We start from the raw sequence: 288,358 nt of genomic DNA, 5'->3' as shown, positions 1-288,358 counted from the left end.
AAGCAGTCTCCCAGCTACTTTCATTGGACAATGTGACTGATGACATCTGGGGAGGGAAATATTTGCTCTTTTAATTAGGGGGAAACTGCGGGAACTTTTAGAGTTGCTTTTCACTAGCTGTATTGAAATGATGTATCCAATAAACATGTTCTTTGAGGAATCTACCTGCCTCAGAGTTCTGCTCCTGGTGGATGCGTTACTCGGAATGCTGGTACTGAGACTTTTAGAGCAGCAGCAGCATTCTGGGTTCTGTGATCAGAAGAGAAGAGAAAGGGGCTTAAGAATGGCACAATTGATAGCATTCCAAAGCAATGCCCTCGGCCTCTCTGATAGGGATGCATTGGGATATTTCTAGTGGATTTTTTTTGGGGGGTTGTCTGCATAGCCTCCTGCCACACCTAATTCATTTTCAGATCTGGTCTTCCTTTCGCTGGCTTCTTTTCATATACCATTCCATTCTTGGACATTTATCCTGCTGATGTAAATCCTGGTTACATAATTCCTTTCCAACATTCCATTGGATTAGAAAGAATTACTCCCCCCCGAAAATTATAGGCCTGAATCTAAATAAGAATAATAGAACAACTGAGTTGGAAGGGACTCTGGGGGTCTTCTAATAGTCCAACCACCTGCTCAAGCTGGTGACCCTATACCAGTGGTGGTTAACCTTTTGGGGCTCCTGTGCCAAAAATTGCATGCACACCAGAGCTCACGCACACGCGTGCCAGCACCCAGAATGCAATACGCCCCCTCTTCCCATGCCCCCAGCGCATGCACATGCAATCCCCCCCTTATCTGCACTGCGCCTCATAGCTGATGTTTTGGCTCGTTTGAGGCCTTTTTCGGCCTCCCCGAGGCTTGGAAAAAGCCTCTGCTTTTCAGGCCTAATTATAGGCCCATTTTGTCATGTCCGGTATTACAGGAAGTGACAAAATGGGCCCATAATTCATCCTGAAAAGCTTTGAGAGGCCAAAAAAAGGCCTCAAACCAACCCCAAAACTCAGCTGTGAGGTAAGTTTTCCTGTGGCTCGCTTGCCAGCACAAATGGCTCTGCATGCCACTTGTGGCATGCATGCCATAGGTTTACCATCATGGCCCTATACCATTTCAGACAAGTGGCTGTCTAATCTCTTCCTAAAAGAAAACTTCCAAAAAGTTTTCTTTCAATGGGCATGAGACGCTTCTCACCAGGACATCTTCTGGATGCTTTGCTCTCAGTGATACTATTTAGATCATCCCCCCCAAAAAATACTTCTTTCACCGACTAACTTAATAACTTTTCTTAAAAACTTTAATTACATTATTAATTTTCTCCCCCCCACAAATATGTAGTTGAAATAACAGCACTTTACTTCCAGTTTCAGTGGATTCAGAGTTCCAAGTCAGAATGAATCCTGCAGGGTGAAGAGGTCTAATTGATTACAGCAGATTTTGTTAATGATTGTGGTCTGAAACAAAGCATGTGATTGATTCAGTGTTTGTCAAGCTCAGAAGTCAATCACTCTTTAGTCTTCAAATCATTTGATTGTAAATGCCACTACCAATATTTTAAAAATGCAGCTTGAAGATCTCAGCTGGGCACACACTGAAACTATCAGAGACCACCATCATTCTTACTATTGGAGAAGAATTTTGACAGAAATGTTCATTTATCAAGTCTTTGGATGGGAAGTGGTCTGGCCTTTTCTAGGGTGCCTCCAAGCAGCAACCTGTGGAAATACCCTGATTATTAATTTCCTGCATGAAACAGAAATTGAAATAGATGTCTTACAAAACTCTCTCCAGCTTTATGATTGACCGTATGACCATCAGTTTGATTATTGATTACTTATTGCTGGGCTTATATGCTGTCCAACCAGTAGTAACTCTAAGCCAATGATGTACCCTAGAAATCATGTTAAACTTCCATTGCTCTTCAGATCTCAAAAGAGATAAATTTATCTCAGAGATTCCTGCAGTCAATTGCTATAAAGGTTTATTTGGGAAAGAAATGGAGCTGTTTGAGTTGGCTTTCTCATGCACACATATAAAGAGAGAGGAAAACACAGAGAAAAAGAAGAAAACAGGGTGTGATTCACACCCTCTGGTGTCAACTTATGATGCTGGGACTGTGTGTGTGAACTGAACTAAGTAACCATGTGGGAAAGGGCTAATGGCATGCATATTTCCTTCACACTTCCTCCTTGCAGGATGCTGATTAGCTCAGAATGGATCTGTCTCTGCATTTTCCTAACTCAGACACAATTCCCAGCCATTTAACAAGTAGCTCCAATAACTCTGGATGGATGAGATCAAAGGAAGTATCATTCATTCTCAACTATCTTTGGCCAATTGTTACCTGCCAATGTATTGAAACAATTATTCTGAGAAAATGTGTTCAAGGTAGTAGACTCCGGGTATTATTAAGCTGCAGCTCACATAGAAGTCTCTCCATCAGTGGTGGGCAGCTGCTGGTTTGGACTAGTTCTACTGAACCAGTATGAACGACGATCACTTAGCCCTGCCCTATCCTGCCTTACATTTCCCTTTTTTGCAGTTCAACTGATTCATGCAGCAAAGTGGATTACCGCGCCTCAGCTGTTCTACTTACCAGGGAAGGATAGAAGGAGAGCTGGAGAAATTCAAATTGGTGTTTATTGAAAGTTGCGTGCGCAAAGCGTGCACTCACAGAACCGGCTGTTTAACCGGTTGCAGCCCACCACTGCTCTCCATGCATATCAAAGGCCTCCAGTGCAGGAAAATTCCATTCTACCTAACAACGTGTAACAATGGGGAAGCTCCTTGTTGCTCAATGTTGAATTGTGCATGGGACTGTATCACCTATACAAAACTTTATGATCAAAGAGTTTGTAAAAGTGTCAGATTTAATTAAAAATGATCCAAACATTGTACTTATATTTGCTTAAAAATAAATCCAATTGTAATTTACAGGAATTCTTTCCAAATGAGAAAAAAAAAGAACTGGAACAGTTATTTCTGATGAGTATATGAACCACAGATTTATGACTCATGACTTGTGTATGAAAATATTAGCAAAATTCCTTTAACCTTGGCAATAAAACTATCTATCTATCTATCTATCTATCTATCTATCTATCTATCTATCCATACACATACACACACACACACACACACACACACACACACACACACACACACACATTACCGTAAACTTTTGGTTGTAATTCTTTAAAGTTGTCCTTCTCTGGCAGGCATACGGGGAAATGCAAGTTCTGTCAATATCTGGAGTAGCAGAATGATCTTCATCTACCTAAATAGATGGGGGAGGGAGATACCATTGGTCAATCCAACAAGTCAGAGAACAAAGGTTTCAAACCATTTCAAATGAGTATCCTAATCTGTTATAAGTATATTTTTTCCACCATCACCTCCAACCATATTCACATTAAAGTGGATACAGATAAAGCTCTTCCTTGTTGACATTTTTTAAAGATTCATGGGACAAGCCCAACATATATAGCCCAGGCTCCGTGCACATAATTATTAATTTGCTTTCAATGCAGGACCTACAAAATTATAGAAAATAGAAAGTTAGGTAGGACCTATTTATCCATTTGTTCATTCCTTTTGTTAATAAACAGAACATTTGGACACTCCAACAAATGTTTTTCACAAGAGAGTAAAAACTTATTATTTATTTATTTATTAGAATTTGTCAAACAAAAATGAGAACAAGAATAAAAGAATAAAAATACAATGACAGGGACGATAGGCACATTAGTGCACTTATGCATGCCCCCTCAACTACACTTGTGTGTATAATGGGTGGGTATGTGTAGGCCTATGCATCGACCCAACCAACTAACAATAAATATGTGACCTTAAGGAGAAGCACAAACATTTTAAACATACATATTCACATTTTTATTCAGAGTGACTTTTGCAAAGATAAATGTAATCAGAAAAATCATTGTTACTAAAGCTACTAAAAGGTGATCAGGTTCAAATAAACATGCCTCTCCTTTTCTATGAAGTTTTTTCCCCCCAAAGGCTAATGTTGTAAATATTTTCATTCCAGTGCAAATTACCAACATTTCATATTACTAGTCTAAACAAGTAGTCCAACAAATATTGCTGTTCATATGTGGGCTTTTGAGAGGCCCTGTAGAACTTGCACATTGAGCTAAACCGTTTTTTTTTTAATCTGATCTAGTAATTGTCATCTTGTTAAAGAATATCATCCTGCAAACATTAAGTGGACAAAAAGAAGAATTATACACAGTTTTTATTTTGAGTTAAGCAATCAGGACTATCCTCAATTTGCTTTTTATTATTCCCCTCTTTTCCTTTTCTTGTAATTTTTTTCAGTCTTGAATTCTCATCAAGTCTCTGCCTTGAAATACAATAATATTTCCTTGATTTAGACAGAATTATTTTGAGGAAAGTGGAAGAGTTAATATAGGGAAATCTGATGTAACAGAAACCTTGTACTTCTGCGTTAAAGTTACAAATATATTATCCTATACATTTGTACTTGTAGGAGCAACACCCAGCTGGTTCTACACAAGCAGAATGATTAACAGAAATCTCAAATGAACTTTGTATAACCAAAACCCAAAGCAGAATTCATATAAAAATTGTAATGAAATAAAAACAGGTAGAAGATACCCTGCTATGAATATGTTTAAAGCGGCTTGTGATGCTTTACTATCAGAATGAACTTAGTGTAGGCTATTTTGCCACCTCTAGAAATAAGGAAGAATTGAAGTAAAGGTTAATTGGTTTTTAAGGGTTTTCAAATTAATTCTGCTGTAATTTAATTGGAGCTATGTGAAATAGACATTGCTTATGTTATGAGCAGCTAATTTTACATGAGGGTCAGTGACAAATAATGGATACTGGTAGAGTGACGAGACTTGCCCACTGCAGGACACCCAAAAAGGTTACTCTTACCTAGGAGGTGAAAGAAAACTGCTATGATTTGATGCTACAAGTAGGCAGAAGAAAGCAAATTTAGGATATCAGCAGAGAAGAGCAAATTGTGTATTTAAAAAAGTATTTGTGCTCTCCACAATCAAGCTCCAATTATGTTCAGCTAGAAATGGTAATATAATTGATCTAAAACAAGGAAATGTTCAGGTAATCAAATAATTATAAAATTGGGGACATTCAAATGTCAGTTGAGGCAATAATGATTTCTTTAATTTATTCAACATACTTATCAGCTATCTTAGAGATTAAAAGAAAAGGGCTGTTGTGAGGATGTAGAATAATAAAACATATTGCCTACACAAAGTCAGTACCGATAATTTATAACAGCCTGAAAATAAATCAAATTAAAATGGCTCACCCCACCCGAAATTAAAACAAATTCCATTCAGCATCTCATGAGCATCCATAAAAGGAAGCAATAAAGGTGGGGGAATCATTTGAGCTCTTTTAAGAGACTATGAAGGTGAGATCTGATAGTCTCCTACATTTCCTACCATAGCAATCAAAATCTTTTTTAGAAAAGTAAGTAATAAATAAGTCACGGAGGCACACACACAGAGAGCATGAAGAAACAATCAAGAGCATTAAGCAATATGATAATATATACAGAAACAGGTTGTTTTAACTCACCTTTTGAACATGATCAATGAGGTGCTTAGCTGCACTCCATGGGACAATAAATTCTAGAACCTGGAACTTGCTAAGATGAACCGATTCTATATGCCAGGAGTTCCTAACCCCTGAGCCACAGCCCACTATTGGCCCATGACCCTTTCAGAACCGGGTCGCGGAATCGGGAGGCGAGTGCATGTGTAGCTCCACCTGTGCGAGCAGGTCCATTTGCTGCATTTGCTGTACATGTTCGCACATTGTTCTCATGGAACCATCCCCTCTCCCACTCGCCCCCGCCGCCAGTCTGCAAAGCCAGGAACATTGGGAACCGCTGCTATATAGATGTCCAGAACCAAAGAGATATGTAAAGTATAGCCATTTTTGAAGACCACAATGAGTATGGGCATTCAGGTGGGAAAAAGGAATCCACCAGATAACTGGTTCAAAATAGGAACCAGTTTTCCACCTTGTGGAAAACGCTGCCCACATCCCCCAAAGCAAAACCGCTGGCTATTTTGCTACGGTAGAAAGCTCTGAAGCCCCAGCACTAGCCCTTAGACTTATATACCTCTTCACAGTACTTTATAGCTCTCTCTAAGACTCAGCATATGGCCCCCAACAATCTGAGTCATCATTTTATTGACCTCGGAAGGATGGAAAGCTGAGTCAACCTTGAGCCGGTGAAGATCGAACTCCTGGCAGTGAGCAGAATACTGTAATACTGCATTCTAACTACTGCACCCCAGGGGTGGGCTTCAAAAATTTTAGCAAAGGATTCTCTGCCCGGTTGCTGGGTGGACGTGGCCATAGTGGGTGTGGCCATAGTGGGTGTGGCCTATTTTTGCCCTCTCCAGTCTCTGGAGGCTTTTCTCTAGCCTCCAGGAGGGCGAAAATGGCCTCCCTGGGCTCTGGAAGCAGGAAACAGGCCCATTTCTGGCCTTCCCAAACTTCTGAGAGGCCAATTTTCACTCTCCCTGAGCCTCCACGTGGGCCCTGCACTTACCTGCATCTTGCGTGGGAACTTCTGGGAGGGGTAGGGCAGGTGGGCAGGGCCAGCCAGGAGTGGGATTTGGGGGTTCTCCAAACTGCACAGAATCTTAGCTAGGGGCTCTCCCAAACCCCTGCAAACCCCCATGGCTCTAATAAAGTCTCTCTTTTTATGTGGTAACTTCATCTGAACTGATGATAATGGGCTAGTCATTTTTTTTAGTAAATTAACACTCTTTGTAAATTAAAAAATATATAAATAAATGTGATTAGTTTTGGGGTCAAGGAGAAAAAGAAATGAAGGCTGTGATGGATGAAAAAGGAATTCATATCATGTATATGGGTAGAACTGGGAATCTCCACAATTTTCATGGGGTGTTTTGGAATTGATTGGCTGGTTACTTTAATTGTGCAAGGCTACTTATACTTCAAAATGGCACTAGCACCACTAAAATTAATAATTTGTGGCAACTGTACCAAGTCAAATTCATCAATAACCTTCTGTATCTTAAATCCCAGCTGTCACACCATCAAAGAAACACCAAACCTCCCTTATTTATACGTTTGAGATGCATAAGATGCATAAGAAGCTTATTTATATGTTTACAGACATTATAACTTTTATGTTTACATTTGTGGTATGCTGGAATAAGAAACAAGGTTCCATCAAGCTGTATGTTTACGTACATGATGTTAATGTGTTTCACATAACATTGCTATGTGCTTTAAGTTTATAGATGTTTTCTGTGCCTCTCCAGTAACATCCTTAAGAATGGAATTTTTTATTATTGTGCCTATCTGTGCCAGTTAGTGGCTAATTAGAGTTCAGGCAGCACTCAAGAATATGTACTGCCATACAGCTTTATCTCTTCCTGCTATAAATGCAGAGTCAGCTGGTAAAAATAATAAGTACAATCTTGGCCCATTTTATATATCAAAGTGGTTGGGTTGTAGTTGTAGGAATGTAATGTTTTCACACTATGAATGATATATACCCTGTTTGTGTTTCTTCCATTTCCTTATCAGTTACAAAGCAAATCTTTATTTATTTGGAATCTTCTGCAGTCTGGGAAGATGCTCAAACCATCTTTGATTGATTATCTGTGTGAGATCTGTGTAACCATGGAGTTTTGCTCTTGACATTTCTAATTGTAAGAGACCAGGAAGTCACTTAGCCTGCTAGCTTTGGACCAAATAAAATGGTCATTTGGACCTTCTCAGTTTGCTTGTTTCTTGATAAGTGATTTTTTTTTTTTATACCAAGACACAATTTTAAGCACTTCAAATTTCAGAGGCTTCTTTTGTCTCCCACTTAGATTATTTTTTCAATCCTTTGGTGGTAAATGTATTATGGATTGAAAACCAAGGCACCAAATAGGTGTTTTCTTCAATCAGCTCTTCTGTAAAGAGGGGAAACAGAGTTTGTAGAAATCACCTATAAAGGTATGAAATTATTTGTTATAATTCTCATTTGGCCCTGCTGTTTTTGATAATTTTAGGAGACATAATTGCGGCATCCACTTTGCTATTTTATAAGGTCTGTACTTTAGAATTCACCATTAAAGTATAATTCACTGTTTAAAGTATGATCAAGACTGAAATAATTTTATTGCAGCTTATTGAATCCCATTTAGCTTTCTTGACAGGATAGATTCAAATGTACATGCAAAAATTACAAGAAAATCTAGCTTTTTTTAAGATAGATAGATGATAGATAGATAGATAGATAGATAGATAGATAGATAGATAGATAGAGATAGATAGATAGATAGATAGATAGATAGATAGATAGATAGATAGATAGATAGATGATAGAGATAGATAGATAGATGATAGAGATAGAGATAGAGATAGAGATGGAGTGGGATTCAAATTTTTAACAACTGGTTCTGTGGGCGTGGCTTAGGTGTTGGTCATGGCTTGGTGTTCATGTGACTGAGTGGACATGGCTTGGTGGTCATGTTATTAGCTGGGTATGGCCAACTCAATATCACTCACATTGAGGCACGCATCTCCTCGCCTGGCCTCTCATGACTGTGGGGATGCTGCAACAGTCGTAAGTGGGGAAAATGGTCATGTCACTTTTTTCAGTGCCATTTTAACTTTGAATGGTCACTCGACACAAGCAAAGTACCAACAAAGGAGGGGGGAAAACTCCAGAGAAGTTCCTGAGACAGGAAATCTAGTTCTGCCAAGAATGTAATAAGGGTTAACGGAGAGGCAGTTTCTGTAAGCAACACCAGAATGTTTCCTTCCTGCCTTCCTTACAGGATTAGGCCAGTAATTTCTTCTAACAACCAGTTCTCCGAACTGCTTAGAATGTTAACCACCGATTCTAGTGAATAGGTGCGAACTGGAAGAATCCCACATCTGGATAGAGATAGAGATAAATAGGTATAGATATCTGGGGGATGACAGTAAATAAGCTTCTCTGTGTTTCTATTCTTCCTTTTCTACTTAAATATGTCAGTAAAGAACTAATCTATCTGGAACTACTGTGTTTTTCAAACTGGACTGTTCTATATAATTTTGAGCTTGTGAAATACATTTTTTAAAGAAAGGAAACAGTATCCTTTCGCTAAACTCTATGTTTTTCCCACATGGATACCACTTATCCTCCACTCATTCTTTTCTTGGATTTCTAGAGCCCAGTTTAAATGTCCCCATGTTACTGTGTCCACTTAATATGTAGGCAGTCTTGTTGGTTGGGGGAGGGGTGGGGTGAATGCATTACCTTTTGGGGGTAGCTTATATGGCACAGAAATTGCTTAGCATCGGACAGAGACTGCATTGCCATTGGACTACAAAAGTGGTCATCTAGTTCTGAGGGAAGTCCCCAACTTTTCATGCAAAAACCCTTTGTTATTCTAAGATATCTCCAAGGGTCAAGATCTTGAAACATTAACACCAATCTATAGATAATCTTGAATTATACAGTTTGCCTTGGTATAACAGCTTCTTAAATACCTATGCTTATTCTATCAGGAATGTTGTTGTTTTTTCCCTTGAAAAGCCTAATGTTTGGGCACAAAGAGGATGAACATTTTTTATTTTAGTTTATTTTTGCTTGAAAGCATTGAAACAGAGATTGGGGAAAATCTCATTTCCAGAGGTGCTGCAATTATATCAGAGGGATGGGCTTTTTAAAAAGCAAGGATCCCCCTTGGTTTAAATAACTCATATTCAGCCATTCCTTTGTAAATCAATAGATCTCATCAGTTATAGCATGTCAATAGATCTCATCAGTTATAGCATGTCAATAGATCTCATCAGTTATAGCATGTCAATAATGCTGTACATCTATTTCGTTTAAAGACAATATTCAAATCTTAAGTTAACTACAATGAATTATTTGGAAAGTCTTTTAAAACTCTGGATGATTTCGATGTTGAAATTTATAAATCTCCTGGGAGCATTTGATAGCATTAAATTTCTTTTAAATCCATTTTAGCAAGTCAGTGAGAATTGACTGGAATGATAATCCATAAATGCTGTTATATATGACACAAGATCAATTGTAACTTTCATAGACTACGTTGGGGTAATTGAGCAAATTTGTACACATTACCATCTTTGCCACCATTGCTTTTTTGTGAAATGTTTTTTGAGAAATTGGAAAAACCTTGATAAATCATAAGAAATCAATTCAATTTTCCAATTGATGGTAAATTGAAATGCACATACATATTTCTTAAAAGAACTATACTGTAAAGGGAAAGGAGATGGGGGGGGAAAATCAAGCTGTTAGGTAACTTCACTCTTCAAAATCCATATTATAATGTCATCAGACAAGATATAACCTTTGTATGGCCATGGGCTCTACTTGACAGGAGAACTAGCTAGGGAAGAAAAAAGGTGGGGGCAGAGAAAGGAGGTGTGAGTTGCTTTCACATTCAACTTTCTAACTTAGAGGCAGTTTGGGAGAAGATTTGGGAATTACATAGCCCTACAGATTTTGATTGAGCCTGTCTGGTGTGAGAATTGTTGTCATAGAGTTAATCCTTCATCAATCAGAAATTAATTCTGAGTAGGTAGACCAACAAACAACCAGGAGAACCGAAGCTAAAACAGTACAAAAAATAAGGTTTTCAGAAAAAAGATCCTGTGAAGAGAGAGATATGAGACTAAAACAGAACTGGAGTACCCATTAAGAGCGGGTATCCATGGGCAAGAATGAAGGTGCTGGATCATAATACCGTGTTTCTCCAACAATACGCCCCATAGGAAGACCCAGCATGTTTTCTAGGCATAAAATGAAATTAAGCCCCTCCCCCCAAATTTAGGCCTAGTTTAAAACATGCAAAATTGGGGGGGAGGTGGGGGGGAACTTGCCATTAGAAGTGCCCTGCGGGCAGCTACGCCTCACCATCAGCCGCTCCTAACACCATGGTGGAGCACAAAGGGCTCCCTTACCCCTCCCTTACCCGGGTCAGCAGGCGGGTGGCATCGGCATGGATGTCTGGCAGCATTTCAGCCACTTCTCAGGCCCCTGTAGCTTCAATCCCATTGGTGCTGGCGCCTCTCTCTCCAGCACCGTCTCCAACAACAGCATCTGAGTCGCTCCCGCTTTTCCCCCGTCCCCATAACAACAGGGAAAAAAAGATGTTGAGGTACCTGGGAGCGCCGCACGCTGCATTTTGGTTTAATCCTGAGCAGTTGGGTGGGCGTGAGAAGAGCCGAGCTGCTACCCTTGGTGCTCCAGCTTTGGGCTCCACAAGTTTGCAAAAGTCCCAGTGCACAGCCCGTTCCTGCATTCCAAGCGCCCAGGCCGAGCTGCAGCTGTCCCTCTCTCGCCAGCGCCGCCTCCAATAACAGCGGCAGCAGCGGCGGGAACTGTGGAAGCATTTTAGCCGCTTCTCGGGTGGGGGAGACACCTCCATAACTTCCACGGTTCCTGCCACTGCTGCTGCTGTTATTGGAGATGGTGCTGGCAAGAGAGGGACAGCTGCAGCTCGGCCTGGGTGCTTGGAATGCAGGAACGGGCTGCGCACCAGGACTTTTGCAAACTTGCAGAGCCCGAGGCTGGAGCACCAAGGGTAGCAGCAGCAGAGACACTCGCTCGGCTCTTCTCACACCCACCCAGCCGCTTGGGATTAAACCAAAACGCAGCGCACGGCGCTCCCAGGTACCTCAAAATCTTTTTTTTCCTGTTGTTATGGGGATGGGGGAAAAGCGGGAGCGACTCAGATGCTTTTGTTGGACAAGGCGCTGGTGCGCGGGGGATTAATTCACCCCGAAAAGACATCCTAGCCATTTTTCAGGGCTCAAAAAAAATAAGGCCCCGGCCTTATTTTGTGAGGAACACGGTAATACACCAAATCTCTGGCCTCTACTTTACATTTATAGGTGCATGTAAAATAATTGAAAAAAACTGCTGGAAGAAACTCTTAGTAGTATTACTAATACTAATACTTATTGGGCACGTTAATACAAGTCACATTAGTTAATTATGGCAGATATTTTACTTTTGATTTACCTACTTTCAAACACACAGTTCATTTGTTTATTATTATTATTATTATTATTATTATTATTATTATTATTATTATTATTATTATTATTATTATTATTATTATTTTAATTTAATGAGCATATTGCCCCCAACAATCTGGGTCCTCATTTTACCCACCTCGGAAGGATGGAAGGCTGAGTCAACCTTGAGCCTGGTGGGATTCTATCTGCCAAATTGCAGTAGCAGTAGCTTGAAGTACTGCACTCTAACCACTGCGCCACCAAGGCACCTTTCATTTGTTGTTTCTAGAGTTGCAAAATTCATTTTGAAGGTGGTATCTGCCTCCATGCCAGGCAGTGTATCTAGTCACTAATTTATGCCTAAGTATTAACAAGTCTAACCATATAGCATTGTACTTTATAGTTTTACAATATTTTTAAAAATCTTTTTCTTCAAAAATCCAGTGACAATAATGGATAAAATTTTAATCCCTGCAACATTCTAAGCAATAGATCCACCTAGTGGGGGATTTTGATTCTTGCTGTAAGATTGAATACAGTAAATCCATTTTTCAGACTCATTCAAAATTCAGTCATGCGTTCATAAATTCTCTTAATCCACCTGGCCGGAGTGTAAACATACTAGGGTTAAGGTTAGGGTTAGGGTTAGGATTAGGGTAGGGTTAGGATTAGGATTAGAGTTAGGGTTAGGGTTAGGGGTTAGGGTTAGGGTTAGGGTTAGGGTTAGGGTTAGGGTTAGGGTTAGGGTTCGGGTTCGGGTTCGGGTTAGGGTTAGGGTTAGGGTTCGGGTAGTCAGCTAGTTTCTAATCCATCTAGGGGTGATGTTGTCTATCCCACATTTTTCTAGTTTACTAAGAAGCTAAGTTGTGGGCTACTTTGTCGAATGCCTTGCTGATGTCTAAGTATACTTAAAATGTCCAAATCATTTTGCTGGTCTACTAATTTAGTCACTTTGTCAAAGAATGAAATAATATTGCTTTGGCATGATCTGTTTTTAACAAACCCATGCTGGCTTCTAGGTATAACTTTATTTGGTTCCCAATGACAAACAATTACATCTGGAATTTTGTAGTACAGCTCTTGCAGCCCTAACTACTGATAACAGAAACATTACTTTTGTGATTTATTTATCTATATAATTTACATAGTCACCCACCTCACTGGCAAGTGACTCCGGGTAGCATACAACAAAATTAAAACATTATTTTGTTCTTCTCTGAGGACACTTAACACATGAGAAAAACTGTTGCAGATAATAACTCTATCTCTTAGTCATCCAATCCTATGTACAAAAATGATTAAACTAAATAAAAGTATTCAGTAAATATTTTTTGTATATATAGTGCTGCCTCTAATCTATCCAAGGTCCATTTAGTCCCACTTTCTCTTTGTCCCAAGGGCCAATCAAAAGCCTAAGAGAAATTAAGAGGCATTAAGAATATAGTCATCTTCTACTGTTTTGTATTACTAGTATTGTTCATGCGGTTTGAACATGTAGAAGATTGCTTTAATATACTACAGGTTATTACAGTTGGGCAGCAGGAAAATTAAACTGGCAAGAAGGGATATATCAAAGACAATTGTCTTGTGTGATTATTAACTTTATGTAATAATAAGTAGTAATTATTGTTAATTTTGGTCCATTTTCTATTTCTTGGAGAGGTTTTCTCCAAAAGGAAGACATTCTAAAGCCATATTTTGACAAAAATTTACTCTACATTTTCAATGGCAAGCAAATTATTGAGATTTTAACCCAATTAGAGTCAATGCAATCAGTTTAGTTCATTCTAAGCTGTCTAGCTTAACTGTCTATCAGTCTGATCCGTCTTTCAATTTCCACCTTGATGCTCTTCCCATCCCATTGCTTTCACATGGTTTCATTTGACTTACAGGAAGCTGATATTTCTCAGAATCCACTGGTCTCCCCACTTCCATGCAGGCTGTCAACCAGCTGATATCAAGAATCCTGAATCTTGAGCTGTCCTCCATTTTGTGTTTATACAGCCATCCAAGAATTTCAGAGCAGGAATTATTCTCAGCCACAATGTGAGTGACACAATCACTAGAAAAATAAAGCATAAACGATAAGCTTTCTCTTGAGCAAGCAGTAGCAATAGCACTTAGATTTATATACCTCTTCACAGTGTTTTACAGCCCTCTCTAAATGGTTTAGCACCAGCATGTTGCTGCTAACAATCTGGGTCCTCATTCTACCGACCTCAGAAGGATGGAAGACTGAGTTAACTTTGAGCTGATCAAGATCAAACTCCTGATAGTCGGCAGAATTAGCCTGCAATACTGCATTCTAACCACGGTGCCACTGCAGCTCTTAGCAAGATTTTATAACACCAAACAAGAGAATTGCCAGAGAGGAAGGGAGGGAGGGAGATGCAATCTGGTGTTATAAGAACTCAAAAAATGTTATCATATTGCAGTGATTCTCTAAAACTCAGACTTAGTATTAATTAACAGCCTCGTAAGTTAAAAGTCTGTAGAGATTCTCAGTCATCCAGGTCATGATTGTCTCAAAAGTGCTTTTTCTGGAGGCAACTGGATTTTCTTGTTTTTTCTTTGAAGACATTTTGCTTCTCATCTAAGGAGCTTCTTCAGCTCTGAAGCTTCCATTCCCCACTATCCTGTCAGAGCTGAAGAAGCTTTTTGGAAGAGAAGCAAAACATCCTCAAAGAAAAACAAGTCCATTTGCCTCCTGAAAAAACACCTTTGGGACAGCCTCATTTTTCTCAGTCATTTCATGCCTGCAGTATGGAAAAAAATTAGCGTGTTTACATCCTATAATAATGAAAAATCTGAGTATTACTCAGTTGCCTTGCGAATAAATTGTGTGCCTGGTCAGTGTCTGGAATACAGCCAAAAAAATCTCTTGGGCTAAATCTTTTAAGCACTTCATTGCTAATATTTTCCACTAAACTTCAACCCTCAAAAGTAAACCCTTTGTACATAACAATTTGTTAAACATACATGAAATAATCCCTTTGAATTATGTGCTGTATATAGCAAGCAAGCACATCTTTAAATGTAAGCATAACAGTCTGTGCTACACTGATATTTTAGTTGTGGCTTTAATGAAACTTTAATGATTGGGTGACTAGGTAACTAATTATAACTGTTCTTAAATTGCTACGCAAACAGACATCCTTATGGCAGAGTCTGGTTTGGCATGTTATGCAAAGCATTGGAAATGGGCACATCACAATGTGCGTTCTATGAGAGGGTTAGCACAATTGTTAAAAAAGGTATGCATGTGTATCTGTTAGGGATATACACCCTAGCAGAACCTGCACGGCAGTCAGGCAGGCAGGCAAATATGTGAGACAAACGTTTTTGTAGCTTACACTCAGTAAAACAGATACACAGTGCTAATTAAATAGTTTATTCCAGTAAGAGTTATAGCATAGTCAAACAGTCCATATATCATACACTAGTTCAGTCCGTCCGGGGATTATTCAGTTGCAAAGTCCAGTGTCGAAAAAGAGATCATTAAACTTACTAATATCAGTCCAGTAATATATCTCTTCGCAGTAGAGATATGAAGAAGTCAAACCTCTTTTCTTCCTTCAGCAACAGCAGAGAACAAGCAGTTATCACACCATCAATCCATCATCGTCAGCAAGCAATTCAATAAGCCAGCAAGCAATTAAGTTCTCTTGCTCCCTCTTATGGCGATTTACAGCCGTACCCAAAATTACATGCTGTGCAGTTAAAGTGACACACACTTAAATTCACTATCATAATCTATATATATTATTTTACCCAAACTATGTTAGGTAACCTATGTTATTCCTAACAGTATCTATAATCCAGAGGTGGTATTCAGCAGGTTCTGACCAGTTCTGGAGAACCGGTAGTGCAAATTTTGAGTAGTTTGGAATACCACCTCTGACTGGCCCTGGCCTTGTCTATTCTCTGCCTCCTGAGTCCCAGCTGATCGGCTGGATCTTCTTTTGTTGCCCTGCACAGGAGAACGGAGCTAAAAATCAGGTTAGTGGGGTGGGGAGGGAATGGGAATTTTACAGTAACCTTCCCCTGCCATGCCCGCCATGCCACACCCACCAAGCCAAGCCACACCCACCAAGCCATGCCCACAGAAGTAGTAAAAAATTTTGAATCCCACCACCCTTCACTTCTCTGGGGGTTCTAGCAGAAGTGTTGTTGGTTACATGAACCAAGTGCAGGCAGCTTCCAAACAACCATGCCAACTCTTCTACAAGACACCACTCCAAATACTAGAAATATGAAATGTTCCATGCTATTAACCCACAGAATGTAAGTTGATGAAATGACCCCCACAGCTCCCTTTCAGTGGCAAAGACGTAAACGGTGACTTGCCACCACAGTTAATTAGAGTGCCAGGCTTACTAAACGCTGCAAGATGCTATAGTGAAGAACAGAAATGTGAATTGGGATTGCTGTGAGTTGGATTTATTTTCTGCTGCAGGGTTAGTAGCATCTGCACAGAGCATGAAAATAGGGCAGGGGAAGTAATTAAATTTCCTCCTCCTTAAGCTCTAGTACTCTCACCCAATCTTCCCTTGGTATTCCCTTGATAAATTTAAGGCTAAATCGAAAACATTGGAAAATGTGGAAATAGATTTCCTACCCCCCAAAAAAAAATGCTATTTGGTCCAAACAATTTAATAGGAACTGTGGCAATAGCGATGCCAGGAGAAAGTTTCAGGCAGGGAAAACTCTTAGCTTCTGATGTAATGTTATCCATCAGGTAGGTTGAGGTATTCTAGGAGTTGAAGTCCACAAAGCTTAAAGTTGCCAAGTTTGGAGACCCCTGAAGTAGGTAGAGAATGTAGCATAGAGACCCAGTTGTTGAATCTATATAGTAACCATCAAGCCAAGAAGGTAGACCTTCTGTTTGTTAATAAACAATCATTCAAAACCATTTGGCCAAGAAGGCCAATGATGAAAGTTCAAGAGCAATGAAATAACATGGAAATAAATCATCAACTTCTTGCTTCCTCATCACTAATTCAAGTTTTGTTTCTTAGGCTGAGCAACTTAACTATCAGAATCCCTGAATTATTTCTTTACCTGGCATATTTTGTTTTGTTCTTCCATTTCATTATCTGATCCCTAAACATTGGTTTAGTTTAATTAACATAATAAAGGTAAAGGTTCCCCTTGCACATACATGCTAGTCGTTTCCAGCTCTAGGGGACAGTGCTCATCTCCGTAACAAAGCCGAAGAGCCAGCACTGTCCGAAGACATCTCCATGATCATGTGGCTGGCTTACTAAATGCCGAAGGCTCACGGAACGCTGTTACCTAATTAACTTTGATAAGCACAAACCTTACCAAAACTGTATGAGACTGCCAAGAATCACAGATAAGAAATATTTCATAACACAAGAGTCCTCAAATACCAACTTAAGATACTGTAATGTCCACGAGGCTGAGTTTCAAAACGTCTTTGCTTCCTGCAAAGAACATTCGCTTCACAGCTGGCTTTTATCTTCTTGAATGAGGGGCCATTACCTTGCAGCCTTATTCCCAAATTGCCCATGCTGTTGCAGCTGCTCTTTCCTGTGAGCAATCCTGTGTGCACGCGCACTTGGCACAAACTCCTCAGGAACCTCCTCATTGCTGCTGCCAGCCCCACAATCTCTGAAGGCTACTCCCTAATGGTCCTGGCCCCTCATCTGAGTCCTTGCTCTCCTCAGCCGTGTGCACCTGCTGCCGGCTAACCACAACATAATGGGAGCTCACTCTGTTACGCGGTGCTAAGGATTTGAACCACCAAACTGCCGACCTTTCTGATCTGGTTACTTATTTGCCACTGTCAGTCCCACTAAATAAACCATACAGAATAACAGAGTTGGAAGGAACTTTGGAGGTCCTCTAGTCCAACCCCTGCTCAAGCAGGAAACCTTATATCATTTCAGACAAATGGTTGTCCAAATTCTTCTAAAAACCTCCACTGTTGCAGCACCTACAACTTCTGGTGGCAAGTCATTTCACTGGTTAATTATTCTAATTCTCAGAGAATTTCTCCTTAGTTCTGGGCTGGTTCTCTCCTTGATTAGTTTCCATCCATTGCTTCTTGACCAGATCACGAAACCAATGCCACATGAAAACTAAAACAATGTTTATTGTTTATTGGCTATAATCACACAATCATGTAAAATTTTATTGTGCTGTACCTCCTCCAACCTTACATTTCAGTGAATTAGGACCGTTTCTGTCTGAGCTGTTTCCAAATGTTATTTCATTGCTCTGGACTTAAGGCAACGTTTCAGCCTCTTTTGCCTAGGTATCAGTTCCTGCATATTTCCCTCAAGCCTTGTTTTGTTTTTTGTTTTTCTTTCTGCAGGTTCCCACAGGCAATAAAGCAGCAAATTGCTGAACATCGGAAATGTGATTATCTGTTGATTTGGGGCAGGAAATGAAATAAGAGACATCAAGTCTTTGGATAGATTTAATACATTTTAAATGTAACTTCACAGCTTGCCGTGATAACAGTAAAAATAACAGAAGCAGTGACATCACAATTCCTTCCACACTTGCATCCCAATAATCAGAAGTATGAGCATGAAGTGTGTCATTTGATTGGGACAATCAAATCACAGCACATTTCATCATTTTCCCCCCTCTCGGACCAGTGGAGACCCATGACCTTAAATTGCAAAATTTAAAAACCAAGATTGACACACAACTCAAAACCACATTTCTTGAAGTCTATGGAGATTCTCAGTCAGTCAGAACACGCTTGTCCCAAAGGTGCTTTTTTCAAGAGGCAGCTGGCCTTTCTGGTTTTCCTTTGAAGATGTTTCACTTCTCATCCAAGAAGCTTCTTCAGCTCTGACTGGATGGCAGGAATATATTAATAAATCCTTCCATTCTCCATCATCCAGTCAGAGCTGAAGAAGCTTCTTGGATGAGAAGTGAAACGTCTTCAAAGAAAAACCAGAAAGTCCAGTTGCCTCTTGAAAAAAGCACCTTCAGGACACATATCTTGAAATTAATCTGCCCTTTTGCATGATATCATGACATTACCCAGGCTTGCTAGTCCTGGTCACTGAAAAAGGATGCTTAAGGGATCATCCCCCTTTCCATTTTTAAATGGAGTTTCTGGCTAAAGTTTTATGGCTCTCATGTTATTTTCTTTGTGTCTTGAGAACCCTGTACTTTATGCAACTCGCTAAACTTGAATATCTTTAGGGTATGTCAGCAAGAGCTTTGAAAGCTAATCCAGAATTCTACTTTCATATCAGTCCCAGCAGCTGTTAACAAAAATGATAGAGATTGGATTTATGTTTAACCCTTTTTCATTATTGTCTGGTCCAACATCCCACAAAGGAAAATTAGAAGAGCGTTATACTGTCGATATATATATATATATGCACATTTATATCTGTGACAATATAGTATTTTACTATGCCAATGCAGTATATTGTATTTATCCCATTTTAGACATTTTAAATCATTCTGAGCAGTCTTTTACACTGGAAAAGTGTGGCATAAGTTGTCCTGAGGAGTAGCAACTCAATACTACGGGTATCTGTTCAAAAGAAACTCTCATTAAAATCAGTGGGATTTATTCTGAGAAATGAAATTGAACCAGATGTGTAGTACTTCAGATTCAAAGTCCAAAAATGCTCTGTGATGTGCTTTTCTATGGCTCACACCGAGGTTGTGAAGGGCTCCTGGGAAAATTTAAAGAACTGCCAATTTAAAGAGCTAAAAACAGCCATGTAAGAATTCCTGTGTATTCCATATCACATTTTTGATATGGACCTGGAATGGTGTCCAGTTCTAAGAACATCTTTTCCCAAACTGGTGTCTAAATATGATGAGATTTCTGCTTGCAAATTTCTAACCAGTGCCCATCTGGTCGGCCCCAGGATGAAGAAGGCCAAAATAAAAAAAGATTTCAGCAGAGAAACATAATCCTATGCATACTTGCTCAGAAGTAAGTCCCACTGAGCTCAATTAGACTTCTTTTCAGATAGGACTGTAAGTCTGGTATCTTAATGATCAAACTGGTTATACATCATTTTTCAAATCAACCCTATGTTACCTTCCCCTTTAATTAAACTGATGTGCTCTGCTTTGTTGTCTCAAACAACAACAAAAAAATTCAGTTAGAGTTGTTTAACTTCTGCTTCCTGTGGTTTATATCCCTTTATATAAAATGTGCATATTTAATGTATTTGTACATAGTTGAAGTTCTGGGAACTCTGCCATTTCTGCACTCACAACAACAGCTCAGCCACTGTGCCCTAGTTTCTTCTGTTATTTTACAGCTGCATTGTATCCTTGGTCCCAAAAAAAGGAAGAAATGTAGAATTTCCACAGATACTGTTGATGTGTGTTGTTTTTTTTTAAAAAAAAAATAGTTTGACAGTTAAATTGTCCTGGTTGAAGTGAATTAAAAACTGTTTCCAATAAAACCAGGGACACCTTCCTGCACCTGGATTTTTAAAAAAAACCACCAAAATTATCAAGTCCTCTTTTTTCTTCTTCACATTTGCTCTGGATGAAGTTATCAATTTTGCTATCAGGGACAGGAAGAGATGGAAAGAAAAGAGGTTGGTTGTTTTTCCTTTGTCCAGCTAGGAAGCTATATCTAACGGACTTCAAAATGTTAAATAGGACTGAATGGGGGTCAAAGCCCATTTAGAGAAGTATCTAGCAAGAAAACTATGGCAATTTATACTTTCACCAAGAATAGAGTTAGGATTTAAGGCTGTCATAGATGTGCCCATTAACTCACTGGCCTACTGACTGATTTTTGACTTTCTGACACCAGCAGGTGCAAATGCCAACTGACCATTGACCAATTAATGGACCATTGACCATTTAATAACTATTTTTGAAAAAATGGAACAGACATCCTGATGGGTTCTACTGCAGGTACTTTTGTGACCATATTTTGTGACCAGACAAAAAGCAGGAAAATTGTCCCCAATAATACTTTCTGGAAATACTGTGCATTCTTGCCTGGTCATTTTGCCCAAAATAGTTAGCATAATGGGAAAGCTACTTAGGTATTAAGACATCCCACCTCCTGCTTGTAAAATCCATCTGAAAGAATGACAGGATTGAAGGCAGGTAGTTTGAGAATTCAGCTGTACGGTGCAAATCCTGAATTGGCCCAATGGCACATGTAAAAGGCACCTAAACTAATGTAATAATCACAGATTGGGAAATGGAGATACAGCCTCTATCAAGATATTTAAGCTGTGGATTCCAAAATTTTAGATACAGACTTGTTCCTCTCAACATTAAGACTTCCTTTTATTTATTTATTTTCTGCAATATTTCCACCAGAGGATGGAACACTTGTTCAAAGCAGCCACAATCTTAACTGTCTTGGAGAGGTGATTTCTTTCTAGTGCTATGGTTTGGTTGGTTCAGCTTGCTGAATTTGAGAAGCTGCTATGCCTCCATTTTCCCCACTGAAATTGAGCAGGGGTGGATTTGACAAGTACTTCATTTTCTCAGTCTTTTCAGACAATGTCCATCCAGGACGCTGGGTGATTCTCTCTCCTCCTCTTCCTCCCTCATAGTTTTGTATGGCTTGGGAGGGGTGGGAAGAGTTCTGTCGCTAGAGAAAACTTGCTTGTTTTCAGGACAGCAGAAATTAAGACTATCATGGATTGCCTTCAAACAGATATTGAGGTTTGGGAATAAAGATGGTGGCAATCTGGAAGCAACTTCAAAATTCTGAATTTTAATCCATTGTCATTTCTGCACATCTGAGTGCGTGCTCTCTCTCTCTCACACACACACACACACACACACACACACACACCTTGTTCTTCCTTACTAATATAAATTCTCTACCACTTCAGATTTCTTCCTCCTGACTCCTGGCTTTACCATCACTGATTGCTAAATATTTGAGAAGGAACTGCAGATTGGTAGGAGAAGCTGAAAAATTTTCCTATCAGGTTCAAATCTTTACCAATGTTGTTTTCAATCCTCATTGGCAGCTGGCTGGTTATTTTTGTTGATTCGTTGCCATGGCTGGTTGATTTTAAAATTGGTGTCTATTCCTGGTGAGATATGCAATGCTTCAGGGTTATTTTGAGAGGCCTTTCACTCAAATTAATAAGGGGGATGTCATAAGATCGTTTACATGATTTGAAGTCCTGGAGGAGGAAAAGTGGGCTGTCTAGATAAACATATTAAAGAAGAATGAAAGGAAATAAAAGTAACTATGAAAAAAGCAACACTACTTTTCAATTTAAAAAAATAACCATTTAAAACAACCGTCTCGCTCAATTATAAGTAGTCTTCAACTTGCAGCCACTACTGGGAGCAAAATTTCCATTATTAAGCAAAGTGGTTCTTGAGTGAATCGTACCCAATTTTATGACTTTTTTGCCACAGTTGCTAAGCAAATCACTGTGAATGTTAAGTGAATCCAGCTTCCCCCAATGACTTGGATTGTCAGAAATCACCTGGAAAGGTGCGAGTGGCGATCACATGACCCCAGGACACTGCAACCACAGTAAATGCATGCCAGTTGCCAAGCACACAACTTTTGAACACGTGACTGTGGGGATGCTGCAACAATTGTAAGTGAAATATCCAGTTGTAAGTCATTTTTTCCAGTGCCATTGTAACTTTAATGGTTGTTAAATGAATGATTCTAAGTCAAGGACTACCCTGTATAGAGACTAGCCATGCAGTATTGGAAAATTAATTACAAAATGTTATCTCATCAGCAGCGTTAAAGGCAGGCAAACATTTGGAAATGGAAGTTGCATTCCTTTACAAACAATACAGCTCCCAGGAGCCACAGGGGGAAGAATGGTGCTATGGAGACATTGCTTGAGGAGAATATGGACAGTGCTGTGGTCATTTGTCCCTCCTGAAAGGAAGGGAGATTTAATCAAGCTAAAATATGTAAAGTTTATCAGAAACATTTTTCCTTAGATCAGGTTTGGAAACTCTTATATTTTCCATGGACTGCAGTTCCTTCATTGTACCTCCAAACACTGAATGGGACAACTTGCCACAGGCAACTTACTGTGGCCATCTTACCATGGCCAATTCTCCATGGCCAACTCACCACCACCAACTTATCATGGCCAACTCTCCATGGCTAACATGCCAGAGCCAACTCACCATGGCCAACTCGTGGTGGCCACTTATCATGGCCATGTCTCCATTGCCAGCTTGCCATGACCAACTCACAATGGGACAACTCACCATGGGCAGCTTACTATGGCCAACATGCTGCAGCCAATTCACCACAGCCAACGAGCTGTGGCCATATCCCCACGGCCTCCTTGCCATGGCCAACTTACTGTGGGACAACTCGCCACAGGACAATTTATCAATCCAATTTAATCATCTGAAATAAATTTAAAATGTTTTAATTTTTGTCATTCAGATTTCATTTGCATCCTTTCTTTAGTGATTCTGTTTCACCATTTCTTTGATATCAGTGTAACTCTTGTCCTGCAGTGAGTTGTCCTGAAGCAAGTTGGCTGCGGCAAGTTTCCCATGGCAAGTTAGCCATAGGAAGTTGGTCATGATGAGTTGATTGTGGTGAGTTGGCCACAGTGCATTGTCATAGACCCCTCCAAATATATCACTAAAAAAGACTGGTTCCCTTTCTTCCTCCCCAAAACATTTCCATTGAGGTCAATTTCTCCATATAGCAGAAAACATGAGCAATTGCACCAAGACGCTTAATGACAGGTGAGATGGCAGGTGGGCCTTAGAGACCAAAGAGCCAGAGGGCTCCATATGTTCCAGACACAATGTTTATAATCTCCAGTATTGGCTCCTTAAGTAACAATACATATATTTATTCAAGATAGATTCCTCCTCAGATTTTGCATCAGTATAACTGATGTGCTTCTACATATGTAACAGATATAATGTTCATGTAATAGAAAAGGGCAGCTGACAGAAACCCTCCTCGTGTAAGATGGCCAGGAGCAAAGTTAATTTAATTGCGGCAACAACATTCAGCACTATTGCTATATTAAGAGGCCTGAGTGTTCTTTCAACACTTTGCTAATGAGATTCTCCAAATTAAGAAGGTTTATTTACAGGAACAAGATATTATGCACTGTGATATTATTTTCCTTTAACATCTGCTATTGCAGTTTTCTACATTTGGCCATTTAGGTTAGCTCAGGTTTGGGGATAGAGATCATTGCATGGATGACCATTTTAAAAAATGTAAAATTCCAATGTGAATCAGAGAGCTGGAAAACCAATTAAATATGAGCCAACAGTGTGTGGCAACATCCAAAAAAGCCAATGCAATCATAAGTTGCATTAACAGAGGGATACAATCAAGATCAAGTGAAGTATTAATACCACTCTATAAAGCCTTGGTAAGACCACACCTAGAATACAACATCCAGTTTTGGACACCACACTATAAAAAAGATGTTGAGACTCTAGAAAAAGTACAGAGAAGAGCAACCAGGGTGATTAGGGGACTGGAGACTAAAACATACAAAGAATGGTTACAGGAACTGGGCAGAGAAGAGAAGGACTAGGGGAGACATGATAGCAGTGTTCCAGTATTTGATACACACTATATTCTTTTTTTAAAAAAAGATTGTAAATATATGTAATTATAAACCCCCCATTCCATTCCAGTTCAGTTCTATCATTAATAATCATTAAAATCTTAACATCTTTAACACTTCTTTTCAATTAAATATCATACTTCATACTTCCTTAAAAACACATATAATCTCCATAATTAATTTTCCCTTATTTCTCTTCACATATGTTTTATAAATCATTAAATATACCTTTTGTTACACTTATTCATTGACAAGCATTCCACTGAATTACGATAGCTATTTTATCAGACATTTTAATCATACATTGTTTCATATTTTCTAAAATTATTTCTGTTTCTAATATAACCATACTATCTTATGTACCTTTGCAGAATCCCTTTTCCATTAAATTTTCATCCATTATCTCTAAATAGGCCCTGTTTCTCTATATTTTGTTTCTGTCCTTTATGATTTCTTTTCCTTTCTTTCTTCCCTCTCATCTTCTCCCTCCCCTTTTTACCCCCTTGTCTCTCTAGTTCTAATTCTCTCTTCTGCATTTCCCTCTTCTGTTGCTTTCTGATTTTATACTCTTTTTTTTAGTTGTTTTTCCCAATCTTAAACTTTCCATTCTCTTTCCCCCCTTTCCTTTTTTTCCCCCATCTGAGATTACTTTTTCATTAAAGATGGCTTCTTCTTTGTCGCAATCTTCTTGTTCTGCAATCATTTCTTGTTGTTTCTCATAATTCCAAATCTCCATTTCTAAAAACTGAAATACGAAGCCAAAAGAACCTCTCCCTTCTTGTGCATCTTCTTTGTACTTTTTAAGTTCCATTTTCAGTTCTTCTAAAAGTGGAGCCATTTTAAACAGTTTTAAACAACCACCCGATTGATTTTAGTCATTCAAAACAATAACCAAGAATCCAGAAATCACCAAGTAATCCAGATAGTCCTGAGTTATATCTTCTTATTTCTTTTTCGACTTTCTCTTCCTGGGGTTTTTGTTGCGATATTTCAATTAGAATGTATGCTTTGGAAGTCTTGTTGAGATTTTGCTGTAAATTCTTTTTTAATTCCAGGCAGTCTCCTCCCTTCCAGATCCTGCCCTTTTATTCCTTTTCTCTCCTTTCCTGTTTTCAAAAGCTTTTAATTATCCAGAAATCTTTATTATCCCCTTGACTTTTTATTTTCAGCATTAAATGCCTATTGATGTCAAAGTGGATTTTTTTCCAATTTCTTACTTAAGTCTCTTAGCTGTCAGTATAGGAAAAGGAGGAAAAAAAACCCAAATCTTTTCCCTTTTCTCTCTCCTTCGCAGCTTAAAAATCTTCTTAGGGAACAATGTTATTGTTTTTTTAATAGTTTCAATTCCAGGGTACCTAAACTTTCTCCTCTTATCTTCCTCCTGCACATTCTTTTCCGGTCGAGTTCTTCTTTGTGGTGGCCATTTCTGACCACCGCTGCAACTGCCTTTGGGAAAGGGAGTAATGGCCAGCTGGGGAGGAGAGATGTGGCTCTCCTCAACCCTGCAGGCAGTCTCCCCCCTCTTCACCACCTCTACGGGGTAGCTTAGCCCCGAAACCAGCCGGCTCAGGGCGCTCCAGCGGCGAGCAACCTTATGTTACACTTCTGATCTAGATATTATGCCATCACTTTGGAAAGAATCCTTCTTTCAAAAACGTATCAAAAATATCTCAGAAACCACCAACCAACTATTATAATCAGATGGAATCGGCACAGCACCCAAGCCAACTAAAGCCCTTCAAAACATCCTAAATAAACCCAAAGATTCAGCAGCCACAGAAGAAGGAAAAAAACAGGAGGCATCCACAATGTACAGTATAATGACTGCAACAATGACTGCATAGGACAAATAGGCAGAATGCATCCATGAACATCAATTAGCAACCAGAAGAAATGATGAAATCTGTTTAATTTCACTACATATGGACAGACTAAACCAGACTTAACAACTGGGAAACTGTGACCATCCTAGATCAAGCCAAGTCCAAAAATGCTAAATAATTTCGAGAAACTTGGCACTCTTGACAAATTAGCCATCAACAGACACATAAATGATATCTACATACTGTGCAAAACAAACCAACCAAAAAGGAAACAAAAAGACCCAACTATCTCCCCACCTGCAATCAATACCCAGATGAACATAGATTAACTCCAAGATTAATATTAGACCAGCAATCAAGAAGTGAACAATATCCCAATTAAGGAACTGCCAAACAAGCTAACAGTAAACAGTCCAATCAAAGAACCTCCAAAACTACTCCCACTAACACTGATAGGACAAGCTACTAGAATATTAATTGAGAGCTGCACTCCTACTAGCACTGATGATGTTACCTAGTTTGGGTAATTAAACACATGCAAGAAACATGCTCATTAAGGACCCTCAAGAATCCTTCTGTTGGCTACATAGATTCTTTCAAAGTAGGTAGCAGTTTCTGAATATTCGATTTACAACAGTGACACCTAAATATATACATGACTCATTGCAGAGGACCCTCAAGAATCCTTGCTGTTGAAGTCTGAAGGTGCAGACTTTCATTTGAAAAAATAGCATCTACATAGTATAGTAGAACCTCTGGTCACTAATGCTTCTGACCATGACCAAATCGGGTCCCAACCCAAAAATTCACAAAATATTTGAATCTGGTCACAAACACATACTCGGGTGGTGATCAAACATGACTCCTGACCCAGAAATTCCTGAAGATGAAACAATAGAAGAAAAAGAAATCACCAAAGTTATGGAACAAATTATGGTCGTGACCAGAGATTCTACTGTATATGATAACCACTTTCACATATTACTCCTGAGTACTTTTCTTCAAGCTGTTACCTTCTGATGAGAGGGAATATACTTTCAAGAATTTTAAACCAACATCTCACAATTTTGGAAGTTATTGTCCCAGAACTCTGGAGAGCTTCAAGCTGGAGAAAGTTGTTTCAAAAACAATAATAATTAGAAAAGTTTCAAAACCATGGTTTCAAATGAAAAGAAAATAAGTTTTGACAACACAGTTCTAGGCTGCATAAACAGAGAGATAGAATTAAGATCACATGAAGTTATCATAATACCACTTTATAATGCCTTGGTAAGGCCACACCTGGAATACCACATCCAGTTTTTGTCGCCACGATGTAAAAAAAGATGTTGAGACTCTAGAAAGAGTGCAAAGAAGAGCAACAAAGATGATTAGGGGACTGGGAGCTAAAACGTATGAAGAACGGTTGTTGGAACTGGATATATCTAGTTTGATGAAAAGAAGGACTAGAGGAGGCATGATAGCAATGTTCCAGTATCTCAGGGGTTGCCACAAAGAAGAGGGAGTCAAGCTATTCTCCAAAGCATTTGAGGGCAGGACAAGAAGCAATGGGTGGAAACTAATCAAGGAGAGAAGCAACTCAGAACTAAAGATAAATTTCCTGACAGTCAGAACAATTAATTAGGGGGATAACTTGCCTCAAGAAGTTGCTCCAACACTGGAAGTTTTTAAGAAGAGATTGGAGAACCATTCGTCTGAAATGGTATAGGGTTTCCTGCCTAAGCAAGGGGTTAGACTATAAGACCTCCAAGGTCTCTCCCAACTCTGTTATTCTATTCTATTCTATTCTATTCTATTCTATTCTATTCTATTCTATTCTATTCTATTCTATTCTATTCTATTCTATTCTATTCTAATTCTAATTCTAATTCTAATTCTAATTCTAATTCTATCTTATCCTATCCTATCCTATCCTATCCTATCCTATCCTATCCTATCCTATCCTATCCTAATTCTAATTCTAATTCTAATTCTAATTCTATTCTATTCTATTCTATTCTATTCTATTCTATTCTATTCTATTCTATTCTATTCTATTCTATTTCTATTCTTCTCTACTCTACTCTACTCTACTCCACTCCACTCCACTCTACTCTATTCCACTCCTGATTTCGTGGTCAGATCAACCTAATGGGACTGATCGTACTAACCAGGAGTTGCACTTGAGTTGAGAGATTCTTCATCTAAATTGGTGCATCAGATCTCTGCAGGATTAATATATTTCTTATCCATTGAATGAGCCTTCTCCTGCCTTCTCCAATATTGTCCCAAAATGTCAAACTTGCCCTCTCTTATAACATAACCACACACCTAGCCACACTCTTCCGCTCTCCCGTGTTAAGAAAAGGAGGGGGGAGAGAAAGCCCACTCTTGTCTTTGGAAACTGGACTAGACTGCAGCTCCATTGGTGAGAAAGTACCCTGATTCCTTCAGAGTAGGATCCCCAATCAGATTTTTCCCTCCTAAACAATTTCTATTAAAAATCTGCAATTATTAATTGCCTGCTGGAGTGGTACCATAACATATCTAGCTCCTTCACATGCCTTCTCTATTGAAATAATAAGGATGGTTCACTTGTAGAGAACCTTCTTATTTACTATAGAACACCCACATTATTTGAAATAGGGCACTGAAATCGGAGCGCTGCAAAATGCACGGAAATATCATTCTGTACAAGACTAAAATCTCATTCCATAATTGCCACATAGTAAAATATGCTTCAACTTAACCCTATATGCAGAATTAATTAGTTAACAAAGAGGACCTCACAGGTAGTCCTTGACTTACAACAATTCATTTAGGGATCAAAGCTACAACAGCACTGATAAAAGGGACTTATGACCATTTTTCACACTTAGGACCGTTGCAACATCCCCATGGTCACGTGATCAAAATTCAACCACTTGGTAACTGACTCATATTTATGACGGTTGCAGTGTTCCGGGGTCATGAGATCACCTTTGCCCAGGGAAAGCCAGAGTCATTTAACAAAGTGATTCATTTAACAACTCTGTCAAGAAAAGTTGTAAAATGGGACAAAACTCACTTGACAAATGTCTCACTTAGCAACAAAGCTTTCAAGCTCAATTGTGGTCGTAAGTCAAGGAATATCTTTACTGCTAAATGCAATTGCATTTTAATAACTATTGTTGTAGCGCTAAATGAAGCTAAGCATAAATGTTGCTCAACAAGCTACTTACTCTAAAGATACATTAATATTTCATATTAAAGCTTGATGCTTTGTTATTTTTCTAGCACTTTTTCAAATGTGGGAAATGTATAGAATTACTAAAAGATCTTCAGAAAATGCCTATATATGCTTTTTGGTACTATATACACTCAAAAGGCACACACTTTTAGGAGCTAAGGGCAACACTTGAGTCCCAAATCATGTTGGGGAAAGCACACACCAAAAAATGAACTTGGCATGACATTTAGAATAGAATAGAATAACAGAGTTGGAAGGGACCTTGGAGGTCTTCTAGTCCAACCCCCTGCCTAGGCAGGAAACCCTACACCACTTCAGACAAATAGTTATCCAACATCTTTTTAAAATCTTCCAGTACTGGAGCATTTGGTTAATTTCCACCCATTGCTTCTTGTCCTGCCCTCAGGTGCTTTGGAGAATACTTTAATAGACACTAATAGAATTAAATGAGTTTCAGATCATATGATTAATGTTTAACATTTTTCCATCCTATCACATTAAATATTATTAGACTGAGTCATGTTCTGGAGATGCTCTGGGGCAAGGGTCTTCAAACTTGGCAAGTTTATGACTTGTGGACTTCAACTCCCAGAATTCCTGAGCTAACATGACTGGAGGAGGAATTCTGGGAGTTGAAATCCACAAATCTTAAAGCTGTCAAGTTTGCCCCTGCTCTGGGGCATCTCTTAAAGTTTCCAAGAGGTATCTGTGCTTTTAGTGCTCAGACTGTTCAAACCTGTTAGACACACTTATCTACACTAATATGCATAGACTTGCACTAAACCCTTTTTCAACCCAACTCTCCGTACAAAAAGCTTTACATCGTTTTCATACCTGAATTCATTTTCTACTTGGAAGCCTTTTCTTCTTGCAAGATCCATCAGGAAGGCTCTCCTGGTCACTCCCATTTTCCTCTCCACAATGAAAATGATGATGTCCCTAAACTCTATTTTGTAGCTGCTCAGAGGAATGGCAATTTGCATTCTTTTCTGCCTTTTCCTCATGGGACTGAAGCTGGTAGTTTTGATCTTATTCATGACACACCATCTACTTTCCTTTGTTTGCTGAAACTTAGACTTCACTCAGGAAAAAATAAGTCTTGCAGTCAATCGGTCTGGCCAACCAGCAGCCTGCTTTTGAAGTTACCATCCAGTGATGTCACTTGCTCTCTTTTCCCTTAAAAGTCACCCAAAGAAAGTTTTGTACTGTAAATCTATTTATCGCTTTTCAGAGCACTCCTGAATCAGACAACTATGAATACTTCCTTAGAAAATCAGAAAAGACAGAATTACTGTCTTTTTGTCTGTCCTATTCGAAAGAATAGTTAAATAACTTCCCTAAAACTTATTTGCAGATGATTTTTTTTTAAACAATAGCCCAATTTATCTAAGGAACTACAGCAGGTGAATGCCTTATATAAACAAATAGCTTCAGTGTGGGATAATAAACCAAGCTATACAGAGGTTAAATTAGCTAACTAGTCAAAATATTGTCCTTATTTTGAAATGCTAAGTACTGAGCAGACTATCAAAGACAGCTTCTTAGTACAATGTCAGTGGGTAGGAACTAAAGTCCTGAACACAAAAATCTACATGGATTTATAATATTCCTGTTCAAATGCTTGCCCATACAAGATCACATATAAAATTCCTTACTTCTCTACTGTGACCTTAATTTAACATGGAAATCTAAAAATGCATGAGTGTGTGTATATGTATACATACACACACATATACACATACTATAAATGCATATATGCCTATATACCATCCTACACACACACACACACACACACAGTTTCTTAGTGAAAATGTTTTATCAGTGATAGACCTTGCTCACCTAAACTCAGGAAGAAATCTTTTCCAAGGGGAATATCAAAAACTGGGTGAAATATATGGTCCTCTACCAACTGAGGTAATTCTCCTGATCTAATTAGATTAATGCAAAGTTTTGCAAACTTTCCCTTCATCAGATATCATTACATGATGTAATATAATTGGTCAGAGTCAAAACAACTGGCCACGTTTTTCCAAGACTAGCCAATTTTTAGAAAGTACCTATTTAAAGTTGTGATTTACTACAAGATTATTCAGAAGATGTTGACAATCTCCAGAGATTTCAGCCATTTAATCTACACAAGAGAGGTAATAATTTCACAAAATTTGAAGCATCTGGGGTTGCTAGAATATGCATCACCTCAGAAGCATGAATCCAAAAGACTGCCTAGAAAGTGAAAAGCTGTCCTGTGAATTTTTGACAAAGTTATACAATTCCCTTTCTATTCTTCAATTTAAAATCTGGGAGAAATTTCGAGGATTTTCAATTGTGATGCTTATATATCTGTGGTAATCCCTTTCTATGAGAGCCAGATGGATGTTCTGGTTAAGGCATCAGGCTAGAAGGTGGAACACCATGAATTATAGGCCAAAAGCCACCTTGGGCCAGTCACTCTCTCTCAGCCCTAGGAAGGAACCATTGGCAAACCACCTACAAAATCTTGCCCAAAAAAATTGCACAGTGTCTTGAAGACACTAAAAAAGAAAAGAAAAAGAAAATCCTTTCTTCATTCTTTGTATCATGGCTTCTAGTTGCCAATTAATTCAGAAATAACGATAGAAAGCTCAACAATCTGAAACAATTGCAGTGTCAGTTCTGCCTCAGCTTGAACCTCTAAGTAAGAAAGATCCTTAACTCCATTTGTTGAGAAAGGTATAGTTTACGAGACATCAAGTGAGTTACAGTAATGCAAAGCCAGAATTGACAATTGTGTGCCAAAACCCCCAAGTCTAACTTTCCCTTTCTTTAGGTACTTCCCATGCTGGCCCCCTCCTGTCCAATCAAATTCAAAGCCAGCCAGGGGTGAGATTTGGCGGTTGTCCAAACCAGCCATAACATTAGCTACGAACCCGTAGCAGCCCACCCCTGCATGTAGTTCTTGATTTTCAATCATTTATTTAGCAATTATTTGAAATTACAATGGCACTGAAAAGTGTCTTATGACCAGTTTTCACACTTATGACCACTGCAGCATCCCCCAGGGTCATGTGATTAAGTTCAGGTGGCGTAGCAACTGTCTCATCTTTATGACAGCTGCAGTGTCCCAATGGAGGAAGCCAGATTCATTTAATAACTGCAATGATTCACTTAACAACTGGGGCACAAAATGTGGGGAAGTGGGACACAACTCACTTAACAACAGTCTTACTTAACAAGGGACATTTTGGGCTCAATTGTAATCATAAGTTGAGGGCTCCCTGTATTGAAAATGATCTTATGTTTAAGTAAGATGTATTAGAAAGTTTTGATTAATGAAAAAGTATTTTTAAAAAGTTTAGTATTTTGAAGGAAAAAAAAGGGTTAAAAAGAGGGGGGGTTTTCAATAAGGTCAAAGAAATTGAAAGAATACAATGAATCCTGTAAATAAAAATGGTGACAGTTCACAAAGATTATTAGGTGCAAATAGAAATACATACTATTTCCATAGCAAGAAAGATAAAGCAGGAATAGTTTAAATTGATTATTTTATTCCAAGAGGAAAATATGTTATCATTTGAATATCACTTCTGGATCTTGTGCTTGTGATGGGAAAAAAAATGAAACTTTGAGTTTGGTTTTGTTGATAGAAAGATGTGTTGTTATAGAAATGGCTAGTAACATATTGATGTGTAAAAGCAAAAAGTTGACATTGGAGTGTTTTTATCTTGTTTTGTGCTAAGAAGAACCGGAAGTCAGTGCCTTCTCTCTCTCTCCCCTTGCATCTCACATTCCCTTTTCCCCACTCCCTTTTTATCCCTTAATTTCCTATTTTTTCCTCCTCTTCTTTGTATTTTATATAATAAAAGTAGTTGAACTGCAAAATAGTACCTCTTCACTGACACTTATAAAGAGCGCAGAACCAGTCAGACACTGGCTGGCAAGATTCCAGCTTCAAGTAGCGCTTCAGGGATTCCTGTTATCTGAGTCATAGCACCATGTGCAATATCTCATTCTTCATTACCCATGATTAGAGATATAAAACCACACTGGCCACAGAACTGTTTGCAGTAAAATGTATGTCATAGACTTCCTTCAGACCTTCCTCAGTGGATTTCCTTGAAAAACAGTTATGTATATAGTAAAGTAATATAATTAAATAAATATTGTATTACAATTGTAATGATAACATAACAAAAAGTAAGGATTTAAGAAATAAGTTATAGATTTACTTGTAACAAATGACTTTAATTGATACTAATAGAAATCTACACTACTATGAAAACGTTGCAAAAATGTGAGACCATGTTTCTCTTTTTTTTAAATATATTCTTTTTTTTTAAATTTTCAATAAACATTATTAAGAAGAAAAGAAAAAGAAAACCAGTGTGCAGCAGTACCAAAATGAGGGAGATTAAAGCTTTGTTTTAAAAGATGGTCTCTGTGCTATGGGGAGCTGTAAGCCTTCTATGACAGTTTAGGGATCTGGATAACAATTATTAAGAAACCATTTTGGTTTAATTGTGTCTACTGAGGCTCCATATCATAAAGAGTAAGGCACCATTTATCCTAGATTAGACTATGGTCTAACTGTCCATTGTGTGGATTAACAATCTTCTACCCTCCACTTATTTTAGTCTGTAGCTCCCACAGTCCTCTGTTATTAGTCATGTTGTCTGGATCTGTTAAAGATCAGCTGTCCAAATTTGCAGGTAGTCCTCAACGTTTGACCATCATTGAGCCCAAAATTTCTGTGGTTAAGCGAGACATTTGTTAAGTGAGTTTTGTCCCATTTTATGAGCTTTCTTACCACTGTTGTTAAGTAAATCACTGCAGTTGTTCAGTTAGTAACATGGTTGTTAAATGACTCTGGCTTTTCCCCATTGACTTTGCTTGTCAGAAAGTCACAAGGGCCCAGCAGAGATTAGACTACCTGAGACTTCTCAGAAAACAACAACTGAATGGAAAACTGCTGGTGACCTTCTACCGCTGCACCATAGAGAGTAGAGTAGTGCACCTCTGTATGGTTTGCCAATTGCACAGTGGCAGATAGGAAAGCATTCCAGAGGGTTAATGTCATTGCCCAGAAGATCATTGGTTGCCCTCGCCCCTCTTTGGAAGAGCTTTATAGCTCCCGCTGCCTTAAGGAAGTTCAAAACATTCTCAAAGATCCATCTCATCCTGGGAACCCTTTTTTTTTTAACTATTACCAAATGGTAGATGGTTCCAGATAATAAAAAACAAGGACAATTAGGCTGAAAAACAGCTTCTATCCCAGGGCAGTAACTCTGTTGAATTCTACTGTATAGTGCAATATTAATGCAATATCAGAGGTTTTCAATTCAATGTATAGAATGTGAAGGATGTGTATTTTCATAGTCATAATGTACACTGAAGATGGTATTTAATTTTGTTGTACGAGGTGCTATGACAATTAAACTAAACTAAACTAAAAGTGATCACATGACCCTAGGACACTGCAAGTGTCATAAATATGATCTAGTTTTGATCATATGACCACAGGGATGCTGCAACAGTTGTAAGAGTTAAAAACAATCATAAGTCATTTTTTTCAGTACCATTGTAACTTTAAATGGTCACTAAACAAACAGTTGTGAGTTGAGGACTACCTGTATCTGGAAATTCAGCAGATTGCCTATCTCTAGTGAATTATAAGGAATACAGACTTTTTTTTCCCATGGTTGAACATGGTGTGGGAAGAAATACCCATTTGGTTCAGTTCCAAGCTGGGAGAAAGACACTGGAAACATGGAGGCTGCTTGGAGAGATTGTTTAATGATGAAGCAGGACCACCAGCAGTCCTGGCCTCTGGGCAGCTCACCATATGGGGTTGAGAGTACGGGGTTTTTATACCTTCTCTTGGGTTTTGCACTAGAGCTTCTTCTTCCTGTGCAAGAACATGTATTCTATTGACTGTTGTAGGGGTTATGAAGGGGTCATAGCTGGCTCTATAGGTTGTCTTAGCTCCCCGATTTGTTGAGGTTTGCAGGGGGTGAAGCAATGAAGGGGCATTGGGCAATTCCTATTGTGGATGAGGGCTAATCCTACTTTTGTTCAGACCTTGCTACAGGGAGTTTTTGCCTATGAATAGATACTCGGCTTCTTTCAATAGCTCTTTATCTTTTAAGTGCTGACATCTGCCAAGGTCTATTAAGAAATGTGGGGGCTGCTTTCTCCCTCTAAAAAAACATGTTTCTCAATTTCTCATCCAGGGAAATATAATATTCTGCCTTTTTTAATATTTCTCAAAATATTTCATTTTTCTAGGAGGGGTGGATGCTAATTTTCTACAATGGTCTTTCTCTTAATATGCAACCTGATAATTTTAACAGCCCCTGCTAGACATTGGCTCTTGATCCTTTTCAAGGAACAATCTGTGTTCTGAGGTTGAATTCTCCTCTCCTCACATGAATGAGTTTAGGATGCAGCGCACCAGTTCCTTTTGCCTGTGATCCAACAAAACTCTCGCAGTGACTTTGATACACTTTAGAATCATAAAGGATTCTTTGTGGCAGCATTATTATTTTAGCAGTGTCATATCAAGAGGTTCATCTAGAAATGGGAAGGAGATGAAACAGCATTGATAAAAACGCCACTAATTCCTAAATAGCTCAAGAGGCTATGAAAAACCCAGGAGCTCATGTGGGGTTTGGCATCTACTGACCTCAGCTGTTAGATCCATGTGTCGATTTGTTTATTTCTCTTTATTTTAGCATCCAAGTTATACAACGTTTAATCTGCATGAACTAAAATGAAGATACAGCTCTAAGTACCTAGTTTCTTTTTTTTCTCTGAGATTCTTTTTTAAAAATTCGCTTTTTGCTATTTCTCTGCACATCTTCACTGTCATTTCAGCAGCCCTTCTGTTATTTGTTCCTCCTATGAGACATGCTAGTGGCTTGAGAACTATTTGTAGGGTTATTTATTTATTTATTCGTTCATTTATTTGCTATCAGCACTCCAACTGTCGCTAACGGCAGTTAGGGAAAAGTTTAGAATATGTTTGAAAGTATCTTGCCACCACCAGTTCTTTGAAGGGTGTTGTTGTTTTTTTAACAAGATCTCACAGTGGGGCAGATTGAGAATGAAAATAGAGCTCATGAGCCATTTTACCTCTAAAAAAAACCAAAAGGGCAAAAAATAGCACAGAGTCGGATATCTGCAAAGGTATAGCACCTAGCTGGAAAGACTGGCAGATAAGAAGATACATTCTAAAGTTGCTTTCTAAGTTTCTGTTTCTTTTGTTTTCTTTGTGTTAATTTCCTATCACTTCAGGCATCTGTTCTGATTACCGCCAGGGAATCATTCTGCATTCATTACAGCTTGCAACTTCTGTTCATAATCCAACTCGGTCTGAGTAAAGTGTTAATTAGTTGTACTTGCTGTCACTGTTAAGTTGGCAACCCCAGGCTTCTACAAAATATGGCTGTTGTATCAGACTCTGAGGGTATGGATTATACTTGATACCCACAAAGGTTCTGCTTGACTTATAGAGGTAGCTGGCCTTGAGCTGCATCAGCAGTGCCTTTGAAAAGCTCAAACCATATCTATCTATTTCTGGAGACCATGTCTCACAGCATTTTCTAGTATAAATGATGATAAAGTGTGCACTGAGGTTTAATTCAAGCACTATGCCATTAAAGAAACAGTGTGATGCTCTCCTACTTTAAAATGATGATGACCTCTGAAGTGAGCTAGCAGTAGAGCTGGATAATTGTGCCAGTGAAATTCAACAATTTTGGATTAAAGCAGGAGCATGCAACTTTTTTTTTCTTTTTTTTGAGATGAAGGAGTGGGATTGAGGCTGTTTTGGGCTTTTGAATGGCCTCACAGAAGGGGTATAAAATTAAAAATAGTGAGCCAAGCTTGGACAACAATTAAACTTAGATTTATTTTGCTTCCACTACACTTTGCAGAATTAAATAAAAATGGTATGATTACTCGCCAGCCATCTGTGTAATCATTTCCCCCATTTTAATACATTAAAAATTATAATTTGTTAACAGAGTCTGGAGGTCTCTGGAACTCAAGTTTTCAAAGGCTTCTTTCAAAAATAATAGGTTCCAAAAATAGTTCTCCTTTTTGAACATCTCAAGGCTCAGATAAACAGACAGTTTGTAAATTAATAACTTGGAACTGAAAACAATCCATCCATTAATCAATGGATGAGTTGGAGATGGTAGATGTAAGTCAGTTCCTGTTAAAATTCCTTAGGTCCTTCTCTTCTTTTTTTCTGTTTTATGATCTTTCAAAGAAAAAATACCCATCAATTAGAGAGCCATAGAAAATGAGTTCCTACTTCAATTTTCATTCTACAAAAATGGATAACAAGGATAGGCAATCTTTCAGTGGACATGATAGTGGTATAAAGTGACTGGGAAAATATGAAAAAATGTTACTGTGCTGTATTAGCATACTCCAAACCCTCGCAACTGATTGGTCCGGATGGACAGCGACCTGATTGGTCGAAGCCCCGGCCGTGATTGGAACGCTAAGAATCTACCGCGATTGGCTGTGCCGATCGCGGGAGATTCAAAGCGCTGCCATTGGCCGCCGAGCCGTGGGCCAGCCCTATTTGAAGGGCTGCCGCGGCTTGTATTCTCCAGACTATTCCTATTCTAAATAAAGAGCTGAACTCACTAGAATGGTCTCGTGTCTCCTTCGACCCGATCCACCTCAGATCTAACACTGGCGACGAAGGTGGGATCGTGAGACAAAGAGACCACCCAGCATGTGGCGAGGCGGCGCACAACAGAAAGCAGAATGGCCGGCATCAACTCGTCACCCGCACCCTTCAATCCCGCTACCGAGGACTGGGAATCCTATACCGATAGGTTCCAGATGTTCCTTGAGTGTAGCAATCTTAAAGATGCCAACGGTCACAAGAAACGGGCCATATTCCTCGCACACTGCGGGCCGGCAGTGTTCAAGATGGCCAAAGCCTTGGCCAAGCCGGAGGACATCAAGACCATGGAGTGGGGCGACCTCGAGCCCCTGCTATGAAGCCACTACGCCCCCGTCGTGCCCATCCTCATCCGGCGGCACGAATTCTACAGGCGGGACCAGCATGAGGGCAAGGGGCTTGGCGACTTCATAGCGGCACTATGAGATTTGGGCGGCCTGTGCGAGTTCGCCGACCTGGACGAGGCCCTGCGAGACCGCGTCGTCCTGGGACTCCGAGACCCCATTCTCCAGAGCCGCATCATGGCGAAGGGTGACATCTCCCTCGCCGATGCGCTCACAGAGGTAGCCGCGGCGGAAGCGGACAAGAAATCAGCGGCTCGGATGCGGCAATCGATCATCACGCCACGAGCAGCGACCGGCGAGACGACACCGAACCCCGAAAAGAGACCCGAGACCGACCACCGGGACGCAACCACACATCACGGCGACATTGACTCCTTCTCAGGAACCGAGGACGGGGAGGAGGAGATCCACCGTTGCAAGCAGCACGAGGCGCCGGGAACCCCAAGGTCGTAAGTCAAGGTTCCAGTGTGCCGGCTGAGGAGGCGATCACCCTGTTCGGACTGCCGGTTCCTCGATGCCATTTGCCGCCAGTGTGAGAAAGCGGGGCACATCGCCAAGGTTTGCAGAAATAAAAAACACTACAGCCTGCGGCGACGAGATGGCAGCCCTCGCAGGCAAGAGAACACCCCCACCAGATACCGAGACCGCCAGACGGAGAGCCACTGGAGCCAAGAGGGTCGGAACAGGTGGCTCAACGAGGCAAGGCAAAGGGAGGAAACACACCAGACCGTCATCGTTGGCCAGTCCTCCACAAGAGACGCCAGAAAGGTGTACGTGGCGGTGGGGATAGAAGACCAGCCATGCGACATGGAGGTGGACTCTGGGTCCTCCCTCTCCATGGTCTCATGGCACACCATCAAGCGCCTGGTTCCCTCCATCCGCCGCAAAGAATTAGAAGATCAAACACTAACCCTCAAAGACTACCAGGAAACTGCATCCCTGTAGTTGGCAGAGGCCATTTAAAGTCACCTTCAAGAACCACACTGAAGTGCTACCCTGACCATCGTCGACCGGGATCGGCCGAGCCTATTGGGACTACAGTGGTTCGCACCCCTAGGCATTGAAGTAACCGGAATCCACCGCACCGCAGAGTCGGACTGGGAAACGGCGCTCATGGAAGACTTCCGGGAAGTTTTCGACGACAGCCTAGGCAAGTACCGGGGGTCCCCTATTTCTTTTAACATAGACCCAAGCATCGCACCAATCCACCTTAAACCCAGACGAGTGCCATTTGCACTCAAGCACAAGATCGATGAGCAGCTAGATAAGCTCATCGCGCAAGGGGTACTGGAGCCAATCGATCATACCAGGTGGGAGACCCCCATAGTCACCCCCATCAAGCCAGATGGGTCCATGAGAATTTGTGGGGACTATAAGGCCACCCTAAACCACGCGCTCCAGCAAAGCGCATACCCCGTCCCAGTAGTGCAGCACCTTCTGCACTCGCTGAGGGGAGGCCGGATTTTTGCCAAACTCGACCTGGCGCAAGCCCACCAGCAACTGCCGGTCGGCGCCGAAACCGCCAAGCCCAAACCATCGTAACACACCGGGGGCTTTCGTTGCAACCGGCTCCAGTTTGGAGTCAGCGTGGCACCCGGGGTCTTCAAAGCCTCATGGAAAGACTCCTCCAGGGCATACAGGGGGTGGTGCCCTATTTTGACGACGTCTTAGTGGCCGCAAGAAACGAAAAGCAACTAGAAGACCGGTTGAGGGAGGTACTGAAGAAATTCAGAGACTCGGGGCTCAAAGTCAAGAAAAGGAAGTGCCAGCTAAGGGCTGAGAGGGTCGAGTTCCTAGGGTACCTCCTAGACAAACAAGGGATCCACCCCACGGAGAAGAAACTGAGAGCCATAAGGGAAGCGCCACGACCCAAAAACAAAACGGAACTGCAGGCTTTCTTGGGACTGTTAAACTTTTACAATGTCTTCCTACCTCAAAAGGCGACCGTGGCGGAACCGTTGCATAGGCTGTTAGATAAAACAGCCACCTGGACCTGGGGAGCATGGGAGGAGAGCGCTTTCAACAACACAAAGAAACTGCTAACATCTGATGCGGTACTAATCCAGTACAGCGAGACCCTGCCATTGATGGTGACGTGCGACGCATCGCCTTTTGGGATCGGCGCTATCCTCAGCCACCAGCTACCAGACGGGAGGGAAGCACCCATCGCCTTCTCATCAAGGACACTTTCTAAACCGGAGCGGAACTACAGCCAGCTCAACAAGGAGGCCCTAGCAGTCGTCGCCGGCGTCAAGAAATTCCACGAATACCTTTACGGTAGGACTTTTACAATCATTACGGACCACAAGCCGCTGCTAGGGATCCTGGCAGGAAATAAGGCCACACCGAACATTCTATCACCAAGAATGACAAGGTGGTCTGAGTTCCTGTCGGCATACAACTACCAGCTGATTCACCGACCCAGGAAGGACATCACCCACGCAGACGCCCTGAGCCGCTCACCCTTGCCCAACCTAGAAGACGACCCGGCACCCACGACATAAGTATTTCAAATAGAGACAATACCCAACCCACTAGTGACCACGCCAGACATTGCCAGAGAAACAAATAAAGACAAGCAGCTGGCGCGAGTCCTAAGCTGGGTTAGAAAAGGATGGCCGGAAGGGGACAAGGATGAACTATTCAGACCCTTCCGAAACAGACAAACTGAACTCTTTACCGAGAAGGGCTGTATACTTTGGGGAGACAGAGTGGTAATCCCAGAAACATTGCAAGAAAGGGTATTGGGGATGCTGCATGAGGGGCACCCAGGGATGGTTAAAATGAAAAGCCTGGCCAGAAGCTATGCATGGTGGCCAGGCATGGACAAACAAATCTAAACCTGGGTAGCCAAATGCAAACAATGCCAGGAGTCCAGACCCAGTCCTCCCGCCGCCCCAATACATGAATGGGAAACACCAAGAGGACCATGGTCTCGGATTCACATAGACTTCGCGGGACCAACCAAGGGGCACATGTACCTCATCACAGTAGATGCTTACTCCAACTGGCTGGAGGTAAGCACCATGAAATCAACCACAACGGAGGCGGTAATAAGGAAACTGGGCAAACTCTTTGCCACACATGGCCTGCCAGATATATTAGTGTCTGACAATGGGCCCCAATTCACCGCACTAGTGTTTGAACAATTTCTGGCAGGCCAGGGCATACGCCATGCATTAACCGCGCCGGCAAATCCGGCAGCGAACGGACGAGCGGAACACATGGTCCAATACATAAAAAAAGCCATACAGAAAATAGAAACAACCAACATACAAGATAAAATTAATAAAATGCTCCTCATCTAGCATATTACACTGAGCGCAACCACAAATAGAAGCCCGGCAGAACTGATGATGGGCAGAAAACTACGATCAACACTAGATAGAATGCACCCCACATACACCCCTGACAAACCCCTGGGCTCCTCCAGCAAGCACAGAAAATTCAACATAGGTGATGCCGTATACGCAAAAAACTCTGGATACCAGCAACGATCACCCAAATAACCGGCCCCGTATCATACCGACTAGAAACAAGTGACGGGAAACACTGGAAACGGCACATTAACCAGCTAAGGTCCAGAATAGCCAACAATCATACAACCGAACAAGAAACTAGAAGGGGGGGGAACGGAAAGCGTTAAAGAAAGAGGGAACCCCCTAGCGCAAGCCGAACAACCCCCACCCAGAACAAATAACCCGCAAATAAACCGGTCCTACTCACCAGTAGATGCGGGACCAACCGAATGGGCAGCCCCGGAGTCGTCGCCGGGAAGGAGCAGCCAGGCCAGTCCAACCAGCCCAGAAGGATCCAGCAGAAACAACAGAGACGGCAGCTTAACCAGCCCGGGTAGACCAGGAGGGAGCTACCAAGAAGGGCCCAGCCCGACCTTCCAGGCGGTTCCATCCCTGGGAACCAGAGCGACAGAGAAGGCCTCCGAACTGGTCGACAACCAAGCAAGAACTGATCTGCGCAGGCCAACTAGACAGGTACAAAGCCCCGCCTACCTGCGCGACTACGTCACAACGCACCGACAGACGAACCCAAGAGGGGAGGGGTGTGCTGTATTAGCATACTCCAAACCCTCGCAACTGATTGGTCCAGACGGACAGCGACCTGATTGGTTGAAGCCCCGGCCGTGATTGGAGCGCTAAGAATATACCGCGATTGGCTGTGCCGATCGCGGGAGATTCAAAGCGCTGCCATTGGCCGCCGAGCCGCGGGCCAGCCCTATATGAAGGGCTGCCGTGGCTTGTATTCTCCAGAGTATTCTATTCTAAATAAAGAGCTGAACTGACTAGAATGGTCTCGTGTCTCCTTCGACTCGATCCACCTCAGATCTAACAGTTACCGAAGTAAAAAGGGCAAACACATTTTAAAGTCTAGAGCAGGGGTGTCAAACTCAAGGCCCAGGGGGTGGATCCGGCCCATGGGGAGCATACATCTGGCCCTCAATGCTGCCCTAGAAACAGCAATGGACTGGCCCATGGTGCCTCTGAGAGTGAAAATGGAGCTTGGGAGGGCATCCGTTTTCATGGCAGAGGATTGCAGGAGGCTGTTGCAGGCTAAAATGGAGCTCAGGAGCCCATTTCCACTGGCAGAGTGCTTGGGCCACCACAGGCACCCCCAACATGAGTGACATCGAGCTGGCCATGCCCAACCTGGTCATACCCACCCTGGCTCCCTGAGGTCAAACACAACCCTAATGAAGCCCTCAATGAAATTGAGTTTGACACCCTAGTCTAGAGCAAAGAGGTAATATTAGGAAGTGGCTTGGGTAGACACTGTTCTGATTTACTGAAATATAAGAAGGGATCAGATTCCTTGGCATCCATATTTCAGCTGATATCTCCTGGTCCCCTAACACCAAGGCCATAGTGAAGAAGGCTCAGCAGCGGCTGCACTTCCTGCGGGTTCTCAGGAAGAACAATCTGGATAAGAAGCTGTTGCTGGCTTTCTATAAAGTCTCTGTGGAGAGCACTCTGACATATTGTCTGGGTGTGTGGTATGCAGGCTCCACAGTTGAGGACAGGAAAACTGTACAGAGGGTGATAAACACAGCTCAAAAGATCATTGGTTGCCCTCTGCCCTCCCTGGAAGACTTAGCCAGGTCCCACTGCCAAAGCAGAATCAAGGCCATTATAGAAGACCCCTCACACCCTGGCAATTATCTTTTTGACCTGCTGCCGTCTGGACGGCATTTTAGGTCAATAAAATCCCACACCACTAGACTAACAAATAGTTTCTTTCCCTGGGCCATCTGAACGGCAAATAAACATGAAGTCATTAAGATGTGAAAAGATGTGAAATCTCAATACCCCATTCAGATGTATAATAACATATTACAGTACAATCCATCTCTTGTGTATTATACTCGGCTAAGCATTACAGTCAGTGTTGGATGTATATTTTGTGTATATTCGTAGATATTGTACTCTCAAATTGCAAATGGAGACGTGGATACTCTATCTTTCTTATCTTCATTTTTAAGTGTTTTGGTTTTATTGTATTGCGAACAGTTGCTGGGGTGCATCCACAGTTTTGTTGTACTTGTACAATGACAATAAAGTTCTTCTAATTCTAATCTAATCGAGATACAGCACAATCAAAGCTGCACAATTCTATTCTTTTTCATCCTAGCATTTTCCCACAGGTGCAGGATCCATTTGGGGGGGATCAACAAATGCTGTTTCACACCATCAAATATGGTAGCTAAGTGCAATTGGATGATTTTCATCTGTGGGTTAATTATGTCCTGCCATTTTTGCTTTGGTTTTCCACATGCATATTTGCCATTGGTGTGGTAGACAGTTGCCATTAGTGTGGTAGACAGTTCAGGCAATGGTGGGGTATTGCTCATAGAATGGGGCCATAGGATTGTAAACCTCTTTCCCCATAGTTATTCTGCAATATCCATTTGCTACTGGACTTTATTGTTGCTGATGTGGTCAAGAAGAGAATCTCCTAATGACCAACAGACAATGTGCATATGTAAGTTACTCCATATCAACAAGATTCTGTTGTTATAACCAATCTCAATCAGAGTAGTTTTAGCTTTCCTGTGGAGTTGATTGCCTGGTCTGGTTTTTCTAGTGGGGTTCATACATGACACACTTAAGAAGGCCCAGAACCCTCTATCTATTGTCTGATTTTGAGTGGGAGGGACGTACAGATTTTCCCCAATCTATCTTAAATATATTTTAGGATTCTTTCTGTAGTTTCTATGTTTCCAACTTCAAACGAGTTGGAAAATATATTGATTTTAAGCAGTTGTCAGGGGAGATTCCAAGGGCTACAAAACAGGGATTGATGGACCACATTAAAAGAAATTCAGGACTTTAGGCCCTCAGATTGCCTCCTCCAAGAAAAAACACATGAATAAGCAACCGTATCCATCACTGGAATGAGGGATAAAGTACATTGCCTTGCTTACCATTCCTGCAAGAATTCACAATTTGCTCTCCTACACACCATACTTTCTGGTGAGATTATATGAAATTTCAGAACCCATTAACCAAACTAAGGATCAAGATTCCTGTCCTTTGGTGTATCTCACCCACTGAGGTGAGGTTCCTGTTCCACTCACCTGACTTTTCTTAAGAGCTCATAGCTCAATATTTCATTAGGAATCATTCTTCTGGTTGAATTCTGTTGATTTCACCCATTTTCATTCTACACTTTTTCCTAATGCATAAAATATTGCCCAGCAACAAAACAGGACAAATACAGACTTCAACAAATAGTTAGGACTGCAGAAAACAACAATTGCAACCAACCTGCCTTCCATTGAAGATCTGTATAATGCACAAACCAGAAAGAGGGCTGACAAAATATCTACAGATCTTTCACATCCTAACATAAACTGTTCCATCTTCTCCCCTCAAGATGCTGCTATAGGGAATGACACACCAAAACAACTCTACACAAAGACAGTTTCTTCCCGGTGCCATCACTCTGCTAAACACCTTACTCCCTCAATACTGCATTATGATACAGTATTTAGCCATTTGGAGGTCTGGTTGCTATTAGCCTTGTCATCTTCTCATCTTTCTCATTTTCTCTTCTTTCTCATCTCTCACCTTTCCTACTACCTCTCCTGTTGGTATATTGTGGTTTAACAATTGTTGTTTGTATCCTATGATTTATAGGATCTATGACTTTTCACTTTGTTGTTTGTATGTACACTGTATCAGGGTTCCAGCGATTGCCCTAATTAAATCATGAGCCTCGAGCCAAGCTTCAAAAGAATCCAAAAGATTTATTAGGAGCAACATGTCGGCATTAACCTAAATGAAGCCAATTCTGGCATACATAATTCATAGTCACCTGTGACTGTGTCCCATCCCCCCGTTGTTTCATAAATCAGATTCTCTAATGAAGCACGTTCATGGGCTGGGTGCCATCAATCACGTTCTCCAATGAAGGATTGTTGTGGACAGAAGATCCGGTAGCCTAGCTACAATCTTTGTAAGATAAGCATGGAATGTATTTCTGGTTTTAAACTGCTGTACTGCTCCTTCAGATTCCCCCCCCCTTTTGTTTATGGCAACTCAAAAAACAGGCATAGGAATGTTTTACGAGTTGACACGCTGAGAGCTTATGCACCAGAGACCAATTCCTTGCATATCCAATCACACTTGACCAATAAAGAAGTCCATTCTAAAAAAATAATCATAATGTTTAGAAACTGTGTGACTAGATTTCAATCAGTGTTGCTTGTTCTGAATGAAGCCATCTCATTGCAATATTTCTGAAATCTGCATTCCAACAATACTTTGAATTATTTAGTTCAGCGGCTCTCCTTTCTGTTATCTGAAACTTATTATTCCTTAGATTAGACAAGTTATAAGTGGCACCCAACAGTGATTGAATGATTACAAAGTATTATGTATAATTTGTGATAAAAAGAAAACCCTCATCACAATAACAGATGCAAATTAATGAGCGAAAAAAATAAAAGACTGAAGAAAGTCAGAGAGACTTAATTATGATATATTATTGAAATGACAAGGAATAGGATTTTGAGGTTATATAAGAGTCTGTAACATATACGTTTGGAACAGCAGTCAGTTTCTGCAAAATGTATCAGAGTGAATCCATGCCTCTTTCTAAGTGCATTTATAGATACAAAAATATGAGGATTTTATTTTACTGCTGTAATGAGCATGTTGACTCTTTCAGAGGTAGTCCTTGACTTACAACCATTTCTCTAGTGACCATTCACTAAAGTTACAATAGCATTGGAAAAAGTGACTTATGACCATTTTTCACACCTAGGACCATTACAACATCCCTCTGGTCACATGATCAAAATTCAGATCCTTGGCCACTGGAGGGTTGTCATGTCCTGGGTTCATGTGATCATCTTTTATGAACTTCTGACAAGTAAAGTCAGTGGGAAACAAAATTCACTTAGCAACCCCAGCAAGAAAGCTACAGATAACAGATAATCAGAGTTGGAAGGGTCATCTAGTCCAACCCCCTGCCAAAGCAGGAGACCCTATACCATTTCTGACAGATGGGAGTCCAATATCTTCTTGAAGGTCTCAAGTGATGGTGCTCCCACAACTTCCAAAGGCAACTTCTGTTCCATTGGTTGATTGTTCTCACTGTCAGAAAGTTTCTCCTCATTTCCAGGTTAAATCTCTCCTTGTTCAGTTCCCATCCATTGTTCCTTGTGTGGCCTACAGCTCATAAAATGGTCCAAAATTCACTTAACTGTCTTGCTTAGCAACAGAAATGTCACGTTCCCATACTCTGGAAAATGTGTCCTCGGGGATTTTGTAGAGCTCAATAGCTTCTTACAAGGTCAAAAAGGAAACCCACAGAGTAATGTGCAGCTGTATTATGTTTTCCATTTAATAACCTCCAATGGAGCCACGAGACCCAGGCCAGGAGCATCCCTTGTAGAAAGTTTTTGTTTTGTTTTTTTGAAGTCAACAGGGTCAACAGCTTTCAATGCATGCCTACAGCTGCCATCTTCACAGTTTTGGTCTCCATGCCAATGCCGCTCTCTTTAATACAACCGAGGAAGGATGTTTAAAACACTCAAGACTTTTAATGTAATTGTAGTTGTTTTGTCATTTTGGGGGAGGGAAATGTCTTTTGAACGTTTAATAATTTACTTTAACTAATGTTTAAATGAATTGTTGGAGGGTGCCGAGAATCGTAAAGAGCCATAAAAAAGAGTCGATGAAAACGGTCTACCATCAAAGCAAAAAGAAAATAAACAAGAAATAAATATCAGAATCTAGTGCATGGGGAGCTTCTCGGGTCTTCTGCAAATGGTTCAGATAAATCAATTTATGTTGCCTTCTCGTTATTAAGCAAAAGGTGTCAAGCTGTTGTTTATCATTCAGATGAATTCTAACAGGTAGGTTTGCTCTGCGTTCAGAAAAGATTGTAGACACCAAAATGGGGAGGGTGAGAAAGAGAGAGAAACATGTGCCTTGGAGAGGACCGAGCAGGTGTTCAACCATAAGATGAGACACGCGAGTTTCCTCCTCCCAAGTGAAGGTTCAAAATCAATTAACTGTCTCTTTTATTCTGAAAACATGAAGTGAACGGCCTACAAAAAACTCCAGGAACACCAAAGGGAGAGACAAACTACCCTCTGAGTTCTGAGAAAACAACTGTTTAACTAATGCTGAAGCCTGTGTTGTTATATTCTCAGGCATTTTATCTATTCGTTTTAATGTGGAATTAATTGCTAAGCCAAAAAAAAAAAAAAAAGAATCACATGCCATTAATGCGCCATTATGAAACAGTCTTTAATTTCTCTGGCTGATTATTTTTAGATCCTTGGTCATTTTTGCCACAGCAACATGTGAATCCTGTAGTCTAGTCCAAGCCAGCACACATTTCATCAAAAATAAATCCAATTTATTCAAATGGCACTTACTTCCAAGAAAATATGCCCGGGGTTAACAGTTTGGCAGACTAAACTATTTTTGAACCAAAGTGCACCAAACTAAAATGCAGTAATCAGAGTTGAGTTCAAAACTTTAACCTTGGAGATTGTGCACGTACACAAATGCATTATTTAGTTAGATTGTCATTCCTTAGTAATAGGGGTATAAGGCTAAGCAGATTTGATCAGAAGTGTTCTGTTGAAGTCAACAGGCACTCACAAATTGATTAACTGGACTTCCTATATTTATTTTGTTATATCCAATCTAAAACGTATTGCTATATATGTAGCGTATGTGGGATGCTAGGCTGGGCAGACATCAGCCAGGGCATACAAAAACTCATAGAAGTAGTGGAAGATTGGAAGATGTGAAAAGACCTGGCCCACAAAATGGCCAAGAGTTGGACACAACTGAATGAATAACATCATCAATGTTGTGGTCCATCAGCGGCCTGTGGAGCTGGCAGCAGAGTCGGACAGTGGGGAGGAACATGGGCCAGTCCTGGAGTCTGGGGAGGGCTCGGATGAGGGATCTGTGTCTGACACAGAGATGAGGCCAAGGGCCATCTGAGAGTTATGTGCTGACTCCAGAGCCTCCAGAACATCAGCGAGGCAGAGGAACAGGGACAGTCTGTTCCCAGTGCGCTCTTGCGCAGAGCTGCCAGAAGGCAAGAACAGTTAAGACAAAAGGGGTGACTCGGGAGTAAGGCTTGGAGATGATTAGCCCCTTCCATAAGACATAAAGGAGGAGCAAAGGGACATGAGCCTTTGCAGGAAGCAACTTTGTTCATTCTGGTCGGTTTAAAATCTGAAGCTCCATGTTGACTTTGTGCTCCGTTTGGCCTTGGTACAGCTAATTGGCAATTTTGTCACTGGCAGCATTTCAAGGGAGATAAAGTGGGTGCTTATCAGCCTTATCCTGTAAGACTGTGGCCAGACTTCTGTGGGACTATTCATAAACTGTTTGGGACTCATTATGGGCTGTGAATGTATATAATTCATATAATCCCCATTGAAATTTTTTAAAAAATGTTTTTTTGGAACAGTGTGTGATTGTTACTGTCTCAAGAAGCCTTGGTCAGAACAATCATCACTAATATGTATGGGTGTGAGAGTGGGTGTTGTGTTGGTGCTGGCAACAGTTACATTCCCCTGAACTGCACAGCAAAATAATGTGGCTACAAGACAATTGAAGCGGTCTACCAGTTGCTCCATACAATTGTTCCCTGAAGTCAGAATCAATGTCCCATCAGCACCACGAAACAATGTTTATCTAGCCAAGATTCACAATACCACCAAAGAAAGAGCAGATGTGCTCCTGAAAGCTTCCTGAAAGATCAAAGTCCATAGGATTTGTACCAAGCAAGTGAAGAAAACCACATTAAAAGAAAAAAGAAAAGAACAAGTAAGATAACATGGAGGAGGGGAGTGACCTCTTTTTAGATGAGAATGATAAAAAGAATTGCAAAGCAGTCTGCTGGATCTAATCCCAAATGATCATATCCAGCATTACATAAGCACTGCCTTGATGGAAAGTGATGAGGAGATGGTATGGATACAAAGGTATTGAAATGCCAGCCAAGAACATGACTGAAATATATTTTATACTTAATATATTTATTTAGAAAATTAAAAACCCAAAGTTTTCCTTCAAACATGAGATGAATGGTCACAGCCAACACCTAAATGTGGCCAAATGGACAATTGCCGTGACAAATGGAGAAGTCATCCCAGTGATAATGTGATCATTCCCAGTTTGCAGAGAACATCCAAAAAAATGCCCCAATGCATGGGGCATGGAGAATATTTTCCAGTTTCTCTTCCGATCATAGAAATATTTTGGCCTTTACTAAAATTACTTATCATGTACCAAACAGTCTTATTTGTTTTGATGAGTGTGGTTATCAGCTGAAACTGTTTTCAAATTGTTCAGGTCTCCCTCAAAGTCCTTTCTCTTTTATTATTTAGAAGCAATTTGATTTGGCTATGTCTTACCACAAGATTTTTCTTTATTGTATCATTACGGATATACTACTAATTCATTGTTGTGTTTTTCATTTGCTTTTCACTGAAATATCCTGGGACACCCAAAGGAAGAGCCTTTGAAAATCTTTGCTGATGCAAGTAGAAATTCAGTCTGCATCCTAAAAACAGGCTTACCTTTATTTTCCAATGACTGTGAACCTGATCAGAAATGAACTTGTATTCCTCAGATCAAGAAATACATATAATGGGTAGAATGCTATGGTGGGTTTCCATAGAGTTAGCAGATTTAAGAATGAAAAGGGGTGCTTCTCTCCATCAATACTTTACAATTTGTTTAGAGGATGCCTGAAGCAACTGAAGCATATTTTGGAAGTATGGAAACATTTTATGGAGGAGAAGGATGACAAAGGGCAATCCAAGTGTATAAGCAGAAGTCCTTTTACAGTGAATAAAGATAATGGTAAAGTTTTCCCTGTCAGTCATGTCCAACTCTAGGGTATGGTGCTCATCTTCATTTCTTGGCCAAGGGACAAAGACAATTTCTATGGTCATATGGCCAGCATGGCTATTTTTCTGACCAAGGCTTTCTGAGACTGTAATTAAGCACACGCTTAGTCCAAACAACTCTTGTTTTATTTCAATGCTGGGAATTATGTTCATTCCCAGCCCATAGTGAGTCTCAAACAGTCCCTCGAGATAAGCACCCACCTTTCTCTCCTTTGAATTGCTGCCAACAACAAGAGTGCCAAATTAACTGTAAAAAAACCAACTGAAGTACAAAGTCCACACTTCAAGGTTTAATCCAAACAGAGCAAACGACTTTGCTTCCTGCAAAGGTTTCTCTACCTTTGCACCTCCTTTATACCTTAGGGGAGGGGCAATCACCTCCAAGCCTTACTCCTGAGTCGCCCCTTTTGTCTTAGCTGCTCTTGCCTTCTGGCAGTTCTGCGCACACGCGCACTGAGAACAAGCTCCCCTTGTTCCTCTGCCTCGCTGCTGCCAGACTCTAGAGGCTCTGGAGTCAGCACACAACTCCCAGATGGTCCTGGTCCCAGCTCTGCATTGGATCCAGGACGCTCATCCGAGTCCTCTCCTGACTCCCAAACTGGTCCCTGTTCTTCCCCACTGTCCAATTCTGCTACCGTCTGCACAGGCTGCCGGCGAACCACAGCAGCTATATGCCAAAGGTATACCTAACACTGTAACCTTCCCATCGAAGTGGTACCTATTTTTCAACTTGCATCTGCATGCTTTTGAACTGCTAGGTCGGCAGGAGCTGGGACAAGTAACGGGAGCTCACCCCATTGCGTGGAACTCAGGTCTTGAACCCAGGCTGTCAGCTCTCCAGCTGACATGGTCAATGTCTTTAACCACTGAGCAGTGAATACCACCCATTAAATCCAGCATAAATTAAATATTAACTTCCACATCATTTATACATTCCATTTAAGGGTTATGCCAATGAGATGTCACCCAGTCAAATTCAACTAGACAATTTTTTACTAGTTAAACCTTGGTCATAGCTCTCCTAAAATATATCAAAAAATCCCTTTCATCCTATTTATCTACTTTATCCATTCTCTTCTCTTTCTTCTATTTCTCTCAACCTTGCCAAGCTTAATCATTTTTTTCTCATCTGTCATCAGCAACACATGGCCCAAAGAAGAGTCAGCCATTCTTTGATCCAAGATCAATCAATTGATTCTTATTTGTGGTCTCCAAATCCACAAAACAAAGGCATGTACCCCCCCCCCATCTTTGCAGCATCCAACTTTCACTTTCATCCAATATATATTACCACAGGAAAAACCATCGCTTTCACTTTTCTGAAATGCCCTTATCTTGTCTAAATTTCTTATATTAATCCCCCCTTTATTTCTCCAGTATGTCATTCATCTTTGTCTATTCTTGAGCGCAAGAAAACAAAATTATTTACCGCTTTCACTTCTTTGCCATTTACTAAATGCACAGACCAATATTAACTTCATTAAACATTAACTGAGATAGTTTAGTGTTCATGTTTATGTTCGTAAAGATCTTGTCTAAGTCATTTTTGCCTAATGAAATAATGTCATCTGCATATTTCAAATAGTTAATCAATCCAATTTTTATTCTAATTGTCACTTCTACCAGTCTTGCCAACCTTACTATAAATTCATTGTATGTATTAAACATGCATAGGAATATTATGCATCCTTGTCTCACTCCCTTCCTTCTGTTTCTCCAGATTTAGTTCTTGCAGTAGCTTCTTGATCATTTGTAAAGATTCCTTGGAGACAGAGGTGGTATTCAGCAGGTTCTGACCAGTTCTGGAGAACCAATAGCGGAAATTTTGAGTAGAACCGGCAAATACCACCTCTGCCTGGAGATTTTACAGCATCCTTCCCCTGCCACGCCCACCAAGCCATGCCCACAGGACCAGTAATAAAAAAAATTAATCCCATCACTGCTCAGAAAATATTCTGGTGAGGTGAACTCCTTGCATTCTTCTGCTCTCTCTAATATCATCTTACATTAGCTATTTGTTCCCATGTTACTTTGCTTTTTCTGAAACGTTCTGGTAACACATTATTTCCCCGCCCCCCCTGGGTTTGACAAAATCTGCCTGGGGAAAAGCAGAAAAAGAAAAAGAAAGAAAGAAAGAAAATAATCATAGGTTATCCCACTCACAGATCTTCTACATGTCCTGCCTAGTTTGATTATAACTTTTCTTGGCTTTAGTAACTTACAAGCTCAAGTCACAGTTTGAAAACAATCATTTCCTGTGATCTCTGCAATTGGCACATAATTCTTCCTTTCACATAGAAAAGTGAGATGGTCAAACTGAGGAATTGATTGGCAATATTGCATAACACCATTAATTTCCATCCGTTCTATCCTCCCATGATCCTATGATCTGTTTTAAGGTAGGAATATTGAAATCTATTACCAGTTAAAAATGGAAATTTTGCTGAAATTCTCCTTCTGACAATTGCAGCTTTTGTCGCAACAGTCCATTTGTGAACATGGCAGAAATTTATATTGGTATATTTCTACACATAATTGTAGATTTTTTCCCTAATACTATGCATGCTACTGGTTTATACATTTATTTCTATCACAAGAAATATATATATATACGTATGTATGTATGTATGTATGTATGTATGTATGTATGTATGTATGTATGTATGGTATTCAGCTTTGTTCAGGTATTTTCCCAAGTCTTTATAGTTGTGCTTTTAAAGTTGTAGTGACGTTTCGGCAGAATCTCATCTGCCATCATCAGGCTCATATATTGGGTTTGTCTTCGTCATGTGTGTCAGGCTTTATTCATCATGTGTGTCAGCTAATAAATGACAGCCAGCCATTCAACCAAAGCCAAGCCGCACTGAAAGCCCCCAATACACGAAACACAATGTTGCCAGCCAATCAAGACCAAAAAAAGCTACAAAACAGACAGAAGATATTAGAAACACCAATCAAGCAGAACACAGCAAACTCCAAGACCAATAAACACAGACCAAGACTCCCAACCAATCAGGATGAAGAAAAAAAAACATTCTAACACAGCAGGAGGCTAGCACCAAATTTAAAACAGAAACGGCTGCGAAGGTATGACACACACGATGAAGACAAACCCAATATACGAGCCTGATGATGGCAGATGAGATTCTGCCGAAACGTCACTACAACTTTAAAAGCACAACTATAATGACTTGGGAAAATACCTGAAAAAAGCTGAATACCATACATATAAATACCCGCAAAAACGTAAGAATATACACACACACACACACACACACACACACACACACATATATACATATATATATATATATATATATATACACACACACACACACACACACACATACATATATACACATATACATATACATATACATATATACATATCTTTGGTTATTCGGGTTTTCTCCCGCGTAGAATTGGAAGTGTCTAGGCGACGTTTCGATGAAGTCTCATTCATCATCTTCAGGCTTGTGTCTTCAGCTTTGTGCTTCTCAGAGTAATGTGAACTTGCAGCTGCTTCTTCCTTTTAACTGCTAGTGGGGGTGTGACTTGATTGGTTGGGGGTTTGGCTGTGTTCTGATTGGTTGGGGGTTTGGCTGTGTTATGATTGACTGGGGGGTTGGCTGTGTTCTGATTGGCTGGGGGTGTGTTCTGTTCAGGTGGGGGCTTGGTTGTGCTCAGGTTAGTCTTAGTTGCTGGCGGATTTGAGCTGGTGAGCTGTGATCCTGCTGTTTGGCTTCGCGTTCGTGGTCGTGCCACATCTTCATGGTGGGCGTCAGTTCGCTTCATGTATGGGTCGGAGCTACAAAACAGAAGATATTAGAAACACCAATCAAGCAGAACACAGCAAACTCCAAGACCAATAAACATAGACCAAGACTCCCAACTAATCAGGATGAAGAAAAAAACCATTCTAACACAGCAGGAACCCCTCCGACCCATACATGAAGTGAACTGACGCCCACCATGAAGATGTGGCACGACCACGAACGTGAAGCCAAACAGCAGGATCACATCTGACCAGCTCAAATCCCCCAGCAATTAAGACTAACCTGAGCACAACCAAGCCCCCACCTGAACAGGAAAAAAAACCACCCAAAAAAACCCAAGAATACAGAGTTACAAAACTAATAGTCCTAGATATCAGGACAAAATCCTTTCCAATCTCCTTTCTTATTGTTAACATGAGGGGATAACAGAAGCCTTAAAGGCCATTTCTATTTTAATTTTAATTTAATTTGATTTGTCAATCACTTACAAGATAATAGGTATGAGAATAAACATAGTTATGAATACATGAAATGGATACATATAAGAAAAATAAAAGAAACAATAGGACAGGGACGGTAGGCACGTTGTTGCGCTTATGCACGCCCCCTACAGACCTCTTAGGAAAGGGGTGAGGTCAATAGTAGACAGTCTAAGGTTAAAGTTTTTGGGGTTTGGGGAAGAAGCCACATAATCAGGTAGAATGTTCCAGACAATTTCTAGTGGTACAGCATCCCAAAGAGCAATTGGTTTCTAACAAATCATTTTCATCTCTTTAGAAACATTATTGTCTAGAAGATATATGTTCTCACCACCCAAAGTAATACTCATTGCTCTTCCTGGACTTTGTCTGATGATGTTTTAGCTATAACCTATATGAACTCCAGAGTATTCTATAGAAATTATAGAGTTTGCTGTTGCGTTTGCTGTATATTAATTTTGCTTGTTGTCTCCTAGGACTATTGTCAGCTTTATTTCTAGTCTTAAATAAATACCTTTATGACCACAACTTAAGTAGCTCAATATCAGAAGACATGGAGAGATTTGGCCCGAGAGTCAGACACAACTGAATGGATAACATCATCATCATCATCAAGATTACAACTTATTTTAAAAAGTAAATTCATTTTCCTATCAGAGATGGGAGACAAAATAGAGTTTATCTGTATTGATCACCTCTATATTTGAGGGTAGAAGGATAATGTAGAGCAGAGATTTTCATACTATCATCTGTGGACCACTGGTGGTCTGGAGCAGAGGTGGTGTTCAGCAGGTTCTGACCAGTTCTGGAGAACCAGTAGCGGAAATTTTCAGTAGTTTGGAGAACTGGCAAATACCACCTCTGACTGGCCCTGCCCCCATCTATTCTCTGCCTCCTGAGTCCCAGCTGATTGGCTGGGTCTTCTTTTGTTACCCTGCACAGGAAAATGGAGCTGGAAAGCAGGTTAGTGGGGTGGGGAGGGAATGGGTATCCTTCCACTGCTATGCCCACCAAGCCACGCCCACAGAACCAGTAGTAAAAAAAATTGAATCCCACCACTGGTCTGAAGGTCCACCATATTGTCTCCTGCAGCCTTATCACATTCATTACATTATTCATTTGTTTTAAAAAATGGACCTGATTATTTAAACTGGTTAATTGAAACATATAAGTGGTAATATTGATAGTAACCTGAACATTAGAAGTCAGAAGACTGGTGATATTAAAAAGATCTCAAGTGGAAAGTAAAAATGTGATCTCACCCAAGCAAATCCCAAAGGATAAAAGAAAAGAACAAGAAATGTGACGATGAATATCCAAAAATGAGATTTTACTGAGCTGGAGATTTACTTATCCCTTGTGTCTTAGCTTCAAAGAGGTTTACCGAAGAATATTTTCAACCAGTTTGTGCTAAGAGTTGTTGTTATTATAGTATGTGGTAAATAAAATAATTCAAGAAGAAAATAAATATTTAATTTTGATTTCTTATTTGCAAAAGTTTAGCTTTAAAGAGGCCTTAAAACTGGAAGAGATGGGAAAGCATGGAGAAATGTAAGTAAAAACTTTCTTTTTCAGTCACTGAATATTATGAACACTTTCAAGGGCACAAATATAAAGTGGGAAGTGCTTCTTTAATTGCATGGCCTTGATTTATTTGGTGATCCACAAATGCAGAATGTTTGTGAAACACTGCAATATATGGCCCAACACAAGCTGCATGGCACACACAACACTGCCCTGAATCATATTTAATGATTTGATTTAATGTTAAATTTTAGATTTGATTTGGTTTCTTTAACCCCCATCTCAACAATGTGCAGCAGCAGCCAAAAAAGCCAATACAATCCTAAGTTGCATTAACACAGGGATACAATCAAGATCAAGTGACTTTCTTTTTTTAAAAAATAAATTTTATTGATTTTACAATTAAAACAAACCAACAACACATACATAAATGAAAGAGAGAAAAAGAAGAAAGGGAGAAGAAAATAGAAAGAAATAAATAGAAAACAATTAAAAACATTCTCATCTTCAACAGTTTGTAAGACCTCATTTTTATCCTTATTTTATGCCATATATACACACCTAATCCTTACATATATCTGTGTATCACTACTATGGATTTATCATATCCTCTTTTGCCTTTTAGTGTAAAGTCTATCTTTGGTCTATCCATTTGTACCAGCAGTTCCAGCTGTTGTAGTATATTGAAGTGTCTTTATTTTTTAATGCCAAAGTTAATTTGTCCATTTCTGCACAACTTGAAATTTTTTGAATGATCATCTCCTCTGATGGAACATGAGGCTGCTTCCAACATTGTGCAAAAGCCAATCTGGCCGCTGTCAAAATGTGTATTATTATATATTTCACTTTTTTTGATATTTGTTTATCAAAGATCCCTAACAGAAAGGACTCTGGTTTGAATTCGATCTGTTCTCTTGTCATTTCTTCCAGCCAATTTCTAATTTTCTGCCAATATTTTTGAGCTTCTGTACAGGACCACCACATATGGAAAAAAGTTCCCTCTTTTTTTTTTTTTTTGCATTTCCAGCAATTCGGACTCATATTGGGGTGCATCTTCGCTAATCTCGAAGGAGGAAGGTGCCATCTATAAAACATTTTATAGGCATTTTCTTTGTATGCTACCGATTTTGTAATTTTATTATTTCTACCCCAGACCTTTTCCCATTCTGTTATGGTGATGCTACGTCCTATATTCCTACTCCAGGCTATCATGTTCCCTTTTACAATTTCTTCTTCTAATTCTACTTCTAATAAATAATTATAAAATTTTGTTATATTTTTTTTGCCTGATCCTAATAAAATTTTATTTAATTGCTGGAGTTTATTGTTAATTCCGAATTCTTTCTTGTCCTGTTTATATCTACTTTGAATTTGAAGATATGCCCACTGATCAATTTTTAGTCCCCGCTCTTAAAGTTCTTGCCGCGATTTCAAATTTCCTTGTGTATCCAATATTTAATCATTTTTAGTGATATCCAGATTATTTGGGTGAATCATCACCTCCATTGTTTTAATCCAAATTGGTATTTTTAAATAGTGTTTTTTCTGTATTTTCTTCCAATTAGTTAATAATGAGTCTCTGATTAGGTGTCTGTGGAAATATTTCTGGCTAGTTTTCCCTACATCCCATAAAAAAGCATGCCACCCCCTCTGCAAGTCATGGCCTTCTAAGAATAATATTCTCTTGTTGGTTAAATTCACCCATTCCTTCAACCATACTAAAGAGGCTGCACTATAATACAACTCCCAATTTGGAAGTGCCAGCCCTCCCCTGCTCTTCATATCCTGCATTGCCTTTAAATTTATTCTAAGTTTTTTCCCTTGCCAGATAAATTTTACAGTTATTTTATTAAGTTCTTAAAAAAAAATTGTGTACTTTGATTGGGATCGTCTGAAATATATATAGGAATTTTGGAAGAAAATTCATTTTAATAGCAGCAATCCTGCCTAATAATGAAAGTTGCAGCTTACCCCATGTTTCTAAATCCTTCTTTACCAAGATCAAGTGACTTTCTAATACCACTCTATAAAGCCTTAGTAAGACCACACCTAGAGTATTGCATCCTATTTTGGACATCACACTATAAAAAAGATGTTGAGACTCTAGAAAAAGTGCAGAGAAGAGCAGCTAAGATGATTAGGGACTGGAGACTAAAACATATAAAGAACAGTTACAGGAACTGGGCTTAGCTAGTCTAGTGAAGAGAAGGACCAGAGGAGACATGATAGCAGTGTTCCAATATTTGAGGGGCTGTCACAGAGAGGAGGGGGTCAAGCTATCTTCCAAGGAACCCGAAGGCCAGACAAGGAATAATGGATGGAAATTGATCAAGGAGAGATTCGACCTAGAAATAAGGAGAACACAACCTTCTACAATGCTATTACAAATCTGGGACTGGAACAACTAGTAATCAACAACACTAGACTAAACAACTGCCTCGATCTCATCTTCTGCAACAGTTTGAACTTAATTTACGGAATACAAACTAAAGAACCCTTTTCCAGTAGTGACCACAATATGATTGACTTTTGTCTCAACATACGTCCACACAAAAATCACCACAATGATATAATCCCCTATTGTAACTTCAAAAAAGGCAACTATGATCTTATAGACAACGATCTCTCATTCCTTGATTGGCAATCTCTATTCACTGGATGCAATACCGTTGAAGACCATTACAACATATTTTTACTTGAAGTCAAAAGAGTCATCAAACTATATGTTCCAACAACAACTCCCAAAACAAAACAAAAAAGCAGATTACCCATATCAATAAGGAAACTTCAATCCAAAAAGAGATCACTCTGGCGGAAAAACAAATCTGGTCACGTTGCCAATTTCAAAAACCGATACAAAAATTTATGCCACCAGATAAAGACCGAATGCACCAATTATCACATTAAACAAGAGGAAAACCTTCTAAGCACCAATTCCACCCGTGCTTTTTACAATTTTGTAAACAACAAACTAAAAGACTCAAGGTCCATCCCTCCCTTGATAGGACCTGATGGTAAAGACTGCAACGACGACACCATTAAAGCCAACATCGTTAACACATTCTTCGGCTCAGTATTTGTAAACAGCAATGGATCATGCCCAGTATTTCCTAGCCGTACCACAGATAACAACAATGATCATATCGATTTCACAGAAGACAAAGTCGAAAAATCACTACGCAATCTAAAACCATCTCTATCTATTGGACCGGATGGAATATGTGCCTACTTCTTAAGAAAGCTATCCACTGCCATAGCCAAACCTCTAAGCATAATCTTTGAAAAATCTTTCAGGACCAGCTCCTTGCCTAACCTATGGTCACAAGCCACAGTCATCCCCATCTTCAAAAAGGGAGACCCAAGCCTAGTTGAAAATTACAGGCCAATCTCCTTATGCTGCGTCACCTGTAAAGTCATGGAATCAATTATTAACCAATCCATCATCCTCCACTTAGAGACAAACAACCTACTCTCCAATAAACAATTTGGTTTCAGAAAAAAACTATCCTGTAATCTGCAACTCTTACACTGCAAAAAACATATGGACGACACAACTCGACCAAGGCAAAGCAATAGACGCAATCTACATAGACTTCTGTAAAGCCTTTGATTCAGTGGTACACGACAAGCTACTCCTAAAAATAAAATCCTATGGTATCTCTGGACAACTGAATAACTGGATAGAAGCATTCCTGTCAAACAGACAACAAATGGTCAAAATTGGGAGCGTCCTATCAAATTCTGTACCTGTCAATAGTGGTGTCCCCCAAGGCAGTGTTCTAGGACCAACTCTCTTCATACTCTACATAAACGACCTCTGTGATCATATTAAGAGCAATTGCGTTCTCTTCGCTGATAATGTAAAGCTGTTCAATACCACAGACAATACTGCTACCCTACAAAAGATCTTGACTATGTATCTGAATGGTCAAACAAATGGCAACTTCAAATCTCAACAAATAAATGCTCTGTCTTACATATTGGCAAAAAAAATCAGAAAATAAAATACAAGCTGAATAGTCAAGATCTCTGTAAAGGACCTTGGAATACTCACCTCTAATGATCTAAGTGCTAGAGCCCACTGCAACTACATAGCCAAAAAGGCATTAAGAGTTGTTAACCTAATCCTACGTAGTTTTTTCTCTGGTAATATCACACTACTAACCAGAGCATACAAAACATTTGCTAGACCAATACTCGAATACAGTTCATCAGTCTGGAACCCTCATTACGTATCTAATATTAGCACAATTGAGAAAGTCCAGAAATATTTCACAAGAAGAGTTCTCCACTCTTCTACTCGTTGTAGAATACCTTATGCCACCAGACTTGAAATTCTAAAACTAGAAAACCTTGAATTACGCCGTCTTCGGTCTGACTTAAGCATGGTATATAAAATCATACATTGCAATGTCCTACCTGTCAATGAATACTTCAGCTTCAACCATAACAACACAAGAGCACACAATAGATACAAACTCAAAGTAAACCGCACCAAACTTGATTGCAGGAAATACGACTTCAGCAATAGAGTGGTCAATGTCTGGAATACTCTACCCGACTCTGTAGTCTCTTCCCCAAACCCCAAAAACTTTAACCTTAGACTGTCTACTATTGACCTCACCCCTTTCCTAAGAGGTCTGTAGGGGGCGTGCATAAGCGCACCATCGTGCCTACCGTCCCTGTCCTATTGTTTCTCTTATTCTTTTATTTTTCTTATATGTACCCATTTCATGTATTCACAACTATGTATACACTTATACTTATTATCTTGTAAACAATTGGCAAATCAAATAAATAAATAAATAAATAAATTTTCTGACAGTGAGAGCAATCCAGAGGTGGTATTCAGCAGGTTCTGACCAGTTCTGGAGAAACGGTAGAGGAAATTTTGAGTAGTTTAGAGAACCGGCAAATGCCACCTCTGACTGGAGATTTTACAGTATCCTTCCCCTGCCACACCCACCAACCCATGCCCACAGAACCAGTAGCAAAAAAATTTGAATCCCACCACTGGAACAATCAACCAATGGAACAGCTTGCCCTCGGAAGTTGTGGGAGCTTCATCACTGGAGGCTTTCAAGAAGCGATTGGGTTGCCATTTGTCAGAAATGGTGTAGGGTCTCCTGCTTGGGGGGGGGGGTTGGACTAGATGACTTACAATGTCCCTTCCAACTCTGATAATCTGGTGCAATTTTCAACTTATTGGTATCTGCCATCTGAAATAGTTACCTCATTTCACTTAATGTTAGAGCTGGCCTTTGATTGAATGGAAGTAAAAGTGTGTACAATTCTTCTGTGATTGCTAGCATACACAATTCTTGTGGCCAGCTAGCTTATACTGTATCTAATTCATAGTATATTATATGAAATCATTTCCCTCTATGCCACTACAATGAATATTTTACTTTGTTTTGAAACAGAACGTTTTCAGGATCTGATGTGAAAAGATATCTAATTTGGAATCTGGGAGAAGTTTAACCCAATCAAACAAATATAGAGCCTCCGATCCTGTTTTAACATTTAATTTTATGCATGTTTTAAACTCTAGAAATAATAAATTAACTGGAGTAGTAAACATTATTTAAACCGACCAAATATAATAGGGTGTGCATGTATAAAAACATTATGGGTAATGTAGAGGAAAATACAATAAAGAGGCGAGCGAGTCATTAAAAGGAGATTATTGTGTTTCCTCAGATGAGCATAAGCATTTGAGCTCCCCCTACTGGTTCACATGGCAACTGCATTTTGGTGGCTCGATCTTGTTTTTGAATGTTTGTGAAGATCATTGGAAGATTCCAAGGATTTCTAAAAATCAGCAGATATTAGAGCAGAAGTCTCCAAACTTGGCAACTTTAAGACTTGTGAACTTCAGCTATGCTGGCTGGAGAATTCTGGGAGTTGAAGTTCACAAGTCTTAAAGTTGCTAAGTTTGGGGACTCCTCGGTTAGAGGCTTGTCAAACTTTAGGAACCATTCAACACCTCTTCAGCAAATGATGAAAACTCCCATTAAAAAAAATCAGATGCGATATGCAGCAGTTATGAAAACTTTTCATTTTTAATATGACACCTATTAAAAGATATGAAAAGCTCAGGACTGTATTGGTTGGAAACGTGGAAGAGGCCTTCATCCTGCAGTGGGTAGACAATGGCTAAAAATGAATGATTAAAAGATTTACTTGCTGAAAATATTCAAAAGCAACACATTACTAAGGTGTTAACCCTGGAGGTGTGCAAATTGTCTACTGTATTGCTTGGCAGCCCCATACAACTTACTAACACAGTTTGTTAAGGAAATAATTAACCACATATTTATGTACAAATAGAGATAATTCTCAACTTACAACCATTTGTTAACCATTCAAAGTTGCACTGAAAAAAATGTGAGTTACAACCGATCTTACATTTACGACCATCAAAGCATCCCATGTGATCAAAATTCAGGAGCCATATATATATATGGTGTTTGCAGGAGGTCGTGTGACCGCCATTTGTGGCCTTACCAGCGGAGCTGCTGATACAGTTCTACAGAGGAATTTGAGTCTATCATCTGTACCTCTATAACTGTCTGGTTTGGTTCTGCAACCCAACAGGACAGACAAAGACTTCCAAGGATAATTAGGACTGCAGAAAAAACAATTACTACCAACCTGCCTTCAATCGAGGACCTGTATACTGCAAGAGTCAAAAAGAGGGCTGTGAAAATATTTACAGACCCCTCACATCCCGGACATAAACTGTCTCAACTCCTTCCCTCAAAACGACGCTATAGAGCACTGCACACCAGAACAACTAGACACAAGAACAGTTTTTTCCTGAACGCCATCATTCTGCTAAACAAATAATTCCCTCAACACTGTCCGTTACAAAGTCTGAACTACTATTACTGTTAATCTTCTCATCACTCCTTATCACCCATCCCCTCCCACTTATGACTGTATGACTGTAACTTGTTGCTTGTATCCTTACGATTTATATTGATTGTTTCCTAGTATGATTTGATTGCTTATTGTACCCTCTGACTATCATTAAGTGTTGTACCTGATGATTCTTGACGAATGTATCTTTTCTTTTATGTACACTGAGAGCATTTGCAACAAGACAAATTCCTTGTGTGTCCAATCACACTTGGCCAATAATGAATTCTTCTTCTTCTTACAACAAGGAAAGACAATGAGAAAAGCCAGATTATCTTAATGATCACATTATTCACTTAACAACTGCAGTAATTTGCTTAACAAAGGAATGGTGCTGTGGCCTAGCTCTCACCTCATGATCAGGAAACTGTGAGTTCGATCCTAAGTAGAGGCAGATATTTCTCTCTCTGGGCACAATGAGAATATATCTGCTGATCTAAGCTCCACATTGTTGACAGGAAGGGCATCCGGCCAGTAGATACTCAGGTCCATTTAGTTGCCCAAACTCCACCCCGCAAGGGACTATGGGATCGGAAGAAGAAGAAGAAGAAGAAGAAGAAGAAGAAGAAGAAGAAGAAGAAGAAGAAGAAGAAGAAGAAGAAGAAGAAGAAGAAGAAGAAGAAGAAGAAGAAGAAGAAGAAGAAGAAGAAGAAGAAGAAGAAGAAGAAGAAGAAGAAGAAGAAGAAGAAGAAGAAGAAGAAGAAGAAGAAGAAGAAGAAGATAGAAGCATATGGAGTTACATTAATGGGAGTTAAGAAAAAAGAGGCTTGATGAAATGATGAAATTTAAGAGACTGAAAAATTATGCTGTTAGATAGCAAGAATATTTTTTAAATGGATAATATGTTGTGAACAGAGAATCTGAATTAGAGAATACTTATCTCATTGTTTTCAACTAGTCTGAGTAGAACTAAAAGCTGCATTATTTTCTATCATAATTACCCAAAACAAAGGCCTGCTGAACTCAGTAGGTATTGGTTCTAAAAGAACATGATTTCCTCACTTCTTTGTACAGCTTAAAAGCAAATTAGGAAACCTCTATTGTCCTCCTAAATTGCCTTTTGAGTCTGCCAACAAGCAGGAAGATCGTGGTCATCCAGCAGGTGTTGTATTCTTGGAAGATCTAAAAGCCTCCGACAGTTCATTTTTCAGCAACAGAAACTGAACAAAGTGATCTCCAACAAAACAGAGGATATGTTCTGTCACGGACAGACAAATGGTTAAAAAACAGGAAACCAGTAAGAGAAGTAAATAAACAATTCTCACACTGGCAAAGACATGCAAAGTCTAATCTCACAGGGAACGGCTCTTGAACTTTGCAGCTTGTATATAAATGTTCGGTTAGGACTGTCGAATGAAGGGCCATGGTTGCCCATGACACTAAACTGTGCAATGTAGTAACATGAAAAGGAGGTTCCAAAATTGACCTTTGGGTGAGGGGGGATCAAAATGGCACACGTGGTTCACTGTGAATAAATGTAAAGGGGTCCAGGTTGCATATGTTGGCACAAAAATGAGGTGGTATTCAGCAGGTTGTGACCAGTTCTGGAGAACCGGCAACGGAAATTTTGAGTAGTTCAGAAGACCACCTATGACTGGCCCCACCCCCATCTATTTTCTGTCTCCTGAGTCCCAGCTGATCGGCTGGGTCTTTTTTTTTTTGTTGCCCTGCACAGGAGAACGGAGCTGGAAAGCAGGTTAGTGAGGTGAGGAGAGAATGGGGATTTTACAGTCTCCTTCCCCCAGGAGCTGGGTGGGAATGGAGATTTTGCAGTATACTTTCCCCTGCCATGCCCACCAAGCCACATCCACCAAGCCACGCCCATAGAACCAGTAGTAAAAAAAAAATTGAATCCCACCACTGGTTCGTTTATACCTAGATAGAATCTGATCTGGCAGTGTCAGAATCTGATAGAATCTGATCTGGCAGGAATGGGATCTCAGCGTGATGGTGAGTAGCTCAGGGAAAACGTCTTCCCAAAACACAGCTGCTGTAAAGGCAGGATCTTTGGGGAAATGAATTGAAAATAGAACTGCTAAAATAACTATGATCTTATGCAACCTATGATGAGGCCAAACAGGGTATCCTGCTCTCTGTAATTTTTTTAAAAAAACTCATCACAGAGCTAAGGAAGGTGCAAAAGGAAGAAAACCAAAATGGCCTCTAAGGAAAGACTACAGATAATCCTTGACTTACAACAGTTCATTTAGTGACCGTTCAAAGTTACAACGGCACTGAAAAAAAGTGACTTATTGTCATCAGATCATATTATCACCTGTGGTGGATGTGTGTGGAAAATCAAGATATACTGGACTAAATTTCATACATGACTGGAAAAAAATGACAAAACAGAATATAGACTTGAAACCAGAAATATTTTTATTGGTATCTTACCTGAAGGATATAGTAAAGAATTGTCATAGAATTGTATTTGCTAAAAATTGGAAAAGTGGGAAAATACTGACAGAAGAGGAGGTGGTTATGGAAATAATGGAATGTACAGAAATGAGTAAATTGACATTAGCAATTAGAGAGCAAGAAGATTAAAGAGTATTATAAAATTTGGGATTTATTTTATCAATGGTTAGAAAAGAAAATACGGAAATAGGATATAATACAATATAAACACAATGATAGAGTAAAGATAAGACAGTGTAATATGTTATAATGGAATGTTATAATGAAATGAATGTTATTATGAATTCAGATATCTTAAAAACTGAAATTTGCTCAAAAAGGATGATATAGTCTATAAGTAAAGTCCAATAAGTAGTTAATAACAATATAATATGCATATTCATGTAAAATAAATTTTAATAATGTAGTTAGAAGGGAAGGACTGTTGATATTGTGCACAAGATTTGTACCAACCAACACACTGTATAATGGAAAGAAGGTTTTATGTTTTGTGTTTATGTTTATGTTTGTTGTTAAAAAATAAAATAAAAATAAAAAAGTGACTTATGACTGTTTTTCAGACTTATGACCACTGCTGCATCCCTACGGTCATGTGATTTACATTCGGAAGCTTGACAATTGGTTCATATTTACGACGGTTGCAGTGTCATGAGGTCATGTGTTCACCTTTTGCAACCTTCTGACAAGTCCTTGGGGAAGCTGAATGAACAGCCGTGTCACTAATTTAACAACTGCAGTGATTCACTTAAATAAATGTGGCAAGAAAGGTTGTAAAATGGGGCAAAACTCACTTAACAACATAAATTTTGGGCTCAATTGTGCTGGTATGTAAAGGACTGCTTGTACAGCAGTTGTGTCTGTTTGTTAATCACATTGTAGACCTTTACAATCCTGAAGGATTCTCACCTGTTGTGGCTTTTTAGCTTGAAATAAAAGAAGCTAAGGGAAGACATGATAAAGGTAGATAAAATATGCATGGGATAGATAACATGATTAGAACAAGATTGTTCTCCCTTTCTCAGAACTTGAGCTCATCCAAAGGTGCTTCAAGAGGCAACTGGACTTTCCTTTTTTTTTTTTCCTTCGAAAGAAGCTTCTTTAGCTCTGATTGGATAGTGGGGAATGGAAGGATTTATACTCCTTGCAGACAGCTGGTCATTTTCATTCTTTTAGAGAGTCATTGAGGCCACTTGGAGGTCTGTCTGTATCCTCAGGGTCAATTGAGTAGTGCAAACGGGTGTGGAGCCTTCTTGGAACTGATGAAAGTGTTGTGTGGTGGAGCTGTGCTTTCAGTAGGAAGTTTTGTGCCCTGTGTCCCTTCACTGTTGAATGCAAGCGCAGGCTGTTGTCTGCATCTCAAACTGAGGCGCTAATGGTTCCTGTAGTCTGCAATCTTTCTGGAAATCCATTCATACTGCTGTACCATTCAAAGGGCGTTCATCCTAAAGTGCATATCTAAATGTCTATGGGGATTCTCGGTCATTCAGGTCACGGTGTTCTGACCCAACCGGGTTCCCAAAGAGCAAACACAGACAAGGGCAGCAGCCCCCACCTTTTAAGGTTTAATAACAAATACTGTTCTCAAGGCTGCTTTCCACTAATTAGCTCTGACAAGAAAGAACCTTGCCAAGTTGTTTGCCAATGCTGCCAAAAACCCAGAGATAAGAACTAATTTACAAGATTCTCCAAACACGAACTAAGATGTCCACCAGTTGAGTTTCAGAGCTTCTTTGCTGTCTGCAAAGAACATTTTTCCAAACCTGGCTTTTATCCTCTTGAGGGAGCGGCCATTACTTTGCAGCCTTACTCCCAAGTCGCCTGTGCTGCTGTAATTGTTCTTTCCTCTGAGTAATTCTTCATGCATGTGCACTTGGCACAGGCTCCTTGGGAACCTCCTTGTCACTGCTGCCAGCCCCCACAATCTCCACTCCCTGATGGTCCATCAGAGTCATCGCTCTCCTCAGCCATCTGCACCTGCTGCCGGCTAACCATAACACACAGTTGTTCCAAAGGTGTAACCATGGGACAACCATGATCTGGATGACTGAGACTCTCTCTAGATATTGAGATCATCCATGTAGCAAGATGCAGGTGTGACAGAAGCAAATACTTTCTCACACACCACTTGGTTAAAGTCTGGCATTTGTTGCCAGTATTTGTAGTCAGCAGCCAGTTGGGTTATTTTAAAAGAAATCTGGACAGTTCCAAGGAGGTCAATCTGTTACGAATGTGTTACTGGTTACGAATATTGTTTATTACCTTCTGAACCATATTCAGCACACCTTAAATATTTTTTTGCTGAGAAGCAACCTTGCAAGAGAGTTACGTATTGCCCTCTGCTCCAGATTTGTGAGCTTTTCGGATACATTCAGTCATTCATTGTGTGACACAAAATGCTGGACTACATATGGATCTTTGGTGATTCACTAGAGTTTTAATATTTAATATTTGCTTGATCCAGAGAAGAGAGAGAACAAGAGCTACTGAGGTAAATGTTACTCCTTCAAGGTGGGCCAGATGAAAAAACAAACAATTGTTTTATAGTTGTAAGACACTTTACCAAAATCTTGAAAGCCTGCCCTAAACCTTCACCATTCCTTTTTAAAGACAACAAGGGCAAGACAAGATTGACTCTGTGTCTCTTTCTCATAATTCTACTTTTCCAGGGTTCACGATTTCTCCTCTGTTATCTCCTTTTCAAGTCTAGCACTAGATTTCAAGTCTAGCACAGCAGCATTTATTCATTCCCCCCTGAATTTTATTACTGTGATTAAAATACTATGTTTTACAGATAAACATTCTCTTAAATGATGCTGTAAATAGTCAATTGGGTGCAGTGATAAATCTAACACATTATTATATTCTTCATACACGCACCAATGTATTAATAACTCTGTCAGCAAATTCTGTTTTGTGCATCAGTCATTGTGAAATTGGTAAGGATGTTATTTCAGGCCTAATCCTTTTTCTTAGAAAATGATGATCAAATTAAGCTAACAATAATTTTCTACCCTGTTTCTGTCTAAATTGTAAAGGAATGATAATCAAAAACTTGAAAATTATTTTTAACGTCAAATAGAAAAAGATAGAAAGGGAAAGGAAGATTATAATAAGACAGAGGGAGGGTCTGAGGGAAGTCCTACCTTAGCACTTAGCCACTACAGGTGCCCCCGACATGAGTGACTGAGTTGGCCAAACACAACTCTTATGCAACCCTCAATGAAATCAAGTTTGACACCCCTGACCCAGAGCCTAATTCCACAATCAGGAAAAGTCTACATCTGTCCTTTTATTTAACACTGATTCCAAATTCCAAAACAAAATTAAAGAAATGGAATAAACAAGCCAACTGGGATATATTGCTTCATTATTCTAATCTCATTGAATGGCACCATTACCTACTCAGCAATATCACGGTAATTAAATTGCTGCAGGGTTAAGTTGTCAAAAGAATCTCTGGAGCAATAATTGCAGTTATTCAGGTACACTGTTAATTCAGGCTTCCACTATCACTTCGTTGTTGATTAGAGACAGAGCAAATTTCTGCATCTTCTTCAAGAACCAGTTTAGTCTTCTCTAAGTTTCCAATTATATGGCCAGCATGGCTAATAGAGGGCAGAACTCTACACAGGAGAAATGAAGCTGGATACGCCTTCCCATATGGGAAAAAAGAAAAGCAATTTACACAGCATCCGTGAGCAAGGCAATTAGTTGGCTAAATCCACTCCATTGCTATAATGTTAATTAATGTATGCATCCTTTTGGACCATACACATTTGACACCTGACACTCTTGATGGCTTGGTTCTACCCAGATGCACGCCTCATATGGACTCCAGGGCTTTAATTTCAGGATTAGAACTAGGATTATCTGCATCATTTCCCCCCTACTAGATTATCCTAATAAAAAAAACGAGGAATTTAAGCTTTGGTAATTGAGATGTCTAGTTTATCCACAAATCAGGCTAGTTGTAGGACGGGGATGTCAAACTCAAGGCCTGCAGGCTGGATCCGGCCCATGGGGTGCTTAGATCTTGCCCACAAGGCCGTCCTGGACCAGTCCATGGTGCCTCTGCCAGTGAACATGGAGTTTGGGAGGGCTGCAACGTGCGTCCCCTCCCTTCCGTTTTCACTGGTAGAGAGCTGCAGGAGGCCATCGCAGCCAAAACCAGACATCAAGCTGGCCAGGCCCACCCTGTCCACGCCCCCACACTCGCCAAGGTCAAACACAACCCTGATACAGCCCTCAATGAAATCGAGTTTGACACCCCTGTTGTAAGAAATGCATCATCAGTCATGAGTCCCTCACAAGAGATCTAAATCCAAACCACCTTGAATTCCTTTTTGACTCCTTGATGTTCCCTTGACCATCAGTAGTTCAGATTCTTGTAGAGTAGTGGTGGGATGCAAAAAAATTTACTACCAGTTCTGTGGGCATGGCTTAGCGGGCATGGCAAAGGAAGGGAAGGATACTGTACAATCTCCATTCCCTCCCCACTCCTGGGGGAAGGTTACTGCAAAATCCCCATTCCCTCCCCATCCCAATAACCTTATTTCCAGCTCCATTCTCCTGTGCAGGGCAACAAAAGAAGACCCAACCGATCAGCTGGGACTCAGGAGTCAGAGAATAGATGGGGGTGGAGCCAGTCAGAGGTGGTATTTGGGTGAGTTCTGGGTTCTCCAGGACTGGTGGGAACCTGCTGAATACCACGTCTGTTGTGGAGAACTTAAGGTTGCAATAAATATTTATACTTATTTGAATTGCCTGAATCTTCTGATTTCCCTGGCACTTGACATTAGTACAGCCATGCGTAGCCTAGACCAAAAACTGACATTCAAGTGGTTCACATATGACTTCAAGCTATAGTTTGCTGAACTATGATTTGCTGCATACATAACTATTGCAGAGGGGGTATTCAGCAGGTTCTGAGCAGTTCTGGAGAACCGGTAGCAAAAAATTTGAATAGTTTGGAGAATTGGGAAATCCCACCTCTGACTGGCCCCACTCCCATCTATTCTCTGCCTCCCGAGTCCCAGCTGATCGGCTGGGTCTTCTTTTGTTGCCCTGCACAGGAGAACGGAACTGGAAAGCAGGTTAGTGGGGTGGGGAAGGAATGGAGATTTTGCAGTATATCCTTCCTCCAGGAGTGGGGAGGTATTGGGGATTTTACAGTATCCCTGCCACGCCCACCAAGCCACACCACACCCACCAAGCCACACCCACACCCACAGAATCGGTAGTAAAAAAAATTGAATCCCACCACTGAACTATTGTATCTGGCTTCATCCAATGCAATGAAGTATAAATTATATTTTATAAAGCTGACAACAGTTCAAGCCATAAACAAAGTGTATATTTGACCCTTGCTGGAAAAATCTACTGTTACGAAATCCTTTCTGGCAAAAGACCTAGATTTTAGAGGGAAAAGGAGGAACAGATGGGTGAAAAGTTTTCTCTTTTTTCTATACCGAGGTTATGGTAAGGTTGATAATTAAGTACAGTAAGATGCAATTGTGAAATGAAAATTCCTCAAAGCCACTTCAACAACTTTAAGAGATAAAAATAAGTAAACATTGAATTTACACTTCCACATTATTGGGTTGCAATAAAGCAAAGAAAATCCCTCCATATTGATTTTCCCCAAAATTCTCTAGCCAGTTATTTGCTTATTAGCAAGGTTATGAATTGTTATATAAAACACAACCTAATATACAAATTGGGTTTGCCGGGGAAGAAATATAGCAGCAAATCCTTGGAACTATTGATCGGTATAAGGGAGTTAGTCATATGAAACTTCTACCACTTATAAAAAGCTTGGTAAGGATTAAAGTATTATTTCCAACCTGCTTTAGACTCGGCTTTCTGAAAATGGGTTGCTAAAGCATGGGAAAGAGCGCAGAGCACCTGCTCAGCACTCAGAGCTGAGTTAATTCCAATTCCCTGGTTTTAAAAATCTTAGTTTAGCAGCCAAGACACATATCATTTAATAGCAGTGCTGGAAGAAGATTGCCAAAGAATTAGCTGGAAGCATCTTGAGATTGTCGCATGATATAGGTAGACTTCAATTTATGACTGGTCACTTAATGACAGTCAAACTTACCGTGGATCATTTACAAGAATTACTTACAGCCTGCCTTCAAAATCATGACTGTCGTAGCATGGCTGTGATGATGGGATCACATTTCAGGGGTTTGGCAACTGACACACATTTACAATCAATTGCAGCAAAAATGGGCAAGAAACACCCATTGCATAAGTCATTTATTTAATGGCCATCTGTTTTATTTAACAACCATGGTGACTCACTTAATGACCATTATAAAAACAGTCATAAGATCGAGTCTGGTCACATAGTGCCTTAATTTATAACTGCAATGACTTCTGACCAAAATTCCAATCCCAATTGTGGTCATAAGTGGAGAACTACCTGCGTATCCCATGATATCTCATTTCAACTATCCCAACCATGACATCCTCCTTCATGCTCTAGACAGCTTCTCCAACATTGTTCAAGGTAGCGGTTGTCTGCACACTTAGAATGCTGCATCCAGTTTTAGTCACCATATTATAAGAAAGATGTTGAGATTCTGGAAGGAGTGCAGAAAAGTGCAACGGTAATTATCAGGGACACGGTGGCTCAGGAGCTAAGATGCTGAGCTTGTCGATCAGAAAGGTCAGCAGTTCGGTGGTTCGAATCCCTAGCGCTGTGTAACGGAGTGAGCTCCTGTTACTTGTCCTAGCTTCTGCCAACCTAGCAGTTCGAAAGCATGTAAAAATGCAAGTAGAAAAATAGAGACCACTTTGGTGGGAAGGTAACAGCGTTCCATGCACCTTCGCCATTTAGTCATGCCGGCCACATGAGCACGGAGATTATCTTCGGACAGCACTGCCTCTTAAGCTTTGTAACGAACATGAGCACCGCCCCCAGAGGCGGAAATGACTAGCACATATGTGCAAGTAGAACTTTTACCTTTAACGATGAGGGGCCCGGAGGCCAAAACATATGAAGAACAGTTGTAGAATTTGGGTATAGCCAGAGAAAAGAAGGACTAGATGTGAGATGATAGCAGTGTCCCAATATTTGAGGGGCTGCCACAAGGAAGAAGGGATCAACCTATTCACCAAAGCACCAGAATGCAGGACAAGAAAGCAATGGATGGAAACTAATCAAGGAGAGAAGCAACCTAGAAGTAAGGAGAAATTTCCTAACAGTGAGAACAAGTAAATAGTGGTTCATCTTACCTTTAGAAGTTGTGGGTGCTCCACAGTGGTGGGATTCAATTATTTTTAATACCGGTTCTGTGGGCATGGCTTGGCGGACGTGGCAGGGGAAGGATACTATAAAATCTCCAGACAAAGATGGCGTTTGCCGGTTCTCCGAACTACTCAAAATTTCTGCTACGGGTTCTCCAGACCTGGTCAGAACTTGCTGAGTACCACCTTTGTTGCTCCATCACTGGAGGCTTTTAAGAAGAGACTGGACTTTTTCTGGAATGGTATCAGATGTCCTGCTTTCTGGTTGGACCAGAAAACCTCCAATGAAACTCTTCTAACTCCGTTATTCGGACACACCCCTCTGAACTAACAGATAAGCTCTTCCAATGCTGAGATAATTTCACCTGAAAAGAATAGGCATTTTGTTTTAAAATACCAAAAATCACAGCTGCCGGTCACGGCTGGAGAAATAGCTTTTGTGTTCTTCTTCTTTTTTTCTTTTTTCTTTTTGCCTCAAATCTCTGTTTCTGCTTTTGCATTTGGAAAATGGGTTTTAGCTGCAAAGAAATAGCTTGAGCACATCAGACCTCCCCATAAAGCAGTGAGAAAAAGAAACGAGAAGATATTTGTGGAGGTCTGTCTTCTCTCTTGCTTGTCGTTCCCTAAACGCTGCAATGCCTTTACAAATGTCAGCAATCAGAATGAAATGAAGCTTGGATCTATGGCATGTTGACTTGTTTAACAATGCTAATTGGGACTGGAAACTCCATTGTTAAGCCCCAGGGTTGTAAGTTGAAATGGGACTGTGCCATTTAACAACAATTCTGGCAGTCGCAATTGCTATCATTAAAACAAGTGTTTAATTTTGCTAAGTGAGGTTGTTAAATGAGGATCTCATGTGACCACAATTTCCGATTGCCTGCCAGCTTCCCAAATGACTTTGCTTATGGGAAGTCAGCAGGAAAGGTCTCAAATCACGGTAACCTGACTGTGAGAACATTGTGATGGTCATAACTATGAGTCCCACTCATTCGGCACCACCACATTTAAACTATTGCTGAAAAAATGGTCATTAAACAAGGACCACATGTACAAACAGGACAGATTTGGTCAGAGGTGGGATTCAATTTTTTTTTTACTACCAGTTCTGTGGGCATGGCTTGGTGGGCGTGACAGGGGAAGGTTACTGCAAAATCCCATTCTCTCCTCATCCCACTAACCTGCTTTTCAGCTCCGTTCTCCTGTGTAAGGCAACAAAAGAAGACCCAGTCGATCATCTGGGACTCTGATCAGCTGGGGCTCGGGAGGCAGAGAATAGATGGGGGCGGGCCAGTCAGAGGTGGCATTTGCCGGTTCTCTGAACTACTCAAAATTTCCACTACCAGTTCTCCAGAACTGGTCAGAACCTGCTGAATGCTACCTCTGATCTTGGTGTATAGCGAGCCTCTTTGTTTTTGTTTTTTTAAATAAATGTTATTAAGTTTCCAAATTTTAAAAAACATAAAACAAAACTTTATACGTTGTTATCAACATCAAGACATCTTTTGCATTTCCTCATATTTTTCAGTATATGTATTTACCTATTCCTTTACCATTACATCTTACTCTTACTATAAATCAATATCTTTTATCCTTACATCTCAATCTTCTCCGTGGTATATTTACATGTTTACATATTCCCTCATTCTTTTCCTAATTGCCATTTTATTTTCTTTTTATTTCTAAACCACTCATACCAGGCATCCCAGGCCCTATAATAAATTGAATCTTCTCTCTTCTTCTCTGTCTTTTATTTTCATCATTAGCCTTTCCATCTCTATACAATCTATGATTTTTTTAATAACCATGCCTTCCGGTGGAATCCTTTTTTCCTTCCAGAGTTGTGCGTATGAAATCCTTGCAGCTGTTAGTATATGTAACAAAATATATCTACCTGTTTTATTGCATTTTTGTGTTATTATACCTAATAAAAAAGTTTCCGGATTAAATTCAGTTTTCTGATTCGTGATTTCTTCTATCCATTGTCTAATTGTATTCCAATATTTTTTCACTTCCTGGCATGTCCACCAGGTATGAAAATAAGTGCCTTTTTCTTTTCCACATTTCCAACAATTTGGGTCTGAATTAAACATTTTTGCCAATCTAGCGGGAGGAAGGTACCATCTGTAGAACATTTTGTATTGATTTTCCTTGTATGCTGTGGATGTAATTAGTTTGTAATTTGATCCCCACATTCTCTCCCAATTTTCCAGGTCTATATTGTGGCCAACATTTTTCGCCCATACCACCATCGTCTCTTTGACCACCTCCTCTTCCATTTTAAAATCTAGTAGAAAGTTATATATTCTTGCAATCATTTTCTTTTCCATTTCTTGTAGAATTTTATCTAATTGATGCTTTTCCATACAGAAAGCAAATTGTTCTTTGTCCTTCTGATATCTTGCCTGGATTTGCATGTAGGGCCACCAATCTATATTTATATTTTGTTGCTGTAATTCTTGTCTCATTTTTAATCTTCCTTGTGGGTCTAATAGGTCTTTGTAACTCCTTTTTTTCCCCAGATCCATTGCATTTAGATATATATGTGCTTCCATAGTTGACAACCAATTCAGTATTTTAGTATAATGATTCTTTTTAATCTTGTTCCATGTCCAAATTAATGAATCTCTAATCATGTGTCTCTGAAAATATGCATGCTGTTTACATTTCCCATCCCATAGGAGACTATACCATCCTCTCTGCAAGTTGTGACCCTCTATCGACAATACTCTTCTATTTTCCAGGTTGATCCAATCTTTAATCCATACCATAGCCGCAGCCTATAATACTTTTCCCAGTTATGGAGTCCAAAGCCACCCCTTTCTCTTTTGTCCTGTAACAATTTCATTTTTATCCAAGCTTCTTTCCCATCCCAAACAAATTTACTTATTATTCGATCTAATTCTCTAAAAAAGGACAGAGCAAACTGAAAGGAAATTAGAAAGGGTAGATGAAGAATTAAAGAATGTGTGTAAAGAAATGGAGGACTCACTGGTCTACTAAGAGATGGATAAGGCTGCTACATACGAGCCTCTTTGAAAGCACCAAATTAAAGAAAGTAGATCTGTATCTTCTGATTCTTCTCTGTGGTTCTAATTGGCTAATATCCAGGCAAGAGAGATAAGGGGAAATGGCTGCAAATCACATCAAGAATCTGTTTTTAAAAACAGCCTTGAAATCATAATGTTTGCTTTTTAAGAATATTCACCTGAAGACATTCAGCATTGCCCTGCGCTCTTTCCATGTTCCTTTCCCCCTCCCCTCCCTTTTTATCAATGATTTTGCACAGGTATTTTGAATGGGGATTTGATATCAAAAATTGCCATACGCTGTAGGCGCACAGAAACTCAAAAGCCCAAGACACAACAGCAGTTCAATAGTGCTGAAAATCAGCTTGCCAGCCAAAGAACAAACATAATTCAAAGAAATTGCCCAATTAAACTGAAAAGCACAGTGAAGTGCACACAAAAGGAACAGCAACTGAGCATTTCATCATCAGTTGTGATGAGAGATGAAAAAGAATGCTCGCTACATGTGGATAACAAGAGCCTGATGAGCATTCTCAATTTTTTTTTTTTTTTTTGGTCACCCTAGTTAAGCTTTTAAGGCCCCAATCTATGGAGAGTTTATGCAGACCTTAATTCTGAGTAGATCTGCTGAGGCTTGCACAATGGAAAGGCAGATCCTATCACCCAATCAATAGGGCCCAAAGGATGCAAAGAGAAAAAGAAGAGGAAACATGAAAAAGAAGCATGATGAGCAGGATAAAGGTAGGCAACCACAATGGGAGGAAGATGAAAGGTAGGTGATATTGGTGTTGGGCAAATATTGCAGATTAGGTAACTTGTGTTGAAGTGCAGACATAAGGATATAAGGGCAGGGTGAATGTGACGACACTAATACTGCATGTCAGGGTGAAATGAAGTTTGTATTTTTGGCACGTTGGTTTCATGTTACAGGTAGGCCTTGTTTAACAATGCTAATGGGGAAACTCCATAGATAAGCCCCACGATTGTAAGTCGAAATGGGCCTGTGCCATTTAACAACAACAGTCCTGGCAGTCCCAGGTGCTATCATTAAAACAAGTGTTAAGTGAGGATCTTGACTCAGCCTCCCATCCTTCCGAGGTTGGTAAAATGAGGACCCAGATTGTTGGGGGCAATATGCTGACTTTGTAAACCGCTTAGAGAGGGCTGTAAAAGCACTGTGAAGCGATATATAAGTCTAAGTGCTATTGCTATGTTCTGACCCAAACCCTTTTCCAATAAAACAAACATGAACCAAAGGGAACAGAAACCTTTTAATGATTCTTACGAATCCCCAGTTAAAAGGCTGCTACAAACTAATTAACTTTGATAAGCACGAGCCTCGCCAAAACTGTGCAAGGCTGCCAAAAATAACAGATAAGGTTACCTTATTTTATATTATTTTATTATTATTTTATTTTAAATATTTTATAACACAAGAGTCTTCAAATACCAACTAAGATATCCACGAGGCTCGAGTTTCAAAACGTCTTTGCTTCCTGCAAAGAATGTCCGATTCACAGCTGGCTTTTATCTTCTTGAAGGGGGGGCCATTACCTTTCAGCCTTACTCCCGAGTCGCCCTTGCTGCTGCAACTGCTCTTTCCTGCGAGCAATCCTGCAGGCACATGCACTTGGCACAGGCTTCTTGGGAACCTCCTCATCACTGCTGCCAGCCCCCACAATCACTGAAGGCAACAGTCCACTTCCTAATGGTCCTGGCCCTTCATCAGAGTCCTCGCTCTCCTCAGCCGTCCGCACCTGCTGCCGGCTAACCACAACATGCTATTGCTATCTCATGTGACCACAATTTCCAGTTTCCTGCCACTATCAGGATTCCAGCAGTTGCCCCAATTAAATCATGAGTCTCGAGCCAACTTCCAAAACTTCAAAAGGATTTATTGGGTGTTAACATGTCCGGCACTGCCTGGGTGTAGCCAACTCTGAGATACAAAATTCATTGTTACCCTTCACCCTGGTTTTCCCCCCACCCCCTGGGTGTATCATAATTCATATTCTCCAATGAGACACATCCATAGCCAAGAGTCATCAATCATGTTCTCCAGTTAGAGTTTTGCACGGCAGAAACTCCAGTCACCTAATTACTATATTTGAAAGACTATTTATGGAATGCCCTTTCGATTTCCAAGCTGCCACACTGCTCTTTCAAATCCCCTCCCCCCACCCTCCCTTTCTGTTGGCAACTCTAAAAAGACCATAGAAATATTTTATGAGTTGACAGCCAGCTTCCCAAATGACTTTGCTTATGGGAAGCCAGCAGGAAAGGTCTCAAATCACAGTAACATGACTGCGGGGACACCACAATGGCCATAAGAATGAGTCCCAGTTATAACTACCGCTCATTCGGCACCACCATATGTTTAAACTGTCTCTGAATGAATGGTCATTAAATAAGGACCACCATAAACAGAATGGCTCTGGTGTATAGCGAGCCATTTTGAAAGCACCAAATTGTAATGCAGGTGTCTCAGTCCCAGCTGAGTCTATCACACACATGTAGGACTGATAGGGGCAGGGTGTGTCTTTTACTTTCTTTCTTTTTTTAATAAAAGTTTTTTTATTTATTTTGACAACAAACATTAACAAATACAAATATAAAACATCAAATAAAACCATCTTTCCATTGTACAGTGTGTCAGTTCGTACATATCTTTTGTGCACGATATCAACAGTCTTTCCCTTCTAAATTAAAATTAAAATTCATATTATATAGATCAACTATGCATATTATGTTATATTATTGTTAACTCCTTATTAGACTTTAATAATAAACGTCATCCTTTTCGAGCAAACCTCAACTTTTACAAAACCTAGTTCATAATATCATTCATTTCGTGTGTCTTTCCCTTTCATCCACCCATTCAGGCTATGCAGGGGCAAAATGTTTCCAGGCAACGAGGTATTGGATCTTCCCTCTATGTTTCCTGGAATCCAGAATTTCTTTATTTTCAAAATGCTGCTCTCCTTCGATTAGAGTGGGTACAGGAGGGGTGCCAAGTGCAGGACGAAGGAGTGACCTAGTTTCAGGTTTAAATAAACAGCAGTGAAACACAGGATGAATATGATTAAGATTCTTAGGCAATTTGCAGAATCACAATCGTATTAAACATGACTGCAACCAGTCTTTCTTTTTTCAATCACGTAAGCTTTGCCTTTTCTAATATCCAGATGGGGAAATCTTAAACACAGAAAGATGGTACAGCCCTTCAGTTGATATCCTGTGCAAAGCCCACCAGCTTCACCAAGCTATTACTGATCTAAGCACATCCTTCTTCTGACTCTCTACCATCTCCAGTGAATATCAGTCAATATCAACTTTTACTTCATTCACATTGTCAAGCAACCAGATTGACAGAATCACCACATGCAGACTTGGCAAAATTACAGTGCTGTAATCTCTCAAGTGGCCCTGTGATTGTCATGTAGCTTTGTCATTCATCACTATATCAATATATACTGACCATCCAATGTTTTTCTGAGTCCAAAGCAGGAAAGGACTACAGCATTCCCAAAAAATGGCTAGGACAGAAGGAAATTGGAAATCAATAGGTAATAGGCCAGATTTTTGCCCATCCTATATTGGAGGTAATAGCGGGTTTTTGTATGTGGCATACAATATTTTACTGTAGTCCTATTTTACTTCCTCCTCTGCTGTAATGTTCCCTTTCATTGCCAATAAAATCAAGTGCTTATTTCTGCAGGTCAAAAAGACACTTGCACAATCAATAAAGTTAAGTTAATTTCCCTAATTAATGATCATTACAGAATGGGAAATTGGACTTTAAAACAGAATGTTTAGCTCTACTGAGGCACAAAGAAAACAGTTAACAACTCTTCCAGAGGTTTTGGCAGAGAATTCTGTACAATCTGAATACATTGATGATTATAAGATTTCTTCTCCTTCTCCAATATCCATCTCCTCCTCCTTCTCCTTTTCTTTCTCCTTTCCTTTGCTGCACGGCATAGTTTACCCATCAATCATTCTCTAAACACATATAGAAGGTGCAGCTTTCAGAAGAATAACCATGATAGCAAACTCCATGGGGTTTTAAGCATTTGAAAACAAGATCACAGCTATTTGTATTTGTATGTGGTGAATTGCTCTTTAATAGTGTACATCCTTATGTGGTTATTTTGCTTTGGAATACTTTAATGAAAGACATGTATTTTGGCTATAGGAATATAAAACAGTGTGTTCATCGTAGTGGCCCCTAGTGCAATGTCAATATTAATTTTAAAGGCTGCTGTATATTTCATATGTGAAATAGCCATGAGAGCAACTTGGTTACAATTTAGCAAGAAGCAGTGTAATTTCCAATTAAGTGCTGCATTAATGGGTACAGTAAGACATTGCTTTAATGACTAAAGTAGTCAAGCCATGTAAACAAGAATAAGGAATTTGCTTCCTGTAAGTGGAAAAAGAGTTTAAAATAGTTGGTTTTCAGTATTTGGCCTGCCTCACTCACTTTGAATACAGAAACTGCAAACTGGTAGATAAAGAGCAGACTTTGATGTAACTCCATTCAATTTTAGTTCTTAAAAATAAAGAGGGGGAGAGTTAAACAGGAAGAAGAGAAGCAGGATGTGGAATGGAATATCCTCATTCTTCAATCTTTATGGAAAATTTTACAATCGTTGTGTCACAATGACTCAGGGTTCCCAGACCCAACAAGCTGACCTTTGTCAAAATGTTTCGCATAATTGCTGCAGCTTTATTCTGGAATGGTAAGGTTTCACTGAATCTTCTTTACTTTCAATGGGATGCATGTGTTTCTTTTTTAAAAAGAAAAAGGGGTTTTGTAGCACTAAAGGATAAAAGACCCTCTGGTTGGGGATACCATCTTAGACCAGGTTATACAAATCACCCTTCAGCTTTGGGGGTTCTTCCCTTTCTCCAGGGGTGGGATTCAAATTTTTTAACAACCGGTTCTGAGGGCGTGGCTTTGTTGGTGAGCATGGCTTGGTGGTCATATGACTGGCTGGGTGTGGCCAACTCAGTATCATTCACATCGAGGCACACATCTCCTCGCCTGGCCTCTTGTGACTGTGGGGATGCTGCAACAGTTGTAAGTGTGAAAAACAGTCATAAGTCACTTTTTTCAGTGCCATTGTAACTTTGAATGGTCACTCCACACAAGCAAAGTACCAACAAAGGAGGGGAAAAAAACTCCAGAGACGTTCCTGAGACAGGAAGTCTAGTTCTGCCAAGAATGTAATAAGGGTTAATGGAGAGGCAGTTTCTGTAAGCAACACCAGAATGTTTCCTTCCTGCCTTCCTTACAGGATTAGGCCAGTAATTTCTCGTAACAACCAGTTCTTTGAACTGCTCAGAATGTTAACAACCAGTTCTAGTGAATAGGTGCGAACCGGTAGAATCCCACCCCTGCCTTTCTCCCACCGAGTTGCTCCACTGCCTATTCTTGATTCTAAACTGAGACCTACTGTATATTGTCTAAAAATTGAAGGTACTATATCATGGGTGTCAAACTTGTCACGTCACGATGCCGTCACATGACATATCGTGACTTTTTTCCCCTTTGCGGAGCCAGGGTGGCTCCCAACCTTTTGGGCACCAGGGACCAGTTCTGTGGAGAAAGGTTTCTCCACAGACCGGAGGGGGTATGGTTTTGCCTACTGCCTGCACCAGGGGTGGGCTGCTGGGGGTTTGTAGGGGTTCGGGGGATCCCCTAGTTAAGCTTGTGTGCAGTTTGGAGAACCCCCAAATCCCACTCCTGGCTATCCCCACCCGCCCCGCCCTGCCCCTCCCAGCCCATTTTGGATGCAAGTAAGTGCAGGGCGTGCACGGAGGCTCAGGGAGGGCAAAAAATGGGCCTCCCGGAAGTTCAGGAAGGCTGGAAATGGGCCCGTTTCTGGCTTCCAGAGAGTGTCCAGAAATGGGGGGGGGCTGTTTTTGTGCTCCCAGAGGCTAGAGAAAAGCCTCCGGAGCCCGGGGAGGGCAAAAATGCATCACACACCCCCGCCATGCTGCATAGTAGGCCACGCCCACTATGGCCATGCTCACCCAGCAACTGGGCAGAGAATCTTTTGCTAAAAATTTTGAAGCCCTCCCCTGCCTGCATCCCCTGGATGGGGCTTGACTTGTTTAGTGGACCGGTTACTGGCATGCCATAAACGAGTACCAGTCCACAGACCGGGGGTTGGGACCCCTGTTCTAAAGAACCAGAGCTTCCTTTGTACCTAATGCAAGGAATAAAACTCACAGGCTCCCAAAAAGTGCCCTTTTTGGCCAATCTTGCACAATATGTTAAATGGTTTGCATATCAGTACCACAATTGCAACAAGGGGAAATTTTCCATACCTACTGATACAGGTCAGAGGCACTTCTTCCAGTATCACATGTAATTCTGTTCAATTTTGCTCCAGGCAAAGTGAGGGCAAGTTAAAACCGTGTGGTAGAGGGTTCTCCAACAATTAGGCCACAGGAAGGTATCTCGGACCATTCCTCTCTCCAGACATTCTGAAACTGGGTAGATGTCAAATGACTAACTGTTTTCCAAGCTGGCCTATGGGATTTCAATCTTGCGATGGGCTGAGCATTGTCCTGGTGAATAGGGAGGGCCTTGTTGTTCAACATTCTTGACTATAGTTGAATGAGAGCTTGTTGTCTTCTATTGTGGGACAGTGTGATATTGCTAAGTACTACTAACCAGTGCACTGGAATGCGATGCAATGTGCCAGAGATGATAACACATTTTCTGGCATAAAAAAACCGATGTAAGACATAATGCATGAACCAGTCAGTATATCTTCCAATTCCAAGAAGACAACTAAAAAGATCATATTATTATGGGCTTATATCTTTCAGGGTATGTAGCTTGGAGAAAAGTTTCATTTTCACGTAGAAATCACTATGAGTGCAAACATCTAGATTTCTACACAAATGTTGGGAATCAGTTGCATTTGGCAACCTGTTTCAAAGCCCAAGAAACAAAAGCAACATCATTTTGCCCCTGATCATTCATGTATTCATTTATATTTTGCGTCAAGTTGCCGTACATGGTACAGGTAGTCCTCAACTTACGACCACAATTAAGCCCAAAATTTCTGTTGTTTAGTGAGATGTTAGTTAAGTGAGTTTTGCCCCCATTTTACTCCCTTTCTTGGCCACAATGGTTAAGCAAATCACTGGAGTTGATAAGTTTGTAACCCGGTTGTTAAGTGAACCTGGCTTCCCCCATTGACTTCGCTGATCAGAAGGTTGTAAAAGGGGAATCACATGACCTGGAGACACAGCAAAGGTCATAAGTGTGAACCCGTTGTCAAGTTCTGAATTTTGATCACATGATCTTGGAGAGGCTTCAAAGGCCATAACTGTGAAAAAAATGGTCACCAGTCACTTTTTTTCAGCGCTGTTGTAACTTTGAATGGTCCCTATGTTGTAAGTCCAGGGCTACCTGTGTTCACTTCCCCACCATGAGATAGTTTGGGCTGAGCGAAAATGACTGGTCCAAATTCACTTCTGAGTTTCTGTGGTTCAGAAACTCAGGTTCATCATCCTACCTTCCCACTCCGAATCCAACACCTTAATCACAATGTACGCTGGTTCTCTATGGCAAGCAACTGGTCCAGTGGTGGGATTCAAATTTTTTCACTACCGTTCTGTGGGCATGGCTTGGTGGGCGTGGCAGGGGAAGGATATTGTAAAAATCCCCATTCCCGCCCCACCCCACTAACCTGCTTTCCAGCTCCGTTCTCCTGTGCAGGGCAACAAAAGAAGACCCAGCCGATCAGCTGGGACCCAGGAGGCAGAGAATAGATGGGGGCAGGGCCAGTCAGAGGTGGTATTCTGAACTACTGAAAATTTCCGCTACCGGTTCTCCGAACTACTGAAAATCTCTGCTACCGGTTTTCCAGAACTGCTCAGAACCTGCTGAATACCACCTCTGAACTGCTCTTTATATACGAGGCACATTTTTGCATTTGATAATCTGCTCGAAAAACCAAATACGACATGCCAGAGTGTTACAGTGGAACCCATGATCTGTAGACCCCACACTGCTTAAGTAGCTAGTTTAAAACATATCACTTTACAGTACTAATTCTACAGAGGAGGCCACCCCATTAGGCAACCGTTGGCTTGACCCTGTAGCTCAGACTCTCGGTCCTTCTATGATGTCTGACTTGTGTTTTATTTTGAAAAGCAGCATTCCGGAATAATTCTCAGCAGTGAAGCTGCACTTAAATTGACTCTGTAGTTATCCCCTCATCCCTTCAATTAGCATCAGCATATGGCAGCAGAGACTGAATGCATGCTTGTTGGGTTTTTCCTTTTTTTTTTTTTCCCTTTGGCTTAATGCAGTCTCCATGGCTTGAAGGACTGAAAAAAAGCAAACCCCCAATTTGCAGGATGCTGGAAGACTCAAAAGTATATGTAACAAAAGACCATTTTTGGCATCGAACTCTGGAACCTGAGGAGCGCTCTGAATATTCAAAACCAGCTATTCTAAGCTCAGAACATTTGAAGGCCAGAACATTTTGCCCAAGCTTATTAAGGAATGATATAATAATTAATAAAGCTGAAATATGTCGAAGCCAGCAAAACAATAAATCAATTAAATGAAAAGCTGTATTAAGACATGAATAATAAGGAGTTGTATTTGAAAGACTGTGGACTTCTCATTTGGACCCTAAGCTACATATTTTTTTCTGTTGGATTTAAAAGATTATCATAATTGTTTGGAGGAGATAAAAAGGATTTTAATTTAATTCAATTTTTTATTTCATTGGGGTTTTTTTAACCTCTAACTCTGCTCACTTTCCCCTTTTGTAGCAATCAGCATCAGTGTGCATGTTGATCTCCATACGTTGCACAATGTGACTCTTGGCCTCAAATAGCTGCCCAATCTTATATTACTGAAAAAGAAACTTGGTAAATGATTGGTTAGAGATATACCTCAAACTGTTTTAAATTTCAGATTAATAGTGGGAACTTTGTCTGTTTGGCAGGCTGTGTTAAGGTAATTAAAATTCATCTCAATTTTTAAATGGAATGACGGTCAGTTCATCTCCTCCAAAATTTTGGCATCTTGATTGTCCCTGAGTCACTTTAAAGAGCGGTATGACTTTAAGCAATGACCACAAAGAGGAGGGGAGGTGGGGGGAATTGCAGAGGAACTTCCTCTAATGACTTCCAGAATTCAGTCATTTATGTTTAGTGAACCAAATTAGTTCTAGCATTACCAGAAACATCTCAATTCTTCCCGGCAGGGGCCCACAATGACTACGAAGCTTCCCTTGCGAGAAGAATTTGAGACCTGGACCTCTCTACAGGTGGCTGATCTTCTAAGACAGGTACTGAAGTGCTCTACTTGACTGATGGTCCAGAATAGATCAAGTTTCTGTCTTTCTTTCTATTGGTGGTTTCACTCCAAGAGGTAATAAGGCAGAGGCAAGCTTTTAGATGCAACTGAGAGCAGAAAATGCCAGCAGCAGTCTTCTTGTATTAATCGGTTAATACATTTATAATCTCTTTATTAGATTTGGAAAGTTGGGCATCTTCCAAGAATACACTACCAGGCATAAGGGTATATAGTGTATCTAGTTTTATTTGTGTTTGGTAGAAACCCTCTGCAACGAAAGGAACGTGGATTCAATTAAATAGGATTGATTCAGCTAAATGTTTCTTTCTGTTCATTCAAGAAAGGGTCCTGTCTGCCCCAGAGTTAAACTTTTCAAATTAAGAAAGAAAGGGTGACAATCCTGGTTCTGGGGAAAGGGAGCCGAGAGGGAGAGATAGAAGGTGGGGAAGAGGTTAGAGCTGAATGAAACTTCTGAGAAGTTTCATCAGAACTGAAGAAGCTTCTTGGACGAGAAGCAAAAGTGTCTTCAAGGAAAAACTAAGTCCAGTTGCATTTTGAAAAATCCCCTTTGCGACACAACCATGACCTGGATGATTGAAAATCTCCACAGTCATCTTAAAAACTTGTCATAATCTCATAATCACACAATCCTAGAAAACTCCTTGTCATTCAAGCCTGGCTGTAATTTGGGAAACACTAATTCAGCTTTCCTGAGCCAAGCATTCCTCAAATATATTGGGACTCCGGTTCCCAAAATTCCCAGATAGCACAGCCAATGTCCATAGTCATTGAGAACTGAGAAATGAGGTTTCTACAGACACAAAGCAGTTTCAGTTTTCCAACTAAGTATCAGAGTGCACTGGAATTGGACAGCTTATAAATTCAATTAAATCTATAAAGTTAACTGTTGGATTAATCAATCTTTGGTAAGGACTTCTTGTCAGGATTTGAGAAGGGCTATTATTAAAGGAGTGGTAATCATGCTGAAAATGCATTGTTTCCTCAGAATTATATTACATTTTATCATATGATAAAACATAAAGTGATATTAGATATATTAAAATCAAGAGTAAAGTAAAACGAATCAATACAAGACAAGGAGACATATATTTAACCACTGCTGGGAGTTGTCTGAAGGTTAATAGGCAGCTACTAGAACCTGTTTGGGGAGAGCTCTAAACTAATAAACATCCATCATCAATAAAATTAAACATATGCAAGCAATTAAAAGTCCACAGGGTGTGTGTTATTTTACTGCCTGTAGCAGAACCATTTGCAACTATATTGAACTGAATCCAGTCACACAACAGAAAAGCCATTAAAATCAATGGGACTAATTCAGTCATGACTAAATAAAATTAAGCTTTCTGTATTTCAAAGCCATTAAATATGATTAAGTCTATATACAGTGTATGATCTACTTATCTCTTCCAAATATGAATTAAAGGCATCTTTGTGCACACATCATCATTTTATTTAGTAGTCTCCTAAAATACTTTCCAATAGATACTAAGCTTGTTAGTCAAAGACTAGCATAATTAATATTTTAGTGTGATATCCAATAGTACATGTCCATGGAATATTGTTACACTTTCACATGTGCTATATAACAGATATTTATATTGCTGTTTTAATATGCCCTTCATGTGGAAAATAAGAGATCTGTGTTTGCAAAAACTTGTTTAGAACAACAGCTTCATAGCAGGACTACTAATTCGTACTAGATTTAAATGAGGTTTGAACACAAGATTAAATTGGATCAAACAAAAGTCTGAGGATATGTAAAATACCAGGAATTCAAAGTATTTTGAGTTCAAAATAGTCTTAAGCTCAAAACAATAGCTTCAGCTTCAAAATAATTGTCTCAGAAGTTTCAAAAACTTGAAATTGAAAAATTGTGCACTCTCTTATATAACATCCATCTAATTCTGTCCCAGCACTGAAAACCAGAAGCTAAAGGGGAAACCCTTAAGCAGGATATAAATGAAATCCAGTTCATTGCCTAGCAACTAGCACTGAGATGCAGATTCTCTTTGATGCTGGAGATAATAATAGCTTTCATTGAAAGTAAAAATTGATAGCTGCATCCTCCGTAAATTCTTGTGACCACTCTTAAAACTGATGGCACTGAATTCCATAGATTATAATCTAAATCAAGGGTGTGGAACTCCTTATGACTTGTGGACTTCAACTCCCAGCATTTCTGAGCCAGCCATGTTGGCTCAGGAATTCTGGGAATTGAAGTCCAGATGTGTTGAAATCCAGGGATTGAAGGGGGGGTAGCCATAGTTCTCCACCTTGATCTAAATGAACAATGATTGATTGATTGGCTGACTGACTGATTTATTGTGCAGAATTTTCCATTAGTTATGTTCATTGAAAAATCCTGGATTGTAATATTGGAATGTGAAAAGTCCTGATCTATTTTCCCCTACCAAGCTTATATGACTCAATTACATCTCCTTTACCTCATGTTTTTCTCTTTAGGGAAAAAAAAAAATGGCTCCTATCTTGTATTCTCATCAGTTTTGCAATTTCCTTTTTGGAGTGTGGCAACCAGACAGGCCATTTTGTAAGGGCAGACACACCCTAGCTTTCCATAAATATTTTATAGTGTTGATAGATCAAGATTAAGACGATGGGAGAGAGGGATAAGAACTATCTAATCTGAAATGGATGTGGTGCTGGGCTTCTTTAAGACCAGAACTGAACAAATTCCATGTGTCATCCTCACAGCAAGCATATATATTTGGGTGAGAATTAAAGATATATTGCAGGAGGAGATCAAGGCAATTTAGCCAACTTTCCTATCCCAACAGAGAGTCCTAGGACTCAAAAGTCCTAATAGGCCAATCCTTCTTCTAGACATATTAATAAATGTTCTCTTCTGTCTGTTTGTTCTGTAGTGTAATGTTAAAGTCATTAGTACTTATCTTTATATTCTATAGCACTCTGTAGGAAGTTGATCTGAATTAGTTACATCAGAAGGGTGCAGTATTAATAAATTAATCACAATCATGTAAGTTCTCTTCTTCTAAGAATGTTGCAATCAACTGAACGTGCTTATTCTAAAAAGGCCACATCCTGATTCATTCAGTAAATACTATTAAAATCAATTTACTAAGTGGTGTAATATGAAAGAGAGGTTGAATTAAATAGGTGAAAGAGAGAAAGAAAATACAAGGCCAATAGATTGTCCTCTTAGCTGCCCAGGACTATTGCTACTCCCCATTCAGCATCATTTGCCATCCTGATAATGAGCGTGAAAGTAATCTGAAATATAAACTGCATGTTTACAGATGCGTGAGTAATCTTCAGAGTATGTCTATGTGTAGAAGATGCTTATTTTCTCCCTCTGTATAATCCATTGCATTTTTTTAATTTTTAAAAAAATAACCTTTTCAGTCCTGATACATTTATTTTAAATTTGCCTTTTATCCAATTTGCTGAATGTTTGCACTATTACATTTTCCATGACTACTAACTTCCTCTTTAAGAACTAGACATGCAAAAAAAGGGGGAGGGAGTTTGCGGGGAGATGTCCACGCACCAGAGGGTAATTAAAAAAAACACTAATATGTTATAAACCTTTGAAATAAATCCTCAATTGCCCTACCACCACATGAAGAACCTTGTGCTAAATTTATATTCTCTCTGGACCCTCCTTGAATCTCTTTAGACATGCAATGCAAGCCATAGCATCTTTGGGTGCAGCAGGATGTCCATAGGACAGGAGTTCCCAATTTTTTTTCCTTTATTAACCAAAACGGCTCATCAGAAAGTCCTTTTTACCCAGCTAAAACAGTTTAAGTCAAGATAAATGCCCCTGTTGTGGTTCAGTAATGAATTTTTGAGTTTGCAAAGATTCTCAGTCATCCAGGTCATGGTTGCCCCAAAGGTGCTTTTTTTCAGGAAGCAATTAGACTTTCTTGTTTTTTTCTTTTGAAACGTTTCACTTCTCATCCAAGAAGTTTCTTCAGCTCTGACAGGATAGTGGGGAATGGAAGGATTTATATTCCTTGCTGGTAATCTGCATCCTTTTAGAGCAGGGGTCCCTAACCACCGGTCCGTGGAACAAGTCCTACCGGGCCGCTGGCTTGCTGGCGCCGCCATCTTGTTTTGATGAAAAAGTGCTTCCGGTGAGCTTTTCCGGGTAGAAAGCTCACCGGAAGCACTTTTCATCAAAACAAGATGGCGGCACCTAGCGCTTCCGGTGAGCTTTTCGGCAGAAAGCCATTTCTACCTGGAAAAGCTCACGAGCGCAGCGCCGCCATCTTGTTTTGATGAAAAAGTGCTTCTGGTGAGCTCACCGGAAGCACTTGTTCATCAAAACAAGATGGCGGCACCCAGCTGATGTCGGTACCGGGCCACGCCATAAAAAAGGTTGGGGATACCGGGCCACGGCGTAAAAAAGGTTGGGGATCACTGTTTTAGAGGGTAGTTGAAGCACTTGAGGTTTATCTGTGTCCTCATTTCTGAGTTGTTATCCAAAGAAAACCCACTTTTACTATACTTTGGGTAATTCACCCAGGTTTGAGAAGCACTGCCATAGGAGAACTTGAAGTCCAGCTTCCGTACCCATGTACATAGGAGATAGTTGTAGGTTGGATGACTTACCCAGAAATGTGAATGAGACAAGGACTAAGGCTCCTCCTTAAGGCAGTGATCTCCAAATCTTTTGGCCAATAGCCACCTCATGGGCATGTTGAAAAAAAGCTACCATAAGAAGTCCATTGACCAGAAGGTAAACTATTAAGGTTGCTACCTCCCTCTCTCTCTCCTTCTTCACTCCAAAATACTATCAATCCTTTCACCTTTCTCTCTTTTAGACAAGGATGGGGCACTTCCAAAAAGAACACTTGACTGCAGCCAAGGAGCCTTTATATATACTAAGAATAAAAGGGGCTATATATCTTTCAGGACAAAAAAATGATACACCTGCCACTTTGCATTATGCTACCCATCCTTGCTTCCTGGCCTTTTAAAAAAAATATTTTGTTTAAATTAAGTGAGTCATAGAGACTGGCAGGCCCCAAGGGAAGTGTTTGTGGACATTCTGGTTCCTGCTGAAGAGGTGTCAGTAGGTTCTGACCAATTCTGTAGAACAGGTAGTGGAAATTTTGAGTAGTTCGGAGAACCAATGGTAACCTTCCCCCAGGAGTGGGGAGGGAATGGAGATTTTGCAGTATCCTTCCTCTGCCACGCCCACCAAGCCACGCTCACAGAACTAGTAGTAAAAAATTTTGAATCCCACCACTGTCCTACTGCAATCTCAAAGCTCAAATGCGGTATATGTGGGGTCTTATATGTGAATCTAGTCCACTTGGATTTAGTCCACAAGCCATAGTTAAGCAAATAATTGTTAAGTGCTACGTAAACAAATCCAAACAGTTGAATCTAGAAGACTGGTTGGTGGTTGGTTGGTTGGTTGGTTGGTTCGTTCATTCATTCATTCATTCATTTGTTCATTCTGTGCCATCAAGTTATTTTTACTCCTAGCAACCACACAGATAGAAGATAGAGTTGTTACACAGAGACTTCTAAAAGTTCAAGGTATGAACAGATTGTCAATGCAAGTGCCCCATCTTAGTATTTGCACCAACATCCACAGGATAACTTCATGACACATTTTTCATCACTGGATCTGTTGGTTTCCCCCTACCCTCCACCTACCCTCTGTATGTCCGTGAAAGGCAATATTGTTGTCCCAAGTGCTTCATTTAAAAAACGTAAATTACAGAATGTAGTATCACCTTCTCCTTTTCCTTTTTCCAGTCTGGGATGCATGATTGCGCCAGAATAGTGGAAACATTAAATATAGATGGAGTTCGATTTTTGGTAAGTTATTTTAAATGTTTCCATTTAAATGAATGTAGATCATGCATATGTACAATGGTTGTACAAATATGTATAAAATGGGCAATGTTTCTGCACTGAGAGCATCTAACAATGTGGCACAGGCAAAATATTCATACCAGAGCAAAATAAACCAAAGTTATCAAATAACTTTTTAAAGTTTAAGCCAGGAAGGTGTCATCTACAAATTGCTGATACAACATTCAACAGCAGGTCCAGGTGCCAAAACAGCTGGAAGTTATCATGGGAGTCACCAGCCAACATCAGGAAGCTACAGATTTCTGAAGTCTTTGACTATAATCTTATAGCGATAGAGTCAACTTGGATATTGTTATCCATACTATCTTGATCTTACATTGAGGAGCAGATTGTTGCTAGAGACTAGACATCTGATGATTACAGGTAGTCCTCAACTTACGATCACAGTTGAGCTCAAAATTTATGTTGTTAAGTGAGAAGTTTGTTAAGTGAGTTTTGCCTCATTTTATGACTTTTCTCACCATATTTGTTAACTGAATCTGCAGTTCTTAAATTAGTAAGTGTTAAGTGAATCTAGTTTCCCCATGTCAGAAGGTCGCAAAAGAGGATCAGAAGTTGCACCTGAGAAAGAGGATAAGAAAAAGGGCTGTTTACACAACTTTGTCACTAAGTGTCTTGTGTTTAGATTCATAGGATTAAGCAGTGTACAAATGGAGGTAAATATTGTATAACAACTTAACAAGTTAATATGCATGCTAAATTTTATATGTAATGTATGGCTTGTTTAAAAATCATGCTTCAAAATTTCCTTAGCATTATGTGTGAACTGGACCATCAGCCACAGTCACAAAGGGAAAGATCAAAAATCTAGGTTCTAATATCTCCTCTGACATGTGTAGAACTGGAAAGCTGTGAAGTAGAATCAGTAGACTTATTTTTTTTGACTTCTTAGATTATTGCTTTAATATCAGGCACGAAAGACCCAATTCACACATGAATCTGAATTACACTGATTAAACTCAAGCCTGTGCACAGGAATATTCTCAGCTAACAGCCCCTGCTAGAATAATGTTAGGTTAACATTATTTGGGTGGGCAGATACGGTCCAACTAGGCTGATCCCTCTTTTAACTCTGCTCTCAGATTCTGCCATTTCTTCTACATTTCATGAATTAATATGGTTTATTACTCAGTTTAAATTTTCACATACTATTATATTTATTTGGCTTGTTGTTATATGCTACCATAAGGACAATCTAGAAGGGGGAGTTAAAAAAAAAAAGTCAAGATGGCAGTCATGACGGCATGATTGAACCCCGACCCCTTTTTTCACACATCAAATATATGATGGAGGTGAAAAAGAGGCAGAGTTTCAATTGTGTGATGCCAGTTGCTCTCCTGGTTTTTTTTATCTCTCCTTGCAGATGTTCTTGTCCAGCTTGGTTATGTGTTTGAAAAGATGGTAATTCCATCTCTCCATCAATTACCAAATTTTGGGTTGACAATTGTTGTGGTTGAGAATGAAAGCCACGCGTTAAGTTCTATCCCTGGCAGAAATTAGAGGCTCCCAAGATACCCAATTTACCAATGTTTGTGCATGACAACACAACCACCTTCCATAGAATGATCACTACAGCATTAATACTTCAAAAACAAACTTCTCCAACTTGGAAAAGACTTTTATCAAGGAATCTACTAGGAATATATTTGGATTTTTTATTGTTATTATTTTGCTCCCTGTAGATCCATAGCTGGGATTTGGCAACAAAATCTAGTTAACGTTTTTATTTCTCCTTCATTTCCCACCATCGCCCCAAAAAATTGGACCGCATGGCTTCTTAATATTCACAGCAAAAGCTCTCAAAACTGTGCTATTTGCAGGCAGTTGCTCTTTCCTCATAGAAAGTCCATATGACCATTCAAGAATCTTCCCTGTGTCCCTAAACAGACAAGCAAATTTATCTCTAGCAAAGGGTTTTTTTTTATTAAACATTCTATCTTCTGAGGCAGAAATCTGCCATTTGAAGTGGAACATAAAATGGATGTGATTTACATCAATCTGCAAATCCATAATGCTGACCCTAATTGGAGAAAGCTCATTTAGATTTTTTTTAAATCTTCCTTTTAATAGTTTTAAGATGAGTCTTATTTTCCATACTCCCATTTATTAAAGCCTCTCTTTAGATAAGTTCCGAGAGAATTTTGCACAACAACCCGATCTTTCTTATTTGCAGCCTGGAGCTAATTTGACAGGCTGTCAAGCTTATTCTCTTTTTGAATAGGAAAAAAACTAGAGAATGCTCTTATGTGAATCTAAAATGATTCCCAAAGGCAACAAGAATCAAGATGCCAAAACAGAGTTGTCTTCAGAATTCTGTAATGAGCTTACTCTTCAAGTGTGGGGCTGTAACAAAACCAGGAAATAGTGAAGGCAATAAAGTTAGAAGCATCGGTATCTGCAGGAATTGGGGTGTGATGGACTGATGGGTGCAGGGGGATGGATCTTTGATTTTGATTCCCTCCATGCTTTCAGAGTAAAACAACAACAACATAATCACCCTATACCAGAGGATTCATTTTTAAAGAAGGAAAGAAGAGTATCAAGTTCATGATGGCCAACTTCAAACAAAGATTTTTTTTCAGAGTTTTCTTTAACAAGATTTATTGAAAAGGAATGGAATCAGGTTGAAGAAATCTCAAGAACTAAATCCTTTCACTTTAAGTAGCAAATTTATCTCTTAGCTTGTTAAAGCAGAGATATGTTTTCATTTTTAACTAATAGCTTCTCTCTGAACCTTGAGGAGGCCGTTTTTTCTCATGAATGTGAAGGTAGTCAAGTCATGAATCTGAAGTCATAAACACACAACTACTAAGGCAGTGAATGATAGAGAAACCACTGTGGCTCAGAGCTGGCATTCAGCAGGTTCTGACCAGTTCTGGAGAACCGGTAGCGGAAATTTTGAGTAGTTCAGAGAACCGGCAAATACCACCTCTGACTGGAGGTTTACAGTATCCTTCCCCTGCCATGCCCACCAAGTCACACCCACAGAACCAGTAGTAAAAAAATTTGAATCCCACCACTGTGGCTGCTATACCACTTCCTTTCCTGCTACTGCTCCCAAATTGGCCATTGTTTAAATTAGTAGCAACATTGCTATGAGACCTATCTCCTCTTTCTCCTCATCTCAGTCAGGAAAGGAAATTTCAAGGCCACTGAAGAGATGAGGGGAAACCTTATACAGCTCTGGCCCATTGCTGAGGTGATGGTTTTAAAAAAAATCACAAAAAAGAAAAGAACAGGGAAAAATGAAGGCACCTATGAAAGCAATGCAATCAGTGATCAGTAAGGCATAAAATATTACAGTAAAGAGGAAAAAGAAAAAACAGAGAAAGAGGGTATTGGGACAAATGTATAACTGGCAGGACTCTATCCATTCTTAGGTGTACAAAACAAACTACAGATTATTCTAATGGAAATCAAGAACATATGGTCATAAATTATCCATGACTGATTACATTCTTTATTGAAACAGTTGTCAAAAACTTTAGAAACATACATAAATGTATGAGAAGCCCTTATTTATGTTGCTGCTTTGCTCTGCTGTCTTATTTTTATTGATTTTTTCCCTTTCCTTTGTTCTGTTTAAATAAAGGAGAGGGAGAGAGGGAGGGGAGGGAGGGAGGGAGGGACAGAGAGAGAGATAGAGGGAGGAAGGGAGGAAGGAAGAAGGGAGGGAGAGAAAGGAAAAAGAGAAAGAAGGAAGGAAGGAAGGAAGGAAGGAAGGAAGGAAGGAAGGAAGGAAGGAAGGAAGGAAGGAAGGAAGGAAGGAAGGAAGAAGAGCTTAATTCTGAATTATTCTTAGGAGCTCCTAGAACTAAGTTTAGAAAGGAGAGAAAAAGTCAAGATGACTTTTTTTCTGTCTTCTACTTATATTGGCAAGTGGGGTTAAAACATTCGTTGAATCAATGGATAGGGATTCCCACCCCCTTATCTTCTGCAATAAAAAGGGGGGAAATACAAAACATAAAGAAGCTTTATGTTTAATTATTGTCTTGCTGCCAGTAAGGGTATAATGAATATATATGAGTTGTCAAGCTGTTCCTACATTGCTCCTTCGTTTTTAAAAAAAAGTTTTCAGCATCAATAATGCTTCTACCCTAGAAGGAAGCTACTCTGTTAATGCTTGCTGGATGTTAGCAGTGTCAACTGTGGCCTCATTAATGAAGTCTAAACAGGGCAGTTTGCTGCTCAAGAAAAAAGGCAACTCTGTCTGATTCCGAATTGTTTCAATACAAGCTTAGAGGTGATTGGTGAATGGCTAACATTGATCAAAGGCTTATTCTTTTATCTGAAAGCTTTCCAGATTATTTGAAGCATTATTATCCATTATGGATTTTTTTTTTTTTTATAAAGCATTCAGGCAAAAAAATGTCATCTCTCACAAACCCTTTCTCTCCCCCCCTTTTTTTTTCTTCTTTTTTTTCCGAAGAAAGTCATAGAGAAAACTAACAAGAAAAGTCGGTAACAAGTGCTTCTGCAAGCTTTTGAAAGAACAGAGCACAAAAAAGACATATTATAAAGCTGGGATGAACTTTCTTTCGCAGCTGAAGATATTTGTGCTCCTCAGCAATCGCTAGTTAAAGACAGGCAAGCATACAGTGCAAAAGGATAAAAATAGAACACTTATTTATTACTAATTGGTAGACAAAGTGGGTGAGTCACTGATAGGCATGCATCCTCTGTGACTAAAGCTATTGCTAAACTCTAACAATCAGGGCAAGGAAGAAAGGCAGTGATGTTGTTACCTAGTTTGAATAATGAAACACCTGCAAGAAGACAGCCAAGCTCAGAGGAGTCTAGGACAGGGATGTCAAACTTGATTGGGGGGGCCTGAGGCATGACTGGGAGGGGCATGGACATGGTGGCAGGGGTGGGATTCTATCAGTTCGCACCTATTCGCTGGAACTGGTTGTTAATATTCTAAGCAGTTCGGAGAACCGGTTGTTAGAAGAAATTACTGGCCTAATCCTGTAAGGAAGGCAGGAAGGAAACATTCTGGTCTTGCTTACAGAAACTGCCTCTCCGTTAACCCTTCTTACATTCTTGGCAGGACTAGACTTCCTGTCTCTGGAACTTCTCTGGAGTTTTTTCCCTTCCTTTGCTGGTACTTTGCTTGTGTGGAGTGACCATTCAAAGTTACAATGGCACTGAAAAAAGTGACTTATGACTGTTTTACACACTTACAACTTTGCAGCATCCCCACAGTCACGAGAGGCCAGGCGAGGAGATGCATGCCTCAATGTGAGTGATGCTGAGTTGGCCACGCCCAGCCAGTCACATGACCACCAAGCCATGCCCACCAACTAAGCCATGCCCACAGAACCGATTGTTAAAAAATTTGAATCCCACCACTGCTCCGGAGACTCTCTGGAAGCTGGAAACAGGCCCATTTCTGGCCTTCCTGAACTTCCGGGAGGCCCGTTTTTCACCCTCCCTGAGTCTCTGCATCCAAAACAGGCCACGTGGGGACTCCTGGGAGGGGCAGGGTGGGGTGGGTGGAGCCAGCCAAGAATGGGATTTGAGGGTTCTCCGAACTGCACAGAATCTTAGCTTGGGGCTCTCCCGAACCCTTGCGAACCCTCAGCAGCCGAGCCCTGATACTCACACTAGATAGATCACATTAGCAAAGCTTAGCCTTTTTGGGGAAGCACATGATTGCCTCAAGGTTGTGGCTTGCTGATAGTACTCTTAAAAGAATCAATTAGATAACAGAGCAATATGAATTTTAATGCAGAAGGAATATGGGGAGAGGCATATTCAACTTGCTTAGGTCTGATATGGCTTGTTTACTGCTCTGTTTTATTTGGTTGCAGAACCAGGCCTGCCCATTGAGATATGGTGCAGCAAGGATAGGAAAAGACAGAGAAAAATGTTGGCACAAAGAAATGTCTAACCTTTACAGAACAGGTTTCTTCCACCTCTTCTTAAAATAGGCCAACACCAATTAGTGTTATCCAGGCAGACCTGCAATCTTTGTTGAAAGACGTCGTCCTTTCCCAATCATGAAGAATTTAAGACTAACAGTTAGCTCCAGAGTGCTGTCTCGAGCCCACTTTTGGAACGCTAAGAGTTGAAAGACCCATTTGCGGTAACAGGACCAGCACAGAAATGAAATGTTCCATTAGCACAAGAGAGAGCAACATGCAGACCGGTAGCTTGCCAAGTTAGAGAAGCTGAGAGTTGATGAAGCGATTGAAGCTCAAAGCAGTGCCAGCTTTACCTTCCCAAAAGAGTTCTGACAGGCACCCAGAGTTTAATGAATTGAGTTTATGTTCATTGTCTACTCATGTCAATAGGCATTAGAGCCCACCATACTTTTCAACCTCCCTCTCACTGTCTTTCCAATATGGACATGAAATGTTAACAATGGATATCATCTGTGACCACAGGAAAACTAGTGAAGCTGTAAAGCAATTTTAGCCACCATTTGATTTAAACTGGTGCATCCAAGTAGGTCTCCATAGGGATCCCTTACAGGAAATTCATTGTTTCCCAAGTTTATTGCACAGAACAGGTCAACATTTTCTTAATACCCTCTATCCCAGATTTGCTTTTCAGAGTAAGATAGACAGCACATAAATTCAATAAATAAATCTCAAGTCCAAGCTTTCCTTCCTGGTTAGTCACAATCACCCTGAATCACATTAGTATATATTGGATGATAGCATTTTCCCCTCATTTGACTCAGCCTTCCATCCTTCCGAAGTTGGTAAAATGAGGACCCAGATTGTTGGGGGCAATATGCTGACTCTGTAAACTGCTTAGAGAGGACTGGAAAGCATGTGAAGCAGTATATAAGTCTAAAAGCTATTGCTGTTTAGTTACTTTGGTCTACATTTCCCTATTTTGATGCTCATACCTATATTTTGCCGTTCAAGCCAAGATGCATAGTACCCAAAGACAGAAAATCCCTTGATTTCTGGCAGTTAAAGTAAAATAAAATGGGCTTTTATGACAACCCCAAAGCAGTAAACCTGTTGCTGCCTAAAGCATGACCAGGTTCTGCTCCACTAGAAAAAGTTCTGAACATGCTGCCCCATTCAGACACAGTTTCTCCTTATACCTATTATGTCACCACTAAAAGTAGGGTAATATGTCTATTGGGATGGTACATCTGACCTTAAGGACATTACAACAACCCAAGAGGTCAGGGGTTTTGTGCTTGCCATCTTCATATGACTTAGACCAGGGGTGTCAAACTCACGGGCTGCGGGCCGGATGCATCATGTGCTGGCCACGCCCACCCCCATTTTAGCAAAGGGGGTAAAAGTCACGATACGTCACGTGATGACAACATGACACCATGATTTAGACCCACCCTGTTTGTGCAGAGGATCAAAACTATAAGGTTATTTTTGCATTCCCATTGCTAAAATGTTCCTGATGTTAAAGGCTTCCAACTGAAATTCAGCGTTTCAGAACCAAGTTCTGATTTATCATAGAATGAGATGTAACTCCCATTTAACATTAAATATGGATTAAAAGAGCCACAGCCTTTGATGTCTCGTTCTTTTATTCTGAAAGTTTATAGCTATGAATTCTGGGGAGATAGAACAGGCTTTTATGTGGCTCTGAGGAATACACTGAGTCATGCTATCATAGTTTTCTTTATTATTTAGCAATTATCCACTATTAAGCCATCATCCAATAGAAAGACTCTGACAGATCTCCACAAAATAGCGTACATGGCCAAGATCATGGTTTTCCCAGCTGTAACATATGGCTGTAAAGGCTGGAGAAAAGTGGATCCCTTTGGACTCTAATGCTGAAAAATATTGTTGATAATATTTTGGATCAGAAAGTAGCTGACTGCTCGCACTGAAAGTGCTAATAAAGAAATTAAAGCTTAAATCTTCTTCTTCTTCTTCTTCTTCTTCTTCTTCTTCTTCTTCTTCTTCTTCTTCTTCTTCTTCTTCTTCTTCTTCTTCTTCTTCTTCTTCTTCTTCTTCTTCTTCTTCATGCCCCCCATTGGAGTCTGAATCTGAGGGGGAAGACGAACAGCTGACAGAGAGCAGCAGAGTGGCTCTGTTTGCTGTGGAGGAAACTGGGGAAGGGCAAAGTCAGGCTGGGCAGAGCAGGGGAGAGGTAGAACAGGGGAGAGGGGGTTCAGATGGAGACCAAGCCCCCCTCCTCATCCTAGGTGTGTATGGAAGAATGCAGAAGAGAGCAACATGGGTGGCGTGGCTTACGAGGAAGAAAAGGACCCCGATTCCCTTCACAAGGCACACCTGGGGATGGAGTTTAAAGGAGAGGCAGTTGGGAGGGGAGTTAACCAGAAACAAACGCTGAATTCATTTAGTGTTGAGAGCTGTGGCCTGCGTTCTTAGCTTCCTCCTGACTGTTTGAATTACTGCTATGATTCTGTATGCTTATCTTGCCTTGCTGGAATTATTGCCGTGATTCTTCTTGGACTCCTTATCTTGCCCTGCTGGAGTGATTGATTGCAGTCAGTTTGCTTACAGAGTTTGGACTGGAATATTTGCAGCCAGAGGCTGCTGCAGGTTCATGGGAGAGCTTTTCTCCAGACCGGAGAGTAAACGGGATGTTGGAATCAAGTTGGAGCAAATAAAGGGACTCATATCTGTTCTCTGGCTGTGTTGCCTTTGTGCCACGCCCCGGGTCATCACATTCTTCATCTTTCTTTGCATATTCCCACAGATGCAGGGTCTGCTTTTCGGATCATTGGACACCACTTTGCTCAGTCAGCTGCATCTTTGGGAGAAGGCCCATGGCTTGTATGTCTTTGTTGATGGTGTCTTGCCATCTCTGTTGTAGATGCCTGCCATTGACTTCTAGTTGGTAGGCAGTCTTGGCAAGGTGCTGTTCTCTGGACATGTCCATACCAGTGGAGGCAGTCTTCTCTCATGTTCTCTGTAGAAATTAAAATTTAAATATTATGGACATAAAATGTAAAGATCAGAGCCATTGGAGAAGACCTCGATGCTTAGAAAACTTGAAGGCAACCAGAAAAGAGGCTGACAGAAAGCAAACTGGCTAGATGCTATCAGTGATAGATTGAAACATCAGCAGTGTCATAGGCAAGAAAGAGGAAGAGTTATTGACAGACAGGCCTGGCAAAATAACAGCCATTGAGTCAGGAAAAATGAGAAACAACTGAACAATAGTGAGTCAAACAATCAAAGATTTTTAAGAGAGATGGGAGAGATTTTTTTTTACTGCTTGTATAAAACTTTTTTCTCACATATTCAAACAATTCAATTTCCCAAGCATTGATTTCTGTGGGATAAAGGATAGTTTAATCAGCTATTGGCCACTGAAACAAGGAAGTAGATCCATAAAACCATTTTTTTGGATCCGTAAAATGATTGATCCATACAAATCAAGCATTTGATTCATAGTACATAAAGGACAGTTCATGAGAGCATGGATGGATGCTCCAGCTTCAATTGAAGCTGCTAGAAAATAGAAATATGGATGCTGAGTAGTGGTGGGATTCAAAAACTTTTACTACCAGTTCTGTGGGTATGGCTTGGTGGGCGTGGCAGGGGAAGGATACTATAAAATCTCTAGTCAGAGGTGGTATTTGCTGGTTCTCCGAACTACTCAAAATTTCCACTAGCGGTTCTCCAGAACTGGTGAGAACCTGCTGAATACCACCCCTGATGCTGACATATGCGTAGAGCTCTATACTGTAATAGTGGTAGTAGTTTTTGCATAGTTCAGTTTCATCTCTTTCTTTCTTTGAGTAGGGGAAAAGGTAACACAGTGAATTTTATTCATGTATTAACTTCCCTAAGTTCCCAAAAGTTTTGTCAGATATATGTAGCCAGCTGGGTGACCTGGGCATGTCCCTCACTATCAGTCCTAGAAAGAGATCAGAGCAACCATTTCTGAAATCTTGTCAAGAAAATTGCAAGGACTAGTTCGGGCAGTCACAGAAGTCAAGGCCAACTCAATGCAACAAAAATCAAAAATACTACAGCTGCAGTTAGGTCTCATGGAATGCCAGGAGATTTCTTTCTGGAAGAGGAATACATGGTAAAATCACCAACTTGCAAAAGGCAAGCATGATGATTGGATTCCCCATTGGGCTAAGCCAGTGGTTCCCAAATTTTTTCAGTCCACCGCCTCCTTTGTGCTACTCATCCTCGGTGCCCCCCACTCAGGGGTGGGATTTAAATTTCTGTGGGTGTGGCCTAATTTGAAGGCGTGGCTTGCTGGTCATGTGACTGGGTGGGCATGGCTTGCTGGTCATGTGCCTGGCTGGGCATGGCTTGCTGGTCACATGACCGGATAGGTGTGGTTTGGTGGTCATGTGACTGGGTGGGCGTGGCCAGGTGACTGGCAAACCAAATACAAGTGGTCCTCACTTAATGGCCGGTTGTTTAGCAAGTGTTCTAATTTATGACTGGCCTCCCCAGAGCTACTTGACCTGTTTTTGGAGTTTTGACAGCCATGCACACACATACACACACACTCCCTTCTAACCCTGCTGGAGGAGATCATTGGACTAGAATCGGCAAAGCATTTCTGATTAGATTCTAGTAGTGAATAAAATCTAATCAGAGATGCTTTGCCTATTCTTGTTGATTTGTTTTATTTTTATTTCTTTATTTTATGTTGCTGAATTGCTTTGACATGTGTGTCCCTTCTTGTGCACAACCCAGAAGCTTTTGTTATTCTTTGCAGCAAAAATTGCTCGACTTTTCAAACGTGCCACCATTGCCGTGTTTTAGGTGCCAGCCCTGCAGGTCCACCCCATTGAGCCCACTGCACCGGAAGGACCTGCCCAAGCAAGTCCGAGCGAAGCAGTGCACCAAGTCAATTGGGTGAGCCTGAGAGAGGGAAAGAGAGAGACAAAAGAAAGAGAGAGAGAAAGAGAGAAGGAAGAAAAGAAAGAGAAAAGGGAAAGAAAGAAAAAGGGACAGACAGAAAAGGGGGGATGGAAGGAAGGTACAGAAAGAAAAAGAAATAAAGAAGGAGTGAGGGAGGGAGGAGAAAGATAATGAGATATCTATTCTAGTCCAGTCACCTGCTCCAGCAGGGTTAGAAGGGTGTGTGTGTGTGTGTGTGTGTGTGTGTGTGTGTGTGTGTGTGTGTGTGTGTGTGTGTGCATGTTCTCCTTGTAATTTACCAGTACATTTTGGTTTTGCCTTCTTCAGAATTGGCACTTTAAAACATTGGGGAAAAGTAATTTTTAGGGTGGAGATCTGGTCCAATGGATCCTGTTTAAAGCCTCAACAAAATGTGAGAGTTTCCTGATAGTCTTGACCATGTTTCGTCCACAAAACCTTTAATAGAAGCCAAAGATGTTTCAATGTGCTGGCAAAGATGTTTCAATGTGGAAAAAGGCATAGGTCTAAACTAGGCCTCATTTCAATCTGATGCATCAGGTCTCTCTCTCTCTCTCTCTCTTCCTCCCTCCCTCCCTCCCTCCCAGACTGGCTTTGCTCTACTTTCCAATGTGCCTGCGGGGCCGGCGCTTCGAACATGGATGGATGGATGGATGGATGGATGGATGGATGGATGGATGGATGGATAGATAGATAGATAGATAGATAGATAGATAGATAGATAGATAGAAGATAGATAGATAGATAGATAGGTAGGTAGGTAGGTAGGTAGGCAGGCAGGCAGGCAGGCAGGCAGGCAGGCAGGCAGGCAGGCAGGCAGGCAGGCAGGCAGGCAGGCAGGCAGGCAAGCAGGCAGGAAGACAGACAGACAGACCTTTTGGATGGATGGATGGATGGATGGATGGATGGATGGATGGATGGATGGATGGATGGATGGATGGATGGATGGATAGGTAGGTAGGTAGGTAGATATATAGGTAGGTAGATAAGTAGGTAGGTAGACAGAAAGACAGGCAGTCAGTCAGATAGGTAGGTAGGCAGGAAGGCAGACAGACAGACAGGCCCTTTGAATGGATGTATGGATGGACAGACAGACAGACAGACAGACAGAACATGACAGTGGCGGCACTTTGGGAAAATAAAGCAAAGCTGCTGTCACCGCATTCGAGACACCGGCTCCAGAGTGGTGCAACAGTCAATGGGGTGAGCCTGCAGTGCCAGCGCCTCAAATGCCCCCCCTGCCACCTTTTAGCACCCCTCTGCCAGCCCCCTTGGGGGCGCTAAGAGGTGGCAGGGGGGCATTCGAGGCACTGGCACCGCCAGTTCACCCCATTGACTGCTGCACCAGAGAGATGCAAGGAGCTCAATGGGGTAAGCCTGCAGAGCCGGTTTGTCGAGCGCAGCGGCAGCACATTGTGAAAGTAGAGCAAAGCTGCCTGCCCTGGGCTTCCTCAACCTTGCCCTGCTCCAGGAAGGAGGGAACAGCACCACCCTCTATGACGTGAGTGCCCCGAGAGGGGGGGGCAGCTTGGGAGGCTGACCCCTGGCAGGAGGGGCACCCTGTGAACTTGCTGTCAGGCACAGCAACTACAAAGAGGGGCGGGCTTGATCCTGAGCAGGATCCTGGATATTGGGCTTGTGGTCAAAGCCCCCCTTCCTCTGCCTCCCCCAGGTCAGGGGTCTGCAACCTTAAACACTCAAAGAGCCATTTGGACCTGTTTCCCACAGAAAACAAAACACCGGGAGCCCCAAGACATGGGTGGGCGTGGCAACTCAATGTCACTCCCACCGAGTGACATGACCCCCCCAGGTTTTGTGGTTTTCTGTGTTTTCTATGGGGAACAGGTTGCACGCTCTCCCTCTCTCTCTCTCCTCCCTCCCTCTGCCATCTCTATCATTCTCCCTCTATCTCCCTCTCCCTCCTTTCCTCCTTCTCATCTCTCTTTCTTTCTCTCTCCCTCTCCTTCTCTCTCCTCTAAATCTCCCTCTTTCTCTCTGTCTATGCCTCTTCCTCCCTCCTTCTCCCCCACTCCCCACTCCCCTTCCCAACTCCCACACCCAGGGAATAACTGTAAGGAAATTTGGCCACGGTCTTTCTGTCTCTGGAAAGATACAAAAATAAACCTTCCATTCCAAAAGGAGTGACAGTCAGGCTGTTACCTCACAGTGCTACGAGGTTGCTGCCTTAGATCGCTGCTGAATCCTTGCAAAACTGGGCAAAGACAGATAGAGGGGAGCAGACGGAGCTGAATTGAGCCGAATCTCTCTCCCTCCCTTTGTATCTCTCTCTTCTCTCTCTCTCTCTCCTGTCTGTGTCTCCTCTCTCTCTCTCTTCTCTCTCTCTCTCTCTCTCTCTGTGTGTGTGTGTGTGTGTGTGTGTGTGTGTGCTCCTGTCTGTGTCTCTTCTCACTCTCTCAGAAAGCCCTGCGTGCTCTCCTTGGGGCTCTTCGCTGTCCCCTTTTCTTTCTTCCTTTTGGAAATCTGGGCTGGCTGAAGAACGAGAGGAGGAGGAGGGGAGCCTCCACTGTGGCTTCCACTCCTTCCTCAGCTAGCCCGGATTTCCAAAAGGAAAGAAGAAAAAAGGATAGCAAAGAGCCCCGAGTAGAGCACACAGGGCTTTCCGAAAGAGTGAGAAGCTTATTTTCTTTCTTCTTGGCAAGTTTTTGGAAATCCAGGTTGGCTGAGGAATGAGCGCAAGCCATGGTGGAGGCTTCCTTCCTCCCTCTCCCCTCCTTCTCCTCTCGTGCGCACCCTCCAGGCCCCACCACAGCCAGCTCCATGGCTGTTCGCTGCTCTTGCAGCACCTGTGCAGCACACTCAAATTTAGTGCACTTTACTCCATCCCCTTCTCCTCCTCCTGGAGCCCATTACAATGCGGTGCATCAGAGCGGCCACATTCGAGGCGCCGGCTCCAGAGCGATGCAACTGTCAATGGGGTGACCCTGCAGGGCCTCTTAGTGCCCTCCTGCCATCCCCCTTGCCTCTTAGCGCCCCCCTAAGGCATCCCACCACCCCCCAGGGGGCGGTACTGTCCACTTTGGGAACCACTGGGCTAAGCCATTGTGTATCACAATTCTGACTTGCATCTTACATTGCTCAAACCGAGCCATTCTGCTTTGAAAATTGTATTGCATGGCTTTGAATATGTGAGTTCTAGAATGATGGTTTACTCAATAACCTATGGTTGAACCAATTTTTGTTTAAATTCATTTGTTAGGCACTCAGTCATTAGCAAACAACAGTAAGAAAGGTTTTGTTTTTGCAAGCACAAAAGAAAGAAAATGGGTATGTGGGTTCACTTGGCCCAGACCTGGAGATAGAAGTCAATTAAAGTCTGTTGTTACCACATTCATTCCAAATGTTAGTTCCCCTGCCCACGCATACCCAGATACACAAGTGGCTTGAAGATCTATATATTTAATTGACAGTTTATCACATTCGTAGAACCACACAAAACATGTTTGATCCATCCAAATGTCATTAAAAATTCTTCTCAGCCATAAGGGAAAAGGAAAGTTATTCAGTATGCCTCACAGAGAAATACTAACCACAGAACATTTGAGATTTACCTCCATCAAAATGAATGCGTTCTGTCATCTCCTAAATTACACCATCTGCCGTGAATAAGATTGAAGCCAAACAAGCAGACGCACATTTACACAGCAGCCAGAAATATGTGAGAAATCTGCACAAACTCTCATTCCCAATTAGCATCAACCTTCAATTGTTGTGAACTTAAAAGGGAAAGCATTGAAATGGTGGAGATTGTTATCTACAGCCTCCAAAAGGGGACAAGTATTCCTTTAAGGGGCTAATTTGAGAACTATTTCTAAAGATTCCACAAAACTTTTTTTATCCACAGGAAGTCCTTAAAGGCACAGTAGCTCTCATGGGCTGGCACTAGGAACTTCTAAAGTCTAGCAATCTGTCCATTGTCATCATTCCCTACAGAGGAATAAAAGCTAGCTGGAATTCTGAACGAACTGGAGGAGGCTACTGAAGTATTCATCAGCTGTTCCTTATTTTAAAAACTCATCATGAAGGCACTGGAAGGAAACCAAAGACAATATGCAAATGTTTCTTCTTTTACCTGCTAGCCTGGTTGGGCTATCAGAATTTAACTTAACATCACGTAATTCTAAGGCGAATAGACTTTGTGGGTGAAAAAATAAATTAAAAAATGCTACAAACAGAAGCAAACATTTACCCCACCCACCCACCCACCCCCCAAAAAATTCAAAACTTCCAGTCCAGGCCATGGCAGAAAACTTTAGCTCTTTCATTGATTTTAAACTGCTGAAGGGGAAGAAATATTATTAGAATTAGAATTCTTTATTGGCCAAGTGTGATTGGACACACAAGGAATTTGTCTTGGTCCAAATGCTCTCAGTATACATAAAAGAAAAGATACATTCTTCAGGAGTCAAGAATCATCAGGTACAACACTTAATGATAGTCATAGGGTACACAATAAGCAATCAAATCATACTAGGAAACAGTCAGTATAGATCATAAGAATGCAAGCAACAAAGTTACATTATATTGTGATATAATTTATATCATCCCTTAGATCCTGCCTCCCTTCACAGGATAGAAACATACAAGAGAGGTCAGAAAAATCAAGATTGTAGGGAGAAAGGGGCATAATCAGAACCCTTACATGTGTCACATTAAGAAGGGGGTAGTGTTTCCATTGCACCTTTCCAAAAGCCTCAGTATAGCCATTGTTGGAAGAAATATCCAGTTCCAGTTCCAAAGGCACTGGAGACAAAATGGAGGCTGGAGGCTGATTGGAAAGAAGATCCATTCATTTATGAACAGAACCACCACGGTTCTGGTGCAATTGACAAAATAGAGTTGAGTGTGGGGGGCATTTATATCTTCTTTTGGACTTTGCACTTGAGCTTCCTGTTCCTGTGTAAGAGCAGGTCTTCTATTAGCTGTGGCCAGATTCCTACGTTGTCATGTAGGGGTCATTAGGGGTCATAGCATAGGGTCTACAGCAGGGGTGTCCAACCTTGGCAACTTTAAGCCTGGAGGACTTCAACTCCCAGAATTCCCCAGCCAGCTTAGCTGGCTGGGGAATTCTGGGAGTTGAAGTCCTCCAGGCTTAAAGTTGCCAAGGTTGGACACCCCTGGTCTACAGGCAAAAGAGGAAATGAAAATCCTAGGTGCTCGTCTGAGCTAATTTTGTCAACCTTTTGTTTGTTGCTTATCCGAGTTTCTGTCTTGACCCAGTCTTTCTGAATGGATTACCAAATCTGCATTTCTAAAACCTGGCCTCTTCAGTTTCTGTTTGAGGCAGGGAAACTGGGGCTGGTTTCTGAATAGGGTGACCCAATCTTTCTTAATGGGCACAAAATATCTGATGAGGGCTATTAAGAAAGACTTGTGTCTGGTTCCTGCCTCTAAAAAAAATGTTTCTCCCTTTCTCCCTTTGGGGAAATATAATATTCTGCCTTTTATTTATATATATATTCCCTTGGAAAGACAAGTTATAAATAGAAATAAGGCTCCTAGTAAATTTGGGGAATGTCAGCTTACTGAGCCCTAACAATGTGACCTGAGAAAAGATATGCATTTGTGAATGTTCTTTGTGCAAAGAGTCCACAAGTCAATTTTTCTTCATTCCAAAATTACAGTCGCTGTCTATCTGAAACAGAAAAGGAAACCATTCTGCAAACCCCCAAAACTTTAACCTTAAACTGTCTAGCATGGTCCTCACTCCATTCTTAAGGGGTCTGTAAGGGGGCGTGCATAAGCGCACCAGCGTGCCTACCGTCCCTGTCCTACTGTTCCCTTTTATCCATTTATTTGTACTCATTTATTATGTATATACTTATATGTTCATATGTTATGTTCATACTTATACTTGTTTTCTCATACATGCTTGGCAAACAAATAAATAAATAAACTTTGCAGTGAAACATCTGAACAGATTTTTTTAAAAAATTTCCCAAATCAGCATCTGTGAAACAAAAATTGGGGAAGGAGAGGGTTGTCCTTTAGAAGAACTCCAAAAAGAAAGAACAGTAAATCTGTATTAACATAATTTCCCTATAACTGCCCCCTGTGCTCATTTGGAGCTCGTTGCAAAAATTGGTTTTTCTACTTCCTGATTTGAGAAGTTCTGCCAGTAAAGAAGTATGTCTTTTTACCGCTCTTCTGAGAGTTAGCAATTTAATTGCACAAGAAAAGCTGACATTTGTAGTTAAGCTCTAAGGAGAAAGAAACTCTATATCTGAAGGGATGAGATCATTAGTGATGGCGAGGAGCCACTAATGAAAAACCAAACAAAACTATTCTGGCAAGTAATGCTTAGTAATATTTAGTAAGCCATTAAGTAGTTTGGTAACAGAATTGCTTTAATTAAAATTGATTGAAATCCCCCAGTTAACATTGTGTTTGGATTCTTCTTGCTAAAAGGAGATTGGATCCCTACTGACAAATTTCCTAATAAAACTAAATAGTCACAGTCTAGCTCTGTGTTTCTCAGTCTTGGCGGAAGGAAGGAAGGAAGGAAGGAAATGCTGACTGAGGAATTCTGGGAATTGATGACTGCAATGCTAATGGGGAATTGTAGAAGATCAAGTCCACACATCTTCAAACTAGCAAGGTTGAGAAATACTCATTAGCTTAAAAATTCATGCTAGGTTTTCTAATCTCTGCAAAATTTCAGTGTTGTTAAAGGAAGATAAGACCAATAGACCATCTGCATTACAGATCACACATATTCCCCAGTATCCTGAAATAAAAGCAACATATATTGTAGAGCTGTGAAACTCCCGGCCCATGGACTGGATGCGTCATGCTCTGGCCACGCTCAAGCCCAGTTTAGTGAAGGGGGAAAAAGTCCTGATATGTCATGTGATGCCGCCATGATGCCATGAGTTTGACACCCCTGATATATTGGGTTGAAATACATCTTCTTAGTAATCAATGTGGTAATTGGCAGTAGCCTATGTAATATCAGTTCTAATATCAATTTCCCAGTTGTTTGGGAAATTCATGGTATAAGTCAGTTCATGCTCTGCTGTATATATGTTCCTTTCTACCCTACTACATGGGAAAATACCCGAACACACCAAGACCTGCATACCTGTACCCGTGAAAATCTATGAAAATATATATGTATGTATGTATGTATGTATGTATGTATGGTATTCAGCTTTGTTTGGGTATTTTCCCACGTCATTATAGTTGTGCTTTTAAAGTTGTAGCGACGTTTCGGCAGAATCTCATCTGCCATCATCAGGCTTCTGTATTGTGTTCGTCTGTGAGTCAGACTTTCACAGACATTTCAGTTTTAAATTTGGGGCTAGCCTACTGCTGTGCCAGAATGTTTTTTTCTTCATCCTGATTGGTTGGGAGTCTTGGTCTGTGTTTATTGGTCTTGGAGTTTGCTGTGTTCTGCTTGATTGGTGTTTCTAATATCTTCTGTCTGTTTTGTGGCTTTTTTTGTCTTGATTGGCTGGCAACATTGTGTTCCTGTATTGGAGGCTTTTAGTGCGGCTTGGCTCCGAGTAAATGGGCGACTATCATTTATTAGGAAGCTAGGTTTCATCTGGGTGCCTGGTTGGGGTGTGTTTGAACTGGAGGTATCGGCGGGGTCTGTTTGTGCTCAGGTGTTTGCCTGGCTTGTGGTGTGGAGATTTTTTTGTTTGTGAGTGCAGGCTTCCAGATAATTGACAGTCTGGTGGAGTCATCTCTTCTATTCATGCTTTCAGGTCTTTTTTCAATCTCTATGGCTTCTCTGATAATTCTGTAGCTGGGGTTTTCTATAGTGGCTAGGGTTTTGGTGCCATTGAAGTCGATGCTATGACTTGTGGCTTTCATGTGTTGGACTAGTGAGGAAGCGTGTTCCAGCTGTTTTACTGCATTTTTGTGTTCATCCAGGCAAGTACTTATTCTTCTATTGGTCTGTCCAATGTATGTGGCAGGGCATCATGTGGCACAGGGGACTTCATATATGCCTTGGTGTTCCAGGTCAATTTTATCTTGGGGGTTTCTAAGGATGGCTGCTATTTTTCTGTCTGTTTTGAAGGCAGTCTTGATGTGATGCCTGTGTAGTTTCTTACTGATTTTGTCTGTAGGGCAGGACAGCTGTTCCCTAGGTCTGTTCATCTTCCAGGTCTCCATTATGTCTCAGTGTGTTTTTGTGGATCAAGCCAGTGATTTTGCTTTTGTGGAAGCCATTGGCTGTCAGTACTTTAGTCAGGGTGCATAGTTCAGTCTTTATGCGTGTCTTGTCTGCCAGGCATTTGGTTCTGGCAATTAGTGTTTTGGCCACGGAGTTCATCTGTGCAGGGTGGTGGTGGGATTGGGCGTTGAGGTACTGGTTGGTGTGTGTTTTCTTCTGGTATATGGTGTGTCCTAGTTTGCTATCTGTTTTTTTGTAGATTAGTACATCTAGGAATGGTAGTTGTTTGTTTGTTTCCATTTCCATGGTGAATTTGATTTTGGGGTGTGTGCTGTTTAGGTGTGTTAGGAAATTGTTTAGGTTTTCTTTTCCATGGGGCCAAATAACAAATGTGTTATTGATGTATATTAACCATAGTTTGGGTTTGTGGGTGGCATTGGCTAGGGCTCTGGATTCGAATTCTTCCATGAACAGGTTTGCAATGACGGGTGACAGTGGTGATCCCATAGGGGCTCCTTCAATTTGCTTGTATCTTTGTCCTTTGTATATGAAATATGTGTTGGTTAAGCAGTGTTCTGCTAGTTCCATGAGGTGTTTGGGTGGTTGGTATTTATTTTTGATGATTTCGAGAGTTTCTTTTATATATATTTATATATATATTTATATATATATTGTGTGTGTAATCTAAATTTATATTATCTGAATCAGAGGTGGTATTCAGCAGGTTCTGACCAGTTCTGGAGAACCGGTAGTGGAAATTTTGAGTAGTTTGGAGAACCAGCAAATACCACCTCTGACTGGAGATTTTACAGTATCCTTCCCCTGTCACACCCACCAAGCCACGCCCACAGAACAGGTAGTAAAATAATGTGAATCCCACCACTGATCTGTATCTATACTTTTCAAAAGCTACTCTTTAAAGTTGTTTGTTTTCAACATCGTGTAGGAAGTTAAAGAATATATTTTATCACCATTTCTATTGTTAGCACCAAACTTTTGGAGGATTGGGGGGGAGGAGTAAAATATTCTTAAACTGTATTTTTCATAGTTTTATTGATATATTCTGTTACTTCTAAATAGTCAATTTGGGTTAGTGGTTAAGGCATCAGGCAATCTCTGAGAATCAGACACAATTGAACAAAAGAAAAAAGTAACAATTTTGGGAGGAAACAATGGCAAAGGGTATTTCTAGATTACAGAGCCTCTTGGGGGTGGGGTTATTATTCAATTTTTCCACCAAGTAATGTACATGCTGAAAATGCCCCACACATATTGGCAGTTCATACCTAACAAGACAGGAATTTAAATAATGGTTTGTTGAACCAACTGTGGAAGCCTGATTCATACCTGCTGTGCAACAATGGCTACCTTGACATTCTAAATCAGGAACAAATGACTTATATTATGCTTGAATGAGGTTCCTATCTCAGTCATCCTTACTTTAATCTTGTCAAGTAGGCCATGTTTTAATATCCCTACATTGCTTTCATTATTCATAGATTGTCCCATTGTTCCTGTCTGGAATGAGTCCATCATTGTAATCCTATTTAAAAAGTCAAATAAATGTTGCCAAGATAATCAAAGAGCATTAGAACAGACCCTCCACTGTATATACAGTATTGCTTATCTTTCATTAATTCAGACATCCTTTACTGGAGTTTTAATCCAAATTTATTCCTCAATCAAATGATGAGACAGAATGACTTGTTGTTTATAAATTATAATGGTATCAAGGTTTTTTAAATCAGTAATGCATTCAGGTTTTTCAGTTTCTGTAACAACAATGAGAGTTTGGGAAAATTGTAACCATAATGATACAATGCTGAAAGCCTGAATACCTTAAATAACACTTATTCGATTATAAATTAATGAGTTTAATGTTATTTAGTTGAATATTTTAGCTTCTACATTTACTGGTTTTATCTTACTCCAACTGAAATTCAGATGCGTTTTTGATTAATCGGGAATATTCTGACATCAATTAAGGTGCTCCAGTAAACATACTAAGGAGTAAGCCATACTAAACTAGATATTATTTACTGTATGTTTGTGTAGATATTTAGGATTGCACTGCCAATCATGTTAATTCTCTCTCTGTCTTTTACCATTAAAATACCTATGCATTCATTTGAGCTAAAATCCAAAGCCCATTAAACTCAATGGTTTTATTTATTTACTTATTTATTAAATGTACATGCCTTCCAACTCTTTAATTATTTAACAGAGTGAATCATATTTACCATTTGTTTCCTGATAATTTAGATGACACACAATTTTTTTAAAAAAACTTTGTATACAGTAGAACCATGTGCTCTGAAAATACAACCCTGGAATCTTGAAAGCTGTAGAAGCAATGATAGCCAGCAACATCTGGGAAAAAATTGTCTTAAAAATTATTCTGTTATTCTGCTAAAAACAAAAATGACAGTAAATATAACAGTTAAGTTAGATTATCCCTTTTGCTATGGAGAAGAAATGTTTAAATTGAAGCAACTGCATTAAGCTCACAGAAAATTACAGCTGTATTTATTTCATTATTTATCTATTTAAAATTTATAGGACGCCCATCTTACCTCACGGCAACTCTGGGTGGCTATAACAGCCAGAACTTTTGGGGGGCAAATGGGGAATGGGAGTAATTGCCATGGACATCAAAAGTAGGATTCACATTTAAAACTGATCAGATAGCGTGATACTTTATGCTCGGTTGGGGGGGGGGAATCTTGTCAATTAAAATACACTGCTCAACAAAAATAAGACATCCTAGATCTGAATGAATGAAATATTCTTATTAAATACTTTGTTCATTACATAGTTGAATGTGCTGACAACAAAATCACACAAAAATTATCAATGGAAATCAAATTTAGCAACCCATGGAGGTCTGGATGTGGAGTTGCACTCAAAATCAAAGTGGAAAAAAACATTACAGGCTGATCCAAGTTTGATGTAATGTCCTTAAAACAAGTCAAAATGAAGCTCAGTAGTGTGTGTGGCCTCCACGTGCCTATATGACCTCTCTACAATGCCTGGGCATGCCCCTGATGAGGTGGCAGATGGTCTCCTGAGGGATCTCCTCCCACACCTGGACTAAAGCATCCCCCAACTCCTGGACAGTCTGTGGTGCAATGTGGCGTTGGTGGATGGAGCGAGACATGATGTCCCAGATGTGCTCAATTGGATTCAGGTCTGGGGAACATGCGGGCCAGTCCATAGCATCAATGCCTTCGTCTTGCAGGAACTGCTGACACACTCCAGCCACATGAGGTCTAGCATTGTCGTGCATTAGGAGGAACCCAGGGCCAACCGCACCAGCATATGGTCTCACAAGGGGTCTGAGGATCTCATCTAGGTACCTAATGGCAGTCAGGCTACCTCTGGTGAGCACATGGAGGGCTATGCGGCCCCCTAAAGAAATGCCACCCCACACCATTACTGACCCACTGCCAAACCGGTCATGCTGGAGGATGTTGCAGGCAGCAGAACGTTCTCCACGGCGTCTCCAGACCCTGGTACGTCTGTCACATGTGCTCAGTGTGAACCTGCTTTCATCTGTGAAGAGCACAGGGCGCCAGTGGCAAATTTGCCAATCTTGGTGTTCTCTGGCAAATGCCAAACGTCCTGCACAGTGTTGGGCTGTAAGCACAACCCCCACCTGTGGACGTCAGGCCCTCATACCACCCTCATGGAGTCTGTTTCTGACTGTTTCAGCAGCTACGTGCACATTTGTGGCCCGGTGGAGGTCATTTTGCAGGGCTCTGGCAGTGCTCCTCCTGTCCCTCCTTGCACAAAGGCAGAGGTAGCGGTCCTGATGCTGGGTTGTTGCCCTCCTAGGCCTCCTCCACATCTCCTGATGTACTGGCCTGTCTCCTGGTAGTGCCTCCATGCTCTGGACACTATGCTGACAGACACAGCAAACCTTCTTGCCACAGCTCACATTGATGTGCCATCCTGGATGAGCTGTACTTCTTTTTTTTTTTTTTTAAGCAAGTTTTATTAATTTCAAAAACAAACAAATCATCATCAACCATTACATATTTGAACCTTTTTCCATTATAGATTTAACAAGTCAGATAAAACCTTATCTTATACAATACATTTCTATATTATTTCATCTATTTCTTTCTGACTTGATTATCGTCACTCTCTTTCTATGTTTCTACAAGGTTTCACCAATACTCTCAAAGACATAAACAGACACAAACATACATATAAAAATCTTTTAGTAAAGTAACTTGGCCCCAGGTACCTCTCTTTATATGGGCTTTAATTATATTCATGCTCATCTTACAGATCATTACCTATTTTATTTACCATTCTGTATCTTCTATATAAACTTCTCCACACATTTCACTCTTCATAATTCTATCTTATTCAATCCATCTTAATTTAAATCATTATATTTGTATCTTTTGCCCATCCTTTATTATCCCTCTATCTCATTCCTTATAATGAAAAAAAAAGAATTTCTCCTGAAATCACTAATCAGAGTATGATGCCTTTCTATCCTCTCCCTAAATTAATTAGATTAACATTTAAAATAACACCTAATACCCAATTTGATTCTGCTTGGTACATTCTATCTACTAATTTTTACTTTTAGTAACAATAAAAACAGAGTAAAAATCAAAAATGTTTAAATACATAATATCCTCCTAAATACGTAGTTAAATAATAAATCTAAATAATAAATCTTATAGCATTCTCATTGCCTTTCCCTTCAATATTTTATTACATTTTAAAAATCAATCATTATTAAACATTTCAACATTTTAATTTCTTATTAACTCTTAAGCCATTCTAATTTTCTATTTCTAATACAAATGTTACAATACCATCTTGTGTACCTTGCAGAATCTTTTTAAGAAAATTTATGCTTTACCCATTATCCCTAAAAAGATTCCTCTTTTCCCATCTAATTTTAAAACTTTGTGGCTTTTCTCCGCCTTTCCCCTTTCTTTCTTCCCCACCAAATCTTCCTACACCCCCTTCTTCTAACCTCTGTCTTGCCGGCATCCCTTCTCTGTTGTATTCCCCTTTTCTCTTGTTTGCTATCATTGTATTTATTTTGCATCATATTTTTCTCTTTCTTAAATGTTTTTTTAGATCTTAAGTCCTTCATTTTCCTCGCTTTTCTTCCTTCCTTCTTTCTTAGATGAATTTTGGGATTCATTGAAGATGGCGTCTTCATCTTCTTCTTGTTGTTCTTCTGCTTCCATCTGTATTGTCTGTTCATAGTTAACCAACGCCATTTCTAAAAAAAAAGAAAAGCTTTTTCCATACCATCTTTACAGGCTGCTTTTGTTTGCTCATATTCATCCCTCAGTTCCTCAAAGGAAAAAGCCATTATAGATCTTTTCTTTTCTTTTCCCTCTTTCTTCTCACACCAACCAAAATATTCCAAAAGAAAAATAAGACAATCCCACAGTCCACAATCCTCAATCAATCCAAGCCAAGCCAAAATTCCCCTTTCTCTTCCAGGGGTAGTATCAGACAAAGGAAAAAAGAAAATTCAAATCTGTGTTTTGAAGCCTTATTAAGATTTTATTTCTGTTTTCAAATCCTTAAGGCATCTCCTCCAACAAAATCCAACCAGATAAATATATTTTTGTCCTCTCCCTTCCGACTTATCCCAAAAAGCTAGTTTTACCTGAAAAAAAAACAGGTTTCTCAATATCCATTTATTAATTCCGTCGGGGGAGAGTAAACTTTCCTTTCAGCACCTCAGAATTGCCGCTTATTTTCTCTTGTGGAAAGAATCATCCAAAAAGCCATCATTTTCAGGAATTAAATTAAATATATCTTAGAGTCCTGGATCGACCAAGAAGACTTTCACTTTTAAAACTTTCTCCTCTTCCTCCTGCGCATACTTGCCCAGCTGCCGGCTTCTTTGTGGCGGCCATTACGGACCGCCGCTGCACCGTCTTGGTAAAAGGGGGTTCTGCCGGCTAGCTGCCCTAGCTGGATGAGCTGTACTTCTGAGCCACTTGTGTGGGTTGTAGACTCCGTCTCATGCTACCACTAGAGTGAAAGCACCGCCAGCATTCAAAAGTGACCAAACCATCAGCCAGAAAGCATAGAAACTGAGAAGTGGTCTGTGGTCACCACCTGCAGAACCATTCCTTTATTGGGGATGTCTTGCTAACTGCCTATGCTTTCCACCTGTTCTATTCCATTTGCACAACAGCATGTGAAATTGATTGTCAATCAGTGTTGCTACCTAAGTGGACAGTTTGATTTCACAGAAGTGTGATTGACTTGGAGTTACATTGTGTTGTTTAAGTGTTCCCTTTATTTTTTTTAGCAGTGTATAATCCCAAAAGTCTTGTTCTATCACTGGGATTATCTGCACATTTCTTATTGAACAAATGATATCAGTGAGGAGATATTAATATGGGATTCAGTATTAAGAAAGGCAAGGGGAGTTTCAGAGGCTTTGAAAGCCTAGTGGTTAAAGTGTTGGACTAGAACTAAGAAGATGCAGGTTCAACTCTTAACAGATGAAACACACTAGATAACCAACTATAGGTAGTCCTTGATTTAAGACTAAAATTGAGCTCAAATTTTCTGTTGCTAAGTGAGACATTTGTTAAGTGAATTTTGCTCCATTTTACAATCTTTCTTGTCACTTTTCTGTGGTGGTACCACCTATATTCCAAAACCAGTCAGCTGGGCAGATGAAACAGACAACCTGGAAGGAGATGTTTCCACCACCTGGCATAGCAATGATGATGATGTGTACCGAGCCTCTCCGATTGACCGTTCCATCCTGCCTACTACACCTCAGACAGCTCGGGAGCCCAATATTGACAGAAGCCGTCTCCCAAAATCACCCCCCTACACTGCCTTTCTGGGAAATTTGCCCTATGATGTAACAGAAGAATCTATTAAGGATTTCTTCAGAGGACTTAATCTGCAAATAAGTGCTGCTCGTTTGCCCCAAGAGCCTAATAACCCAGAGAGGTTGAAAGGATTTGGATATGCTGAGTTTGAAGACTTCGGCTCCTTGCTCCTTCGATATGGGATTACCATCCTTTTACTGTTCTGGACCTTACAACCACTAGCTGATTATAAAACAGACAGTTAACTCCACAAAGCATCCATACAAAGTCTTTTTATTGGTTCATTAGGCATCCTCAATATAACTCACGGTTACATCAAGATTCATCTCAATGTCCAACTCTTTTCATAGCTGACTTTCTGGTGTAAAAGGATGGTAATCTCTCATCCCATATCAAAGGAGAAAGGTGAGACGCCAGTGGGTTCAGGCAAGAGTGAAGGAACTTCCCACAACCCACCAAGGGTCAATTCAGTGACCAATCAGGATTACAGATATGGCCACATGAATTGGACTACATTTCCCAGGATACTATAACTAAATTCACCAGGATGAATTCCCTTAAGGGGACAGCTTCCAATTCCTAACTAACTATCCCAATTCCCTATTAACTATAACTGGCTGGACAGCACAATCACTGTTAAAAGTTAGTAACCCAGTTGTTAATTGAATCTGGCTTCACCATTGACTTTGCTTGTCAGAAGGTTGCAAAAGATGATCACATGACCCTTGGACACTGCAACTGTCATGAATATGAGTCAGTTGCCAAGCATCTGAATTTTGATCACATGATCATGGGGATGCTTCAATGGTCACTAAGTGTGAAAAATGGTCGTCTGTCGCTGTTTTCTGTGCCGCTGTAACATTGAATAGTCATTAAGTAAACTGTTGTAATTCAAGGACTACTTGCTTCACTAAGTTTAGCTTAAATTATAGACCCGTGATGGCGAACCTATGGAATGCATGCCGGAAGTGGCACACAGAGCCATATCCGCCAGTACGCAAGCTGTCAACCCAGAGCAGCTTCACTGCACAGGCGCACACGCCACCCACCCACAGCTGATCATTGGGTAGCTGCCACGCATGTGCAGAAATGCGTGGTACGCATGCGGGGTTGCACATCCATGCGCAGAGATGTGTGATGCACGTGGAGGGGTCACACATGCATGCGCAGAGATGCATGGCATGCACATGGGGGGTCATGCATGTGTGCACAGGGGACATGGGGGTGCATGCATTGACTTATGGGTGCTGGTGCATGCGCACTTTTGGCATGCAAGGACAGAAAGATTAGCTATCACTGTCATAGACTACTGTTGTGGGAGGAATATGGAGATGGGAAGATTCCAAATACCACTTTAAGCTCCTTGAAGCAAGCATACTTACCAAATAGATAATTAGGACCAGGGGTGGGATTCAAATTTTTTAACAACCAGTTCTTTGGGCATGGCTTAGGTGGTGGGTGTGGCTTGGTGGTCATGTGACTGGATGGACGTGGCTTGGTAGTCATGTTATTGGCTGGGTGTGGCCAACTCAATATCACTCACATCGAGGCACGCATTTCCTCACCTGGCCTCTCATGACTGTGGGGATGCTGCAACAGTCATAAGTGTGAAAAATGGTCATAAGTCACTTTTTTCAGTGTCATTGTAACTTTGAATGATCATTCCACACAAGCAAAGTACCAGCAAAGGAGGGGGAAAAAACTCCAGAGACGTTCCTGAGACAGGAAGTCTAGTCCTGCCAAGAATGTAATAAGGGTTAACGGAGAGGCAGTTTCTGTAAGCAACACCAGAATGTTTCCTTCCTGCCTTCCTTGCAGGATTAGGCCAGTAATTTCTTCTAACAACCGGTTCTCTGAACTGCTTAGAATGTTAACAACCGGTTCTAGCAAATAGCGAACTGGTAGGATCCCACCCCTGATTAGGACCTGTTTGACTTTCTTGATCTGCTGTATTAATGTAGAATTTGACTGAAATTCTGTGGTTTTATACCGCTCTTTTGTGTGGAATATCATTTTATTGAGCCATTTATCACACTAATTTCTTTCTTATTTTCACACACATGTAGACGAATAAAAAGAAACAGCTGTTTGGGCCAGCAAGGGAGCATTTCTGCACAGTTCCCAGGCCCTTGGCTAGAAATCATTTGAGTTAAAACCTAGAGATGTGCCAGCTCTGTCTGCCTTAGCCCTTCAGTGTCCACATATTTGTTAATGATGTCTAAGGAAAGGTCAGCATAAGATGACAGGACTTCCGGGTGTAAACAAGGGAGTGACTTGGCTCAAGTCTGCCCTTCACTCCCAGTGTGGGAGTGTGGCACTCAGCCACACTGCTTTGAAGGTGGCACTCAGCCCGCCTCAATTTGATTGCTAAGGGAGTGCATGAGAGGAAGAGTTTATGTACAGCACCTGGAAAATGACAAATATGTGATTGCAGAAGGTTCTAGTGTGGAAAACAGAACTTGAAGAAAAATTATTGCATAGTTGGAGAGTTTCCCCACATGATCTGGAGCCATGTCTGGTAATGTCCAAAAGAGCAGTGAAGGACAGATGCTAAACCTTTCTCTGAAAATGTAGTAACTTCTGGGTGATCTATCTCTTCCCCCTCGTTCTTCTCCTCTTCTTCCTCTCCATCAGTCATGTAGAACAAAATTGAAAAAAGTTCCAGAGGTTCCAGGAATGGAATGGAGGCATCCACCACCTCTCAAAAAAGGCAAGCATGCCACATTTCAAGGCAGGATCAGGTTTGAACATTAAGTTCTGTAGCGGTCATCTCTGTACCAATCTTCATGTAAAGTGAGAATAATCACTATTTGTTAAAACCAGGCAAAGATCTGTTGCAAAAGCTAATAAATGTTGTACATCACTTTTATATAATCTGTTAGCATATCTGTTTCTTTCTAAAGAAGATATGAGCTGAGTATTCTCTTTTGCCATGAACAGCTGCCTTTCAGCTGTTTCCTGTTGGGCACACCACAAAGATCTCTGGTTGTACAGATGCAAACGTATCAACATTTTTTAATCTTTTAATTTACTACTGCCCAGTTTCTACCAGATGCAATCCAGTAAGTGTATGTAAATATAAGATTCACTATGTAAATGTTCCGTTTTTAGACTATTCTAGGTCAAATTGCGTAATGATCCTTCTCCCCACTATTGAATTTCCTTCGTAAAAAAATATTCTTAGAGTTTATTTTATATTTCCATTTTGTAGGATTCACTTTTCTCTCTTTTTCATTAAAAAATCAAAATAAATGTCTGCCTTTTTGTATAGAAATTACATTTTTTTTGTATTACATAATAATACCTCACTGTGATAAAACATGTTGTTTTTTAATGAAAAACAAAGCCTGATACATCAATTTATCTTAATTTGAAGATATTGAAACCTGAGGCATTCTAGCTGCCAATTTTCCTGTTAATTCCTTCTCTGAATAATATTGCCCATTTATATCTACTTTATTACATTTGTCCACCTTTCTTTCTGTCAAAGGTGAAACTGGTTTGCTGACCTCAATAGTTTTATTACTTTCCACAAGTTACTAATTTTGGTTAGTGCGAAGGGATCCATATAAATTTAATAAATAAAAATAAATATGTCACATTGCAATGTTTTATTCTGTTTCCAATAAGCTGTATTTTTTAAAAAAGATAGAGTGATAATTCACAATTCTAAATCACAACGTTCTAGTAAAATCAAGTAATTTAGGCTGAAGACCACAAAATAAAGCACATAGGAAATTAGTTAAGTGCCATCAAGACATGTCTATGCAGATCCTCAGTCTTCCAGGTCATGATTGTCCTAAAGCTACAAAAAAATCCAGTTGCCTCTTGAAAAAAACAGACAGCCCACCCCTCTTCTCTACCACTGCATGGCTGAAAGGCCACTATCTCAACCTGACACCAACCTGACACCTGACACCCTGCTTCTCCAACAATACAGCCTCCCCCAATAGGAAGTCCCAGCATGTTTTATAGGCATGAAATGAAATTAAGCCCCTCCCCCCAAATTAAGGCCTATATTAAAACATGCAAAATGGGGGGGAATGGTGGGGGGGCTTGCCATTAGGAAGTACTTTTGTTGCACATCCGGATATGGTGCTGCCTGCATTGACTCCAATACGAAGTGCCCCACCAACGCCGAGGTCAACATCCAAGCCGTCACTGCCCACCCACCCAAAGATGCAGCGGGGGAATTAAGTCACCCCCGAAAAGATGGCCTAGCCATTTTTTGGGGACTCAAAAAAAAAAATAAGACCCGGCCTTATTATATGAGAAACACGGTATAATCCACAGTTTTATAAAACCTCCAAGGACATTCAGTTTTCCTCGCACCTTTAATCTAAAGAATTTAATGTTTTTCACATCTTCTCCTTCTCTTTATCAGTGGTGTATCAGTAGCTAGGGGACAGTCTGCCTTGGATGCAGGCAATAAGAGGATGCTACTGAAGACCACAAGCCCAGTAGAGGGTGCAGGGTCAGGCTGGTTCTATTCATGCAGTGATCAGTTCTTTAGTGGTGGACGCAGTGCAGGCACAATGATAGATGTCTTTCTTAGTCTTGATTCTCAGCAACTGCTGCTTTCAGTGTTTTGGGAAGATTTTTTTTCAGGCTTGAAGTTTCTTCTTCCTAGAGGGACTGGCCTAAGGTCACCCAGCCAGCTTCGTGCCCAAGGCCCAACTGCAATTCACCACCTCCTGGTATCTAGCTTAATATCTTAATCACTACACCGACCTGGCTTTTGGGGAGATGGATGTTAAACAATGATCCAAATGTCAAATATGCTAGGTATACAACTTCTCTCAATCAGTTGTGGGATTCAAATTTTTTTTACTACTGGTTCTGTGGGTGTGGCTTGGTGGGCGTGGTGTGGCTTGGTGAGCGTGGCTTGGTGGGCGTGGCAGGGGAAGGATACTGCGAAATCCCCATTCCTTCCCCACTCCTGGGGGAAGGTTACTGAAAAATCCCATTCCCTCCCCACCCCACTAACCTGCTTTCTAGCTCCATTCTCCTGTGCAGGGCAACAAAAGAAGACCCAGCTGATCAGCTGTGGCTGAGAATAGATGGGGGTGGGACCAGTCAGAGGTGGTATTTGCCGGTTCTCCGAATTACTCAAAATTTCCGCTACCGGTTCTCCAGAACTGGTCAGAACCTGCTGAATACCACTTCTGCTCTCAATCTTAACTATTATGTTACTTTTTTCTCATCCACTCTCTCCACATAATCCAAATATATGATTTCCTCTTTGCTGATTGTTGCCTCAAGGGAATAATGAGTCTTTATTTTGCCTAGGAACAATTGATTATTTATTCCTACAGCCCATGGTACCCTTAGGAACTGGTTCCAAATTCATAATTTGAAGGCATCTATCTTCTGCCTCTCATTTTGTCTCTGTATCTAGCTTCCACAACTCTCCATTACCAAGAAAAAAATCATTGCTTTAGTTATTCTGATCATTTTTATCATACAAATGCTATCCTTCATAGGATTTATCACGCTTTTTATTTCTTCAGAGGCTGATCAACTTTATTTCTCCCCTAAACAAAAAAAAGCCACCTAGTATTGCTACTTTTTGGTATCACTTGTAAATTCATTCAACAAGCTGATTAGCATTATCTTTATGAACTTTATGATCTATTATTCTTTTTAATATCTAACATTAACTCCCATGTTTTCTTTTCCATTTTTACTTTTGGAAGGAGCTCTTATAAGCTAACAAAGGCGTATTATTTGCATTTCTCAAGTTGTGTTTCAGCTTCTCCTTTTGACTTTAGCTTAAATCATGTCATCCTTGAAAGATATTTGCCCTAATAAGACATTAACCAGGTATGAGAACAATATGTATCTTCATCTTGCCCCTATTTTTTATTCTGAATCATTCAGTTTCCCAAACTTATTTATCTGATTTATTTTATTTTCTGTCTTTCTTTTTAAAAAGAACCTGCCTGTTTATTTGGCATTGCTCTCTCCATATATGCAAGATATTGAGCAAAACCTAGGTGAGATATTAGCACACTTGTTCACAAACTTGTTCCTTCATTATCCAAAATTGCTCATTGAAAAGTCCTTTGCACCCAATGTAGGTAAAACACTTTAAGTCAATTTAAATGTTCCTGTTGTGGCTGGCTAATGGATTCCTGTGTCATTACCCAAAGAAAAACTACGCTTATTCAATTTAGGGTAATTTATGCAGGTTTGAGAAGAACTGTATTAGTGCAACTACTTGGTAAGCTGCCCATTATCTTGCATTGCTCTCCTGCACTGTGGATATGGTATATAAAGCTAGTTTGCTTTTATAAGAAGTAAACATGATGAGATAAACAGCTAACCACTTCCTGACCCCTCCTGCTGGCGTATCAGCAGGATGCATTAGCGCTTCTTAATCCTCAAATGCAATACACTTTTCCCCAGTGGACGACTCAAAAATATAATGCCTCAGCACAACCAAGAGGCATTTCCATTCTGAATGCTACCTGTAATTAGACAAAAGTACTGGTTTTTTTTTATAGTGCTACTGAGAAATTACTGAGTAGACATTCAGATTGTGCCAGGCTGACAGCTTGGTAAATAGCAAATGCAGTGCAGTCAGCTTTCTTCCTCCTGAGGGAAATAGTTTATCCTCTAGTTATCACCTCTAAATTTTCAAGCTTTATTTAGGGTTCAACAAGCTAGCATGGGGAAAGCATGAATAAATGATTACAATTTCTCTTTCTCTCTGGGGGATTTTTTTGCAGGAAATTTGAAATAAATAGGAAAAGCTCACCAAGTTTTATAGAAATTAGCACAAGGGTTTTTCTGTTAAGAGATTTTTAAAGTATCTTTTGAAAGTGTGTCCATAAATGTTTGGTTTCTGTGCTTGCCTGCTATTGATGTCATTTTTATAGCGACACTGCAACCTACAAGGAGATATATCCAGGGTAAATTTCAAGCAGATATGTTGAGTGCATTGGTACAAAAAAAAAAAAAAGATTGGTGTGAGTGACAATGTCAGATTAAATCAATCTTTATTCAGCCATAGACCAGCAAATAAAGCTCATATTAATTCAAATAAAAGGAAATATATATTTACTGTATTCTAAAATATCTAAAAAGGATTAGAGTTAATCTTATGGCATACTGTGCCGATTATGCAGATTATAGATCAGGGGTTAGGGTAGGGGTTGGGGTTGGGGTTGGGGGGGTTAGGTTGGGTTAGGGGTTAGGGTCAAATCTGATAATAACATCTTGAAATGAAACAAATCAGAACAAGTGACTATGACTTTTAATGAAGAGATTAGAGATTACTACTAGGAATAAGATTACTGCAACTGATTATGATAAATGTAATTACTATTAAGATTAATAATAATAATAACAATGATTTTGGTGTAGTGGTTAAGGCACCAGGCTAGAAACTCAGAGCCCATGAGTTATAGGCCCACCTGAAGCCCAAAGCCCTCTGTGTTCTGACCCAACCTTCACGAGTCCCATTCAACAGCCTACTTGTGAAGAGAAACCCCTTTTTATTTAGAAAGGAAGGAATACAACGTCCTTCATTTTCCAAGTCACTGACAAAGCTACAGGTCACACATCCTGAGATGATTCGCGAAGTCTCTGAGTTCCCTGCAGGGAGCCTCAATTAGCACTTCAATCCCAACACAAAGAGTCCTGGGTCCTGACCAATCTGGATAGTGGCAAGGAAATCCTGACAAGGAATCCACTGGAGGGAACTCATCTGGAGCATGAACAGTTGTCTCTGACAACCACACCTCCCACACCCCTCCTCCTTATATCCCAGCCAGGGAAAGGCTTGTTAATGTCTCCTTCTTCTCTGGATAGTTACCCCTCAATCCTACTTGCTCTCTGTTCATATGTGCATCTGGGACAGGCCCCATCTGTTCCTCCCCCTCCTTCAGCTCAGGCCCCAAAAACAGCTGCCTCTCCGCCTGAGCATGAGTAGATGGGCCCTGCTCTGCATCTGGCTCTGAGGCTTTCTGCTCTTCAGAGCCTTCCGCAGGCCCCAATGGTAACCCAGGCACCCCCTCCATCTCCTCTGACTCATCTGACTCGACTACCAGTTCTGCTGGCAGTTGACGAACCACAACACTCGGGGTCAGTGGTCTCCAACCTTTCTGGTTTTGCGGACAGTGGGGAGAGGGGATGGTTCGGTATGAGTGGTGCGTGAACGTGCATGTGCACACAACTCAATCTGCACAAGCGGCAGGCACATACGTCTGCCCCTCGCGCAAATGGAGCTGCGCGCACACACAGATTCGCCCGCCACTTTGGCAGCATGGTGCTGAATATGCCACGTCCCGGTAGTCAGCTGTGACCCAGGGGTTGGGGACCTCTGTTCTGGTTGACCTTGGGCAGTCACTCTCTCACAGTGCTAAGAAGCAGATAAGGGAAAACAACTTCTGAAAATTCTTACCAATAAAAATGCAGGGACTTGTCCAGGCTTTCTCCAGGAATTGGACACTATGGAACAGAAGAAAAATAATTAGAGATAGAATATAACATATTGACTCATTCATAGAAAAGAAATAAAATCCTTAAACCAAGCACTATAAGGCAGCCATGAAAAAGTTCTTAATGTGTAAAGATGGGAAATAGGAAGTACAGGTAGTCTTCGACTTACAACAGTTCATTTAGTGACCATTCAAAGTTACAATGGCACTGAAAAATGTGACTTAGGACCATTTTTCACAGTTACCTTCTTTGCAACCTTTCCATGGTCATGGGATCAAAATGCAGCTGCTTGGTAACTGACTCACATTTATGACCATTGCACTGTCTTGGGGTTATGCCACCTTCTGACAAGCAAAGTCAGTGGGGAAGCCGGATTCACTTAACAAACTTATTACTCACTTAGCAACTCTGATGATTCACTTAACAACTGTGGCAAGAAAGGTCATAAAATGGGGCAAAACTCACTTAACAACAGAAATGTGGGGCTCAATTGTCATCCTAAATTGAGGACTACCTGTATTAAGATAAGCCAATGGTCAAACCATCTTAAGGGCTCTTCTGTCTCAAGTTCACACAGACCTCTAATCATAAGGTTCTCTCTGAGTGGAGGGCAGATCTGTCAGTCACTGAGCTCAATCCTCCTCTTCTCTGTCTTTCCAACCAGGTCATCATCAACCCCTTATTTAGCAGACTTCAAATCAACAAATAACATTTTTGTTAGGATAACTGCCCCATATAACGAATACATCAGTTGCATGTAAAATATTGCAGATGAGGAAATTGAACACTGGTTTAATTTAGTTTAATTTAATCTGTGACAATTTATATTAAACCAGGAAATTGTGAATTCTAGTCCTGCCTTAGAGATGAAAGCCAGCTGGGTGACTTTGGGCCAGTCCCTCCCTCTCAGCCTAACCCACCTCACAAGGTTGTTGTTATGGACAAAATAGGAGGAAGAAGTGTTATGCATATACTCCATCTTCAGTTACTTATAAAGGATACAAATCTAACTAATAAATAATAATTTTTCCTGCAGTTTTAAAAATATTCATTCTTCCTTTTGGGAGCAGGGGTTCCTTTCATTGCCTCTGAGTTTCTGAACCACATATAAGAAATGGAATCTCACAGAAAATTCCGAAGCTAATTAGATACATACATTATCACCTTCAATTAGTTTAAATATGCCCCAAGTTGATCAATGTATCTGAGTTCACAGACAGTGAATTAATTAATAGTAATTAATGTTCACACCTTTGTATAATTACAACTAAAGAATTGTTTGATTTCTTTTTACACAAATACACACCATACATCACTTTTCTGTTCAAAAATATTTGTGCTCGGATTCGAATGGAATCCTGATTTATTTTACCTCAGATCAAATTGCTTTGAGGAATTGCTATTTTTATTAAGGCCACTAGATGTCAGAATTTTATTAGTTCTTTCTTCAGCCCAGATTATCTTCCTCCAGCAATCCTTGCAATTGTTCATCTTTTTATTATTTTCACTGTTCACATTTATGCATATGCATATCCAAGTGTGTCTATGGGTATGGGTATTTTGGATTTATTGTTTCTCCTCTTCCCCCTTCTCCTCCCTTTCTTTTTTTCTTTGTCAAGATTTTTCATAGGTCCCTATTTGTGTGGTGCGCTTATGTAGCATATACCGCGTATAGGTTTTTTAAATGAATTATATCTGCATGTTTTATTTCTGTACCCAGTGGATCTTCTTCCTACTATATTCACTTGGAAATTTTATTTCTCCCAGTTCCAAGAAACAATGTGAGGTCTCTTCTCTCCTATCACCAAGTGAACTTCAGCACACATTTTCTGTGCAAATGAGATGTGATATCATATGCCCATTCCTTAGAAAGTGGCCAAAATATAAGTTATGATTTTTTTTTCATTTGACCTTATTTTAAAAGCAAAATAGGAAATTTCCAGTTCATAGACTACAACTCATAGTCTTTGGGATTTCTAGCCTGGTGCCTTAACCATTAAACCAAACTAGCTCTCCTGTAATTAAATAAAATAATATAAATATATTTACAAAATCTTCAAATGAATCATCAGTTTGGAATCCTTACACATCCACAAGTGCCCCATGAATTCTGTTGACTCTTATCTAATGCTAATTTGCCTTGTCCATTGGTAAATCAGATGCTTGTGTATAGGTAGCATATAATAAACTTTTAGTGCTTTGAATTCCACTCCTGCTCCTTACTTGAGCCTGACAGATTTATTTCTGTTCTACATCACATGTGACTTTTGCCATTAAAAGCTTGATGCTCTATTCTCTCTTTTCTGTATGAACATATTTAAAATACAACAAAATATGAATACCTGCAATGATATTCACTGTATATCAAGTGAAACCTGCGAATGTTTTTTTTTTTAATTCCACTAGAACTTGTTGATTTCCATCTGAGTAATGCATCTCCTAATTATGGCATATAGTGTGTAAAACCGGGTTTCTGTTTTATGATACTGTATAATTAGAGGATTAGTATTAAATATAGATGGTTTTCTGGTGTCTGAAATGCCATATTTTCCCAATTTACAGCAGAATCATAACAAAAAGCAGATATGCTGGGATAGGAAAATAATCTGCAATTATGCTGAGGCACTGCATTATTCTCTTATATTTTGTTAGCAACATGACAGAAATGTTTATTTCATTTTGCAATGCAGTGAAAATGATCAAGCTACCAAACAGCCAATGTAATTCCTTTCTGAGGTCTTTGGTGAGTTATAGTTGATTCACACATGACAAATAACACTTGATACTAAAGCCATTAAGACAGTCTTTTTATTATATTTAATTATTAATAAAAGCCAAAAAAAAGTTTTAAGATTTTTTTTAAAATCTGATACTTAAGCCCTTAAACAATTGTTTAACGTTTACCATTGATGTGAAGATTATATTGTACCCTGCTCACAGCCACTCAAGGCAGCTAACATACAGAGAAGGTCAAAAACTGCAAGATAGCTGACACAGTGTTAGGATTAAAAAACCGTCCCTTTAGTTCAAATGATGTTGCTGCACATATGAAAAAAAATCACAGTTGGAGTAGTGCCACCTGCATAAACACTATATGTAACTCCTTTGCTGGTTATTTGTGTAACTATTCATTAACCACTGTATTTCTCAAGTAGTATTCCTGGGAAGTTTTTGCACTGTACACTTTGTGCCACTTGTCTTCCATGATAATTACTGAGTATTTTAGTAATAAAAAGTTAATTAGTAACCTGGATTTAACTGTCTTGTAATATATCATAAACTTAAAGTGATGTTAAAAGAATATGCTTAATGCTGTATAGTAAGCAAACTACACTCCGGCTGAAGTAAATGTTGATTTCAGTTAACTCTTCATTAGATTTAGCTTTTTTTCCTTCATAAGCACTGTTTTTATTCTTTTTTTCTCTCTTTCAGCATTTATCAGAACACGAGAGACACAGATTCAGTGTAATGGATCAGCCGTAAGTTTTTCTTTCATACAAACTCTCTCACACATAGAAACTTTGAATGTTGTATAAGGAAAAAATCCTTGGGGTGTATCTATTTCTGTATTTAATTTAAATTGTAGGTTTTTTAAAATAATATATTCAGAATCATCTTTTCAGATTAATATTCAAAGCACATATGTAAAATGTTCTACTCTGGACTTAGAACATTATGAAAATTCTGGAACATTCCATCTTCTTCTGGACAATTTCAGTCTTGTGGTGGTCTGGAAATAAACCTTCCCTAACAAGTAGTTTGTAGCATTCTAGTCATTGTTTTGGCCCCAAAATGGCTAAGAGCCAGAGCAAACTGGAGTTCTCTAGAACCTTCCATTTCCAGAAGAGAATGTTTATCTAGACTAGTTCTCATCACAGAAATATCAGTTTAGTTCAGCCGCTGCACAACTTTTTTAAAGAACCCAAATATATATAAACTTCAAACCTCCTGCATTATATTTTTTAAAATTGCCCACTACATGTTGGCTCACTGGGATATTATGGTTGTTTATGAATGTTTAAAAAGCAAATGCTTCTTTCAATTCAAGTTCATTCTTAAGACTTTCTACAACTTTCTATATTCATGTTTTTTTCCTTAGCAGTAATGTGGAAATATTGGGCCATTGCTTTTTTTCAAAAGATTTCTTAAAATTCCCAGTATAGTCTTCAAGTACTAACCAGGACCAGTGTTTAGCAAAAAAACCAAAAAACATATGCGACTGCATCATAGTCTGATGATACAAGAATCCATAGTTCATTGCCTACAAATCAATGCCTTTTTGTAAAACTAAACTACTTTTATCAGCTATGATTTAGCATAAACTCTATATCAGCATATTATTGTTTCCTCTCTAAAGTAAAGAAAAATAAATAAATTGTATATTGTAATACCACACTTATATACATTTCTACTTTGGATATGAATGCAAATATTTTTCCAGTCATTATGTTTATGACATCTGATTACACTTACTTAGATAAGATTGCTTCCATAAAAGAAGTGTAATTATTAACTATCTGTATAAAATATCAGCAGAATCTTATTTTAAAAATTAAATCTCTGAAGATGGTGGTTTCAATAGGACAAAATAGGACTGATCTTCTCTAGTCTGACCATCTCCAAATATGTCTGGATTTTGTGTGAGGATTATGCATCCTAGTAATTAATAGAAGAGAATATCTATAGGTCACGGTTGAACTGTGGGGTTCTTTAGGTTCTCTGAGATTGGGTTCCCCCCTCCCCCCCCGACAATTCATTACCTAATTAGGTAACATCATCAATGCTAGAAGGGAGTGGAATTTACACTCTGTTTATATACAAGGAGCTTGCCACGTCAGTGTTGGTGGGACTTCCAATTCCCAGTCAAGGAACTACTAACTCAGACAAACAATCAAAGAGTAAACAACTAATCAAGGAATCTCCAAGACCACTCCCACCAACCCTGACAGGACAAGCCACTAGTATATAAACAGAGAATAAACCCCATTCCCTTCTAGGGCTGATGATGCTACTCACTTGAGTAATGAAACATCTGCAAAAAAATAATCAAGCTCAGAGAGCACCAAGGACCTCACAGTCTAGTAATTCCAAACAGCGCTATCTCTGGCTCAGAACATAGACATAGAATACAGAGTTGGACTACAATCCTGTTTCATGAAGGTGGTTGAAAGAAATTAAATTCAATCTAATACTGCCATTATAGTTTGTTCATTCATTCTACTTTGTCTGATGACCCCATATCAATTCATTGTCTGTTTCCCTTTGAACCATGGGGAAATATCGGTGTATTTTATCTGTGTATATTAAATGTCTGTGTATTATATTCTACAATATCTGTGCATTGTATCTGGCCAAAGCGGTGGCCAGCTGAAGATTCTAATTAAGACTAAAATAAGCTATGGAAGGAATTAAGATTAGAGATCAGGAGGGAACTTCCATTAAAGAATTATCTGGAATATATTTAGCAATGGGAAGCAATTTAGGGCAACTCTATGCTTCTCAGTCAAGGTTTATATGGATAGACACCTCACTGCACTACTCTTATTCTCATTGATGGATTTATAGAAATTCTATTTCATCAAGCCAAGAGTAACTTCAAAATACTATTCAAAATCTATTGCTCCACATTGACATTGCTTTATAGACTTTTTATTGCACTTTTCTTTCACTTCAAAGAAGCTGCAGCTCGCACTGCTTTTCTTAATCAGTGCAACATAAAAGTTCTTTGTTCATTCGAGCAATGTTTGTGGCTTCTTCTCAAAATTGTTACCCATAAAGTAGGCTTTTTTGTGTACAGGAATATTTGGGGACTAAAGAAAACCGTCTCATGTGCTGTTTAATAGACATTAGATTTGAAAATTCCTTCCCTCATTTGTTTGTCAACTCAGATTTACTGTATAGTTAACCCACCATTACTGGTACAATTGAGAGCTTGGTGATCAAGAAATGTTCTATTCAGAAAACAAGTTCTATAGGCCTCAGAACATAACCATGAGTAAGTAAAAAGTACTGGAAAATAACATTTCTTTGTAAACATCTAATTTACAAGGTAAGAACTGTCTATCTTTGACACAGCAAGTGCCCCATAATTATGTCACCTTTTGGAGATGTGTTCTAAATTACAGGCAGAAGCCATTCAATTATCTCTAAGAATGATGCCAGTTCTTTGCAGCACACAAAGTATTAGAATTTAGATGCATTTGCAAGGCTTAGTAGGAACAGCTGAATTGTGTCTGGAATAATTGGAATGAGTGCTAGTGCTTTAAATTTCACACCCATATGTTTGAAAGGTTGCAAATACATGATAACTTCATAAACTTCCCACTATTTGGATAGCCAGATTTGATCAGTCTTGTTTCCAGTTTGGACTATTCTTTTCCTACAGTCTTCTCTGTAGAACGTTGCAGTCTAATGTCATAAAGCAATGGATATGAATTTGAAGGTGTATATATACTCTTTCATCTATTTATTTATTAAATTTTTATGGTACCCCTCTCATTGATATAGTGACTCTGGGTGCCTTACTATATAATAAAAGGCAATACAAGGCAATTAAAATTAGGCAAGCTAAACAGAAAAGCTAAAAATCAAGATAATTTATGAGGATGTAGAAGGATGTTCTTTTTAAAAAAGTTATTTGCCTGTTGTTTTTAGATATGCACATAGGGCATTCAAAATGTTCCCAGTTTGTAATGTTTCCTATTTTTGAAAAATACCCTTGTATATTTTTGTCATCGTGATACATTTCATAATGCCAAAACTCAATTTAGCTCAGGTGTTAAAAAAATGGTTTTGCCTGGGTTTTCTAAGTGTTTGTGTGCATGAGCGTTGGGGTCTCTGGAAATTTCCCTTATTATTAAGGCTACATGCAGATTTTGTAAAGCCTCACAATTCCAGAACTAGTAGGTGTAATATTAGTTATACATGCAAGAGTTTTACATAGCATTGTCAGTTTTCCAAGTGGTCTAGCAAAAAAAACAAGAGCACTTTGCTGGTTTGTTGTCTTTCAGATAGGCAGTAATAAATTAAGAGTAAAAACATAAAGATTGCATAGACAAATGTGCTTGAATTTCCTAAACTGGTAGCACAATATTCAATCATCTTCATTTAACGATCCCATCATCCCTTGCAGGGTGGAGCCTGGGCAACTGGAGTTAGCAGAGTGTTTTAATGGCCAGCTGCCCTTCCTGTTGCCAATGCAGAGTTTTGTTCAGGAGATAAATTCTCAATGTGCCCAGAGAGAGATCGAACTTACCTAGGATCAAACTCACAGCCTCCTGATTGTGAGGCAAGAGTTCCACCTCTAGGCCACCACAGCACTCCTATGCACAATATTCAATGCTGACGTCTAACTGCAATCCAACCAAGAAAAATAAACCAAGAGAATTACTTTTGAACTACATTTCAGCCACTCTTCTGTAGTTGAGTAGAAGGCTGTAGTTAGCATGAAATGCTACCCCACCTATTCTTATCTCAAGGGGAGGGGAGAACAGTTTGGGGCCAAAATGTTCCAAGTATTTCAGTTTGTTTTGTATGGGGCAACATACCTCAGTCTTCTAAATGTTTTGAATCTATGTTAAACCACTTTAAAAAAAAAAAACTATGGACATAAATGATAGCACAAATCAGTTTGGTAAGATGCCAGGGTTATCGGTTGATATGGTAAGAACTTGTTTAGGATCTCCTATGACACTTCCTAATTTGATTCCAAACATTTCCTTCCTTATTTCCTCCCTCCCTCCCTTCCTTCCTTCCTCCTTCCCTCACTTCTTTCCATCTTTCTTTTATTTATTTATTTTTCTGTCTATCTTCCTTCCTTCCCTTCGTTCTTTCTTTCCTTCTTTTTCCATCTCTTTGTCTGTCTGTCTATGGAAATAATTATGATGCATAAGCCATTGTATAATTTTTTTTCTTTCGTTGTGCTGAAATCTAGTTTCCCATTGCCATGATTAGATAGAGATTCTTGCAGGGGTGGGACCCTACCGGCATAACCACCAGTTCGGTAAGCATGTGCTTTGCGTGCGCGCGTGCCAAATGCACACTGTGCATGCATGTGCAGTACTTGCAAAACAACTTCTCCTGCAAGCGATCACCATCTCCTGCTGACACGTGGCACTCAGCTTAGTTGCGCAAAGCAACTAAGGTCAGAATATAGGATAGCCTAGAGCCCAGGCGGGCGGGTGGAGCCTACAGAAGAAAAGAAGATATTCTGAGCTACCGGTTCTATAGAACTGGGCTGAACCACTAGAATCCCACCCCTGGATTCTTGTGACAAAGATATTTGAAACTGAATTTTTCTCCTCTTTGCTAGACTGCAAAGTTGGGACTTTCTACAATGAGGCCATTTCAAATTTAGAAGTGTCATAAGAGTTAGGAAGGGTAGTGGATTCATTGCCTTCTGAAAGAATCTTGTGGAGGTGGAGGTAGTGATATGATTCTGAAGCTATTCCTGTGCACTGATATTTGACTAGATCATTTGCCTATATTCAAGATGACCAAGGAAAATATCTAGACTTCTAAATAAAGCCAGGCTTATTTATAAGAGTCTCCGAAACTGATTTTAATCCATTTAAACTTATTTGTCTTCTCAGTATTCTGTTGAAAATATTCTTAAGTTGTTTTAAACTGCAAGTTATAAAATGCATTATGTGAAATTTTGTATATGGTCAGAGGAAAACAACTTGATCTCAGATCTGTCCATTACCAAAATTTGACCAGAAGAAACTTTTGAAAAAAGAAAGGAATATAAGAATTTGAATAAAGTTTCATTATAATGCCATGGAGAGTCATTTTGGTAAGATGAGCAATTACAGGTAGTCCTTGACTTACAATGGTTCATTTAGTGACCATTCAAAGTTACAACGGCACTAGAAAAAAGTGACTTATGGCCATTTTAGGCACAACCATTGCAGCATCCCCATGGTCACATGATCACAATTCAGATGCTTGGCAACTGACTCATATTTATGACGATTGCATGTTCTGGGGACACATGACCACCTTTTGTAACTTTCAGACAAGCCAAGTCAATAAGGGTAAACCAAATTCACTTAACAACCATGTTACTAATTTAACAACTGCAGTAATTCACTTAGAAACTGTGACATAAAAGGCCGTAAAGTGGCGCAAAGTTCATTTAACAAATGTTTCACTTAGCAACAGAAATTTTGGGCTCAATTGTGGTCATAATTCAAGGACTACCTGTATATAAATTGTATAAATAGCAATAGCACTTAGACTTATAGACTGCTTCACAGTGCTTTTTCAGCCCTCTCTAAGCGGTTTACAGAATCAGCATATTGCCTCCAACAATCTGGGTCCTCATTTTACCCACCTTGTAAGGATGGAAGGTTGAGTCAGCTGATCAGAACTGAACTTCTGACAGTGAGCAGTCAGCCTGCAGTACTGCAATTTAACCACTGTGCCCCCATGGCTCAGCAAATAAATAACATAAACATAAATAAATAACAGTTGCGTTTGGTGTGCTATCATTGCTGGAATTCTTCTTTAATTGCTTCTTAGATTCTTTATCGTAAATTTTATTCATCCAAATTATGGAGATTTGTGTGTGCCTGTTTATCCAGACTGGTGGGAAAAGCCAGACAGTGACCAAAAATGCTGTTTTAACACAAATGCTCCATTCCAGCATCTTAGACTTCTAATTATTTTAATTGTGTTATTTTCTGAAATGCATATCAAGTTTGAAAAGAAATATTTGTTAACTTCACTGTGGTATAGTTATTATAATAGCAATCTTTATTATGGTCTTTATATATACAATAAAATACAGGTACCAATATCTGAAATTCTGTATTATAATAACAATATTATAACAAGGTTGTTATTATTAACCAAGGTATATCCTTTATCAAATTTGGTCTTCATATTATTTTTATGTTATGTTGTCAACCCTGTTTTCACCTTCACTATATTGGTTGGTTGCCATGATTTTTAGATTGATTTTAACCAACCACCCCAAAGACAAAATACCCAGACGTCAACTTAACAATATGGTATATGCAGTACAATGCAGTGAGCCATGTGCAGATCTGTACATTGAGTAAACGAAACAATCACTTCATAAGTGCATGGTACAACATAGGAGAACAAACACATCAGAATTCAATTCAGCTGTCCATCTGCATTTAAAAGACACAGGCCACTCTTTTGAAGACAGCAAAGTCCACATTTTGGCCAGAGAGGACCTCTGGTTTGAAAGAGGGGTCAAAGAGGCCATCTATGTCAAAATTGAATAGCCCTCTATCAACGGAAGGGGGGGCATATGACACAGGCCCTTTCAACAGTTCTAAGAAGGCTCCACTCAGGTGACCCTGATGACACAGATAAACCTCCAGGTGGCCTCAATGACTCCCTAAAAGAATGCAAATGACCAGCTGTCTGCAAGGAGTATAAATCTTTCCATTCCCCACTACCCAGCCAAAGCTGAAGAAGCTTCATGAATGAGAAGCAAAACGTCTTCAAAGAAAAACTAGAAAGTCCAGTTGCCTCCCCAAAAAACTATGACCTGGATGACTGAGAATCTCCACAGAGGTTTAAACCAACGTTTCTCAAACTTGTCAACTGCAAGATGCGTGGACTTCAACTCCCAGAATTTTCCAGCTAATTGTGGGATTTGGAAGGTTGAAGTCCATGCATCTTAAAGTTGACAAGTTTGACAAGTGCTCGTTTAAGCCATGGTCAACATGATTCATACATATTAAGTCAGCACTAAGCAAACATATATAACAAATTGGATCCATTTGTAAACCAAGCCATTGACTCTAATAATAATTTATTAAATTTGTATGCCACTTAGCTATCATAGGCCTGAACTGAATACATTATGTTAATAAATAATGTTTGCTTTCAATCCTACTAAGACCAAAACAGAATTTCAAATATTGGTATTTTATTTTTATGTATAAAGGCTGGAGTCTGGACTAAGACATAATCAAGATCCTGCCATGCAATACAGATACTGATTTTATGTCCAGCATGTGTCAGAAACCTTCATGATTGAGCAAGGCTGAACATTTTTCACGTACATTTCCACTAGAGGTGGGCATTGGAGAAGGGGCATAAAAGTTTGGAGTGTATTATGTGAGGTTTCCTCCTTTTAAGTTAAAGTAATCCAAAAACTGGGTTATGGTATCAAATTATGTTGCATCTGTTTTGGAAACTGAGTTTTAAGTCAAAGGTCTAAAAAGTTGAAACATTTCTTAGTCATCTCTAATTTGGGGTGGGGGGAGCTGATTTCTGCAGTGTTATGTAAGTGAAGGGTGATCTTGAGATCATCCAAATCTGATGGAAAAGCTGCTAGCTTCTGTCCTAATCAATGTGATACATCACTGTATAGCTCTTTTTCAGTGACATCCATCGCTCTGGAGGATAAATCCATTAGACCCCACAATATTTAAAGAAACCCTTTTATATCCTTCATCCTAGAAAGAATGAAGAGTGCCTATTTAGGAAACAAACCATACAGTTCTGATTCAAAATGTAATAAAAACATACAATAAGCCCATATTTTCTCCATCACTAAAAGAAAAGGTTATTTAAAAAAGAGAAAAAAAGAAAATTAAGACTGCAAAGCATTCTGATTCTGAAGGTGGAAAAATATTCCATAAATTATCCTAAGATCTTTTACAAACCAATCTTGCAACTGTTTAGTTAAAAGTAATCAAGATTGCTCCTTATATTAGGCGGGGGGGAGGAGTTCAGGAAGCAGATGCTGAGCAGCTGAAAATAATAACAAGGTGTATTTAAAGACAGACATCTTTGGGTCTTGCTGTTGGTCTCACTGTTGTATTCATGAAGAGCACAGGCTGAAGAGCACACAAACTCCAGTGAAGATGTAAATGATCAGTTCCAGAGATAGGACTGGTGCATTGTCATAACAAGGGTGTCAAACTCGATGTCATTGAGGGCCGCGTCAGATTTGTGTTTGACTGCGGGGGAGGCGTGGCTAGCTTGGCATCACTCATGTCAGAGGTGCCTGTGGTGGCCTGATTGCTCTGCCAGCGAAAACAGGCACCGAGCTCCGTTTTTAGCTGTGATGGCCTCCTGCAGCCCTCTACCGACAAAAACGGTGCTCCATTTTCGCTAGCAGAGGGCTGCCGGAGGCCATTGCAGCCAAAAACGGAGCCTGGGAGGGCTGCGCACGGCCCTCCTGAGCTCCATTTTCACTGGCAGAAGCACCACGGGCTGGTCTTTCACTATTTCCCAAGTGGTCCTGCGGGCCAGATCTAAGCATCTTGCAGGTCGGATACGGCCCACAGAACTGGAGTTTGACATCCCTGTAATAGAACGTACATAAATAATTTGAATGCTGACCGTGAAAGTTTCCGATGTGAAACTCTGGATCGGACTGTTTAGCTGATCTCTATTCTTCATGGCATGATGCCATATGCCCAATGCCTGTGCTTATAGATATTTTTAATTCCTTGCACAGAAGCCACAATATGTATGTTGAGCTGCATTAACATAACGACAAGAGAGAGAAATCAATTGTCTTGAGGCAATGAGGCAGTTTCAAATCAAAGAAACTCACATTCTTCAAAAGGGACATTCCTGTTTCAAATCATACATTAGAATATATTTGCCTCCTGGATTAGTTAATATAAGTATATATACTGCCTTGCCCAACATGGTAACTCAAGAGAGAACACACAAAACTATACACGTAATGTTTGCATTGTAAAATGCTGCACCTGGGTCTCAAAAGTGAGAAGAAATTTGTCTCTCACTCAAGCGTGAAAAGCTGTACATTTATCATCTTAAATGCTGTAGCTGTAGCTGTTCTGACACATGGACAGGAAATGGTGAACAGATGCTTCAACTATTCTAAAGACTTATCACTTTCACGTTCAGCATTCAAGTTATTTATGCATGTTCCATTATGATAATGCACCAGTCCTATCCCTGGAACAAGTAACCGAACTTTTCCCCCACTGACTCCCTATCATGCAAGTTATGTTACAAGACCCATAACTTTTTCACCAGAAGTGAGATGAAGAAAGCTAGTCCCCTTCTTTTCTTTCTCCTGTTCTACCTCTCAGTGCCAAAGAACAGAGCGAAGACAAAATATATATCATTCAGGCCATCAGAGACACCTGCCCTATAATTCTCTGAAATGGTTCTGCATCGTAGCAACAGTTAGCCAAAGGTGGGATTCTACCAGTTCGCACCTATTCGCTAGAACCGGTTGTTAACATTCTAAGCAGTTCGGAGAACCGGTTGTTAGAAGAAATTACTGGCCTAATCCTGTAAGGAAGGCAGGAAGGAAACATTCTGGTGTTGCTTACAGAAACTGCCTCTCCATTAATGGTCCTGCCTCCATTCTTGGCAGGACTAGACTTCCTGTCTCTTCCTGTCTTTTTCCCCCTCCTTTGCTGTACTTTGATTGTGTGGAGTGACCATTCAAAGTTACAATGGTACTGAAAAAAGTGACTTATGACCATTTCACACTTACAACTGTTGCAGCATCCCCACAGTCATGAGAGGCCAGGCAAGGAGATGTGTGCCTCGATGTGAGTGTTGTTGAGTTGGCCACGCCCAGCCAATAACATGACCACCAAGCCATGTCCACCCAGTCACATGACCACCAAGCCACGCCCACCACCTAAGCCACGCCCACAGAACCAGTTGTTAAAAAATTTGAATCCCACCCATGCAGTTAGCGATGTGGAGTAGGAAGCGACAAGAACAATTGTATAAATAAATGTATCTTGCAATAGCAGATAAGAAATATCAGAAATGGGTGGATGATTATAGAGAAATGAACGATCATCTGAGTGAAGTTCTGCAATTTTACAAGAATGACTTCATCATTCATTGAACAAAAAAAAATTCCTGTAAGCAAACAAGCAAGGAAAATATGGCCATAATACCACTGAACAAAGAAACAAAGGTTCTTCAATATGGAGATGTAATTAGTTATGCTAATTATAACCGTCCAACCCACTGAATATCTGTCTAGTCAGATCCTAAATTGTCCAGGTGTGAGTAGGCATCTACAAGCATTGAAATATATTTTGAAAGCTGACATTTCTTCTTCATTTCTTCTCCTTCCTTCGTGACCTGTGGCTTCATAGTTCACGCTTAGGAATCGAAGGGAAGATGCAAATGCAGCTACCGCAGAAGATCCGATTTATCAATTTAATTCTGGACCGTTCTGAGAATTCACCAACCATGATAAAATGCATTTAATTATTCATTATTCCTTTGTTTCTGTACAGCTAGCAGACAGTAAAGATCAACCCTTTCCAGGAGCATTGCAGTAGAAATAAAATATGGTAGAATAACATTTTTTACATGCACACAACCCTGAACTCTTCTATACTGAACTGAAGGCTGAACTGCTGATTTTGCCAGCTGATTTTAATAACTTATATTCATGAATCAATCAACGGATCTTGTAAGCCTTTTTACAAAAGTAACTTAGAATGACATAATGTAAAAGGTTTAGAAATCTATTCTACTTTGCATGATCTCTGTGACACATGCATAACAGAAATGACTTAAAGATGTTGCCCTGTTTCTCATCTGGGTTAAATAAGAACAACGCTCAAGAACCACTTACAGTCCAGTTGTGACCATCTTTTTGATCTAGAACAGGGGTGTCAAACTGGTGGCCCAAAGGCTGGATGCATCACATGCAGGCCATGCCCACCCCAGCTCTGTGAAGGGGGAAATCCATCACGAAATGTAATGTGACAGCAATGTGATACCACAAGTTTGACTCCCGTAATCTAGAACAACTTTCCTCAACCAAATGTCTTCCAGATGTGTTTCATTCAGACCCAGTCAGAACACTTCTAAATGTTTAGACGTGGTTGGAAGTTATCTAATGTGGGGTCCTAGCATATTGGAGGATGCCAAATTGAAGCAGGCTGATTACCCCAACATCATCTGGCCAACTTTCATATCAGAGAGCAAGGCAGCAATAAAAGCTACCTTTGGTATCAAGAAACAGATAATAGTAAAACAAAACAAACCCAAAAGCAGAAGTTGTGTGTCTTCATTTGGAGGTTTTGTTCTCAGGGGAAATTAACTGTTATTTTAACAATTGCTAAGTGAATCATGAAGATGGAATGACCGGACATGTGGAGGTGCTGTTTTCATCTGTGCCTCTTAGTTAAGTAGAAGTTTGCAAGGCATCGTAATTCTCGGCTGAGATTAGTTAATTCGATATGCAATGGCAAGTGACAGGTTTCCTCTCTAGCAGCCAGGACTAGAAACAGATAAACAGGCACACAAGCACACAAGACCTTCTGGTTTATTCTAGAACAGCTAGAAGCTATTCACTCAGCCACCCACCCCAAATTCCAGAAGGTTTTGGGTATCAAATACAACTTTTATTGATACAGATGGACTTACAACCATAATGGAGCCCTGCTTGCCCATTAGTCATAAGTCACAGTGGTCATAAATGGGTCACCCATGTGACCAACCAATTTTTTTACTACCTTTTCTTTACAGAGGTCATTAAGCAAATCCACAGTCATTAAGGAAATGCCACCCTTGTTAAGCAAACCCACTATTTACCATAGGTCTTTTTTTTTTTTGGCTGAAAACTGGGAGTGAAATATCAGGTTTGGGGGCAAAAATGTCATAAATCATGTTCACGTGATTTCAAGATGCTGCAAACGGCTGAAATTGTGAGCTGGCCAAATGCAATCATGTGACTATAGGGGCAGAGCTGTTGGTACTTCAAAATTAGGTCGTTAATAGCTTTTGGGGGATGATTGTAACTTTGAACAGTCACTAAGAGACCAGTCATAAGTTGAGGACTACTTCGAGATGTTTGTGCACCTTTCTCCTAAACATTCTGTGTAAGGGATTAGAAGCAAGCAACTAGCTTTTGTGGGAGAGAGACAATTTCCAACTATTTGGTGTTTATGCCATGTCTGGTATCGAAGAGTTTTGTCTTTGATGTGTGAGAAACAGTTGTCACAGTATGGCTGCCATCCTGCAAAATAACCTCACTATCATTATAATAAGGTAAATGGTTTACAGCTTGTAATTTTTGTATATAGTGCACTTCTACACCCCAGTTAAGAAACAACAGTAGTTATCTGAAAAAATCAAAAACTCTTGAATTAATCATCCGTCTGTTTACGATTCTTTTACTGGTTAAGATTACAAGATCACATGCATTGAACTGAATATGAAATCAACATTCTTAGTTTACATTTTTCAACAACATCATTGATCTTAAAGGTATACTGTAAGCAAGTAAATTGAAAGAAAAAAATATTTGCAAGAGTGTTTGTGAGTGTTAGAAACAAAGAGGTCACCAGCAAAAACAATCCATTTTCCAGAACATTTAAATAAATTCAGAGCAGATGCTTAAGATAGTTTATTATTGATGGCTATATAAAATATAGTACCCATTGATAGGTCAAAAGTAAGTCTTGTTAAATGTGGCTGGTTTTAATATTAATTAACGTTTTAATGGAATATTGTTAGCCAACTCAGTTCATGTAGTTAGCTTGTGGTTCAATGAATTGTGGAGCGCCAGGAAATAGTTTAATTCAGTGAAGAGGTGATGCCCATGAGTTTCATTAATAATTAACCAAATTTAAGAGACCAGTATTTATTTGCGGTAAGATGAAAAAAAATGCATTATAGACTGAAATCTAGAATAAATTTAGGTTACTAATTTCCTAAACCATCTTACCACAATCTGATGTTTTCTAGATTAATGTTCCCTTCCACATTTGAAAGTGGAAGATTTTTTTTCAATCACTTAATAATCATTAAGTGAACCAGTAAACCTAAGTCTTAACTCAGGTGTAGGCTATATACATTGACTATATATATGTACATATCTACTACAAAAATAGTTAACAGAAAGAATTTCACCATTCCAGACTGTGGCTGGTTATTTCCAGTTCTAAATTCCCCTTTATTTTAAAACAAACTAATCCTAAAACTTCCTGCAAATACTAAATAAATATGTAAAATAAAAAATACGAGGAAAAATATGTCATCCATGCTTATTTACAGCTATATTCTTTACAAGCAAATTCAAGATTTCTTCTTTTTGTGGTTTTGAGCTAATGTTGACTCCTGGAATCTGCCTGGACAAGTCCCCTGGACAAGTTTTTCTTTTCTCGGAAGTGGTTTGCCATTCCCTCCTTCCTAGGGCTGAGTGACACTGATTAGCTCAAGGGTGCCCATCTGGCTTTGTACTCAAGATGGGACTAGAACTCACAATCTCCCAGTTTTTAGCCTGGTACCTTAAGCACTGCACCAAACTGGCTCCAAAATTCAAGACTGGAGAATATTAAAATTATATAACTGTTTTCCTGTCATCTGCATTAGGATAATCCATTCTCTGTCACTTCAGTTCTTAGCTGGATGCTTTATTCTACTGTAGACTCCAGCACATCTGGTGAAATATTAAAAAAAAAAACACCACATGCACACAGTTCAAAATGAAAAGCGAAACTGTGTGATTGGAAAAAATGAAGGTCATGGACTTGAATCCTCTCTCCCCAGCAGAAGTCTAACGAACTACAAAGCACGGTTCTCAAAAACTCTAATTTATATGGCCTTTGCTCCAGATTTGTTATTGAAACACAACACCTGAGACAAGGCATATGCACCCATTTCGTGTATGGCACCAGTGAGGGGGAAGACATTCAGCATCCATACAAATGCAAAGGCTGCGTGTCCCTTTACTGCTTCTGCTATCACAACTCCTAGCTAGTGTATTCTGTCACATGTCACTTTCCTAGTTCCTGTTGAAAAGCTGTTCTTGCTTATTAAAGAGGAACAAAGCTTTGTGTTTCAAAGCCAAAGCTGCTCCATCACCCTTGGGGGAAAGACATCATTTATATGAATGTGTTGTAGTGTACTGAAGAGATAAGAATTACTGTAATGCAGTGTTCCTTAACCTCAGCCACTTGAAGATATGTGACTTCAACCCCAAAATTCCCCAGCCAGAATGTATTTGTTTGTTTCTCATTCTTCTTTCATTTCTCCCCAGTCCACCCCACTTTTTTCTATATTTTTTTTTTCTGTTTGTTCATATTTTATCTGATATGGCAAGTTATACTATGATCAACTCTTTCCAATTGGACTTCTAACAGTAGGAAAATACGCTCTACATGAATTACTGGATGAGTTGGTTTTCCATAATTGCCTGGAACTGATGATGACCCTCTGCACCTTATATTACCATCTTTCCTGGTTTTGCACCAAGCATTTTTATTGCCTTCTATTCAGTCTGATTTAGAGAAGGTTTTTTTTTAATGTGTAAAATCACAGAACCGTAGAGCTGGAAGGGACCACAACAGTGATCTAGTTCAGCTGCTTGCAAAATACAGGAAAACCAATTAAGTCTCTTATAGTTCCCTATTCACTTGTGCAAGGCAACAGTACACCTGTGCAGACAAAACATTGAGCAAAGCCCAGACTTGAGTTTTGAGGATCAGTTTAGCCATCTAGCCAAACCTGCAGTGCCCCTTCTTGGCAAATGGTATCTCTCCAACTGAGTGACCAAATGGACCTGCAGGGTTCATAGATGTGTACATGTCAAGAAAGTCTAGCATAGCATTGCTGGCTGGGGAATTCGGAGGTTTGAAATCCACACCTCTCCAAGAGGCCAACAATCAAGAAACCCTGCTTTAACAAACAAGGATATGCTGTCAAACCCACAAACTTTTTGCACATCTATTCTTCCCCAGTGCTGAAAATCCATAGGATTTCATTTGTGTTCTTGACTAGTCCTTAGAACTGACTGTCCTTGGAAGGATATAAGGGCACAGCAGGGTCTTTTCCTAGTCCAGTAATTTCCAAAAGGGTTCAGATAAAACTTCCTAGAATGGAGCTGGATCAAAGCTGGAGATCCTGGGAATCCAAGCTATGGTTGGGAGGCCTCAGATTGGGAAAGGCTGGGAAGCACCTGAGGCTCATCCAACAGTAAGATTGGCACCTACATCTACATTTTTCAGCCTTGAAGATCCCAGTGGAATTTCCCAGTTGCTTGTTGCCAATCCCTAGAACAACTTTAAGACTTGTGGACTTCCAGAAGTCTCCAAACTTGGCAACTTTAAGACTTGTGGACTTCAACTCCCAGAATTCTCCAGTAAGCTGGCTGGAGAATTCTGGGAGTTGAAGTCCACAAGTCTTAAAGTTGCCAAGTTTGGGGACCCCTGCCCTAGAATATTAAAGATATTGAATATGAGGACCTTCCAGGAGAAAGGAGCTCTTCTGAACCCCGGCAAGAGGGTTAAATCGCCACCTCTTCCAGGATTAAGGTGTCACCTTCCCTTCCAGCCTAGGAACCTCCTTCCCGAAATCATGACTCCGTTCGACTTGGAAATGAAGAGATCAATCGCAGCGCCGGACGGGGGTGGTTCACACGCCCAAATAGGTGTGGATCTTCCTTCATGTTTGTACAAACACCCTATTAGTAACCAAGCTGGCTCGGTCACATGACGGAGGCGAAACGTGAAATCCGGCCAGCCTCGAGCCAGTTTTCGGCTTCTCCGAAAGACGCGCGGAGGAGGAGATAAATTCCCCTCCGGAGGATCCTTCATCGCTTCGGTTTCTTTCGGCCGCAGCCCCTCTCTGAATCCCGATCTCCTGGAACTAGGAAGCTGGCGGAAGTCCCTCTGACTGGCTTGTCACCTCAGGCGGATCGCTTGGAATGGAGAAACTCAATAAACTCACCGTGCCGGCGGGACAAAAACTCAGGTACGGCTCTCCACACCTCTCAGTCCCGATCCCGCCGCCGCCGCCGCCGCTTGGCTTTTCCCCCCTCTTCCTTATGCCGAGAGTACGATTCAGAAGTTCTCGCCTTCTCTGGTCTCTTGGTAGAAGTCTGGGCGGCTGAAGGAGGAGGAGGCGGCATGAACTAGTAGCGAGTAGACAATAATTAAACAGCCCGGCAATCCTCAGAGAATCCAGGACGCTGAATGGGGAGGGAGGCTTTGGGATCGCCCAGGAATCTTTCCAAAATGATATGTCAATGGTAAATTGTATATGAATGGGTTCTGTCCATGATCGCTCCCTTTCCTCTGTCGGGTAGGGTTTTTTAAACCTTAAAACCTGGTGGATCTTTTCTCAATACAAAGGAGATGTTTCGTCAGGAGTAGCAACTTGCCATAAAACCACGCTCGTTATAACCACGCTAGTTATATCAAACAAACCGATTGCATGTTTATATACACCTTTCTTTGTGAGGCACTGTGGCCAGCATGTATTCATAACCTTTGGCGATCAGGGGTATATTTAAGTAGACTAACCGTACTTCCTCAACTCCTTGATTTCTCCCTGGAAAGCAGGAACCCTTCTTCTGTTGTGTGATTAAGAACACAGGGCGCTGCTTGTACTACACAGAGTCAGACAAATGTCTCTGGAAGTTCTCAGTCATCCAGGTCATGGTTGTCCCAAAGGTGCTTGTTCAAGAGGCAACTGGACTTTCTGGGAAAGGCCAGTAGCCTCTTGAACCTTTGGGACAGAGTCAGACAATTGGTTGATCGAGACTGGTTGCAATTGGCAAAGGATCTGCAGATGCCATGCACTACCTGGAGTTGCTAGTAACAGAATTTGAACTGTCCTGCTTGACTGTGTGTGGCATGGTATTAGTTTTGACTTGATATTCTTCTTCTGCCTTGGGAGCCATCATGGCACCAGTCCATATTTGATATTGATGCAATGCAGCTTGTAGGACTTGGATTTGTGGAATTTGCCAGTGAGACATTTCAAGGAAGTTTTTAGCAACTTTCAGTACATGACTAAAAGTTAGAGGTGTGTGCATGTGAGTATACAGAATTTATCAGATTTCTACAAAGATAAAATATGAAGACACAGAGTAAAGGATTTAAAAAGGAAAAAAGTGGGAGAAATGTAAGAAGGAGAAAGGAAAGGAAAGGAAAGGAAAGGAACTTCCAAGTTCCTTAATTACAGTTACAAATATAAAATACATTAACCTTTAGCTCTAATAGTTCACAGTATTTATATACAGTATAATCGTAAACAGTTCTAATTGTCAAATCCCAAAATTAAAATTTCATTTCTTTCAGATTCAAGCAAAAAGTTCAGAAGTGGTCTCCATGTATGAAAAAAAAGCTAGAGTTAGATTTTCTATCCCTTCCAATTCCATTCACTTGGCCATCCATTCTTCCATTCTGGGACTCTGTAAAAGCTTCTATCCCTGTGCTTAAAAAGTTAGAGCAGGAATGAAACCAAAGAATAATGCGCAAAAACTAAGAGACTGGGAATAATTTCATTCTTTGCAAATCTCATCAATGCACATATGTATACTGGTAACGCAGTAAATACATCGAATTTTAGTGCACTGCACATGGCTTTCAGTACTTATTTCTGTACAACTGAGGTCTTTTTATCTCCCTTTAAGTTAACTGTGGGTGAAGAGAGCATTGCTGAGAGTTTTCTGAAAATGAATATGAAGTCATTAAAAGTCCAGTCAACCCAGCAAAATACAAACAGGATCAGAAGCCACGAGAAACAGAGAAAGTGTGAAACCTGGTAAAAATTTAAAAAATTGAATCTAGGTCATTTCATGAATCTGTGATGGAGGAAATTTGCATGCACCTGGTTGGCAGAAAACGGGGGGGGGGGGATAGTGATCTGTGGATTTCAAAATAGGCCCCAGGGTTGTTCATTACAGGTAATCCTCAGTTTATGACCAGTTGTTTAATGACCATTTGCCAGATGGTTTTGGCAGATAGCTAGCCTAGACCCATCCTCAAAATTCACTCTGGGCTTTGGGCAATATTTTGTCTGCACAGGTCCATTGTAGCCTTGCCCAACTGAACAGGGAGAAAGTTTGCCTATAAAAGTTTTAATTTGATTTTCCTGCACTTTTCAGATGTTTGAACTAGATAATTGCAGTGGTCCTTTCCAACTCTACCATTCTATAATTTTACAAAAAAAAAAAAAAACCTTATCTAAATCAGACCTAATAGAAGAAAATAAAAATGCTTGAGAGAAGTGTGAAGAAGTCTTCATATCAGAAAGATGAAGATTATATAAATATGGTGCAGGTGATTATTCCAATTCATCCAATTATTCCTATAGACTGTCTTAAGACAAATTGTAAAGAGTTGATGCTTACTATACCAGGTAGTGTTACCAGGCATTAATATTAGAAATGAAATATACTGAAATAAGGTCATTATAAGTTGAGTTTTGTTACTGTTTATTTTAAATGTGCAAAAAAAAGTCAGATTGAAACTGAGTGAGTTGAACCACCCATCACTCACAAGCAAAGCTGTACTTTATTCATTTATTTATAAAATGTACGATACCGCTGACTGAGATTTCTAGATTCTTGGCAGTTTATAATAGCACATAAAATCTGAACTGAAATCGGAATGGTTAAAAACTATTTAAAACTGCCAACCTGTAGGTTCAGGATCCTTTTGACTGAGCAAAAAGTCAGCGGTGATTCATGCTTCTATCACCTCGTGCTTGGATTGCCACAGTGTTCATTGCATAAGACTCTCCCTTGAAGACTACTCAGAAACTGCAACTGTTTCAAAATGCAGCATCTCATTTGTGGGTGATTCAGTTATCACAATCATGTTTCCAGTGCAATTCCAATTGCTAGTTTTAAGGTGTAATAATACTCCGTAAGGCTTGGCTTCTAAATAAACCTGAAGACTACCTTCTTTACGTAAAAACCTTTCTGTGCAATGCATAGTATCACTTACCGTTTTCTAGCAGTATTCTTCCAATACTAAAGCATGAAATGGGTATGGATTTACAGATAGTTATTTTCTATCACAGTCCCTAATGGCCTTAACAGAAGTTAGTAAAATTTGAATGGTTCTGGAGGACACTTGGGGTGGTGAACAACTGCCATATGCATCTTCTGTAACAGTAACTACCTTTTTTAATGATAAACTTGTGTTTTAACATTGTTCATGTATTTACAAGTATAAACAGCTGGAAATCTTTGTAGGTTACACTGGTATTTAGATATAATTAATGGTTAGGGTTCTCATTAGGTCCATTGGATGTCTAAAGAAAAGTGCCAGATCACTGTCAGAAAGTCCAGAGTGGAGTGGAGTAGAAGTAAGAGTGGAGTGGAGTGGATAGAGTAGAGTGGAGTAGAATGGAATAGAATAGAATAGAATAGAATAGAATAGAATAGAATAGAATAGAATAGAATAGAATAGAATTTTTAGTGTCACTTTAAATGAAAACTAATCAGCAAAGATTAAAATGAAATCTCATTGCATTCAGCTCTCAAAAGATAACTATTAATCATATACATATATCTGTTTAGAGGATCTTGATGGCAGGTCATCTAGAAAGAAAACTCAAGTTCTCTTGAGTAACCAAATCTCAATATAGAAAAGAGTCTTAAGTTTTTGAATCTAGGCTTACCTGAAGTCTTGCTAGGCCAGAATCTCACAAGAAGTGCTCAAGGCTAGCCATGACTATATTTCCTTCTTTCAATGTTTACGACATCGTGAACCTTAAGGATTGCTTGCCTCTGAATAAAGTGGTAGGTCACAGTTAATTGTGTGGCTTGGTTGGGACAGCATTCTATTTCCTAGATTGTGCAGTCTCCTAAGATCCTGCTCAGTTTGCATCATTTAAACTCAGAAAACCTTTCTTGGGGTTTTAAATCATTATTTCACTGATCTATTTTTGTCTGTATATTTTTGAATTGCTGCCATTTTCTTAACCTCTGGTTGTCAATGATAAGTTTTTAAAATTTTAATCATGTTTTTGCCTTTGTGGGGAATCTTTCTGGATAGCAGACTACAAGTGTTTTATATAAAGTATAATAGTAATTTTTACTATTAGCAAATATATTTTGAGATGCCTCGCAAACAGGCACCACAATCAGGAAGGTTCAGAGGTGGTAAGAATCTGACTGCCTGCACAGAGCACTAACTCAACCTTCCCCACAAAGTGGTACCTATTTATTTATTCTCATAGAACATGCCTTCGAACTATCAGATGGGCAGAACTGAGGGAAGTGACGGGAGCTCACCCTGCCACAAAGTGCTAGACTTGAGCTGCTGGGGCAGAGACCATCTCTAGTGTCATTAAGCCACTGAATCACCATGCTTCTTAATCATTAAAAGACATATTACAACTAACAAATCAAGAGAGTAAGCTAGATAATTTTCTATTGAATTTTTATTGAATTTACAAAAAAAAGACTTGTCAAGATGTTGAAAAATTTTGTGAAAAGGAACAAAAGAAATCAAGTTCTAGGACATTATTTGAAGCTATTAAAAACCAACATTGTTAAAAGTAAAAGGAACACTTGGTTTCTTTGATCAAGACTAAAATATATATGTTATCTCTGATAACCCTTAATAGTTTTTTGGTGACATCAGGACTGAAATGGTAAGGCCTTAAGGATTTATTTATAGATAAGAGGCGGGATATTGTAAGAAACAATTGTATTTTAAGAGAAGGTAGCAAGTTCTTAAAATTGTTTATGCTTTGTAATGAAGTAGGAAGTCATTTCTTTATATTTATGTTCTTTTATTCTTATTTTTTATGTTTTTCTATTTTTTTTTCTTTTTTGCACTTCTATTTCTTTCTTCCTTCCTTCCTTTTTTAAGTGACACGGTGGCCCAGAGGTAAAGACACTTTCCTCCCACTTGGAAAGTTGAGAGCTCAATCCTAGGCAGTGATAGATGTTTCTCTTATCAGCGCGCAAAGAGAAAATATCTGCTGCAAACTCCACATAGTCGTCAGGAAGGGCATCTGGCTAGTAAATACTCCACTCCATTCAATCATCCCAACTCCACCCTGATAAAAAGGATTACAGGGTTGTAAAAAGAAAAGAAAATTTAGTATGTCTCCGTTTTTAACCTTGCACTTGTAAATTTTAATAAAATTACTATTTTAAAAATTCGTTGTGCATCTATATTCATTCGCCACCTGTACTCTGGCAATAACTGTTTTAATCTAGCATTTCCCAAAGTAGTAATCTTCAGATATCTTGAGACTCTAGCTGCTAGAATTTCTAGTCAGCACTAGCCAACCTGGCAGAACATTTTGGAAACTGACAATCCAACACATCTAAGACTCCTACACATGCTTTTACCTAGGTATACCATCTACTTAGTTTAAAACATTTATTGCCAAGTCATGATGTTTGATCAGAAATTATTCCCATTGATTACATGGCAGCTTCCTTCTCCATTAATAGGTTTATCTCCATGTCTTGAAACATGAGCAAAATAATTTCTCTTTATCATTAGTACTTTCATTAAATTTTAAACTTACTATTAAAATAAACAAGTGTTTATGAATGAACTAGGTTGAACAGAGGCAGTAGCCTGTATAAGGAGTTTTTCCTTGTATTGTCTAAAGTAGTGGTCGCCAACCAGTGGGCTGTGAGAAAATTTTGGTGGGCCGCAGAGAAATCTCACCCCCAGAGCACCCCCACAAAGCAATTAATCCAGGCTGCGCAGAAACACAAGGCTACGCCGCCCACTCATTCTTTACCGGGTAAACTTGCCTGCTAAATTGCTATTTTTCCTTTTTCCGACCATCAGGTGTTCTGCTGTGCCAGGAGATTTAGATTAGCTAGGAAGCAGGAAGTGGTTGGATTTCTTGCTTTCTAGATAGTCTTTAGATCTTCGGCTCAGCACAGCCAAACCTCCCTTAGGACTGAAGGTTTGCTTGCAAGCAAATTCAGTGCAGACTCACAGCAAGCAAATTTGAGAGACTGAGCTAGCCGATGGCAGATAGATAGATCACTGAATGATTCTGTGAGCAACTCAATCTGCCTGCTTTGCCTGATTTTGGGTAAAAGTTGCTCCTTTTTTTATAAAAAATTCAATATTTATATAACTATTTATAATATTTACATACAAGCTATGCCCAGCCAGTCACATGACCACCAAGCCACACCCACAAATTAGGCCACACCCACAGAACTGGTTAGTGGTCCCTGGGATCTAAAATTATGAGTTTGGTGGTCCCTGAGGTCCAAAAGGTTGGCGACCCCTGGTCTAAAGGCAGGTAGTCCTCACGTTATGACTATAATGGAGGCCATCACCACTACCACCATGTTCAGAACTCATAAAGCAAGTTGGTCACATGAGTGTACCAATTTTACAATGTTTTTTGAGGTGGTCATTAAGCAAATGAGTGGTTTTTTAAGCAAATGAGTCATTAAGCAAACCAACAGTTCACCATGGATGTGATTTTGCTGAAAACTGGAAGTAAATGCCAGCAAAATTATTGTAAAATGGGACTATGGGACACTGCAAATGGCTATAAGTGCTGCCAGTCATGTGACTGCAGGATGGAGTGGGCGGAACCTGACTGTCTGAACTTTAAATCTGGGTGGTAGGTACTCTCCAGATAGGTCTGTCAGAACTTCGAACAGTTACTAAGCAACCCGTCATAAGTCAAGAACTATCTGTACTAATAATAGACTTCTTTACAAACATGAAGGTAAAAACAGCAGAAAGTCATTCTTATCAATGATATTTGACTATAGTTGTTTCTTTATAATTAACATCTATATACATTATGTTCCTTTAACTGCAGTATGAAGAATGAATTTTAGATTTCTTTTTCAGATGGAGTAAGGGTAGGTTTAAAGGTCAGAACTTATAGCCACCACTCAAAAATATTGCTTTATTTTTTGTTTGAATATATATAAATATTGGCCACCTATCAGTACATAGTCCTTGAATTTTTCACAATCTGCAAAAAATCTAATACTAATGATAACAAGCAAGAACTATAAATAGTATAAAAACCTATTTAAATTAATTCTCAGTTTGGAATAAAAAATAAAATAAGCCATTTAGCTATTACAGATACATGTTAAAGTTGGCTTAAAGCAAGAGCAGATGGCCATCCCGATACTTTATTGGGAAGTTCCCCAGATAATGGCGCAACCACAGAGAAATGATGACTTCAAGTGGCAACCAAATGAGTGACTGCTGTGAAAATGAACCTCCCAAGATGATCTCTGCCTTGGAAGAGGAAGTCTTATCTTGGGTGTCCTCAGTTCAAACGGTTCAAGTTTTTAAAAATAGTAACAGTTACAAAAACTGTACTCTTATTAGTGAAAAGATTTGAAACAATGGTATAAAGTTCAATTTGATTGCAGCATTTTGATGAATGATGCACCAAAGGACAGGTGTACATGAAATGCATTACAGCAATGGTTCTCAACCTTTTCTTCATGATGGACCCCCTTTAAATATCTTTTGTGGCCATGGACCTCCAAGAGTTAAGTCAAGATTTAAATCATAACGTTTCTTCAAGACTTCACGGACTCCCTGTGATGACATCGTGCCCCCCCTTCCCAAGTGGTCTGCGGGCTCCAGATTGAGAGAAATCAACTTGGAGATTATCAGGAAAGACACCTTTGTTTTGTTATCTTTAGAAGTCAAAGCTGATTAAAAAGGATGTCTAGGCGTATTTTGTAAGATATTAAGATCATTCCCAAATTCTGTTTTTGCTTTTAGAGATAGTATCATTAAGCATTTTGCAGTTCCAATCTGAGTTTTTGCACATTTCATTCATTTTACTTATTCAGTTGAATTATTCTATATTTTATTAAAAGCCAACATCTTCTATTTTAAACTTTACCAAAAGTATCCATTTATCTCAATTTCTCTTGTTAATCATTCTGTTTCTTTGTCATAGTCTGCTCCTGATATTTTTTTCAATGGTTTCAGTTTATGTCTAGAAGTATCAGGGACAAAATGAAGTCTTGGTAGACCTCAAGAGCATAGCAGAGAAGTTGCAGAGAAGACAATCTAGTCCAGAAGGAAATCATATCAATAGTATCAAAATTTGCTTTGGGTTCTAGGAGAATCAAAATATACCCTCTGCTATTCTCCAAATGAAGATCATCCATTAGGCTGACCAGGTCAGTCTCAAATCTCATAACTTACTCAAAAGCCAGTTTGAAATAAATCTAAAGAATCCATTCCATTTAGGACTGTCTGCAGGTGAGAAGCTATCTCCCTCTCAATTACCTTGCCCAACCATGGAAAGTTAGAAACTGGCCTGGAATTGGGAAGCTGGCCTCCCTTGAGAAGCAAAGGAGGACTTCTTAAAATAAGTGCCTCTATTAAACAAGGAGGCGATTTCCCATGTGAAAAAGACAGTGATAATTCTTAGCAACCAGTTGCACAGCTTCCTCGCAGTTGGACATAAGCCATGTTGGACAAATATTACCCCAAAGCAACCATTCACATCATCAGAATTATTGATTGAAATTGATCTAGTTTAATCATAGAGGAAGAACACCTGGGCCTTCTGTTGACTTGACATCTAAAATAGTGTGTCAAGGTCATCTCAGTTCTAAGAAACTTGTTGAAAACATCCAATTCTGAAGGTTCTAATTTCAAATGTAGAGATTGAAGAACAGATATTAATTCTCCCACAACTTTGGGTCAGCTCAGATGAACAAATCTGCAGATGGCGCACAAAAGTATTGCTTCTCCTTTTAGTATGGACTGCCAACAGCAGAGAGTCTCCAATTGTCTATTTATTGTATCTTTAAAAGATTTGAGGAACATTTCCTACCACCTGTATTCAGATGTTTTTCCATGCTGCTTTCTGTTCCACATCTCATGTTACATACATCTATCTATAGTTCTTGTTTGAACAAGACTAAGACATTTATACTTTTATATCTAATTAAATAGCAAATGGAATGCACTAATTGTATAATTTATGAAAATAAGATAGATTGTTTATTAAGTCTTTAAAGAAGGAGGACATTTAAAACAAATGAACACTTTTCCCCAAATGTTCTTTTTTTGTTTCTCAGAAAATAGAAAATAGAGGGAACGTATCCTGTCCAGTGCTCTTAAAAATTTATATCAACTTTTATTAGACATTACATTGTTCATATTTTCTGAAGGAAAAAAAAAGCTTAGATCATGGGTTCCTACATAAAATACATATATCAGTGCCACTGACAACAATTTCTTGTTGTGTACAGAATACATAAAATAACAGTTGGGAATGATCACAGCAGGATCACAAAACATTTTGTTAATGTTAAGAATTGCACAATTTGTGAGAAAAATCTTTTCTCTGAATCACATACATAACGGGTGAAGCTCCTTGTTGCAGAGACGATGGTTCAGACAATAGGGTTTTCTTCTCCTTTGTCCCATCCTGCAAATGCTTCCCAGATATTTGATTAGGAATGGGCCCAATAAACCAGAGCAGACTTCAGTGATGTGCAAGGAACTGCAGAAGTATCAACAGCTTTATTTGTTTCTCCTCTATAGTGGGTTTTTATTTTTTTACCTCATTAAATATCCCATCTATATATGGGATTACTAAATTTATGATTAGTTCATCAATTACCTTTTAACTGGTAAATTACTTTTTTTTAATTGCATTTTTTACTATACATGGAACTACAGGGAAAGGTCATCTGCTGGTTTGGTATGATTATATTCAACTGTGCATTTCCACTCCAGGCTGAGCTGAAGATGATTCAAACTCTATCCAAGGAAGTATCCAAGTAATGGCAATTCAAAAACCTATTGATTCTGGAATGATTCTGGACTGTTGGTAGGTCTGTGCTTTCCCATGGAGAGCAAGCTTGCAACTTAAAGATCCTCCTAGGTAGAATAGATGGAGGCTGTGGCCAGGAAAGGTATCAGCTTCAGCTGGCAGATCAGTAGAGACCTTATGTGAACCAGGAGTCTCCAAAGGTCATGCCTGCCTTTCTTTTCTCGTATCTGTGTTACAATAATTCAGTTGTAATAGAATTATAGATGCCGTTCAGAATCTTCCATGGGTTATAAAATGCAAGCAGCCAAGTGTTTATGGGATAGTCTTATTAAGGTCATGTAATACCACTATTATACGATCTGCATTGACCACCAATGTATTTCTGAGAGCAGTTTGAGTTATTGATTATCATCAATAAATGACATTATGGTTCAAGGCCTAGGTATCCAGAAAAACCACCTTTCCCAGCTAGACTCTGCCCCATTCCCACCCAAGAATGGTTGCTGAAGGTCCCATGTACACCAAGAAGCAAAAATTTGGTTAGTGAGATGGGCGGCATATAAATTTAATAATAAATACATTCTCTATACGGGTTCTTCTCTGAAACTAACTCCCCTCAAATCAAGGGTAGTTCCCATTCTTACATTCTTGCAAAAGTTGGTTAAAACTCAGCCACTGACATAAAATAAAATATTATTGCTGTTCCTTCTTCTGAGCTTTACTCCCATTTTTTTAATTCTTCAAATTTCAGCTTTCTCATAATCACTTCAGCATAGAAGTTGAATGAAAAAGGTGAAAAATTCTGACTTGCAGCACTCCTTTTTCTGTCTTGAATCAATCAGTGTCTCTATATGCTGTTCAGACAGTGGCTAGCTGATTTGGGTACAGCGACTGCACCAACTTTGCCAGATGTGTTGGCACCTCCAGGTCTTCTAGGGCTCTCCACAGCTCATTATGATCAACACAATCAAATTTCTTAATAGTCAATATTGATGATATGTTCTTTCCATGATCCAGCATAGATTTGCAATATGGTCACAAGTGCCACAACTCATTCTGAAGTCAGCTTGAACATCTGATAATTCCCTTTAGATACTCATGCCAGACCTTGCTGTATGATCTAAAGGAAATCTTGCTAGCACGAGGGATGAGGGCAATTGCACAGTAATTATAATAATCCTTACAGTTGTCCTTTTCTGGCAATAGAATGAATACTGGCCGTTTCTAATCCTGTGGCATGTGTTTGTTTCCTAAATTTTCTGGCACAAAAAGGCTGTGATTGGTGGTAAGTGGTACGGGCCTCACCAGTTCTACAGGAATGGTATCAGCACTTGGGCCCTTGTTTGACAGTTGGCTCATTGCTCACAAGACTTCTTCCTGAAGGATGGCTTCCCTTTGCTCATTATCCTTTATTGCTGCCATACAGTTCTTCTGTATACTCATGTCATCTATTAGTGACACCTTGTTGGTCAGACAGTTCTTTCCCCTTTTTTGATGATGCTTTTATGAGCAGTAAATGGTATTCAAAATATTTTGAACTGCGCAGATGCATTCCTGTTGTGGCCCTTCTTCTAGCTGCTTAAAATGCTAGTCTCGATAAACTTTGATATCTTTCCTTGCTGCACTTTCACTATTGTTGCTTCCTCCTGTTTGTCTGCTGCTTTTGACTTTTATTCGCTTGGCTATTTTGATGCTTTCATCTAAGAGTCACTTCTGCTTTTTCTTTGGCTTCTTGAATGGTGTATGTTCAACTGCTGTTTCAATGGTGGTTAATCGAATTTCTTGCAACAGTATGTTAGGCATCATCTCAATAGTGTCCGGCAGTTCAAACCTATTTTTCACAACAATTGCATAGGTAGAAGGGATTTTGGTGACATCAAACTACTGGCGCAGTGGTTAGAATGCAATATTGCAAGCTAACTCACTGCTCACTCCAGGAGTTTGATTCTGAGCAGCTCAAGGCTGACTCAGCCTCCATTCTTCTGAGGTCAGTAAAATGAGGACCCAGATTGTTGAGGGCAATATGCTGACTCTATAAACCTCTTAGAGAGGGCTGAAATATAAAGTGGTATATAAGTGTGAGTGCTGTTGCTACAGCTGTCTTTTTGAAATGGCATAATTAGACTATAATTGTTTGTAATGCCATAATTTGACACAGTCTACACATTTTATAGATGTTTGAAATAACATAGTCAATGTATTGAATATTCTTGTAGTTGTTCTATGTAAGCTGCAAGACAATAGGTGATTAGGAGTGGTAGGCCCTTGTGGACTCAATAAGCAAAAGAAATTCTACAGAATTCCACTACTACTTTGTCCTTTTGTCTCTTGAATAATTGTACAGAAGTCCACTTGCTTTTATAAAATTCTTTAAATGTCCTCTTCTACTAATTTAGCAGATCAAATAAAGTGTATCACTAAAAAGTACAGATTGACAGCTCTGTCAACTTTACCAATTAAGCTAAGCAATTAATCACTTAAAATGTCAGTTTTCAATCAGAGGTTAAAGCTGGCAGAACTAATGTTTAAAGTTTCTCTGTTACTCCTGTTTGACAAGATTTCTTTCTCTTTTAAAAATACATGATTAAGGTTATTTAAAGTAATTGGAACATTCAGTTTCTAAACACTTATAATTAGAAAAAAGTTTTAATTGGCTCAGTTTGTCTCAATAATAACTGAAAGTATATGCAATTATTTCTGGGGAAAATGTGGTCACTCAGAGTGGGCATCAACTTAATGACATCTAGTTGACAAATGTTCAATTAAACAGAAAATCTAGGGTAACACTAGGGTGTTTTTTTCTTCTGAACTATATACCCTATCTTCTTTTCTATTTCTCCTTTTTCTGATACATTTGTTTTGTAATGGCTAAGTTTAGAAACCACTCTGACACACACCAAGGCCAATCATTTTAGCCTGTTCTATTGTGAGAATGTATTTTATTTATATTCATTGTATCATGCAATCTCAGATAATTGGAGTAAATCATAGCTAATTTTGCCATAGATTATTATTTCACACAATCATAGTTATCATAATTGTTTCCATTATTCATCCTTTCTTACTCTTGCCATTTTAATTTTAGACAGTTTTGGTTCCTTTAGATAATTTTAAACCAGGGGTCTCCAAACCTATCAACTTTAAGGCTTGTGGAGTTCAACTCCCAGAATTCATCAGCCAGCATAGCTGGTAGTTGAAGTCCACAAGTCTTAAAGTTGCCAAATTTGGAGGCCCCTGTTTGAGACAGTTAGGAATCTTAGTACAGAAAAAAAAAATTGAACACAAAGGTGGGTCAACTACTTCAAAACCTGGTCCTGACAATCTAAAATCTGGTCCCTTTTAACATGTGCACTGCACACACATAAAAGGAGTGAGCCTTGGATTATCTGGACCTTTTTGGAAATGTTGTCCCACATCATGGACATAACTGCTTGGGAACTGGGTGGAATCAAACTAAATCACAGCAGGATTACAAGTATAACAGGCCACAAAATGTGATTTCTTTCATTATAACTTAGCACAGTTCAAAGTCTGCAGTTATGGTTTGTAAACAATGATTAATGGCTTACTGTGAAGTGTGAAATTTGTCCATGAAATTAACATTGAGGGGTAGCACTCCAAAGAAACCAAAGATTCATAGAAGTACATCCTTTATAAAGAAAAGCCCTCTTTAGATCTACAAAGTATCTGTCAACACCTTCATGTGTAGGGAAGGGTTCAGCTCATGAAATGTAGAGTTTTCCTGGAATCAGCAGAAAACTTTCTGTAACTTTCTATTGAGACTACCTAGCATTTTTAGATTTGTAAAAAAAACATCCCAAACCAGAATCTTTCCCTTCAGATAAAAAGGATTGAAGGTAAATACCATCAATAACTCAAATGCCTAAAGGCAGCAATTTCCTTTTTAAATATTCTGATTTTTTTTTCCTAAGAAAATCAAGGTATATTGTGAGATTGCAGTTCCAACACAGTGATCATTTGAGAAAATCTAGTATAATGCTCTATAACATTTTCTGACAATGTTAATGTACGTGAAACCATCTGTCAGTGATCAGCCTCTAACATCCCTTCACACAACTATTCAAAGTATTTTATGGGGAAGTTATGTCAACTTGAAAAACTAGTTCCACTGTTTCTGTGGAAAGGGGTATTGAATTCGGTGCTCTGATCCCTTTAAACTGATGGGTGATATTATCAAAATTGCAGTCATAACCACCAGGCCATCACAGGTTTTATAAATTTATGTTACTTGATTATTACAAAATTACTTATGTTGAACATAAAAATCAGCTATAAGAACCTATGGACCAAAATATCTTGTATGTCTTTGAATCGTTTTTTTTTTTTTTAACTCCTGACACCTGCCTGAACTAGTTTCCTTGGCAATACTTCAGAAGTGATTTCCACTGCCTTCTTCTTAAAGCTGAGTGAAAATGACTGTTATCAACTCTTCATCTGCCAGCATTACTAAACAGGCTTTTGAGAGAGAGAAAACTCTTAATAAAATATTACTGTTTATCTTATCAGTATGATAAATTATTCTCTATGAGAAATTATTCTCTAGGTGAAAGGAGTCACATAACATAAACTTCCAGAAGAGAAGAATTATACTCCTGCTCTACAAATATCTGTATTTGTCTACAAAGTTGTTCTCTTCGCTTTAGAAAGCAAGGCAAGTCATGGGCTGATAAACCCATATAAACGAAGGAGAATCAGGTTGTAGATGAGCAGGAATTTCTTGATGGCAAGAGCTGATACATGGAAGAGTTTGCCTAAAACAGTGATGGAGTCTCTTCACTGAAGGCTTTGAGATAAGAGTTGAAGGTTTTGAGATAAGAATGGCCATCTGCAGGAATGGTTTAATTTAAGACAACGAGTAGATTCCCCAAAAAGGCCCTTCCAATTAATGCATTGTATGATTCTACAAGTATCCTGGGGTGATTAAATAACATCAGTAATTACCCAAAACACAATATTCTTTTAGAGCATTTATAGGAATTGTTTGGAACCTGCAAGGACCACCCACTATTCATAAACTATAATCTTTTTTCAAAAGTTTCACCTAAGTTCCTATTTATACAAAACTAAAAGACATACCAACCAAAATAAATACCAGCTGCATAGCAGTTTCTCTTTCACTGAATATAGCAAATTTGTTCCTGTTCATAATAATGAAGCAAAGATTGAAGTTGATAGGTGTTTCACACTCCTCATGTGGTCTAGTCAGAATCATAGATTTTTTTTGATTTCCCAGAATTTTAGTTATATTTCTTTTGTTTGAAGTACTCCAAGATGTGTTTGACTTCAACTGTTATCCCTAAAAAGTCATCCAGAGGGGAGGAGAGTGAGAACAACTTGTGCCGTTGACTCCAGATTGAAACAGGGAAGATACAAAGTTTTCATGGATGGAACTAAAATGGCTCTGCTAATTCCAGTAGATTAAATCATTACATTATATGTAATTGGTCCTTTCCCTTCCTGACACCATTCTAGTGTGTGTCTATTAGCTAAGTATATTCGAGGGCATGCAGAAGTCAGTAAGTTGCTAAAGGCTGATCATACTGAATTACTGCCCACCTGTCCCAAAGAAGACGTTATGTCACACATTTCTTTTACAAAGTTTTACATGACTTCCACTTCCTCTGTGTTGCGAGTGGGGGGAAGACATTTCTCTATTTTTATGCAGTGCATATCCTGTATGCTCTTTTTGCCTTTACTGACCTCCAGGAGGCGATACAAAAGTTGGTTGTTTTGAATTACCTATTTTGGGAAGTTGCCAGTCCTTTAAAAAGATCCATTTTTGGCTTATGCACTCTGATTGTATGTGACTCCTGATATAACAGATAACAGATAATCAGAGTTGGAAGGGACCCTGTAGGTCATGTAGTCCAATTCCCCTCCCAAGCGGGAGACCCCACACCATTTCTGACAAATGGCAGTCCAATCTCTTCTTGAAAGTCTCAAGTGATGGCGGTCCCACAACTTCTGATATGCAACTTCTGATATGCGTTTCCCATGTGTTTAAAAGAATGTCCACAAACTTGAGGCTTCCGGTTTGAAGGGCTTCAGCGACAGACAGAAATCCGCGATCGTGAGCAGTTTCTGTCTGGGCTCGCCGCTGGAGCGCCCCGAGCCAGCTGGTTTCGGGGCTAAGCCACCCTGTAGAGGTAGTGAAGAGGGGGGAGACCACCAGCAGGGTTGAGGAGAGCCGCATCTCTCCTCCTCAGCTGGCCAATACTCCCTTTCCCGAAGGCAGTTGCAGCGGTGGTCAGAAATGGCCACCACAAAGGAGAACTCGACCAGAAAAGAATGTGCAGGAGGAAGATAAGAAGTGAAAGTTTTGGCTGACTGGGTTAAATTGTAAAAGCAACAACTAAGGTACCCTGGAATTTAAACTTACAAAAAATAACATCACTCCTAAAGAAGAGTTGGAACCAGCGAAGGAAAGTGAAAAGAGAAAGGTTTGGCTTTTTTTTTCTTCTCTCTCCTTCCCTATACTGACAACTAAGAGACTTAAATAAGAAATCAGAAAAATTCACTTTGACATCAATAGGCAATTAAGCTGAAAATAAAACAAAATGCCAAAGGGATAATAAAGATTTCTGTACATTAAAAATTTTCTTTTTCATAAGCAGGAAGGGAGAGAAAAAGAATAAGGGCAGGATCTGGAAGAGGGAGGAGACTGCCTGGAATTAAAAAGAATCTACAGTAAAACTTCAACAAGACTTCTAAAAGATACATTTTAACTGAAACTTTGCAACTAAATAGTAACCCCAGGAAGAGAAAGTGAAAAAAAAGAGCAAAAAAGAAACAGCTTGCGTGTATTTGGATTATTTGGTGAACTTTGGATTCTTGGTTATTATATTTGAATGACTAAAATCAATCGGGTGGTTGTTTAAAAATTTATACAATGGCACCACTTCTGGATGAATTGAAAATGGAACTTAAAAAGTACAAAGAAAATGCACAAGAAGGGAAGGGTTCTTTTGGCTTCGCTTTTTCAATTCTTAGAAATGGACATTTGGAACTATGAGAAACAACAAGAAACGACTGCAAAACAAGAAGACTGGGACAAAGAAGAAGCCATCTTTAATGAACAAGCAATTTTACGTGGGAAGAAAAAGGAAAGGGGGAAAGAGAATGGAGAATTTAAGACTTAAAAAAACAACCAAAGAAAAGAAAAATAATTTAAAAAATAAGTATAATACTGGAAAGCAACAGAAAAGGGGAATACAGAAGAGAGAAATAGAGGTAGAGAGACAAGGGGAGAGAGAAGAAGAGAGGGAAGAAGGAAAGGAAAAGAAGTTACAAAGGACCGGAGCAAGATATAGAGAAACAGGACCTATTTAGAGATAATGGGTGAAAATCTAACTGAAAAAGGGATTCTGTAAAGGTACATAAGATTGTATTGTTATATTAGTAATAGAAATAACTTTAGAAAATTGGAAACAACATATGATTAAAATGAGGGATAAAATAGTGTAATTTAGTGAAATGTTTGTGAATAAAATAAGTGAAATAAAATAAATGAGAAAATTGAATTAGGAAGGAACGGGAACATTTTAATTAGTTAATGTTTTATAAAATGTAAGTGAAGAAGGGGGGGAATTAACTATGGAAAGTTTATAATTGTTCCCATAGAAGTATGACATTTAATTGAAAAGTAATGTTAAAGATGTTAAGACTTTAATGAATATGAATATTAATGATAGAATTGAATTGGAATGGAATGTGTTGTTTTAATTACATACATTTATAATTTTTTCTTTTTTTAAGAATACAGTGTGTATTTTAAGAATATACCAAGCAGAATCCGAATGGAAGTTATGTATTATATTGAATGTTACAACTTTAGGGAAAAGATATAAAGGCGTCATACTCCAGTCAGTAACTACAGGAGAAATTTTGTTTAATGAGAAAAGGTAATAGATAATTGAAACAAGACAGACAAAAAATATAAATACAATTATTTGAATTGAGACGAGATAATTAAAATAAAATTGAGAAAATTAAAAGAGGGGAGAAGCTATGCAGAAAATGTAAAAAAGTAATAAGATATGGAATAGAATATAAAAATGAGCATGAACCTGAATTTGTGTCTGTACGAAGAAATGTACCTGGGATTACGCTACTTTCAAAAAAGATGTTTTATTTGTATTTTTTTTCTCTTTGTGAAAACTCAAATAAAATTTACAACAACAACAAAAAAAAGGATGTTCACAAACTTCTGTTTGTTATAAAATACAAACCAAAGAGTATGATGCATTATGCACTTTAAGGAAAGAATAGAACAGAACAGAATAGAATACCTTTATTGTCATTGCATTCTACAAATACAATGAAATTTGAAAGCTATTCCAGCAGTGTCCCAAACACCACATCACAATCACATTACAGAGTATTTAAAAATTAAAACAATTAAAAATAATAATTAAAAACCTAGTCTAAAACTTATCTAAAACATATAGTAAGTTAGATAGTTTAAAAATGCCACCATATACATAGGGCTAAATCACATATGCATTGTTTGATTCAAGACAATTATTGCCTTGGAAAAGAAACTGTTTCTCAGTCTATTAGTCCTCATTTTAAGACACCTATAACGCCTCCCTGATGGTGACAGTTCAAAATATGAATGTCCAGGATGAGAATGGTCTGTGGAGATTTTTAGTGCTCTAGAGAGGAGTCTGGTCTTCGCAATCTCTTCCAAAGAAGAAAGAGAACAACTGATGATTTTTTGTGCTGTGTTTGTAACTCTCTGGAGCATCATCTTATCCACTACAGCAGGGGTCCCCATCTGCGGTCCGCTGACTGCACCGTCCGCTGAACAATCCTTACCGGGTCGTGAGTTGTTGGGCTGCCGCCATCTTTTAGTAAAGCGCTTCCGAGAAAGTTCACCGAAGCGCTGTTTGCCATAAAAGATGGATGGCGCTTGCTCGGGTGAGCTTTTCCGGTAGAAAGCCATTTCACCCGAAAAAGCTCACCAGAGGTTGAGTGCCGCCATTATCTTTATGACGAACAGCGCCCGGTGACGCCACCGAAGCCCTTTTCGTCATAAAAGATGGCGGCGCCCAGTTGACGCTGGCACCAGTCAGCGGCGCCCAGCTGATGTCGGAACCGGGCCGGCCGAAAAGGTTGGGGATCCCTGCACTACAGAGCATCCAGCATACCATACCGTTACACAGTATGCCAAAATGCTCTCGATGGTAGACCGGTAAAAAGTAACCAGCAACTTCTCACCCAGACCACTCTTTTTCAGCAACCTCAGAAAGTGCAGGCGCTGGTGGGCCTTCTTTGCAGTGGCCATAGTGTGGACTGACCAAGTAAGGTTGTCAGAAATATGAGATCCTAGAAATTTTAAACTATGAACTCTTTCCACACAGTCTCCATTGATATATAGTGGGAGAGGCTCTGCTTTGCATCTTCTGAAGTCTATAATCAATTCTTTGGTCTAAAACGGTCTTTTATGTACACTTATACATGAATTAGAATTTAGGTAAATTAGAATTTATCCTATAGGCTAAGATAATACAGGAGGAAGAAGATGACAACTAAGACATTGTCCTGGTAGTCTTTGACTTATGACCATAGTTTACATAGTTTTTAATTACAGTTATAAGTCATGAACCTAATTTTACTATCTTTTTGTGGAGGTCATTAATTAAATGCAGTATCTGGAAAGCAAATTAGTTGTTTGGTACAGGTCAATTTTTTGCTGGAAACTGGTTCCTGGCAAAATAAAGTAAACACTGGTTCCTGGCAAAATAAATCACAATCATGTGATGACAGGGTGCTGCAAACAGTCATGAATGCAGGCTTGTTGCCGAGCGCCCAAAATGCAGTCATGTCATTGGGGGTGGGAGCAATATTAGAACTTCAGAACTCAGTTATAAGTATCTTTTTGCAGATCCATTATAAATTTGAACAGTCACTAAGCGATCAATCATAAGTTGAGCACTACCTGTATAACTCATCAATAGTACTTAGACTTATACACCACTTCACAGTGCTGTACAGCCCTCTCTAAGTGGTGTTACAGAGTCAGGATATGGCCCCCAACAATCTGAGTCCTCATTTTACTGACCTCGGAAGGATGGAAGGCTGAGTCAATCTTGAGCCAGTCAGGATCGAAAGAATCAAACTCCTGGCAGCGAACAGTGAGTTAGCCCTGCAGTACTGCATTCTAACCACCGTACCACCACAGCTATTATAATGATAATACTTTACTTATATAATTGTACATTCACTTTCTAGGAAGTTCCTCAACATGTGAACTGAATCACTGTCTTATGTCAAATAGCAGATGTTGTGCTATGCTTTCATGATACAGAGTTACTGACATTTCCCAATAAATAGATTAACTAGGAAAATAAAATACTTTAAAGACATTAAAATACAGTGGTAAATGTTAACATTTTAGTTGTTGATGATGTTGGGTGTAAAAAGATAAAGAGGTCAGAAGTCATGTTCAGCTTTTTGTCAGTTCAATGGATAGATTTATGGCATTTTTTAATAACAGCATGAAAGTGGTTGGCCATTGCCCATTTCAGCATGTTGTAGTATGTTGTGTTGTATTTTTGTTATGGATAGCACCAGCAGGAGCAAAATCAATTTCATTGTACATATGTACAATGACAATAAAGGCTGTTGTTATTATTATTATTTCTAATGTAATAAATGGTGCAATTTGATAGTAATTCTTACCATTTTCTTTCAAACAGGCAACTTCAAAAAATAGTGCATGATATCAAGAAAAATGATAGTGGAATAATGAGCAAGTTCAAAAAGTAAGTTATGTAAATGAGCAATCCACACAATGGAATTATTATTCTCTTTGATTTTGATGCTTATTTTCTGTAATTATGTCAAATATATCTATATACCTGGTTATTCTTTTTATGTTCAATTGGGCTTCCCTCCAGAACATTTCTGGTTAGTGTAATTTGTACATCAATGCAAAAGATTTTTCTTGATGCTCTTGTCTTATACAACCAACTGGGTTGTACTAATCTAGATGAAATGTTAACATATATCGCTGGCCTATGCGCTAAATAAATGAATAAATTCGTACCCCCTAGTTCAGCTGGATAAAAAGGCTGTGCTATACAGAAAATAACAGCTTCTGTCTTCAATGGCTTCCAGTGTGAACAGTGGGACGGACGTTAACCTCAGCAGTCTGAGTCGTCAGAGTCAGAGTCACGAGGGTCTGCAGCTAGCTATAATGTGGCCAAAATGATGAAATATAAGTACTGCCCCTTTTTGTGTGTGTGTCATGATATTGCTGGAAAGTCTATAGCTTTAGCACCTCCCTCTAGATGTTCACATTCTGAGTGACAAGAAAGAACAAGCAAAACATGACTATTTCAAATGATATTTCTAAATGCATTCCTCTCTTTTGCCCTAAATAAGAATGGCTGGTATTCACAGCAAATCCTTCACCACCCCACCACCCCCCACTTTAAGGAGCAATGTGGAGAATAGCAAAGTCCACCTACTGTGGGCGTAGCATTAATGACCTGACCTGTGCAAACCAAGAAATCACCAGGGATACAAGTTGCAACTTGCAGGGAACTTTCATTCACATGTAAAGCTATAAAGCAATCTGTTTATTTGGAATCAACAAATCGTTTGAACCAATTCAGCTCTGTCTTATTTTGTAATTCATGGTTAACCAAACTAGGATTTAACAGGAATCCAGCCCATCTCTACAATGCAACCTACATCGAGGGGAGCATTTCAGACCAGTGATTATTCTGTTTTATAATATTACGATATCCAATCTGTGAAGATCTGCGTTCCTGTCTCATTATTGCACAATGTTCTCTGAATGGATAAAGTTTCAACATATGCATTAAAACTTCTGCCTACCTCGTCGGGTAGCAGAGCATCAACTTGTCTGCTTCTGTTGCAACCAGTATGATAAAACAAAACAAACACAATTGTGTTTCCTCCTTCAGAGATCTTACAGCAGTTTTTCTAGCAGCCATTTTCCACACCCACATCTCCTGTATGTACTTTTAGGACTATATTTATCCTTGAAACAGTCGCCTAAATATAGATTATCTACAGAAGAGTACTCCAGAACAAGAGTCCTTCCTGATTAATTTGTATTTCTCTCCAGAAATTTCTTTGCAAAACGCAAACCTACCTACCTCACCTTTGAAGGCCTCTGCTTCTCCTAGGCTCTGATTGGGGGACAAGAGTGGGGTTGTCCCGTGTTCAATGCACTCTTTAGACTCTCCTCTTCAGTCCCTGGGATCCTAAGAACTCTCCCCTGCCTTCTGCAGCAATTGGACTTTTAAGAAATGCTTCTTAGGATTCTGTGGTGCTTCAAATTTTACCCCAAAAGCTGCTTCAAGGTGCATTCCTGGGAAAGAGGCCAGTAATGTTGTGCTTTGCACACTCTAAAGAACCTTTGGGAAATGAAATGCTGCACAATCCTATTGTGTCTCTTGCAAAATTCAGGTGAAGTTTTTTTTTCTAAATCCAGTTGTCAAACAGATTTTTTTTTCCTAGGGTTTTAATGAGGAAAGGATTGTTTCTAGTTTAGTTTAGTTTACTTTATTGTCATTGGGCCTCGTACAACAAAATTAAATGCCATCTTCAGTTTACATTATAACTCTAAGAATAAAACACAAGCACACATCCTTCACATTCTATACAATTGAATTGAAAACCCGATATTGAATGAATATTACACTATACAGTAAAATTCAATATAGTTACCACCCCGGGATAGAAGCTGTTTTTCAGCCTGTTTGTCTTTGTTTTTACTAACCTATACCATCTGCTAAATGGTAATAGTTCAAAAAAAGGGTTCCCAAGATGAGATGGATCTTTGAGAATGTTTTGAACTTCTTTAAGGCAGCAGGAGCTATAAAGCTCTTCCAAAGAGGGGAGAGGGCAACCAATGATCCTCTGGGCAATGACATTAACCCTCTATCTATCTGAAGATAGTGTTACTCAGCCCCCAAATGGTTTTTCCTGGCAATTGATTAGGACTTGTTGTGAAATGTTTACATGTGAGCAATGTGCTATCTCTCCTGCCCATCTGTAACACGCAGTTGTTTGAGAGAAAAGGCACGCTATTGCAGGAAAATCTGCAACTCTCAACCCAACGTCCGATTCTCAGAGAAGAGAGAAATCAGTTCAGCCTTTTGATAAAGGTTCCCCTATTCTTCAGAGGTAGCAAACAAAGGACATCAAAGAGGAACCAGAGATAGGGAAGATGTTCTTACATTTGACTAGATTTATCATGTGAGACTCAATGGGATTATCTCTGAGAAAAGATTGTGCTTGACAGAAAAAAAGATTCACCACTTCACATATTATGACCTTGATCAACAGATATAAACCATCACTAATAAAGTTGGGCATTCAAGGGATCATTGCCTTGTGGGAAGAAGATATCAAAGGTTCCCTTGGCCTCACAGATGGTTGTCAGAATTGCCCACTATGTTTTGTTTCAAGAGATGACATGCAACAGCATATGAACACTTCAGGGGAGGCTCTGTTGAATTAGCCTGAGTTTTGCTGAAATTCTGCAGTCCTCTGTTTTGTTGTGGCTTTGGTGCATAAGGTATTCTCAGGTTACTAGTTCAGGTGGCGGCTAAGCAGGTGCCTGTCATTTGGTAAACAGCAAAAGAGAGTCTGTATTGACTCAAAACAGAGAAAACAATGCCTGATTTAATATCGGAAACAAGAAGACCCAGTCACATCAGGATAGGTCTTTTGCTCATGGGATTGTCTTGGGAGAAAAGGGTAGGTTGGAGAGGGGATGACAAGTTTAGACTAGTATATTTTGTTTTCTGCAGCCAAGGACAAGATGTAGTAGCTTTCCTACTACATGAAGCTGTACTTGATGTGTATTTTTTCCCCTAGGCAAAATGTAAAGGACATCAAAGTCCTATTGATAATATGGACATATTCTCAGAGTTCAGAAGTTTGGCTGGTTAATGAACATGTTGTTATTGTGTGCTCGTCACAGAGCCACCTTTGGGGAGATGGGCAACTATATTGATGAAAGAAAGAAAGAAAGAAAGAAAAAGAAAGAAAGAAAGGAAGGAAGGAAGGAAGGAAGGAAGGAAGGAAGGAAGGAAGGAAGGAAGGAAGGAAGGAAGAAGAAAGAAAGAAAGAAAGAAAGAAAGAAAGAAAGAAAGAAAGAAAGAAAGAAAGAAAGAAAGAAAGAAAGAAAGAAAGAAAGAAAGATGTATGATCAGCCTTCTCTCAACAGAATGACATCTCAAAGAATAGTAATTGGCAGAGATAAGATATTGAGCAGGCAATGTATCAAAATAAACTACAATTCAATGGCCGGTTCGAATATTTTGACTTTTGAAAGAAAAGGGAGAAGAGAGAAGATGAAAGATAGACTTTTGCTGTGGCAACCAAGTGCCCCTTAAATCCTACGAAAGCATCGCTATTTCTTGACCATTCTATTTGGTGACCCTAGCAGCCGGTTAGGCCTTGAGAAGGCCTAGTTTCCTTCGCTGAGCTAAGACAGAGAAATGAGGTGACACATGTAAAGAGAGAGGAAGCTGCATAAAAAGGAAGGCAATAAATTGTAACAGAGCTGAACCCAAAAGGGGAACTGGTGACATAATATGGAATATCTGTGTCTAGAGGGTTCCTGAGAATACTGAAAATCTAATTCAGGTTGCACATGACCTTGGTAACTTTAAGACTTGTGGGCTTCAGGTCCCAGAATTCTTAAAGTCTTTAACTTGCCAAGGTTGGACACCCCCTTCTCTCACTGAAGGTTAAGAGTCTCTCTCAGGGAGATGGAAACATCATCTGACGTACACTGAGGGTTTTATTTATTTATTATTTATTTATTGAATTATATTGCCGTCTATTTGCCCATGGCGACTCGAGGCAGCTTACAGAATGTAAAACCATATTTAAAATAAAAAACAATAAAAACTAAAAAAAGGAATAACATAAATTAATAAAGTACAATAGAACAAAATCTGGAAAGAAAGAAATAAAAAATCCCACCCCCGCCCCGACGATGGCAGATCACACGAGCCATTTGATGGGCTCCATCCCGCACTGGGTTCCCCAGGCCCGCTAGCCAGAACCAGGTCTCCAGTGCCTTCCGGAAAAGTATTAGTGATTTATAATAAGGTTTGAGTGTTATTCTTTGTATATAGTTTCTTCCAGCTGCTTTATCCATTGACATTGATACCAATGACCCTTTTACTTATCTGTTGAGTTCTTAAGCACAAGCAAAATGAAACCCAAGTTTATTTTTCCTAATCAGACAGCAATGCTGTTCTTTATGGCAAAGGCTGTCAACTTATAAAATATTTCTATGGTTGTTTTAGAGTTGCCAACAGAAAGGGAGGAGGGAAAGAAGTTTGAAAGAGCAGTGCGGCAGCTTGGAAAACAAAAGTGGGAAACCAGGGTCAAGGGTGACAGTGAATTACCCCCCCCCCCCCCCCTGTGTCTCAAGGCAACCAGAGCCTGCCGCCACCTAGGCAGCTGCGCCCCCCCCCCTTCCCCTCCCCCCCCCCCCCCACACCCGAACCCCCCCCCCCCCCCCCCCCCCCCCACCCCCCCTCCTGGATCCCCAGCCGCCATGTTAACCCGCGCCCCCCGCCTTCCCCAAATAAACCCCGCCCCCCCCCCCCCCCCCTGTTTAGTTTTGGAAGTTTGGCTCGAGACTCATGATTTAATTGGAGTAACTGCCAGAATCCTGACAAAGGTCATGAAAGTCCAGGTAGTCCTTGACTTAACAACTATCCATTTAGCAAAGTGTTCAAAGTTACAGAGGCGCTGAAAAAAGTGACTTACCACTGGGTTTCACTTTGTCCCTGCAGTCATGTGATCAAAATTCAATCCTTTGGCAATTGGCAGGGATTTATAATGGTTCACATGATTGTTATTTGTGATTGTTCACATTAGCTTCCAATAAGCAAGGTCAATGGAGGAAGCTGGATTCACTTAAAGATTGCACGCCTCATCTAATGACTAGTGATTCACTTAGCAACCATTACAGAAAGGTCATAAAATTTGACATGAGTTGTGGTTGTAGACTACTTGTAGATGCTTGTCACTAGAGTATATGACCAAGCACTGCAATCTTGAAGTTCATATATATGAGGACAACACTCAAAAGAGTTCGCTCCTTATTTCATTCAATTGTCAAACTTCACTTGAGTTTTTAAAATGGTGTTTGAAAGGGTCCTTTTGCAGTTCCCATCTGGAGCAACAAAAACTTCCTGCAAGTGAATCTGGCTGCCTTCGCTGAACATTAAACTGTTGTTTGTTTGTTTTTTGAGATAATTGGTGGCATTTATGTCTTGAGCAATTCTATTTATTAAAACAATAGAAATTATTGCTAGAAGCCTTTACAAGCAAACAAATCTAACCTACTTGAGAAATACTGTTTTGTTTATTCCTTTTCTCCTGTCAATGTATAGGTTCCAAAATGAACACGTGGCCTTAATATGCAAAACTGGAAAAAATACATGGGATCGGTATGACAATTTAGCATCGCACAAGCGCTGATTGTGTAGCATGATGTCCTGTTGCCTGCTTTCAGTGTGATGTTGTTTGCATTGGCTGTGTGGGCTTCAACCCACTCTTACTGAGCAAGAATTAGAAGCATAACTTTTTCTCTTCCTTCCCTTTCATTAGATCCACCCAGAGGGTGTTTCCCTAGCTTTCCAGGTCCTTTACTTACGAGTGCAGAACCAAGGTGTCAAACTCAATGCCCATGGGCCGGATCCAGGCTACAGGGTGCTTAGATCTGGCCTGCAGGGCCATCCTGGAAACAGTGAAGGACCAACCCGTAGTGCTTCTGCCAGTGAAAATGGAGCTTGGGAGGGCCGTGCACAGCCCCCCACCCCCAAGTTCCGTTTTCACTGGCAGAGGGAAGCAGGAGGCACCCCTGACACGAGTGACATCAAGCTGACCACGCCCACCAATGCGGCCTTCAATGAAATCGAGTTTGACACCCATGGTCTAACATGGGGGTCCAACATTTTTGGCTTGCCTGGGCTGCACTGAGTGAAGAGGAATTGTCTTGGGCCAGATATAAAATATATAGTTAATGTATATGAATCACATAATAAAATTAGAAGTTTATGTTCTTGTGGGGCTGCATTAACTAGCAGACCAGGACCGCATTTGGCCCACAGGTCATGTCTACTCTAGAATATTAATTTCATAAAAGAACCATGTCATGTTGCACTTATTATATGATATACAGTATGCCTATGACATATTTTCATAAGCAGATCTGATTTATCACATACTGCAAAAGAAAAAGACCAGTTAGGCACATCTCTCCACAGCATGTGGGGAGATGTAGGAACCTGCAAGTATTTTCTAAAATTAACAAATAGCTCAAAATATATTAGATGCTTTGTAAAAGCCAACCCCATTTCTAGAATTAATTGGCCAGCCTCAAATTAATGTAGAAATCCAATATGGTGGTCAAGGAATTCTTCCACTATATGCTAAGCTGCATAGGTAAAATATTAGGTCTCTCAAGGTGTAAATGATGACATACAAAATCTAGCCAATGATACATTCCAGATTGTCAAGGACTTTATGGAGTTGGGTAGGGCACAAATTGACTGAACATCAAGTTTCCCCCTGCAATTTGTACAGAATATCCAACCCTAACTCTTAAACCTACAAGAATTTCTCAGAGGGAGAGAGGACTTCAAGGGAGAACAAGAATTGGGAAGTTTGTCTTTCCTGAACATGTTAACATGCGCCCAAAGACAATGCTTTTTGTCTACACCGAAGTAAACTTCATGGAGTTTGCTAGGATTTCTTCCCAGAGAAGAGATGCTCAGTATTGCCAAGTAGCTTAACATAGTGTAGGAAAGAGGCAAGCAATACATGGGATGTTCTTACCAATCAGATTTGTGTTGCCTCCAAAGAACTCACAGATTTCACTGCTGAAATAGTACAGCAAAAATCCTGATTTTTGATGGCCCTGTTTTTCCAACTGGGCCACCAGCCACAATCTTTTTAGTTGTTGGAGGCTAAAAAGAAAAAAAATCAGAAAGGTCAGACCTCTACAATTGTAAAATAATAGTAATATTTTTTAAAAATCTGATTTCCTTCAACCCACTGCAATGTTAGAAGTACTTTTCAGTGAAGACTCCTATTTTAAAAAACAGTTTTTGGGGGGGCTTTCGTGTCATAGTTTGGATTCAAATTCTTGCAGTTTTAATACTCTAAATTAATTAGTTAATTTAACTAATAATTTTCTCATCGGCAAATGCACATCCTTTCTTGGCTTTGACTTTAGATGCTGCTTTTGAACAGGTTGCGGACAATGTCAAAAAATGCTTTGCTGCCCCAATAATCATCTTTCTTGTGTTGTTTACATGAACTTCTGTTTAGCTCTAAGAGAATAAAACTCACAAGCAGGAGGGCAAAATGAGAAGGGGTTGTTTGGGGTTTTTTTTATTGGTTGGCCTTAGGCTCTTGGCACCATTCTCATTCGTTCTTGCCTAGAAGACCTTGAAAAGTGCTTTGTAAGTCTTATTTCAGAAACAATTCCCTTTTTTTCCTATCTGGTAGTGAATAACCTCAGTGGAAAAAAAAGATGCTTAAAAGAAATCAAGGTAAAAGCTTCCCTGAGGGAAGATCGAATTTCAGTGACTCCATAAATCAGTTCTTTCTTTGTTTGGGTTTTTTTTTTGTTTTTGCAACGATAAGAAATCAGTGGCCATTGTCTCCTCTTGGGACATTATATTTCAGTTTCCCAACCCAGCCATTCCTCTTGTTCTTCTGTGGGACTTCTTGGTGGAAGTCTCTTACTCATCTAAATATTAACTAGGTCTGATCCTGTTCAGTTTTCTTTAAAGTCAGCTAAGTGCTACCACCTTCTCTAACAATTGTTCTTAAAAATTAATATACTGTTGAAACTGGAATTTTAAAATCATGAATGAGATTTTTGGGAAGAGATGGAGCAATCTGGGCTAAGAAGCCATGATCTCACCAGACATTTGTCTCTTGGCCCATAGTCAATACCAAGATTCCAACTTTTGGATGCTGCATATGTTAAGTTGTGGGGTCCAATATTCTCAATGTTTTATTCAGTATTTGTCTTGAAGGAAATGCATTCATTTAAGCAGAATATTTCAATTAATATAACTTATGGCCTGAAGGCCTACTCTGATCAGATTTGCATAAATCAATAGCATTTTTTTGTGATGGAAGGAATCAGAAATGGCCCTCAAGATTTTGTGAAGCTCGATAGAATTAGAAATGAATGCCATAAGCCTTTTTTCAATTACAAAATACTGATTGAAATGAAGGATCCATTCCTGTTTTAAAATACCAAGAAATTCTGAAGCCAATTCTATCACATCCTGTTAAAACATTCAAGGTCCCTGTTCTATTTTGCATTGCGTAGACTGCATTCTATAGCTTTATGACTAACCAGCAACCTGCATATCTTATACCTGAAATTGTCTGTTAATTGTCTTTTCTACAGAAGTAGCCATGTCTGTATATATAAATTTCCAGAACTGACTGAAAGCCAAGATTATTTTGCGTTATTGTGTTTGTCTTGCTTAGTCTCTTAGAAATTCTTGTCAGCTGCATGGGTCCTTTGTTACTGACTTTCTGTAGTTGCTGTAGTCTTTGCTCTGGTGCCAATTGTTGCCATCCCACAATTATATAGAAAATGAAAAATGACACTTTTTCACCCCACAGGTTAACAAGTAAACCACCACCAAGCATACCACCAGTTGATTATGTCCCAGGTATGGACTTGACATTATTAACACCGTAATTAGATTTTAGGATTGATGCAGGCATGTAAATCAGAGATTTAGGATTCAAAATAGTGGGATGTGTACATGCAAGCAGTTTTTCTGAGTTGTCCCTGTCAGGTGATTTATATGACTGAAATATGTGCTGATAGTCCTCGCCTTATGATGGGCTTCCTTTGCTTAACTTAATGACCACCATCAAAAAGATTGTAAAATTGAGTCAGTCATTAGACTATTATGACTTACAACCATGATGGGCAGGCTCCATTATGGTCATAGGTTAAGGACTAAGCTATAAATATTTTCTCAGTGATATGGGAATTATACCAAATAAATCTTTCCCACTTACTAAAATAACATCTCTCAGCAAAAGCAGAATACATTACATAGTAAGAGTGCCTTCAGTGCAAACTTGCCACAAAATGTCCTATGGATCATACTTATCCTTCATCACCACAAAAAATCCAGAATAATTTTCTCTGCTTTTAGAAACTAAAGTAAACCACAGAAAGGTGCATCAGCTTGAAGGTCATGTCCCAACAAGCAGAAAACTTGACTACAACCTTTGTTTAACTACATTTGGGGGGGAATACTCCAGAGTGTCATTTGTGAAGCTCAGCAGAAAAGGATTACTCTATATAGGGCATAGTTTACAGGAGATCCACTTTGAAGATCCTTGATCATCAAACTCAGTCCTAGCTTTTATAAAACTCTCTTAGTTTTCATTTTTCTTACGGAGAACTTTGCAAGTAATAGGAATATTTGCCCAAAGAACATATCTAGCTGTCACTTGTGCTTGTGAGAACACTTTTGTTGATATTATTTGTACAACCTAAAATCAGGAAGTTAGTGGCTGCAAATCAAGCAGTCCACGGCAATTGCGACCAAGACTCACTTTATTCCCACTTTTGAACAAACGCTCCTAAAATCAAAGGAAGTTATTTCACACACATCCCAATCTTTTAGTTTATTTTATCTTATTTTATTTTATTTATTTTATTTTATTTTATATTTTATTTTTATTTATTTGTTTGTTTGTTTGTTTGTTTGTTTGTATGGCCGCCCATCTTGTCAGAGTGACTCTTGGGCATTTAACTGTGATTAAAAACTCACAAGGAGTACAACACCCATTGATGTAACCGCTTCATGATTGTGGTTGTGTATATAATAGGGACAAGCAGGGACTCTGTAAGGCAAGTAAAAAAAGTCAAATGGCATCCATGATTTAAACCCCTCCCTCCTTTTTCCTTTTATGTCACCATCTTGATTTTGTTTAAGTCTCCATGTGGACTGGAGAGCTGGGAATGGAGAGCTACAAAATTCTCCTCTTGGCTCCTGATTTGTTAAATGACTTTTTTTAAAAAAATTAAACAGTTAAGTAAGAGATTAGCATGCAACAAAGCAAAACATCAATTACTACCATTAAATGTATCTGCGGGAATTCTTTCAGCCATTCAAAGTTCTCACTAGGCGTATGAGAACTAACTAACCAGAAATGAAAGAGAAAAGGAAATATTTTCTCACAAAATGCAAAGGTTGTAGATCGAATAAAAACCGATTATCAAATCCCACTCTCACAGAGAATACCCCAAATTCCAATATAATTATACATATTTGATTTGTTTATCCCAATTGGAATTTTGATTTTATACTATTGCTATTGTACTTTAAAATGTTCAATGATCAAGTGTCAAACAAATTAAAAAGTGTTTGGAAGAAAGTGGCAGCCAATTCAAGCATTTAATGTAATTCATATAATACATTGTCTATAGAACTTGATTTTTTCTATACCCTTTGTATTAAAAAGGAAGGCAATCAAGAAGAATGCTTGAAGAGTTTACGGCCAACCATTTAACTCTATAATTTATTTTCATTAATTTCAGTGGGTGCCATCCAAGATTAATCTTTCTAAGGATAAATTAATTAAAATCCACATGTATTCATTTAATCATGCCTATCTGGTTTTGCCAAATATAGTGAATAAATAATGAATTAATATTCATGTAATCCTAAGTATGTTATAGGACTGGAGTAGAAATAAGAACATTTGTCTTCGACATTTTGCTCACATGGCTGCTTAAATATTTTTGACTAACAAATTATTCTAATTTTTATTTTAGACCGTACAGAAGAAGAGGAACAGTGGTCAGATGACTTTGTAAGTTTCTTCCCCATTTGCAAATCTCCAGGGCATCAGCAGGGACCATCAAAACCAAGAGAGCAGTTGTCCCAAAGAGCTTTTTGGCCAACATGCTACAAAGACATCCAAAGCCCAATTTTACTCCTAACAGGTTCATGCTATTGTATGCAAGCCATGATCTCTATTGTAAGCCAAAAAAACACTTTTGCTAGCATCCCGCCATCTAGAAATAGATGCAATAGCCCAGGGGCTTGCTCAGGAATTCTGGGAGTTGAAGTCCATAATTCATAAAAGGGCCATAGTTGCCCACCCCTGCAATAGCCTGTCACCCAATTAGACTATGACTGACCATTCACATCTGAAAATAATGATTACAATCTGTGTGTAGAGCACAGAGATAAAATGATGGGACTTTAGGTAATATCTGGGTGTTATTAAAGTAAGGTATTCTTTTAGCTGTTGAAACTCATAGCACATAATATATCGACCCATTTTTAAAAGTCGCATTTCACAGTTTCCTAAGAAATTCACAATCTTTTTCTGCCAGGACAGCGATTATGAAAATCCAGATCACCACTCGGATTCTGAGATGTATGTGGTCCCCACAGAGGAGAACTGTGATGACAGCTATGAGCCTCCTCCAAGTGAACATGAGCCAAAGACGGTCCCAATCCCATTCACATGTGCCCAGGGTGTGTATGCAGGTATGTGCATTGTGTCCGCACTCCTGTTTCTCAAGATCAAAGTCAATGACATGGAATTCAAAGAAGCAGAAGAGTTTCAAATGGAGGCAGAAGCTTTTTTAAGATTCTGAGTGGTCCAAGGTCAGAACATCCATTTGAGCATACATATACAGTCACGCTCAAACACATTTGCACATACATCAATTTTTTTTTCATGGTTTTCGATAGATTATAGCTGATAACAAAATAATCAGGAGCAAGTGGAGAAACCTACCTATATATTTAAATAAATTCCACTGCCTAGAACAGGTTGTGTCAAACTTAAAGCCCACAGGGTGCTTAGATCTGGCCCATGGAGCTGCTCTGGAAATAGCCAAGGGCCAGCCTGCGGTGCCTCTGCCAGTGAAAACGGAGCTCAGGAGGGCCGCTTCCATTTTCGCTGGCAGAGGGTTGCAAGAGGCCGTCACAGCTGAAAATGGAGCTCAGGACAGAGCCACAGGCACCCCCGACACAAGTGACGTCAAGCTGGCCCTGCCCACCCTGGTCACACCCACCCCAGTCCCCCCAAGGTCAAATACAACCCTGATGTGGCCTCCATAAAATGAAGTTTGACACCCCTGGCCTAGAATGACAAATACTGATAAAAAACACAACTTGGTCAGTTTCAAGGCCACCAAGGTCAACGTGTTTAAAAACAAGGACCCAAATTACTTCTACAAACCACCATAGATCATATAGCATGAAAAATCCTATCGTCCCCATTCCATGCAAAAGGGAAGTAAAAACTTTTGGTTTCACTTCACCCAATGGCCATCTGTGTCCTCACCTCCTTTTGCATGTCATGTACCAAATAACAAACAAAAGTCCCAGCTGTTGAATCAACCTTCCTGTTGGCAGAGCTGAAGTCTAGGAACCATAAATCTCCAGCAATATAAGATAGGCGTTCCTGCAAATGGAAGAACAAACCGTCCACAAATCCACTGACTTTTACAATCGAAAATGAACTGTTTTTAATGCAGTCTCAAGTCCTGTGAAGAAATAAACTTGCTCTGTTCTTGCATATAATCATTTAATGTAATACGGACTTTCTCTTGCAGTCCAAAACAAATTCATATGGTTGTTGGTGCTATAGAACTTGTTACAGTTTAGTGCAGGGGTGTCAAACTCATGACGGCATGTTATCGTCACGCGACATATCACAACATTTTCCCCCTTCGCTAAACTGGGGGTGGGCATGGCCAGCGTATGGTGCATTCAGCCCCCGGGCCGCAAATTTGACACCCCTGGTTTAGTAGGATTCCATTCCAAGGAAATACAACTGCATGAAAATGGAAGGGAATGCCCTTAATATTATTATTTTTTAATTATGCATAATTTTTTTCTTCTACCGTCCACAGATGACAAACGATCTAGCCAACAGAAGACGTGGTCCTCACCTATTACGCCAAACCAATCTGCATCTCTATCAAAGAAACCAGCCACTTTGCCGCTACCGCCATCTGCTGGTCAGAAGCCTAAACTCCCACCCAAGCGAATGGATGATGAGGTGACACTTCCCATTTTATACCCTCTGCATGTGTCTTCAGGGAGGTAACAGGCTGTCCCCTTTCTTCCTTGTAACCTATAATACAGGTAGTCCTCGACTTACAAAGTTCATTTAGCAACCATTCCAGTTACAATGACACTGAAAAAAGTGGCTTACAATTGGTCCTCACACTTTCAAGAATTGTAGCATTCCCATGGCCATCTAATCAAAATTTGGGTGCTTCACAACCAGTATGAATTTACAACAGTTGCTGGGTCTCAGGATTATGTGATCCCCATTGGAAGCCTTCCCACCAAGCTTCCAATAAGCGAAGTCAATAAGGAAATCCAGATTTGCTTAACGATGGTGTGATTCAGTTAACAATTGTTTGACAACCATGCCAAAAAAAGGTCATAATATTAAGCACAACTCACTTAACAGCCACCTTGCTTAGCAACCAAAATTCTGCTCCTAACTGGTCATAAGTTGAGGACTACCTGGGTAGACATCATAAAGCTGTTCATTGTAATTAAAGCTCCTTTTTGAAAAAAATCTTTAAAGTGTTGGTGAATGAATAGATGGCACACGTCAACAGAATTTTTATCAGAGGATAATTAGGACTGCAGAAAAAACAATTACTACCAACCTGCCTTCAATTGAGGACCTGTATACTGCATGAGTCAAAAAAGAGGGCTGTGAAAATATTCACAGACCCCTCACATTCTGGACATAAACTGTATCAACTCCTACCCTCAAAACGACACTATAGAGCACTGCATACCAGAACAACTAGACACAAGGGCAGTTTTTTCCTGAACGCCATCACTTTGTAAACAAATAATTCCCTCAACACTGTTCAATTATTTACAAAGTCTGCACTACTATTACTATTAACCTTCTCATCACTCCTTATCACCCATCTCCTCCCACTTGTGACTGTATGACTGTAATTTTGTCGCTTGTATCCTTACTATTTATATTGACTGTTTCCTAGCATGATTTGATTGCTTATTGTACCCTCTGACTATCCTTAAGTGTTGTACCTTATGATTCTTGACTCTTGATGAATGTATCTTTTCTTTTATGTATACTGAGAACATTTGCACCAAGACAAATTCCTTGTGTGTCCAATCACACTTGACCAATAAAGAATTCTACTTCTATTCTATTTATACTGTATAATCCAGGAGGATAAAAACTTTATTAATAAAAGCAATCACACATATCTAATATTTACAAAAGAACAGTAATCTAATATAGAAGCTCTTCTCGGTGAGATCTCAAAGTGAAGATCAATCTCTTATTCAGGAAAAATAGATCCTTCCCATATGAGATTAACTGGTAATGCTTTTGACAAGGTAGAAAAAATAGCAGTCAAAACTTGGTTATCTGGTTCAGTCAGAAAATGGACACTTTTAAGTTCCATTTATTTTAAAGTTGAAACATTAGCAATAGCACTTAGGCTTATACACTGCTTCACAGTGCTTTACAGCCCCTCTCTAAGCATTTTTGAAAGTCAACGTATTGCTCACAACAATCTGGGTCCTCATTTTACCGACCTCAGAAGGATAGAAGGCTGAGTCAACCTTGGCCAGGATGAAAGGAATTGAACTCCTGGCAGTGAGCAGAATTAGCCTGCAATACTGCATATTAACCATTGTACCACCATGGCTCATTAGGACGTGCATAAAATTTTACTGAACATAGAGAGGAAAGCATTTGTTTGCCTTACATTAAACATGCAAATATTAAATCATCACTGTGTTTTTCTTTTAGGCAGATTATGTTGTGCCAGTTGATGATGACGAAGACAATGAAGATAATTATATAGAACCCACAGAAGAAAGCACTTCACAACCTGTAAAACGTAAGGTTTTGAATGATTTTCTTTGCAACTTCAGAAAGACAGGGATGTGACTAAGGCATTGACTGAAATATGTGAAATATACACAGGGGGCTATTTTTAAAAAATCTGCTATTGGACTTTTGTATTCAGATTAAGTTTTCCTTTACTTATGAGAAGGTAAGGACTTTAAAAGGAAGAATGGAAGACTGGGCAAAGAATTAGGGGCAAGTAAAAAATAGCTTCTGTGAGAAATAAAAACAGTGAGAACTAGAATCGGCAGCTTTTTAATAGAAATTTCTTGGGATTTGGGAGATATGTTACTTTCATTGTATAATATATTATGCTGTAGGGTAGTGTTTTTCAAACTTTGAACTTTAAGGTATATAGACTTCAAAATCCAGAATTCCCCATGTCGGTGAGGAATTCTGGGAGTTGAGGTTCACAGATCTTAAAGTTGTCAAGTTTGAAAAATACTGCTCTACGGTTTACAGTGCTTCGGATTCAGAGATAAAAAAAGTGTTTCACGGAGCACAAGGAGAAATTCATAGCATACACGTCCTTCAAAATGCTTCGGTACCTGGGATCATACATACAGGTGCAGCTGCTTTCACATTTCTATCTCTGCACTCCTGAAAGAACCTTCACCTTTACATCCAGGGTAATTTCATGATCCTTCGCTTTTTGGGAAATATAAATTTGGAAAGAGGTATGTGCAAATGATCCCTGAACCCTTTTGAAAAAGCAACCTGAATTTTCAATGGAACAAGCAAAGTATACTGTACCTTAGGTAATGGATCAGCATGGGAGGCTAAACTGTTTCTGGATTTTGACTTTCTCAGATCTCTAATACTTCACTTTGATCATTTTTAGCACCTGTGGTGAACAGATCAACCAAGCCTCCCTGTTCTTTGCCATCACCTTCCACACTAGGTAAGAAAATTATGCGTTTATCTTCCCCAAATCATGCAAAAACGCAATCAGTGGGTTGTAAAATAAATTCAGCTTTAATTCTAAACAACCAAATTGGATGCATTCCCTTAAAGAAAAGTAGGATCCAAAAGGGAAATGTCTTATACATTTTAAGAATGTTTCTCCATAAGTACTCCAGACAGTTGCTGTACATAAGGCACCAGACTAGAAAGCTCTTCCCCTTTTAACATGCAGCAGTACCATACATATGTACAAAGGGGCAGGACTTCGATCACATTTCTGGGACCACTATCTTCTCTGGTTTGAATCTTTTCCCCTGCAGATGCTGCTGAATGCAGGGTTAGAAAAGAAGCCCAAGCCCAGGCATGATATCCTGTCTTTAGTGAAACGATGATGAACACAATGTATCTTTAGCATGACTTGCAAATATCTAACATTTTCTTCAAAGCCATCTCTTAAGGATGCAGTTCTATTTATTCAGAAATTATTTTCATTGAATGTGAAAATATTTTAATTCCTAGCAATCCATTAAGAAATAAAGTGAAGACTATCCTTGAGTCAACTCCTGCTTATTGCATGGAAGACGTTTTCTTGGTAGCATTGCAAAAGTGGTTGGCCCTTGTCTTCTTCTGGGATGTTCTTTCGTTGCCTCAGAATTTGGCCAATTCAGAAAGCTAAGCAGGTCCTTTGAGATCACTAGGAAATCTCAAGGTTAGACTGGGAAATCAAAAAACCTAACTGGAAGAAGGTATAGACAAGCACATCTATATTCACATCCACGAAATCACCAGAAAACATGGAGACTGTATAAAGGATTGCACTGTTAATCTAAAAATGAAATATTTGTGTCATTCATGTGCCTAGTTTTGGACAGAAATTGTTTATTTTTGTTTCTACCCTCTTGTCTGCAGATGTATATGAAATTCCTGAGGAAGAGGTAAGATGCTGTATTTATTATTTTTAAAAGACTCACCTGTGTAGGAAGAGAAGAAATATTCAGAGCAGAAAGAGGGAAATAACTCTTTGTGGTACATGAGTGTACAAGAGGAATATCATGGATATGTTCAAAATTGCATTTTATATATAGCACTTAAGGACGCCAAATGCAATTTTCATCTCCTTTCACAAAATGGCACCAATGAGATCCATTTCTAGGGAAAGATGAGAATATCAACTAAGTTTAAATCTTACTTGTTTTGCAATAATAATTTAAAGAAAAATATGTTAACGATATTTATGAGTTTTCTAGGATAAAATACTAGTAACAAAAGTTTGAATGAGCAAATTTGATGTATTTATTTGATCTGATTTTGAAATTCACTATAGAAGGGATATTATATTTCAGTAATATGAAGTAGTTGTCATAGCATCTCCTACAAATTGACAAGAACTGGCATTTTAGGGGAAATGTTCCTTAAGAAAATTAAAAACCTAATGCAATTTGTAAATACTAATCTAATTCATTTTCTCCAGCAGAAGTCATCACCTCCATTACTCAGGTAACTTATTGTTCTCTCTGAAATTATAAGTAAATGTTGCTGCATAGTAGAGGTTATTTCCTCAATTTATTTTCTCCTTAAAAAGCCCTCTTAATCTAAGGTAGATAATTGTAATTTTACGATACAGCGGTATTTTAGTACAATGATGTCTTGCAAAATAGCTGATATGAGGTCAGGCAAGAGACAGTTTATGCTAGAATTCGAATATGGCTATAACGTTTGATAAACCCAGCTTTTCCCATGTTTCCCATGTGCTGCTTCTAAGTCTCCATCTGCACATTGTACATATCACACTGAATATCTGATTCCAAAGCTTCACACCGAAATTAGGTACTTTAATTCTGCATAATCCCCCAACAACTGATATTTGGAGAACTGTAGGAGGCGGAGGAATGTAGGAGAAAGAGCGGCGGAGACTAGGGATGGAATCAAAAGAGCAATCAGCCTGGAGTCACTATGTGGGCACAAATGAACTAAGTACAACCCCTCTTGAATTGTTAACCTTTACATAGCACCAGAATATTGCTTACTGTTAGTTGACTAAAATCCTGTGCACAGGCATAAGCAATACATTAGTTTAAGTGGAATGCAATACATTAGTTTAATGTGTGACCTTGGTCTTTTGCGCCTCACATTAATATAATCAACTAACGGTTAGCACCATTTTGACGTTATACAAGGATTAACAGAATTCAAGAGAGGTTGAACTTAGTTCATTTATGGCTATGACTCTAGTGACTCTAGGCTGACTCTAGGCTGATTTCTCTTTTGACTCCACCCTCCAGCTCTGCTACTCCTACATTTACACAGAACTTCCAGGCATCTGTGGGGAACATGACTTGGAAATGTAGACTTGTGTGAAAAGCCTATTTGTATTTTTTGTCCCTAAGGATATCCAAGCCGCTTCCTCCCAAACCAGCTTTGAGGCCATCTCATGAACGAAGTATACCTAAAGAATCCTTCACATCCGATACGTTTAAATCAGACAGGTAAGTTTTCACTTTTAAAAACTTGCTAATGAATAGAATGCATGTTGAGCATTTAATGTGGCTTTGTGAGTAGTGTTCCACTTTGACTAGGAAGAATTGAACTTTTATACATACCTAAAGAACTTTGAATCCAAGTTTAAATGTGGCCTCATTTAGGAACAGATAGAACATTTTTTTTTTAAAAAAAGCAAGGCTAGATCCCATGAAACCAATCTAAATCAATTATTTACCCTAAGACACTGCCATTTTGAGCGTAAGGAATCAAAATTCCCTAGGCTTTACAAGCTGTGCTGATCTGGCATTGGTCTTCATCCAACTGGGAGACCAATCCAGCTTACAGTCTATGGACTTCCTCAGTGTCAGGAGTGTTAGAGCTGAAACCACATTTGTGCTTTAGGTAAAATAGCACTGTCTGCACACTCTCTGAAACACAATAAAAATGGAACAGCTTTCTGGACCTGATCTATTGATTATAGTTCTCATCAACCCTAGATAGAAGTGTGCTGTGGTATCTGATGATGATGAGGGTTATATTATAGGAGATGGAATGTATATGCTATCCATCTTGGAGGGGCACCAGGTTTAGGAACTGAATTTAACATAGCCCCTTTTTAGAGAACCCAGCTCTGTTCCCACTGGGAAAATACCCCTAAAAGCAACCATTGGAAAACAGATAATTGCAGTTTTATTTAAAGGAGAAAAATAAAGACTAAAATATTTCCTATTCCTGTTGGGCATCATACCTGATATAGTAAAAGAAAGGCATATTTAATAGTACTTTTGTTAACAGTGGACAAAATCATGTTCGCACAACATTGGAAGGGCGAAGAGATCCCCACAGAAGAAAAGATAATAACAAAAATGTTAGAATGTGCAGAAATGAATAAACTAACATTTGAAATTAAAGAAAAGGAAGACACTAAATATTTTGAAGTATGGGATCTGTTGGTTAAATAAGAGAAACAGGAATTAGAAAATTCAAAGATTACAAGAGAACGATTAATCTCACGATCAGGGTTGTTTATTGTAACTTATTAATTGTGATTAATTTTGATTAGTTTTGCTATTTACCAGTGGTAAATATTTACCAGTATTTACCAATGTTATGAGGGAAAAGCACTGTTGTCATGAAAATATAATTAGAGAAGACTATTACTATGATTATGATGAATATTATTCCCAAGAAATGTAACCAGGCAACACACTGTATATATGGCTTTTGAACACATTGCTCTTTCTTTTTATTTATATATTAATAAAAAATGTTTTTTAAATATTTCCTGTACTTTCCAGAAACATTTTACCACTTCCAAGGCACCGCCCTTCACCAAAAGCTGTAAGTATTTCACATCCAAGTTCATAATGCAATATGAACACTCTGGACTATTGTAATGTACTCTAGATGGGGCTGCCCTTGAAGTGTATCCAGAAGCTTTCGTTGTTTCAGAATGCAGCGGCCCGCACAATTTTGCGTAAGCGTGTAACACCAGTTTTGCGAGAACTATACCAACTGCTAATCTACTTCTGGGTACATTTCAAGGTCCTGGTTATCACCTTTAGAGTCCTACATGGCTTGGGGCCAGGCTGCTTGAAGGACCATCCTCTCCCCCATTACATCCGCTTAGCCCAGCAGGAGAGGAAGGCAGGGTATGTTGCAGGTCCCATCTGGTAGGAATGCATAAGTGGTAGGACCATAGAAAACGGTCTTCTCAGTGGTGGCCCCTTCTCTATGGAACATGATTCCTCCAGAGGTAGGATTGGTTCCTGACTCGCTTTTCTGAAAGGCTCTGAAAATGTGCTCTGATAGCAGGCCTGGTGACGATGGAGATGGGGATGATTGAGTGGTTGATTTGACCAGGGGTGGTGGAGAGGGCAAGTATGTTTTTTATGTTGTGGAGTTTTAATATTGTTAGCAACTGGAATCACTTGTGTCTGAGTTGGGTGGCCATATAAATCTGCTTAATAAAGTAATAAAGATACAATGAGGTTCCACAGGTAGGGTACGGTAGGGTAGGGTAGAGTAGAACAGAACAGAATAGAACCTGAAAGGGACCTTGGAGGTCTTCTAGTCCAACCCCTTGCCATGACACAGTTAGCCCAAACTCCAGGATAATTTAAGTATCCTGTCTTGCTCATGCCTAGATATATGTATACAAGCCTTCTTTGTCAGAGTCTTATTTATTTTTATTTATTTATTTATACTTCATATTTCTTAATCACCCATCTCCCTCAGATTCTTATGTCCTATCTCCAGATCTGGAATGGCTGCCATTTAGGGTTTACAGAAACTGGAAAAAACCGCGCTTCAAAATCTGATTTTCGCAAAGCCGTTACAGTGTTTATGCTGGATTAAACAGAAACCAGCAATCCTGTTTTAAACATTTCTGACATAGGGATTGGGTGGTAGGCCAAGCTCACTAATTGGGGCTTTTTATTTTGGTGTCATTTGAACACAGGGCTTAATAAAACAAATGTTTTTCAAGCTGACCATTGTTTTTTCTATAGCATGTAAAGCTATTTTCCAGAGGATGACACCCTTTCAGTTCAACTCAAAAACTCTGAAAAGTATCATTCCCTACAGTGTAGTTTAGAGTAGTTTAATTAAGAATTTTATTGGCTCCAGATTTTATCTTCCTGCAGCTTAATGCTGTGGGTCTTCTGATCATATCTCACCGAAGGCATACCACCAGGTTTCCCAACCTTGACCCTCTTAAAATGAGCGGACTTCAATTCCCAGAATTCCCCAGTCAGCTTAGAATCAGACATTTCAGAGGATTGCCTATCTTGAACTTCATAGACTTATATATGGCTGAGAAGGAATCTGCCAAGGTAGTTGAAAAACTGTTGAGTAATATGTTGACTCTGTCCAGAGCAGGAAATGAGCTAATGAATCATAATGGGGAGCCAGCAGAAGCTTCTCACAACATTAAAATGAAAGGAACAAGCTTGGCAAGAGAAGACTAATTCATTGAACGCACTAGGATGCTAGAGATTTGTAAGCAGATCAATCCCAAAGGCATAGAAGGATTACAAAAAAATGGGGCAAAGTCACACAACTTATGGACAGAATGTCCATAAATGTGCAAGCATTTCTGAAAGTTAAGCCCGTGTACACAAACTAGCTTGCTGACCAGTTGGATCGATTAACTACCTCAACATTTCTAAGGTTTTAGTTTTAATATGAGAGGCAGTTTAGTCTAATGGTTGAGGCACCAGGCTACCGAAGAGAAGCAACCTAGAACTATGGAGAAATTTCCGAACAGTGAGAGCAGTCCACCAATGGAATAGCTTGCCTTCAGAAGTTGCGGGTGCTCCATCACTACAGGCTTTCAAAAAGAGACTGCAAATCATTTGTCTGAAATGGTATAGGCCAGAGTCTCCTGCTCAAGGAGGGGGTTGAACTAGAAGGCCTCCAAGATCCCTTCCAACTCTATTATTCTATGTTCTGTAAATCAGAAGATTGTGAGTTCTAGTTCTGCCTTAACCATGAAAGCCAGCTGGATGCGTCTCTCAGCCCAACTCACCTCACAAGGTTGTTGTTGTGGGGAAAATAGGAGGAGGATTTGCTGGATATGTTCACCACCTTGAATTTTTCATAAAAATAATAAATAGCAGAATACAAATAAATAAATATTGATGCTGCTGTTTATTGATGTCTGTGGAGATTCTCAGTCATTCAGGTCATGGTTGTCCCAAAGGCGCTTTTTTCAAGAGGCAACTGGACTTTCTGGTTTTTCTTTGAAGATGTTTCACTTCTTATCCAAGAAGCTTCTTCAGCTTTGAAGAAATCCTTCCATTCCCCACCATCCAGTCAGAGCTGAAGAGGCTTCTTGGATGAGAAGCAAAACATCTTCAAAGAAAAATAAGAAAGTCCAGTTGCCTCTTGAAAAAAAGCACCTTTGCTGTTTATTGATGTTTTTATTGATTTTGTGTAGAACTATAATTAAGTAATTAATTTGACGATGACATCTTCATTAAGTCATATAATAAAAATAAATAAGTATTTTTGCAACACAGTTATCATAATGCCTGAATTACAATTTGCCCAGAGATGTTAAATAATGAGAAAACTATTTTAATTTCAGGATCCAGAGGTCCTTGGAGCGCAAAACGATGGAAGTAAGAATATTCTGCCTTAAAGCCAAATGTGCAGTGACTTCTAAGATGACTAGGAACACAAAAGTTGCTTCCAAATAGCAGTGTTTCATGTTGACTTTACTATTTCATGTGACCCTATGAGTATGTGGGAAGAAAGCCGTTGCATCTGTCTATCAAAGTGCATTAATTTTGTTGACAGATCTTTCTGAGGTTTTCTTAGAATTGCTTGAGCTTTTCATTTTTGCCATAATGTTTTTTAACAGATGAGGAACCTGTGGCCATCTGATGTTGTTGAACTACAATTCTCACCTACCCTGATGAACATGATCGGTGGTGAGAAACGACCGTATGAAAATTGTATTCAACAACATCAGGAGAACCATAGCTCCATGTTAGCTTCAAAAGCTGGTTTAATGTAGCAGATAAGAATGTGTCAGTTGTGGAATCTTTGCTTTGAATTTCACCCTTTCCACAAATATAACCTTAGATCAGTGTTTCTCAACCTTGGTAACTTGAAGATATGTAGATTTCAACTCCCAGAATTCCCTAGCAGCATGCTGGCTGGGGAATTTTGGGTGTTGAAGTCCATATATCTTCAAATTGCCAAAGTTGAGAAACACTGCCATAAACAAATCATTTTCTCCCTGTGCCTCTCCCTACCATGTTTAGGGAATAATAATGTTAACATACTGCAATTGAGCCATTGCACAAATGAAAAAATAATATGAAATGCTTGAAAGTTTCTGTATTTTTGATCCATAATTGTAACTGCATATGGATAATACTCCAAATGTTTTCGGTAAATGCTGTATGATGGTATATGGTAAAACTTTTATTTTATGAGCCTCCGTTCAGTGGACTTTGGATACAGCAGTTTAAAATTGCATTTGAACTGTTTCACAAAGCAATGTTTGTGCAGTTTATGTAAACTGGAATTTAATTGACATTTGGCTTTAATAGACATAGCTTCTTCCCACTTTGTCTATAAAATAAATTTTTTATTGTGTGTTACATTATCAAGATACTTTAATAATTTTGAGCATTATGTTTTAGGTGTTTTGAACTGTACTGGGCAAATCCTATCAAAAAGGAGATTCATACATATTCCCGATTTTTCCAATACAGTTTGGTCAGTGGATTTGCACATTTTCACTGATTTTCACTGGCTTTCTTATACTCAAAATAGTAGCAGCAGTAGTCTAAACTTTAGAAACGTAACATTTTGTAAACCAACAGGTGCATTGAACTAACTACTGTATTTGGATTTTTAGACAATAGCAGCAATAATGCTGCAGAATTTAAAATTCCTTCTGTTAATGTTCCATCTCCATTTCCCAGGATCACGTAAGTGTTAAAAAAATAATTCCTTCTTACTATAGAAACTGTTACAGAGTTGTTGTAATCCTTAAATGCAGTATTTACAGAAGCAACGATATGGGTTGTAATCATTTTAAACACCATGCTATTGAAGTAGTTAACTACTCTGATAGATTGGATAGATGTAAAGAAAGGTTTTGTATATTTTAAGCGCCCCTGAGAAGGCAGTGTGCAAAGTCTGTGATGCACATTTTTAAAAAGGGACAGGGCTTTGATCACATGGCCACAGTTGCCATCTTGATTTTTTTGACCCATTGCCCTACTTGATATTTGTTCACCCCTTTCCATCTGGGCTTAGTTCACACATGTTTCATCATGTTTAACATTGTTTAATATCAATAATTCTAATCCTTTCTGATACGAGTCTTTGGACTCCTTGGACTGATCTGATATCAAGGCCACCCCACAGTAAAATGTCATACTTTGGGAGATAGTCAGCCTAATAGGAGCAGTGCTCAAATGCCAAAGCAAGTTGGCTTGTTTGGAGAACAGGCTAACACTGAGATGGAGTTAGCCAGATAGACAACTAGCCAGACGTGTCATTCCTCCTCTTCTATGTACACAGAGGCAAGAGGATTTCCTTTCTCTAGGAACTGCCATTTTTGCTCTGAGGGCAGCTCCGTTAATTATTGTAGACTCCTTCTTGCTTGCAGGGAGGGACACTAGCATTCCTTGCTTCTTACCAGGATTCTGGGGTTGCCCGAAGGAAAGACAGTGAGAGAACCAACTTGAAAATGGTTTGGAGAGATCCAGAAATGGAAATAGCAATAGCATTTAGACTTATATACAGCTTCACAGTGTTTTACAGCTCAATCTAACCAGTTTACAGAGTCATCATACTGCCCCCAACAATCCGAGTCCTCATTCTTACCAACCTTGGAAGGATGGGAGGTTGAGTCAAATTTTAGCCAGTCAGGATCGAAGGAATCAAACTCCTGGCAGTGAGCAGAATTAGCCTGCAATACTGCATTCTAACTACTGCACCATCACCGCTCCTATGGTACTATGCACTGTATAAGCCAAACCTCAATTTACATAGTTAGGGTTTCCAGTAGTAAGCAAGAGAGTTGTCAAGACAGCGGTGTCCAGTTTTGCAACCTTTTTTGCCATTGTGGTTAAACTAATTATACCATTATTAAGTGAATCATGCAGTCATTAAGCAAACCTGGATTGCCCTGTTGACTTTGCTTTTTTAGAAGCCAGCTGGGAAGATCACAAATGGCAATTACTGACCCTGGGACACTGCAAATATATGTGCAGGTCGCCAAGCGCCCAGATTTTGATCATGTGCAAACTGCAGCAATCATAGGTATGAGGATCAGTTGTAGGTGTCAAATGACTGGTTTTAAGTCATTCAGAAGGACCTTTGAATCCAAGCTTAATGCTTTTCAGTGTCATTGCAGTTGCCGAATGACTGGTTTTAAGTCATTCAGAAGGACCTTTGAATCCAAGCCTAATGCTTTCCCCACACAGATTGTACCAATGAGAACGATACACCCTGTGCTTATAAATTGTGTGGTTGTCAGAGCTAGCTAGCTAGCTTCACTTTCTCATGCATTGTATCAGTATGGAGGCAGTATGAGAGATTTCCGCTTAGAGAAGTGCAGGAAACAGACTTGCATAAAGAAATATAGGCATCCAAATGTGGGTGCTCATAAATTGGATCATGAGGAAGAAGACTGCAAAGCAAAGGAAAGTTTAATAACACTCTTGCATTCATATATTTTTTTTCTGCAGAAAAAAGCAAATGAATCCTGCAATACCGCTGGTGAGTTTGTGTTTTTAAAATCGTCACACTGAAGAGCCATTCTAAAAGCAACCTAAAATAATTATATCACCACTTTGTTCAATCTATGTATCTATTTATATACAGTATGTGCATATATACAGTATTTTTTTATTTTGCATTTTGTTGGATTAAATCAATCATATTATTCCTTTTTTATATATTACTGGAAATGCATCATTCATTACAAAACAATCTGGAATTTTCAATGGTATCTAAAATTGCACAGCTAAATTGCAGTGCTGAATCATTAGAAGTTTTATATAATAAACACTGATTCAAGCATAGGAAATGAGCAGGTGTCATATCTATATCTATCTATCTATCTATCTATCTATCTATCTATCCACACACACACACACACATTACTTTTAATAGATAAAGTCATTATCATCTTGAAACAAAGTACATAACAAATTAGACAGAGCCAAAAGAATTGGCAAGCAATGGCAGAATTCTATTTTAGCAAAAGTTTCAGATGAAATCTGGGAACAGACCAGTGATGTCTGTTAATTGTGGTCAGTTAGTGTAAACTTGGTTCAATTACAGCAGGACTATCCCAACAGATGATGGATATAAGAAACAAGCAGTGATTGTAATACTTGTTTCCAATGGTTGATCTCCCATTTCTGTGATTAATATTCAGGATTATATATTGTTAAAACATACTGACTGAATTGGAGCATTTTTTGTTACTACATTACCTAGCATAGTAGAGTTCTTCAATTTTCACATTTATATCTCTCTGCATGTGGTGGCTCAGTGGCTAAGACACTGAGCTTGTTGATCAGAAAGGTTGGCAGTTCGGCAGTTTGAATCCCTAGCGCTGAGTAATGGAGTGAGCTCCCATTACTTGTCCCAGTTTCTGCCAACCTAGCAGTTCGAAAGCATATAAAAATGCAAGTAGAAAAACAGGGACCACTTTGGTGAGAAGATAACAGCGTTCCATGTGCCTTCACTGTTTAGTCATGCTGGCCACATGACCATAGAGACGTCTTCAGACAGTGCTGGCTCTTTGGCTTTGAATGGAGATGAGCACTGCCCCCTAGAGCTGGAAACGACTAGCACGTATGTGCAAGGGAAAGCTTTACCTTTACCTATCTCTGTGTTGACCTGTTCCTTAATATGGATTTTGACATTTTTTCCTGTGACCAGGGCCAAAGTCTTTTTCAATATAGTTTCTGTTCATATTGAAGAATCAATTATAATCTTGATTTGACAATCATCAAACATGTTTTCTGTTTATTTTCTGTTTTGAAAGACACACATTATGATTTAGGGTGGATTCCACTGCTAACATAATGAAAATGGAATGGCTAATAAGACAATTGCCTAGTGTCCAAGCTACAATTTGCTACAATGAATATAAAATTCACTAAACTTTATTGTCAAGAGTGCAAAGCAAAAACAATAATTCTAAATGCATTAGCCTACTAGAGCTACACAGAGTTTTAATTTCCAGATGTGATTCAAAGATGGCTACATAAAATATACTGGTTGAATTTATTCAAGAAAAAAAATCAAATTTAGAAATTGATTTGACACTTCAATTGCTTTTTGTCAGGGAAATCAAGGGGATGATCCAAACAATCAAGATAACAGCCCTGACCAAATGAATGAAACCCTACCCCTATTTGTGTGGTTTATATCAAATTGATTTAGAATGACAGCTTGAAACTGAATCTTAAGTGTTTTGAAATACAAATCAGAATGTCTCAAGTGAAAACGAGTCAACATTTCAAACCAAATAAACAATTCCAATGACTTGTACATTCTTCAATCCACAAAATTAAATAGTATTTTAAACCAATTTTGCTCAGCGAGATGTTCTCTGGATGGGTTGCATTTGAGTTGCTCAACTGGATACTGACTAGGAATTTATGGACATTGATGATCTACTGGAGCCATCAGATTGAGAGAGGTTATTCTAATTTTTCAATATGATTGCCTCCTATATCTTCATCTTTGGTATCCCATTAATAAATGCAGATGAGATTACCTGTAAAATTAACTGCTTCTGCAGAAGAGCAAGTACTCAGCAACATGACTGAATGCAACAGAAATTTATGCAATGTATGTATTTGGTTCTTCTGTCTCTATTAGTAGTCAAACAATAAATATCTATTACACTACAATGAATTCTATTATTGGAAATGCTTAATGTTGTGGTATGTTGCATCAGACATTCTTTCTGTTGATCAGAAGTCTGAAAAAAAAGTGTATAAATCAAATTTATTTGCATTTATTTGCTTTAATTCTGTATTGTAGAAACCAAGCTTACCTGATAGAGACCACTTAAATATTGCTGAAGGTAAATTGCTTTTTTTTTCCTTTTCAAAACTTTTAATGTTATTGATGATTGCCACTTTTCCTGTGGAGAATAATATCATAGCAGTGGTAGAACACATGAATTACCTTACCAGTAACTTGATTTTCCAATAAATAATAGGGACAAGCAGTGAGTTGAAAGACATGTATTATTAAGACTGTGGACAGAGGTTGCAAATACTGCATTGGCTAAAATAACAAGACAAGTAGACTCACTGTCTTTCTACAGATAAATATTAATTCCAATAGTGTGGGCAGAGGACTGTATTAATGGCATCATTAGGTGCACCTGATGAGCCATTATAGGAGATTGAATGCTGGTTAGACAGACCTGAGTCTGATCCACAGGACTATCCTCATGTTCTCAATTTAAGAACAAAGAAAGCTTTCCCCCCCTAGGCCAGTAGCTATAATTTTCATCTGTTCCTCGACTTGTATAATTCAGCCCAAAATTTATGTTGTTTTGTTAAGTGAGTTTTGCCCCATTTTATGATCTTTCTTATAGCACTTGTCACATGAATCACTGCAGTTGTTAAGTTAGTAACACGGTTGTTAAGTGAAACTAGATTCCTCATTTACTTTGCTTGTCGGAAGGTTGCAAAAAGTGATCCCATGACTCCAGGACATTGCAACCGTCATAAATATGAGTCCGTTGCCAAGTGTGTGAATTTTGATCACATGACCATGGGGATGCTGTAAAGATTATAAAAATGTAAAACAGTCATAAGTCATTTTTTCCAGGGATGTTGTAACTTTGAACAATCATTAAATGAACTGTTGTATTGCCGGAATTGTTTAATTCATTGGGAATGAATTAAACAATTACATTCTAGATTGTAAAAAGGTGGCTAGATTAATCAATAAACAATTAATTTAAGAGTAGGTTTATGTCTTTGACAAACTTCTGTTAGCCCCAGAGAAAACGGATTGTGGGATTTAGAGTCCAACCTCTTAGTGTATCGCGGTCCACTTTTTGGTGAACTGCGGTGCTTGCAAACACTAAAAGTCTGTTGAAATAAGATTGCAATCTTTGTATATGCATGATTGTTTTCTAAAGATAACACATGTACATGTGTTCTGACAATTAATGAACAGATTGTAATGTAAGGAACAGTTCAGATAAGTCTACTAAAATTGGTTTATCAGTCTTTATTTCCCAAGCCAAGTGATATTATTGATTCACACACAATCCAGCCAATTATGATTTATTCAGTTTACTTAGATAGTATAATGACTAACTATAATGTATGATCAGGTCCTTATCTACACTTTGAACAGAAACAGGTTGGGGTTTTTTTGAGTAACTTGCCCTTGCTCTTTTAGCAATTATAGGAAAAAGAATGTATAGTATTATAATCCAGAGGTGTCCACAGCTTACTTAAGATAATAACAATAGCACTTAGACTTAAATACCACTTCACCGTGCTTTAATCCTTCTCTAAGCAGTTACAAAGTTAGCATACTTCCCTCAACAATTTGGGTCCTCATTTTACCCACCTCGGAAGGATGGAAGGCTGAGTCAACCTTGAGCCTGGTGAGATTGAACTGCCAAATTGCAGGCAGGCAGCAGAAGTAGCCTGCAATACTGCACTCTAACCACTGCACCACTGTGGCTCATAATCTTCTAGTCCTGTGGCTCATAATCTTCATAATATTTTAGGGGAATCCTATGATCAATGTACATGTATTATTTATATAGCAAGATATTTAGTCAATAGAGGATAGAATGGATCAGCAAACAACCTTGTAGACCAGCAAGGGCAAAATGAACATCTGAGCCTAGAATCATTGCTCTAGTACAAGTTGGAGTAGTTCCACCAAAGCTGGACTCATTTGTGAACCTAACTAATCAGACTTCTCTATCCTTTTTCAAATACAGATAAACCTATACCTGCTGAACGCCGCCGGGGTTCCAATCACGACATGCCTCTTCCACCCATCCCTTCCAGCATTCAAAAGTAAACATGTCTTTTTTTTTTTAAAGCAGCTTTATTATTACAGATCCTGATCTGGCAGTTCTAACTAAGTGGGAAGGCTCAAAAGAATATAAAAGTTGATAAAGACGTGATGCAGTAGTATGTGGCACTAACAAGCCTTCCATATTGCTTTTAGACAACATTAATGAGCGAGTTCAACTATATAGGAAATGTATGATTGCAATCAAAAATGGGACTTGGTTATTTAGGTTTTTATGCCTCGTGTAGAGTATCACAATTTGTTTCTTCTATGAAATCGTCATAAAACCAGTTACAAATTGCCAGGAAGATGGAACGATCATAACATCACAACCAAAGGTTCTGTTAGTCTTTATTATCAACTGTTGTTAAAGAGCGGAGCAACTGGCTGTTTGGGGAAGATTACCTTCTGCCCATCTTCAAATCCCTTTGGATAATTCACCTTTGGGGTCATCAACCAAGCCAAAAGATTGTTTAAGCATGCATTACAAGCCAACATAGGTTGGGTTAATATAACATGCTAAAATGAGGAATAAAAACTGGGAAAGGATCTATGTTACTGCCTCTTCATATCTGCCTCTAGGAGGCAGTGCTCATCTCTGTTGCTTAGCCAAGGGAACCAGCGTTATCCAGAAACATTTATGTGGTCATGTGACCAGCATGACTATAGATCAAGGCTCACAGAAAGCCGTTTCCTTCCCACTGAAGTGGTGCTTATCTAACTATTCACATTTGCTTGCTTTCGAACTGCTAGGTGGGACAGGAGCTGGGGCAAATAATGGGAACTCATCCCCATCATGCGGCATTTGGGTCTTGAACCTGGGATGTTTTCCAGCTGACAATCTTAGTGTCTTTAACCAGTGAACCACTGCACCTCCTTGGGATACAAATACGTATTTCCTAGGATAACATAAATACCATGCAAGTCAACAACAAAAAAACTAATTTCTTTAAGGAATTACTGAAATATAACAAGCATGCCTACACTAGATCTAAAGCATCTTTCCAATCACTTTGCTACTGAAAGCACATTCCTAAATTAAATTTAAAAAAAACAATAAGATGTGGACCCTAAATATAGCTTGCTAACAGTGAGCAGGAAAGGAGATTTTACAAATCACGAGACTCTTACAATAAATGAATTAGAATTAGAATTCTTTTATTGGCCAAGTGTGATTGGACACATAAGGAATTTGTCTTGGTGCAAATGCTCTCAGTATACATAAAAGAAAAGATACATTCGTCAAAAGTCAAGAATCACCCGGGTACAACACTTAATAATAATCATAGGGTACAATAAGCAATCAAATCATATTAATGTTAAATAGTTTTTGTATTTTTTTTTCTTACATCACTGAATTCTGGGTAAATGCAGTATGATATCTAATGCCATTCTTTATTTCTTTAATCTCCAACACCAACTCCTAGGCCATTACCTCAGAAGCCACCAATCTTGTCAAGTAAGTATTCTAAAATTTGATTTAATTTTGGTGTCAACTTAGTTCATTTTGATCAGGGTAGAAACCTTGCTGGTAGTTAAAATTTTCCTTATTCAGTCCTTGTCACTAATCTTGAAGGAAATAACTTATCCTAAGCAAACATATTCAATAGAAAACAAATATTCTCTTTTTTAGGATCTCCAGAACCTGCAAGCCACCCTATAGGCACTCGAAATAATAGCTTTCAAGCAGAACAGGTATAACTGTGGTATAAGGTTTTTTAAAAGTATGGGAGAGGGGACTAGATGTCACCAAATTTTGATCAAAATTTAATGAGCTATCCTTTAGGTAATTCACAAGTTCTTCATAAGTAAATAAATGCTCATTTCAATATTTTTCTATCAAAAGAATGTTTATAAAAATCACATATTTACATTATGGATTTTGTGATTAAATCTGGCTAATTTAATATTTACATTTCTACACATCATTCATAAATTATTTACATCCGTGAAACACTTCCTGATTAATATACAATTTATGTAAAAAAATATTTTAAAAAGAGCATAGGAAATCTTTGGTTTTAGGGATACATAGATAGGAATGCCTCTCTTTTTCCTTTTTTTTTTTTAACAGGATGCTGGTGTTCTTGGTCAAGCATGGTACATGGCTTCTAGTGATCGGAAAATAGCTGAAGATGCATTACACAAATCAAACAAGGTAAAAAGTATTTCCTTGAAACTCACAGCTTCTAACAATTCTGCAGAAGCATAGGAGAGAATCTGAGACAAGAAGCATTATCAAACAGGCAGAAAGATACGCCTTCCATTTTCCTCATACGATATAATTTGAATAATGCTAGACCTTTATGCACTTGTTAATAGTGACAAGGAGTATTAATTATGGCAAAAATTCACTGAAATATTACTAGTATAAATGTGAGGGGACCAGAAAAGCATATTTGCATAAGATTCAGCTAAATATACAGAGGGGAAAAATGATAGACTAACGGAGGTGACCTACTAAGTTAAATAGAAAATGGGAGTGCAATTAAATTGGTGGGCTGCTCAATAAAATATTTGGGACTACATATCCTTTAAGGAACGGGCAGATGTTCATTGTAAACTGGACTGTTTTAGTAATTATAAAGCTGGGGTCTACATAAATTATCCTAGCATCCAGGATGCTAGAACAGGGACACTGTAGAATATTTTAAATTTGGACTACTTACCTACTTAATATTAGATATTTCTTTATACCTAAGAGCTCCATTAAAAAATGAAACAAAGCAGTTTTGGAACATCTGCCTTACTCTGAAAACCGTTTCTTGATTTAAAGCTTTAATGTAAAGAATTGTTTCATCTCCCAGGTAGAAGTAAGCTTTGTAACAGTAGAAAAAGCAAAAGGAATATAGTTCATATAACCAGAGAATTCTGTATGTACATCTAAAAATATATATGGTTCTTTTGTGGACACAGGCAGTAGTCCATGGGGTTGTAAAAGCCAAAGACTCCAGCCCAATGCTGGGGGGATTTTCTTATTATCGATTAAGATATCAGAAAGAAAAAAAAGGATTAAGAAAATTGAACTAACTCTATTTCTTCTCATTATTCCTTGAAATTCATATTTTTCACTCTTTTTCTCCAGGATGGGTCTTTCTTAGTAAGGAAGAGTTCTGGACAAGATTCTAAGCAACCATATACACTGGTTGTATTTTATAACAAAAGGGTATATAACATCCCAATCCGATTTATTGAATCAGAAAGGCAATATGCTCTGGGTAGAGAAAAGACTGGTGAGGAGGTAGGTGATTTATTTTGGATTTTTAAATACTTGCATGGAAATTTGGTTTTCACTGCTTAGAAATATGTTGATCTGTATGTTGACATGAACATAGCTTCTTGACAGGTAGAGATTTTAGCCAGCGTGTCTAATTAAAATGTGCATAGAGTTTACCATCCTCTTTAACTATGAACCTGTCTTCAGTTTTTTTAATTAAAGATTTCTTATTAGGATCTTTTAGTGGTAGATATTCTGAAAGAGAACAGAATTTAATCAGCACCAGACTACCTATATGAAGGGATATTATTCAACTCCAAAGGGGGAAGTTTCTGGTAGGGAAACAAATCATGACTTAATTTTTTAAAAAAACTACCTAAAACTTCAAATTATGGCTGCATGCTTTTAAACAGTGGGACCTTGTAACAAAATATAGTTGCCTTTTTCTATTTTGGACAACTGTTTTCTTATCAAGCTCTTACTGTAGCCTTTGCTAATCTGTAGTAATTTCCAAAATGTATTGGGAACCATAGCTTTCACAACTCCAGAATGCACTAAAGTTTTAACACCCCTGGGACAAAATTTTGGAAGAGTGCTTTCATCCAAAGGGATTAAAAATGGTACAGATCTTGCCTTTAAAACAATATACATTTACATAAATTCACCCACTGTTCTGTAAAGCCGTTTTTAAATAGTAATTGTTCATATTAATGTTGAGCATTAAGAGTTAATTCAAAAATTACAATTACTGTTAAGAAACTCTTAGCCTGCTTTTGCAATGAAATATTTACTTTGGATTAATCTGTATTTTCTTGCACTTAAAAGCCCCCCCCCACCGGCCCCGGAAATCAATGCAATTTCAGTAATTGCTAAATTTGGTTCTACTGAGTGCAGTAACTCTAGTCTTACACAAGACTATGAGTAGAAGACAAGAGAATATAAAAATCATATGAGAGAATTAAGTCGTATGCATATTTGAGCTTGTTGATTAGTACTTATGTACAGAAAAAGAAAATCCTACAGAACAGTTGAACATGGAGTTTACTTTCCCTATTATCTTCTGCCAGGGTTACCTGAAACAGTGCTACATGGTTTATATTGCCTTAGCACCTACATGTTCCACTATTCCACAAGAGGGGAGAAAACCCTACATGTCTCATTTAGAATTTGGTCTCAATTATGTTAAAGAGATATACTTAAGTTACTTTATGATGCTGACATTAAACCAGGGGTCACCAACCTTTTGGACCTCAGGGACCACCAAACTCATAATTTTAAATCCCAGGGACAGTTAACCGGTTCTGTGGGTGTGGCTTAATTTGTGGGCGTGGCTTGATGGGCATGTGACTGGCTGGGCATGGCTTGTATGTAAATATTATAAATATTTATATAAATATTGAATTTTTTATTAAAAAAGAGCAACTTTTACCCAAAATCAGGCAAAGCAGGATTGAGTTCCTCACAGAATCACAGATTCATTCAGAGATCTGCCATCGGCTAGCTCAGTCTGTCACATAAAATTTGCTTGCAAGCAAACTCACAAAATTAACTCACAATACACCATGTATGTAAATATTGAATTTTTTTATATGAAAAAGAACAACTTTTACCCAAAATCAGGCAAAGCAAGCAGGCAGGCAGATCGAGTTGCTCACAGAATCATTCAGTGATTTTATGTCTGTCACATAAAATTTGCTTGCCATGAGTCTGCACTGAATAATAGAACCTTCAGTCCTAAGGGAGGTTTGGCTATGCTTAAAAGCAGAGCGAAAGATCTAAAGATTAGCTAGAAAGCAAGAAATCCAACAATTTCCTGCTTCCTAGCTAATCTAAATCTCCCGGCACAGCAAAACAGATGATGCTCGGAAAAAGGAAAAATAGCAATTTAGCAGGCAAGTTTGCAGGGTAAGGGGTGAATGGGTGGGGAGGGTTCCTGCGGGCTATGTGGGTGGCGCAGCCTTGTGTTTCTGTGCAGCCTGGATTAATTGCTTTGGGGGGGAGGGTGCTCTGAGGGTGATATTTCTCTGCGGCCCACCAAAATTTTCTCACAACCCACTGATTGGCAACCGCTACATTAAACTATTTAACCATTCCATTTGAATGGTATGAAATGGTACGTGGATTCCTGCTTCAGCAGAGGGCTGGACTAGAAGACCTCCAAGATCTCTTCCAGCTGTGTTCTGTTCTGTTCTATTCTAATGGTAATGACAAAATAAAGCCGTATTTAGTACTAGGATTTTTTCTAAAAAAAAAAATGAAGCCAGCCTTGAGAGTACTACTTGCAGTTTAGCTTACTCTACTCCTACTTTTCATTGGAAACAATTCACATACAAAAGTGCTAGAAATTATAGAAATTGGAACGTGTAAATGCTGACTTCTCAAACAGAATTGTTTTGTTTTAGAGCTATCGTAGTGGAAAAGAGCCTTTAAATTTAAATTATGATTGTTGACCCATTCAGCAGGATTTGTGTTGAATAAACTATTTTTGTTTTCCCAATCCAGCACTTTGACAGTGTGGCAGAAATAATAGAGAATCATCAGCGGACTTCTCTCGTTCTCATTGACAGTCAAAACAATACAAAAGACTCCACCAGGCTAAAATATATTGCTAGAGTTTTGTAACTGCACCAAGGAGCATCATGGAGTATCTTCTAGCCCTCATTTTCCAAGGATTTGAGCATCTGAACAAATATGCACAACTATGGTTAGAAGTATTTTCTCCACGTTGTCCAGCAAGCACCATGCTATTACAAAGCTAGTGGATTCGTTTATGAAGTGCTGCTCCAGTCAAAGTGTCCAAAGCCCTTTTTTATATATATATAAGATATTACAAACTCTAAAGGCAAAAAAAAAATCTCAGTGGCAGACAAGATTTATTTAAAACTACCTGCTAGCGTTTACTTGTCCTGCAAAACTCTGTATTTTTCAAAGCTAGGGTGTCTGTATTCCAAAGAACTATTATGTAACCAGCTAAAAGCAGGATTTTTATTGCTCTGACAGCCATTTAAAATAATCAGGATGTTTGTTTAGTGTAATGGACTGGTACGTATTTTACCTGTATTTGTTGAAGCTATTATCAAATTTTGATTTAAGTGTACATATATAAAAATAATTATGTATAATTTATCAAGATGCAGTTACAGTATGATACTCTGGCCACATGAATGTACCAAACAAGTATTCAGTGTTTCTTTGGGAGGGGATGTGTGTGTTTCCACTAGACTCATCATGCAGTTGTGATCTGCATTCAACAAGGTGTTATTTTTGAAGCTTTTAAATACAAGAAATGGGAACCTGTATTTTATGACTCCTGGAAAATTTAAACTGGACAGTTAAGTTTAAAAACTTAGGTGTACATATCAGCTTGACTTCCCATTAATTTTGTAAGGGTACTTGCTGCATTCCAAATTCTACCATTTGATTTTGTAAAATTGATAAAAAAAGACTAAATGGTTCTCAGTCAAATAATAGTCTTCAATTTATGACTGCAATTGGGACCAGTAATTTCAGTCATTACATGACTAGATCTGATCTTATGACCCTAATCTTTAAGTAAATCAGTAATTAAGAAAATCTGGTTACCCCAATTTACTTAACTTGTCCAGGAAGTCACCGCAGAAGGTTGCAATCACAATCATGTGATCACAAGATGATGTAACTAACGCAAATCAGTTGCCAAGTGTCCAAATTAAAATCACATGACCATGGGAGGTGGTGCAAAGTTTGTAACTTCAAGGACGGTCATAAGTAACTTTTTCCAAGGCCATCATAATTTCAAACTAGTTAAATTATCGTAACTTGAGGACTACTTGCATTTTGTTTTGTTTTTAAATACTTATTTAATAACAGTAATAATACTGGCATACTAAGTGTAAACATAGAGTTTTACATTTTTGTTCCCAAATAAGCAATATACTCATGGGAAATCTACATCTAGTTTCACTAAGTTTTCATTATGTTTTATATGTTTTTCTTTCCAAACAATACATTAAAAAAATGTTGCATTTGGATTCTGATTTAACTGGAACACAGCAAAATGGTAAATAAACCCAGATTTCTTTTTATAAGATGGCAAAGACGGGTGTTTCTCCAATTAGTTTGATATGCTTCAATAATTTAGCGGTAAATTTAGCAGTAAAAGGAAACCAGGCAGCCATAGAACATAGTGGCTGGACACTATGAAAGCTGACACCGGCCAGAGGACAGAACAACTCAAAGGAGTGCAAAATCAGAAGAGGTGGAGAGACCTGGCGCATAGAATTGCCAAGAGTTGGACATGACTGAATGGATATTGTTATCATCATCATTTCAACAATATCACACACTTAGCTCAGATGTCTGATTTTTGATACAGGTTTGCAGCGAACGTCCAAATATGCTTAAATTAACAACACATATTTATCCGGCACTCATTTCTGTCACCTTGTTTAAAGAATTAGTAAAGAAATGGGTTTGTTTCCTAGTTTCAGTACACATTTTTAGAGATTATTCCAGTGTAACAGAATGTAATGTTAAAAAGGAATGCTACTTAATTGCATCAACACTTGGAAGAATCTTATTTTACCCAAAATATTTAGCAAAAATAAATTTTAATTTTGTGCCATATAATAGGATTAAAAATATCAGTATTACAAGAAAATAAGGGACAAAATTACTCTGATCTTACATATTCAAGCAATATGACATGCAGTAGCACTGTAGCAAAGGCCTAGGCCCCATATAAATGCTTAAGCCATGTTAGAAGCGTACATATGTGCATGTTTACATGCCTGGCAGACTTAGAAAATTTAATTTTGCAAACAAGTTGAAACTCGATCTAAATACATGGTTGAGCCCTCTGTGACTAATGTTTTCTTTTTACAAATAGAGAATATAAGTGAAATGTCTAGATATGCAGGTGTTAATTAATTATCTTGATACAATTGCTCCTATGTAAAATAATATTTAAGTTGCTTAGTACTGAGAAAGTCAGCTCAAGTAACAAAACAACCAAGACTTTTTACCAGCAAGTTAATTCCTTGACATTAATAAACACCTGTGCTTTATTCAAGGTTTAAATTATTCAATACAATTATAGAGTAATATATCTATATAACAAACTTATTAACAAGAAATATGTGCAGGGGAAATTTTAAAAGGTAATCCTGAATCGTAATTCATTTCAAAGCACATTAGTTTAATATCAGTCAAATTATTCACTTTCTTAAGGGGGGTTAATATATTATTTCTATCAACATACAGGTTAACAGCACACAGCACCTGTTTGGACCTGAATTAAATCTCAAGTTTGTGGAAAATTTTAAGAAATATCTATTCCCTTATCCATCATTTTATGTGAGAAAGAAGGCACCATCTATGTTATTGTTCAGTGTATTCTTCTCACTTGAAAGCTGTGTGTATCTAATACAAAGTTGAAAACTTTTCATTTGGCAGATCTGCACTACAGCAAAGATATTTTCCTGTTATTCCTTAGTGAGAAGAAAGATGATCTGTTTCCAGATAAAAGTACCTTAACAGACCAGAATTATGCAATGGCATCCCACTCCACCCCCAACTGTAGGCTTTCAGAAAGCCAATAGATTGTGTATAAGTAAAGGGTCAGTAGAAATCATCTATGTGTACTTTCAGTATAAAGAGGGGGAAAACTGACAGACAAAATCTTCAATCAACCTGAGACAAATATTTTGTCTAAATAAGAAACGATGGTCCAAGCAAGATATTTTTCAATTAAATTCAAATATTCTTAACGTATGTTTATGAAACATCAATGTTTCAAATCCCAACTGATGGTGTTCCATTAAAAGGAACCCTTTCCAAAATGTAACAAAGAAAATTACATTCTGCTTTCTAGCATGACCATGATCACAATGATAAGACTGTCTTTTACATGCATTTGGTTGCAAAATTATGAAATCCAATTCTTAATAAAATTTAATACCAATGTTGTAGGGATGACAAATGTTCACTTGGAATTCAGTAGTACTGTTATACAAACAGGGAATACATTGTTTTCAACAGTTATCTTAATTAGGCATAAACACAGTAATAAGTTTATTGATTTGTATGAAAAAATACTTCACTAAGAAAGTAGACAAACTGCACAGAAATAGTACAAGTGTCATGTGCATAGCAATATAGCTTAAAGCATTCACATATGGCTTTGTTTTAAAAGAAACTGTTAGGAGACCTGGTCCTATACAGACCCATGGTTATACAGTTGACACAAAGTAAACTGCTTCACATCTTTTAGGCACTTGCTAACAACAGTGATCAATCCCTGGAAAAAAAATATTTAAAAGATCAAGGAAAAATACGGCAATAGCTGTGGATAGCTGAAAACCCTTTTAGTAGTGCATGCACAGAGCTGGAAAATACAATTCCTGTGCAAGATTTTGTAGCAAATAACCAAAGTACAAAAATATGTACATGCTTTCATGTTTAAATATATACAAGACAGAAAAGCCCTGAAATTCATTCTCCAATTACAAATATATGCCATGATAGTAATAACAAACACAAATTAAACTGCAATATCAACTATTAAAATTTATAGAGATTCATTTTAGGTGCTAACATGAAACTTGATTTTAAAAACAATGTGTTCCTGGGATGGTATCAGCCAAAATAATTGGCAGTAAAAGGAACATGATTTTATATTCTTCAATAAGTTATTCTAATGAATTCCAGTTTCGAGTGGCTTCCATTAGATGGCGTTGTCCATGCCCTACCCAATTGTCCTGATTGTCAAATATCCTCCCACAAAACCAGCAGCTAAATTTAGTTTTCAGCGTATTATCAGAGGTAGTTTTCACAATCTGATAATTATTTTTGCTAGTCTTCTTCAGTGTTAATTTTAAAACAAATCTTTCTTTTACAGGACTTACAGGTTTTAGCATTTTGTGTTTTCTTTGAGTCAGTTCATTAGTAATTAAGTACAAACTGTTGCTATAATATGCTGGCTCCAGAAGAGCATCTATTGTTCTCTTTGATAAAGAGACCTTTAGAACATGTCCTTTAAACTTTGCAATAGTTTTCATAACATTTACAACTTCAGGGACATCGGCATCAGGGTGGTTTAGCACAACAACAGGCTGATTTCTCCGGGGGCATTTGACAAGTTGCTTAGAATGAAAAGGAAATAAATTTAAAATCCTTATAGTATCTTTTGATGCTCTTGGTCTATAAGGGGTTTGAAACAAGGATTCATTCACATCTACTTGATTTTTTTCTTTGCACTTTCGATGCAATGTTTTCTTTCGAGGAGGTCCCTGAAAGTCATCGTTAGCTTTCCGTTTCAAATTCTTATTCTTCTGCGAAACTGTAGCATTAAAAACTTTAGCATCATTTTGCTTTGAATGACGCCTAACCTTTGACATTTGTCTTGACATATTCTCTGTGGCTTTTTGATTTTCAAAACTGCTTCCTTTGTTAGTTGTTTCTTTTTGAGGTGGGGGCTTTTGTGACCACGTCTTTCCATCTCTAGATGAATGTACAAGTTCTACAGAGGAGCAAGAATCTTTTGATTTCTCATTTGCTGAATAAGCATTTGCTGGCATCATATTACCTGATAAGGATAAGGCATTGCTAGAAGGGTGAGCTGTATTTTTTTGATTTAGTGCAGGAGTATTGCAACACTTCATATTGTTCAACTGCAAAGATGAGAAAATGTTGCTAACTGGTTGGCATTTGTCCGCAGCAGGAAAAGTCTTAATTTTCAAAAAAAGCTTTTGTTGCATTGCTCCATGTTTCTTTGGTTCAGAACTTTGACTATATGTAGGACCTTGAAAAATATTACAGTTTTGTACAAGAGATTTGTTCGATGACATACACTTAAGAAAAACTGCTTGTCTGCCATTGGGCAAAAGTGCATACACTGGTTGTTCCTGTCCAACCTCTGACTGTTTTGCAGACTTTGCACAAGCAGCCTTACTGCCTTGAAATCCAGCAAGTATTTTCACGGAAGAAAGTCTGCTCTCTGGATTTGTAATGTTCTGCTGATCATTTTGTGGAATGGCAATGGATGAAGCATCACTACAAGTATTAATACTAGAATTTCTTAGGCTTCTAGAATAATTTGTTTGTAGGTCCTTGTCTGAGGAGACTGTCTTCTTAGATACAATTTTCTCTAAACCCTGAGAATTATTTTCAGTGGCATTTACAGCTGTTCCAAGGGTCCCCCTTCCAAATGTCAAAATCATTCCAGGTCCTTTATTTAAAAGCAACGATGCAGTTCTGGTTGCCTGAGCATCTGATGAACTCACTTTTGGAGAAGGCCTTCCTGAAATAACTTGTAATCCTTGCTTGTGAGCAAGCTGCAGAGGTACAAAAAATCTTGGTGGAGTTGACTGTAGTACTGTTTTTTTCTGTTCAGGAAAAAATGGATAAATTTTACTAGGGCCATAGGTATTATAGCGCACCTTGTCTTTCGCCAACTGTTGTGTTATGATTGCATCTGTCTGAGTCTTAAACAGTGTACCAACACTGGTTTTCCCTGATGCTGAATTTATTGCTTCTGTTTTAAGAGGCAAAGGGATTTGTCCTCCATTCAGGTATATACTTTCATTTGTTTCAGTGTTGTTCATATTCAGTTCTCTCTTAAATTTATCAGAGGAAACAGTTAAATTGCAACAAGGTGATGAATCATTATGTGAAAATGTCCTACAATTTGTATATTTGTTTGAAAAAGATCCGTCATAATTAGTTTTAGCATAGTTATTTGACTGAGCGATGGTTGGTCTTTTTAATACATCTTGTAATGACTGGTTTATTTCAGGTGACAAATAGGTGGATGCCTGTTTACTTTGAAGGGAGAAAACTGATGTTATTTTGGGCATAAGTGATGAATTTACATCATTAGAATCATTTTCTTGCTTGGATTTTTTAGCTACATGTTCCAACACTTGATTTACCTTAGTATTCAAATACAATTGTCCATCATTATTTTCTAACCAACACTGTTTGTCAATACTGTGAGTAGGTGGGCTGGCTGAGAATACTTGAGTATTATTACCATTTACAAAGCCATAAAGAGGCAGCAGTGATTTTTTGTCTAAATTTAATTCTGTTACTGATTGTGAAAAACAAGGCATAGATTCACTCGTAGGCTGGCTTTGCAGAGGATAAATTTTGTTGGCAGTAAGTTCTTTTGATGTTTCCAAAAAGCCTATTTTAGAATAATTATGGAAAGGCAAGGGTGCATGACTGGAAAAATCTGCCGATGAACAATAGAGATTATTGTGTTTATTATTGTTGTTTACTTCACCATTCACTACTTTGAATTCTGGAGGAAAAGGTTTTTTCATGGGATCATAACGAAGCATGCGTGTACCAGAACAGGATAAAAGCTGGGAATGGTCTTGAGGTAAACAATTTTTCCATGAAACTGGACTTCTATTCTTGACCACCAAATCACAAGGAAATGAAGATGTTTCAGATTTCACCGGCAAACGGGTTGCACGCTTTCCTACCACAATAGGTGGTGCAATATTCTGTGATGCACTGCAGCATAACATAGTCTTACCTTCTTGCTTTATTTTTCCCGAAAACTGGTTAGACAATGGAGATGTTAACAAGTGAACAGAATTATTCCTAGGCATTTGATTATTAATTTCATGAGATCTAGCAACTAAAGGTAAATTACAGTTGACAGCTGTCTCTTCTTGGCATTCAGTTGTACCATCTTTAATCCCATCAAACTTATTTCCTCCTGGCAAATTCTGTTTTTCTGTAGGTAGCAATTTTATTACTATATGTTGTTTTCCATCCACCGTTTTGAATCCCAAAAATTTAGCACTATAGTTTGCAGGAACAGATATTTTATTATTTTTAACCATCAGCACTGTAGGACCATGAACTACTTTTTTCATCAATCCCCTTGTGGAACCTAGTCCACCTTCTGCTCTGCTGTACTGAATTGTTGGAGAGGATTTTGCTCCACTATAAACAAGCTTTTCATTTAAAAGAATGTCATGTAGTTCTTTTACGGATTGACCTACTTCTTCGGATTTAGGCAGACTCTCTTTCAAGGCTTTGAAAACTTGTTCATCCTCTTCTTCAGTTCTACAGCCATCGGTGGTAATATTTTTACGCTTCCACAATGCTTTCCTTGATGCACCAGTTTTGTACCTTTTCAAGATAAGTTTTAGTCCTTTTGAATTTTTCACCCTTTTTTCATTATCATCTGTATTCATTTTATCTTTTGCATAGAGATGGTCTTTGTGTAAGGTAATAATATGTTTTAAAAGGTAGTTTTTCCGTGACGCCATGTAGTTACAATACTGACAACTGAAAGGAAACATGCCAGTGTGTGAAACAACATGCTTCTGAAACTCTTCTTCTGAAAAACTTACATGATGGCATTTCTCACACTTGTACTGCATTTCATTATGCCTATGTATATGTTGAACAAAAGTGCCTACATCTTGGGTTGAAAATCTACATCTTTCACAGTGAAAATTACCATTTACACAATGTTGAGATAAGAAATGTTTTGTTAAGTCCAATAGAGTATATCGGTGATCATCATTACAGATTTCACATTTTACTAAGGTGCTACGATGCGTTCGGCGATGTTGGTTGAATGACTGGAAGTCATTAGCTGAAAAATTACACATTTCACAGGGGTACGATGGCAATTCTCCCTGGTGTAACAACTGAAAATGTTTCTGTAGATCATTTGGGCTATATCTGATGTTGTTTTGGCATTTTGTACAACTGAAATGCAGTATTTTTGCTGTTTTCAAGCCTTCGTCATACTGTAATCCTGATTTGTTATGTGGAATATAAATCTCAGAATAATTTACGCTGTTCCCATTCACATCCATTTGAATGAAAGATGCTTTTTCTTTACATTGAAATAATTTCATATATTTGTCAATTTCATGTTTAAAAATTATTTCATTTGGTATGTTTATCCTGGGCAATTCTATTTTCACCTTTTTTAGGCCATAGGCAACAATATCTGAAATTGTAGGATCAAATGTAGTCTTTTCAATAGTAATATTCGATGTAGAAACACACAGTCTATCTGACTCATCATCTTGTAACAAGTTGGTCTTCTGAATGCAAAAAAAATGTTCTTGCTCAGATGGCATTTTTTGTAATGTACTATTTATTGCAATCTTCGTCTTTTAAAAGACTCTGAGTTGAATTATTATCAGAGTTCCACAATTTTCTTAACTTGGCATATCTGAAATAAAAATATCAAGTTAATTTATAAAACTTCAAAAGAAAAGCAGATGCCCAGAGTCCTATTTTAGACAGCATATAAGTACTGGCAGGAAACATTACAATATAGGTGCTAAAAGGATATTGCTATAAAACTTGTTTCTTTTTTTAAAAAAAAAACTAGACTTATTAATATGCTCTGAATTCTCTGGCTTCATCCTTTATGGCTATGTTTCAGAACACCAAAAATAATTTTTATCTACTGGTCATCATCCTACACTCGCTGAGTCATTCATTTATTCTTTTTTAGATAATTGTTCTTCATTCTTATCAGCTATTCTCATTGTATACCTTCTTTTGATACAGTTACATCAAAAAGTAATTGTCCAGCCACTACTATCCTTTCCAATCTAGTTCAGGTCTGTCAATATCTTTTTCATCTAATGTCCATGACCTTTTTCCTTTAATTTTAATTTTAAAAAAACTAAAACAATCAAATAACTGATTAACCAAATAATGTCACTTTATTTCATGATGTAATGTAACAAATACACTATATGGTTTGTTAAATATTCTGAAAGGAGCACTTCCCTTGTTCTAAGACACAGAAAAGTAATCCCTCTTTTGTTCCCCTTACTGTTCTGGCTTCCTTCCTCTGACTTTCATTCACTGACTTTACCACCTTTACCAAATAGAGGTATTTTGCTTCTTAAAACTATTATTTAATGGTTAATAATAAGACAATTAGCACAGACACCTCTCAGGGCTTTGTGCTATCTCCATTTCTCCTCTCTTTGTACCAATGACTGCATCTCTAAGAATCTTTCTGTTAAAGTACTGAAGTTTGCAGATGGTACAACTGTCATTTTAGGATGAACCTTACTCTACCACCTCTTACTATATTTGATAGCACAAGTTTTGGGGTTCTATAATCTCCCAGAATGCCGCACATTCAAGAACCCCTTTCTCAAAACTTGTATTGTAGAAACCTTAGAACAGAAGTGTACAAATATTATCTCTAGTTATTTTAATAAATTCCTCTATCATATTCAAAATCACAATTTAGTAGCAACTATTGGAGTATCTAAGAGCCTCGTGTACCCTTAGAACCTTAGGTCTTCTTTAGTTTTAGTCTGTAAACAATTTGTGGCAAGAACTATTAAATGTCATGTAAATAACAATTAATAATGACAATAGGTCTAATAAATTAATAAAAATATTTATGAACTAAAAATGTAGAATATGCTACAGCTTTATTGCCAAGTATTGTCACCTACTATGAGCAGGCACACAAATTATTTATAAGCCAGAATTCATATATAAAAAATTTAAAACATAACACTTTTAAGCCAGGTGTGTTCAATCTATGGCCCACAAACCTCATGTGGCCCTGGAGAGTTAGTAATACAGCCCCACAAGATTTAAAATTTGTAACATTACGATGTGATTTTTATACATTAACTATATGTTTTACATGTGGCCCAAGACAATTCCTCTTCACTCAATGTGATCCAGTCAAGCCAAAAGTTTGGACACCTAACTTTTTAACCCAAATTTCTCAAATCCCATTTTAGCCTTTTAAAGTGTAACCAAGTTATAAAACTTACTCTTTAAATAAAATTATGATGCCATTTCCAATAGCTTGCTCAAGAGGTGAATTTGGAAATCAAGATTCAAAAGACGTTGCATTCAATGTACAACACATCCTAAAATAAAGAAAATATTATTTTTAAAATACAAAAGTATCAAAAGTTAACATTTGAGTGTTTAATATTTCAGATACGTCTTTCCTTAATAAATTAGAACAAATTCTGATGTCATTTTACTATAAAAGTTGTCATTCTCTATAGTTAAAAAAACAGATGCAAGACTGCTGAAAATAGTTACGCTAACTAGTCCTTTTAGTGCTGAATAAAATAGTTATTTAGTCTTTTAGTCTGCATATGATTAACAAAAATATTGCTTGCTTAAAAAGTCTAAACTTTTAGTAAAATTAACATTTTATTTAAAATCAGAATGTTCTAAATGGTGCATTTAGGTTACAGAGTGCGCATAACAAGATGTGTCAGAATGAACAACAAAAAATATTCTCTGGGCCAAAGAATTAACTGCACAGACTGGATCACCCTGCAAGAATCAAAACTTTTAAAGTATCCTTTAAAACAATTTTCAAAATTAGAAAGATCTTGACATCCTTATACAAAGTAGAATCTAAATGTTAATTAATAGAAAGAAAATATTAAATTTTGCAAGAAAATTCCAAAACTTCAATGTTATATGTAATATAATTGATGAAAAAGAAGTGTCCACATCAACAATGGCAACAATGAATTATCAGTGTGAAATACCCCTTATTTTGAAACTGTTCAAAATTCAGCAAAGAGAAACATACAATTTTGAAACATAGCAAAATATTATTTGTGCCATCTACATCTTCCCTATAATGAGTTTACTTATAATGCCATTTTGGATGTTTATTATTTTAAACAAAAGCCTATGTATTAGGTTAACCTATAACGCTAGCTTGAAATGACAGTTACTGTGTAATAGAAATAATCTACGAAATTTACAATTATCAAGAAGAACACCCAGAACCTCAGTTATTTAATAAAATGGCCCAATGGCATCAGAAATAATCATCAGTCTCTTTTGCTATAAAAGCATTAAATCATTCATAAGCATAACTTCATTGGTCTATTTATTCAATGATGTCTTTCAAGATGCACTACTGTACATCATTCTGCCCTGTAATGATGTAGTCATTAACATCATCCTGCTTGCTTTTGGAATGATGCTAGTAGCCATTACCTATTTCTGAGCAACAAATTATTATGGTGTTTGGGTAAAAAACTAATCCAAACAAAATAAGACAATATTACAGGCTTTTCAAGATTTTTGACTTGTTCTTTTTAACAAACAATTAAGGGCAATGCTGAAAAGTTCCAATATAAATTGAAGATCCTACTGAGAAACACATATTTATTTATTTATTTATTTATTTATTTATTTATTTATTTATTTATTACATTTATACTACTTTGCAATCCCAGTGGTTTTACAGGAGCACATAAATCACTGAAACAAAAGTCTGGTAGACTGACTCTTCCATTGTAGGTTTACATGGTAAAGACAAAAAGGGCAATTCAGGAAGGCTTGGATAATGTAATTCAAATTTAATTTCCTAGATAAATTAAAACTTCTAGTGAAAATTCCTCAGTGCTCATCCAATAGCTTTTATTTGCTTCTTTCATCCCTATAAATCCTCAATGCTGTTAAACTTGGGAATCCAGGAAAATTCATCCACCAGCTTCATACCAGCACCACTGATTTTTTAAATTTTCCTTCCCATCAGAAAGAACAGCAGTACTTCTTTTGATAGAGGGTCAACAATAATCTCCATCATAATGCACAACTCACCAGGTGGCAAAGTTTTGAGGGATTTTTTTTAAGTCTCCTCTTTTCAATTTTCCTGTGGTTTTGTCACCTGCACATTCCCCCTCTCCTCCATCTCCTTGCTCCTTCCTCTCACTGGTCTGATTACTGGACAAAAGCAAATGCCTGCTATTTGTCTTCGCTCATTTATCTCTCCACCTCTTTCTTTGTTCCTTAGGTGAGTAAGGATAAGAAGACATTATTCTGTAATAAAATACAATCCTACACCAAGGGATACATTTCTAATTAGACATCAATAAGGCTGCCCCTATATTTTGTTCCTTTCACTAGCCTGAAAGATGGAGGAGAGAAATGATGGGCGTATGTAATTAATAGAAAAGTTTACTTTTACTTGCCAGTGAGTAGCTTTTCTATTTCTGAATGGCTAATTGCAAGAACAGTGGCCAAGTTAGTTCCCTTGGTCCTTCTAGACTTGGAAAAAGAGACATTTTAAATTTGAAAAAATATGTGTCCCTGCACCCTAAAGTGCCATATTGTGCATAGTCAACCACTTCACCTGCTGGGGAGGTTCCTTTTGAATGTGAGCGTCTTGCAAGTGTGTTTAGCTCCCACTCAAGACGCTTTAAAAGTGGAGGGGTCAACAATGTAGCAGGTGAAGACCTTTCAGGGTGAGCACAGGGACGCCAAGGGATGCAGAAAAACCCTACTCCCAAGTTGCTACAAAGATGTCCGGATGATACCCATGTGAAGAAAAGGACGGCTTTTCAAAGCGTTTCCCTGCCACATATCAAGAGGCAGGTGAGTCTAGGCATGGCTTGGGATGCCCACATATCTTTCCCTCTCACTCTCTCTGGAAGACAGCCTGATTCTGGGGGTTCGCCCTCCAAGTGAAGGGTGGCCGCCCACGCGCGCACAAAAGTTCATCGGCCGTTGTTGATGCCCGGTCTTCCGCGCGGCCGTGGCTGTCACAGCGCCCCGCCGACTTCCTAAAACTCCCACCACGCGCCGCCAAAGCCCTTCCCGAGCCGTCCCCGCTTCCCGGGGTCAGAAACGGGGGCGCGCCACCAACTTTCCCAACGGCGGCCGCGGGAGAGGATGGCGGAGCATTGGGGACTGTTTGATGCCTCAGCCCACAGCGAGAGGGCGGGTACCGGGGGGGTCTTGCGAAGAGCCCCTCTCTCGCTCCAACCGGCGGCGGCGGCGGCGGGAGGTGGGGGGGTTGGGTGGGCCCCCTCCCCGTGGGGGCGCCCCGGGACACGCGCCTTCCCCGCGCCCGCTAACCGCTCCGCTCGCTGGGCGCCTCGATTACCTCGCCCGTCTCCATACTCCGACGAGTCACTATTGGCGGCCATTACACTTTCCATCCGGGCACTGCGGGAATTGCCGAGCTCAGCAATGGAGGGAAGGGGTGGGGTGAGAGCGGCGGAAGGATCTGCGCCGCGCATGGGACGGAAGGAACCGAGGCCCGGACAAGTGTGCGGGGCCGCGGCCTATCGTCCTTTCGCCTTTCTCTCTTTATGCCTCGTGGCGCGGCGGCGGTGGAGGGGTCTTCGGCTATTTCCCCGCGTCCAGAAAGCGGCCTGGGAGGGTGGGGAACGGTGTCGCGCGGCCTCTGCGCGGAGAGTTTCTACGAAAGTCAAGAAGGCAGTTGGCGCTCATTGCCTTCCCCACCGAGTCCCTCCTCCCTTTCCCCTCCCCCCGCTGGTGTTGGTTTGCGTGAGGAAGAGCGGGCGAGCCAAGCTCCGGGGATGGCCGGAGTACAATGTATGGTGTAACTCAAGCACAAAACTACCTTTCGCCCTGACAAGCCTGTCCCTCTCGGGGAAACGGCCTCCTATGTCCCCTAGGAGGTAGACACACAAAGACAAGACCCTCCAAGAGGAAGCAAACAAGGCGCCCTTCGCCTTGTCTTTCCCCTCCATCAAGGAACAACGCCATCTTTCCTTTGGCCGTAGCCATTGTCTGAAAGCTGCTTTCCCTGAGCGCCGGCCGTGTAGACTTGTCCTTCCTTCTTCCTGCGCAGAATAACTCTTTTCGTGCGAAAGTAGGCCTATGTTGGGCTCTTCCAAAGCCCCGTCTCTCTCCTGATCGGGAGACGGGTCAAATCTGCAAGCTTTTTCTTTGTTGGGAGATTTCATGTTCTGCCACCTTTTTTTTTTTTAGCCTGCAAGGCAAAGAAGGAAAGAAAATGGCCGGAGCCTCGGTATTCTTTAGACTTGGGGAGAGGAAGGAGGGCTGAAACAATGGCAGAATGCATCGCAGGTAGAGCGCCTTTGTTTCAAAACTGATTACAAAGCGGAAAACAAGAGATTCCAAATAGGAAGGAGAGAAGTTGTCGGGGATCAACACTGGGAAGTGCAAAAGGATGTTGAAAGTTCAGAGCTTAAGTGCAGCCTTCAATATCTTCGTTAGAAGATAAATCCATAAAGCTGGAGAGAATAACAAGGAAAGAAGCTATGAGAGGAAGTCTTTCGGGCACATGTGGAAGCTTAAAAGACAAAGCAAGTCAGGAGTTTCAGACAAAATGGAGAAATTGTCTTTCTATTCTATCTCATTGTTTCCCAATTTTAAGATGTCTGAACTTCAATTCTCCAGCCACCTTAAAAGTTGGTCTGGTTGAGAAGTGCTGTTCTAGTTCACTGGAAGAAAAGATTTTCCAATTAATTAGGGCTGATACCAACATTCATCTCTTCTGCTTTCTTTTTCATCCTGGTTCTGTGTTCTAATTTTTTAAACCATATCTTACCTTAATAGTCAAGACTATTAGACACTCATTTGAAAGTTCAGTAATCTACAATCATGTTTACCAAATTCCTTTCAGGAACTGCATTTAAAAATATTTATAATATGCATTATAAAATCTGTGTAATCCCTTCAGGGTACATATAAATGTAATGCTTACAGTACATGATTTTAATAGGAATTCTGTTGGATTTAATGACACAAATTTAAATACATGTCTTAGAGTTGGCCATGAAGTAACATTTAATGCAAATGCTAATAGCCGTCTGCTTTAGATTCAGATCATAAAGATCTTTTATGAATATAAAGAATATTAGTATTTGCCTTAAATATAGCCATACATATTTAATAAATAATTAGAAACTATTAAGATTTTCTAACATTTAATATATAGTATGTTCATATATTAAATATAAACTTTCAAGCAGTTTTGAATTGGCATATTTTTTATTTAATGAGTTGATTGTTTAAAGTTGATTGTTATGTATGAGTTGATTGTTACGTATTTCTGATCTTTCTCCTTAATTTCCATCATTCCAAGTATTTAAGATTATTGATAATATTGTAAACAAAATATACATTTAAGTACATTTGGAACTAGTTAAAAAAACAGTAAATGCAATTAAATCTTTGAAACATTTCACCTTGCATTGTTTTGCTATCGTAATATGGACTGTCAAGAAGTGATCAATAAGCATTTTTTTATCTAAACATCAGATACAAATTTTGTGTAAGTTTTTTATTGCACTATCTGAACAGATTAAAGAAATTCTTGATCCTTTATGTATGTCATCAAGATATATAAAAACAAACTATTTGGGGCTGAATTACTGAAATTCTGGTAAGCACTCAAAATCTGAATAACAAGAAAGATGCCCTTTCTAGTGATATACAAACTAATATCCTTCCTTTTAGGTTTGAAAGCTAGTGATTCAATATTGGAGATGGGACAAAATCCCTCACTCCCCCAAGTGAAGAAGAAAAAAGAGGTGATGTAGCACATGGTGTTTTGGATTCTAAAGGGTTAATCAATGGGACACAGGAAAAGAAACCAAGTATGGTTTAAACTTTAAAAGATTTAATAGAGACTAAGTGGATTGATTCTAAAGACTAGAATACTGCAACAGAGGTACAATTTGTTTACAGAAAAAAAGAGTGAAAATAATCACTTATCCAGGATAAAATAAGTAGAACTTCTGTTGATATCTCTAGTGCTAGGGAGAACTTGAGAATTATAGTTTTCAAAAGCAACAATCCTTCAAAGAAATTATTAAGTTGTAGTGATTTAATGGCCTTGGTATCTGCTAAGCATGGTTCTTCTAGGAAATTTCTAAAATGTCCTGTTCAGAACTTTCTCTGTCAGAAAATGGTGAGAAGTCCAAGAGAATCAGCTATCTTTGATTTGATACTAATTTGATACTGTTATTGGTAGATAACAAATGTTCCTATTTTTTAAAAAAAGAGGAAGAAAGAGGGATCTAAGGAACTACTGTACAAAAGGATCAGTTTGACTCTGAACCTGATAAGATTCTGGAGCAGAACATAAAAAGATCACCATGGAAGCACATTGAAAACTACCAGAAATCAGGAAAGGTTTGTCAAAAGCAAACATTGCCAGATAATTTAGTCAAAAAAGATTGTTAATGTCCCTTCATAAATCAAGGGAATGTTGGAAATATAACTTGACTTCAGCAAAATATTTGATATTCTCCTTGACATTTTGATTAATAAGCCACAAGATGGTTGACATGGTAATTAAGTGGCTACATAGCTGGCTCAAAAATTGTATTGAAAGAGCACTCAATAATTATTCCTCAATTGCCAGGATGAGTTATTGAATAAAGTGTTTCAAGGTTCTGTCCTGAGGCCTTTGTTCTTCAATACTTTTATTAAAATGATTTGGACAAATGTGTGAGGGGAATTCTTGTTAAGCTTGCAGAAGATACAAAATTGAAGTGAGATGTTAGCAAAAGCAAATAAAGTTTCAAGTTGTATCAATAGAAGTTTACATGGAATACACTGGGCCAGTCAGATCTTACCTCAAGGATTATATCCAATTCTGTATACCACCAGATAAACTGAAACAGAAGAGTAAAAAGGAAAATAGAGTAAAGAATAATTCCTGTAAATAGAGTTGGAGGAATGAGGTATGCTTAGCCTTGAAAAAGGATAGAGGGTAGGTAGATATAGCACTTTTAAAGTATTTGAAAGGGTGTCACCCAGAAAATCAAACTGTTATCTAGGGCTCCTGAGTTTGGCCATGGAATAATGGATTTAAATTATAGGAAATTTTAACAGGACAACCAATTACACAGAAAAAGTAATGGTCTCCTCTTTGCAGAGACCTTCATGTAGAAGGCATAGAGTCAGGGATATTTAATTTGGGTTCCTGGTCTGAGTAGGAGATTGGACCTAGTGGCCAGACTTTACAGCTGTATGAATTTCTAATTCCTCATTCTCTGAAATGTTACCTGATTTGTCTTCCCAGCTTTTCCTAATTAATGATAGGGTTGGTCATGAAAGGTATTTTATTGGGTTAAATTCAGAGTTGCTTCATACGTGGAGATTTTCCTCCATGATTTGTATTACTTTAAAATCACAAGTTTTATTACTATTTCATGACTAGATTTCAAACTGTTAGTCTAGTCCAAACTTGTGCACAAATGATAAAACTGTTTAGCCTTTTCTTTTGAAAAAGCAAAATATTTTGATATATATCATAAATCAATGTTGCAATTTGTCAATTCGCAAGCTTTTTATCAGACCCCATAAGAGAAGAAACTGCTGCAAAAATACAGAACCAAAGTCTATTTGTCAACCAGAGTTGAATGTATCTTTATGCTTATTTATGCCTTCCTTCCTCTTGGGTTTTTTTTAAACTTTATGCTTATTAAAAATATGCTAATGTCACATACACAAAACTGTTTTTAGTCCACATTAATTCTTTTTTTATTTTTTATTGGTTTTTAAAACAAACATAAACAAACAAAACATAAAAACATCAAGTCATCTTCCATATATATACATACAGTGTGCCGGTTGGTTTACAAATTGTTTTGTGCTTCCATTTCATAGTCTTCAATTATAATTACATTGTATATAATCTCGTATTTTCAATCAAATATTAAATACATTAATATCATTATTAATCAATCATTTGCAGACATGATATTCCGATTAAAATAAGAATTCCGATTTTTTGGGGAATCACCCGGGCGGGTGGGCGGCGCGAGCGGCGGGCGGCACGAGCAGCGGGTGGCGAGCGGCGGGTGGGCGGGCGCGGCGGGCGCGAACGGGCGGGCGTGGTGGGCGGTGCGAGCGGCGGGCGGTGTGGGGGTCTCTTTTGGCCGGCCCCAATTTTTTTCAGAGGGGAATATCATGCCTGCATTTGACTGTACTTTTATTCATTCATGTTTTACAAAATGATCATATTTTACTTAATTTGTTTTATGACAATTCATATTATCATCCCAAATCTACCCTAGAATCATTTTGTAGATATAATAAGAAAAGAATACATCTTTATATATTTATTATTTTCTAAAAGTCTACATATTTCATTGCTATATTTTATTGTCTAACCATTGATACAATAGATCCCAAATTTTATAAAATTGTTTATCATCTTGTTCTCTAATTTCAAATGTCAATCTACTCATTTCAGCACATTCCAATATTTTCTTAATGATTTCCTCCTGTGATGATATTTTCTCATACAATCCTAGCCACTGTTAATACATTTACAATCAGGTATTTCAAGTCTTTACTATATATTTCAGGTAAAATTCCCAATAAAAATATATCTGGTTTCAAGTCTATATATTTTTTTTGTCATTTTTTTCCAACCACATGTGGATTTTAGTCCAGTATTTTTTAGCATCCGCACAAGTCCACCACATATGGTAATATGAGCCGGGTGTCTGATGACATTTCCAACATTTTTCGGATTTATTCATGAACATTCTTGCTATTCTTGTCGGGGGAAATGCCACCTGTAAAACATCTTATACAAATTTTCTTTATATGCTGTTGACATTGTCATTTTATAATTTTGAGACCACAGTTTTTGCCATTTCTCTAATATCAATCCCATATCCAAAATTCTTCCCCCAAGCAATCATTGTTTCTTTAACTTGTTCTTCTTCTAGTTTAATATCTAATAAATATCCATACAATTTTTTAATCACCTTTTCATCAGTACCTGTCAAAATCTTATCTAAGTCAGTCAGTTTATCATAGAAACCTTCTGTTTTAGAATCTTTATCATACTTTGAATGTATTTGCGCATATGAAAACCAATTCATCTTTATACCTTGTTCCTCTAGTTTTTGTATAGATTTAAGTTCACCCTTTTCATTCAATATTTCACCATATCTAACTGTTTGTTCCTTTTTGTATGTTATAGGATAAGAAAATGCTTCAATAGTCGATAGCCAGACTGGAATTTTCAAATAACATTGTCTTTTAGTCTTCTCCCAGTTTAACCACAGAGACTCCTGTATGTAATGTCTTCTAAAATACCTCTGTGTTTTAGTTCCTTTATACCATAGAAAAGCATGCCACCCCAACAACAGATCATGACCTTCTAATGTCAACAATCTAGTATTTCTTAATGTTATCCATTCCTTAACCCACATCAAATTTGTAGCTTGGTAATACAACTCCCAATTAGGCAAACCAAATCCTCCTCTTATTCTAGCATCTTGCAAAAGTTTTAACTTTATTCTCGCTTTCTTGCCCTGCCATATATATTTCAACACAATTTTATTTAAATCTTTGAAGTAGTCTTTTCCAAGCCTAATTGGAATTGTTTGAAACAAATATAAAATTCTGGGTAATAAATTCATCTTGATTGTTGATATTCTCCCTATTAATGACAGTTGTAAATTTTCCCATTTCACCAAATCTAGCGCTATCTGCTGTTTAAGTTTGATATAATTATTCTCTTAGTGTACTGCATCTTGCTGTCAGGTATATCCCCAAGTACTTGATCTTATTCGTAACCTGAATTTTCAATAGGTCTGCCAGTTCTTCCTTTTGTCTTAATAGCATATTCTTTGTCAAGATCTTTGTCTTATCTTTATTTATTTTCAAACCAGCCACCTTTTCATATGTCTCTATCTTTTCTATCAATTTTGATGCTGTTTCTAGTGGGTCTTCTAAGATGAAAACCAGATCATCTGCAAATGCTTGCAAGTTAAATTCTTCCTTTTTAATTTTCATCCCTTTTATATTCTTTTCATCTCTAATATTTCTATTTAGTACTTCCAACTCCATCACCGTTATATTGCTTTCTAACATTGTTTCAATCTCTTTAGGTATCTGGGGTAAATTAGCATTCTGTAAATACTGTTTAACTCTTTCTTCATCAATATTCTCTTGTGTGTATAGTTTCCCATAATAGTCTTGAATGATTTCCTTCTTCTCTTTACTACCATAGCAAACCTGGCCTTGGTCATCTATTAATTGCAATATTTTCCTTGATTCTTTCTCATTTCTCAATTTATATGCTAACCATCTATCTGGTTTATTTGCATCTTCAAAGTAGTTCTGTTTAGCATCTCTAATTTTTGTGCTAATTCTTTTTCTATTAGACCCATTTTATGTTTGGTTATGTCCATTTTTAACTTAATGTCCTTTTTCTGTGGCATTTTCTGTAGCTCTTTTTCAAGTCCTTTATACTCATCCTCTAATGCCTTAGAGGCTAATCTTTTCATGGTATTTCTTTTCCTTGTATAGTCTATTATCAAGCCTCTGGCATTGTATCCCATACATTCTGGATTGATGTATCTTCTTTTTTGTTTTCTCTAAAGAAAAAAGGCAGTTCCATCCACTGTGTGAAGTCTTTTTCCTTTAAAATAGTATTATTTAACGTCCATCTAGATCTTCTTTGTCCTTTCCATTTAATTGTCATTGGATTGTGATCTGCCCAAGTACTTGTTTCAATATTTATTTCTTGAATATTAGTTAACAATTCTGTTGACATCCATATCATATCTATTATGGACCATGATAAATGTCTATTTGAGTAGAAGGTGTATTGTTTAGTTTTAGCATTTCTTTCTCTCCATGTATCTTTTAAGTTTATTTCATCTACCATTTTAAAAAGAGATTTAGGGAGTGTCTTTCTATTTTGCTTTATTGTTTTCTATGCTGTATAGTCCAGTTTATTGTCTACAATTCCATTAAAATCTCCCATCATAACTATATTAACATAGTCCAGTTCAATTATTTTCATATGTAATTTTTTATAGAATTCTTCTTGATTGTCATTCGGGGCATAGATTGCAATCAGGAATGTTTTCGTATTATTGTCCATTATTTCCACCATTAATATTGTTCCGTCGTCATCAGTATAAATCAATTTCGCTGGGATGGTCTCTTTAATATATAAAACCACTCCTCTTTTCTTACATTGTGTCAAGGAAGTAAATATTTTGGCTGTATCAACAATTGTTCATATTGTTTTTTAATATGTACTTCTTGTAGGCAGATTATATCAAATTTTAATTTCTCTAATTTATGGAAGGTTTTCCTTCTTTTAACGGCTGAGTTAAGTCCATTTATTTTAATTGTAATCAATTTTTTCTCTTCCATGGTTATATTTTGTAGTTAGGTTTGACAGCTCTCGTGGATCTTGGTTCACGTTGTTCTTTGGCTTCCTCCTTTCCATCTACTGCACCTTCTTCTTTTTCAGTCGTCATTTGGCAGTCCTCTTGGAATTCAATTAGTGAAGTTTCTTTTTCTGCCTCTTCCTCCCCTCTGAAAAATTCTGTGTAAAATAATTCCGGTTTCTCAATTGAGTCAATTCTATATCTCTGTTCTTGCCATGTGAACATTAAACCTTCTGGAATCAGCCATCTATAATTCACCTCTTTTTTAAGTAGCAATTTGGTCAAGAATCCGTATTCTCTTCTCATCTCTCTCACTCTTCTGGGTACTTGTTTCAAGACCACAATCTCCTTATCTTTGTATTTCAATGTTTTCTCTCTTGCCACTTGCAATATTTGCGTTTTAATGGCTTTCTTTGTAAATCTGATGTGAACTTCTCTTGGTAAGCTATTTCTCATTGCATATCTTGTGAAGACTCGATCCATCCATCATCTTCTCTTCAGTTATTTCCAAAGCTTCAGCCAATATTTCTATCATTATCTCAGCTAGATTTTGTCCCTTTTCTTCCTCTATGTTTTGGAATCTTAGATAAAATTCTGATCTGTCCATCTCCCATCTCAGCATACCACATTTATCTTGTTCAACCACAGTTAATCTGTTATCAATGTCTCCAATCTCCTTGTCTCTTTGTTTATCTTCTTCAATTTTTTGGAGTCTCTCATCATACTTCATCATCATTTGTTGGATATTCTCCACTTTTTCATCAGTTTTCCCTGTTCTTTGTTCAGTGTTCTCTATTCTCTTTTCAATATTCTCTGATCTTGTTTGAATATTTTGAATTCCTTGCATAATCATCTGCAGGCTCACTTTATCTTGTTCTTTTTCTTGCCTTAACATTGTCTGTATTGAACGTTGTCCTCCAGATGGTGGAGAGGAAGAAGTAGAAGTTGAGGAACCAGTTTGAGCTTCTTCGGCGACAGACAGAAATCCGCGATCATGCGCGGTTTCGGTCTGGGCTCACCTCTGGAGCGCCCCGAGCCGGCTAGTTTTGGGGCTAAGCCACCCCGTAGAGGTGGTGAAGAGGGGGGAGACTGCCAGCAGGGTTGAGGAGAGCCGCATCTCTCCTCCTCAGCTGGCCATTACTCCCTTTCCCGAAGGCAGTTGCAGCGGTGATCAGAAATGGCCACCTCAAAGAAGAACTCGACCGGAAAAGAATGTGCAGGAGGAAGATAAGAAGTGAAAGTTTTGGCTGACCGGGTTAAATTGCAAAAGCAACAACTAACGTACCCTGGAATTTAAACTTACAAAAAAATAACATCGTTCCCAAAGAAGAGTCTGAAGCAGCGAAGGAAAGTGAAAAGGGAAAGGTTTGGTTTTGTTTTCTTCTCTCCCTTTCCCTATATTGACAACTAAGAGACTAAAATAAGAAATCGGAAAAATCCGCTTTGACATCAACAGGCAATTAAGCTGCAAATAAAATGTCAAAGGGATAATAAAGATTTCTGGACACTAAAAAATTTTTCATAAGCAGGAAAGGAGAGAAAAAGAATAAAAGGACAGGATCTGGAAAGAGGGAGGAGACTGCCTGGAATTAAAAGGAATCTACAGTAAAACTTCAACAAGACTTCTAAAAGATACATTTTAACTGAAACTTTGTAACTTTGTAACTAAACAGTAGAACCCCAGGAAGAGAAAGTGAAAAAAAAGAGCAAAAAAGAAACAGCTTGCGTGTATTTGGATTACTTGGTGATCTTTGGATTCTTGGTTATTGCATTTGAATGACTAAAATTAATCGGGTGGTTGTTTAAAAATTTATACAATGGCACCACTTCTGGATGAATTGAAAATGGAACTTAAAAAGTATAAAGAAGATGCACAGAAGGGAGGGGTTCTTTTGGCTTCGTTTTTCAATTCTTAGAAATGGAGATTTAGAACTATGAAAAACAACAAGAAACGTCTGCAAAACAAGAAGACTGGGACAAAGAAGAAGCCATCTTTAATGAACAGGTAATTCTATGTGGGGAAGAAAAAGGAAAGGGGGGAAAGAGAATGGAGAATTTAAGACTTAACAAAACAACCAAATAAAAGAAAAATAATTCAAAAAATAAGTATAATACTGGAAAGCAACAAAGAGGGGAATACAGAAGAGAGAAATAGAGGTAGAGAGACAAGGGGGTAAAAAGGGGAGAGAGAAGAAGAGAGGGAAGAAGGAAAGGAAAAGAAGTTACAAAGGACCGGAACAAGATATAGAGAAACAGGACCTATTTAGAGATAATGGGTGAAAATTTAACTGAAAAAGGGATTCTGTAAAGGTACATAAGATTGTATTGTTATATTAGTAATAGAAATAACTTTAGAAAATTGGAAACAATGTATGATTAAAATGAGGGATAAAATAGTGTAATTTAGTGAAATGTTTGTTAATAAAATAAATGAAATAAAATAAATAAGAAAATTGAATTAGGAAGGGATGGGAACATTTTAATTAGTCAATGTTTTATAAAATATAAGTGAAGAGGGGGGGAATTAATTATGGAAAGCTTATAACTGTTCCCATAGAAGTATGATATTTAATTGAAAAGTAATGTTAAATAAGTTAAGATTTTAATGAATATTAACATTAATGATAGAATTGAATTGGAATGGAATGTGTTGTTTTAATTACATATATTTATAATCTTTTTTTCTTTAAGAATATAGTGTGTATTTTAAGAATGTACCAAGCAGAATCCGAATGGAAGTTATGTATTATATTGAATGTTATAACTTTAAGGTATATATTGAAGCCTAAATAAGAGTTGAATGGATAAACTTGAAAGATATAAAGGTGTCATTCTCCAATCAGCAATTACAGGAGAAACTTTGTTTAATGAGAAAAGATAATATGAAATTGAAACAGGACAGACAAAAAGTATAAATATAATGATTTGAATTGAGACGAGATAATTAAAATAAAATTGATAAAATTAAAAGAGGGGAGAAGCTATGTAGAAAATGTAAAACAGTAATAAGATATGGAATAGAACATAAAAATGAGCATGAAATTGAATTTGTGTCTGTATGAAGAAATGTAACCCGGGATTACGCTACTTTCAAAAAAGATGTTTTATTTGTATTTTTTTTTGTGAAAACCAAAAAAAAATTTACAAAAAAAGAAGAAGAAGAAGGCCAGGAATTGGACTTTGCCAACACCCAGGAGATGGTGAGTATTTGTGGAATAGAAAAGAGGATTGCCAGGAATTGGACTTTCCTAACACCCAGGCGATGGTGAGTATTTTTGGAATAGGAAACAAGAAGGCCAGGAATTGGACTTTGCCAACACCTAGGAGATGGTGAGAATTTTTGGAACCAGAAATAGGAGAGCCAGGAATTGGACTTTGCCAACATCCAGGAGATGGTGAGAATTTTTGGAACAGGAAAAAGGACAGCCAGGAATTGGACATTGCCAACATTAATTCTGAATAACTGCCATCTAATCCTTTTGACTTTGTAATAACTAGTGGAATACTTGATTAAATCTTCCTCATCATCCATAGCTAGCTTTCAACAGGTAGAAGAATACCTTCTACTACCTTGCTTATTCATCCTTGTAGGAGGAATAAAAACTTAAGAAGAGCTATGCTGAATCAGACCAAAGACTTATTTAGTATTCCAAAGCAGACTTACTCAGATGCTAGAAATGAAATAAAGTGTAATTAGTAATTACTCATAACCCTATCCTCCATGCATGTCTCTAATCCCTTTTTATTTTCAAGCTGATAGTCCACTCCATTTTGTAGTAGCAGATTTCACAATTTAATAATGCACTATATGAAAGAAATACTGTGAAAGAGTATTTTTCCCTACTTTTCCCAATGGAGCTCTGCAGCATTTTGTCTTATTTCCAAGAAGATGCTTCAATCTATGCTTCAAGCACAAATGTAACACACATCTGCAGCTCTTTAAAACAACTTTCTTTCCCTGGGATATACAGTCATTATTACCTGTAAAAAAAACTGCAATGGTTCTAAAGATAAAGATAAAGGTTTCTCCTGTCCAGTCGTTTCCAACTCTAGGGGGTGGAGCTCATCTCCATTTCTTAGCTAGCATTATCTGAAGACATGTCCATGGTCTTGTGGCAGCATAACTATAAACCAAGGCACATAATGCTGTTACCTTCCCACTGAAGTGGTACCTATTGATCTACTTGCATTTGTATGATTTTGAACTGATAAGTGGACAAGAGCTGCAGCAAATAACATGAGTTCGCCTCATCGTGCAGCACTCAGGTCTTAAACCCAGACTGTCAGCTTTCCAACTAACAAGCTCAGTGTCTTTAATCACTGAGTGACCACACACACACACACACACACGTAGTTCTACAGAGTTGCAAACAAATGCTACATTTGTACCACCATAACTTTTGAAACGTCTCTGAAAATGAATTGTTTATAATATATGTAACACTAAAATAGTCATTGTACTATATACTCCAAAGGTTATAGTTTGGTAATTATGAAATCAATTATTTTCTCTGTTCCCACATTCAATCATTTTACTGAACATATTAGAATGAGATTATTCACTTGTCCTGCATAATTTATGATCACTAGACTTGTTTTTCTATAAATCATATAAAACAAAAAACGGAATAAAGCAGGATACAGAAATTGAAAATACTTAATTTGCTTGTACCTTCATTGAACTGATACCTTTTAAAATGTATCAACATATCTGTTTCATTTCTAGTCTTCTGCATAGTAGCAAAAATAAAATTATGAATGTAACAATTGATTCATATGACAGCATCATGCTGTAACCTAGTTATAGGCCAAGCTAATATAAGATAGAAAAAAGTCCTCAAATGAACATGCACCGAATCAGAATACATTTGGAAATTAAAGCAGATAAAGAAATAACTATTAGCTAATACTGCAACATTAAAAATTAACTCCTTTTAAATTAATTGATCAAAAGAAGAAAATTTGTGGCATAACAAATGTAGATTTTACAAATCTGCTAAAGTGGAATACAGTACAAAAAACTTAATGCCATACTAATTTGTTAGATATAATCACAGCACAAAGTATTCATGATTTTATTACAAAAAAAAGTTATGTAATTTCAACATTTTATTTTTCCTGAGCTTGTATTTCCACTCAATGATGTACAGACAGAGTACTGTAACTTTACACAGACCTTCATCTTTGTTGCTATGTACTTACAAAAGAAGTCTTTTGTGTGTACCAAAGTACTCTTTATTACATTTTCCTGCAAATTTGGATCTGTAGACCAGTGAGGAAAGCATTTGTATGCAGTTGGTAGTTCTCCAATTATCTTGTTTATTATAGTTTTCCTACTCCTTCAACTTGTTGGACTCAGGATTCTGATGAAAAAAGGTAGTTCTTATCAATATATGGATCAGTGTTTCTTTAAGATGTGTGGACTTCCAACTCCCAGAATTCCCCAGCCAACCATGGCCTCTTAAAATTGCCAAGACATCTATGGATGTTTGCTCTGCATTAAGACTTATTACCTGCACAGGGACCTACATCCATGTAAGCATGTTCTAGGTTGTAATCCTGGGTATACCTTTACTTTGGAGTAATCTCAATTAAATTCAGGCTTACTGTACTTCCAAGTAGCCAACGGTTTTCATTACCTCTTGCACATAACCTGGCAAGCAACATACAATATTTGTAGTCATTTGTAGTCATTTAGACAACCTAGAACTACACCGCCTTCAGTCTGACCTAAACATAGTACATACAATTATCTGCTACAGTATCCTACTTGTCAATGACTACTTCAACTTCAACCATAACAATACATGAGCACACAATAGATACAAACTTAAGGTAAGCCACTCCAAACTCAATTGCAGGAAATACGACTTCAGCAACAGAGTTCTCAATGCCTGGAATACTCTACCTGACTCTGTGGTTTCTTCCCCAAACCCCCAAAACTTTAACCTTAGACTGTCTACTGTTGACCTCACCCCATTCCTAAGAAGTCTGTAAGGGACATGCATAAGCGCACCAACGTACCTACCATCCCTGTCCTAATGTCTTATTTGTACCCATTTCACGTAATCATAATGTTCTAATCATATCTGTAATCTAATATATGCTTGACAAATAAACATTATTATTATTTAGTTTGCTTTGAGGAATACACAGGATTCACATAGAACAATATTGTGACTTGACATTTATGACAACTAAATGTTTATGATTTGTGTGAATCCAATATTTATGGTTTTGTAAACCCCAGTTTATGGCTTAGCAAATTGTGTCAATTCAAGCTATAGCAGTTTATTTTTTTAAAAAAAATGGTTAATTAAAACTTAGCTGTGCACAATGTGTGAAAAGAAGCAACTAGGGCCATGATGGCGAATCAATGGCATGCGTGCCAGAAGTAGCATGCAGAGCCACTTCTGCTGGCACATGAGAGGTCTCCCAGAAGAGCCCCACTGCGCATGCATGCATGCACACCACCTCCCGACATATGATTGTCAAGTATCTGGCACGCATGCACCAGGGGTGGAAGATATGCACGCATGTGCAGTGTGTGTGGGGGAATCACACACACATGCACAGAGACTCATTGTGCGCAGGGTGATTGTGTGCATGCACAGAGATCCTCAGCACATGCGGGGGGTCGCATGCGCAGAGTGCATGCAAAATTTTCGTGTGTGCAATTTGCAGCACTGGGGCCGAAAAAGGTTAACCATCACTGAACTATGGCTTATAGGCCTAATATTATTAGCAGCAGGGATGAAATAATGACACTAAAAAACAAATAATGTATCACATGTCTTCTGAGTTTTCTGAAATACGTGCAGATGTCTTAGCACTTAACTCTGCAGGATAATCCCTGGGAATAATACTATTCCATTATTGAATAGTACTAACATAATGGGCTCAGAACCCAGACTGGTTTGAACTAATACAGAATTCTTATCTGGAAATGTTCAGTGTAGGATTTTTAAAAAAACAGATTTGGTTAAAAGTGTAAAACTAGGATCAGAGAAACCCAGTTTGAAGTCCTCTTTCAGCTACTGAAACTCATGTGTGACTTTGAACCAGCCATTCTGTTTCATCAAATGTTTATGAATAAAGTGAGATTCCCATGTAAACTGCCTTGGCCTGGGGAAAAGCACATAAATCAACACAACATACAATGCAAAAATACAATATGTAACACCAGGTAGGGTTAAAGTGAATTAAAACCTGTTCAAAATCTACCACAATGTTTTAAATAGTAAAATTGTGCAATACAAATTGAAAATTGTTTTCATTCCATAGTCTGCCTTCCTAAAAGAACAGGAATGACAGGTCTGTCCACTAAACTTCTGTACTACGTAATTTAATAGAATGTATATGTAATTGTATCTATACAGTGTATGTACTGTAAAGTGATCTATCACATTTATGAACTTATTTTATCTATTTTCTATTTATATCCTGCCTTTAGTACAGAAGCTCAGGGCAATCTACATATTGCTCCCTCCACCTATTTTCCCCCCAGAACAGTAACCCTGTCAGGAAGGTTAGACTGGGAAGAGGTGACTAGCCCAAAGTCATCCAGAGAGCTTCTATGGCTGAAGGTGGCCTGGAACTTAAGTCTTTCCATTCTAAGTCCATTATCTTAAGCACTACACTATTCGGCCTTTTCTACTTCGATAGAAGCTTGAAGAGATAAGGTTAAGCTCAAATGAGTTAAATTCTTCCTTTTATGTAGACAGTAAAGAAGATGACTTAGATAGAAATATGGAAGAATGATTATCCAGGCACACAGGACTGAAACATTCTTTAAGTCCTGGGGAACAAAATAATATCCCTGATTCGCCAAGGTATAAGGAAGGAAAGTATAGTAAGGCTTACAAGATTCTGTTATTACAGCATAACCTGTCTAACTAAACTGCAGTTCTAATCTTCCCATGGAAGTGATTTTCTGCTCTGGCTTACAGTCTTCCTCCCATAATCAATAGTAGCTGTAACACTGCAATTTAAATCATCATGCCTCAATAATACTATAGAAGTTTTTTAATGCCATCAAGAAGACAGCCATCATTCTAAGCTATTAAAATGGTTTATTGAATAAACTGCAAGGGATGTTTAGACAAACCCAAACAAGCCACATTGTAGTTTAGCACAACATGTGAACTCAGCATTTATAATTAAAATCCTCAAGATATTTACTATAATTTACTTGAAATATTTGATTAAAGACTTCTACTTGGTGGTGTAGATAATAATGTCCATGAAATATGAATAGCATTTGTGAATTTCTGTACCGATCACTCTGTGCTTCAAGTGAAGGAAAGCAAAATATTAAATAAAAGGTGCTGACAACAGAGATAAATGAAGATGTGTATAGATTTTTTAAAAAATACTGTGGGGAATTTAAATTGAAAATTCCATGTCAGTTTTCTAAAACAAATGTAGTTTTGTTAATGCAGTAATATATGAGAAAAGAAAAAAATATTTTACAATAAATGTTCATTAAATATTTATCATAAATCAGTTCAGACATTTCAAATTCACTGAAAAAATAGGGTTCTACAGTGTTACTACATTATTCTCATGTTACTAATTGTACTGTGCTTTATAAGGTTTTATTTACTTTAAAATGGGGTATTCCTATCAAAGCATGCACCATGTCAAAATACCACTGCTAGTATCTGTAGCTTATCAGTAAGTGAAGATAATTGTGGCTTCCTAGTCATAATGGGTCTATAGCACATCTCGGAAGCTTCTTTGATACAACTGGAAAAGATGAACAGGTACTCCTGTTTTACTTGTGATAGATTCCTTCAGTCACTGGGTAAGCATGAAGTATATTTCTCAGTTGAATCAAATCTTGATCCAACCTAATAGTTATAGATAAAGTCTACATTCGTAGGGTACAGGAAACTGCAGGATTCTTAACTGTAAAATGATCTCCTCAATACTACCAAAAGGAAGAGTAGTTGGGAAGAACGAGGATAAACAAAAATCTTGTACAACATTCGGTATTCTTCATTTTCACCTGGGTAACCTAGGTTTGCCAACTCCAGCGGCCCACTGGTGGGCCGTGAGAAAATTTTGGTGGGCCGCAGAGAAATCTCACCCCCAGAGCATCCCCCCAAAGCAATTAATCCAGGCTGCGCAGAAACACACTGCTGCTCACCCACATGGCCCGCGGGAACACTCCCTACCCACTCACTCTTTGCATGGAAAACTTGTCTGCTAAGTTGCTATTTTTCCTTTTTCTGACCATCATTTGTTCTGCTCTGCCGGGAGATTTAGATTAGCTAGGAAGCAGGAAATGGTTGGATTTCTTGCTTTCTAGTTAAGCACAGCCAAACCTCCCTGAGGACTGAAGGTTTGCTTGCAAGCAAATTCAGTGCAGACTCACGGCAAGCAAATTTGAGAGACTGAGCTAGCCAATGGCAGATAGATAGGTCACTGAATGATTCTGTGAGCAACTCAATCTTCCTGCTTTGCCTGATTTTGGATAAAAGTTGCTTTTTTAAATAAAAAAATTCAATATTTACATGCATGGTGTGTTGTGAGTTAATTTTGTGAGTTTGCTTGCTAGCAAATTTTATGAGTTTGCAAGCAAATTTTATGTGACAGACTGAGCTAGCCAATGGCAGATAGATTTCTGAATGAATCTGTGATTCTGTGAGCAACTCAATCTGCCTGCCTGCTTTGCCTGATTTTGGATAAAAGTTGCTCTTTTTTTATTTAAAAAAATCAATATTTATATCAATATTTATAATATTTACATACAATCCATGCCCAGCCAGTCACATGAGCACCAAGCAACACCCACAAATTAGGCCACACCCACAGAACCAGTTAGTGGTTCCTGGGATCTACAATTATGAGTTTGGTGGTCCCTGAGGTCCAAAAGGTTGGCGACCCCTGCTCTAGAGGATACCAAGGTTGGAATTTACCCTCCTCCAGTAAGTCTGTGCATAAGTTGAACAAATAATAATAATACCCCAGGCTTAAAAAATGTTGATAAGAAAGACAAAAAGTCTGGATAGTGGACATGGCTGTGTCTGGAGATAGCAAAATAGAAGAGAAAGAATGGAGAAGATAACAAAATACAAAGATTTGCAAATAGAAATAGAATGACTGTGGCAAAAGAAAGCAAAGCTAGTACCAATAGTAATAGGCACTTTCAATGCAATCCTAAAACAACTGGAGATAACTTGAAACCATCGGCACTAACAAATTCATCATCTGTCAGTAGCAAAAGGTGATTGACTCAGAATAGCTTACACCCTGCAACACCGTAACACTATTAAACATCTACATCTTTCTATCCCAGGTCCCTGGAAAGGACTTATAGGTAGACAAAAATACCAAATTCAGTTTGAACATCTGGCTGACTGTGCATTAAACCATAATAAATAACAGTATACCATGGTAAACCCCAACTGTAACACAGCAATGTTCAATTAAATGTTTGTATTGACTTTTTAAACATATATTGCCATATAGGTGCCAACTTCAGTATTTATTTATTAAATTTAAAGGTGTATTGAAGTATTGAAGACTTTTGCTTATGTTCAGATAGATAATGCAATTCACATTTTGTTCAAGTTGACCCAAGGACTTATGTTATCCTTGATGTTTTAGAATTGTTACTATACTAGTAATTGGTTGTTTTACTTCTACAATAACTACAAATAATGGCTTGTTAAGTTTTCAGTACATTCTATGCAAATTACTCTAAATCTCATGAGTTCTAAAGCATTTGTTCACAGCTTATCCTATATAGGACATTAGCGTTAGAGATTGTGTGTGTGTGTGTAGCACTTCACATTGGGAAAGGTTGGGTTCCATATCATTCTTTATTTTTAAGGACAATTGGTGTTAGATAGTGTTCTCCTATAGATTGCATTTGCTGATATTAGCGCTCTCAAAGAAAGCATTTTTACCAAAACAGAGTTTAATTCAGAGGCAGAGACTTGTGACCCTGCACTACAGCTTCAATTACTTAATGACCACTGTGTTTCTGGTTGCTAGGACTAGAATCCAGCAAGTAATAAAAGAATTGCAAGTTCTTCCTCCTATTTCTGATTAAACATAAAATGGCTCCTGATCATAAGCATCCAGAACAAGGCATGGTAATGTCATGTGCACCATAATGTCATTGTGATGAATGGTTAACATCACTTCCATCTTGCCCATCTATAGACACCCATGGTAAGAGCAATCTGTAAAATCTGAGAGTTTCATCAGAAGAATGAAATGTCTGTCACAACGTCCCAATGCAAGCTTCACTCCATATATATCTGTGTGCAACACCATAATACATATAAAATAAAGTTGGACTTTGCATTGCCTCATGCAACATTTGTTTAGTTCTTAGTCTTCCCTTGTTTCCCTGGTGGATGCATTTTTCTGGAATGGCTCTTGTCGTGCCATGTATAACAAATGACAATATAATATGTTGGTCGACAGAATGGAAAGAACTTCAATATAAAAAAACCTCATCTATTCACTTATCATAAATTTCATGCATCCTTCTCAAAAACTTTAGGGAATTGAAATTCCTTAGCTTCTGCAAAATTTTATTTCCAGAATAATCTTCAGAAAGCCAACACAAATAAATCATTTTATATTTGTATTGCAGATGTATTTTGAAATTTTTCTGTTTATACTAGTATAGTGACCAACCATTCACATACCAGATCAGGTTTCTCAAAGTGTGAGGTATAACTCCTTGGAAAGTGCAGGCTAAGAGAGGTCTGAACTTTTACCGTAATTACTTTGTTACAAAAATTCCACCTTTCCCAAATTTTTATAGTATTGTTTTAATTGATCATTCATTTTGGTATTTGGATTTTTAAAAGTGTCTACATTAAGAATATACTACAGGGATCGCAAAATGTTTAGATCAAATGGTTCTCTACCATTCCTGCTTTATATCCTTACTAATCGCTCAAATAAAATTTGAAAATTACAATAGAAAAAAAATGCTGCTTTCTTTCTTTATAATATTTATCATGCACATTTGGTTTCAAAGATTTAAAGTTTAAATCTTTATTCCTCACAAAAACTATTTCTGAATCTCACTTGTGGTCTGTGAATATACTTTGAAATCAGTCTGATTTACTACTGGTTTACCAAGTGTTAAATCCAAATTGGTTTTCAGAGGTATTGATAAACAAATAATGGATGTCCATCATGTCTCTAGTTTGGCCCTAATATAAAACAGCTTCTAGAATAAAGTATTCATAATATTATTGTTCTTTCTTTTGAGGAATTCTCAGCAGAATATGTAATAATCTTTCCTGTGCTTTAACTCTCCAAAATAACAACAACCTTGTCAAGTAAATTGGGCTGAAAGAGAGTGCTTTGCCCCCAGATTTGTCCCCAAATAATCCATGGATAATATAGTTACTGGGTGGATTTGAACCTGCATTATTTCTGTCATAGTCGAACACCTTAACTGATTTGTTAATGTGGTATTTTTGCCCTGGTGTTCATTGTCATAGATAGAATACATGCACCTTAAACAATGCATATTTTATTTTGAAATAAATTGTATATTATTAATTGAGATTTACAGAAAAGTATTTAGGATTAGAGATTGGGTTTTTTTTTGCAGGCATTTCATTACCCAATTAGGTAACATCATCACTGCTAGAAGGGAGTGGGGCTGGGTGTAGCTGGGCTGAGCTGTTTTCGCTGGCAGAGAGCTGTAGGAGGCTGTCGCAGCCAAAAACAGAGCTCAGGAGCCCTCCCGAGCTCCATTTTCACTGGCAGAGGCACCATGGGCCTGTCCTTTACTATTTCCAGGGTGGCCCTGCGTGCTAGATCTAAGCACCCTGCAGGCCAGATTCGGCCCGTGGGCACTGAGTTTGACACCTATGACAATGAACACCAGGGCAAAAATACCACATTAACAAATCAGTTAAGGTGTTCGACTATGACAGAAATAATGCAGGTTCAAATCCACCCAGTAACTATATTATCCATGGATTATTTGGGGACAAATCTGGGGGCAATATTCTGTGCCTTAGTCCTCTGGTTTTGAGGTTCCCACAATTGTTATTCACTTAATAAACATTTCCTAATCATCATTAACAGGATAACCAGGGGTGGTATTCAAATTTCTTAACAACTGGTTCTGTGGGCATGGCCTATTTTGTGGGTGTGGCTAGGTGGTCATGCAACTGGCTGAGCGTGGCTTGTATGTAAATATTGTAAATATATATGTAAAGATTGAATTTTTTATTTTACAAAAAGAGCAACTTTTACCCCAAATCAGGCAAAGCAGGCAGGCAGATTGAGCTGCTTGCAGAATCACAGCTTCACTCCCAGATCTACCTTTCTGCAATCTGCTGCCTGAGTCTGCACTGAAAAATAGAAGCTTCAATCCTAAGGAAGATTCAGCTCTGCTCTCAGGCCACTTCTCCCTCCCCCAACCCCCTGAATACCACCCCTGACTGGGCCTCAGGGAAGCCTCCTAGGCGGGCGGGTGGGGAGGGGGGAGCCAGCCAGTGGTGTGATTTGCCGGTTCTCCGAACTGCGCAGAATCGTAACAACCGGTTCTATAGAACTGGTCCGAACTGGTAGAATCCCACCCTTGAGGATAACCTATGTTTGAGTAACATATGAGTTACTTATAAAGTAATAAAGGCAGGGTAATAAGCTAATAAATAATGATGATGATGATGTTTGGCTGGATTCACACTAAGTTCCTAGCTTCATGTTAGGAACCGGATCATACAATTGGAGGTGAGCAGTGGGCGAGAGAGCATAGCTTCTTCGGTATTTGCAGCCACTGCCCGGCCTTAGCATCACTACTTCAGCTCCACCTCAGATCATCAAGCAATAGATTCCCATAGGAGCACGAACCCTACTAAAAACTGCTCATGCAAGGAATCAAGGTTGCACACTTGTCCTCCTTCCCCGCCTTGCCCAATCTGTAGAAAAATTGTCTTCCACAAAACTGGTCCCTGATACCAAAAAGTTTAGCAATAAATTCTCTAGGAAACCATCTAGACTCTGTGTGGCCAGCCAATTCTGGTTTATTCCAAAACTATGGTTAAAGAAACTTGTGCCTAAGTGTGGTAAACAGATGCAGCTTTAGTTTAAAACGTGAGATTTGTGATTCCAACAAGACATTTTATAGTTATTTCAAAAAACAGAAATGGATAAAAATGGTTGCATTCGTATAATCCTCCAGGCCATCTGGAAAATTTATTCAGTCCTGAGTTTGGGGCAGAATATAACATTGTTTGCAGGTTGATTATGCCTTCCACTAGCTAAGGCTGACTATTTTTGAGTGCAATGGCAAAACATGGTTTCATCAAAATAGGAGGAAAATATTAAGCTGCTCCTAAGGGAGAATCCTTCAGGATTTACAGCAGCCTTCCCTAAGACTGGTTGGGGGTTAGGGGAATTGAAGCTAAATATAGCTGGGGGGACCCTGTTTTATGGCTTAGCATGCTATGTAAACCCAATTAGAAATGGATTATTCAATAAATCAAAATATAAATTAGAAAAAGGTAAATTTAATCCAAATGCAAAGATGTTAAATGTCAGCATTTAGCATAAACAAGTGAGACTTACCTAGAAAAGAAAATATACACTGTTCCTTAATTTTCATGCTAACAAATCATGTTTTATTTGATACCCAATACTATCCCTGATACCTCCACATTGAGCTTAAATCCTGTCACTGCCATTGCCATGATTAAAATGACTTTTTAAAAAATTCAGCTCTAATTTATCAAACTCAATCATTATAAATGGATTCATATGGAAAGGGAGAGCAATGGGTCAGTAATTTAAAACGCTGAACTTATCAGCTGGAAAACTGACATCCTGGGTTCAAGACCTGTGTGAAAAGGTGCGCTCCCATTACTTGCCCCAGATCCTGACTACCAAGCAGTTCAAAAGCATGCAAATGCAAGTAGATAAATAAGTACCACTATGGTGGAAAGCTAGCAGCATTCTGTGCACCTTGGCACAGTCCTACTGGTCACATGGCCATGGAGGTGTCTTAGGACAACACTGGCTCCCTTGGCTAAGAAACGGAGATGAGCCACACCCCCTAGAGTCGGACATGACTGAGGAGGGGAAACCTTTTTCTTTATCTTTTCATATGGAAGCGGAGTTGATAAACAATTGGAACATTTGAATTATTCTTCCTGAATTGTGAATTGAGAGTAACGGGGGGGTAGTATGATTTTTTAAACTCTGAGTTTTTGATGAATTCCTTTTAAATTCTATTTCTAAGAAGAACATAGTGGTTTAGGTGATACATTTTAAAATAGAACCAGTTTGGCCAGGGGTGGGATTCAAATTTTTAACAACCGGTTCTGTGGGCATGGCTTAGGTGGTAGGCGTGGCTTAGTGGTCATGTGACTCAGTGGACATGGCTTGGTGGTCATGTTATTGGCTGGGTGTGGCCAACTCAACATCACTCACATCGAGGCACGCATCTCCTCGCCTGGCCTCTCATAACTGGGGATGCTGCAACAGTCGTAAGTGTGAAAAATGGTCATAAGTCACTTTTTTCAGTGCCATTGTAACTTTGAATGGTCACTCCACACAAGCAAAGTACCAGCAAAGGAGGGGGAAAAAACTCCGAGAAGTTTCTGAGACAGGAAGTCTAGTCCTGCCAAGAATGTCATAAGGGTTAACGGAGAGGCAGTTTCTGTAAGCAACACCAGAATGTTTCCTTCCTGCCTTCCTTACAGGATTAGGCCAGTAATTTCTTCTAACAACCGGTTCTCCGAACTGCTTAGAATGTTAACAACCAGTTCTAGCAAATAGGTGCGAACTGGTAGAATCCCACCCCTGAGTTTGGCTAGCTCATGGTACCAGGCTAGAAACCAGGAGATGTGAGTTCTAGTAGAGGTGGGCTGCACATGCTGTAACAACCGGTTTGCCTAGTGCAGAACTGAAAATGTGAGCGCGCACGCATCCGCTTTGCATAACTGGAAAAACACAGGGATTTCCTGCATGCGGCAGCCACAGTGAGTAGAGTGGGTGAGGTGCGAAAATCAGCTGGGCTGTGTGGGCAGGGCGAGCAAGCCGGATACATAGGATGGGATAACACTGGGGCAGGCCCCACCGGTGGTCGGAACTACTGGTACGGGGGAACCGGCAGCATGCCACTACTGGTTCTAGTCTCACCTTAGGTATGAAAGATGGCTGGGTGACTTTAGACTAGTTGCTCTCTCTCAGTTCGGGTCAATTCACAGGATTGTTGTTGTAGGGAAAATAGGAAGGGAAAGAAGTATTAGGTAGGTTTGCAGCCTTGAGTTATTTCTATAATAAAGACAGAATATAAATTCTAAAAAATTAAAAAGCAGTTTCAACCCATGAAAGAAACACTGAAGAGTTACAAGAAGAAAGCAGGCCTACCTTCCACCCCTTGAATTCCAGGAACCTATGAAATCGTTTGATTTTTGTAAGATTTGGAGCAGCAATTCTAAAAATAGTTATGTGGGTAATTAAGATGGTGACGCAATAAATTTCATACACTTTTTTGATGCTTTAATTCTTTATTTGTATACCTCTCTAAGGGAGATGGGCAGTTCCAAATTCTGATAAATAATTTTTTTAAAGGCCTAGTTTCCTCATTTTTATGAAGGTGGATCTTCCTATGCTTGTGCACAATCATTAAACCAAGCGTTTATCTTTCTTTTGAAGGATCCTGGTGCAAATACCACAATCCTCACCAACAGGAGCAATGACTAAAACAAGCAACTGCCCCATTGAATACTTGTTTTGGCCAAGGTAGAGCAGAGGTGACATCACTCCTCACCCTCTTTGCTAATTTAAAGTAAGATCCTACAGGAATGAAACTTTAGAATCCCATTGTTGTTCCCTTGTCAAAAAAAACACCACAGCCCCTCTTCTCAATTACAAAGGATAGCTCTGAGGGGGCAGGTGGTTGTGTGCTGGTTAATTGTGCCCCCAGGCTTTCAAATTTTCCTGCCTAATGACAGCAGATCAATTACTTCTATGCAGCTGTAATTTCAAAACAGGCTAAATAAAGTTATTTTTTTCTGGGTTATTCTGCCAAACATATTAATCAGGCTATGGGGGGGGGGGGCTGTTATGTTAGACCTTTTTCTCACCTGGCTTTTTAAGGTGCTGCCCCACAGCTTCTACATTCAATGGGTTGCAGGCAAGTGTGTATCTATGTACATGTGTACGCATCAGGATTGTTAGGTATACAGATATTTGCCACTATTTGTTAAAAATTTAATTTTCTGAGGACAAAATTACACATTTTGACATTTATACGGGGTGTCAAGCTGCGCGGAGTTCTATGAGCAGCATTTTTCTTTTCAGTGATTACATACAATTGTGTAGAGGAATACAGTCACAATTTTAAATGCTCTCCTCACTTTCTTTTGGGGCTGACAGTGTAGCACATGTAAAAGACACTGTGCAAGCCTATTCAACACAAGGAAAATTAACAGCTATACCTCCTAGTCCAGTGGTAGCTAACCATTTTGGGCTCCTGTGCCAAAAATTGTGCACATGCCAGTGTGGAAAGGGAACTTCATGAGGACAGTGGTGACACCCAAGCAGGAAAAGCCCGAGGGGAACATCAGGCCAGCCATAAAACAAAATTGCATAGGAAAAGGAATCAAATAAAAGGCATTAAAGAAGCCCCTTAGACAAAAGCCCAAATAATTAAGAAAACTAAGGAAACAAGAAAAGAAAACCCTTACAAACATAAGACATGCCAAATCAGCTAAACAAACAGACAAAAGACACAAAATATATTGCAAAGGAGACAGACAGGAGATTGCCACAAAACAAATATAAGAAAACATTAGGAAACTGATAATCCAATCAAACTACCCTGCAAAGTTTGCCTTCTGCACCCCACGGAGTTTACCCTCTGGCGGAAATGAAGACAACCCCTGACAGGATTTAAAACATTAAGAAATACAAACACAAGCACTCACACACAAAAGGAGAAAAAGTATAAAATTCAGGGTTTATTATACAAAGAGAGCTAGCTCCAGGAACGCAGACTTCTTGCTATCTCTCGCCTTCCTGAAAAATAAAAAGAACCGGCTTCCAAGTAGTTGTCTGAATCCTTGCACTGGAGTTCTCCCAGCAGGAAAACCGAACCCTCAGAAGAAAGGCATTTTCCAGCCTTTCAACACCAGCACACATACACTTGCGTGCCAGCACCCAGAATGCAATGTGCATCCCCTCCCCATGCCCCCTGCACATGCACGCGTAATCCCTCCCACCCACACACCCCTTACCTGCACTGTGCCTCACAGCTGATTTTTTGGCTGGTTTGAGGCCTTTTTCGGCTGGAAAAAGCCTCTGCAAGGCTTTTCAGGCCAAATTACAGACCCATTTCCTCATTTCCGCTATTATAGGAAGTGACAAAACGGGCCTATAATTCGTCCTGAAAAGCCCATGCAGAGGCTTTTTCTAAGCCTCTGGGAAGCCGAAAAAGGCCTCAAACCAACCGAAGAAAACCAGCTGTGAGGCATGCGCATGCGCAGTGAAGGAAGTTTGCCTGCAGCTCACGTGACAGCACAAATGGCTCTGCGTGCCACTTGTGGCACACATGCCATAGGTTCACCATCACAGTCCTAGTCTCTTCTGAAAAAAAGATTTGCTGCAAATTTATGCTCCCTAGACTAACAGGCATTTTATGTATGATACACCAACCAATGAGACTAAGATATGTAAATGAAAATATTAGTTAAAATTTTTGAAATAGGACAAGAACATCTTATCATGAAGACCTTGAAAAACCACTGTAAATGCCCAAACCAACTTAAGTCTATGCAGAGGCCAAGTAAATGCCAAGGATGAGAAAGAGATGTGGGTGAAACTTGAGCTAAATGGACTCCCAAAATGTTAATAGAAGCTGGAATTATCTGGAACAGACAAGGACACTGTAAATGAGTCCATCTGCATTTCTTCTGGTAATTCTTTTCTTCTCTTCCCTTCCACCATTACAACCATTTTAGGCTTTTCCATAATATAATATTATTTTTCCAGGCTGGAAGATAAGAAGTTAATAAAGAAATGGCTTACCTATGTATCAGAAGCAGCTAACCAAGACAGAAAAAAATCTGACCCATTTTCTCCAACTTATTTATTTATTTATTTGATTTGCCAATTGTTTACAAGATAATAAGTATAAATGTATACATAGTTGTGAATACATGAAATGGTTACATATAAGAAAAATAAAAGAATAGGAGAAACAATAGGACAGGGACGGTAGGCACGTTGGTGCGCTTTATGCACCCCCTACAGACCTCTTAGGAAAGGGGTGAGGTCAATAGTAGACAGTCTAAGGTTAAAGTTTTTGGGGTTTGGGGAAGAAACTACAGAGTCGGGTAGAGTATTCCAGACATTGACCACTCTATTGCTGAAGTCGTATTTCCTGCAATCAAGTTTGGTGCGGTTTACTTTGAGTTTGTATCTATTGTGTGCTCTTGTGTTGTTATGGTTGAAGCTGAAGTATTCATTGACAGGTAGGACATTGCAATGTATGATTTTGTATACCATGCTTAAGTCAGACCGAAGACGGTATAATTCAAGGTTTTCTAGTTCTAGAATTTCAAGTCTGGTGGCATAAGGTATTCTACAGCGAGTAGAGGAGTGGAGAACTCTTCTTGTGAAATATTTCTGGACTTTCTCAATTGTGCTAATATCAGATACGTAGTGTGGATTCCAGACTGATGAACTGTATTCGAGTATTGGTCTAGCAAATGTTTTGTATGCTCTGGTTAGTAGTGTGATATTACCAGAGAAAAAGCTACGTAGGATTAGGTTAACAACTCTTAATGCCTTTTTGGCTATGTAGTTGCAGTGTGCTCTAGCACTTAGATCATTAGAGGTGAGTATTCCAAGGTCCTTTACAGAGCTTGGGTCATCAACAAGATCTTGACTATTCAGCTTGTATTTTATTTTCTGATTTTTTTTTGCCAATATGTAAGACAGAGCATTTATTTGTTGAGATTTGAAGTTGCCATTTGTTTGACCATTCGGATACATAGTCAAGATCTTTTGTAGGGTAGCAGTATTGTCTGTGGTATTGAACAGCTTTACATCATCAGCGAAGAGAACGCAATTGCTCTTAATATGATCACAGAGGTCGTTTATGTAGAGTATGAAGAGAGTTGGTCCTAGAACACTGCCTTGGGGAACACCACTATTGACAGGTACTGGATTTGATAGGACGTTCCCGATTTTGACCATTTGTTGTCTGTTTGACAGGAATGCTTCTATCCAGTTATTCAGTTGTCCAGAGATACCATAGGATTTTATTTTTAGGAGTAGTTTGTCGTGTACCACTGAATCAAAGGCTTTACAGAAGTCTATGTAGATTGCGTCTATTGTTTTGCCCTGGTCGAGTTGTGTCGTCCATATGTTTTTGCAGTGTAAGAGTTGCAGATTACAGGATAGTTTTTCCTGAAACCAAATTGTTTATGGGAGAGTAGGTTATTTGTCTCTAAGTGAAGGATGATGGATTGGTTAATAATTGATTCCATGACTTTACAGGTGACGCAGCATAAGGAGATTGGCCTGTAGTTTTCAACTAGGCTTGGGTCTCCCTTTTGAAGATGGGGATGACTGTGGCTTGTGACCATAGGTTGGGCAAGGAGCTGGTTCTGAAAGATTTTTCAAAGATTATGCTTAGAGGTTTGGCTATGGCAGAGGATAGCTTTCTTAAGAAGTAGGCACATATTCCATCCGGTCCAATAGATAGAGATGGTTTTAGGTTGCGTATTGCTTTTTCAACATTGTCTTCTGTGAAATCGATATGTATTAGATCATTGTTGTTATCTGTGGTACGGCTAGGAAATACTGGGCATGATCCATTGCTGTTTACAAATACTGAGCCGAAGAATGTGTTAAAGATGTTGGCTTTAATGGTGTCGTCGTTGCAGTCTTTACCATCAGGTCCTATCAAGGGAGGGATGGACCTTGAGTCTTTTAGTTTGTTGTTTACAAAATTGTAAAAAGCGCTGGTGGAATTGGTGCTTAGAAGGTTTTCCTCTTGTTTAATGTGATAATTGGTGCATTCGGTCTTTATCTGGTGGCATAGATTTTTGTATCGGTTTTTGAAATTGGCAACGTGACCAGATTTGTTTTTCCGCCAGAGTGATCTCTTTTTGGATTGAAGTTTCCTTATTGATATGGGTAATCTGCTTTTTGTTTTGTTTTGGGAGTTGTTGTTGGTACATATAGTTTGATGACTCTTTTGACTTCAAGTAAAAATATGTTATAATGGTCTTCAACAGTATTGCATACAGTGAATAGAGATTGCCAATCAAGGGATGAGAGATCGTTGTCTATAAGATCATAGTTGCCTTTTTTGAAGTTACAATAGGGATTACATCATTGTGGTGATTTTTGTGTGGATGTATGTTGAGACAAAAGTCGATCATATTGTGGTCACTACTGGAAAAGGGTTCTTTAGATTGTATTCCGTAGATTAGGTTCAAACTGTTGCAGAAGATGAGATCGAGGCAGTTGTTTAGTCTAGTGTTGTTGGTTACTAGTTGTTCCAGTCCCAGATTTGTAATAGCATTGTAGAAGGTTGTGTGTATGATTTCAGTTGTACAATCATTTAGGGTCCAGTTAATATGAGGTAGATTGAAATCACCAAGAAGGATAAAAGGGTATGGGCAGGATGCAGCCCATGTTAGTAATGTATTTAGCTTGTTTACATGTTCGATGTCATAATCAGGTGCTCTGTAACATAGTAAGAATCGAATTGTGATATTTGAGGATAGTTCACAGATGATGGTTTCAGGAAGGGCAAACTCCTGGGTAACTTGGATATTTTTTAGATGTAAGGATTTTTTATAGAATATAGCAACTCCACCTCCTCGACGATTTTCACGATCTGATCGGTAAACATGATAGTATCTTACTGTGGTAATGGAGTCGGGGAGAGATGCATTGAGCCATGTTTCACAGACAAATATAATGTCGAAGTTAGCCATATTTAGGAGGAAGAGAAATTCAGGTATTTTATTCACGAGGCTTCTTGCATTGAGTAGTTTGCATTTAAGGCTGGTAGAAGTTGGAATTGAGGTAGTTGGGGGCGTGCGTGCCTAGTCTTGGGTGATGGTGGATGGGTTGAGGTAGGGTTGTGGTTGAGGGTAAAAGCTGAGTATTGGGTTGAGTGGTTTACTTTTGATACAGTCAGCATGGTAGTCAATGTACAGGTCCTTCTCTCCATTATCTAGACGGTTTTTGAGTTCGATGCGGAGTGCACGGGAGCGGCACGTTGCTGTATGGTTAGGTCAGGGCGGCAACGGAGGTTCTTATGGATGGTGTTGGTTTTGGCGAGTGAGTTTATAGTATAAATGAATTTACGTTTGCTTGATTCATTTTTGCAAATGACCCTGCACAAGCGTGGGGCCACAGAGCCATCTCTATTTTTGAGCTCTCGGTCAATGCTGGAAATGTCAAGTATTTCATCAGCGGAGATGGTTGATGCTTGATAATTTCTGATGATGTTTCGGACAGTTGTGATGTCATCATTGACATTGATGTCTTCTAGACCAAATAAGATGGCGTTTGGGCGTTTCCGTTCACGCTCAACGGCTTCTCTGATGAGAATTGGGATATCAATATTTGTCTGGGTTGTGTTTATTTGTGGATTGGGTTGTGGATTGGATTGTGGTTGATTGGTAGAGATGTGGTTAGTAGCTATTGGATGTTCAGGTTTTTGCGTTGTGTCCTTTTTTTCAAGGTTGGATATTCTTTCTTTACGGCGTCCAGGGATGCTACTATGATGTTGAGGGATGTTGTAATGGTTTCGATGGTAGGGGATGTTTCAATGGTTTCAATGGTATCAACTCTTTCAGGCAGATCCAGTTTGGGTCTGCATGATTTGCAGATATGTGGAAACTCATTGGATGATTTTAGGTATTGAATCATCTGCTCAGGTAATCCCAAGCAGTCATGATGAATAAACTTTATTACTCTTACTTTGGGCTAGCTACTCTGGGTGGCGATGTAGGAATAATGAACTGAGGATTTACTATATTTCCTTTTGCAATTAAAATGTATCCAGGCAAAAATCGTCTGACTCACGCCTCTCCCTGTATACAGGGGATTCTCCCTTTTGTTGTGTATGATCAGCTAAAGGCTACTCAACCATTGATTAAGAATTTTAGTTTGGATTCATGCAAATTCTTAATTGGAATTACAGTACAAAAAATTATCCTTCCTTTTTACAGCTTTGGGGGTAGGAAGGGAAGAAAACATTTGTGCAAAATTCTACTTAATATCTCTCAGAAATGAAGTAATCATGTTTTAAGAAATTGTTCATAAGAAGTAAGCTGCTATTGAGTGAGATAATGGATCAGGTATGCTGAGAACTTGAATTCCAAACCAAAGAGCACTAAAACTCATGTAGAACTAACTTTCAGTGAACCTACAGTGATGAAAATTGGATAGGTCACTGAGAATACAAAGGATGTCCTCTTAACTAACACTGCAATGAAGACATGTGGATATGCACTATGATATTGGGCCAATGCCAAGCTTTTATAATTTATTTTCCTTGTAGGTAAGACTGAAAAGAGAACACATCATGCAGAAGCAGAAGATAATATTGAGGAAAAAAAGGCTATTGAAAAAGAGGCCTACAGAAGACAAATTGGTTGGATACCATCAATAATGAGAAAAGCTTGCTCTTACAAGAAATGAAAGAAACAATTACTGACAGACAATCCGGGCAAACATATGGCCATCAGGTCAGAGAATTAGAAGCAACTGAATGACTGAAAAAGAATGGCTGAGAAGAAAATTGGAGGAGATTGGGCTGCATCCAGATGCCCTCCAAAATTTAGAATTACCTGTATCTCCTTGCTACTATTTAGTGGCTGCCTGGATTTTTGCAGCCCAGATATAGTACCCTTTCAAAAGAAGGAAAAACAGGTTACCAATTAGCAGAATCTAAATCTATTAGCAATGCCCAAAGAGTGCTCTTCTCTTAGCTTTCATTCATTCATTCATTCATTCATTCATTCATTCATTCATGTAATGAATAGTAGTGGTAGGTTTAAAAAAAAATATTGGAATCTAAAACACTAACTTCAAAGTTTTCCAAATTACAAGTAGTCCTCAACTCACAACTACAATTGAGTCCAAAATTTCTTTTTTTTTTTTAAACAAATTTTATTCAGTTTTTCACATTAAAAACAAAAATCTCTTTTTAGTGGACAACATATTTCCGGGTCATCAAATATGACAGCACATTCATATATGCATACTTAATTCTATTATTACCTTTTCCATTCCAAATTTTCAGTAAGGAGAGAAACAAACACATTAATTCTAGCCTCTCCTTTCATTAATCTCAATCGAAACATCTTTTTGTTTCATTTCAATTATTTCAAATATAATCCTTTAATATTTATTTTAAAAATAAAGATAAACAATATGTGCTTGTCTAATAATAATAATAAAAAGGTTACCAATGTTTCTCCTTGCTTTTAATAGTCTATATTAACTTATTTAGTTGGTTCTTTAGTCTGTCATATTCCCTTTCCATTACACATTCTTTTTATAAATTCTAGATTAATACAAATTTTAACACTAAAGAAAAAAAAACAAGTATAGGTTTCCCCCCTTTTACTGCTTTGAGTGTGACACCTCAATGATTAAAATATACCTTTATTCCCTCATCTTGATTTCCAATAAATGATTATTTTTAAGAAGTTACAATAATAATAATTACATCTTCTCATTTGGATTCTGCAGCATATTTTCCCCCCTTAATTTTTAATAAGAGTTATCAGTATCTATATTACCCTATTTTCTAAATATTTTTAATTGCAGAAATATTCTTATTACCCCTTGTCACCCTGCAGAATCCCCTTTTTAATTCATCAACCATTATCTCTGAAAAAACAATTTCATTTCAACATTTTACTATTTCCGTATTTCTTTATTTCATGCACTTGTTTCTTACTGCTTCTCCTCCCCCTCTTTTCCCCATATCTTTTCTCATTCCAATTTATATCCCTCTCTTTCTTAATATCTTCCTTTCCCCTTTTCTGCTGGGTCTTTCTGCCTTTCCCAACTTCACAGGTATTCCCCCTTTTGGTTGCCTTCTTAAATCTCAACTTTTTAACCTTTCTTCTTTCCCCACTTCTTTGTAGTGTTCTTTGTGTTAATTGTCTGTTTAAAATGTCTTCTCCTTGAGTCGACTCGTCCTCTTCTGAAGCGCTTTCTTCTTGTTCTTCAATCGCTATTTCCATTTTTTCTAACACAGGGCAAAATGATTCGCCTCTTTCCTGTAGTAATTCTCTCATATTTTTAAGTTCCATTTTTAATTCCCGAAGAGCATCATTACACACTCTTATATTTTATGATAGTTAAAGTCCACAAAAAAAAAAACACTTTTACTTTCCTTCTTTCAATTTTCTAAAGTTCTCAATTATTCCAGCCCAGGGTCTATATACCAAAAACATCAATCAATCCCACAGTCAGTCTTTCCTTGCTTTTTTCTTTATTCTGGTTCTGCTTTCACTTTCTAAGATTCTTACTTTGTTTCAATATTTCTTTAATGTTATATCCACACAAGTTCATTCAGAAACAGGATGCTTTCCATTTTGTTTGAGCTCAAGTTTTTGTCAATTTTTTTTTTGTCAAGTTTTTGTCACTCTCCATTATACAAAGTCTTCACCCTTTTCCCCTATTTTTTTATTTAGGGTTTTTCGAACCTCAATATTCCAGCACAGTCCAGTCTCCAATTTATAAACTTTATTGTTATTATTTTTGACAATCTTAAGTCCAGCTTTATTTTATGCCTGTTTATTGCCAAGATATTTTAGTCCAATTTAGTTAAATCTTTAGTTCCAGCTTGTTCCTTTCCCAGTTCGAAGCCCCGCTTAGCTGTCAAAAATATTTTCTTTTCTTTTTTTTCCTGTCCCTTTGTAATTTCACTGCTCACTTTTCTTTTCTTAAAAATTCCATATTACCTTAATCCCGGGGTACTTTTGTTTACTTTTGTTTACTTGTATTGCCCAGTTCAGATGTTATCCACCTCTTTCTTCCCTCCTGCTCAAATCTTAATCCAGCTGAGTCCTCCTCTTCGGGGTGGCCATTTTGAACCACCACTGGAGTCGTCTTCGGGGGGAAAAAGACCAAGCCCAGGGGGGGAGATGCGGCTCCCCTCAACCTGGCTTGTGGCTTCCCCTTACTTCGCCGCCCCTCCAAGGTAGCATCAGCCCCTAATCGTAATAATCGGGGCTCTCCAATGAAAGAGCATGGACCTTAGCCGCAGAGAGTCGCAATCTATGGTCCGTCAGTGAGGAGGCTCCGCCTTCTTCCCCAATTGAGTCCAAAATTTCTGTTGCTAAGCAAGACAGTATATGTGTTTTGCTCCATTTTATGATCTTTTTTGCCACAGTTGTTAACTGAATCACTGCAGTTGTTGAGTCAGTAACACAACTGTTGAATGAATCTGATTTCCCCATTGACTTTGCTTGTCAGAAGGTTGCAAAAGGGGATCACATGACTCCGGGACCCCAGGTCATAAATATAAGTCAGTTGTCAAGTGTCAGATTTTTTATCACGTGGCCATGGGGATGCTGCAATGGTTATAAGTATGAAAAATGGTCTTGGACTTCTGGTTTGAGGTTCTTCGGCGACAGACCGAAACCTCGTTTCTGCAAGGCTTCGATCCGTGTTCGCCACTGGAGCGCCCCGAGCCAGCTGGTTTCGGGGCTAAGCCACCCCGTAGAGGTGGTGAGAGGGGGGAGACTGCCTGCAGGGTTGAGGAGAGCTGCATCTCTCCTCCCCAGCTGGGCATTACTCCCTTTCCCAAAGGCGGTTGTAGTGGTGGTCAGAAATGGCCACCACAAAGAAGAACTCGACCGAAAAGAATGTGCAGGAGGAAGATAAGAAGAGAAAGTTTTGGTTGACCGGGTCAAACAGCAAAAGCAACAAATAAGGTACCCTGGAATTGAAACTATTAAAAAACAATAACATTGTTCCCTAAGAAGATTTTTAAACTGCGAAGGAGAGAGAAAAGGGAAAAGATTTGGTTTTTTTCCCTCCTTTTCCTATACTGACAGCTAAGAGACAAGCAAGAAATTGGAAAAAATGCACTTTGACATCAATAGGCATTTAATGCTGAAAATAAAAAATCAAAGGGATAGTAAGGATTTCTCGATAATTAAAAGCTTTTAAAAACAGGAAAGGAGAGAAAAAGAATAAAAGGGCAGGATCTGGAAGGGAGGAGACTGCCTGGAATTAAAAAGAATTTACAGCAAAATCTCAACAAGACTTCCAAAAGATACATTTTAACTGAAATATTGCAACAAAAACCCCAGGAAGAGAAAGTGGAAAAAGAAATAAGAAGAAATAATTAGGGACTATTTGGATTACTTGATGATTTCTGGATTTTTGGTTATTGTATTTGAATGACTAAAATCAATTGGGTGGTTGTTTAAAACTGTTTAAAATGGCTCCACTTTCAGAAGAACTGAAAATGGAACTTAAAAAGTACAAAGAAGATGCACAAGAAGAGAGAGGTCCTTTTGGCTTCATATTTCAGTTTTTAGAAATGGAGATTTGGAATTATGAGAAACAACAAGAAATGCCTGCAGAACAAGAATATTGCGACAAAGAAGAAGCCATCTTTAATGAACAAATAATCTTAGGGGGGGGGGAGGAAAGGGGGGAAAGAGAATGGAAAATTTAAGATTGAGAAAAACAACTCCCCCCCAAAATAGAGTGAAAAATAAGTATAAAATCAGAAAGCAACAGAAGAGGGAAATGCAGAAGAGAGAATTAGAAGTAGAGAAACAAGGGGGTAAAAAGAGGAGGGAGAAGAAGAGAGGGAAGAAAGAAAGGAAAAGAAGTTATAAAGGACAGAAACAAAATATAGAGAAACGGTCTATTTAGAGATAATGAGTGAAAATTTAATGGAAAAGGAGATTCTGCAAAGGTACATAAGATAGTATTGTTATATTAGAAACAGAAATAATTTTAGAAAATATGAAAGAATGTATGATTAAAATGTTTGATAAAATATCTATCATAATTCAGTGGAATGCTTGTCAATAAATAAATGTAACAAAATGAATATTTAATGATTTACAAAACATATGTGAAGAGAAATAAGGGAAAAATTAATTATGGAGATTATATGTGTCTTTAAGGAAGTATGATATTTAATTGAAAAGAAGTGTTAAAGATGTTAAGATTTTAATGATTATTAATGATAGAACTGAACTGGAATGGAATGAGGGTTTATAATTACATATATTTACAATCTTTTTTTCTTTAAAGAATATAGTGTGCATTATAAGAATGTACCAAGCAGAATTCGATTGGAAGTTACATATTATGTATTATATTGAAGGTCATAACCTTAAGGTAAATATTGAAGTTTAAATAAGAATTGAATGGATATAATGAAAAGATATAAAGGTGTCATTCTCCAATTAGTAACTACAGGAGAAAATTTGTTTAATGAGAAAAGATAATATGAAACTGAAACAGAACAGACAAAAGTATAAATATAATTATTTGAATTGAGATGCGATAATCAAAATAAAATTGAGAAAATTAAAAGAGGGGAAAAACTATATAGAAAATGTAGAATAGTATAAGATATGGAATAGAGTACAAAAAGGAGCATGAAAGTGAGTTTTGTATCTGTATAAAGAAGTTCAACCCGGGACCATGCTATTTTCAAAAAAGATTGTTTTACTTGTATTTTGTATGTGTGAAAACCCAAATAAAACTTTACTTAAAAAAAAAGTATGAAAAACGGTCTCATAAGTCACTTTTTTCAATGCCACTGTAACTTTGATCATTAAATGAACTGTCGTAAGTGGAGGACTACCTGTACTATCTAAGGGCGAAAATCTTGTATTCTTCAAGTTACGAACGGAAAGGAAACACTTTATAATAACTGCTCTGGGCTGCAATTGGAGATGGGAAATCAGGGCATTTAAAGATACCACCTCCAAAACTACATAACCTCACAAATGAAACATTGAAAAGAATCTTCCTAACACAAAAGATCAACTCTGATGTTTGTCCTACTGCCAGCTCTCATAAAAATTAAAAGCAATGACGCAAATCTTCGATAACATAACAATATCATCACCACAGATTGATCCCTGCAGAATTTAAATCCTTCAGTACTAAAACTACCTTTATTTCAACAGCAGTTCCTCATCTTTAGTAACAGTTATACAGGCATGCCAAAAACATCTATCTTTTAAAAATAAGCCCACTTTTGACTGATCCTCAGAAAACTTAAGAAAACATTGCAATCCTAAATAAATAATGTGGTAGAAATGTGATAAAATATCATTGGTAAATTACACTGGCATTATACATTACATTTTTGCTCAGCCCTTAATCTTTGATAGCCTATCCCTCTTAGATCCCACCAGTGGTGGGATTCAAATTTTTTTACTACTGGTTCTGTGGGCATGGCAGGGGAAGGATACTGTAAAATCTCCAGTCAGAGGTGATATTTGCCAGTTCTCCGAACTACTCAAAATTTCTGCTACCAGTTCTCCAGAACTGGTCAGAACCTGCTGAATATCACCTCTGGATCCCACTAGCTTTCACACTACATTTTGTGCAAATGTATTTGCCATATTCCTGTTAATTTCACAGTAAAAAACTGTCTCTTTAGGAAAGAACAAGATATTTGGAATGTTAGCAGAGAAAAAGGCATTCATTAACGTACACTAAAAGGATACACAGGTATGAACATGAAGTGCTGGTAATTAAATGATAAACAATGTTTATCATTTAATTACTGCCAAAGTTACTGCTTTTACCTATCAGAATGAAAATAAAAATCAACCTTTAAAACATACCCCCCATAATCATCCAATTTACCCCTGAATCTTTTTAGTAATATATATTCTTTGTACAGTTTCCAAAAGTTTACTTCAAAGTCATTACCATTCTGGAAACATTTTTAAGGATAATTAGGAAAAAGCATTAACATGCTTTTTTGTCGAACCATCTTCCCCAAATATGTGCCCTCCATGCATCCTGGGTTTTCAACTTCCAGTTGTCAGGGTATGAGTTCACCATTGTGAGATTTGTAGTTCTAACATGCCTGGAAATCATCAGGTTAAAAAAAAAAGTTCCTTTTTGGGGGGGGGCTGCTCCTGGTGTTAAAAATCTCAGATCCAAAAACCTTTCCCCTGTCATGGGCATAATCATTTTATGCAATATCCTTATAATGATTATGGCATGGTTGTATAAATTTGTAGAGGCGGCTTTGAACTGTTGGTCAATAACCCTACATTTCACCCATTTTTGGAAAATCACAAGACACTTAAATAAGCTGATGTAATTGATTGGTGCGTAAAATCCCTGGTGGGCAAAAACTTTCTGGTGGCTAAAAAAACAACAACAAAAGCCACATTAATTTCTGTCTCACCTGTTTGCAACTACTTGAAAAGGGTGGTATTTTATTTATTCTATTGCTATAGATCACCCAGAAGCACAAAGACAACATAAATCTGGCTGCCGTTTGGGTGCCCGTAAAGCATTCCTTTTTTTCTATGGGTGTGCTTGTGTTCAAGAACCAATTTCATTCTTCTCTCCTTCAACCCTCCCTTTGCCAGTATTGCTTATAAGCCTGATTTATCAGTAAGTTCAGATTCATTTTACAATTTCATTTTACAAATTTTACAGCACTGGGGGAAAGCACTTTAAATGTCCTGTTAGATTCTGGGATGATTTCATACACACATTTATTTATTTTTTAAATATAATCTTATGTCCAGTTGGGCAATTAATTCATCCTCTCCAAACTGGTGATCTCAGAACTAGCCTAAACAAATAGTAACTTTCAATTTCTGAAATATACCAGGATAGGGTTACCAATCTTGTACAATGTGCAGAGTCCTCCACAGGATCTGATCCTTTTCAAAATGATGCAAATCTCACCCCCCCCTTTTTTTTTTTACAAATTTTCATCATATTTCTTCTCTTGGCCAATTCCCTGCAGGTGAACTTGCTTGTAGGTGCAACTCTATTTTTCCTAGATGTGGTTGTGGAAACTCTGCTGGAATGTAGCTCCTGATTCGTAAGAAGTCCTGTCGTGACAGCCATAATCTATCAAGTTGGAGATCAAGGACTAAGATTGTTTTAATTACAAGCATGGCAGCAATGAAGTTTAAACTTCACATCCTTAGCGTAGAAGCTTTTTCTGTAAATAGTTTGTACAACCCAAGACAGACAGACAGACAGACAGACAGACAGACAGACAGACAAAGAGCATCTTTGAGCTAGTATTGACTCCTGGACTAGGCCTCATACTTTTCTTGGTAAGATTTCAGAAGGCTTTTCCCCTGTCTTGCCTCCATCACTACGGGTCTGAGAGAGTGACTCCCCAAGGTCACCAGCTGATCTAGAACTCATGGTCTAGACTAGAAGGGCTAGAACCTATTACTAGGAACATAGAAAAAGAGTTGCATTGTGGGTCTTAAATATTGAGAATATGCTGAAGCTGATGGAACAGTTTCATAGTAAATTTTTGATAACTTGGGACGGGGGGAAGCGGCCCCTTGTCTTATCTTTAAATAGCACATAAAAATAAGGGTCATATAATAAATACATCTGAAATATCATATCACTCAATATCATTAACCCAAAGACCGAAATGTTGTACTATAAATGTCCATATTAAGTAGTTTAGGAAATTTAAATATTAAGGTACCTATTAATTAAAACTAAATGTTCCATGTTGTCTTTAGGGTTAAATTTCCCTAAAGAAGTAACTTTACAATCAGGAGAATACAATTGTCTTAAACAAACCTTGAGCAAAGTAACTTCTTAGAGAGCATGAAGAAAAGAAGAAAGGGTGGTGTTAAAAGTAGCAGATTTCCCAAATGATCTTTATCAAGCCATCCTCTTCGCCATGAACTCTAAGCAAGCTCTGAAATCCAAGTTCTTATTCAAGCATCTACTCGTTAATTTACTTCATCAAGCTTTATGGATTTTGCTTGGGATTCTGTACATGTTCATATTGTTTTCCCTTAGTTTTCCTATATCCTGCTTTCCACCATCAGCTTCTTTGTATATTTAGAGATGTGATGACCTCGTTACACAGTTACCCTCTTGAGTTAAAGGTTTCTGAACTTTGGATAGGAGATTCCTCTCTTCTCTAGAGTTGAGTCAAAGACAGAAATCCTTGGATCTAAGCCTAAAGGAACTCCTAAACCAGATAAATTAAGCAATACCAGAAAATTCAGACTATCATGCATTTCAAGGCACTTTTATTTACCTCCCCACTGCAACATATAACTTCCCCTTTTACGCTTGAAAGGAAGTTAGAATCCTCATTCTAAAACAAACATGGATTGGTGATCATAGATGAGTGTGCATTATGTACATTTTGTTACATACTGAAAAGAAGGCATTTATTTCCAAAATCTGCTTCTCTCCATCTGCTGAAGCAACGTACCAGAAAAAACACAAAAGCTTAATGGCAAAATTTACTGGTGGCTCAAGACAGGTGAAGTACAGCTCCGGTCATCCCAAATCAAATGACTATCAGCAAGAATTGGTAAGACTTTTTTTTTTTTACTATAAAGAGATCTGTTATGCTAAGATCTGTTAAGTCCTGGTTTTTAAAAAAAAAACTTAGTTGCCTTGGCAAGCCAGCATTTATGCTAATTATAGGTTGTTTACATTTGTGGAAAAGTACAAAGCAGTTGGTTCCCTTGCAGCGATGCATATAGAAGGGAGGGGGGAATCATACAGTTAAATTATTTAATGATTGACTGATTAATTACCCCACCAATAAAGAAATTCCCAGTTCAGCCAGACGACTTAGCACACATAGTTCATTTCCAATTCAAATGACAGCATTTTAACATGAAGCAAGCACTATTTTATAAAATGGTTATTTTAAGCAGGGTTGTAGTGCTCATATACATTGCTTCCTAACAACCCTTAGATTTGGTTCTCCTATCGATATTTGTATTCATACCTATTCCCTGGAATGTTTGATTCCTATACCCTAAGTTGCCCATCTTAGCATTATCTTGAAGCTTCCTTTTTTCATGCCGTAGTTTTGGGTTCACAGAACAATTTTTATTCCAGATACATAAAGACACACTGGATGAGTTGGGTAGCCTTATAAGTCTAATAAATGAATAAGATACATTCCTAGTTCTTCTTAATTGTCTCTCTGTATAGATACTATTCATCAGACTATAACTTTGTCTAATATCATCTGTCATTTTACACCCATGTACATAGTTTCCATGTTATAGTAAGTTTTCACATTGTCCAAACAATATACTACTCCCCAAATAGTGTTTATTTCTGGTTTCTGATTTTAATCAAGCCAATGAATGAATCCTATCAGATGTTGTGGTATTTAACCAAATCATCATTTTAAATAGCAAGCCAGTTTCTTTGCAGGTTTAATATAAACTGCAGATAAAAGCTTAGGCCCTTTCCCAATTAAAGAAAAAATAAAATTGTCATCCCATTGGGCAGATTGTAGTTTAAAAGGTCAAGATGTCAGCCATGGCCACACCACAGAAACACCTTGTCATTGGGTTTCAGGCTTAATATATAGTACAGTTGAGAATTGCATTTGGCTTTCCTTAGCATATTGCAACGTGAGCCAGGACAAAATGAGATTTGATTTGATTGTAAAAGTGTCTAAAATTAAATTCCATGATGTTTGGATACATTCCAACTAATACATTTCTCCATATATCTGACTTCAAGTCTGATCTTAGAAGCTGAGGATCAATCCTAGTTTTGACTTACATGGTTGACCATAATTGTTAGTTGGATTGGGAAGTTGATTAAACATTCTAGAAGGCAATGGCAAACCACTTCGTATTTGTTGCACAAATCCCACAAAAATCTGTCTCAATGCAGTCCCCATGTATCAAGTATGTCTACAGCAGGGCTGTCAAACTCGTGGCCCACGGGCCAGATGCTTCATGTCATGTGCTGACCATGCCCATGCATGGTTTCGCGAAGGGGGGAAAAGTCGTAATACATCACATGACCATGACATGATGATACACATTTGATACCCCTGGTCTAGTCGATGATGACTTTTTTTAAAAGTCTGTTATATTAAAAATTACATTTGTCAAGAATTTTTGCAGACTTTTAAGTAATGGGTGAATATGATTTGGAAGCTATAGATTGTGCACACCTTCCCTGGGGGGACATGTAAATGCCCAGGGTGACTGACTAGCTGGCTTTTTACTAAGATGAACTGTGTAAAAAACTAAGGCAGGATGTAAACTTAATCCTAGTTAAATGCTAATAGCATTTAACTAGGATTAAGTTTACATCCTGCTTTAGGTCTTACAGTTCTTAGGTACAAAGCCAGCTGAGTGACTTAGGCCAGTCAGTTTCAGTCCTAAGAAAGAGGCAATGGTACTTGTGAAAAACCTTGCCAAGAAAACTTCGGGGAATTGTCCAGGCCAGGCCTGTCAAACTGGCAGTCCATGAGCCAGATGCGTCATACACAGGCCACATCCATCCTGGTTCCACAAAGGCAAAAAAACGTGATGTGTCCTGATATGTCACGTGATGTGATCGAGTTTGACACCCAAGATCCAAGCAATCTCCAAAAATTGGAGAGGGATAAAAGGTTACATCCATGTGAAAGTTCTACGACCCAAAATTATAATAAAAGGGTATTTTGAGACATACAGGGAATTACAAATTTCAGTGATTCTACTTGTGAGTTTGTCATAAGTAGCGTAAGGCCTAGAACAATTAGCACTGTTGCAATTATAATTAATTTCTGTTCATTTGCACTAAATTGAAACTGTAGCATATCCAAGTCTGCCCTAAATAACTCAATGTATGAATAGAGACAATAGGCTAATATTTTATTTCAGCATCAATACTCTTCAACCCTCCAAACACAAGAGACCTAATTGTAAGCCATGATTATCAATGTCATATTCTTCCACTTCCAGTGTTGGCTGATAACTTCCTTCACTTGATTCAAGTAACACATTTAGGCAGGGTTTGTATAGCATATCAGTCAAAATGTTTGTTTGCTTCCTTGTAACTTAATGTGTTTAGGCACTGCAGTTTATAAATCATGGTTTATAGTTCAAAATGAACTCTGCCACTATGATTTATCCTATAAATGATTGTTAAATGCAATATAATACGTGATGGCTTAAAATATATTATTGGGTAAAGGAAAACAGTATTTTTTTATTTATTTCATGCATGTAAACTGGGAGATATTTTGCCTTCATGCATTTCTTTTTTCCTTTTCCTCTAAGAACCAGCCAAACAAAAAATTAAAGCAGGCCAAGCTAACCAATCTTGGCTGTGTTTGTACATCTAATTTTTAAAGTCTTTCATCATTGTTCTAGGGAATACAGGAAGTATTTTGTTGCCCAACAAAATTTCTAATGCAACTTTAACAAAACCAACCAAGCCATCTAATCATTGATCCTGGTGGTCCCTCTAGAGGTAGGAAAAGGTTTCAGCTTTTATATAACAGACAGTCAATATAAATCCTAAGGATACAAGCAACAAAGTTATAGCCATACAGTCACAAGTGGGAGGGGATGGGTGATAAGCAGTGATGAGAAGGTTAATAGTAATAGTAGTGCAGACTTTGTAATAGTTGAACAGTGTTGAGGGAATTATTTGTTTAGCAGAGTGATGGCTTTCAGGGGAAAACTGTCCTTATGTCTAGTTGTTCTGGTGTGCAGTGCTCTATAGTGTCGTTTTGAGGGAAGCAGTTGAAACAGTTTATGTCCGGGATGTGAGGGGTCTGTAAATATTTTCACAGCCCTCTTTTTGACTCGTGCAGTATACAGGTCCTTGATGGAAGGCAGGTTGGTAGTAATTGTTTTTTCTGCAGTCCTAATTACTCTCTGAAGTCTAATACTAAGAAAATTACTTGATTCTCTAATATTTTTTTATTTTTTTTCTATATTGTGTCTTTACCTGTAAGCCACCTAGAGTCGCTGTGAGCGAGTAGGTGGTTATGTAAATTATAATACAAACATATATAATAATACAAATTATTATACAAACAAACATGCTTCTAATGTTTTTAAGTACTGTAACCACTTCACTTTGCCTTGGATAACTGGCACAGGGCCTGCCCATTTGAGAAACCATCTAGCATTGCTTCTAATGGATCTAGGCCTCTTTCTTAAAACAGTATCCATCTTTTAAATGAGCCCTGAAATCTCATTTAGGGGTACATATTTTGGGGCCCAGGGGTGAAGGGATTTTACCATGTCTTTAATGTTTAACTCCTTAGAATTTCTTTTTTTATTGAATTGAATGCTCTTAACCTGTATGCCACCTAGAGATGGGATAAGTTACTTATAAATTTGACAAATAAATAGGATGTATAGAAATTTAACTGACTGCCCTGTTGGCATCCTTAAGAAGTTTTGGGCAAGCGTGACGTGTAACGCATCAGCACAAGGTCAAAAGGAGGAAAATTTCAAAGGTGAATGGGTTCCTCAGTTGCCCCCATTCTGAATAGCAGAGGGATAAGCACACCTAGCATACAAGATATTGGATTGAATCCCTTCCCTCCATTCCCCAAAGAGCCATGGAGTTAAAATTTAGAAGCTCCTGGGTAAGCCATATAGTGCTCAATTCTACATGGCAATCCAGAAGATAGGAAATTATTCTGGCTTTTAGAAAGTTACTAAGAGTGTCTGCAAGGCAGACATCTTTCAGATGGGCCAAATCTCTACAAGTCTTGTTTTTCATTTTGAAAGCAAGTGTCTGACACTTCTAGAAGCTGAAGAGCATATTTGCCCACTTCTTTTCTAGGGATTTTATTTTTCCTGCTCTTTTGTCTCTTCAACTAGTGCATGAAAAGTGATTTCAGTGAGAAATGTATCCAAGGGAGGAAGAGTTGAAGTTGATTGTAGAAGCAATGTAATTTAATTAATTACTAGAGGAGTTTGCGGCATGTACAATATAATCAATTGAGATAATATGGCAATCTCATTGTACACATGTTGTACTCTGACAATAAAGGTAATAATAATGTGCTGGTTCAGAGAGCAATTTTTATCTGTACTGTCCTATTGAAGAGCTCTGCTGCTGAGAAGGTCCCTTGAATGCTTCTTAGAAAGTAGTACCTCAGGTGATGTTGCCAGCTGAATGGAAATACTGAACATGCTGAAGAAAGCCAGGAGAAAATATCCACTAGATTCATATTCTGTTTTTCCCTCCACAAAGGTTTCCAAACAGCTAACAGTAAAAAAATAAAATAAAAAATAACAGATACAGGTCCTCTTGAGGGGATCCATGTGAGCCAAAGCACAGAAAAGGAGTAAGAAAGAGCAAGCCAAAGGAATTGATGGATGAGATAATAAAAAAGAGATATCACTTTATGCAACACCATTCACTACATATCTCCATGCCTTTCTATCTTACTAACCATCTTTGCTTCCACTATACCCATATGCCACTTCCTATATTGTCCTTTATTCATTAAGGTTCTCCTTGCTCTTTTCTCATCAAGTCCATCCAATCATAACTTTCTCCTTTTTCTTTCTAGCCATTCACACTTTGTGTAACTGAATTGTTATTCCTTCCTTCATAATACTAACATACCTCAATGTATTTCTTACCTGCTGGTCAATTCATTCATTCATTCAGCACCCATTCAAACTTGAGCCACCTACTTGTTTTGCCAGGTATATTTCTTAGATAGCCCTTTCCATTACATTCAACTTATTTTTCTATTTTACTAGCATATCCACAAGTTATTTCCCAATAACATAATGAGCAGAAGCAGGCTTATACATAGCCATTTTTAAGTCTTTCAACAAATGTTAATTCTTCACAAAACCACACATACTACATGCTGCCTTTCCAGCACATGGACATTTTAAATGTTTTACACCCATTTTTGGATGTACAGTAAATATTCTACCAAGGTATGTTAATTAATCTCATTTGGTCTTGGTTTTCCCTCCTGTTATTTATGTATAATTTGCAATTTTTCACTCCATTTTTCCTGTCGTGTACAACTGCCTTGGGTTTTGATGCATGAATTTTCCAATCTGTACTTCTTGTTGCGTCATGCAGTCTATCTTACAATCACTGCAAATCATTTGAGTTCTCCATCAATAATATGGCATTGTCACAAAGTACACGCCCATTCAGATCTCCAACCAGCATCACCATAAACATTCCTTCTCCCCCCCTCCCTCTCTCTCCCTCCCCCCCCCCTTTCCCTCCTCTCTCTGCATTTCCTTTGGATAAGAGAATGGTGGCATTCTTTCAATTATCAGAAATAGACAGAATCTTCAAGAAACGTTCAACAAGTTATCCCATAAGCAAAGAACACACATAAAAATATATGTTTTAATTTATCCCATAACACAATTTTGAAAGCTTGTTAATTTGGGGGTTTTGTATGAGAACATTTTGCTTCACGGAGAAGCACTGTGCTCTCATTCAGCCTTAAAACATTCCAACCCACCTACCCCCGCCATCCATCCACCCCTCAAAGAACAAACCCCAAATCAGGAGGAAATTATATTGTAGAAAATTAACCATTTCGCTACCAAATTCTATAGTACAATTTCAGGATGTTTTTCTATTCTTATTGAAATGAGGAGAAATAAGCTGCAAGCATTGAAATAAAATACCCTACTTCTACAACTTCTCTGCACCCACAGAAGTGTATGCATTTTTAAGCTCTTTAATGTGCCACACAGCAAATGGTTGTCCAGAAACAGATTAATATGACAAACTGAATGTCTGCAATTTTAAAAAAAAAAATCCAGGTTTGGGGATAATACTGCAGTGTGCTAAGTGTGTATTTGTAGTATTTATCACTAATATCTGCTCATTTTTCTTAATTGCTTTAAGTCATAATTCATGACAAAGATATGTCAAGCACAGGAAAAATCAGCAGATTCAGAAGTTCAAGCAATTTTAAAGATTTATTGCAAGTTAAGCTCTCTACAAAAACCTGAGCTACTAAAGGTCAAGGGAAATGAACAGGAATGGTGGGCTGGACGTAGATCTCTTGCAGATGCACAGACTTGTGACTTATGACTCGTTTGATCCCTCCCTCAAGCTCAGCCTGGTCATCTCCTACAAATATGGCATAATGATTTTCAGTGTGTATTGGGTTTGGGGGGAATAAAACCACCTATTTCTTTTGAAACATCAACACTACTGGAAAAGAGTCCCATGTTTCAAATAATAAGCCTCCGTCTGAAAAAGTTTGGGTGGCAGCAGGAAGAATAAAGAGCTACAAGAGAGACGTTCTTAGAACTTAAATAATAATTTGGTTCTATAGCAAGTTTGTCTTTGTTTTCAGATGGGAGCCAACTCCTTAAAAATGTTGTGATGCTATTCCAATGCCCCTGGGTACTCTTCTTAAAAGTTCATGGGTCTCTGCCAGTGTTTAAGTGTGGTAACCGTGCTCATATTCTCATGGCAACAATGAAAAGATTACTTCAGATGATGTTTTTGATAGGTCTGTAGCTAGCAGCGATTTTCACCAAGAACTCTAACTTCTTCACCAAGCAGCAGCTCCGCTAGGTTCTTGTGGAAGATCTGGAGTAAGAGATCCATGAAGTCATGAAAAAAAGACATTACAGGCACCTCTACTAATTTGCCATATGAATCTACACATTGGAGACCTAGTGAAGAGAAATCTCTTTTTGCAAAACAAGTTGAATAGAAAAGGCCATTGCTACTGCCTTGTTTTCTAGTGACTTTCTGCATCATTAGGTTTAATCACCACCCTTCTCTTCCAATGTAGGTCAAAAACTGTTCAACTAGACAGAGACACGGCACAATCTCATTGCGCAAAGGCTCCCAAGATCATTTAAATAAACCTGCAGAACCAGACTGAATTGTACTGAAAAGGGCAGCTCAAAAGGACCTTGACAGCAGGCATAGTCAAAGAACTGTTAAAGAGTTCATTTCATCCAACATCTCCCTCCAGGTCAGTTTTGAATCATTCCACGTTACATAGCAATTCATCACTGGCTAGGTTCATACGACACATGGAACGACACTCTAGCCAATTATCTTATAGTCTAATATGTGATGAGCTCCAAACTACATGATTAGGCTATGGCTCAGTGTGTCATGAAAATTGAGAAAACTGGATCAGTAAGTTACATCTTGCTCCTATTGTCTTTAAGTGGGACAAATAGACACACCCATCATTTTGGATGTGATGACTTATACATATATCCAGGGGAATATCACAACCTCAAGGTATGATCGGCTGGGAAAGAAATCACCTCTACAATAAACAACGATTTACTGAAAACTAAATTGTTATCTGAGATTAAGTATAAGTAGGATTTCGTGCATTTGAAATAGCAATACAGATGTTAACACAAGCATAATGTTTTTGCAATATTAAGTTGCAATCAAATGTTCAGATTTTTTCCTTTTGCAAGTTCTACAGAGTCTGTTGAAATGGTTCTTTCAGGATCAAAATTTTGAATTTATAATATCTTGTGTGGCAGTGGCTAATCAGAAGGTTGGCAGTTCAGTGATTTGAATCCCTAGCACCGTGCACTCCCATTACTTGTACCAACTTCTGCCAACCTAGCAGTTCGAAAGCACGTAAAAAATGCAAGTAGAAAAATAGGGACCACTTTGGTGGGAAGGTAACAGCGCTCTGTGCACTTTCGGCGTTTAGTCATGCTGGCCATATGACCACAGAGACGTCTTCGGACAGCACTGGCTATTCTGCTTCGAAACAGAGATGAGCACTGCCCCCTAGAGCCAGAAACGATGAGCACATATGTGCGAGGGGAACCTTTACCTTATGTGGCAAACCTATATAAGACAAAATTCTCAAGAACAAAACTTAGCATCATGCCACTAGCATTTTTTGTACTCAAGAAGAATCCCAACAGATATAACCTAGCCAATAAAGAAATTTATTTTGCACAGGGAACATATTTATGGCAAAAGACCAAAACATCCTGTATTCATATACTTGGATCAAAATAAAGCTATATTTCTAGACTGCACAGTAATTGCAATTCTTTTGTCCAGGTGAAAATCAAACTGAAGATGTGAAAAATAACATATTTTGGATGTGCCTTGTATTTTCTGTAGTTTTATATAAATTCATCAGCAATAATTGCAATACATTGCAATACAATCACAAAATCAGGAAATGTTTAGAAACATTGACATATATTTTAAATGCCTATTTCTACTTTTCAGGTCCATAATGTGGATGCTAATGGAGGGGGGGAGGGAAATCAGTTACGAATTGACATCACTGAAAAACTCCCTCTATTTGGTTATTCATCTTCTTTCATTTGAAGAGGAAAAAACTCAAGAGGAAAATCTTAGGATTCATGTAGATCAGAGGTGTCAAACTGGCGGCCTATGGCCGGATGCATCACGCGTAGGCCACAACCACCCCAGCTCTGCAAATGGGAAAAACATCACAAAACACCATGTGACAACAATGTGACATGGCCAGTTTGACATCCGTGATGTAGATAAATAAGGGAATAGATCAGGGGTGTCCAACTCAAGTCGTCATGTCGTCATCACATGATGTATCGTGACTTTTTTCCCCTTCACTAAAGTAGCGGTGGGAGTGGCCAGCGTGTGGCACATCTGGCCCACAGGCCGTGAGTCTGACACTCCCGGAATAGATGTTTCTTCAGGAAACCTGAATCCCAGTTATTCGGGATTTTGAAAATTAAACTTCACACTCTGACTTGGGCCTACGAAAGGTTAGCGGTCATTGTAGAGAATAAAATATTGTATAATGTGATTCACAGCAGAGAGAAGAATTCCCCAAGACATTTCCTTTGTCAGTCTCAAACCTGAAAAGTGAAAAGAGATAAAAACAACGTTAGATCGCCAACTCTAGAATCCCACATGGTTCAGGGCATTCCCGTTTTAAATTAATCTCCCCAAATACAATTTTTATTAAAGCCTACTGCAGGAAAATCAGAATAAGCAGCTTTAGTGAGGGTAGAAAGGTTCCTTTCCAAAGAATCCAAAGCTGAATGAATTTTACCTTTCCTCCCTTGGTGCGTATCGTGAGAATAAGATGTCCAACTAGCATGAGCAGAATATGTAGGCATCCCAAGTCAAACTGAATACGACATAGAATTAGCATTAGATTCATGCAAATACAAAACTATAATTGTTTTCCCAAAAAAGAAGTATACTTCAACAATGTCTGAAAAGTAAATGCATAAAGGCTACCTCACCCTCTCAATTTCCTCTAATTCTGAGTTGTCGCCTGCCTTTGAGCCTTGAATAAATTTTTGCTGACAAGATAAGCGTTCCTTCCCATCTGTGACTTTCTTAGACCATTTGCTAGAACGGCCTTAAGAAAACCTCCCATTTCTGTAAGTCAGAATTTCTCAATCTTGGCAACCTGGCAACTATAAGACATGTGGGTTTCAACTCCAAAAATTCCCCAGCCAGCATGCAAGCAACTGCTGTAAGCAATGCTTCCACAGACATCACTTTAAAAGAAAATATGTTCCACCCATTCACACCCATAGATGTTTTTACATCCTCTGTGAATCCAAATCTTGAGATGGCATGCTGACAGGATATCCCTTTTTCTGTAATGTGAGAATATACTGAGATTCTTAAAATCTATAGTATGAATAGTATTGCAGCTACTCAGATCTCTCATCCCTGCTCCAATTTAGCTTTAAAAACTTTATTAGCTGTCTCTTCTTCTTAAAGTACATCTTACTAATTTGGAGGATCGTAAAATAAGCAGGGTTTGACAACATTTTTAAAGCTAGTTTAAGTGGTCTCAGTTGCCTTTAGTTTCAAACTTATAGCATTAAAGAAAATTATTCTCAAACAGTTTGGCCCTGTTAAAAGACCAAGGCCAAATCAATGCAGTTACATGGCTAGTTTGATTTGCAAAATGAAGACTGACCTGCTAGAAACTCAGAGAAATTGGATCATACTCTTGTCAAAATAATTGCTAACAGGGAGATTAATTTCAGGGCTAAAAGCAGGATGAATCATTTTGATAAGTGCTGTAGTATATTCCTTTCCTAGGCACCACCATTCCACTGAAAATCAGCCCCTCCCAACCACAGCTGTTGGCTGTTTTAAGCAAATACAAAACCTTAAACGACTTGCTTAAAATAACATCTGACTTATTTCTTAGAATCTTTGGGTTTTTTTTTTGCAATCTGAAAGACAGAGCTGCCACATATGAGCTACTACAGTTATATAAGCACTAGCTGGCAGCGAAGAGATAGATTTATTATAGCTGCCTGTCGCCATTTGTTGATTATGTAGACTTTTTGCAGCCAGCTAAAGTAGCCATAGAACTTTCCAATGATGTGACACACATTTTTTTTAGTATTTATTTGTCAATTGCTTACAAGATACAGATATAAGAATAAACATAGTTTTGAATACATGAGATAGATACTTATAAGAAAAATAAAAAGAAACAATAGGACAGGGACGGTAGGCACACGCTTATGCACACCCTCTTTCTTCACATTCCTTTCTTCTTTCTTTCTTCACATTCCTGAAGATTCTTGGACTCACTCTTATCTTTCATAGCACCGAAAAATATCAGAAAAGGCTGATCCTGCATACACAGATCTTACTCATTGGAACTTATATACTGTACATATATCCAAAAATTCAACTTTACAAAACTGAATGAACGGATTAGATTACCACATATGTGTATTTGAACAGGCCAGGGTGGGAAGAATCATGACCCTGTACCTATTAATCTATGCTAAAAAAAAAAAAATCTCTTTGTCCATCCCTATGAGCAAAAAAATGAAAGATCCATCTGCTTGCATCATCTCCAAAAAATGTGCAAACCAATTATTTCCACCCTAATTCCCATTTTATTCATTGCTTGCTTATGGCCCGAATTGCCAAAGACTGTATTAAGAGACGATGTGTCCAAGTCACATTTAACTGAGAAGTCTCACTGGATTCAATAGGGCTTATCCTAGTAACATTGACCTTTAGAGTAAAGCCCATTAAGGCAGATTTTGTAATCTACAGAAAATTATACTATATAGGCACAGAATTATGCTACAGCAGAGACAGATAGATGCTTATCAACTGGATTCATTCTCAATAGATACGCATCAAATTGGAACCCAATTATCTTGACTGCACCGCGCCGTCTTTTAAAAAACATTTTTTATTAGGCAATGCACCCTGTGTTTCCGTCTGTAATTAAATACCGCAAAATAAATACGTCTTGCACAGTTTATGTCTAGTCTAGACATACCATGGGGTCCCCCAGTGAAAGATTAAATGCTCCTACAGTGAAGCCTATCTGGGAGAGGGGAGGAAGAAAAATTATCACGTTTTTTGTTGTTGTTTTTTTGCCGTTGAAGGAACCAGGCGAGCGATCTCTCCGAATATTTTGAACGATCGCCAGGGGTCCCCAAACTTGGCAACTTTAAGACTTGTGGACTTCAACTCCCAGAATTCTCCGGCCAGCACAGCTGGCCGGAGAATTCTGGGAGTTGAAGTCCACAAGTCTTAAAGTTGCCAAGTTTGGACACCTCCGATCCACAGGATCCCCGCGTCTCTCGGATTCCCGTTCCCCGCCTCTTACACGAGCAGCGTGCAAGAGAAAGTTCCTTTAGAAACTTTCCTTAAAACTTTTAAAAAGCGAAAGATAACTGGCTCAAAACTCATTCGCAACAAACCCCCCACTTTCCAAGCCCCCTTGCAACAAAACTTGACCACGTGACGCCACCTCGGCCGTCCCTGCGTGCGTCTCTCTTTTCCTTAAGTCGGGGCGGCTACGGCAATTCAACGGGTCCAAAAACTTCCTCGCGTGTAGCGAGGAAAAGGGGGTGTAAGACGGCGGCGGCGGCGGGGAGGGGGGGGGGGAGAGGAGGGCCCTGTGGATGCCGCGCGCTGATTGGAGAAGGGCGGCTCGAGCGGAGTTGTAAGACGAAAGGGGATTGGCGGAGGCGCGGCCGCATGTGCCTAGCTCGCCGTCTTTGTATATACAGGACTCCGCTCGCCGAGCTCTTTTTTAACAATGGGCCGAAGGGGCCGCTTCACCGGACGGGGCTGGTAAGGCGAAAACTCCCCTCCCGGGGCGGGGAGGATGCCGCGGCTCTGGTGCCTTTTAAGCGACAGGTCCGCGGAGATGCAAGAGGCGGTTCTGCCGTGCCGGCCGCTGTAAAGAACAGAAGCGGAGCTGCGAAACTCTCCGGTAAGCTGGACGGCGGTGGGAGGGGAAGAGGGAGAAGCGCCCGTCCGGGACAGCCGAGGCCGGAGTGGGGTGTGTGTGTGTGTGTGTGTGGAAGCGTGTCTAGCCCTTTGTTGTTGTGGCGTCCCCGCCGCCGCTGCCGCTTCTGGCCCCGGGTTCCCTTCTCCACCGGGCAAAGTGTTGGAAGTTGTTGCGGGACGGGCGGCGCGGCGCGACTGTCGAGGCTGCGCTCGATCGGGGAAGCCTGGAGGAGAGCCGCCCCTTCCTCTCCACCGGCCCGGCCGGCTTCCCCGGCTTGGGGAGATCCGGAGTCAGCCGGGCTCCTGCTCTCCCCGGAGAGATCTTCGGGTGATGGGAGCCGCCGCGTCCCCCGGCCGCTTCTTTGAGAAAAGAAGGAAGGAAGGAGTGGCATCAGCTGGGGCGCAACCCCGGCCGGCCTCCTCCTCCTCCTTCTCCCTCGAGGGGGAAGGTCTGGGACGCCGGCTGGGGCGGGAGGAGTTCCTGCCGCCGCCGGCATAAACTGAGCGGCTTTGCCCGGGAGTTGCGGCCCATCGATGAGTTCGGAACCGGCCGTGGCTTCCCCCTTTTTTCTTTTTGCCTCGCAGGCTCTGATCCCCGGCCTCCTCATCCCGTCCCATGGAGCTGGAGGGGCAGTGGTGGAATGGACAGCTGGCTGCCGACATCCACCAAGCCCTTCGCTACAAGGTAAGTGGCCGGATCGCCCCCTCGCTTCTACGCTCCCCCTATACACACACACACACACACCGATCTTTGGAGTAGTCCGCGGCCAGGCGGAAGAGATAGATGGGGGGCAGGCTCTGGGTTCAAGTTTTGCTTTTACGGATGCCCTCTCTGCCCCCCCACTCCGAAGCCAAGAAGGTTTGAGTCTTGATCATCTGTGGAAAGAAAGCCCCCCCTTGAATTTCTTCTCTCCCCCCTCCAACTTTCTGAGTCATATAATTAGTCTTTGCACTCACAAGTGGGGAAACTGAGGCAGATTCCACTCATCATTCTTCCCTACGATTTGCTTCTGGAGCTTCTTCCAGGCCCTGAAAGTGATGTTAACTGAAACTTCACAGGACTTCAGGGCATTGCTTATTGCTTGTGGGTTTCAGTCAGGAGAAGAAAACAGGCTGGGATCCTGTAGCGATTGTGTAGGATCTGGCTAGACGATGCCCTGAAGTTAATAGATCTTCTCAGTCAGCAGCCAAACCCACTGATTTCAACCACGGAGATGTGTAGTTTTGTTGGTGCCAATTTCCTTTCTCACCTCTAATCCTGGCCTGCTCCTTGCCCTAAAGTGCAGATACGGAGATTGGTGTGGGAGCATTGTTCCTTTATGAGAAGAACAGTTAGCAGATTCTGTTTTGGGCCTACTAAAGTTTTAATTTTCAGTGAGAAAAAGTAAAAAAAAAAAAAACCCTTCTGGGGTTTCTTCAGGGTGGCATAATAAAATGAAATGGTCGTCCCAAGTTGCAGAATGGTTGTGGCTGGGAATTGGATGGCATGTAAATTTAACAAATTATTATTGAAACTGCTTTTCCAAAACCTGTGGAAGAAAAACAAAGTGGATATGTCAGATTTTAAAAGTTCATTTAAGCCCTTTTGCTCTCATCTGATTTCTTTTTTCTAATCTAATGGCAGTCAACAAGTAACCTTAATCACCGAGTAAGTAACCCATCTAGGTGTTTGTGAGAGAAAGTAGCTCATTTCCAAATCCTGCTGTGTCTCCCGTGTGTCTATTGCAAATGCTTCTCTGCCACTTCAGTCACCTGACTCTCATGGCTTTACAGCAGAATGCATTACAATAAATCAACATTTATCAGAAGCTGTCATAATACTGCCAATGCAAGTTCAAGATGCTTACAATAATACCAGCACCATAAAAACACAACCTAACCTAAACACGTTTCTTCTTTCTTTGAAACATTTGATCAGGCTGGAAAAATTTCTGGTCAGTATCCCTGAAGTTTTCTAGCTTGACTGACAGCCCCAGATTGGGTTGCTGAACATAGTTTCCTGGGGCCACGGCTTAGCAACCTAAAAAAATGACGACAATGTCATAGATGTTGGGTTACAGGAACAACTGTCAGAGAACAGTTGAAGGGACTTCAGCAGCTGATTGCTACTTTGCATCTTAGTTAGAAATTGCTGCTTTAGGTCTCTCTCCCTGCAGGCAGGCTGCAGTGAACACACAGATTCAAAAGATCAGCTGAAATAACATTTATTGCTCTGCAGATGTTTGTAACAATGCTCAGATTTACCCAGCCCTGAAGAATCTGGAAGTTTTACATGCTTTTTCCTTTTGGAAATACTGGGCTCAGGAGCAAACACTGCATCAAGTTACCATAGCTTGTGTCTTTCTGCATTACGTTGGTCCAATTAATTAGGGTTTAATCAATGAACCATGGTCAAGTGATGTGTTTACCAGGCAGTCATTTTTTCTTGCCTTATAAATCAGTGGGCCCCAAACTGTTGGGCACCAGGGATCAGTTCAGCAGACTGGAGGAGATGTGGTTTTGTGGGCTGCTTGAATCCCACGGATGGGGGTTTGCTTGTTTGTGTGGCTCAGTTTCTGACATGCTATGGACCTGTGCTAGTTCACAGACAGATGTTGGAGACCTCTATTACAAATGTTTTATCAGTTTCTGAAGAGACTGAGATTTTTAAAAAGGTTCCTGGTGGGATATTCACCGGGTGCAGCTTCTTATCATTATACTGTAATGATAAAGGTGCATTAGTTTAGGTTCTTTCTTTTGGCATAAATCTTTTTAGAGCAAGCATGGTAGAACCACTGGGTATAATGTACTGATTCACTTCTGTTATTCATGTAAATGTTTGAGGCTTTGATAATTCTTTGAAATGTGGTTGTCTCTGATCATTAATATGCTACAGTAATTATCTCTCGTATCAAAAGACTTTTCATCCATTGATTTTAGTTCCCATCGAGGAAGGGAACATATTCATTTTTTACCTTGATTATAAGCTTGTTTAACTCTGAAATCTCCCCAAACTCGGTGGAAGAAAATTCTCAAGTAATCTTACAGCTGTAACTTTTAGTCTCTTTATAATCTTTGTATTTAAGATATCTTCAGGATTCATGTGTTAGTGCTAAGTTATAACATAGTTTTTATTTGGTGATATTTAATACGTTAACTTGGAGATTGTGTGATTTGTAAATCATGATTTGTGGCTTAATATGCAGGGACATTAGTTTCTCCCAAAAGCCATGACTTATCAAATCATGTTTTAATTTACTATATGAAGGCAGTTAATAAAAAACCCAACATTTTGCTTTTAGATATTTCCATCTCCTTGGCTGTGTTTGTATCATAAACCTAACTACCCACCATGTTGTGCAAACCCAGTCTATGTAGTAACTTTAAGGTACAGTGGGTTATTGAACCCAGAAAATCAAGTTAATTCCCTTACCAATCAAATCATGATATAGAAACAATGTAAATGTCAGTCCTATTTAAATTAAATGAATGTATATTTCTAAATTTTTTAGCAAAAGTTATTTGTGACGTGCTCTGCTTTTCCATCAGTTGGAAGGTTTGGTTGATCTCACTGTACCTCAGTCAGGATAATTTGATGTACAACTCTGACCTGAGAAATTTAGTTCAACCATTGTATATTGTTGTTTGTTAATTTGATAGGATTATTTGAGCAGGTGGAATGTTCTAATTTCTTTATAGAGTTATCTTTTGTTTATTTTCTTATCTCTTTTTTCCCCTTTGGATCCATGACACTGATTGACCATTTTGAATCAGTCAGTTATATCAGAGCAGTTATTAATTTCAGTTGATTGAATAAAATAGTGGCTATTGCTGAGGTTCTTGTAAAATATTAGCCATATGGTTTGCAAACTACAACGAATGGGTTTTGGTGCAAGTATGCCTAACAAATCCAAAAGCCGGGCTTGTTTTTCAGATGAACATTGTTTAAACCATGAATGATTTCAGTTTGAGGGTCACAAGTGCATATCAGGTGATTCCCAATGAAATGAAGTTACAAGGGGTTTTCATTAAGTTTCTTTCATGGAATTGTACCAGGAATCCAGAAAACGTTAGAAGAGAATATTTGTGCCTCAGGATTCAACTATGCAAACCTTGGTACATTGATGATGTTACCTAGTTTGGTAATGAAATGTTTGCCAAAAAAAGCAAAGTCAGAAAGCTCCAAGGACCCCACAGTGCTATTCTCCTTTTACTAATTCTACCTTGTTTGCTCAGCATTTTTTTCTGTCTGTCTTTATAGTAGAAAAACAACAAAAATAAAAGATGCAAAATAGCTCAATATCTTATTAATGACATCAGCAGCTAAATATACGGAGCACCCAGAATCTTCCTTTGGCTTATTGCAATTATAGCAATACCCAATGTCCATCTTGGGTCTTTTCTAGGTTAATGATCCACTGATAATGTGATGCCTGATGGCCTTGGTTATTGGTACTCCCAGAATACTTCCCGTCTAACAGATGTAGATGCCTCTGAAGTAGGAATTGCCTTCAAGTCAAGCAACACTCAGAGAAAGTTCACTGTTTAAATTACTGCTACTCTGATTCATGTTAAACTGCTCCATCCAGTTTTGCCAACTGTAAAGTGGAACTTAAGTATGTGACTTTTTTCATTGCAGGGAAATAGTGTGAATAAATATGATAGCAGAAAGGCATTTAGTAGGCTGTCTAACAACATCGAATAGACTAAAACCCCTTTCTTCTTCTTCCTCTTCTTTCTTCTTCTTCCTCTATTTTGTGTATGTATGTGTGTATGTATGTGTGTATGTGTATATGTGTGTGTGTGTATGGTATTCAGCTTTGTTCGGGTATTTCCCCACGTCGTTATAGTTGTGCTTTTAAAGTTGTAGCAACGTTTCGGCAGAATCTCATCTGCCATCATCAGGCTTCTGTATAGTGTTCGTCTGTGAATCAGACTTTCACAGCCGTTTCTGTTTTAAATTTGGTGCTAGCCATCTGCTGTGCCAGAATGGTTTTTCTTCATCCTGATTGGTTGGGAGTCTTGGTCTGTGTTTATTGGTCTTGGAGTTTGTTGTGTTCTGCTTGATTGGTGTTTCTAATATCTTCTGTCTGTTTTGTAGTGTTTTTGTATCTTGATTGGCTGGCAACATTGTGTTCCTGTATTGGAGGCTTTTAGTGCAGCTTGGCTCCGAGTAAATGGATGGCTATCATTTATTAGGAAGCTAGATTTCATCTGGGTGCCTGGTTGGGGTGTGTTTGAGCTGGAGGTATCAGGGGAGATCTGTTTGTGCCCAAGTGTTTGCCTGGCTTGTGGTGTGGAGATTTTGTTTGTGAGTGCAGGCTTCCAAATAATTGACAGTCTGGTGGAATCATCTTTTCTATTCATGCTTTCAGGTCTTTTTTCAATCTCTATGGCTTCTCTGATAATTCTGTAGCTGGGGTTTTCTATAGTGGCTAGAGTTTTGGTGCCATTGAAGTTGATGCTATGACCTGTGGCTTTCAGGTATTGGAGTAGTGAGGAAGCGTGTTCCAGCTTTTTTACTGCATTTTTGTGTTCATCCAGGCAGGTACTTATTCTTCTATTGGTCTGTCCGATGTATGTGGCAGGGCATGATGCGCAGGGGACTTCATATATGCCTTGGTTTTCCAGGTCAATTTTCTGCCGAAACGTCGCTACAACTTTAAAAGCACAACTATAATGATGTGGGAAAATACCCGAACAAAGCTGAATACCACACATATAGATACCCGCGAAAACTTAAGAAAACATATATATGTATGTATATATATGTGTGTGTGTGTGTGTATATATATGTGTACATTATATATATATATATAATGTATGTATGTATGTATATGTGTATGTGTATATATGTGTGCGAGAGAGAGAGAGAGAAATACCACTCACGCATCATCACAAAGTCTCCAGAACTGTAAAGCCTACAAACTTGAAATTTGGCATGTATGTTCCTCTTGGCTTCTAGGTGCTCACTAAGAAAAGATTTTTCAAAATGACCATCAGAGCATTAGTATTTCATATATTATTATTAACACACTCTGATGCTAAGGAGTTCTACTCCTCCTCCCTACCTGAAAAGAAATCTGTTCCAAATGCAAAATCTGTTCCAAATGCAGAAGAGAAGAGTTTCAGTTTTAGTTTCACGGCAGCAAGCATCTTTAGCACAGAACAGTGAGCTAAGCCATGCCCAGGCTCCTTGCTGTTTCCTCCTTGGTCACATAGGAAATACTGTTTCAGTTTCCAAACAGCCCTCAACTCTCTCACACTGACACGACTCTACCCAAATGAATACTGATGAATGCTTGTAGGCAGAGGCAGAATTTCCCCCCTTATTTTCCTCCCCCAAAAGTAAGCCCAATCACATATTTTTGTAGCGAAGCACAGATATCCAGCTAGTATCTAATAAATTGCTTATGTTTTAGAATCATTAACAGAAGATGTAAGTTGGGTTATACCCAAGAACTACAATAAAGAATAAAACTGAACTTTAAGGTTGTTTGTGATGGTGATGGAGAAAGGAAATGTTCACTATTGCCAATTTTTCTAATATTGATGTGTTCTATTAAGCTGCAGTATGATTTATTTATTTATTTTGAGTTAGTAAGGTGGGTGAGCTCAGCTCCTCTGATTTTTGAATAGATTTCTTACTAGCATTCTTTGTCAGTCTGACCATTGTAATAGTATGACTTGGTGCAATGGGTGAATTTAGAATTATGGGATGGAAAATTAGGTATCAGAACATTAATCTGCCTTCTGTCTTTTTCTTCTGTAGCAATATTTCTCAATCTTGGCAATGTTAAGATACACAGACTTCAACTCCCAGAATTCCCCAGCCAGCCATGCCACACATTTTAAAGTCCACACATCATAGCAGACTTCTTTTGTTTCCTGATAGCTCTGATTGGCTTTTGGAAGGGGAAGAGCTAGTATCAATATTATCTTCCCCAGTTGGAATATTAGCCGGCAAAGGGAGACATTTTAAGCAATTTGCTTTTTCTTTCAAGAATTTTTTTAAAAATATATATATTTTAAAGTTGGAAAATGTGTTTCTCAGTATATTCACCGTCAGTATTTGATTCTGTCGTAAATTAAAATAGATTATTAGCCATGAGGTTGTATCATCCAAGCTCACAGGTTTAGCATTGATGAAAAAGAGATGAATTTCCTTTATGTAAGCACAACCAAATTTATACAGCAAATGAGAGACATCAAAGACAACTGATGATTGTCAGGCCCACTAGGTAGACCAAACCAGAATATCAACTCCACAGCAAAACTGAGACTATAGTTTATTGAGATACACTATAATAACGACATCTTGCAAAACTGATTGTCCTTTAACTCTCTTTCTCCTTGTATCCCAGTTAATCAGTGTCATTTGTTTGGCTCTCTTTGAATATTATCTGGCTACCCAGGATTCAACGAATGTTTCAGTTCTCATTTTTAGGATAATAAAATTTTTTGTAATTTTTTTTTTTCCTCAGGGGACTGAAACTTCCAAAACTTCATTAAATTTCAGAAAAATATAAAATACCAAAAGGCAAAACTGACAAGATCTTACCCTCAATACAACTATTGGCCATTTATTGTTCAGACAATATTTCAAATTTAGTAAGCTGCTAGCATTGTCGTCTTCAGTTTACCATAACTGTATGCTTTATGCAAGGAATTTTCCCCTTGGGTTAGAGTGTCTTGGTTCAAATCATATAGAACAGGGGTGTCAAATTCGCATTGTCACGTTGTCATATGATGTATTGTGACTTTCCCCCCCTCTGCTAAAATGGGGTGGGCATGGCCAATGTGTGACGCATTCAGCCTGAGCGCCGCAAGTTTGACGCCACTGATACAGAATGACTCAACGCCATTTTACATTTCACCATTTTGGTATAGCTCGCTGGGGAACTGAGGTATGCCGATATGATTGCCCTGTACTTAGTGTCTTCATCCTCTTCTCAGCTCCAAGATGGAAGTGCTGATGCCTAACAACAACCATGTTAGTTGCCTATCCCACATGGTTATTGATTGTGTGATAATAACAATAGTTAAGGGAAACTCAACTGTGAGCAACAATAACAACTATCCCAAAGATGAATGCCACAAGATTCTTCTCTTCCTGCAATTTTTTTTCCCAACTGTTTTGTGGATTTAATGTCTTGGGCTGCACCTGTTGTTCGTAAGATTAAAGGAGTTGCTGTAGTGCAAATTCTAAAACACTTTGTGTCCTTTTTTAAAATATAAGGGATATTAAACACTGATTCTTAGGAACCCAAATTTCAAAATGATCTAAAATATGCTCAGGGATCTGTTGTGGTATAAAGCCTGTTTGTTGGTTATGCTGAATGCTGTGAATGTTTTCACAGCGTAGTTGCGGAATATATTTTATGGTTTTCGACATGGTTGTATATGTTTTGTTTCCTCTGTTTTTCTATTGCGCTATTTCTTTTGAAGTTTTTAATGGACGTGAGACGCCAGTGTCACTTATGTAAGACGGGCAACTATGCAAATTGAATGAACGAAACAAATGTAATTTGGATGTAATTATTCTCTGTGCCAATTTCTCTACAGCAGCAGCTGCTTTTAAACGCTGTTACTCTCTCCTTAGGAGCTGAAGTTACCCTCTTACAAAGGCCAGTCTCCCCAGTTAAATCTGAGAAGGTATTTTGCAGACCTGATTGCCATTGTGAGCAACCGGTTTCGTCTCTGTCCTGCTGCCCGACATCTTGCTGTTTACCTGTTGGACCTCTTTATGGACCGTTATGACATCTCCATTCAACAGCTGCACGTGGTTGCTCTTTCCTGCTTGCTTTTAGCGAGTAAGTTCAAAGCAAGAAGCTCAACAGGTTGACATTGCTTTACCCAGACTAGAAACCAAATAGTTGAATTGCAAAAATGGTTGGGAATTCAATACTAAACCGGCCATCCTGAGACCCATCACGGATTGCAGAAACCCAAGTTTTTTTTATTTGCTAAGCTGCTTTCTGAAAAAAGAGAAATAGATTCTGTAATTTTAGATGCAATATTTACACGGCCTATGTCACAACAAACTTTAATTTGTACTTTTTGAAAACGATATGTGATGCTGCTTGAATGGGGAACGTCTTTCTCTCACACACGAATGGTATCTTATCTTCTTCCGATCCATTACAACAGGGCTGTCAAACTCGATTTCATTAAGGGCTACATCAGGGTTGTGTTTTACCTTGGAGGTACCAGGTGTGTTGTGGCCAGCTCGATGTCACTCCTGTCAGGGGGGCCTGGGTTGGCCCAAGCACTCTGCCAGCGAAAACGGGCTCCTGCATTTTCGGCTGCCACGATCTCCTGCAGCCGCCAGTGAAAATGGAGCTTGGGAGGGCTGTGTACCTGCCCCACACAGAAAGGTGCAAGATATTGAAGGATTGGAGAGAATGTAAAACAGCAAAAAAGCTAAGCTAAGGGCGCAAATCATGCAGCTCATGGGTTGAAGGAGGCCCCCACTCCAGCATCTCTTGTATCCTTCAAAATAATTGCCATCAAAAATAATATAATGTATTTTTGAGTCCCAGAGGTTTAAGGAGTGATAAAGTTCAGGTGCCCATTTTAGCTCTTAAAACTCCTGACACAGCTCCTCAAAATAATGGGCCTCAGCCATCATCCACTTTTGAAGTGCAGTCTTAGATATCACAGAAAAGTGGATTGACCTAGAAAGTGATGGAAATTGCAGCCTCTTTTTAACAGGTGTATACGCTGCTTTGTTTTGACTTAACTCCGTTTATTGTACTTTGAAGAGCATGCCTCGCAGCTTAGCTTTACATATGAATTCAACCAGTTGTGGGCAGTCAACAAACCAAGATTTATTAAGTCCTGTCTTGGCTTGTTGGGTAGATCCAGTCAATTAGCCCCATGACAGTGTGTGTTTCTTCCATTCTGCACCTTTTTCTGTATCACCAATTGCCTGGTTCAAACATTGATTTCACAATAAGTCCAGTGGCCCTTGTAAACTGTTGAAGGTTTCAAAAATTCACACCTGTCCCAAATAACAGAATAAATTGGAAAACAGTTTTGTTTTAGGCTTGAAAATATGGAGATCAAAACCATTTTTTCCCAATATATCATTTAGCCTAGTGAAAAAAGGGATGTCTGAAGCTCAGAGCTGAAGAAACTTGGATGAGAAGTGAAACGTCTTCAAAGAAAAAGGAAGTCCAGTTGCCTCTTGAAAGAAAGCCCCTTTGGGACCTGATTGACATCGAATTTCCGTAGACATTTTAAAAAAGGAACTGCTTCCCCCGTAATGAGGAGCTCTGACAATGACCAGATCTGATCATTTAAAGATCCCTGCAGCCTTGAATGAGAAAATGATTTGAAATGCTGCTGCCAATCTGGCATCCTAGATCTGTCATTAGAGATGATAAGAGTGCATTAGAGCAAAAGGAGGCCAGCTGTGCAATCAAAGTGTACTTTTTAACCAAAAGCAATGTCGGGTTTAACAACTAACTAGAGTTAGTCGTCCAACGTCCTACCACAACGGGGACAAGAATTTCCATTGCTAAACAAAGGGTTGTTAAGTCCTGTCCAGTTTTATGAGCCTGTTAAGCAGTTCTGGCTTTTCCCACTAACTTTGCTTGTTTGAAGCTGGCTGGGAAAGTCACGTGGCCCTGTAAATACATGCCAATTACCAGGTGCCTGAATTTTGATCCTGTGAGAGTCAGACATGATATTCTTCCGATTAAAATCGGAATTCCGATTTTTTTGGAAATCGCCCACCCCCCTTCTTCTCCTCCCCTCGGAGGCCCCCTGAGTCAGGAGTTGCTACCGCTGGCGCGGCTCCAGTCCCGCGTTGCCTCGGGAAGGGAAAGGGAAAAAGGAAGAGCCGCGGCGGCGCTTTGCAACAGCAGCAGCGGCACCGGAGGCTCAGGCGCAGCAGCTCCCGGTTTTGCCTTTCCCTTCCCAAGGCAACACGGGAGTGGAGTCACGCGGAGCCGCGCCGGCGGTAGCAACTCCTGACAGCCCCAGCCGGACACCTGAGCGGAGCCTGGGTGGTGCGAGTGGAGGCCGCTGAGCGGCAGGAAAAGGGAGCTGGGCAGCCACAGACCATCCGTCTCTCCGTGCAACATGCCACCGCCCGGCCCTGGCGAGGGAAAGCAGTGGGCGCTCCCCGGGCGGCGGCCTCGGCCCCGCCCCCAGGGAAGCGGCTGCCCAGCTCTGGAGCTGATCCACACGTGACCGGCTGGAAAGGAAGGATGTGTAGCGTTGGTGTTGTGTGTGCGATTTCTTGGCTCGCGGCACGGGGTCTCTTTTGGCCGGCCCCGATTTTTTTTTCAGAGGGGAATATCATGCCTGGAGAGTGGGGATGCTGCGGTGGTCGTAAGTACAAGGAACATTCATATATCATATTTTTCAGTGCCATTGTAATTTTCACCGATCCCTAAACAAATGGTTGTAAGTTGAGGATTATCTATACCAGGGGTCTCCAACCTTGGCAACTTTAAGACAGTCTTAAAGTTGCCAAGGTTGAAGGCTCCTCTCTATAGTACCTGAACCTCCTTCAGAGACAGAAATCTCCTTTCACAACATGCAGAATTTTTTTATATTAATCCTTCCTTGTGTTCTGAATAGTGTTTCACTCATTTCATGTCCCTCAGGTAAATTTGAAGACAAGGAAGACAGTGTGCCTAAGCTTGAACAGCTGAACAGCTTGGGGTGTATGACCAACATGAGCCTGGTCCTAACCAAGCAGAATTTGCTGCACATGGAGCTGCTCTTGTTAGAGACTTTCCAGTGGAACCTCTGCCTGCCCACAGCTGCTCACTTCATAGACTACTATCTCTCGATCTCCGTTCACGAGTCAGACCTCCATGATGGATGGCCGATGGTTTGCTTGGAAAAGACCAAACTCTACATGGCCAAATATGCCGACTACTTTCTGGAAGTATCCCTGCAAGGTGCATTTTTTAATGGCTTTGTTCAAACTCCCCATGGTTACTTAGCTGCTAGAGGAGTGAGTGGGGGGGATGCCTGTGTGTGACTTAACCATAATCCTCTGTCTCTCCAGATCATGCCTTTTTAAATTATGCCCCTTCGTTCGTGGCCGCTGCTTGCGTGGCTTCCTCAAGGATTATCTTGCGTCTTTCTCCAACATGGCCGCCGCGACTCCATCGCCTGACAGCATATTCCTGGGACTTTCTGTTGCCGTGTATTGAACGACTATTGGTGTAAGTGTTTCCTCACTTAATAGGGTAGTATAGTCAGTCCTCGGTTTACAATGGGGAAGCTACGGTTAATGACCATTAATGAGCTGTGGTGGCGCAGTACTGCAGGTTCCTTCTGCTGCCTGCCGGCTGCCTGCAGTTCAGCAGTTTGAGTCTCACCGGCTCAAGGTTAACTCAGCCTTCCATCCTTCCGAGGTTGGTAAAATGAAGACCCAGATTGTTGGGGGCAATAGGCTGACGCTTGAAAATGGCTGTAAAGCACTTTGAAGCAACATATAAGTCTAAGTACTATTGCCTTCAGAAGTTATGGGAGCTTCATCTCTGGAAGCTGTCAAGAAGAGATTGGATTGCCATTTGTCAGAAATGGTGTAGGGTCTCCTGCTTGAGTGAGAGGTTGGACTAGATGACTTCCAAAGTCCCTTCCAACACTTTAATCTGTTAATCTGCTGTTGCTATTCAAAGTTAAAACGGCACTGAAAGTGACTTGCACCCGTTTTTCCCACTTACAACCGTTGCAGCATCCCCATGGTCACATGATCTAAATTAGGATGCTTGGCAACTGGAATGTAGTTATGGCAATTGAAGTGTCCTGAGATCGTGTGATTCCCTTTTTGTGACCTCCCGACCAACAAAGTTCAGCGGGAACGCTAGATTCACTTAACCTGTGGTAAGGAAAACGTAAATTGGGGCATCATTGTCTGGCTTAGCAATGGAAATTTGGGGCTCAATTGTCATCGTAAGTTGAGGACTATCTGTTAAATATCTGTAGAAATTGCTATTAAGTTTCCAAGTTGGAAAGCTGAGTGTGATGACAAGCTCTTGATGCTGTTGCATTTCAGTCTTGAATACATTCTTCATGCCTACATCTACCCGTTAAGACACATTTCTCTAACTGCCCCTCTCATCCAGGGATTTCTGCAGATGTGCAAAGGGAGGCCGAGAGAGCAGGCCCAACTGGACAATTGCCCATAAAAAATGGGCAGAGCTACAATCAGAGTGTTGGGTCTGCCATTTTGGCTTTAAACAACAACAACAACATACCCTTAAAGACACTACTGCTTTAGTCCCAAATGAAATCAAATGCTTGCATAATGTGATATTCACCCATAAGAAAGTTATTGTCAGTATTCCAAGTAATGCACCCATAGAAAGCAGAACTCCAAGGCAGGTAGATTCCTCAAGGAGCGATTTATTGGATACTTGATATTGGTACAACTGGTAAAAACTGACTCTGAAGATCCCCGCGTTTTTCACCTCATTACAAATTAAAAGGTCCCCCTTCCCCCCAGGTCATCAGTCACATTGTCCAATCGAGGTGCTAGGCGGTTGCTTGGTTACTTCACTCCTCTCCCCAGCCACCTGTTGGAATGTCCTTGGTTCCCATAGGAACACTTTTTGTTTTGACTACAAACTCCTAGCTAGCTATTTCCCTCTCCCTCTCCCTTCTTCCTTGTAACCCTGAAGCCTCAAAGATGGCCTCAACCAGGTTCGCTTCAGGGTTGACTATTTTAACATATCACAATTATCTGTGATGAACGTCCTCTTACGTATGGAGGTGAAAATAAAGATGCTGTTGAAAACAAAAGAGTGGGCAGGAGGTTCAGATGCCAGCCTGAGCTGATAACTGCCAAGTATGGAAGCCTTTGAAGGTCAGCCCTTACTTAGGAATAACTGTTCACCCAATAGATTTAACTGATTTGTAGGATCTAAGCAGACCTTCCTTCTTTTTCATTTGGGGTTGTGTTATTTCTTGTTTCAGTGTTTCCCAACCATACCCATTTAAAGATGTATGAAGTTCAATTCCCACAATACTCCAGCAAATAGTGGTGTACATGTTTTTCCTAGATGAATAGGGTAGGGTAGGGTAGGGTAGAGTAGAGTAGAGTAGAGAGTAGAGTAGAGTAGAGTAGAGTAGAGTAGAGTAGAACAGCATAGTACAGCACAACACAGAGTAGAATCTTGGATGTCTTCTAGTCCAACCCCCTGCCCAAGCAGGAGACCCTATACCCATGATGGCAAACCTATGGCACGCGTGCCACAGGTGACACACAGAGCCATTTGTGCCGGCACGTGAGCTGCAGGCAGACCTACCTCGCTGCGCATGTGTGCGCCTCACAGCTGATTTTCAGCCTGTTTGAGGCCTTTTTAGCCCCAAAGGCTTGAGGAAGACTTCTGCAGGCTTCTACAAGCTTTGTAGGCCGAAATCTAGCCCTGTTTTGTCACTTCCGGTTTTCTCAGAAAAACAGAAAGTGACGAAACGGGCTAGATTTTGGCCTACAAAGCTTGTAGAAGTCTGAAGAAGCCTTCCTCAAGCCTTTGGGAGGTCGAAAAAGGCCTCAAATTGGCCGAAAATCAGCTGTGAGGCGAGTGCAGTAAGGGGGCTGCTGGGGGTGGGGTGGGATTGTGTGTGCATGTGTAGGGGGCGAGGGGCGCGCGCATTGCCTTCTGGGTGCTGACACGTGAGCACAAGCGTGCAAGCATGCACACAATTTTTGGCACAGGAGCCCAAAGAGGTTAGCCACCACTGCCCTATACCATTTCAGAGAAATGGTTGTCCAGCTTCTTAAAAGCTTTCAGTGATGGAGTACCCACAATTTCTGAAGGCGAGCTGCTCCACTGATTAATTGTTTTCACTATTAGGAAGTTTCTCCTTAATTCCAGGTTGCTTCTCTCCTAATTAGTTTCCATCCATTGTTTCTTGTCTTGCCTTCTGGTGCTTTAGAGAATAAGTTGACCTTCTCTTTTTGTGGCAGCTGCTCGAATACTGGAATATTGCTGTCATGTCACCCCACTCCTTCTTTTCTCTAGACCAGCCATACCCAAATCCTGCAACCATTCTTCATATGTTTTAGTTTCCAGGCCTTTAATCATTTTAGTTGCTATTCTCTGCACTTTTTCCAAAGTCTCAACATCTTTTTTTGTAATGTGACCAAAACTGGATGCGGCATTCTAGGCGTGGTCTTACTAAGGTTTTATAAAGGTTTTATTTATTTGGATGGATGGATGGATGGATGGATGGATGGATGGATGGGGTTTTATTTCTTGTAGCAGAAATGCTTACATTGAATCAAGAAAAACTATTGGCCCATTCCCATCAAGCATGAATGAAAAAATAATCATCTCCTTGTACATGGGTTTGGATGAACTGTAGATTTCATCCAATGTAGTTAAACAGAAAATAATCCTTTTAATTTTAATATTCTAGGGCCCATGATAATGATGTAAAAGAAGCCAACAAGCAAAAAGGACAACATAGTTCTCAATCACCCCATAACACTTTATTTCAAACCATCAGTCAACCCACACAGCAGCACATACCCCATTATATTCAAGCACATCAGACTCCTCTACCATATCTTCAAACAGCACCGCAACAAAACTGTCAGCCGATTATGTCAAGCAGTCATACCTCAACCTACCCAATGCAGACTTGCCCAGCTGGTTTACAAGGTGGTGTTCAGGCTCAAAGTCATATGCAGACTTCTGGAATGTCACTAGCTGTCCCTATAGAGGTGAAGCCATGTTTAAATGTCTCCTACAATCGAACCTATCAGATTGCTGGGCGTTACCCTTGTATTACTCCATGCTTTGAGAGGTGATGACTACAGCAGAACTCTCTGTGTGACCAGTGTTAAATCAATAATAAGAGGACAATTTGGGGTCCTTCTAAAACCTGGGAAATGGCTGAAAGAGGACAACGTATTTTTCCTCCCAAAGGTAGCTCAGTTGCAGAAGCTTGCAAGTACAAGAACGTGCCTACTTGCAGAATAATGGGAAAAGATGGGAGAAATATTTCTGCCACGCTGTAGTTCTACAGGCTGAACTTAAAAACATACCTTTGAAAGCGTGTTGAGAGACATCTGTCCTGTCTGCAGGTTTTGTCTTCCTGAAAAGATGAAAGATTATGCGTGATGTTGACGACACTGCTGCTTCTACTTAGCTCTGTGCAGTATTGAGTAAGATACTGAACCGTGAAAGTCCACTAAGTGCCATTGCTTTCCAGAAGATGGAGAGGCCAGTGAGAGAAGAGAGAAGAGGCCCTTTTTATCTAATCAGTAGCTCAATTCTTTGACATGCCCGTGGATGAGAACTTGTATTTCAGTGGCCTTGGATTAATGTTCTTCAATCTTCTGCTTCAAGTATTCTTGTCTTCACTGAAGCTATGTAGAGATAAATTATCATGTCAACTCAGGGAATAATCAAAAGTTACTGTGATGCAGGATATATATCATTTAAATGGTTACCTCGGGTTCTGTTCCTCAGGGTAATTGTATTAGTAAAATACCAAAGGGAGTTGAGATGCTTATCTAAGTACTCCCTTCACCTAAATGTGCTTTGCAATAAGGCAGGGAAAAATAGGTAGGTTGTATTTAAATGAAGCCAGTACTATAACCATAAAAAAATGGAGTTTTGTTTGCAATTTACTCTACTTTATGCCACCAATTATTTGTGTCCAAAAAGTTTTTGGTTTTTTTTTTTTTTTCATTGTATTGATTTCTGGCTTCAAGGTACAATTGAAATGCTTACAAGAAATAAAGCCTTATTTATATTGGCCAGAGAGCAGAATGAGAAATGGAAGTTCTCAGACTCTTACAGCACAACTGTATTTCCATAGTTCTATTTCTTTGGCCACATCAGCTGCAATTCAGGTATTTTTATAATGTGAGCTAAGTCATAATAAGGGTGCTACATATGATCATCAGAAGTGTCTTTAAGTCCTTAGAGTCTGTCCTTACCCGAACCAGAATTATTTGAATTAATAGGCAGTAAACAAATTTTGAGAACCTTCTATCTAGCATGTAAGATTAAGGAGTGACTAATTTGATATATTTGTTGCCAGTGGTGTGCGATCTAGGTATTTAGAGATGACTTGAGAATGGAGGTGATAAATGGAAGGAGAACTTGAAGATAGATAGACCTTCCCTAGTGAAAAAGATCATCCTAAATAGTTCTCATTTAAAGGAAAAATGGCCTTAAAGTGGCTCTCTCTGTGAGCTGACAGTGCTATGAGAAATTATTCTTTAATTTGGAGGAGAAGCTATCCTCTGTATTAGTAATTATTTTATGCCATAATATGTTTTGTGTGTCTCCTTATAAAAATGGGGAATTTTGAGGGGAAGAAGTAAAGCTTTCTGAAGACATTTTATATACTGGGGAATGCCACTTCTTTCCTTAGGATATTTTTTTATTACTGTGTTTGCATGTCTGAGCGGGGAAAAATTGATTAGGTAACAGAATTGAGTGTCTGAGGTATCTTCTTACATGATGTCATTTCTCATTTCACTTTATGTGGGGATGAAGGACTGCAAAATACATCCGAAAAGGAATGATACTTATCTCAAATTGCAATACTGCGCGTACAGCTCTCCATACTTTTAACTACCTCAATACTATGTTGAATGTACAATTTTGTGGAGATTCATGACTTGAAAAACAGCTCATTGTTCCTGAAATTCTTACGTGTCCTTCAGTGTCAGTCCTCCATAAATGAGACAGCAGAGTAGACATCCAATACATCTAAAAATTGTCTTGCAGGCCTTTACACTCAAAACATTAGTTAATAATTAACACTGGAATTGTGGGAAAGAGTTAATTTGTCTAGTCAAACCAGCAAAACTCACCTAAGACAAATGATCTTATTTAAGATATTTAAGTAATTAGACTTCTTACTAAAAATGGATCCACTACAAGTTCATAGATTTGTGGCTTACTACTTTTTTAATTTATTATTTAGCCTTTTGAGTTTGTTGTTATAGATTAATATTGGCAATAGAATATGCACTGTGCAACATTTCCTATTTTCTTATACGTATTTGGTCAACCTCAACTGAACTGACACACTGCTGTAATTGCTACTGCAGGAATTAAAATGTGTGTCATCAAAAAAAAAACCTACATATTGAAAGAAAAAAAATGAGTGCCATGCACTCTTTTAAAAAATAAAGTTAGTTTTGCGTAACTTGTGTGTGTGCTTTGAATAATACATTCCAAGTTTATTTTTGAGTGTAATACAACAGATATGAAAGAAAACAGGAAAAGTATTTTTAATTTTTATTAAAAATCTGAACTCTTGTACTTCATTACTAACCTTGTCTGGAAAAGACAACAGAAAGACAGAATGGAAAATAATTACAACTGTGAACAATACTGAATCCATATATACATTCTGTTAGAATATGGAAAAAATTATTATTTTAATTATATCAGGCAATACTATTTGCACAATTACATGCAAGAAGTCACAGAAAACCCATCCCTCTTTTTGAGCAAAGTCCATATTGCGTTGTGCACAGATAACATTACACGACAGAAAACAGTATGATGCCTTGTCTTCAAAAATCAGTTCCCTGGTTGGTGCATTCTACCTTAGAATTTAATTTAATTCTAAATCAAATCTGCTATAGATAAATGCAAGCACAGAATAGTACATATCTGAAAAGGAATCAGTCACGTATGAAAATTATGTGCATCTTTGCTCCAGCAATGTTCAAGGCACCACTTTCAAAGGATTTGCATTAGCTCTAAGAAGTATGTTCAGTAATGTTCACTTGGGATTAAAAACCTAGAAACAAGGATGATATTTTAACCACCAACTGGTGGCCAATCAAACTTTACAATTGATGCACCCTACTTGGCGGCCTCCATTTAGGTATACTGATTTATAAACTACATAAATCATGTTTTAACGACCCCATAATCCCTTTCGGGGTGGAATCTGGACTTCTGAATGGAGCTAGCAGAGTGTTTAATGGCCGGATGCCCCTCCTGTTGCCAATGTGGAGGTTTTTTTTAGCAGATATATTCTCATTGTGCCCAGAGAGAAATATCTGCCTCTACCTAGGATCAAAATCAGACTCCTGATTTTGTGAGGTGACAGCTCCACCTCTAGGGCACCACACCACTGTTTAAAAACTACACAAATGGTATTTTTAAAATATCTAAATTGGGCAGGGGAATTGACTGGAAGACCTCCAAGGTATCTTCTAGCCCTATATTAAATGTTCCACTTATGTGAACTGAACTTCTTGGTTCTACATGTTACTAGATGGCCATACCTGAGTTTGTTACACTTTTTTTATGAATTACAATTGATTATAGTAATCACAATTCTGCTTCTTAGCAGTGCCAAGATGCTCTTCGCACACACAAAAAAGGGGGCACTTTTTCTGCAGTGGCCCAGGCACATGTGCAATATTAGATCTATCAGAAAAATAAATTCCTGACACATTAACACTAAGAAATAAATCATGCTTTGAATGGGCGGTCCAAGCAGTATCATGAAGCATTCTTGAAATTCTTAAGAAACCATAATCAAAATATTGTTGGTTGATGCAAAAATTACAGGTGACTTTGCCAATTTTATATCATTTATAAACTTTTTGGGAAGGGTTCAAAAATATAGGTAATTGAACCGTCTTGAAAGTGATTGTTAGCTGCTTTTTTCTATAATGAAAAATGGTCAGTGAACAATGATCAGTTGACTGATTTTTATATTTTAAAATTCCTTGGCATTAAATATAATTCTGCAGTATTATGAAAACAAATGCAGACTTCTAAACAGAAATAGCTTTCTTATTTCTAAACCACCTATCTCAAGCAAGTGGCTCTTGCCTGTGTCATTCATGGTATTATCTAATTTGGAT

At 38.9% G+C, this 288,358-nt stretch overlaps 4 protein-coding genes across 12 annotated transcripts in view; 2 read left to right on the top strand and 2 right to left on the bottom strand.

Annotated features, from left to right (window-relative positions):
- Positions 1 to 30,625, bottom strand: part of DNTT (DNA nucleotidylexotransferase) — a 227,853-nt gene extending 197,228 nt beyond the window's left edge. The window contains exons 1-3 of the mRNA XM_026670718.2: positions 30,423 to 30,625; positions 13,911 to 14,086; positions 3,167 to 3,267 (exon numbers count right to left, since the gene is read on the bottom strand). Of these exons, the coding sequence (XP_026526503.2) occupies positions 3,167 to 3,267; positions 13,911 to 14,086; positions 30,423 to 30,625 (480 nt within the window). The remainder of the gene's footprint in view (positions 1 to 3,166; positions 3,268 to 13,910; positions 14,087 to 30,422) is intronic.
- A 50,450-nt stretch (positions 30,626 to 81,075) lies between these two features.
- BLNK (B cell linker) lies at positions 81,076 to 205,109 on the top strand. Of its 7 annotated transcripts, XM_087964248.1 has the most exons (26): positions 81,076 to 81,158; positions 85,662 to 85,745; positions 91,529 to 91,591; positions 129,322 to 129,368; positions 166,074 to 166,139; positions 171,777 to 171,833; positions 175,039 to 175,088; positions 177,218 to 177,255; positions 177,785 to 177,941; positions 179,318 to 179,466; positions 181,222 to 181,312; positions 182,162 to 182,221; positions 183,133 to 183,158; positions 183,698 to 183,720; positions 184,611 to 184,709; positions 186,003 to 186,045; positions 188,795 to 188,828; positions 190,079 to 190,151; positions 191,922 to 191,952; positions 194,239 to 194,281; positions 196,178 to 196,256; positions 197,682 to 197,713; positions 197,888 to 197,949; positions 198,329 to 198,412; positions 199,340 to 199,495; positions 201,974 to 205,109. In XM_087964248.1, the coding sequence occupies exons 1-26, from the start codon at positions 81,156 to 81,158 to the stop codon at positions 202,091 to 202,093; spliced, it is 1,770 nt and encodes a 589-aa protein (XP_087820374.1). In that variant the 5' UTR covers positions 81,076 to 81,155; the 3' UTR covers positions 202,094 to 205,109. The 7 variants fall into 7 exon arrangements, with proteins under 7 accessions (XP_087820374.1, XP_087820372.1, XP_087820371.1 ...); XM_087964246.1 differs by lacking the exon at positions 81,076 to 81,158 and having other exon boundaries at positions 85,598 to 85,745; XM_087964245.1 differs by lacking the exon at positions 81,076 to 81,158 and having other exon boundaries at positions 85,611 to 85,745; positions 183,695 to 183,720.
- Positions 205,110 to 205,505: 396 nt separating this feature from the next.
- Positions 205,506 to 215,689, bottom strand: ZNF518A (zinc finger protein 518A). 2 transcript variants are annotated; one of them, XM_026670719.2, is made up of 3 exons: positions 215,340 to 215,689; positions 212,245 to 212,343; positions 205,506 to 210,659 (listed from the first exon to the last, which is right to left on the bottom strand). In XM_026670719.2, the coding sequence occupies exon 3, from the start codon at positions 210,562 to 210,564 to the stop codon at positions 206,140 to 206,142; it is 4,425 nt and encodes a 1,474-aa protein (XP_026526504.2). In that variant the 5' UTR covers positions 210,565 to 210,659; positions 212,245 to 212,343; positions 215,340 to 215,689; the 3' UTR covers positions 205,506 to 206,139. The 2 variants fall into 2 exon arrangements, with proteins under 2 accessions (XP_026526504.2, XP_087820370.1); XM_087964244.1 differs by lacking the exon at positions 215,340 to 215,689 and adding an exon at positions 214,055 to 214,333.
- A 52,574-nt stretch (positions 215,690 to 268,263) lies between these two features.
- CCNJ (cyclin J) lies at positions 268,264 to 285,849 on the top strand. 2 transcript variants are annotated; one of them, XM_087964242.1, is made up of 6 exons: positions 268,264 to 268,534; positions 269,137 to 269,236; positions 277,133 to 277,343; positions 280,149 to 280,448; positions 280,559 to 280,718; positions 283,921 to 285,849. In XM_087964242.1, the coding sequence occupies exons 2-6, from the start codon at positions 269,168 to 269,170 to the stop codon at positions 284,312 to 284,314; spliced, it is 1,134 nt and encodes a 377-aa protein (XP_087820368.1). In that variant the 5' UTR covers positions 268,264 to 268,534; positions 269,137 to 269,167; the 3' UTR covers positions 284,315 to 285,849. The 2 variants fall into 2 exon arrangements, with proteins under 2 accessions (XP_087820368.1, XP_026526509.1); XM_026670724.2 differs by lacking the exon at positions 268,264 to 268,534 and having other exon boundaries at positions 268,967 to 269,236.
- The last annotated feature ends 2,509 nt before the right edge of the window (positions 285,850 to 288,358 follow it).

Source organism: Notechis scutatus, chromosome 4 (genome assembly GCF_049901735.1).
Source record: "Notechis scutatus isolate UNSWTSFEM ecotype Mainland chromosome 4, rNotScu1.2, whole genome shotgun sequence".
NCBI lineage: Eukaryota > Metazoa > Chordata > Lepidosauria > Squamata > Elapidae > Notechis > Notechis scutatus.
This window is presented reverse-complemented; position numbering and strand designations above follow the sequence as displayed.

Coding starts and splice junctions, on each gene's coding strand:
- BLNK (XM_087964248.1), top strand. Junction 184,710..186,002: donor GATACGTTTAAATCAGACAG/GTAAGTTTTCAC, acceptor TGTACTTTCCAG/AAACATTTTACCACTTCCAA. Junction 188,829..190,078: donor TGGAGCGCAAAACGATGGAA/GTAAGAATATTC, acceptor TTGGATTTTTAG/ACAATAGCAGCAATAATGCT.
- ZNF518A (XM_026670719.2), bottom strand. CDS start 210,564: ATGCCATCTGAGCAAGAACATTTTTTTTGCATTCAGAAGACCAACTTG.
- CCNJ (XM_087964242.1), top strand. CDS start 269,168: ATGGAGCTGGAGGGGCAGTGGTGGAATGGACAGCTGGCTGCCGACATC. Junction 269,237..277,132: donor ACCAAGCCCTTCGCTACAAG/GTAAGTGGCCGG, acceptor CTCTCTCCTTAG/GAGCTGAAGTTACCCTCTTA. Junction 280,449..280,558: donor TCTGGAAGTATCCCTGCAAG/GTGCATTTTTTA, acceptor CTGTCTCTCCAG/ATCATGCCTTTTTAAATTAT.